This window comes from Pinus tabuliformis, chromosome 7 (genome assembly GCF_031772625.1).
Source record: "Pinus tabuliformis cultivar Carrire ecotype Pingquan chromosome 7, CPIR1, whole genome shotgun sequence".
Lineage (NCBI taxonomy): Eukaryota > Viridiplantae > Streptophyta > Pinopsida > Pinales > Pinaceae > Pinus > Pinus tabuliformis.
This window is the reverse complement of record NC_142293.1, coordinates 134,699,554-134,987,911: the sequence shown is the minus strand read 5'-3', so window position 1 is coordinate 134,987,911 and position 288,358 is coordinate 134,699,554. Positions and strand designations below refer to the sequence as shown.

Sequence of the window (288,358 nt, the reverse complement as noted above, 5' to 3'; positions counted from 1 at the left end):
ATCCGATGTGGACTATTCTGCTGGATGTTGAACATACCTTCTTGGTTCGTGCATGTCTCTTTGTGGGTGGTACTATTTCCTCTCACTTAGAGGCTCACTTTTCTTCCCCATTTTGCAGCAAAATAACCTTGACACGGTTGCGTTGCACACTCACTAGGCACACTTACCTTGATGTTCAAAGATATAGTTGCATCACTCTCCCATGCTGACAGCTAGAACCAAGGCATATCTCTAAGTATATGGCAACTGGGCCTTTATACCAGATGGGACTCCTACACCAAACGATATGAGGTTTAGTTGGGACTTCACATCAGGGAGATCCCCTTGGTTGACGGATTTCCAGCACCGTCAACAAAATGGCACTAGAAGGAGGGCCATATGAAAAGTTGAGCCTATTGCATCTGGTTTGAATCTATTATCTAAAATGGCTCATACACAAATTGTACTCCCGGGGTGTTTCTCTAATTTTTCCCTTTATCAATTTTCACTCCCCGATGAGCTTCTTAATCACTTTTCCCAGTTAAAGTTTGATGGTGAGGATGGAATGTCCATAACTGAGCACATTTGTGATTTTATTTAATTTTTTGAACCTTACAAAATAGATGATGAAGAGTTCGCTTGCGTGATTTTCTTCCTCACCCTTGAAGGTTGTGTTAATCAGTGGTGTCATACCTTGCAACCTGCTTTCATCCATTCCCTTTGTCCTTTCCTTAGAGAGATCTGTCAATCCTTTGGTAATTAAAACTATTGATATGTTTGTGGAAGGATCAATCTCCTAATAATGGAGCCTAATGAATCAATTGAGAATTTTTTTGATTGATTCCTTCACCTTCGCTATGAAATTCTAGAAGAAGATTTGAACTGAAATTTCTTGAAACAAGAGTTTGAGCACTTGGTTATTGCCTCTTCATACGGTGAACCTAAACGTCCCAATTTTTTTGTTTCCCCAACTCTTGTGAATCATGAGGCACCTCACATCGTAGAGGAGGAGCCTCCCACCCCTTTTTTTCCTTGTCCTCCTCCTTTTTTAGTTCCAATGTAGGTGCCTCCTTGTGGTGATTGTAAAACTGGGAAATCTGCAAAACAAGTCTCTAGCTCATCTTCTCATTCTTCTCTCGCTTCAATGGAGGAAATTCTAGAATGGCTCATAAAGCCTACAATGAAGACTTACTCCTTCATTCCGCAAGAGGATTTCACCATTCACAACTCTAATCCCAAGGCAGATCCAGATTTCTGTTATCCTCTATCATCTATAGGCTATGACTCCATGTACCATGACTTGCTTGATCAATCTGCTTCACCATCCAGTTTTTCACATTCTCTTGATTCTCAAGTTGTTGTCACAAATTGTGATCAGGTACAAGGCAGTCACATTACACGGGTAAAGGAGCAGAAAGGTGAGGACACTATCAATTTTTCCGCTTTGTTTCAAAATTGTCTGTGTCAAAACAATGATTTTCCATTTTTGAACGATTCACAATCTTCTAATCTCAATGGAAAATCGAGTACAATCAACTCTTTCAATCAACCCCTAGACTTGGGCAGTAATCATTCCAATACTTTCGCATGTTGTGAGGAATGCCCAAGCACATCGTACGATCTTTCGGTTCCTCATGAAGATTTTAATTTAGATCTAGAATCTGTTTCAATACCGAAACTTCCCCTTCACCTCACTATCCTTTGTGTCCTACCATTCGCAACACATCCGCTTGTGACGAAGATACTCCATGTTATTTTGTTTCTTCATTCGATGAGTTATCTCCTCAATTGACACAAGGTGGTGAGCTTGTCCATGATGAAACTGAAAACAGTCAAAGCATAGAAAACTCTCACCACCCCTCATCATATTTGCTTTTGCATGAAGACAACTCTTCAAATTAGCTTGCTCATGAGATCCCACCAATTCATTTAGCTTTGAATGCACTATCAAAAGAGCCTCTTCAATTGAGTAATCTGATTGTTGTTGAAGTTGAAAAAATTGGTGAAACCTGTGACAGAGATGGTTGCCATCCAAAGATCAATTTTGAAATCAACAACAGCAGCCAGCCTCAAACCATGTGTGATCTAGTTCAAGCTTAAAAATTTGATTCTAGCCCTGGAAAGTTTTGGGACCTGCCAGGGAGTCAAGGCACTTCAACTTCCATTAATGGTTATTTCAAGATCTCATGACTCTAGTAAGCCCCCCAAACTAAATCAGATTTGGTTTCTCTCACACAATCTGTCTATCTGCATGGTTTCACTCGATGTTGATTTCCACATGAAAAATGTTTAGTATTCCGAGTGTGATCTTTTGAATTTTCAAGATTTTACTTCTGACCAAATTCAAGAATCTGTTACAGTTCATTTGTCTTCATGCAAATCTCTCACATCAAACTCGGGTTGGGAATGTCCATCTCTCATGAAGTCATGGAATTGTGAAGTTGATCATCTCAAGGACTATCTTTTCTCGCAAGAATCATACTTATTGAATTTATCCCTTAATGGTCAGCTCCTTAGTCTTCTTGTGAATATTATATTGCAAATATGTCCTCTCATCACACCAGAAATCTCCCTATGTGATGATGAATGCACAAGTTGTCACACGAATCAAGTTCTTCTCCATCTACCATGTCTCAACTGGTTTCATGCATTTACAATGCTAGCATCCTTTTTAATCTCTTTTGATGACTATGATGCTTGTTCAATTGGTAACCAGTTGCAGGAAGTTGTTCTGTCATATCTGGCTCATAAGGAACTTGGTTCAATTGTTTAGAGAATTCGTAAGATTGTTCAAATTGATTTTTCTTCGTTTATTGCAAACTGGGAATATGATGCTTCAATTATCTCATCTGATCATTTCCCTATCCTGGGTGACTGTCATTCAACTTACTATTTTCCCATTAGCATGTCCAATGATAGTTGTTTCACACTTTGTGATCTTCATTGTTCAACATCTCTCTATTTATATTTCTATCAAGCAAGTGAGGCACCTCAGCGTTTGCTGATGGTTATGGCAGGTCCTCACTATCTTGGAATGACTGTCGAGAATGCTCAGATCTATTTTCCCATACAAGATTCCCATCGTGATCCCGCTTCTTGAATCGAAAATTCATCTTACCCAAGATTATGAGGCTTTCAAGAGGATCATCATGAATTTTACGATCCAATCATTGAATGGTTGGAACAATCTTACCTGGCAGGATCTGTTGCAGAAAACAAGTTTCAATCCTTCATCGCGCTTACTAAGGAGCTCAGTGTAGATGAATACATATCTGCAAGAGGCTTCCGATGTTTGTTTAAAAATGGTATTCATCGAAAAAGTAAGCATGTGAATTGGATGAAAGTAGTGGTTGTGACACACCTTTCCTCCCACAGGAAAGACCTTCCTTTTCCTGTGTAAGTTTTTCAAGTTTTTATATCTTATGTTGCACATTACATTATATATATTTTAATCATTCATGTCTTTATGGATGCAGGTCAGCAACAATCACGGTGACTTCACTGGAAATTTCATTTTACGTGACCCTGACCTTCTAATTGTTAGGTTAGGAGTAGGATTACCTACATCATGAGCTTTCCCTTTCGTACACTCATTCTACACTCATTTTTCATAGTATGTCCTTGTTTCTTTGTCCTAATTCTAGAACATGTTTGCTTTAGTCATTTTGTTCTCTTGTCTTTTGATTTTGTTTCCTTGTTCTGTGTATTCTTTATTTTTGCTTTGTTTTCTTCCTTGTTGAGTTTTCCTTTTTTTTTGTTACACGAATAAGTGTTGTTCCTGGACCTGTTTAGCTTCCAAGTGTGTATGTGGTTGAATTTCAAAGAGTCTTGTGACACTTCAACATTTGGTCAATCCTGTGTTTAGCTTCCTTGTAATTGGTTGTATCTTTTGGCCGATGAAGTTTTAACGGAAAATATGATCCATCTGTAAGGAGAGCTTTGGTCCAACCATGAACCTGTGTCCAGTCTGGAAACCTCATGCTTATACTCAGTTTTTTTGTTTTGGTGTTTTCAAGTTTATCCAACTAGTAGAAATGGAGAAGGGGAAAATCGAAATGAGAAAATCTAAATTAGAGGTCTTTATTTTCTTCTCTAAAGGAACAACCTCTCCTCCTCTCAATAAGTTGGGATCCCTCTTCCGCCCCAAAATAAATAAGTGTTGATGCACAATTATCTTTAAAAAATAAATAAAGGCAAAAGAAAAGAAAGGCTTCCTGTGCAAAAATGTGAAGCAGGCAACTCCACCAGGGTACTGCCCAGGCTTGCTAGCAATGGAGCAATGCTTATGTTCCTACGTGACTCCGTCAGGGTACTATCTAGGCCTTCTAGAAGAGGAGAAACATTAAAACGATACTCTAAAAATCTTAAGCGCATGAGCTAAACTACCCTTCCCAATTCGAAACATTATGATCCTGTTGAATCTTATGTTATGTTCAACCGAGAAGGTACAAAGGGGACCATGTCTACCCATGGGGTAAGTGGGGAAGCCAATGTAACCTACTCGATGAATCAATACTCCTTGAAGGACCAAGGCCCTGCACTAAAATGAACCAAGACAGCTAAGCTGGTATTCAACTAGTGTGTTGTCAAGTGTTGTAGTGGCTGCAACACCCTCCAAAATTTTGGCCTGTACTTGAATTTTGGAGCCTACTATGGATCATGTGATCGAGCGTTCCTTAGTCACTTATTGGTAAGTTGGTGATCTCAAGCTCCCTTCTTCGATCCTAAGAGTCGTTCACTCTTTTATCTTTATATAGTATGTGTCATCTTTGGGCATGGGGATTATCGCTTGTCATGAAAAGGTAAGTTTGTTTTGCTTCAAGGGGAAATATTTGTGAGAATGGGTTGTTTTCATCACATTGACATGTTTCTCACTCATTTCACGCACTCTTGTACAAGTGTCTCCTTTACCCTCCCAAAGACTATCTTCAGACCCGCACTTGTCGTAAGCTACCACAAAGGTTGTTGCATTAAGCGAAGTATGTTCTGGATGGTCTATGATGCATCACTAAGTTTTCAAGTGTGTGATCGTAGTCAAGTTCTATCGTTGTTCACATCAATTCCACTGATCCCACACTTAGCCAATCTGGAAGTTTCCCTAGCAACCTAGCCTCATCCAACTTTCTTGAATTGTGCACTTCGCATCTGCAACCCTCAAGTTTTTCCCTTGCCTATTGGAACTATGCAATGCACAGAAAGCCTAGCCTCCCTTGGCATCCAAAATTTTGCAATGGTTTCCTCTAGTATCCTTCCCTCAGCGAAACCCATTGTCTCCAAAAACTACACAATTTTTTCCTGTTGACAGTGCTGGACCCGCCAACATGTAGGGGGATGTCCCCATTAAGAAGTCCCAATTAGACCTCAGACCATTTGGTGTAGGAGTCCCAGCAGTGGATCGTAAAGTAATGCCTTGACCGCGATGTCGAATAGAGGCAAATAATTTAACTTTATCAATAGCAAGGGTGTGACCGCTACAATGAGTCAAGGAAGGTGTATGAGAGGTTCTAACACATGGGGGTTGAGATGAGTGCACCCCTTGGCAACCTGTAACAGTACTCAGCTGGGAAGGGAACACACGAGCAAAGATGCATCACAAGCTAGAAAGTAGGTCAGTCGACAATCCAAAGTGATGGTTAAACCAACAGCACATCTACAACAAGATTCATATAATAGCATACAAAATAGTTCATACACAACTACGTAAGTTAAAAACAATACATTGCTACAGCAACCAAAACAGTCCAACTACAATAACAACATATGCATGAAAACATGTTGGCTCTTATTATATAAAGAAGTGTAAGTTCCAATCGTACAATACATCCATGTAAACTTGCTAGCCCCAACAGTGGAATGTTACAGCCACATCCGCCTGCTCCTCCAAAGAGATGTACTAGCTACATGCAGTGGAGAAGCCAAGACACGTTACAATACTGTCCAAGCTCTCTCCAAGATAGTCTTATCAGAATCTTGGCTAACCAAAAGCCAATACAATGAGTTACGAGGTTCTATTTATAGCAAAGGGTGGGGCGACCCTTAACATTCCCCTTTGTGATCATTCATCTATCCTCATGACTCTTCGTCTACTCTATGACTGTGTTGCGGCCTCAGAATTCTGTTGCCCTAAAATGGGGGATAACCAGCCGGTCCGGACCTTAAGACAACTCCTTTTATGTTTAAAGTGGTGGCTTTGACTGGGAAAATGGGACCAGTTTCCCAGTGTGGGTTTTAAGATGAGAGTGGGTGGTTCACAAGTGATTGCAATAGAATAATGATAATCTAAATGACCTATTCTATCATGCAAATCTCTAAACTAACTTATTCTAATATAAACCCGGGTATTTCTATGTTGTATGCGATCTACAAAGATATTTGCTTAACATGTGATAATAAAGATCAATCACGCATAAAAAGAGATGATAACGTATAAAGATAATTTCTTTGACTAAATAGTTAGTCAAAGAAATTTATAAAATATATCGCATATATGATGAGTTATAAATGAAAATCAACCATTTCAGCTAGGCATCATACAATAGTGCAATTAACACTTAATAGAAAGGATTAATCTCACATAAAATTCATGAAAGTAAAGTGTTGTCACTAATTAAACAAAAACATAATCAATCATACAAGATGATAGTAACATATGTGTGAATTTCTGCTCATTTGACTAATGACATGGATCAACTCCTTTCTACAAATCAAATTATCTCCCAAGAACACAATAATGCATCAACAAAGGAAAGTAGCCTAATATGTAAACGAAATGATCATGTTCCATAATTTCACCAAAGCATTCACAAAATTACAAAAGTGCATTCTTTGCAAATGTTTTTGATAAAATTCTGGACCCTTCTCTAAATGCATGAGAAGGGTATAAATATTGTTCTAACTAATGTGCAAAAATAGATTATACAAAAATTTGAGGAGGTTTCAAACAACCTTCCTCCTAACTAGTTAACTAACTCTAAAAATAAACAGGGGTTTGATGAGAAGAGGTTAAGATGATGATTTTTTGTCTTCCATCTTGTCCTTCAAATTGCATATATCAGTCATTGGTTTGAGTTGAAGAGGTGCCCCAAAATGTGTCCTGAGTTGTCTTGCGAAAATCGCATCGGTGAGTGGTGGCAGCATCCACTGAGTCGAATGAAGTGAGCAGTTAAGGGTCATGATTTGACTGTGTGGCTTAACGAGGTATTTCCAACACGAATCCCGGTCAGTCTTGGTCAAATTTTTGTTTGCTTCCCTTTGAGTCTCTGCCTTTTTCTGTGAGCTTTTATGCAAAGCACCTAAATCGAGCATTTCTTTTAGATTGCCTTCCTTTACCAGGTTGGTGACAAACAGAGTGTGGTTCACCACCTTGATTATATTCTTCAATACCCCAGCTTCCCTTGCCATTGCTAGCTCATCTTGTTTGATTCTTGCATCGCAATCTGTGAAAAGAATGTCTTTGTGTGTCTACTCAATCTCAGGCAGATTGGCTTTCCTTTCATTTTTTGTTTCTTGCCATTCAATGAACTCTAAGATTCTAGTGTTCAGATCAGTAAACTCGGTTCTTTGGTCAATCGCCTTATCTGTTAGCTGGTTGCTAGTGATCAGATAAGGAGTAATGTGTGACATCTTTTGGCAGAAGTTCTCTTGTTGTTTCATCAGGAGGGAATTCAGTTCCAGTGCTTCTTTAATGAATTCCTCGGTAGTAGGAAATTCCTTATATCTTTCCATGGCTTGTTTCAATTCCCGAAGTTGTATTTTTTTGGCCGATATATTGACTTCATGGCTTACCTTCAGGACCTCCATGCTCTATTGAAATTGGGCAAGCTGCTTAGCTGCTTGCCTGTTCACACTTGCTTTCTCTCTTTCGAGCTGTTTCTCAACTTGTGCAATCCTCTCCTCCTTTTCTCTCAACAATGTAGATACTTCAATAGCTTTGTCCATGGTGGTTGCTGCATATGCTCCCGTGAACTTTAACAATCTAGTTAAGTTCTTAGCTGGGTTGAAAGGAATGTCCCTCCAAACTATGTCCATTGGCTCATTTCCAGGTGGGAGCTTGAGTGTTTCTACCCTTTTCCTTTTCCTCTGCCTTCTTAATACAGCCTTGTGGAGCGGGCTGTAGAAAACATCAAGTGGAGGGATTTCAGTCACTTTCAAGACGATCTTTGATGTGGGTAGAGCAGGGATAATCTCAGTCCGTTGGGATGATGTCGCCTACTCATCCATAGGATTGGACTACTCATCCATGTATTTGGACTTCTCGTCCATAGACTTGGACTCTATATTCTCCTGAATATGCAGAGGAAATTGACACTCCATTGTTTCTTGGGTATCTGTCATTTTGGGAGTGTCTTGTAGTTTTTTATAAACTGATCCCACTCTTGCTCCAACCTATTTCTTTTGACCTTTGAATTGATTTCTTTAGGTGGGGTGCTCATAACCTGTTTCTCGGCTGAATTTTTGCTGGACTCTACTATATTATCTGTGTCTTGTGCCTTCTCTGTACCTGGTGTTTTCTCAGTATTCACCTAAGATTCTATGTGAGAACTAGGTCCTTCACTGTTAACAGTCACACTAGGCATAGGCTTATTTTTTATCTTCAACAAGTGCATTTGGATTACTTCAAGCCTTTCATTTTTGAATTCCTGAAATTTTTCAAAATCTTCAGGACTCAGGTTGGCTTTAGCCCATTCGAATGCTTGTTCGAAGGATTCAGCCGACTGTAACAGGTCTTCAAAATCGTTATCCTCATGGTTGTATGGCTTGAGCTTTACTGCAGTAGTGATGTTATATGCTACCTTGTCTGGATCAAATTGCCTTTTCAGCAAAGTATGAAGCCTGAGGGCTTCCATGCTTACTAACTCCTTAATTGCATGATTAAAATTTTCTAAAGAAAAATAACCGCACTTGATAAGAAAAGAGGGCCATAATAGCTTCTTGTTTTCTTTAATAAATTTAGTTAGGCCTTTTCCCACGGTCTGGTGAGTGATTTCCCTTGCCAACAATTTATCAAAAACATACAAAGGAAGGACACGTGAGTCGTTTGTGCTACCAAAAACCCTAACATAGGTGAACCGTTCTTCAATAAAATATTTGTCGAGAGCTAGAAGGTCTGTAGCGGCTTCTTGGGAAAAACTGGGGGCTTTCTTATTGAAAATTATTTGATGCAAGGGCAAAATAACAACATGATGTATTTTATAGAAATGGGGTATATAATGAGATTCCCATATTTTCTTATGACTGAGATGGATAGGGTAGGGGTCTTGTAAGGTCCATTTCCAACCCATGGTCGAAAATATAGTGCAGAAACAGATGGCATCCATAATGTAGGCACTAAAATAGAACAGAGAAAGGTTGTCTGGAGAGGAGGATCTCTTCTGTCGATATCCAGTAATGATGGTGGCTAGGTTATTAAATAGGATGGTGACCCAATTCATGATGTGGGAATTAACGTAGGCATCAATTAGAGGAATCCATTCTATGGAAAACTTAGAATTATTGGGTAACCCATATAATCTACATAACATAGCAGTTGCATAGTTGTAGGGGTTTGCCAAAGAAGCTATGGCATACATACCCGATTTTTCAAATTTGAATTTGTTCTCGAATACTTTCCAACCCTTAATCAGCTTGAAGGGTTCTGGGTTCTTCTTTGCGAAGTTGGCCACGTATGTCTTGTCATATATATCCTGAGGGTCAGGTATATGGTACATTTTCTTCAGGTCCTCTGCTCTGAATGACCCCATGAGTTCCATTCTTGAATTCTTGAGTTGCCTATCTTCAATGGTGACGTTTTCGACCACCCACTTGATCATATCAATGTACGGGAGGATTTTAGTCATCGCTCTTATCCTATGAAGGAAACAACAGGCAACATCCTTGAATTGAAGTCTCGAAGGTCTTGTTGAGTCAGTTGTTTCTCTTGTGACAGTAATCTTGGGATGCTCGTCCTTAAGCCTATTGTATATGACCTCCCAATTTGTTGCTCCTCCGTCAGCGCTGCAGACTATATCAGAGAATATAAGAGCCATCTCTGTAAACTCAGATTCAGCGATGCTCTGCTTTTTTCTATTTCAGCATCACCTTCCTCAATGACATGACTTTTGTAGCTTTCTTGAAATGGACAAGATATATCAGCACAGACGGTGTCGGGAAATTAATACTGAAAGCTTTTTTGAAATGACTTTGGATCGTGAGAAAGGTTTAAATGAGATACTCAATGTTAACTACCCATAACTTGGAAAATCATTACCTCTCCTCGGGCTGCTAAACATTTATTAACCTGTCAATCCGTTCGTTTTTATATTAAAACGCAATTATTTCACATGCTTACCACTCTTATTCACACATCGCAATCTTTAAAAGGATGCAATATAGTGTTGCCTGCTCAATAAGGCGAAATGCGATTGCGATTGTTGCAATATCGCATTTCGCAAATCGTTAATGGATGTCGTAGTGGCATAGCTTAATTACTTGTGATTTTTGTGAAGTGCGATTTGCGAAATAACAAGGTGCTTTTGATCGGGATATCACAGCGGGAGGTTTGATCGTGCATCACAATTTTTTAAAGGTGTTTTATGATCATCACATGTAAAAGCGCAATTTTTGATTTGCGATGACGATCACATCCTTGGGTTGTTTTGAAATATTTCTTAAGGAAATTTCTTAGAGTTAGGTTTTATTATCCTAAGACTAAAAATTTAAAAAGGGTCCCCATTTATATCTCTAACCTTAGCTATTTTTATTCATAATTGGGGGGGTTTGTTTCATAGTACAACAATTGGCGATTCACTTGGGAGAACCAGTTATCTCTAAGTAGTTTTCTGAAATTTATAAAACTTTCAAAGTAATTAGAGTTATAGAAATAATAATTACATGAGTTATAAGGTGAACAACATTTCTTTAGAACCGTAATCACTTACCCAATCTATTTATTGAACTACTTTACTCTTGTAATGATAAAAATATAAATGTTTACATCAGTTGATAATAAGATTTAAAGTGATATAGCAGGTGTTTTCTATAGATTAGTTTTTGGTGTTTACTCATTTATCATAGATAGAGCCTCTATTGCCAGCAGGCGTTCATAGCCTCGACAGGGTTATCTTTTAACCAACAATGATTCATTGTCCCATCTGAAGCAATTTTCAAATTTCAAAATGATATTCACTTGCTTTGAATCTCACTTGGATCTTGTCCCTTTTTCCTTTTTAATATAATCTTTTCTTTTAGGTTTCTTAAAAGACATCGTCTAGGCTTGGTAACCTAATAATGACAATGCCATTCACTGGTTGTAACTAAACTGAACAAGCTAGCTCTTGATGAGACCCCTTGTCTTCTGATCAATGAGATCATTAGCTATTACCATGTTTTGATATGCAGTATTGGTAATATCAGTTTAATTATTTCCCTATGACCATGGTAAACAAGCTCGTAATGAGACTTTTTATCTTCTAAGTTTTGCATATTTTAAAATTACACTCTGAAAAAGGAAAATTTTATCAGATGGGGTGAATCATTGGCTCTTTTAAGAGTTTTGGATGATAATGATAGAGTTTTAAGATACTCATCTGCAGAAAGTCCTTAATAGGTTAAAGACTCTTTTCTTGATTGATGACAAAACATTCAGACTCTAAAAAGATAAGAGTTTATTCATAGAAAAAATGTTTTTTAATAAGATCAAGTTTTTCCAAAGAGATCAGGTTTACTTTGGTACTCAGATGTCCTAATTATTTCTTTCAACCTTTACTTACTTATAGAAGTGAAAAATCAGAAATATTATCAAAGATTTTATTTTGAAAAGCCAAAAGTAAATACTACTTAACCTTTATTTTCCTAAGAATCTTAAAGGCGATATGATACAAAATTGGAAGAGGCTATCTTCTAAGAAAAGTATTTTTTCAAGATTTGCCCATTAACGGGCAAAGAATCCTTTTTACCGGACAAGTCTTGTAGAAGAAACAGTGTTTGTCCAATTTTCTCAATGATTTGAAAAGGGCCAAGCCATAGTCTTTGTAATTTGGTATGTTTACCTTTTTCCTTGTGTGCTTTGTCCCATTTCAAAACCAAATCACCTACTTGAAAAAAAAATTGACTGGCAGAGGTTGTATCAAAAGAGGCTTTGACTAATTGTTGATGATGGAAGTGGGTTGCTTTGGCCTTTTCTCATTCTTCTTCAAGCTTAAGAATCTGAAATTGTCTAGCTTGGAGAGAAGAAGAAGGGTTTTCATCGATGAATTGCACTAGGGCAAGAGATGGGATTGCTATGTTTGTGGGAAGAACAACTTATTTTCCATAAACTAAAGCAAAAGGAGAAGAACCGATAGAGGCCTTCTATGTAATTTTGTCTACCCATAGAGCAAATGTCAATGCTTTGTGCCAATTCCTATGATTTTGGTCAATAGTCCTTTTGATAATTCTGATGAGGTTTTTGTTCGTTGATTCTGCTAATCCATTACCTTGTGGATAATAGTTGGCTGAATATTTTAATTTAAAACCTCGCTTTAGAGCAAATTCTACCATTGCATTTCCAGAAAAGTAAGATGCATTGTCAAACATTAAAGCTGAGGGTAAGCCAAACCTGGTAATTATGTACTGATCAATGAAGTTCATAATGCTTTCTGTATTAGCTATCTTTAGGGGGATAGCTTCTACCCATTTTGTAAAATAATCAGTAGCTGTAAGGATGAATCTATGTTGTTTGGAAGAGTTAGGAACAATCTCACCAATTATGTCTAATCCCCATTGTTCGAATGGTTGTTGGATGTTTACTGGTTGCAAAGGGAATGTTGACTTCCTTTCTCTTCCGATTGTGGTTTGACAAGTTTTACACTTTCTTGCATATTCATGTGCATCCTTAAATATCATTGGCCAATAATATCCTGCATGCAGGATTTTGTGAGCTGTGGTATTTCCTCCGAAATGTCCTCCGGCTGGTCCATCATGTAATTCCTACATGACCTTTTCAGCTTCAGGTTTCTCCAAGCATATTAGCAATATTGAATCATAATTTTTTCTAAACAATACATTATTGACTAATTCATACTAATTTGATTTCAACCTTAAGGCACGCTTTGTTTTATAATTAATATGCATAGGATCATATCGGTTTTCCAAATAAAATTTCAAAACAACATATTGTGGTTGTGTATCATTGAGGATTACCTCTGATATTTGTACTTCATTACCTTGATCTTCTTCTACTGACAACTGGGAAGCTCCTGTTAACATCCTGCAAAAACCTTGGCCCCTAACAATTTTAGCTGACCAGATTTCTACGTCATATTCTTGAAGCGCAATAACCCAATTGGCTATTTTCTCCCCTACTTCTCTTTGGATCAATAATTGTATTACTGCAGGGTAGGGTACTACTATCTTTGCATGGGCTTTCAAGGTATGGGTACTACTAAGGTCTGAAATGTTTCAAGGTTTTAAATACAACAAATGCTTGTTTCGCGGCAGCTGAATAATTTAACTTGGCACCTTGCAAATTAGAACTGAAAAAAGAGATGGGTGCCTCGATATTTTCATCGTTCAGTTGTGTTAAAACTACTGCATATGATGTATCAGATGAAAAAGTATATAATACAAAAGGTTTGAGAAATTTGGGAGTTGTCAGCGAAGGAGCATTAATAATGGATTTTTTAATCAACTCAAATGACTCCCTTTCATGTTTTCCCCATTTGAAAACTGCATTTTTTCGTATCATTGTCTAAAGGGGTAAGACGATCTGAGAAAAATCTGGAACAAATCTTTTTACAAAATTAATTTGGCCTAGGAACGATTGCATAGTCTTTTTGTTATGTGGGAGAGGAATCTTTTCGATCTCTTGGACTCTATCGGGGTCAATGTAAATCCCTTTTTTGGACACTATAAACCCAAGGAGTTTTCCTTCTGGTAAAGCAAAATAAGATTTTTTGGGATTTAAGGAAATGCCATATTTCTTGCATCTTTCAAAAATGTGCTTCAGGTCACTTAAATGATCGTTCCTATCCTTAGAATAGACTGTGATGTCATCTAAGTAAATAACAACTGATTTATTAATCAAACCTTTAAAAGCAATATCCATAGCACATTGAAATGTAGCACCTGCATTAATGAGTCTGAAAGGAATCTTCTAATAGGCGTATGTTCCCCACTTGGTCTTGAATGTTGTTTTTAATCTGTCATCTGGATGCACAAGAATTTGATTATATCCTGAGAATCCATCTAGAAAAGACATTAATTTGGAACCTGCAACTGATTGCAATATCTGCTCCATGGTAGGCAAAGGAAAGTTATCTTTTTGACAAGCTTTATTCAAGTTCCTAAAATCAATACAAATCCTAATATCACCGTTCTTTTTCCTTACAGGCACCATATTTGATACCCACTTAGAGTGTCTAACAGGGAAGATTATTTTGGCTTTCAGAAGCTTGTTCAATTCGAATTTGATTTGACTCTCAAGGTTTGGGTGAATTTTGCGAAGCTTCTATTGAATTGGCTTTTCGTTCAAAGTCATAGGTATGGTATGTTGAATCACAGAGGTATCATAGGTTTTGAGATCTACGTAATCCCAGGCAAAGACATTTTTGTATGTTTTCAACAACCTAATGAATGATATTCTTTCTTCTAATGATAGGCCAAGACCTAGGTTGACATTTTGAGGTTTTTCAGTTGACCCTAAGTTTACTACTTCAAATCTCAAAGTATAAATTTGAGTTTTGGAGTTAGTAAGTTTCTTGAATTTATCCTTTAGATCATATAGATCTTCCATCTTAACTACAGACTTCGGGATTGGGTTTTGATTCTGATCATTTTTAATTTGTAGATCATGCTCTTGTTCATCTATGATCTGTTCCTCATAGGACCCTTCTGATGTAAGGAAATTAACTATATCCGCATCGTTATTGAATACTCTCCAATTTGTTACATTATCAAGAATAGATGGCCTAAATATTAACTCTATTGAAAATCTGTCTAGACTGAAATCTTCCGAGGGTATAAGCTTGGATGCCACATTAGCAAGTAAGTCAGCACTTGTGTTTTGTAGTCTAGGAACTGAAGAAATGTTAAAAGCAAAGAAGTGAGAAGTCAGATTCTGGGCTAATGATTGATAATGTTTAAGGTGCCCAGAGACACAATGAATTGTATTTCTTACCTACTTCACAATTATTTCAGAATCACCATAGACTTGCAGATATTTGACATTAAGGCCAATGGCTTTATATAGTCCTTGGATCAATGCTTCATATTCAACGATATTATTGGTGCATTGAAATTCAAGTCTATAGGCTAACATGGTTTTCTCTCCTTGTGGATTGATCAAAATGCATCCTGCACCTACACCATCTTCAAATTTGGAACCATCAAAATAGAGAGTCCAAAACAAAGAATTATTTGAAATTTTATCTAGTAAATTTACACACTTGGAAGCATATGTTTGTGAAAAAATTTCTATTTGAGACACTACAGTATTATCTGGAAAGGGAGATCTCTGAGCATTAAAGGATCCCAAAAATGACTCAGCCGAGTAATTTCCAATGATGTTATTGGTGAAGGAAACAGGTTTATTGCTTCCCTCAAGGTCAGTGACTGTATATTTCATGAACTTTTCTCGGTCTACCCTGATTTGGTTTGGTTTACCATTATATGGAAACCACATGTGAGAATCAGTTGCAAAATAACCATGAAACTTTTCAGACCAATCCCTACTTAAGATTAAACCATAAAATTCAGGGATATCAGCCACTAAAATATCAATTATTTGGGAAAATTTTGGATTAGAGGAAAGCCTAATTGAAACTGATGTTATTTCTCCAAGTACCTCTACTTTTGTCCTGTCTAATTGAACTATGTGTATTGCAGATTTTCGAGGTGTAATATTTAATTTGGTGCACACAGCTCTTGGCATAATATTTGAAGAGGCTCCTAAATCAACAAGGCAGTTATGAACATTTCTATTGAAAATTTCATAAGTGAGCAGAAATGGAGGAATATGAGAAATATATCTATCACCGATTAGGACTAAATCTGAAGGATCTACTTTGTTGGAAGATGATGGAGGTTTTCCCATATCGCAGGCAGCTTGGGTAACTACAACAGATGGCAGAGGGGATATAGGAACTGCTTTTAACTCTCTTAATAAAATTTCCTATTGTTGCTTAAGTTTAGTGAGTTCATGCAATGAAATTTTTGCTCTAGTCTTTTTCATGTCTTCGACTATATTGTATTCCATTGTGTCTAAGATTACCAATGTTTTGGAAGTATTTGGAGGATCTAGAGGAATAGGATCGGTTTGACTAGTCTTAGATTTCTTACTTATTGTTTTCTCCTTTACAGGAGTAGCAATTTTTTGTTTCTGATTTGTGATAGACATGTCAGGAGAGTTTTTTCTTCTTGTAGTCACTAGCATAGCTTGTGCCTCTTCTTCAGTTGGGAGGATGAAATCCCACATTCCATTTAATTCAACTTCTTCTTCCATTTCGTCTTCCTCTTCAATTGGTGAGTCTTCTTTTGCTTCTTGATCAGACTCAGCATTTGAAATGGTGTTTGGGGGTTGTGATGCAGAAGAAGGATTCCTTTTAAACGAGTGAAAAGGTTTCTTGGGAGCAGAGGATTCTGCAACCTATTTCTTGATTTCGACCATTTCATTAGACATTATTTTTAACACTTTCTGAAGGCCTTCAAGATCAAAAGGGTCCTTTGAAGATTTCTTTTTAGAATCATCCTTAAATGTTACTTTCTTTGACTTCCTCTCATCTGTTTGTGATCTCTTTTCCAAAGCTATAATCCTTCTTTCTACAGACAGGGCTTCTTTCATGTTTTCTACAAGGGTAGCCTTATTGGCTCTATCTATGAAAATCGCAATATTAGAAGGAAGAGACGATATGTACCATTCTATTTGTACATCTACTGCAGGTTTTGAGGTAGCTGGGATTTTATTTAGCAATTTGTTAAATCTAGAGTTGAAGTCTTTGATCCTTTCATCTAAATTAGATTTTAAATTAGAAAGATCATTGATCAAGGATGTTATGGTCCTGTCATCACCAAATTTTGCAAGAAATACCTCTTTAAAATTATCCCAGTCCCTAATTGAACCTACTAGAAGGGGAAAATACCAAGATCCAGTAGATCCTTGGAAGGTATAAGGGAACAGTCTGATTACAACATCTTCATGTGCAACTCCATTAAGATTCATGGCTAACATAAAGTTATTTAGATGTTCTTCGGCCAGAAGACCATCATCGGGATTGTACTTGGGTAGCCATTTTTCTGGGTTTGTTGGGAGTGCATTTGGATTTGCAACCAGGACAGCACCAGGGTTTGTCCAAGGTTGAGTGGGTTGATTGGCCATAACTTGAGTTGGAGACTGAGAATATGGGAAGGTTGGTCCAGAAGTAGGTATAGATGGCGAAGAACTTACTACTGGGTTAGTACTACTAGTGGCAGTACTAATTGGAGAAGTGGATAGTTGAGAAGTTGTGGATTGAGTAGAAGTGAATGGGGAAGTGAATGGATGGAAAGGTGATGTGATCTCGCTGGTATCTGATTCAGATCTTGGTGAGGTAACTTTCCTACGTCGTGGAGGGATGGGGAACTCAAAAGGGGTTACTCCAAGCCTTTCACTTTGCAATCTAGTTAACACACCAGTTTGTTGTAATAATGAAGTAACACTTTCTTCATAAACTTCAGGTCTTTGTGGTTTCTCAGCAAAAGTCCATTTTTGTATCAAAGAATGGACTTCGGGAGACTCGGGAATGTAATATGGGGAAAGTGGTTGCCTTACTACTTCAGGAGACAAGGGAGATGTTTCTATAACTTCATATTTCTGATCATGAGATTTTGAACAAGATCTAGAAGGTGTAGAAGTTGTGGAGGGATTTTGACTCCGATGAATGTTTATCGATTGATCTTTAGGTTTATATGCCATTCATATTCAGATGGCCCTCCTTCTAGTGCCAAAATGTTGCGGCCTCAGAATTCTACTGCCCCAACATGGGGGATAACCACCCGGTCTGGACCTTAAGACAACTCCTTTTCCATTTAAAGTGGTGGCTTCAACTGGGGATAATGGGACCAGTTTCCCAGTGTGGGTTTTAAGATGAGAGTGGGTGGTTCACGAGTGATTGCAATAGAATAATGATAATCTAAATGACCTATTCTATCATGCAAATATCTAAACTAACTTATTCTAATATAAACCTGGGTATTTTGTGTTGTATGCGATCTACAAAGATATATGCTTAACATGTGATAATAAAGATCAATCACGCATAAACAGAGATGATAACGTATAAAGATAATTTCTTTGACTAAATAGTTAGTCAAAGAAATTTATAAAATATATCGCATATATGATGAGTTATATATGAAAATCAACAATTTCAGCTAGGCATCATACAATAGTGCAATTAACGCTTAACAGAAAGGATAAATCTCACATACAATTCATGAAAGTAAAGTGTTGTCACTAATTAAACAAAAACAGAATCAATCATACAAGATAATAGTACCATATGTGCGAAGTTCTGCTCATTTGACTAATGACATGGATCAACTCCTTTCTTCAAATCAAATTATCTCCCAAGAACACAATAGTGCATCAACAAAGGAAAGTAGTCTAATATCTAAAAGAAACGATCATGTTCCATAATTTCACCAAAGCATTCACAAAATTACAAAAGTGCATTCTTTGCAAATGTTTTTGATAAAATTCTGGACCCTTCTCTAAATGCATGAGAAGGGTATAAATACTATTCTAACTAATGTGCAAAAATAGATTATAAAAAAATTTGAGGAGGTTTCAAACAACCTTCCTCCTAACTAGTTAACTAACTCTAAAAATAAACAGTGGCTTGATGAGCAAAGGCTAAAATGATGATTTGTTGTCTGCCAACTTGCCCTTCAAATCAGATATATCGGTCATTGGTTTGAGTTGAGGAGGTGCCCCAAAATGTGTCTTGAGTTGTCCTGCGAAAAATGCATCGGTGAGAGGTGGCAGCATCTGTTGATTCAAATGAAGTGAGCAGTTAAGGGTCATGATTTGACTGTGCAGCTTGACGAGGTATTGCTAATATGAATCCCATTTGGTCTTGGTCAATTTTGTGATTGCTTCCCTTTGAGTCTCTGCCTTTTTCTGCTAGCTTTTATGCGAAGCACCTAAATCGGGCATTTCCTCTTAGATTATTGCCTTCCTTACCAAGTTGGTGACAAACAAAGTGTGGTTCACCGCTTGATTATATTCTTCAATATCCCAGCTTCCCTTGCCACTGCTAGCTCAGCTTCCTTGATTCTCATGTCCCAATCAGTGAAAATAATGTCTTTGTGTGTCCCCTCAATCTCAGGCGGATTGGTTTTCCTTCTGTCTTTTGCTTCTTGCCATTTGATGAACTCTGAGATTCTGGTGTTCAGATCAGTAAACTCGATTCTCTGGTCAATCGCCTTATCTGTTAGTTGGTCGCTAGTGATCAGATAAGGAGTAATGTGTGACATCTTTTGGCAGAAGTTCTCTTGTTGTTTCATTAGGAGGGAATTTAGTTCCAGCGCCTCTTTAATGAATTCCTCAATAGTATGAACTTCCTTATATATTTCCATGGCTTGCTGCAATTCCCTGAGTTGTATGTTTTTGGCCGATATATCGGCTTCATGGCTTATCTTCAGGACCTCCATGCTTTGTTGCAATTGGGCAAGCTACTCATCTGCTTGTCTGTTCACACTTTCTTTCTCTATTTCGAGCTGTTGCTCGAGTTGTTCAATCCTCTCCTCCTTTTCTCTCAACAAAGTAGAGACTTCAGTAGCTTTTTCCATGGTGGTTGTTGCATATGCTCTCGTGAGCTGTGACAATCTATTCAAGTTCTGAGCTGGGTTAAAATGAATGTCCCTCCAAACTATGTCCATTGGCTCATTTCCAGGTGGGAGCTCAAGTGTTTCTACCCTTTTCCTCTACCTTCTTACTACAGCCTTGTGGAGTGGGCTGTAGAAAACATCAAGTGGAGGGATTTCAATCACTTTCAAGACAATCTCTGATGTGGGCAGAGCAGGGATAATCTCAGTCTGTTGGGATGTTATCTCCTGCTCATCCATAGGCTTGGACTGCTCATCCATAGATTTGGATTGCTCATCCATAGACTTGGACTTTGTATTCTCATGAATATTCAGAGGAGTTTTACACTCCATTGTTTCTTGGGTATCTGTCATTTTGGGAGTGTCTTGCAGTTTTTTATTAAATTGATCCCACTCTTGCTCCAAACTGCTACTTTTGACCTCTGAACTGATTTCTTTAGGTGGGGTGCTCATAACTTGTTTCTCAGCTGACTTTCTGCTGGACTCTATTGTATTATATGTGTCTTGGGCCTTCTCCGTACTTGGTGTTTTCTCAGTATTCACCTAAGATTCTATGCAAGAACTAGGTCCTTCACTATTAACAGTCACACTGGGTGTAGGCTTATTTTTGATCTTCAACAAGTGCATTGGGATTACTTCGAGCCTTTCATTTCTGAATTCCCAAAAAATTTCAAAATCTTCAGGACTCAGGTTGGCTTTAGCCCATTCGAATGCTTGTTCGAAGGATTCAATCGACTGTAACAAGTCCTCAAAATTGTTATACTCATGGTTGTATGGCTTGAGCTTTACCACAGTAGTGATGTTATATGCTACCTGGTCTGGATCAAATTTCCTTTTCAGCAAAGTATGAAGCCTGAGGGCTTCCATGCTTATTGACTCCTTAATCGCATGATCAAAATTTTCTAAAGAAAAAGAACTGCACTTGACAGGAAAAGAGGGCCATAATAACTTCTTTCCTTATTTGAGAACTTTAGTTAGGCCTTTTTCCACAGTCTGGTGGGCGATTTCCCTTGCCAACAATTTATCAGAAACATACAAAGGAAGGACATGTGGGTTAGCTGTGCTACCAAAAATCCTAATATAGGTGAACCATTCTTCAATAAAATATTTGTCGATAGCTAGAAGGTCTGTATCGGCTTCTTGGGAAAACCTAGGGGATTTCTTATTGAAAATTATTTGATGCGGGGTAAAAATAATAGCATGACATATTTTATAGAAATGGGGTATATAATGAGATTCCCATATTTGCTTATGACTGAGATGGATAGGGTAGGGGTCCTGTAAGGTCCATTTCCAGCCCATGGTCAAAAATGTAGTGCAAAAACAGATGGCGTCCATAATGTAGGCACTCAAATAGAATGGAGGAAGGTTCTCTGGAGAGGAGTATCTCTTCTGTCGATATTTAGTAATGATGGTGGCTAGGTTATCAGATAGGATTGTGATCCAATTCATGATATGGGAATTAACGAAAGCATCAATCAGAGGAATCCATTCTATGGAAAACTTAGAATTATTGGGTAACCCATATAATCTACATAACATAACAGCTACATAGTTGTAGGGGTTTGCCAAAGAGGCTATGGCATACATACCCAATTTGTCAAATTTGAATTTGTTCTCCAATACTCTCCAACCCTAAATCAGCTTGAAGGGGTCTGGGTTCTTCTTTATGAAGTTGGCCACGTATATCTTGTCATATATATCCTGAGGGTCAGGTATATGGTACATTTTCTTTGATCGCGCATCACAATTTTTTAAAGGTGTTTTATGATCATCACATGGAAAAGCGCAATTTGCAATTTGCGATGAGGATCACATCCTTGGGTTGTTTTGCAATATTTCTTAAGGCAATTTCTTAGAGTTAGGTTTTATTATCCTAAGACTAAAAATTTAAAAAGGGTCCCCATTTATATCTCTAACCTTAGCTATTATTATTCATAAATGGGGGAGTTGTTTCATAGTACAACAATTGGCAATTCACTTGGGAGAACCAGTTATCTCTGAGTAGTTTTCTGAAATTTCTAAAACTTTCAAAGTAATTAGAGTTATAGAAATAATAATTACATGAGTTATAAAGTAAATAAAATTTCTTTAGAATCGTAATCACTTACTCAATCTATTTATTGAACTACTTTACTCTTGTAATGATAAAAATACAAATGTTTACATCAGTCGATAATAATATTTAAAGTGACATAGCAGGTGTTTTTTATAGATTAGTTTTTGGTGTTTACTCGTTTATCATAGATAGAGCCTCTACTGCCAGCAGGCATTCATAGCCTTGACAAGGTTATCTTTTAACCAACAATGATTCATTGTCCCATCTGAAGCAATTTTCAAATTTCAAAATGATATTCACTTGCTTTGAATCTCACTTGGATCTTGTCCCTTTTTCCTTTTTAATATAATTTTTTCTTTTAGGTTTCTTAAAAGACATCATCTAGGCTTGGTAACCTAATAATGACAATTCCATTCACTGGTTGTAACTAAACTGAACAAGATGGCTCTTGATAAGACCCCTTCTCTTCTGACCGATGAGATCATTGGCTATTACCCTGTTCTGTTATGCAATATTGGTAATATCAATTTAATTATTTCCCTACGACCATGGTAAACAAGCTCGTAATGAGACTTTTTATCTTCTAAGTTTTGAATATTTTTGAATTACACTCTGAAAAAAGGAAATTTTATCAAATGGGGTGAATCATTGTCTCTTTTAAGAGTTTTGGATGATAATGATAGAGTTTTAAGATACTCATCTACAGAAAGTCCTTACTAGGTTAAATATTATTTTCTTGACTGATAACAAAACCTTCATACCCTAAAAAGATAAGAGTTTATTCATAGAATAAATGTTTTTTAGTAAGATCAAGCTTTTCCGGAGAAATCAGGTTTACTTTGTTACTCAAATGTCCTAATTATTTCTTTCAACCTTTACTTACTTATAGAAGTGAAAAATTAGAAATATTATCAAAGGTTTTATTTTGAAAAGCCAAAAGTAAATACTACTTAACCTTTATTTCCCTAAGAATCTTAAAGGCGATATGATACAAAATTGGAAGAGGCTATCTTCTAAGAAAAGTATTTTTTCAAGATTTTCCCATTAACGGGCAAAGAATCCTTCTTACCAGACAAGTCTTGTAGAAGAAACATTGATTGTCCAATTTTCTCAATGATTTGAAAAGGGCCAAGCCATAGTCTTTGGAATTTGGTATGTTTACCTTCTTCCTCATGTGCTTTGTCCCATTACAAAGCTAATTGACCTACTTGAAAATTTTTTTTACTCGCATAGGTTGTATCAAAAGAGGCTTTGACTAATTGTTGATGATGGAAGTGGGTTGCTTTGGCCTTTTCTCGTTCTTCTTCAAGCTTAAGAATCTGAAATTGTCTAGCTTGGAGAGAAGAAGAAGGGTTTTCATTGATGAATTGCACTAGGGAAAGAGATGGTATTGCTATGTTTTTGGGAATAACAACTTCTTTTCCATAAACTAAAGCAAAAGGATAAGAACTTATAGAGGCCTTTTGTGTAATTTTGTCTGCCCATAGAGCAAATGTCAATGCTTTGTGCCAATTCCTATGATTTTGGTCAATAGTCCTTTTGATTATTCTGATGAGGTTTTTTTTCATTGATTCTGCTAATCCATTACCTTGTGGATAATAGTTGGCTGAATATTTTAATTTAAAACCTCGCTTTAGAGCAAATTCTACCATCGCATTTCCAAAAAAGTAAGATGCATTTTTAAACACTAAAGCTGAGGGTAAGCCAAAACTGGTAATTATTTATTGATCAATGAAGTTCGTAATTCTTTCTGTATTAGCTATCTTTAGGGGGATAGCTTCTACCCATTTTGTAAAATAATCGGTAGTTGTAAGGATGAATCTATGTTGTTTGGAAGAGTTAGGAACAATCTCACCAATTATGTCTAATCCCCATTACTCAAATGGTTGTTAGATGTTTACTGGTTGCAAAGGGAATGTTGGCTTCCTTTCTCTTCCGGTTGTGGTTTGACAAGTTTTACACTTTCTTGCATATTCATGTGCATCCTTAAATATTTTTGGCCAATAATATCTTGCATGCAGGATTTTGTGAGCTGTGGTATTTCCTCCGAAATGTCCTCCAGTTGGTCCATCATGTAATTCTTGCATGACCTTTTCAACTTCAGGTTTCTCCAAGCATCTTAGCAATACTGAATCATAATTTTTTCTAAACAATACATCATTGAATAATTCATACTAATTTGATTTCAACCTTAAGGCACGCTTTGTTTTATAATTAATATGCATAGGAGCATATCCGTTCTTCAAATAAAATTTCAAATCAGCATATTGTGATTGTGTATCATTGAGGATTACCTCTGATATTTGCACTTCATTACCTTGATCTTCTTCTGCTAACAACTAGGAAGCTCCTGCAAAAACCTTGGTCCCTAACAATTTTAGTTGGCCGGATTTCTACATCAGATTCTTGAAGTGTAGTAACCCAATTGGATCTTTTCTCACCTACTTCTCTTTGGATTAATAATTGTCTTACTGCAGGGTAGTGTACTACTATCTTTGTATGGGCTTTGATAAGAAAAGGTCTGAAACGTTTCAAGGTTTTAAAAATAGCAAATGCTTGTTGATGAGAAATTTTTCGGCGTAAATCACATGATATTTCATTTGTCGACATGTTTCGAACCAACCAGTGTGGTTCATCGTCAAGACAAGTTGAAGAATCAGATCTAGGTTGCATGTTAAATAGTCAGAGTAGAACATCCAATGGCTATATTTGACCAGCGAACGACTATATTGAACAGGTAGGCTAGACCAGCTAACGGCTATATTGGACTGGGAAATGGCTAGTCGGACTGGACCAAGGGATAGGAGAGCATAACTATATTTAATTAAAAATTAAAAAATAATCAATATAAAACTAAAAAAAAATAAGTTAAAGTTACAGATTTAAATAATTATTAAATCAATAGTAAGTTAGTTATACTATTATTAAAAGGGGTTTAAATTAAATAGTTAATGGGAATTTAGTTTAAAACATATGTAAACAAGGAGCCACTGCCGTGGCGGTAGTCCCTGCCGGGGTCTGCAGGACAACACAATACAATTGTGAGTAGAAAATGCAAGTTAGCTAACAACAAATGGATTGCATCAAGCAGGAGCTGGACTGAATTGTAAAATGGCTTTGTTATAATACCATGACCCACCATAGCTTATCAATACCACATGCACAAAAACCATAACCTATTTTCAAATCAAATATTTTATAAATATTTTATTCTATTGAGATGCATTGTGAGTCCTAACCTATTTTAATGTCCTATCCTAACCTCTCATGTAAATTTTCTGACCCCTAATTATATAAAATTAAAAAGATAATCTTAACTAAAATAGAATATAGGTAAAAAAGAAGTAAATAGGTTTTCCTATCAATACGATTTGCCCAAACACCTATAATTCATTTGAGTCCCTATGTAACATTTTAAAAACATGAAGAGGTCTAAATACTACAAATACTTGATTTTAATTTGATTTGGTCACACATATAACAAATTTACACCAATACCATGTGCGCAAAGAATATATATATATATATATATATATATATTCTACTAGTCTCATGTAACAAATGTACACCAATACTATGTGTAACAAATATATTCTTTGCGCACATGGTATTGGTGTACATTTGTTACATGAGACTAGTAGAATATATATATATATATATATATATATATATATATATATATATATATATATATATATTCTTTGCGCACATGGTATTGGTGTACATTTGTTACATGAGACTAGTAGAATATATATATCCATCCTAAATTGCAATCTACAGAGAGGTATTTTTAATTTTATTTTATAACAGTTTTTAAATTAAATTTGAAAACAAAAATGTATAAATGAAATGTTTTAATGTGTCATAAACATTTTGACTTGATAAAATTACATAAAAAAATATATATATATAATTAAAAAATATATTTATAATTATAATTATAATTAATTATGATTACTAATAATAGTATCTTTGATCCATCTTAATTGTGGACCTACGAAGTGCAAAGAAAAATCAAACTAAAATTGCTCTACGCTGGCATAAACTAATATCCATAATTTAGTAACGAAGTGTTATAGAAATGGTCCTTATTGTTACCCAATCCTAATAATAAGGTGGACCAAATAATTTTACCATTCAGCCTGGAAACCCAACCCACTTGAAACTAATTTCAATTTAATCTCACGAATAAATATTTAATCGGTATTTAATCGTGTTTTCTCTTTTTTTATGTCATATCTTAACCAAGACTTCGTAGGTTGAAGGATTGTTCTCGCATCGTTATTTCTGATATTCTGCGACGGCCCCGGGCAATTTCGAACAAGTTACAGAAGAAATCACCATCAGTTTCGAGAAATATGGCCGCAGGTTCATCTTCTTCCGACCATCTCTCGAGTTCTACCGGTGAAAAGCTTGTTTTCGATTTGTCAGGCGATGAAAAGTCGAAATACATGAAACTCACGGGAGCAGGAGTTGAGAGTATTCCTGAGTCGAAACAATCTTGTTTAATGGAGGGGCGTAGTTCCCCAGTGGAGAAAGGAAAGGCGAGCATGAGTGGAGTCGGTGATTCTGATAAAATACCCGATGAAAGTGTTGTGCTTCAAAAGTCGAATATAGAACCAGAGATCTCTTATGTCTCGAACTGTTTTAGTAATTTCGAAAAGGAGAAGGGCAAGGCGATAGCTGGTGGATCAGGCAATTTAGGTCAAATAATTGGTCGTGGAAAAAATGTGGGTAATATAGAAGACATCAGGAATCTCATTCCCAAATTCAAAGAAGAACTCTCTAGTGGATCAGGCGATTTAGGTCAAATAATTGGTCGTGGAAAAAATGTGGGTAATATAGAAGACATCAGGAATCTCATTGCCAAAATCAAAGAAGAACTCTCTAATATGCCAGTCACCCATGATTACCAAAGTAGAAAAAGGGATCATCGAACAAGGATGCTGGATTCCATAGAATATGTCAGAAACTTGTTTAATAATTTCGAAAAGAAGAAGGGCAAGGTGATAGCTGGTGGATCAGGCAATTTAGGTCAAATAATTGGTCTCGGAAAAAATGTGGGTAATATAGAAGACATCAGGAATCTCACTGCCAAAATCAAAGAATATGACAAAGTAAAATTGTCTCGCATCAGGGAATTGTATAATAAGTTGCAGGAAGAGAAGTTGATGTCAATACCTTCACGAGCAGGTGATTCAGATAAAATAACTAGTGCAGAAGTTGTCACTGAAATGTCAGGCATCGAAAATGTGACTGCGGATAATAAATTGCAAGAAGAGAAGTTCATTTCAATAACTTCAGGATCATGTGATTCAGATAAAATAACTAATGTAGAAGTTGTCGCTGAAATGTCAGCCATCGAAAATGTGACTGCTGATAATAAGTTGCAAGAAGAGAAGTTCATGTCAATACCTTCAGGATCATGTGATTCAGATAAAATAACTACTGTAGAAGTTGTCAATCAAATGTCAGGAATCGAAAATGTGACTACTGAAATGCATGCAGAAATTTCTCCTCAATCTCTGGAGATGTCTGAATTGCTAGATTTCAACGAGTTGCTAAGTGATACTGGGCCTCACAAAAGGCAAAGGGGAGCTGTGAATGATTGTTATAGGTTTTCTTTTCAATATTGATCTAGGTAGAAGATAGGAATAATTGGGGGAAGCATATAATAAATTACAATAATGCACAGGCCAACTGAAACTACCTCAATCTTTGAAAATGACCCAATTTGGAAAAACACAAACAGGAATCAAGCTATATCACAAGCACGAGAAACTGCCTCAATAAAATAAATTTCTAGATTACAGTTGGAAAGAAATATTAGTTTGAACATCTATAAGTAATCCAAAACTTCAAAACAGAATTTACATAAAATGGCTAAGCTGTGGTTATATGTGTTTAATATATTACAAGGATTACTCCATATCCTTTGATTTATTTTATACTGTATCCACAACCCGAAACCCCCACCCCAAGCATTCCTATTAGGCCTGCCATTTAACAGTCAGCTCACAGTAATTTCAATTTCAAGAAATAGTATATATACAAACAATTTGGTATATGAAACTCTTGAATTCAAAATCTATCAGTCTTGTCTTCGTCAAGACCGATTTTCTTTCTCATATACATCTCTCCATGACGTATTCTCCATGACGTATTTCCTAATGCTCTCCAGCTCCCTGTAACCACTGTTTGTTTACTGGGGGTACACCTATATCAGCTTTGTGCACAATCGTACCTTGTATCCTAACGGTCACAGGATTAATATGGCCTTCTTACAAAGCCTTTGTTTATGTTATAAAGTAGACATAACATTACTCACATTATTTTCTTGGATGTTTCCATGACAGGTGTGCTCTGATCTACTGCTGTTTACCTAGAGGTACCAGGCAAGCTCCGTTCTGTTATAGATGCTGTTTATTGGAAGAGCAGAAAGTAGCCACATAACAGAAAATGATGTCGATATGAAACAATATTAAACATGTATATTCTCTGATTATTGTTGTATTTAGCAGTACAAAGATAATGTAAGTCCTCAAGTCTTAACACTATTATGTTATATCTTGTTTGACTATGGTAAGAACTATAAACAATGGTTTTGTAGTACATGGAAAAGATTGGTCATTAAGAAATTTTGTAAAATGAACAGTTATTGTGACTTGCACCTGTCTTCATGTGGGCACAATCAGAACCAATATAGTAATAAGTTATTTTCTCAAATTTCATTTACAGCTTTATTAGGAGCAGAGCCACTTCAGGATCAATAGCCACCCTCAGCGTGGTAATAGGCAGATACAAAGGGAGCTAGCGCACTAGGAACAGAGGCGGAGGCGTCTCCAACTAGACTTAACGACATACCTATTCGCGTATTAAAACTAATAGCATGAACCTTTGGAGATTGAAAACAATTCACTAATCATTTCTTCTTAAACAAAGAATGCGATGGTGTGTAATTCTCAATATAAATATGTGTGAGGTTGGATCTCATATGATTGGATACAAGAGCCTCGGAACTCACAATTTCCATTAAATTCAACACTGCAAAAATTCCATGTTGTGACTCTGAAATTCACTTTATTTTATGTGCATTCTTTAAATTATTACCCCTAACACTCTATCGAAAAACTAAATTCTTATATATAAATGCGCAGAACTCCACAAACAAGTCATTACCTTATGTTGGGTATAATTAACGAAAGAAACTAGAAACCCCTTTACAAGTGAGGATAATTTAAACATGATCAAAATATGTAAGAAATTATAAACCCTTTACAGGCGAAGGATAATTTAAAAATTATCAAAATCCATAAGAAATTATAAACCCTTTACAGGCAAAGGATAATTTAAGCATGCATTGTCAAAATTATGTAAGAATTATAAATCCTTTACAGACGAAAATAATTTAAATATTATGTAAATTATATTCATGTTTTCAAAATAAGAAACCCTCATCTAAAACCCCTAACCACCAATTGTAACAGGCGAACAGGAGAAAGCACCTGGAGAAATCAAGGATATCAAGGAGAACCGTCGGTTGACCTCGGAGGTCAGTAGGCATAACTTGCAAAAAAGTGGAACCCATAAGAAAATATGGAGAAGCAAGCTCATTGAAGCGAGTTTCATTGATTAGAAGAAAATAAAACAAGAAATTACTAGCAGTATGGGGCCAGCTCCTAAAAAACGAGCAGCAACGAGAACTCCTTCGCCACGGGGTAGTTTGGCCTGCTATAGAACAGTGGCATTGTCTTAACTTAAAAAACAAACTCGAAGAAATACAATGCAAAAAAATTGTTAAGCGAGTAGTGGCAAGTTACCTGAGTAGGTTGGTCGTCGACGAAACACCTTCAAACCTCAACAAATTTCGAAGACTGCACAGTGCAACTATGGTTCGATGGTGACACAAAATTCACCAAAAACTAATCAAATGTAGAAGATAAGGCCTCTCTATGCAGCAAAAGCGGAGTGCCGCCATGGAATTGCAAAGCACAATGCATAGAGCCTAGACAGGCAAATTATACGTGAATATTGTGAAAGAATAACGCATACCAGAACACTAATTGAAGTGGAAAGGCTGTCAAATTGCACTCTGCTCCTCGAACTTACTCCAGTGAAATCATTTCTAGACCACCAAACATCTGGCACACTTCAACCGTATGCAAACATCTGGCACTTGCAGGATGCAGTGCACTGCATGCCGGACACGGGGAATAGGTACCGAAAACTTAGGACAAATTAAATTGTGCTTTCGATGAAATGTTCAGCTCGGCAAACTTTGGATATCTTATTTTTACCCGAACATGAGCTTCTTGAAAGCTGCGAAGCCCGCAATAAGACCCTCAACTTTATTGTCCAATCAGAAAATATGTAATAAATTTTATATTATTTTCTAATATGAAAAGTTGTGATGCACATCAATTTTTTTCGGTCAAACAGAGGATTAATATGCCGTCAACGCTCAATTGATCGCTATTAGTCCCAGGCAGGGACTAATAAGGTAACATAATTAAATATTTCATATATATATATATATATATATATATATATATATATATATATATTTATTTATTTATTTATTTTTAAGTAAGTTAGTTTTATATTTAATTTAATATAAATTAAAATCCTAATTGTAAGTTAGTATTGTTATATTTATAACCACTGATTGTTGATCTTATTAATGAAGCTATTAAAATAAATTAATTCAAGTCTTATATAATAAGAATAATTCTTTTATATTTATTTATTTATTTATTTATTTATTTCTCAACAAAGATAGTTCTCAACAACTGAATAATTTAACTCAGCACCTTGCAAATTAGAACTGAAAAAAGAGATGGGTGCCTCGATATTTTCATCATTCAGCTGTGTTCAAACTGCTGCATATGATGTATCGGATGAAAAAATATATAATACAAAATGTTTGAGAAAGTTGGGAGTTGTCAGCGAAGGAGCATTAATAATGGCTTTTTTAATCAACTCAAATGACTCACTTTCATGTTTGCCCCATTTGAAAACTGTGTTTTTTCGTATCATTATCTAAAGGGGTAAGACGATCAACTTGCCGAAGTACATGTTCAGCTCCAATTGGACTTGCTTCTTGTCTTCGCCTTGGTGAGTGTGTTGAAGGGGTTGGATCACATGTGTGCACACAATGACATGCATGTTGTTGAATCCCTTGCATGCAATCAACAACACTACTCACCATGTATGCTCCGTGCCAGCTGCTAGGATGGATCTTTAACTTGTATGGGTGCAGTTTCATCCATGAGTGCATGTTGCGCCCATTGTTGTTCCTGTTCTTGCTGCAACTCATTCATATGTCTGTGTAGCTTCATGTTCTTCCTTGAGTTTCTGCTTCAGCACATGCAACTCCTTCTTTGTTCCATTCTATGTCTTCGCATGATCTTCATGTCGCGTCATCACTTCATAGCCTAAGTCTCCAAAGTTGCTTTCATCATCATTGGATCTGCTTGTTCTTGCAATTTTGTTCCGCCTCTGTGTTGTCAACAACCTTCCTCTTGCATTTACTGCATTCGTATTGTTTGTTGTATTCATTGCGTTCGTTGCATTCGGTATGTTGCCTTTAGTTGTTATTCATGATGTTGCTCATTGTGATAACTTGATGTTCTTGTATACGAACAACTTGATATCTTTGTGAGTAGGCAAGATCATAGACATTTGATCGACTGCATCTCCAGGTGTGATTTGAATGGTGTCTTCGACTCTGACCTCTTGGAAACCATTGTACCTGCACTGCTGAGAGGCAGATGAACACCTGCAATACTTGGAGACATGGAAACACTCATGGCAAGCAATTTGTCAGTCGAAAACCAAAATGAACTTGAGAACTAACTTTCAACATACCTGTGTGACTGATCATGAAGGTTGTGCAATTTCGGCCGGGAGGTCGGGAGACTGACTGCCAAGACTGCGAAAGGCACAGTATGGGTTGTTGGGAGATTGGCTGACTGCTGGAAGTGCGTAATGCACACTCCAGTCTGGCTGACTACTGGAATTGTGCAATGCGCAATCTCCGCTGGAAATGGTTGTAGGCTCAGTGACTGCATTACGTAATTTTTTGGGCCAGCAGTCACTATCCTTTAGAAATGCGCAAAAAAGTCTTGGAGGATAGTCACTAGGCAGAAATGTGCATTTCCTGAGAGGAAGACAGACCCTTCCCTCTTATGATTGCGCAATGTTGTCTTGATGAGGCTCTTGGTGAGGCAGAGTCTGGGCCAAGGCTGCCCAGACTCGTTGACGGGCAACTGAAAGTGAATGTGGGTGTGAATGCATGGTGATACTGAGTGTAAGCATAAGTGAATGACCATGCATGCAAATGATGAATGACAGATTCAGAAAATGGAACAACATACATGTGGGTGAGGCAAGTCGCTGAATCGGCAACCATTCGTGAATAACAATTTCATGCATGTGACAGCAGTGAGATAGCAATGAAAACTGAAACAATGCTAGGACAAGCTAGTATACATTTAAATGACAACGACCATTCGAAGAAATCAAGCAAACAATACTCACACAAGCAAAAACACAAAAAGCGACAGAAATGAAACACAAGGCATGGAAAGCAGGCTTACCCTAAAATAGTTGAGTTGAATGTGCCGACTGCTCCTAGATGTGATGTGGGATGTCAAAGTTGCAAGGCTGATGTGAGGAATGAGCTCTACAACATCTAGTTGATGAGTTTTGATAATATCGAGTTTGTGACACACATGCCACGAATATAAAGAAAACGACATTTGGTGGGAGGTTCCTGAAATGAACCTTGCATGTAACCTCCAACCACTAAACATAGATCCCTGAAACAAGGTATGCCTTTGCATGTTTCCTTGGGAGAAGCATCCCATGCATGCAAGTCAGTTTTGCTCGGTCCCGGAGGGAACCGGTCAACTCAGTTGCACATGCAAGAGACTGCTCGACTGTTGGGAGAAATGCACATTTCTGGCTGGGAGCTGGGCTGGCTACCCAGGAGATTTGTGCAATTTCTGGGCAGAGCAGCTGACTGCTGCCCAGATTGTGCAAATTCTGGGCTGAGCAGCCCTGCTGGGGAAAATTGCGCAATTTTCACTGTGAGTGTTGACTACTAGAATTGCGTAATTCTGGAGCCCAACAGGCTGCCAATTAGGATTGCGCAATTTCTGGAGGGAAGGCTAGTTTCCCTCCAGAATTGCACAATTTCTTAGGGGAGATGCTCAGCTTGCAGCTAGACCAAGTTCAGGTGAACAGCGTGTGAGGGAAATGCATCAAGTTGTGATCGATAGGCTACCTTTGTGCAAGCAAAACATTGAAGCTTGTGAACTTGATGAAGCAAGGAAATCTACTGTGAAAAGTTGGAAGGGAGGCTCCAAAATGAAGCTAAGGAAAAATTTTGGAGGGTGGTTGTAGCCGCTACAATACTTGGTGACACACTGGTAAAACTCCAACTCTCTGAATGGACCTTTTTCATGAAAAGAAATTCTAACAACTTCAGAAGTATTGTTCAGTTCTTAGCTCCTCTTGGTTTCCACACTAGCTTGATTGTAAGATGTAGCATCTGCCAAGCTCTTGGTCGATTAGCACACATTCCAAGCCAAGGAAACACAGTTGTTTCAATTAGGGTTGAGGGGTATATTGGTGCACAAGCATTATAGTCGTCAGAGTTTTATTTTCATCTCTGGTGTTGCTCCACTGCCAGCAAGCCTGGACAGTACCCCAACAGAGTCACATAGAACACAAGCATTGCTCCGCTTCCAGCGAGCCTGGTCAGTACCCTGGCGGAGTTACTTGCATCACCTCTCTGCGCAGCAAGCCTTTCTCTTCTTTTACCTTATTCATTTTTCATTTTTCATTTTTTGAATTTTTTGACCTTTTTTTTTTCATTTTCGTAACTGTGCATAGCACTTATTCATTTCAGAGGCAGAAGATGGATCCCGAATTATTGATAGTAGAAGAGTTTGTTCCAATAAAGAAGTAGTTTATTATACCTCTGACATGCCTATTAAGGTTTTACCCGTCACCTTACTCTACTTGACTGAGCTGACAAGGATTAACCCAAAAACAACTGACTAGAGAAGGTGACACTAGTTAGCGCACAAGCATTGTGTTTTCACCAAGGTTCACTTCAAAAAGCACGTATTTTCCTTCAGATTTTCATGGACTAAAAGTAACAAGTTCTTCATATAGAGGCTATATGACAAATAACCAAGTAGTGATAGTTGTACAAGCCCTCTTGTACTTCACCCAGTTCATTTCAAGAGTCACACATGGTTTCATGCGAAACTAACCTATGAATGAAACAAGCAAACTAACAATCAAAAAAGAAAATCAAAAGAAAAAGCAAAAGTGAAAGCAAAGTGAATAAGCAAACAAGCAAATCAGAAAAACAAACAAACAAGCGAAGCAAGTAAGAAAACAAGCAAGCAAGAAAACTGACTGAAAGAAAACACTACTCCTACTCCTAAGCTAATAGTGCATGGGTCATCTCACGTGAAGTGATACTTCCAATGTAACCACCGGTGCATTGGTTGACCCATGTTGGTGAAGGCATGGTTCATGAACAAGACAGTTGTGTGAACCAGCAAGCAAGAAATATGTAACAGTGAAGACAAACACACTCTGAGCTTACAAGTGACCACAAAACAAAGATGAGTGAAAGTGCATGACATGCATTCTGTGGTGTTGTTATGATGTTGTGCTACACTGCGTGCAGATGTTGAGTGTATGCATTATCTTGACTGTGACATGAAAGCAAACGTGAGAAAGGTAGACCACTTGTGTTGTGCATGTGTGCTTGTTATGTAAGATTCCTCCAATTCATGAGTGATGGGATCGTGCAGTTCAAGTGGAGGAAGCAAAATCTGGGTGTTTGGCTGATCTTCAATGAAAAGCAGAGAGTAATGAGGAGCCTTGATTGTTTCAACAATTTCCTGACCGAAAGTGAAACCAACGTCAAGATAGCGAGGGCCTGACATAACCATCAGCTCTGGCTGAAGTGCCTTAACAGTCTGGGGGGTTTCAACCTCATTGACAGATAGATCATCATACACCAGTGTCTTGGATAAATTAACAACGATTGAATCAACATCGTGATCGGATGAGGAAGTGAATAAATCACGACAACCAAGATCAGAAATTTCAAGATGTTTATTGGCATCCTCGTGATTTGATGAATTGGGCAGAGGGCTAGATGAGAATCAAAGATGTTCAACCTTCGTGTTTTCAAGAAAGATAAATGACAGATTGAATGGATTTTCCGAGGAAGAAGTGTCCTCTTCGTACTGTAATGACAAACTGACATCCGAAGCATCCTGTGAATGATCAGAAGTAGAGGCATCTGGGAATAATTTTTCACAGGAGAAATCAGTAGTGGAAGAATCACAAGGGATTCAGGATGAAGCAGATGAGGCGTGGCTAGAAGGGAGTCATCCTTTACCATGGGATCTTCTTTAAATTCCCACACACACTTATCATGAATGATGGTGTAGGTTGGTTGCATAACACCAACTCCATTGACAGCTTGATCCTTGTTCACAACAGGTGAGGATTCCGGAATGGGAGAACACAAGAGAGTACAATCCGGAGGATCAACAGAACACGAGGATGGAGGTTGAGGGAAAGAGCCCTCGTGACAACCAACAAGCTTGCAAGCCAAATCTGCGCAAATCTCAAGAGCAGGGGGGGTGGGAGAGTTTGACAGTTCAACAGAGGCATGTGCATGATCTCCCACATCACTCTGTGGTGGTGGAGCTATTTGATGAGGTGAAGGCAGACAGTCACTTGTGACAGTGACTTTGCCTACCTATGATTGTGCAGATCCATCACCGAAGTGTGTTGAGCTGGGTTCAGATATGTGAAGAAGATACTCAAATCTTCCATCAAGAAATTCCCAATCAATATCATCTTCCGGGAATCGGTATGCAAGATTACAAAAGCATGTGTGAAACTGTTCAACAGATTCATCAGGTGCTTTTCGTAATTCCAGAATTTCTTTGTAGAGTGCTTTATAGTTAAAGTGATTAAAAGCATGGTCTATCTCTGTGACCAGATGAGAAAGAGAATGAATATATTTTTTGAGCAGTGTGGCACACCAGTGCATTGGGTGCCCTCGAAGTGTGTAGATGAACAGTGCGCAGCTCATGTATTCTTCAAAGAATGCATGTCTTTCACATCAGCCTACAACACCAACTGCGTGCCTTACCAACGCTACATAGCCTCCACCATCAAATGTTTTATGAGACAAGTTATCTGAGAGCCTTTTCGGGATGATGAAATCATTTCCATAAGACATACATTTCAGAAAAGAAACTCGGTATTGAGTCATGATAGATGTGTAAATATTCAAAACATATGTGAGGACTCAGCTTGTCATCTGGCCCTCCTCCTAGCACCAAAATATTGACGATGTTGGACCCGCCAACATGTAAGGGGATCTCCTCGGTAAGAAGTCCCAATTAGACCTCAGATCGTTTGGTGTAGGAGTGCCAGCAATGGGTCGTAAAGTAATGCCTTGACCAGGATGTTGCACTGAGGCAAGTAAGGTAACTCTATCAGTATCAAGGGTGTGATCGCTGCAGTGAGTCAAGGAAGGTGTATGAGAGGTTCTAACACATGGGGATTGAGATGAGTGTGCCCCTTGGCAACCTGTAACAGTACTCATCTAGGAAGGGAACACACAAGTGAAGATGCATCACAAGCTGGAAAGCAGGTCAACCAGCAATCCAAAGTGATGGTTAATCCAATAGCACATCTGCAACAATATTCATATAATTTCATACAAAATAGTTCATACACAACTACATAAGTTAAACAACGTACATTGCTACAGCAACCGGAATAGTCCAACTACAATAAAAACATATGCATGAAAATGTGTTGGCTCTTATTATATAAAGAAGTGTAGAAGTGTAAGTTCCAATCATGCAATACATCCATGTAAAACCACTAGCCCCAACAGTGGAACGTTACAGCCACATCTCCCTGCTCCTCCAAAGAGATGTACTAGCTTCGTGCGGTGGAGAAGCCAAGGCGCGTTACAATACTGTCCAAACTCTCTCCAAGATAGTCTTATCGGAAGCTTGGCTGACCAAAAGCCTATACAGTGAGGTATGAGGTTCTAGTTATAGCAAAGGGTGGGGTGACCCTTGACATTCCCCTTTGTGACCGTTCATCTACCCTCATGACTCTTCATCTACTCTATGACTGTTACATCCAACTATCGACTCTTGACTTACACTTGACATGACGTTACACTACAATGCACATGTTCCCATGTGGGACCAAATGGTTTGAGAAAGCCATGCAAGACATCACTGACACTTGGTCCATTGTGATGAGACCAACTCTTTGACATGGTTGTGATGGTGAAGGTGGTGAGTCAATGCCAAGCTTGGTCATCCGTGATAGAGTGCATGCATCCCATGGTGACATCTTGTTGAAGCGAACTCTTGCCTCTGTTGCAACCAGTGCATTGGTTCAGCTCCTTCATCCATCTCATCTTCTAACATGTGCATGGTCTTCTTGGGTGCGGTTGAACTGAAAACACATTGATGCATAGTGTCCGTGCCGATCTTCAAGTGTGTGTTGGTGGTCATGCGCATCAACTTACCGAAGTACATGTTCAGCTCTAGTTGGACTTGCTTCTTGTCTACGCCTTGGTGAGTGTGTTGAAGGGGTTGGATCGCATGTGTGCATACAATGACATGAATGCTAATGAATCCCTTGCATGCAATCAATAACACTGCTCACCATTTCTGCTCCGTGCCAGCTGCTGGGATAGATATTTAACTTGTACGGGTACAGTTTCATCCATGAGTGCATGTTGCGCCCAATGTTGTTCCTGTTCTTGATGCAACTCATTCATCTATCTGTGTAGCTTCACGTTCTTCCTTGAGTTTCTGCTTCATCACATGCAACTCCTTCTTTGTTCCATTCTCTATCTTCGTGTGATCTTCATGTTGCGTCGTCACTTCATAACCTGAGTCTCCAAAGTTGCTTTCGTCATTAGTGGATCTACTCGACCTTGCAACATTTTTTTGCCTCTTTGTTGTCAACAACCTTCCTCTTGCATTCGCTACATTCGTTGTGTTCACTACATTTGCTGCTTCACTATGTTCGTTGCATTCGCTGCATTCACTGCGTTAGGTATGTTTCCTTCAGCTATTGTTCATGATGCTTCTCGCTATGCTAACTTGATGTTGTCGTCTACGAACAACTTGATATCTTCATAAGTAGGCAAGCTCATAGACATTTGATCGATAGCATGTTATGAAACCGGCTCAAGAAAAGATAGATCAATGCCTTAGAATTCAGCCTCTTCGAGGGGGCAACCTCCTTTACATTACATAAATGAACAATTCTTGGATGATACAAATGAAAAGACCTCCTTTCTATATATAGGAGTCTAAGGGGTCATAACATAATCAGAGCCGACATATCAATAATAATGTAAGGGCACAATAATAACAATAGTGGGCTTCCATGGGGCACAATAGTAACAATATGGGCACTACATGGGTACATCAATATAATAAGTGGGTTGTACTAATAACAATAAGGGGTTACACTAGTAGTATAGGGGCCTAACATGCCCCTCTCCTTCAAAAAGCGTTGTCCTCAACGCTTGAGTAGTTCTTGATGCTTTTGTATAAAATTCTTGTCCTCCCATGTGGAATCTTCAGCGGGTAAGTTCTTCCACTTGATGAGATACTCTGAAATTGATCGATTTCGTAGCTGTCGAGTTCTTGTTTCTGTGACTGCTCCAAGTTCCAATATGATTTTTCCTTCCTCTTCAATTTCTGGCAATATTGTTTGAATTGGGATCTTTTGCAACTTTTGAATAAGTGGCCATACTTCTTCATCCTTCTTCCATTCATCCCTTGCTTCGTTTATCCAATCTGGTTGGATAATAGAAATAGCACAAAACAATGCTTCCACATCCTCGTCCTTGAAGAGTCTTCCCATTCGGTAAGGTCGCCATTTTTTAAGTGCATGTAGTATTGCCAACATTTCCTTCTCATAAATAGCTTGCTTGAGATGTAGTAGTAAAAATACCCAATCACCTACATCAAAACATTTTTCACTATGATGTTGATCTACCTGTTGTTTCGTTTGATTTTGCACCGAAGTGGCATTATCCTTTAAAATTTGGAGAACTTGTTGTTGATGCTCGATGTGATCTTTCACTGCTTGAACCTTTTTCTTCTTGATATGTCCTTCTATCTCTAGAGTTTGAGGAGTGGTAATTTCTTCCAATCCTTTACAAGATATGGTCGGATTCATTTCTTGATGCTCGATGTGATCTTTCACTTCTTGAACATTTTTCTTCTTGATATGTCCTTCTATCTTGATAGTTTGAGGAGTGGTAATTTCGACCAATGAATTACAAGATATGGTTGGATTCATTTCTTCTTTCTCGATGTGATCTTTCACTTCTTGCACCTTTTTCTTCTTGATATGTCCTTCTATCTTGAGAGTTTGAGGAGTGGTAATTCTTGCCAATGCTTTACAAGATATGGTCTGATTCATTTCTTCTTTCTCTGGGGTGGGGTCCTGGCGTATATCTTCTTCTTTTGATGTTTCTTGATCCTTTTCTTCCTCCTCTTCATATTCTATGTAAAATAATTTCTTCTCAGCACACTTATGACCAGTGCATTTTCTATCACAATTGTAACAAAGCCCTTTTTCTCTTTTTTCTTCCAATTGTTGTGGTGTAACCCTTATAGGTTGTGGAAGGCTAAGCGAAACAACACTTCCATCTTTATAGTTGTGAGGGGTATGCTTCCTAGTTTCCATAATTTTGCTTTCCACTATGTCACAAAGCTCTTTTACTCTTTCCAATTGTTGTGATGTTTCTCTAAAGAAGGTGTTGCTCTTTGTATCCTCATAATGTGCTATCATTTCCTCCGTGAAAATTGACCACGTAACAAGTTGTTTACGAGAACAAAGCCCTTCATACCATAAAAATTGATTCGGTTCTAAATATGAAGATGCAATACATACCTTTTGTAACAGTGGTACACCATGTAGATCAAAATATTGCTCCATTTGAAGTATCCAATTTACCGGATCCTTGCCATCAAACTTCCTCATCTTGCTTTTTCTTGATTTTAGGAGCTCGATCTTGAAACGAATGTAACTCTGTACTTTCAGATCTTTAAGTTTTGAAATTGCGATTTGTAGTAGCCCTCTATGTGCTCTTTCCAATGCTACCAGTTTGATCCAAATTGGATTCTCCAAGAAAGAGTTATGCACAATCTCCCAAGATGACCTGATTATAGGCCTTTCCAGAAGAGCGAACTTGTATGAAGTGCCACTTGTCACTGTTTCGACCTTTGGCTCTGAAAATAACTACAAGAAACTATAGTCCGTCCTCTTTCTATACCTTCTTGCGAAATTTCAATCAGATGCTCAAAGAGAAAGTTATGACGATTTTCCCCAGGTCACCTGTTTGGAATGTAATTCAGAAGTCTACAAAAAGACCAACTTCCTCAGATCATATCTCCGCAAATATAGTGCAAAAAGCTCTGAAATTCAGATCCAAGGTTCAGCGCAATGTCTTCTCAAATGGGTTTTTTTTTTAGCTTTTGAAACATCGAAGAAAAAAATTTATAGCAAAAATTCCACAATGACCTATTTGGAGCAGCGAAACCCTAGAATCCAAAACTCTGATACCAAATGTTATGAAACCAGCTCAAGAAAAGATAGAAAAGATAGATCAACGCCTTAGAATTCAACCTCTTTGAGGGGGCAACCTCCTTTACATTACATAAATGAACAATTCTTGGATGATACAAATGAAAATACCTCCTTTCTATATATAGGATTCTAAGGGGTCATAACATAATCAGAGCCGAAATAACAATAATAATGTAAGGGCACAATAATAACAATAGTGGGCTTCTATGGGGCACAATAGTAACAATATGGGCACTACATGGGTACATCAATATAATAAGAGGGTTGTACTAATAACAATAAGGGGTTACACTAGTAGTATATGGGCCTAACATAGCATCTCCAAGTGTGCTCTGAACGGTGTCTTCGACTCTGCCCTCTTGGAAACCATTGTACTTGCACTGCTGAGAGGCAGATGAAAACATACAATACTTGGAGACATGGAAACACTCATGGCAAGCAATCTATCATTCGAAAACCAAAATAAACTTGAGAACTGACTTTCAACATACCTATGTGAATGACCATGAAGGTTGCGCAATTTCGACCGATAGGTCGGGAGACTGACTGCCAAGACTGCGAAAGGCATAGTCTGGGTTGTTGGGAGACTGGCCGATTGCTGGAACTGTGTAATGCACACTCCAGTTTGGCTACTGATTGTTGGAACTGTGTAATGTGCAATCTCAGCTGGCAATGGTTACAGGCTCAATGATTACATTGCGCAATTTTCTGGGCCAGCAGTCACTGTCCTTCAGAAATAAGAAAAACCGTCCTGGAGGATAGTCACTAGGTAGAAATGCGTATTTCCTGAGAGGAAGATAGAGCCTTCCCTCTCAGGATTGTGCAATTCTCTCTTGATGAGGCTCTTGGTGAGGCAGAGTCTGGGTCAAGGCTGCCCAGACTCGCTGACGGGAAACTGAAAGTGAATGTGAGTGTGAATGCATGGTGATATTGAGTGTAAGCATAAGTGAATGACCATGCATGCAAACCTTCCTGAAATGAACCTTGCATGTAACCTCCAATTGCTAAACATAGATCCCTGAAACAAGTGATGCCTTTGCATGCTACCTTGGGAGAAGCATCCCATGCATGCAAGTCATTTTTGCTTGGTCCCGGAGGGAACCGGTCAACTCAGATGCACATGCAAGAGACTGTTGACTGCTGGGAGAAAATGCACATTTTTGGCTGAGAGCTGGGCTGGCTTCCCAAGAGATTTGCACAATTTCTAGGTAGAGCAGCTGACTGCTACCTAGATTTGCGCAAATTCTGGGCTGAGAACCCCTACTGGGGAAAATTGCGCAATTTTCACTATGAGTGTTGACTGCCAGAATTGTGCAATTCTGGAGCCCAAAAGGTTGCCAACAGGATTGCGCAATTTCTGGAGGGAAGGTTTTTTGCCCTCCAGAATTGTGCAATTTCTTGGGGGAGTTGCTTAGCGTGCAGCTGAACCAAGTCTGGATGAACGGCCTGTGAGGGGAATGCATTAAGCTGTGATCGATAGGCTTCCTTTGTGCAAGCAAAACACTGAAGCTTATGAACTTGAAAAAGCAAGGCAAGCTACTGTGAAAAGTTGGAAGGGAGGCTCCAAAATGAAGCTAAGGAAAAATTTTGGAAGGTGGTTGTAGCTGCACAACATGTCCCTTAGGCATCTCAGATTCACAATCCACCATGCCTCTTGAAATTACATAGATGTGTCCTCCTAAGACCTTGTCCTGCAGCAGTCACTGCTCGCTTAAACTACAAAATTTTGTCTCAGTGTCCATGAAGATGGATGACATGCTAGATGACTCTTAAGGAGCTGAGGAGGAAACAAGACTAGGACTGCATGAAGATTCCACGTGATGCATAACCCTTTGGAGGGTAGGTGTGGAAAAAAAAGAACATATTTTTAAAATAAACCTATTAGTTTAGCATGAAGGACTGCTTATCATAGTCATATCATTATGTCTTCCATGACATGCATGGCTACAAGCACTAAGAGCCATTCCATGTGTTTCCTCTAAGTGTCTTGCTCCCTTTCGCTTGTTAGATCAATTGTCGTCTTTTGGCATGTTTGGTTGTTATGTCATGTTGTGAACCTTTCTGGTGACCTCAAAGCTTGGTCTTTATGTATACAAGTTGTCCTAGCCATGTAAACACTTGTCGCACTCATACACAAAGTTCTAAGCATTGTTGCACAAGTGTTGGCACGGTCATCCTAAGGTCTATCTCAAGTGTTGCACTTGTCACTTTTTGTTCTAGACAATATCACAGAGGGTAATGATTTATTTTTGTTCCCATGGTCTATATTGTCGTGTCATTGAAGTATGCTAAGTGTGTGATCACAATCTCAAGTTCCTCACAAGTTCACTTGCATCCCACACGTAGAATTTTTTCTGAAAATCCTCTTGACCCCACAACTCTTTGTCACTGGACCCCTATTAAACTATGAACTATGCAATCTCATCCCTCAGTGATGCAAACCTGCTGCCCGGAACTGTGCAGTGCACAGTCACTGTCCCCTAGGGCAGTTGCACTACGCAATTCCGGAGTTGGGCAAACTGCCTTCATCCCTAGAATTCTTGAAGTAGCTTCTCCTAGCCTGAACTGAACTACGCATTTTGCAATATCATTCATCAAGCTTCCTCCCTACCTACTAGAACCCCACAATGCGCAGAGAATCAAGCCTATCTTGCCTCCCAGAACTGCGCAAAAATGTCTCCCCAGTTTTCTCCCTCAACTAGGACTCATTGATCTCAAGAACTGCGCAGATCTATCCTCCTAGGCCCCTCTGATGCCCAGTCCTACCTTGCCTCTTAAAACTATGTAGGCCTACCTCCTAGGGACTCATCTTGCAGCAGCCATTGATGATCTCAATTGCACAATCATGTCTCCCAGTGGCCTTTGCACAATTTTTCCCGGAAGTGAAGACTGTGCTCTAGAGTTCCTTAGCCAAGCCTGATTTCCACTCTGCTCAGTCTTAGTGACCAGTCTCCCTCCCTGTCACCTGAAACCATGCAATGTATAGTTACTGGGCCCTCTTTCCTAGCCTGTCACTTGTCATGGGCTCAGTCCATGGGTAATAGTGCATCATCTTAGACTAGGGAGTTTTTGGATTTGATTTCATCTTGTCATGAGTGAATTCCAGGAACAGGTACATTATTAGATCATGTCGAGACGATGAAGAAGGAGGAGAAGGAGTGAACATGCTATAAGACTCACTTATATCTAGATGGACAAAGAATCTTATCAAGTACAAGAGAAGGGGACACGTGCATGCAACCACCTCTCAATACTAAATATCATTGAAGCCCTGCATCATCAAGCTATGCAGAGGAGAAGAGAGAGCACATCCATGAACATATTTATCACTCAATAGCAACAACGGCTTGAGATTGCCACCTTAGCAAGCTAGTTCATGTCAGCAGTTTCATGTTAATTCGTGTCATGAGTTGTCAAAAGCCACATCACTATAACGAGCCATGTCTATTGTAAATAAAATGTAATGTAAAGTGGAAGTCTAATGGACATACATGAATATGAAGAGCCATGTTAGTTGAAAATTCATAGGAAGCTAAACAGTCATGAGAGTAGTCAAAGAGTCACAAGGATCAAGCATCACCCTTGATTATATATACTCCCTCATTGTTTGAGAAAAGGAATTTCACCTTGGCTCCTCCCACAAAGCATAGAGAGTTTTAGTCAGTTCTTTGAGGAGTGAGGAGTGGATCCAATGTCCCACTACTAGGGCTAGTGATGTATGATGTAAATATGTGCCTTGGAACTTTTGCTTAATACAAGAGCATGTTCAGGTCAGCATGTTTCCATGCATGACTTGTGGATGTTTGTAAGACTATTCATTAAGCATTTTTAATTCATGTTTGTTTCACATGTACTAAGATAGTTGAACTATTTCAGTTTTTTTAGTGCTTACATTGTTGGGAATGCTATGTATTGGCTGGATACTATACATACCTTTCTCACTTATTGGTTATAACGGTCGTCACATCCGTTGTGAACTATTCCGTTGTATGGTGGACGGATCTTTCCCTATACTTTGGTTTTAACAATTGCCGCATCCGTTGTGGACTATTCCGCTGGATGTTAGATAGACCTTCATGTTTCTCGTGTGTCTCTTCCTAGGTGATACCATTACCACTGACTTAGAGGCTCACTTTTCTTCCCCCTTTTGCAGTAAGAGAACCTTGACATAGTTGTGTTGCACACTCACCAGGCACACTTACCTTGTTGTTCAAAGATACCGTTGCATCACTCTCCTGTGCTGACAGCTAGAACCAAGGTAGATCTCTAAGTATATGGCAACCGAGCCTTTATACTGGATTGGACTCCTACACCAAATGGTGGGAGGTCTAGTTGGGACTTCATATCGGGAAGATCCCCTTGTTTGATGGATTTACAGCACTGTCAACAGTACCCAACCACTATAACTACTAGTCTAGTAGGAATTTTGTCATGTATATGGTTCATCCAACTTCTTAATGAACTACCCCTAAATATAAAACTTCACCTCACAGAGGCTACAACTAATATGGTCCACTCAAGTGTATCCAACATATGGCCCACTCTTCAAAGTGTGAAAGAAATCCCTAATAGATGTTATTGAACTAATATATGACAAGAAACATCATGTCACTAGGGAACACATGACAATGGGGTATGCATGTCTATCCAAGTCTTACAGAAATACGTCCTTTTCATGTTACATAGATATGGGTCCAACACACTCCAACATATGAATATACCAAGTACATCAAACATTTCAAGGACCAATACAAAACATCATATCAACACTTGACATGTAGACCTGCTATAACTACAATGTGTGACTCACATTATAGCCTTGTCAAGTGTCTACTTTATTTCACAAAGCTTTACCTGCATTTTTCCATCATCTTAGTTGGTACTCTAATATTCATTGTAGCCATAACTTTCTCACATGTATTGTTGTTGTTATCGCCATGAGTGATTTTGCCTACTTCCTCTGACACACATGCTTCCTCTGTCTTTGCTTGTTTTTCCTCGCGATAGGCATACACTGGCCATCTTGATTTATTCTTCTTGAAGATTTTATTCTTCATTAAACAATTGTTAGAGTAGTCAATTATAACAACCTCGCACCCACACATTGAATTCACTAGGCTCAATATGTTTCCTTTTACAAATCTCAAAAAGATTCAAGAACTCACATAATTTCACTTTACTATACATGCATGAACGTGATATCTTTAATTACATTATTGACATCTCCATCTCAGTGATTGTCTTGGAACTCTATGCTCTATCGATGAACAAAATAACCAGACTCCCATATTGAGTTAGCTATGCTCAATATGTTTATCAATTCAGATAAATCTAAGAATAATAGAAGCAAAGTCTCACTGCAACACATTTTCTAAAGCATTTCTTTGATGCATTTCATTTTCTTTCTCCAACATACCCAAACAAAACACTCATGTCAGAGTCTTTGTGTTATATGCTTGCACTCCATGTTGTGCAAAATATCTTCAATTTTTTTCACAAGTTTACCACTCATTGGACAAGTCATATTTACAAGTTTGCATGACTTCTAGCCATAATAATGCCCTCCTACACCTCTATGGGCATTGGTTCTTTTGTATGATAAACCATCCAAACTAATTTCTTAAAATTGCTTATAGAACACATGATTTTCGAGAAGCCAAGGGAAATTTGCCTCAAGCTAGTAAATATGTTCTTCTTAAAAGCTTCTTTAAATTTTTTTGCCTCATTTCAAGAATTGTATTTTCTACCAGTTTACTGAAAATATAAGCCTATCCATACGATGTCAATAGATATAATTAGATATAAAAATCAAGTTTACAGTGATTCCATCCAATTGCTTCTTCACTATATCAAAATGATTCTTCCTTTCTAAGTCCATGTTTTTTTCTTCCTTCAAAAATTTCAGCTAGAAGGCTATCCGACTAGAAGGCCTCGTTGAAGTACATTGTTAAATTCACACGACAAAATTTTAGAGGACCAAGATTGATTTCCCACAGTGTCATAATTATTCAGTAACAATAACTTCAAAGGGATCCAAGATATTACTCAAATAAGTCCAGGCATAATTCAATGCCTACCTATTGGATGGCAACATGGGACCTTTAACAATCCCTTGGTTCTCACAGCCTCTTGTTGCTTATGCTTGATACCAAAAATCAAGAATGGAAAGAACACTTTTTCAGGTCAAGAAGCATGACATGGAATGGAAAGAATGGTAGCCATAGATCCTCTCAAATGCTTGAAGTATAATGTTATGGTGATGTGCCATTCTGCAAAACAATCCACCTAGTTTAGGATTCAACAAAGGAATATTCCCATTAAGAAGTGTTAGAGCTTCCTTAAAATTAGCCAAAACTTGAAATATCTAAAATTTTGAAGATGTAATGGCCTTTGGTTTTGTTGTGGGAGAAGATGAAATGTGTAATTGAGCATCTAAATACCCTACAAATCCATTGTGTTTCTCCAAATGAATTGTCCAAGAAATTCAAAGGAACATCTTATGAAATATTCTATGCTAGCGCATTCACTTGGTAAATTTTCAAGATCTCCTCCCTCCATCAATCCTAGCAGAAAACGGAATATACATGGAGGACAGAGCTCTTCTCACAACACAACCCAATTCATATTTACAGTAGTGCTAGCTCTCTTTCACATCAAAACTCCTTCGTCTATATTGATATTATATCCAATATTTCTTTATTCCTTTGGCAACTTCAACCAAATATTTGATGGTTCCCACAACCATATTTCAAAAAAATATAATCTTGTCGCATCTCAAACAACTTTACGAGCAATATTTGTCTTCTATAGGAGTCAAAGCTACTCCAAATTTGAAAACACACATAGAACAATCAAACCAATATTGATCACAAGAGTTATAACTCACCATCACACTGACTTTAAGTTAATGCATTTCCTTTGCAAATTTAAGATCAACTAGGAGGTCAACCGTCTTCAGATTCCTATTGTAGGCCTTCTTGATTTGATCAAGGAAATCTAAGTGAATGATATAACCACCATTCCATGTATGGGTGATCCATTCTTGTAGGTTAGATCTTCCTCAATGTCACCTCCTACAATATTTGCCACACTGAGAGTCATGCTCATGTCAAAAAATGTTGAACAATACTTCCTCCTCTGTAGTGTGAAAAATGCCCAACCAATATCTTGTCTTCTTTCAAATATTTTTAATTTTCATAACAAATCTCCCCCATAGCCTCTTCATTAATATATGGGTCTTATATTGACTATAGATCCAATCTAAACATTAATTGTAGCTTTTTATTATGATCAATAACAACCAATTCTTCAGTGTTTCAAGACCTCTACCTCAGCTCTAGTGCTCTCTTCTTTTAAGAACTTCTCCTCTGCAAGTCATCCACTTAGCAGTGTTCAATCAGATCTAACACAAATATATGATGATAATAATTGCATGATCACAGTCAGGTGTGTGGACTCTAGCTCTAAAATTCAATGCACACATGTAACACAACCTACCTCTCCTTAATAATTAATATGGGTAGTGGTAGGTGTTACTGACATGTTAACACAATTTTCTAAACGTTTAACGATGTGTTGGCCACAAAAATGATGTTTTCAAAAACTTTCATAATTAATTATCAATATATCCATCATGCCCAACTCATTGAGAGTTTTCCGATGATGTGAAAATACTTATAAATTCAAAATTTCGAAAGGACAATCAAGCTTATGATTGTGATCAACGATTCTTATGTATGAGGTTCATTGTGTGTGTGTGTGTGTGAAAACGACGTCATGTCTCTGTATTATCACGTCTCAATATTTACATGGACCTCCTAAGTCATACATCAGTGTTCATAGTTAGACATACTACAGGGTTTAAGTTGACACACAAACATTCACAAAGACTCACACACATTCACACATATAAACACACACAAACAAATATGTATGTACATATATAATCAAATGTTTACCAACTCCAAAAAATAAATGAATTTATAATTATGTAATGATATATGTAAATATATGTACAAATATAAATCAACCCATGTAGACATACCCAAACGAGAAAATATACAAACATATATAAACCAAACTCATTATGTGTAATGAACACTAATATGTTCAAGTGAATGTAAACCAATTTTAATTCCCCCCCCCTCCCCCAATCACATGCCAACGATAAAATCAAGGTTCATGGAGTTTAAGCCAATGTCGAATACGCACTATGGCTTATGCATGGGACCTACCTCCACCCCATCGGGGGTCGAGGGTCCAAAACTATTTTTTCACGGACTCTAAATACTCTCACCAAGAAACAAAGGATAAAATATGTGTTTAAAATGGGGCAGACCCACCCATCTCCCCATCGGGGGTTACAAGGTCCAACCATCTGACATTGAACTTGATGTGTGTATATATATATATAACCAAATGTTAACAAACTCCGAAAAATAAATGAATCTATAATTGTGTAATAACATATGTAAATAAATGTCCAAATATAAATCAACCCATGTAGACATACCCAAATGAGTACATATACAAACATATATAAATCAAACACATATGTGTAATGAACATGAATATATGCAAGTGAATGTAAACCAATTTTAACCCCCATCACATGTTAGTGATAAAACCAATACATGGAGTTTAAGCCAATGTTAGATACGCCTTATGGCTTGTGCAGGGGACCTATCTCCGCCCCATCAAGGGTCAGGGGTCCAACCCTACTTTTTTACGAACTCTAAATACTCTCACCAACCAACGAAGGATACAATATATGTTTAAAATTGGCCAGACCCACCCATCGCCCCATGGTGGTTAGGGGGTCCAACTGTTTTCCATCAAACTTCCAAACAGTCACACCATCGAATACATTATATGTTTAAAATGAGGGCAGACCCACCCATTGCTCCATCAGGGGTTGGGTGGTCCATCCTTGTAACAGCCCTAGTGAAAATTTCATGTAATAAAAGTTAATAAAGGAAAAATAATAACCATGGTTGATGGGACACTTATTCCAAGTTGAATGTTGGAAAAATTTGTAGTGATGGGGATTATTTGTGATTGTTTAATGACTAAGGAAATTGGAAAAGGCAATGGCAAAGTTTTTGGAAAGGCATGAGGCATTAATTGGCATTTTATTTATGAAATAAAGGAAATTTTCCTTGGAGCAGTCTTGGAGAGTGTGGCATACTTGGAGTTTTGGAGCAAGAAGGCAAAGGAAGAGCAAGAAAGTGCAAGAGGACATTGGGATCAGTGGCTACAACAAGTTTTGCTTGCAAGTACTGAGTTGCATGTATGTCTTCCTCACTATTTTTGGCATGCATGGCATATGCATGTGGTTTGTTGGTTTTGATCTATCATTAGCATGGAGGATGTTCGGGATCGACAGTGGATTTCCATTTCTTGAATAGCCATGGTGATTGTGCGTTTGTTTTCCTTGTTTATTTTGGTTGGTTCTGTTGAAGCCCCGAAAATCGGGTCTACAACAAGGGGGATACCCACCCGGTCCGGACCTTGGTTAGCAGCTCCTTTTTCATTTGGTTTAGTGGGTCCGACTGGGAATATGGGACCAGTTTCCCAATTTATGTGTGTGTGTGTGTGTGAATAATTGATATTTCCTTTCTAAAAGTTCCTAAGTGAGATGCTCTAATTCTAACTCTAATCTAATAACATGCAATTGTATTCTAATAAACAAAAATATCTAAGTCTACACTAACCCGGGGTGTAATCCTTCCGTTATACGATCTAAAATGATTTCAGATAACAATTGGTAATAAAGATCATTCAACTGTTATGAGAAAAGAATTCAATAGAGATGAACCACTTCGTATAAAAAGTTAGGAAACAATTGTGAAAAACATATCGCATAATAAGCTACTTATATATTAAGCATAAATAAATAGCTATCACCGTACGAAAGTGCCAAATGATAACTCAAGCATTCACGCATCAATATATAAACAGCTAAACATGAATATCACTTTTAACACAAAGGCAGAAATAGTTAAGAGATAGAAGTACCATTTATAACTAGTTCTACTCATGAGCTTCAAGCGATAATGTTTTATCTCTTCTTAATCCAACATCCACTAAGAGTACAGAAGTGCAACATCAATAGTAGATATTAAATACAGATATCAATAAATCATGTTCCATTCATTCATCAAAACCTCCTCAGAGGGTACAAAAGTGCATGTTATGGGGATAAGTTTTTGACAAATTTCAAGACCCTTCTCTAAATGCATGAGAAGGGTTTAAATACTACTAACTAAATCTAAAAATAACTTATTACAAAAATGTAGGATGCGGTTTAAATGACCCTCCTCACTTCAAGTAAAAATAAAACAAAATTAAAACTAAAACTGAATCTAAAATTAAAACTACTAACTAATTGTTTCTGTATCTGCTCCTTGAAATTACACGCATTCAGCATTTGTTTGAGAAGAGTCGGCTGGCCGACTTCTGATTTTAGTTGTGCTGTGAAAACAGAATCGACAAGATCTAGCGCCATCTTCTCGGCAGAATTTATGATACACTTGAGAGTCATGCACTGGCTGTGTGGTTTTACCAAGTATGCCCAGTAAGAATCCCAATTCAACTTGGTTAACCTTTGGATTGATTCTGCCTTTTCTTGAGCTTTCTGTCTCCAGCCTATCTGCAGTTGTTGTACTTTCGGTAGATACCCTGGAGTGGTTTCTGAGATCATATTTTCCCTGTGCAAATTTTCATTTATGCAGTCAATAACACTGTTCGATACTGTGGCTGCTTCTTCTGCTGCTTGCTCTGCTTTCCTGAGTTGTGCATCCCATTTGTTAAAGAGCATTTCTTTGTGAATGTCATTGATTATTGGTGCACCTGCTCTTTTCCCCTCCTCTGTTTCTTGCCAAGCTAAGTATTCAGTAACTCTTTTATCAATTAAATCATAATCATTTCGTAAATCCACGACTTGATTAGTGATTTTATCGCTTATTTCACAATAAGAGTTCCACTGTGATATTCTTTGGCACAATGCTTCCTGTTGTTGCAGTAGTTGATCATTTAAGGAAATGGATTCTGTAATAAATTCTGTGAGCTTAGGATCATCCTTGTGCATCTCTTGCAAATCCTGTAACTGTTTTTCTCTCTCAGCCAAATTGTTCTGGTAGCCTATCTGCATTCGTTGGAAGTCCTGCTGTAGCCTTTCAAGCTGTTTCTGTGCTTCGTTGTTGGCGTTGGCTTGTTGCAACTGTTGTTGCAAAACTTGTATCTGGTCTTCCTTTTCTTTTAGCAGTTGTTGTACCTCAGATGCTTTATCAATAGTCACTGAGGCATATGCTCCTACGATCTGAGATAATTTGGTGAGATTCTCAGTGGGATCGGTAGTAGGATCTTGCCATAGGACGTCTAATTTCTCTGCATCATGAGAGAGCACGTTTTCCAATTTCCTTTTCTTCCTTTGTCTTCTCACTACTGCCTTGTGTTGTGGACTATAAAATACATCAAGAGGAGGAATCTCTTCTATTTTGAGCATAAGTTCAGAGGATGGGGTGATGGGAATATGTTCCATTTCTGAGACATTGCTAATTGTTCCTGTGACTATATCTTTTGTTGCCTGTACATCACTTGCAGGTGTCTTTGTACTTGGTCCCTCAACATTGATTATATCATTGAATGTCTCCCATTCTTTATCTAGCTCGGTTCTGACTGATGGTGGCTGGATGATGAGAGGGGGAGGATCTAGCTGTGGAGAGGTCAAAACCTGTTGCTGTGGAAGTTCTTTTGACTGGGCAGTATCCTTTACTGACCCTTCACTTTTACCATGGTCACTTTCTGATCTCTTGGAATGTTCAGATGTTTCTTTCTCGGACTTATATTTAGATCTATCTGTGCCTGAACTTCCACTAATACTCATACTTGGAGTTGGTTCCCTTACGGGTTCTAAGCGTAGTTTTTCCAAAAGAATACTAGCTAACCTCCTCTCCCTGTATATATTGAACTCCTGAAAGTCTGCTGGAGGGAATCGCATTTGAGCCGAATGCAGAACTTCTTCAAGCGTACTTTTCTGTTGGAACATGTCATCAAAAAGATCTTCTTCTTTAGAAAACACCTTTATTTTGACTGCGACAGTGAAATTTTTAGCAATATCATGAGGGTCGAACGGTCTTCCTGGAAACTTGAATAATTGTAGACACGTTATGTTGTTTACTTCCTTCAATGCATGGCCTACATCAAATAGTGAAAAGGCCCCACAGGCTACAAGAAATTGTGGCCAAATAACCTTCTTTTTGTCCTTCAAATCTTTAGTCAAACCTCCTTCTCCGCAGGTTTGATAAGCAATTTCCCGTGCCATGAGTTTATCAGGGACATACAAAGGTAAGATGTGAGGGGAAGCGGCACTTCCGAATACCCTGACATATGTAAACAGTTCTTCTCTGAACCATCTCGCGACAGGGAGTATGTCTACCTCTGCTTCAGGAGAACATCTTGGAGCATCTTTATCATACAATATTTTGTACAGGGGCAACATGATTCCATGACAAATCTTGTAGAAATACGGAGTGAACTTAGAATCCCACAATTCTTTATGATAAATATGAATGGGTAAGGGGTCTTGAGTCGTCCATTTCCAACCCACTAAAGGAAACTTGGAAACATAACAGATTGCATCCATCACATATGTAGATAAGTAGAAAGGGGGGTAAATTCTCTGAGAAACAGTTCTTTTAGACCGGTAATTTACAATGGTTGTGGCTAAGTTATCAGACAATATTTTAGCCCAGTCCACTACAGTAGAATTGGTGGCGGCATCCAATAATGGTAGCCATTCAGATGAAAATTTGTTAATGTCTGGCTTCCCAAAAAGTCTACAGAGCATAGCAGCAGCAAAGCAATATGGGGAGGTGAGAGAACCAATACTATACATACCATGTTTATCCTTTTTTAGCGGTTCGTCCCTCCTCGACCACTCTTTGGTGCATTCTGCCAGGTCTTGATTTTCTTTTGCAAACTTCTCCATGAACTGTTTGTTATAAGTCGCTTGTGGCTCTGGTAAATGATACATGAGCCTCAAATCTTGTGAAGTGAATAAGCCAATGAGTCCTTGACCCTGAGTCTTAAACTGTCTGTTTCTGATATCAGCGCTGTCCAATATCCATTTAACTATGTCCGTGTATGGAAGAATTTTGGGCCTCGCCGCTATTCGATGTAAGAACAAACAAGCTAACTCTATAATGGATGCCTCAGAAGACCCATGTGAGCCAGCAGTAGCCACAACCTCCATCACTTTAGGATTCTCTTCCTCAAGTAGACTATACATGCCTTCCCAAGTAGTAATACCAGCATCTCTGTTACAAGAGGTGTCTGTATACAAGGGCGTCATTTTTTGATCTTCAGAACTCTGAGCTTTGCCTTTCTTTCCCATAGTATCCTGTATATTGCTTTGTATAATTCTCTGTTCTCTGTTCCTGCAGTTTACAAATGAGGTGAGAGTCATGATAAGGAAAAGGTGACGGGAAAGCTTTAAATTCCGAAGACATATAAAATATACCACCTTACGTGAAATGGCTCTTCGATAAGCACGAAACCCTATTTCATTAATGATTGGAAACTAACTCATTAATTAGCATTAAAGCGCATAACCAGGTCTCGGTTTATGGAAAATACTTTTTCGAACCACGAGCCCAAAAGATCTGCGATGAAGTGATTTTGCGATTTGCTTCACAATATCACAGATCACAACATCGCAATATCGCTCTATCGCTTTATCGCTTTATTGCATTATCGCATTGTCGCATTGCCGCTCTATCGCAATATCGCAGTAGTGTGGCATATGACAATTTTTCGTTAATCTGTTTTCTGCGAAATGCGATTTGCGATATGCGCCATCGCATATTGGCAGTTTGAGGTTTTTGAACGTAAGTGATATTTGATGCATGCGATGCGATGAAGTTTCGCATCGCGATCTCGCAATCTTAGACTTCTGCTTGTAAGGAGGTATCCATTATCTTTTTGCGATGCGATATTTCCTAAGGAATAATTCTACTTTATCATAGAACTTAGGATTTTTGATTTTTTAACGGGTATTTTCCTAAGTTTATGATGGTAAGTTTTATTGAAAAAGGAAATTCAAGCACTAATTGATTTTTAAATTTTTTGACTAAGGGCCCCCACTTATTTAGTATTATTAATAACACTAAATAAGAAGGGAGGTTGTTGCTAGCCACAACAGGTTCTCATGTTTCCTTAGCTTGGGTTGAGTTATTAGTCCTGGAAGCCCTGTTTGGACAAACACTCTGGAAGCCTTGTAACAGCTTGGGTTAAGTTACTAGTCCTCGAAGCCTTGGTTGGACAACCACTCTGGAAGACCTTGGTGGGTTGAATTACTACTCTTAGAAGTCCTGGTTGTACAAATGCTCTGGAAGCCCAGTAAAAGTTGTGGGTTGAGTTACTAGTCTTGGAAGCGTTGGTTGGACAATACTCTGGAAGCCCTTGAAGGCCTGGACAAAGACCAATCTGATGATGGTTTTTTTGATGTTCGATCATGAGGTGGAATCACTATTTGATGGGTTGAGGTGGATGGCCTATGGAAGCCTTGGATAGTTTTGGATTGATGTGTTTTATGAGACCCACATTCATGCTTGGAATATGGCACGGGGGTGAACAAATGAAGAGAGATTTGGCTCAACCATTCTACAGTCGGGTGGAACATGGAACCATCCTGGATTTAGATTTTGCATCATTAATATGAGGTTATTTCTCCTTGTTATCTCATGAGTATTATACTTGTTTATATGTGGATTCCATGGTTGTGATTTCCTTGGTATTTCTGTAACTATTATGTTGGTTATATATGTGTTTATGATAGTAGATATGTATGGATTGCATCACATTTTTACTTATAAATGAATGATCAATGTATCTATGACCTAATGGATGAAATGATAGTTAATATGTTGAGGCATCAATGGTTCTTAGTGATTCTCAAATAAGTATGATATCCCTATGCTTAAATATGTTGTTTACACATGTAGATTTCATATTTGTGATATGTTTGATGAAATGCATGTCATGGCTAGTTGTTGGGCATGGAATCTCCCCCACAACAGGTTTTGGGGCTCAAAGCCCAAGTTTTGGTCAAAGGTTTTGTAAGACTCCACGAATTGCGGGCGCGAAGCGCAAAGTAGAGGTTAAGTCATAGGGTTGTTCGCCCTAAAATAATGTAATGTAATGTAAAGTCATGTCGGCCTACCCATGGTCTGCAGACCATAGGATTGTATAAATAGAGCGAGGCTCTAAGTTATAAAAGGAGTAGAAGATAGAGTGAGTAGCGAAGGAATGGTTCGAGCTTAGAGTAGGATTTAAGAAGAGGCTCTGCAGCTAAGTGCCTAGAGGCCTAGTAGAGTCCGCAGCTAAGTGCGCAGACCCCTACAACTGAGTGCGCAGACCCCTACAGCTGAGTGCGCAAGGTGGTGTCGAGTCTGTAATCTGGATCGAAGATTAATAAAGAGAAGTTGATTCCTATTTTGGTGTATCTGTTGTGCATTGTCTTCTTTATATTTATATTGGTTTATTTTATCACGCACTCTGATATGGTTGCTAAATATGTTGTAATAATCATTAATCTTATACACACAAGATAAGTAATCGGGTAATAACGGATTAACAGTGAGGAACTTGGGTATTATATGGGTTGCGCCCTGGATAGGGCTGCGCAAAAGCAATGTCACAGGCGGCGAAGGCATAGCAAGTGCGCGTAGCGACGTGCACACAGGGTTAAACCGCGGACCTCCAAAAGCTCATCAAACATCCACAGGGTGTGGAAACCTGGTTCTAGCACCCTCCCATACTACTTCGAGTGAGACCTCAATCTGCGCTCTGCGGGCTATTGCCGAAAGGGCCAGTAGTACTGGAATTTGTTTGGCTAAATGACCTTCGAACCTGGGTCAGGCCCATACAAGCCAACAAATGGTTCTGTTGCCAGGACCGGGATCTGCATAAGGGATTTCTGATGTCGTGCCACTAGAACCCAACAAAGAAAGAAATTGAAGAGTGGCTAGACAAGAAGATTCACGAGTTCATGAAACAAGAAAAAAGAACTCCACGGGTATCTAAGGAATAGTGGTTGGAGCGTTATTTGTATACAGAAATCCACGAGATTTTCTTTGCATCCTTTCCTTCTGAGTTGTATGAGTGGATCATGAAGTTAGCAGACAGCCAGGGAAAGTGTAGGCTCGACAAACCAATAGTGTGGACTCTGGAATTAGTATTCAGAATAGAAGCGTTAGAACATAAGATCGCACGAGTTGTGGACCATTGGCTTGATCGTATAATAGGAGGATTTATCATTGAGTTTGCGGTAGACACGACCGTTAGCTACAGTGAGGCAGAACGATGTTTTCTCAAGGGACCGCGAGCTAAGTATATTAAATCTTTGAACACTTGGATTAAGATGCTATTGTGTGAAAAGCGGGTTATGTGAATAAATTAATGTTTGGGACTACGCGGAGCAGGAATATCTACAAAAGTGGAAGTAGTGAAGAATTAGAAAATAGTCCCTTAATTTCACCCTCGCGGGAGAGTGAGGAAGAGCTCGTGAAGGTTTCTCTGAGAAGCGCAGTTAGTTTGATAAGGTAGCGAATTTCGTGTTTACCACCTCCACCCACACCGCCACCCATTTCACCCCCCTCACCTCCATCTCCACCCACTCCACCTCCGCCACCTCCACAGTTCAGTATGGCGAGCGCGATCAAACTATCGGTATTCAGAGGAGTAGGGAATGAAGATCCGGACCAATTCTGGTTCATGGTAAGAGCAGTATGGGAAGCACAAGGTGTCATGGATGAAAATATTAAGAAAGCTACGCTGGTAAGCACGTTGTAGGATCGCGCATTAACATGGTATATCAAGCATTCTAATGACCACCCAAACGCAAGAATTGCAGAAATCCAGGTCGCGCTAAATATGGAATTTAGCAGGACAAAGTCAGAAACACAATCAATCATCGGGTTTAAAGAGACCGCGATGCTCCCAAGGGAGACCCCCTGGGATCTAGATCAACAACTGAAGAGTAAGATTCGTGAAGCCAATATGACGTTGACGGATGGACATCATCGCGCATGGTTTGTAGCATCTCTGACACCGCACTTAAGGACGGTGCTGTCACATCAGAAACTTTCCACCTAGGCCGAAGCATTGGAAATGGAAACGAGATTACATGAGACCCCTATACAAGACCCTGGGTTGGGAGTCCAACAAATCCCCAGGCAGCTATAGAATCTGTCTGGAAATGCAGAGTTTTAAACAAGATAGGGAAGCTTGGCCAGAGGCATGCGAGGAAGTATGGTGCATAAAATGCAAAGGCCAGGGCCACGATAAAGATCACTGTCCAATGTTCACGAACTACTTAGTAGGAGGAGGGCCAATGTCGTTGAGACCGGAGGCACAGGCAGGACCGAGTGTGGCACCTGCTTTATGGTGCACGATCTGTCATATAGGAGAGAAACACACTACGGATAATTGTCATTTGTTGCAGAAGTATATGCATAAATCCCAGCAATTGTTTTGTAATTTTTGCAGGTTGGTAGGCCACGATGAACGCACTTGCCGTAGTTACGAACTAATGATGGATCGGACCCCTACCTATAGGGTGTAGATCGAAACACGAGCCCTCGACCCGAATACGGGGATGGCGCGCGCTGGATTTCAGGGGCGCGGTTGAGGACAATGTGGAATGGGACCCGGAAGGGGTCATGGACAACTGATTTGTTACAATTGCGGAGGGCCAGGGCACTATGCCCGCGATTGTACCAACTCGACAAGGATATCATGTTTGTATTGTGCTCAGTTTGATCATGAGACAGAAGACTGTCCTTCGTTGATCACAAGGATGCGTGAAAAAGGGGTATTCCAGCCCCCTCCGACTTAGAATATACAAATGATGAGGTCTGAGTTGTGCGAAGAAGACCTGAATGTAAACATGATGCTCAAAAGCGGTATGACCACAAAAGATGATAAGGGGAAGCAGCCAGAAGAAAGTACGTGGGTTCGTAAGGCTCCTACAAAGGAACCCGAGTTTGACTTAGAACGCGCAAAGGAGACATTCATGGAAGCTAAGAAGAGCTTCACAGAGGCCTCCACTTCAGGTAGTAAGGATCAACTAGAACCAGGAATGGATCCTTCAATGCTCACTACCTTTCTGGAGACATGCATGAAACTGTTACGCTACGGAAAAGAAGTTAAGGGACTACAGGAACTGATCACCAGGTGCGTGGGATCAAGAGAACCGTGCGTGGTATGGAAACTAGGGAAGCATGCATTGCGCACTGGAAGGGAAATGAGGTTGACTACGTAGATTGGTGAGTATGAAATGGATTAGGTAATCCTAGATCTGGGTTCGGACATGAATGTATTACCAAAGCAAACATGGGAACGCATGGGCAGACCCATGTTACAATGGTCCCCTATTCAATTACGAATGGCGAACCAACATAATATTTTGCCCATGGGGAGATTGCAATGGGTAACAGTAGATATTGAAGGTGCGAGCGCGCAGGCAGATTTTGAAGTAATAGAGATTGTCAGTGATAGTAACCCCTATCCCACAATGCTAGGAATAGACTGGGCCACCGATATGAACGGAGTCATAAATCTAAAGAAGCGCAAAATGATCTTCGAGAAAAAGTCACTATGCGTAGTAGTACCACTGGATCCAGCCGAATGAGCACGCTACGTTGAACCAGTGTGTGACGATGATAGTGATGACGATCTTGATTGTATTTACAAGATAACTGTGCAATACCAGGACTGGGTGAATCCGACTGGATATGGGAGAATCTCGTGGGAGCGCGAAAGCTCCTGCACTTCGGATTTAGACGAAGAAGTAGAGCAGTGGAAGAATCGACTGCACGAAGTAACAACGCTTAATTGCAACATGATGATTAGGTCACTGCGTTGCGTGACCACAGAGGCAAGGGAGCTGCCGACATATGATGGATTGTCAGTGGTGGATGAATTTCTGGGCAAATTTGAAAGCGCAGTACCAGAACAATAGCGGTTTGATGTGCTAAAGTGGGCACTGCGCGCAACACCCGCACGATGGTGGGGTACGCATCAAGGAAATTTTGAGGACTAGCGTGGATGCAGAAGGATGATGCGCTTACATTTTGGAAAACCCCAACTTTGAATGAAAGTCGGTTAGTAGGGGTGGAACAACGTGCGCACCCACATTTCTCGATGGGTACAGAGATATGCTATACAACCCACACAAGTGCACCCCAAACTCAGAATAGAAAGTCGGAGCAAATCACATTAGCGGGAAAGACGACGCGCACTACAAATTTTCCACGTGGAAGCATTCAATAGGGTGTGTAGAGTTCTGAACAAGGTTCACCGGGCGAGACGAACTAATTGGTACCTGTGCATGCCAGTGGTTCGATGGGCCTATAGGACCATGTGTAAGAAACTGAGCATGAAGATGATTCCAAAGATGCAGAACAGAGTAGAAACCGTAATTTCGGAAGAAAGGAATCCACACGCAATAACTCCCACAGTTGTGACAATATGCGAAGACCAAGATGAAGGAACGAGGAAGAACATATACAGATTCAGAAATCCATTCGGTGAGGGAACCTTAGACTTCCCGAACTCAAAGAGGATCAGGTATGATTGAGGAATAAAAGCATGTTGATGGACATTGAGATCAAAAAACTGGAAAATGAGATCACGCAAGCATGTCTCGTTGATAAACCAAGGATGACAAGGCAAGATACGGATATCCATACCATTGCATTAGAATATTGTCATCGAGAATTTATGACTCTGCTACCATGGCTGCGACCACACCTTACCAACCGTAGTAACCAGGGGAGCACACCACATAAGGTAGAACACACGGCGTTGACTGTCGCGCGGGTAATTGAGGGGTCTATCCAAAACCCCGTAGACATACAATAAACAACTTTGAAAAAAATAAAAAATCAACATTTTATAGCTCTTCTAATTTATTTTCATTAAAAATCGAATTTTTAATTTAATTTTTATTACTAGTATTACAAATGGCTCGCTATCGCTCAACAACAATCCCCTCCTTCGCCGAGACACTAAAGGAAGGCTGCGAATGTGATGGTTCGGAAACGAGAGCGGCATATTTACGTATATGACGGGTTCAACCCCTCTCACGGGAGAAACAATCCCTCACCCATATGAATGAGTGAGTCGATGGCGGCCTTATAGTCGAGCCTGCTTGCGCATCCTTAGGCAGATATCCAGAACTTCCGCTTATATTGTTGAACTGCTGCATGACTTGATTATTGTCCACGACTTTCTATATTTAAATTTATAAATAAAAAATACAATTTTATCATACTAACATAATTTTTATACCCAATTAAAAAGTAACAAATATACCATATTTATCCTTTCACGTATTACAAAACTTATGCAATAATAAAATATATATATATATCCTTTCATGTATTACAAAACTTATGCAATAATTAAAAAAATAAACAAATATATAATATTTATTACAAAACTTATGCATTAATTATGCTTTCTTGTATCTTAAGTAATCTATGTATCGCTAAATTTTTTTCCAAGATAGATGGACATAATCATGAAGGTTGTCATTGAATTGGGTCCGAGCTTAGAATATTCGCGTAAGGAAATTTTCATTCTGGACTTTAGAGCATGTATATACAAATCTTAAATCTTCTTATATTTAGTAATATGTAAACTTTCATATTTAATTTGTCAATTTAATTTACATATATAATTTTAAATTAGGGAGATAAATTGTAATTTCCCTGAGTAATTTTTACCTATATTTTCAATTATGTGCCTTACATCTAAATCATCTTCTGAGTCTCGTGGGCTTGAGGAAGAAGACAAAAGAGTTTGCCCAGAAGAGTTGGTTTTTTACTTTCTAATTCAGCTCATCATTTGCACCGTTTGAAGTGGTGAGTATCACACAGACATGCAAATCAATAAGCATTCTTAATAGCTTAATGCTTTACTGTATTCAGAGTCGATGCAAATCCCACGGTGAGGTATCTGTCCATGGTTCTTGTTTGTTTGATGTTAGATTGCCAAATTGTAGTGTAGAGCCAATGCCCGATTCCAATTTTGGGCGTACAGAGCAGTTCATTAAGTTCAGTTGACATTTGGTAAAATTCAATTTGAATGGGGTTTCGTGTGGGTTGAATTTGTTGTTTTGAATGCGATGATTTTCAAAAGCTTCCGAAAATTGTGAAAGATTGTTGAGTTGGAGAGTGAAAGTTATACGATTTGTGGCCTCATAGTTAGTAGGGGTATTCATTGTAAATTATGTCCTTTCTAGGAAAAATATTTTATAGATGATGAAGTCAGAATGTTGTGATTGTGGGTTGGCACAACCCCAGCACCAGAGGCAAGGTTGAAGTTGGTGCAGACTTCCTAGACCATTGTGAGAAAGTTAATGCATACTATACAGGGAGTTGCATTTGATCGAGCCGTGATCTTTGACAACTCAAAATCAAAATAATAAGAAAATATTAGTCCTGATTGGCAATTTTAAAAATATAAAAACTGTATATCTTGCTTGAGCAACGGTATGAGCAAGGAGATTATTGCTGCACTCATTCTTATCCCATTCGCAAGGCAACAATTAAATTCAGGAAACAAATTGCCAGTGCAAAAACTGATAAAATTCTTTATTAAGTTTTCCCGGCTTGAATCTTGCAATATCTGCGCTTCTCACCTCTCACCTATATGCAGGAGCTTTTGTGAATTTTATGAGAACTAGCGTAATTTGTACCGTGGCATCTGACATATTGTGGCCATATTTGTCATATAATAATGCCCAGATCAAATTCCCGAGCTCCAGTCATGATAAAATTAGGTCCAGCCCTGATATGGCAGGCCGTTAAATTTTGCCAAAATACGAACGTTTTCAATAAATTGGCAAACCTGTTGACTATGAATTGGTGCAGGATCTTTCATATCAAGGGCCTTCCACTAGCCCTTGCGTAAAAATTGCCACTGAAAGCTTAAAACCATTATGCATTCCTGAGAACAAAATGTGGAAGCACATTATTGGTCTTTGTTACGAATCTCTACAAGTATTCAAAGCAGCAGAATGACAAATTTTGCTAGTATCACAAAAATGGCAAGACTCATTCCTTCGAGAATCACCATGATGGCAGGTAGAGTGAAACATCAAGTAGCTTGGCCAAATGACTATACTTGACATTTTCTCAAAAATAAAGCCCACCATGGGACATTATAAACAACAAAATCCACAAATTGACTTACAAATTGAAGAAAGGTTTCTTTAAGAGTTCAGTTGAAAATCAAATTAGGCAACATAAATATAGGGCCAAATTACAAAAAAAAACTCTTTCCAACTTAAAAGACAAAGTATATACCCAAATAAAACAATTATCTACCTACAAGTATAGTTGTACAAAGCATTCCCATGATATTGTAGAACCCTTTGTAAAGGATAAAACAAGTTACTTTAAATCATCCTCCTCCAAAAGAGAAATTTGACTCACTTGGGTGAATAAGTCTCTTGAAGGTGGGAGAATTGTTATAGTTTTGACATAAGCAAGACACATAAATAAATAATAAAAAAACATTAATCGGGATATATATGTATTTACGAGGGCTGACCTATCCCAAGTAGGCTGCCACCACACTATATAACTTTGACCTGCATACAATTATAGCAGGTCACCCCTATACAGTATTGCATCAGTCTTTCCTAGAATGATTAAGGACTATTATCTATACACTAGGTAACCACTGCCTAGTTCCATAAATTCATACATTCTCTCTTTGAATAACTGCACACTTCTACCACTACATTTTTCAGAGAGGTACAAAAAATCATGATTAAATTTGAAAGACCATAACGTTCCCATATGATTTAGAAGTACATAATATGAACTATGGTTTTGTGGGGCATTGTTGAAAGATCTATGCTTGCATATGATGTTAGAAGTACATAATATGAACTATGGCTTTGTGGGGTATTGTTCAAAGATCTATGTACTAGTGTAGAAAAAATTTAATTCTAGGTTTCATTCCATATAAATACTACCTTTCCTTCCAAACTATTAAACTAGCATAGATCCATCTTAACCTTAATACTCTCTTTCCTTGTTTTCATGGAATGTGAGAGTGATGACTTTTTCTAAGTAGAAGAAGTGCTTGTGAATGATGTCCCAAGCAAAACAAAGTTGGATGTATTCTTTCTTCAAGAGGTTAAATCTTCTAGTTTTGTGCTTCGATATAGAATGGATTGTTTTTGGAATGGTTTGTTTTCTTTGACATATAATGTGTCGGGAAGAAACGGGGTCAGTTTTGTTATGGCTCCTTGGTTACAATATTACTTTTGATCATGGCAAGGATACATACCACCTATGTGTATGGCAACTTTTCTTCTTATGGGTAGGGTATTCAGATATTTGTCTATCTGTTCCCCTCATTTCACTCAGGATATAGTCCTTTTATGGGATGGTTGGTCCTTTCATTTCCAAATTTGAGTGGATCTTAGGGGTTGATTTTTATATGGTTGGATGGGAATGAAGAAAATCCTAGGTTCTTTCTAGGTTTGGTAGGAAAGCATGGAGTAGGTGTAAATCCTGTTTTTAGGTGTTCAATACCAATTGGAAAAAGAAACAACTTGACCTAGGGGGTTGGTTCACTTGGTGTAATATGTGCCAACTTCCAAGGTAGGTATGCATCCAAGCTAGACTAGACAAGTTCTATGGTCCTAAAGAATTGGTTGTTTTTGCAGGTACCCAACATTGATTGATTGGAATTCAATTTTGGGCATGTTGCCATAAAATCTAGCATGCCTTGGAGATGGGTACCCTACAAGGCTAAAACTAGACCAAGTGACAACAATGGGGTAGTGGCCCACTCTCACCACAGCCAAAACCCCCTACTCTTTATGAATTTTCATCAATGGGAGGAGTCCCTGTATGTGAGAAGGTCACCTAAGATAGGTATTCCGATTTTCAAGTTACAAGGTGACTTAAATAGGTTCTCTACAAGGAAGGCACAATATAGGCTTAAGGCCTCAATAAGAGGCAATTCACTTTCTTGGTAGAGACATAGGTGTTGAAAAATGTAACTAGTGTTGGTCTTCATAATTGTATTTTGTACTTGTCAAAAGAAAAAGAAAAGAAAAATATTTATTTTTGTAAAAGAAAATTATTTATTGTAAATGGGTTTCTTGCCCATGGTTTTGGTTCTAGGTTAAGCACCCATTGTGTGCTCTAGGGTTTGTACAATGACTCAAGTCAAAGTCATGATGTAAAGTCCTTTGGAGGGCTCTTCTATCAATGTAAAGGAAAATTTTTTATGTCATAAAAAGGTCGGCTAGCCCTAAAGGTCTGCCTAGAAGAGGTTTGAGGACCCACCCTAAAAGATATATATTGAGGAGAATTCATCCTCCATTGTGGAGACAATAAGTTTGTTTTTTCTTGAGCAAGTCTGAGGCATAAAAGGAGTGAGAAGAAGAGGCAGAAGAACAACGAAGTAGGAAGACGTCATTTGATCTTGGATCTTGGAAAATCTACTCTTTTTGGCAGCCAAACTTTCTGTGGAAGAATAGAAGTTACACAAGTCCGAAATTGTGCAAGAAGGAGCAAGTTTGTTTCTCTGTTTGGGTGGCTAGCCTGGTTTATTGGTGGAGGGTCTAGTGTCTTGGGCTTGGAAGTCTTCATTTATTTGATTCTATAAGGAAGAGTTTTTGGGTTTTCCCCATGTGGGGTTTTGCCATGGCTTGGAGCTTATCTCTGGTGTTCTCTATGTTTGTGATCTTCTTTTGGCATTTATCTTGATGATGTTAAAGAACATAATAATGATAATCATAAAAGAACTAATATATCACAAGTAAATGTCAAGTTAAAGAAAAATATATTGTGAAAATACCCTATACAGTCTGCCCTAGATTTCTCAACATGGGATCAAAGCTTGGTTCGCTTGAGTAAGGGCAGGAAAGAAGATCTTGCAAGCTTTAAGTCAAGAAGAAAGGATAGATCTCCTAGGACTGAGCTCCTAGAAGAAGGTATATAAAATTCTGGGCACTTCAATTAGCCCTATGCTCAGTAACTAGACCGCAAGCCTACTCCTGAACAGCGAAGAAGTTTTGAGGAAAGCAAAAAGCACCATTTTAGAGGACCAAGAGGCTAAGGAGATACCCCTCTCAAGGTAGCATTCATTAAGACAAGGATCGAAATTCTGGTCACAATTCGTATGATCTTAAATCTCAGTTAAAGATGTCCGAAATTCGATGTCTACCTCAGACATACAGAATCTCAGAGTTCTGAGCAAAACTTATGGGTGACTGAATCTTTGTTTGAAGAATCTCTTAGTGGGTATAAGTCAGCTCTCTTAGCAAACAAAATAAGCAAGTGGACCCGAGTTAGTTAGAGGCCTTATAAGCCTAGTTGATTAACACATCATAAAGCTGCAGTCACTTTGAAGAGAAGTCGAGACCAACTTTTGATCTGATCATAAGTATGTTTCAGAGGACGTGATTTGAGGCCTGATCCGAGAATCCTGCTTCAGACATGTAAGAATTCGAGAGCAAGCTGATTGGAAGCACATTAGGCCTATCTTGGAAGAGTTGTCACCATTCGTTGAGAATAATCACATACCTATTCAGTAGTATAGGAACCACTAGTTTGTGGTAGTCTGGTACATGCTTATCTACAATAATACAGAGAACAAAGACTTGTGATAAAAGTACTATACAATGCTTTGTAGAAATTCGTGGTTAAGAAGCACAATTCTGAGGGCTATATATATCTATATTATATACTATGCGAGTTTGAGCAGTAAGTCAAGGAGCCGACCTATTCTCATAGCAATAGTCACCTTTCATAAAGAAAAAATCAGAGACATGTGGAATATTTTATATCACACATGAGAAATCAATTTTTTGAAGATTGTCTACAGGAATATAGATCAAATATCTTACTTCTTTCTAAGCGTATAATTATAGTACTCGGAGTCTGGGTAGTATGACAAGGAACATATGACAGTTGGAGTCTCTTCTCCTTCAAAATTCATTATTTGGAAACAAGGGTATACATTTGAAATCTGAGCAGTCAAACCAGAGGGACTAGATCTCAAAAACAAGTGGGAAGAAGCTTCAAGATCTATTATGAAGGCCTATAGCATATCCTAAAGCAGCATCATAGCAACATTCAAATATTTCTTGACATGTTTTGAAGTCAATTGATCTAGACATAGAGTCTAGGAAAGCTACATATGTGTAGAAGAAGATCCTGTCACATTAAAAAGGCATTTACTTTAAAGGAAGTCTTCTACCTAAGACATATGTTAGAGCAATGACATCATCTCTCAGAGGTCCTCAACAGTAATAGTATTGAAGAGGAAAATCTGTTTGACTCATTGAAGGCTTGTTGTATCCGGTCTCTTGGGCTAGGAATGAGGTTGAAAGAAAAAGTCTTTCAAATGGCTTGTAGCAGCTATCTTGAAGAACAGTAGGAAAAGTTCTCACTCTTGAAATCGATTAGAAGAGCAGTAGTACCTACAGTAAAAAAATTGCAGCATCTTTGACTTTGGCATCATGGACAAAGGTTGTTGTACCCTTTGAAGTCTTCACTCTTGAAGATCAGTTAAGAGAGCACGGCATCTGGCAGCAGGCATTAAGGCAGCCTCTATAATCATAGGAAAGCAATCATGAGGTACGTATAGCATATTTATTTGGTAAAGGTCTATCAAAAGATGGTTTAGGGTTATTTGCTTATGTGGTTCTAGGGTATACTGTTTTCATTATTGAAAGTTGATTGTAATCCTTAGATGATTCATGAGAAAACCCTAATCCTAAGTTGCTTGTTCCCTCATAGAAACCCTATATCTAGATTTCTAGGGCATCTATCATAATCCCTAGTAATAATTGATGAGGATTGTTAGTTGAATATGACATCTCGTCTCATGATCTAGGATTTGTACTTGAAAATCCTAGGAGTCCATCCTCTTAGATTCCATGGAAACCTTGGAATGAACTAATCGATGTCATGCTTTCATATATATTTGCTTGGTTGTGTTTGTGTTGTACTATGAAACAACCCCCCCATTTATAAAGAACAATAGCTAAGGTTAGAGTTATAAATGGGGATCCTTTTAAATTTTTAGGCTTTGGATAATAATACCTAACTCTAAGAAAATACCTAGCAAAACCTTGCAAAACGAACTAAGGATGAAATCCGCATCGCAAATCGCAAATTGCACTTTTCCACGTGACTATCTTAAAACATCTTCAAAAAATTGCGATATGCGATTAAATCTCCCGCTGCGATAACCCGATAAATAGCACCTTGTCATTTCGCAATCGCATTTCGCACTTCACAAACTTTGCAAGAAACTTAGCTATGCCATTAGAATGTCCATTAGCGATTTGCGAGATGCGATATTCGCAATTGAATTTCGCTTTATGCATCTGGTAGCGCTATACTATATCCATTTAAAGATTGCGATGTGCGATTAAGAGCGGTAAAACGTGTGAAATAATTACGTTTTAAATATCAAAACAAACGAATTGACAGGTTAATAAATATTTAGCGGCCCGAGGAAGGATAACCATTTTCCAAGTTATGGGTAGTTAACATCGAGTATCTCATTAAACCTTTCTCACGATCTAAAGTCATTTTAGAGAAGCTTTCAGTCTTAATTACCTGATACCGTCTGCACCGATATATCTTGTCTATTTCAGGCAAACTACAAAAGACATGTCACTAAGGAAGGTGAGGCAGAAACAGAGCAAGCAGACCATTGTTGAATCTGAGTCTACAGAGATGGCTCTTATTTTCTCTAATACAGTTTGCGATGCTGTCGGAGGCGCAACAACTTGGGAGGTCATATACAATAGGTTTGAGGACGAATGTCCTAAAATCACTGTCACGAGAGCAACAGTTGATTCAACAAGGCCTTCGAGACTTCAGTTCAAGGATGCTTCCTGTTCTTTCCTTCATAGGATAGGAGCAAGAGCTAAAATCCTTCCATACACGGATATGATCAGGTGGGTGATCGAATGGAGCTCATAGGGTCGTTCAGAGTAGAGGACTTGAAGAAAAGGTACCACATACCTGACCCTCAAAATATCTACAACAACACATTTCTGGCCAACTTCGCAAAGAAGAACCCAGACCCCTTCAAGCTGATTCAGGGTTGGAGAGTATTGGACAACAAATTCAAATATGACAAATCGGATATGTATGCTATAACCTCTTTGGCAAACCCCTACAACTATGCAGCAACTATGTTATGTAGATTATATGGGCTACCCAATAATACTAAGTTTTCCATAGAATGGATTCCTCTGATTGATGTTTGTGTTAATTCCCACATCATGAATTGGCCCTCCATCCTATTTGATAACCTAGCCACCACCATTACAAAATATCGACAAAAGAGAGCCTCCAGTCCAGATAACCTCCCTCTGTTCTATTTTAGTGCCTACATTATGGATGCCATCTGTTTTTGCACGACATTTCCAACCATGGGTTGGAAATGGACCTTATAGGACCCCTACCCAATCCATCTCAGTCATAAACAAATATGGGAATCGCATTATATACCTCACTTCTATAAGATATTTCATGTTGTTGTGTTGCCCCTACATCAAATAATTTTCAATAAGAAAGCCCCCAGGTTTTCCCAAGAAGCCGCAACAAACCTGTTTACTGTCGGCAAATATTTCATTGAAGAATGGTTCACCTACATTAGGGTTTTTGGTAGCACAGCCGATCCACATGTCCTTCCTTTATATGTTTCTGATAAATTATTAGCAAGAGAGATTGCCTACCAGACCGTGGGAAAAGGCTTGACTAAAGTTCTCAAAGATGGCAAGAAGTCATTATGGCCCTCTTTTCCTGTCAAGTGCGGTTCTTTTGCTTTAGCAAATTTTGTTCATGCTACTAAAGAGTCAACACATATGGAAGCCCTCAGGCTTCATACATTGCCTAAGAGGCAATTTGATCCAGACAAAGTGGCATATAATGTCACTACTGGAGTAAAGCTCAAGCCATACAACCATGAGGATAACTATTTTGAAGACTTGTTACAGTCGACCGAATCCTTCAAACAAGCGTTCGAATGGGCAAAGGCGAATATGAAACCTGAAGATTTTCAAAGCTTTCAGGAATTCAAAAATGAAAGGCTTGAACTGATCCCAATGCATTGTTAAAGCCCGAGGATAAGCCTACACCAAGTGTCATTGTTGATAGTGAAGGTCCTAGTTCTCGAATAGATTCTCAGGTAAATACTGAGAAGACACCAGACACAGGGAAACCCCAAGATGCAGATAACACAACTGAGTCCAGTAGGAAGTTAGCTGAGAAACAAGTGATGAGCACCCCGACTACAGAAATCAGTTCAGAGGTCAAAGGCAGTAGTTTGGAGCAGGAGTGGGATCAGTTTAATCAGAAATTGCAAGGCACTCCCAAAGCAACAAATACCCAAGAAACAGTGGAATATAAAACTCCTCTGCATGTTCATAAGGATATAGAGCCCAAGTCTATCGGTGAGTAGTCCAAGCCTATGGAGGAACAAGCGACAACGTCCCAGCATACTGAAATTATCCCTGCTCTGCCCACATCAGAAATTGTTTTGAAAGTAACTGAAATACCTCCACTTGATGTGTTCTATAGCCCTCTCCACAAGGCTGTAGTAAGAAGGCAGAGAAAAAGGAAAAGGGTAGACACACTCGAATTCCCACCTGGAAACGAGCCGATGGATGTTGTTTGGAAGGACATTCCTTTCAATTCGGCCGAGAACTTGACTAGACTATCACAGTTCACAGGAGCATATGCATTGGCCACTATGGACAAGGCTACTGAAGTCTCTACTTTGTTAAGGGAAAAAGAGGAGAGGATTGCACAACAGCTCGAAGCAGAGAAAGCAAGCGTAAACAGGCAAGCGGCTGAGCAGCTCGCACAATTGCAGCAAGACATGGAGGTCTTGAAAATAAGCCATGAAGCTTATATATCGGCCAAAAACATGCAACTCCAAGAAATACAACAAGCCATGGAAAGATACAAGGATGTTCCCACTACTGAGGAGTTTATTAAAGAGGCATTGGAATTAAATTCCCTTTTGGTGAAACAGCAAGAGTATTTCTGCCAAAAGATGTCACACATTACTCCTTATCTGACTACTAGCAACCAGCTGACAGATAAGGCAATCGACCAAAGAACTGAGTTTAACGATTTAAACACCAGAATCTCTGAGTTCATCGAATGGCAGGAAACAAAAGACGGAAGGAAAGCCAATCTACCCGAGATTGAGGAAACTCATAAAGACATTCTCTTCACGGATTGGGATGCGAGAATCAAACAGGCCGAGCTAGCAGTCGCAAGGGCAGTCGGGGTATCAAAGAATATCATTAAGGCAGTGAATCACACCCTGTTTTCCACCAACCTAATTAAAGAAGGCAATTTGAAAGAAATGCCCGATTTAAATGCTCTGTATAAAAGCTGGCAAGAAAAGGCGGAGACTCAAAGGGAGGCAATTACAAAATTGACTAGGACCAACTGGGAGTCGTATTGGCAGTATCTCGTCAAGCCACACAGCTAGGTTATGACTCTCAACTGTTCCCTTCATATGACTCAGTGGATGCTGCCACCTCTCACCGATGCGATTTTCACAGGACAACTCAGGACACATTTTGGGGCACCTCCTCAAATTCAATCGATGACCGATATATGCGATTTGAAGGACAAGCTGGCAGACAACAAGTCATCCTCTTAGTTCTGTTCATTTAGCCACTGTTTATTTTTGGAGTTAGTTACCTAGTTAGGAGGAAGGTTGTTTGAAACCTCCTCAAATTTTGTATAATCTATTTTTGCACATTAGTTAGAATAGTATTTATACCCTTCTCACGCATTTAGAGAATGGTTCAGAATTTTATCAAAAACATTTGCAAAGAATGCACTATTGTAAGTTTGTGAATGCTTTGGTGAAATTATGGAACATGATCGTTTTTAGATATCATACTACTTTCCTTTGTTGATGCACTATTGTATTCTTGGGAGACAATTTGATTTCAAGAAAGAAGTTGGTCTATGTCATTTGTCAAATGAGTGGGACTTCACACATATGGTACTATTATCTTGTATGATTGATTTTGTTTACATTTCATTAGTGGCAAAACTTTACTTTCATGAACTGTGTGTGAGATTTGTTGTTTCTGTTAAGCGTTAATTGCACTTTTGTATGATGCCTAGCTAAAATTGTGATTTTCATATATAACTCATCATATATGCGATATATTTTATAAATTTCTTTGACTAACTATTTAGTCAAATAAATTATCTTTATACGTTATCATCTCTGTTTAATTGTGATCAATCTTTATTATCACATTTTAAGCAGATATCTTTGTAGATCGCATACCACACAGGAATACCCGAGTTTATATTAGAATAAGTTAGTTAGAGAATTGCATCATAGAATAAGTCATTTAGATTATCATTATTCTATTGCAAACACTCATGAACCACCCACTTTCATCTTAAAACCCACACTGGGAAACTGGTCCCATTATCCCCAATCGGAGCCACCACTTTAAACGGAAAAGGAGCTGTCTTAAGGTCCGGATTGGGTGGTTATCCCCCATGTTTCAGTAGCAGAATTCTGAGGCCTGCAACAGTTTGTCAATAAGAATTGCGGGTACATCATGAAGAAAAGAAGGAAGAAGGATAAGTAAAGAGGATCCTATGTTTTTGGCAAGTACAATGAGAAGAGGGAACTATAAAGAACCCTGTAAATGGTAAAGTTGGTAATCTAGTTGGATCCTTGGGCACTTTGATATAAAGACTTATGGTTGCCTAGTTAAAAATATTGTCATTATGGAAAGGAAGAATTTCTAGTGTAGATAACAGCATGCAAAATAATTCATTATACATTAGCCCGATGCATTGATAACAATCATCTAGCATGTAGCAAAGGAATTCATGCAACAACTGGTTAATGGCACATGTAAGGTGTGTGTAGAGAGCCATGGGCCTCCATAGCAACAGGCAACATTCCATGGATCCCCAGGGTCATTTAAATATTGCTCGTGGTTCACCTATTGGACGAGGAAGATGCACCTGGTTCACCATGCCCAACCGGACCCACAGTTACATTATGCACTTGGGAGATGACCCATGACTTGTATGATGATGTGGCATCACTTACACCATCATTCGAGCCCTTGCAGATGGTCTATAGGCATCTTCGATTTGTTTGGAGACCCATGAGGTCACTTGTGTGCCCCTACACCCATTGGGAGCACCACAGGTTTATTATTTGGAGAACAAGGGACCAACCCCTTGTCCACTACTTTTGGGAGTCCTGTTTTACATTATGGCACCTATGGACTTCATCAGGCCTCCTCTAGGGCCCAATGACATGTATTTTTGATCATTCGACCTCTTGAGAGGCTTATTCTTTTCTTTATGAGTTAGCTTGGTGGGCTTGTCACCAAAAGTTAGTTATCTTGTACATTCTAGGGGCTAAATTAAGACTAATTAGCTAAATCGAACTCATTAGAAGTGTATAAATACAAGTGATGTGATTTCATTTTAGCATCATCACTTGGATTGGACTTGTATCTCTTTAGAGAACTTTGCTATCCTTCTTGGAGGACAAATTTTTGGAGCATGGAATGAATTTTGATGTTTGGATCATTTTCTCTTGTCTTGGAGCTTCTTGATTGGCAAAGTTTTGATGGTTGGATATACTCTTAATACATGTAAGTGCAATTTAATGCTATTCTTTCTTTCTATTTTTGTCACATACATTGTTGTTGGGATTTCACTATACTAGGGCTAATTTACTACATCCATTTATGCGAAGTTGTGGAAATTTTGTTTCTAGATAGTGATGCTTCATGTATGGGCCATGTATTATGAGTGAATGTTCCTAGAGATGCTTCATCATTGAAATTCATCTTGATAAGCCATCTATTTTTCAAAACGAAGTATAAAGCTCCTGAAACTGCTGCCCTAATGCCATGTGAAGTTGTCTTCGAGGCCTCCTTGACATAGAAAATTCAATATCCATAGTCATAATTACTCTTGACTCCAAATCACCCTGAAGGATTAGGCACTGTTCCACCATAAAGGTGATCACCTTAATCCTATGCTCCTTCTCCCACTTCTTTTTTCTAGGTCTAGCCCTCTAGGTCTCCTAGGGCATCATTTATCTTGCAAACAACCCACTAAAAAAATTCGATCTCTTGGGATCCTCTGTGCTGGGGTTTCTCCTAGGCACTCTCCAATTTTGAAGAAATTCCGACGGTGGGTTTCTCCTAGGCACTCTCCAATTTTGATAAAATTCCGACGGTGGGTTTCTCCTAGGCACTCTCCAATTTTGATAGAAATTCCGACGGTGGGTCTAATGCATTATTACCTAGGATTGGAAGTATGGCAGAAACCTGCGGAAATCTATTTGGGGCAAGGAAAGTATATAATTAAGTTGTTGTAGAAATTCGGTATGATGGAGCCCAAGCCCATGACTACTCCCATGATCACCAATCTCAAGAAGTTGAGAAGCTCTGACTCAAGTCTCGTAGATCCTACCTCCTATTGAAAGTTGGTGGGTTCTCTGATGTATCTAGTAAACGTTAGACTGGATATATGTTTTGCTATGAACATTCTTAGTCAATTTAGTTGGAGCCTCGTCATGATCATTGGATAGATGCTAAGCATATATTGAGATATCTACGAGGAACTATTCATCACTACCTAAAGTATGATAGCAAGGAAGTCAAGTTGATAGGTTTTACAGATTCTTATTGGGGTGGCAGTGAGACTGATGGAAGAAGCACTACTAGTGGATGTTTTAGTTTGAGGTCTACAATGATTTCATGGATGAGTAGAAAAAAAGATCCTGTTGCTTTAAGTAGTGTTGAAGCTGAGTATGTCGCTGCTTGTGAAGTGGAAAATGAGGTTGTATGGTTAAGGAAGCTTTTGTCAGATTTGTTTGAAAAACCTCTAAGTCCTATAGTGATAAATTGCGATAATCAAAGCAACATTAAGATGTCTGAAGATCCCGTGTTCCATGCAAGGACGAAGCATATCAACAATAAGTACCACTATATTAGAAGTTTGGTACAAGATGGGATCGTGAAGCTACAATATGTTCCGACTAATGAACAAGTAGCTGATGTGTTGACAAAGTCTCTTCCTAATAAGAAGTTTGAGTATTTGAGAAGCATGCTTGGTTTGGTTGATATTACTGATTTCGTTAACGAAAGATGTTTGGAAGAGACTTGAGGAGGCATCTTGTGTGATACAAAGTGCTTGGGAGGACATCTGGCCGACATATGTATTGATGTCTAGATCCCGAAGAGGGAGGGTGGCGTTGGTCATGGAGCTCTGACCTTGGATACACACCTAGATCCTTGGGTTGATGGTTAGCAAGTAAGCCTGATGGTACCTAGACTGGCTGAAAGCTTTAGTCCATCTTAGTCCTCCCCAGATAGATTTCCCTGGTCAGGAATCTAGTCTGTGGCACCTTGTGTGCCGAGGTTCTTCGTAGTTTTTGTGTTTTGAGATCTTCCTTGTACTTGTATATACATGTGTGATTTATGAATACCTCCCTAGTTAAGAGGGAGTGTTGAAGAATGTAACTAGGTTTGGTCTTCATATTTATATTTGAGTCAAAGAATGAAAAATAAATTTTTATATTATTATTATTATGACTTATTAAAGCATGGGTTTCATGCTTGGGTCATCATGTTTTAGGTCAAAGTCCCCATTAATGACTTCTAGTATTTATTCTGAGTCATTGTACATTAAAAGAGACCCTTCTTGGGCTTTTGAATCATGTAAAAATGTTTATTATTGAGTCAAATAAGGTATTTGTCACCTCCACACCAAGTCGGCCTCAAACTGGGCAATTCGACCTCACCTAAAGCCTATATATACAAGCAATTTGAATTCATTTGGAGACATCAACTCAAGAAGTTTGATCTACATCAAGGAAGTGCAAAAAAGTGCGAAGTTCAAGGTGAAGAAGGAAGAAATACAAGTCGAAGGTTTTGGGCTATCTCTTTCTCTCTCTTATGCGAAGTTACTGGGCCAGTTGTTGGATCAAAATTTTACTGTTGGAAGGGTCGAAGTTCTGAAAGTGTTGGGTCAAAGATTCTGCTGCTGGAAGGTCGAAATTCTGGATTTGCTGGGTCGAAGTGTTGTTGCTGCAAGGTCGAAGATCTAGGTTGAAGTTGCTGGAAGGAGAGGCTGACTTGGTGGTTGGAGGAGGTCTGTGTCTAGGTCGAAGAGTCTTGGATTATCTCATCTTAACTACTAAAGGAAGAAGTTTGTGTTGGCATTATGATACAGGTGTTGTCCTTGATGGCAACTCACTCAGATGACAGATCATAGTGCAGCATGTCAATAGCAAAGATTTAATGATTAGAGAGAGGTATACGCAGGTTCACCTTGACAAAAGAGCATATATACGCGGGTTAACAGACCAAAAGGAGCGTATAACGTACACACGCAGTTTCACAGAAGGAAATGCACGTACATGTTGGAAAACTAAGTTTTGGTCCGAGGTATTTGGTCCATGATCCATGGTATTGGTCCAAGGTATTTGGTCTGAGGTATTGTCCCCAGGTATTTGGTCCAAGGTATTGGTCTTAAGTGGTTTTGGACCATGGTATTGAGAAAGGCCTAAAACTATAAAAGGAGGAGAAGATTATTAAGCCAAGTGTGCAAGTATTGAATATCTGATGAAGTGTGAGATCTAGTATGCAGGTTATGCGTTTGTGATGCTTTGCTTGATCTGAACCAAGGATGCACCTATGTGGATGATGATGGATGATGGATCAGGATCTTAAGGCTTGGACTGTATTATCATTTTGTGGTTTGATCATGGATAGACTAGATCTGAACACTGACGCATGTTTTATTTTGCAAATGTTATGATCTGGGTATGACTGAATTCTGAAATAGCTGTGAAGTGTTTGAGTTAATATTTGCAGATCTATACGCGGGTTCGCTTTGGTAAAAGCACGTATACACGCTGGTTCGGTTCATCAGAGTAGTGTATACATTATGAAATATGATATCTGAATTTGCAGTTGGTTCTAGTGGTTGTTGCAGAGTTCTGGGTTTTGTTCTGTGTTATGGTGATTGTGTTTTGATGACAGGGCTTCAGTGATTCAGTTGTTGGGTGATTCAGAGATTGATGAGTGAGTGCAAAGGTTGTGTTGTAGTCGTGATTGATTTTGAGCTTCAATGTTGTTGATGGGTCCAGTATGAAAATTGGATGAAACGTGGCTTTCATATAATGGTGTTGTGATCCAGATGTATCCAGTCTGAAAATTTATGAAACGTGGTCCTTGGAGGAAGAGTGAAGGTTGGAGCTTTCAGTAGGCCGGTGCTTACATACTGGTAAATATATTGGCCAGTACAAGAGCCAGGGGGTTGGAGTTCCCTTCCAGTAGCAGCTGGAAAACGAGAGAGGGTTGTAGCCTTTTGTAGGCCGACGCCTACGTACTAGTAAATATATCGGCTAGTACAAGAGCCAGGGGGTTTTAGCTCCCTTCTAGTAGAAGCTGGAGAATGAGAGAAGGTTTTAGTCTTCTGCAGGTGGGTGCCTGCGTACCGGCATGAGTCTGCGCCAGTACAAGATTGTAAACAGGTTTTTCTCATATTAAGAGGAAGACAGCAGCAGGTGGTTTTTGTCCCGCATTGGGTTTCCACTTTATATCATGGTGTTCATGTGTGTTTCTTATGTGTGATGATCTGTTGTGTTTTTACTGCACCTAATCACTGTTTACATGGTTAATGAAGTTCTGATGCACTGATTAATAATCAGCATATGATGAATTAACTGAATCATAAGTTTGTTGGATCTACGCTAGTTGCATTAAACACAATTGCATGTACACGTGAGTTCCCTTAACTGAAGTAGCGTATATGAATCTGATTATGGAAATGAAAAAGTTATTGATTTGCTAATACTGATTCACCCCCCCACCTCTCAGTATTATTTCCAACAATTGGTATCAGAGCAGGTCTTTTCGTAGAAGCTTGATCGCTTGAAGGAGATCTGTAGAAACAATGGGAAATAAGCTAAAGAAGAAAGCACCTCAGAAGAAGAACACAACTCAAAGGAACGATGATAGCAGACCGTTAGATGGAAGCAAGGATTCAGATTCCAAAGCAAATGAAGCATCAGATAAAATCATAGATCAACAAGATCTATTTAACAAAAGGGAGAGTGCCCTCAAAGAAGAAGTTACTAGATTAAAAGCTCAGCTGGAGTGTGCCTTCAAAGTATGTCAGATGCTACAAGATGAAGTGATATCATTAAAAAATAAGCAGAATGAAGAACTACCTCAAGCAGATAAAGAACAAGAAAATGAGATTCTCAAATTAAGGCAACAAGTGGAAGAAGGAAGAAAGGCTGAATAAATCTTGAGGAAGCATCTGGAAAGGGAAGAACAACATCAGGTTGAGGTAAATATCTTAAAAGGTAAATTAGAAGAAAAGGATAAACTGTTACAATTTCATGACAGTACTAAGATTTTGGATGATATTCTTAGTAGTCAAAGATCTCCTGCTATCAAAACTGGTCTTGGTTTTTATAAATCTGTTGAAGGTGAATCTAGCTCACAAGGCGAGGCAAGGAACTCTAATGCAAAACTTGAAATGCTCAACAAGGAGATAAGAGGTCAACCCGATCAACAATCAAGGAAAGAAATTCTTCAAAGAAAATCTTTTACTCCTAACTGTGGAAGTGATAGACGGATATTTCCTCCGATGAATAATGTTGAATGTTTCAAATGTCATAATTTTGGACATGTTGTAGCCAGATGCAGAAGTAGAATGGTTCAAGACCGTCACATAGAAAAATCATCGCGTTCCAGGTACTTTAAGGGATATTGTTTTGCTTGTAATATGTTTGGTCACAAAGCCATTGATTACTATAGAAGGAATATGAAACATATGAGATGTTATGCATGTAACAAGCTTGGACATATAGCAAAGGAATGCAGGAGAAGATTTTGGGCACCATACCAAAAGGAGAAAACATCATCATAGTCGAAGATATGGAAGAAGAAGGAAGTACAGTCAGAAAGATGTGGCATAGCACAATGTATAGACATGACAGATTCAGAGGGATCTGAAAGTGTGAAACTTCAGTGTTCCAAATCTTATACGCAAGTTTCATGAAGACAAGTCACGTATATATGCGAGTTCGAAGCTACAAAGTCGCGTATATGTTAGTTTGAGGAAAAGCAGTGGGACAGACTCAGGAAAAGGGGTCTGATATGGTTCAATCAATTATTTGCTCTGTTTGATGATGGTTACAATCTGCTGATGATGTGTGGAAATGTGTTGGTACTCATAAGATGTTATTTAGAAGTGCTTTTGATCCTCACAAGTTAACTTGATGTATATCTGATTGATGATGATGCCTTGATACTTCTTGCTGATATATGCATGATCAGATATGACATTGAACAGATGGAACAGGTTCAGGGGGAGCATATGCTTCGAATAATGCATTGTTGGCATTATGGTTAGAAGTCTTTGGTGATGATGCTTATGTAGCTAAATGATACATCTTGCTATCTTAGATGATACTTGGGGTCACATTTTTGGTATTCAGATCAGATTCATGGATGATCACTTAAGTGGCATATTATTGTTGGTTGGCCAAGAGAATGGTATTGCAGGTTATAGGTCTACATGCTGTTGATAGATGCTTTTGGTGCAGATCATATACGGTGTATGATAGTTGCTGATGACTATCATGGTATTGTTTAGGTCTTTGGTCTAAATGTCATATATATCTTTTAAAGACCCATGAGTCATATGATGTAATTTGTAACCCCACTTTGCATGGGAAGGATGATGTAATAATTTCTATTTTTAGTCATGTATAAACATTTATCCCCACTTGGTTGCGTGGATGAGTCAAAATGGTGTATCCCCACTTGGTTGGGAGATTGATGTATGTATGAGTCATTGGTGATAGGAAGGTCATACTCACTTAGTTGAGTTGTAGAGTCATGTTATTCTTTTGAAAAATAATTTTGCAGACTCTGCATGTGCTCAGGGGGAGCATGGACGGATTGGTACATCTTAGCATGTACAAAGGGGGAGCTCAATCAGAGATTTCAACATGTACTCAGGGGGAGTATGGACAACATAATGTATATCAAAGGGAGAGAATATCTTGGTCCACCCTTTGCCCTTGATGTCAAAGGGGGAGAGTGTCTTGGTGTTGTTGTTGCCATCAAGTCCAAAGGGGGAGATTGTTGGCATTATGATACAGGTGTTGTCCTTGATGGCAACTCACTCAGATGACAAATCATAGTGCAACAGGTCAATAGCAAAGATTTAATGATCAGAGAGAGGTATACGCAGGTTCACCTTGACAAAGGAGCGTATACATGCGGGTTAACAGACCAAAAGGAGCATATAACGTACACACGCAGTTTCACAGAAGGAAAGGCGCGTACATGTTGGAAAACTAAGTTTTGGTCCGAGGTATTTGGCCCATGATCCATGGTATTGGTCCAAGGTATCTGGTTCGAGGTATTGACCCCAGGTATTTGGTCCAAGGTATTGGTCCTAAGTGGTTTTGGACCATGGTATTGAGAAAGGCCTAAAACTATAAAAGGAGGAGAAGATCATTAGGCCAAGTGTGCAAGTATTGAATATCTGATGAAGTGTGAGATCCAGTATGCAGGTTATGGGTTTGTGATGCTTTGCTTGATCTGAACCAAGGATGCACCTATGTGGATGATGATGGATGATGGATCGGGATCTTAAGGCTTGGAATGTATTATCATTATGTGGTTTGATCATGGATAGACTAGATCTGAATACTGACGCATGTTTTATTTTGCAAATGTTATGATCTGGGTATGACTGAATTCTGAAATAGCTGTGAAGTGTTTAAGTTAGTATTTGCAGATCTATACACGGGTTCGCTTTGGTAAAAGCGTGTATACACGTTGGTTCGATTCATCAGAGTAGCGTATACATTATGAAATATGATATCTGAATTTGCAGTTGGTTCTAGTGGTTGTTACAAAGTTCTGGGTTCTGCTTTGTGTTCTAGTGACTGTGTTTTGATGACAGGGCTTCAGTGATTTAGTTGTTGGGTGATTCAGAGATTGATGAGTGAGTGCAAAGGTTGTGTTGCAGTGGTGATTCATTTTGAGCTTCAATGTTGTTGATGGGTCCAGTATGAAAATTGGATGAAACGTGGCCTTCATATAATGGTGTTGTGATCCAGGTGTATCCAGTCTGAAAATTTATGAAACGTGGTCCCTGGAGGAAGAGTGAAGGTTGGAGCCTTCAGTAGGCCGGCGCCTACATACTGGTAAATATATCAGCCAGTACAAGAGCTAGGGGGTTGGAGCTCCCTTCCAGTAGTAGCTGGAAAACAAGAGAGGGTTGTAGCCTTCTGTAGGTCGGCACCTACGTACTAGTAAATATATCGGCTAGTACAAGAGCCAGGGGGTTGTAGCTCCCTTCCAGTAGAAGCTGGAGAACGAGAGAAGGTTGTAGCCTTCTGCAGGTGGGTGCTTGCGTACTGGTATGAGTCTGCGCCAGTACAAGATTGTAAACATGTTTTTCTCATATTAAAAGGATGACAGCAATAGGTGGTTTTTGTCCTGCATTGGGTTTCCACCTTATATCATGGTGTGCATGTGTGTTTCTTATGTGTGATGATTTGTTCTGTTTTTACTACACCTGATCACTGTTTACATGGTTAATGAAGTTCTGATGCACTGATTAAAGATCAACATATGATGAATTAACTGAATCATAAGTTTGCTGGATATACGCTAGTTGCAGTAAACACAGTTGCGTGCACATGCGAGTTCCCTTAACTGAAGTAGCGTATATGAATATGATTATGGAAATGAAAAAGTTATTGATCTGCTAATACTGATTCAGCCCCCCTCTCAGTATTATTTCCAACAGTTTGATTGGGTTTTCCCCTAGATAAGGGTTTTGCACTGACATAGTGCCTACATCTTGTGTCTCTTGTTCTTGTGATCTTCATACTATAGTTTTAAAAACCAGAATCGGTGACCGGACCGGTCCACCTAATAAACTGGGTTTCAAACTGGAATCGGTCAAACCGACACTGGTTAAATCTCAATGAACCGGTTTTAAAAAAACACATGAAATAATTATATTTTAATGAAAAAAATATTTTTAAGATTTAAAACCATGATTCCAAACCAATAGACACAAAATCTGCAAAGTTTGCTCATATATATACCCTGTAAAGGTGAATATATGAAAATAGCGCCAAGTGCAATACATATCAACAACAAAATATATAATTAATGAGGCCCTAAATGGCCTCTAGAGTGCAAAAACAAAGCCTACAAACTATGGAGCCATTGGCCTACTACAAGTCTATATATATGATATTAGTGATCAACATTATCACTTGAAACTTCTCATGATTCATCATGATCAAACTCAGTTGGTTGAGTCTCGACTCCCAAACTTTGCAACTGCTTGAGTTAGAAACTTCTCTATTGGTTCAATGACTTGAGTCTCAATCTTCTGAAGGTATTCTGCACTAATATGCCCTATTACTTCATTTGGTGCTCCACATGGCTTTACATGGCCTCCTATCCTAGCCAAGTTTTGCTTGAACCTATTAATACCCCCTCCTTCAATAGATTTTTGGCCATATTTGTATATCCTTGGCTTTTGGAGGCATGATGACTACTACTTAGCTCAAACTCTGCTATTCCACTACTCCAGCAAAAACTCAACACTCTCCAAGCTCCCAATCAAACTCACAAAAACTCCAAATGAGATGTGTGAGGAAAATGAGGGGGATGAGCTCCTTTTAAAGGCTCGAAGAGGGTGTTTTTGGAGGGAAAGAACCCTTATTTTCCCTCCAAAACACCCTGGAACCTTCCTAAACTGTGTTGTGTGGGTCCTCCGCTTCCTTGGCAGTGAATCGACTGGTTTGATCATAAACTGGTCGGTTAGCACCGGTTTATGTGATTTTTGGGCGAAGAGGTGGGTTAAACCCAATTTTTCTAATCGTTTGACCTGGTCGGCTAATGAATCGTCTGGTTTGACTAGCTTCTAGTTCAAACCGGCCGGTTTTTAAAGCATTGCTTCATACACATAATTTGGTAATTGCTTAATGAAAGATAATATAACAAAGATATAAAATAAGCCAATATAATTCACAAGTAATTATCAAGAAAGAGAAATATAACCCTAACTCTACTAGCATTGATTTCTCAACAGGAGGACCCCTTGAGAAGACCCCAGTGCAGTAGTGGACCAATTTTCTAGGGTTTTGGATGGCTACAAAAGATTTCGCTTGATGCCTATTGTTTCCGCCTAGCACATACACCTAAGTTAGCGAGAAAAAGCCCTGAACCCCACAAGGTTTGGTTTGGTGGCAAAACTAAGAGATGAGGCTGTCACCTATTTCAAACTCTCTCCATTTAAAGCTCTCTCCTACTAAAGCTAAGTGGGGTGGTCCCTATTACCGGTCAAACTAGCAGGGGACCTAAAGGGGATCCCTAAAGGGAAAATGCTAGGCCAAGGGCAACAAATGGAGACTTTAGCCCATTATCACCTCAGCTAAGGCTCCCTTCTCTTTATGGACTTTCACCGATGGGAGGAGACCCGATATATTATGGAGTCACCGACAAAGGGTAAGTCAATGAAATGGTGTGAAGTGCCCCAAACAATCCCTTTCCTGGAAGAGTTAGAAAGATAAGGCTTGATTGCTTTTTAAGCAAGGTACAATGTCTTCTAGGGAAAGAAAGGGAGGATTTAAGGATTAGGTTGATGGGATATGACTTATGAAGGAACTTCCCAATCCCTAAAATCCTTATTGTAATTGGTATCCCAGATGGTTCTTGAAGAATGGTATTTTCAAAGGAATGAGACCACACGATACCAAGTGGACTTGGTCTAGGATAGGGGGAATGAGTATTGCAACCAATGATATTCTTACCCTAAACAAGGTGGGGAAAGGATCAAAGAAATAATTTTTACTTGAAGGTGTTGATTTGATCTTATAAGGCACTAGCCTTGGGGATGCTAACGCAGAGTTTGATCCCGGAGCTAGGGCTTGGCTTTTCTCCCAACTCCATCGTCGGGATGGCTTCAAAATTCGGAGGAGACCTTGAGGAAACACCAACGTAAGAGACCCAGGAGATCAAACTTTTTGGAGGGCTAGCTTGTTGGGAAATTGATGCCCTAGGTGCCGCAACTTGGCTGGAACTGAAAGAAGGTGAAAGGATGTGATTTTTGGTGACCACCTCTTGGTGATCAGTGCCTTAGTCTTTGGGAGAATGGAGTCTATGATGACATATGAGTAGGGTTCTTGATTCATAGTCAAGGAGGCCTCAAGACCACTTCGCTAGCCTTCTAAGTCAAGGAGAAGTGATTTCACAACTTTTATACTTCGATGTGCAAAGGAGATGGCTTATCAAGGTCAAATTTTTCGTTATAATTATCCCTAGGAGATTTCGTTCACATTACATGGCCCATACATTGAGAGATGCTATAATAGAGAGAAAATTCCACAATTTTAAGCGGTAAATGCATGCAACAATTAGCCTAGTGAAACTCCCAGTGCAATGTATATGACAAAATAAAACAAGAATAACATTAAAGGCATGTACTTACATTTAACAAAGTATATCCAACCATCCATAATTGACAAAAGAGAAGCTCCAAGATAAGATAGAGCAATATCCACACATCAAAATTCATCCATAAAGCTCCAATTCATCCTCCAGAAAAAGTGTGAAATTCTCTAAAGAAGAGAGAGGTCCAATCAAAAGTGATCATGAGAGAATGAACTCATCTCACTTGTATTTATACACTAATGAGGAGTTCGAATTAGCCTCCTTGGCCTACATAAGCCTCCAAAATAAAATAATGTTCTAATAATCCAACTTTTGGTGACAAGCTCACCAGAATAGCTCATAAATGAAAGAATAAGACTCTCAATAGTTCAAATAATAATTGATGCATGTTGTAGGGCCCTCTAAGAGGCCTAATGAGGTCCATGGTTGCTATAATGAAGAGTAGGATCCTCAAAAGCAGTGGACAAGGGGTTGGCCCCTTGTAATAACTGGTGGTGCTCCAAATGACATGTGGGGGTAAAAAGTGTCCTCATGGGTCTCCAAACAAATCGAAGATGCCTATAGATCGCTTGCAAAGGCTAGGATGATGGTGTAGGTGATGCCACATCATTGTGCAAGTCCTGGATCATCTGCCAAGTGTATGGTGTAAATTTGGGGCCAGCTGGGCATGATGGATCATGTGCATCTTCCTCGTCCAATAAGTGAACCACAAGCAATCTCTGAATGGATGTGGGGATCCATGGAGTGTTGTCTGCTGCTGTGGAGGCCCATGGTTCTCAACGCACACCATACATGTGCCAACGTAGCCCTTTGGAGGATTAGGACCCCGTATAGGGAGACCAAACCCAAGATGGAGACCATATGCAATCCTGCATAAGATCCAATGCATCCCCTAGCCTTCCAGTACAACAAGTCTTTAGAGAAGTTGAGTAAACAAGCTTACCAATCATAGACCACAGGTGGGGACTTCATAATGGCCTGCCCTTCCATAATGGGCTTCAGGATGTGGCAGTGTCTTCTAAACTCCAAATGGGGTTAACCAGGAATCCTATTAGGTGGTTTCTACTGCTAAAGGGGATAATATATTCAAGGTACATCCTTCAAAAGGTGGTGGCATGTGATAGGTGAATGAAGTAGGGGATGAGAAGGGGCAACCCTGGGTCACAAGGGTAACTGATAAGAGGGAAGCCTACTCTTGGGTTTATAATGTATAGGAGGGAGCACTTGTGGTACATGAGGTGCCCCAACCTTGATTTTTCCACCCTTCTTTATATGCCTTTTGCCTTTTTTGTGATTTTCTTTGATTAACTGCTCGGGGCTCAAAGGGTAAGAGCATGATGTATAAGATATAGCAGTGAACACCCCCTTTTGAGGTGGGGCAGTTCATTGCCCACCAAGAGTTGGGACAATCATGGGTTCCCATACGATGGAGGAGGTTCATAGAACCTGTAGGAACCAGGGTGATGGCCATGATGATGGGGTAGAGCTCATGTATTGGCTTTTGCCCACGTGCTAAATGTGTTTATCCCGACCATTTCTTGCATTTTTTGGTACATTTTCCTGTTGAATGTGGCCTTATATGCTTTTATCTTTCATTTTAGCTGCATCAACCTCTGGGCTTCATTCCAGGCCATTACCAAATAATAAGGCATACCTTTAGGTTTGGGAGGCCCACCTTCAAACATACGATCATGGCAAATGGGCGAGGGACCACATGGTTGGCTCAGGTGGCGGAGAAATGGCACAATGAGCTAGCTGGTGGCTGCCGGTTGAGGACCATCTTGGAGAATTCCCGTGGATATCACCCACAAAATGGTGGGTAACATTTGGCTCCAACTAGGACGTGATCTCTCGAAGAAGTGGGCGAAGCTACTCGAACGGGAGGTCATGAGAACTCTAGCAATCTCTTGGTTACTGTAGACCTGTCACCTGCACATATAATAGATGGAAAAACACGGGGCAACATGCTTTCGCAGTGTCACATGATTGCACATGATATATGTTAGGCCATAAAATCAACAGAAAATAAAATATGCAAATATGCATCTATCTATCATGAGAAAAAACATATGACGTTAGTTCTAATGCAAAATCATATGATGCATCCTACTCTAACATGCATAATATACAATGTCAAGTGCTAGGTATAATCATAGACCCAATGCAACCAACATGTCAATTGATCAATACAAGAATGCATGCTTTCCATGATTATATTTGCAGCAAACCTGGCAATACAAACGGGAACAAGGATATGAGGGATTGCGAGGGAGGGAGGTGGGAGAAGAAGAGACCCACATGCCATAGAAAGGAACCCTGGAGGAAGGAAAAGGCACCAGTCGTCAAGAGGATTGGATTTGATCCTCCAACCAAGAGATGGAAATGTCAATGACCAAGTATATGAATCTTTGATGAAGAACTATCTCAGGCCTATCATCCTTAGGGTAAGAAGGAGTGAAAGACTCAGACATGTTTAGGATGATACTATTTTGGTCATTGGGAAAACAAGAAGCAGACCCATCATCGTATTTGGGGAAAAACCATTATTCTTTGTCCTTCATAGGGGAAAGCAACTCTTCATCAAGACTAGGGGAATGAACATCATCAAAAACATCTATTTCCTGGGTAGGGGAGGAATGCTCAAACATGAAGAAAAACCCTTTATCAGTGGCATGGCCTAGGGAAACATCTTCCTCAAGTTATTCTATATTAGAGTCATCAAAATTTCCCACAATCTCGGAAGGCTCTTCTTTGATTGAATCATCTTGGAACATAAAAAAGAGACCTTTCCAACGACTAGGAAGGGCTTCATAAGGACCAACATTGTTATTTAGAAGGGGCGGAACGTTTTCTTCTTCCTTGAGCTCATTCTTATAGACTTGAGAAACCATGGGGTCTTCATTTCTATAATCATGTGAAAATTTAGTGACCCCAAATCCCTACTGCAGCAACTGATTAAATTTCTCCTACTTGTTAATTTCTGAATCAAGTTATTTATAGTGTTACATAGTAAACATCGAAATAAAATATACTGCAACCTTCACAACTTGCCATTCTTCGGAAACGCTATTCAGAGCTCCTTCCACGCTGTCTAGGGCAGACTCCTCATGCTGTTCCAAGTTTTCTTGTCTAGCTGCGGCTAGGCCTCCAAATTCAGAGCTCTTTTGTATGAATGTTGCTCAATATGGATTCGTTTGGGCTTGTTTCAAGTGCGGTTTAGTGCAGTGAAGGCAGGTAGTCAAGCCCACAGCAAGGAGAAGTCAAGGGACAACATCAAAACAGCGTGGGACAACCCTGCAGTGGAGGCCGAGGTGCTGGGCATGGTGCGAATTGTCTAGAGGTTTGTTTTGAGGGTTGTTTCAAGGTCGGTTTGCTTGACAATGAGGGCCGAGGCGGCGAGGAGCCAAGGAGTATGGCAATGCTATTTAAGGGCAGTTTGGGTAAGATTTGAGGGAGGCCAAGACCTATAACTACTGTTGTGCTAGGCTGTAGGCCATAGCTAGCAGTTAAGGCTGTTTCAAGGGCAGCATTGGGTTAACAAGGCCTGGTTGAGGTAGCGTGGCAGTGCAGGGCTCTCTCCAAGGAAGACCGTAGTCCTTAAAGGGCTAGATTGTTGATTGCGTAGAGGATTGAGGGTTGCAGTTTGTGCCCTAACCAGGGTTGCAGGAGCAACAAGCAAGCGTGGAGGACAACAGTGTTTTGTGGAGTGTTGGGTCAAAGTATTGGCTAGATTTGGATCAGTTTACCTTGCAGCCTCTGGGAGCCAATTTGAAGACGAGATTGGGTGATTGTGTGTCTTCATCGGTGTAGATTCCGCAGTGATTGGATTGGGTGCCATAGATCTGATTGGAGGGCAGTGTGGTGGCTACCCAAAGTAGCCCTAGAGCAGTAGACAAGAAGGACATTGTTGGTGTGTGATTGGGTGAAGGATTGCAGCTTTATGAGTAACTCTTTGATGGACGAGAGAGGCTACTAGAAGGCAGGTTGGAGCTCAAGTATTGGCCAGCCTAGAGAGCAGTTTGATGATCCCGTGTACACTCTACAGAAGTGACTTGCAACAGTGTTCGAGGGTATCCCCCTTGGAGTTTCAATTCCCTCTTGGAGGCTCGATGTATAGTGGCCTTGATGGACTAAGGCACTACTAATGAGCAGTATGGGAGCAAAGGACCGACAGGACAAGATACGACATTGAAGTTGCGCAACGAAGTTTGTCATTGTATCTTGTATACCATAGACTGTTGTATTATTCAGATTTGGCTTAATATAACAAAGATTGGGATTGTACATACTGTACAATTTTGTTAAAAAGCGTGTATATTTGTGCATATGTGATTCATTGATTTATTTTTCCGATGTGCAAAGTAGTTTATGGTTGGGATTCTTGGTTTGGTAGCGTCAATGATTTTAAGACTCCAACCTAAACCCAAGGTCGTGGATGTGCTCTAGCCTTAAGATTTTGCAGGGAGGCTAGGACACATGCATTTCACAATACTCAGAATTGTTTTAGGAAATTCCACCCGAAGGAGGTTTAATTAAAATTATTAATTATTTTTAATGGATGCCTAAGTCTAAACTTAGGAAATTAAAATAATTAAAGTGTATTAATTAAACTGGGTGTGAATCTTCTAGAGAAAGACGAGGATCAAGTCAAGATGATCTAAGCCATTGATTAGAATCTAATCTGGGCTGTTGATTGATCAACGAGAAGATTATAAGAAGAGGCTTGATGGGCATTTGGAAATACACTAAGTGAGATCAAGAGTTTGATTTCTCAAGAGAGTAGCGCAACAGTTGCCGGAGAAGTCATCGAGGATATTTCTTGTAGTGAGGGGCAGGGATAGTTTTCCGGTTGGAGAGTTTCCTGATCCGGGGATACATTGTAGAGGAGGCAGAGAGAGATCCAGAAGAGGCAACGTAGAGCCACGTTGGGCAGCGTAAAGTCACGCTGAGGCAGCGCAAAACTTGTGAGGAGATCCATAAATTTGCTGAGGAGCAAATCAGATCCATTGCCAGGAACCGTGGTGTGAGACCGGAGGGACAAAGGATCAAGCATCCAGCTAGCAGATCGATCAGCCAAAGGGAGTGACGTAGTCCCTATCAGTTGTGATGTAGAGCAACGCAGTGACTGCGCAGAGGTGGCTTGGGGCTAGCCATTCGGTGGCTGGATCAGTGTCGAATCGCTAGTGATAGTGTGAGGTATTTCTCACTAATTTCTCTGCTAGTCAAATCTTCTATATCAAATAGCTAGTAAGGCATCCAAAGATTGTATTCAGAAACTACTGTTGCACCGATTTTCCCACATTGGGCTTTTCCGGGGACATTGCCCAAAATCAACGGAGTCAATTGTGTGTGTGCTATTTCCTTCTTGCTCAGTACTTGTTTCCGCATATTATTTATGTTGTGAAGGCTATAGTTGTATTTATTTCGATGTTTACAGTAAATAACTTGTATGAGAATTAACAAGTAGGAGAAATAACATTAGATTGCTGCAATAGGGATTCAAGATTCCAAAATTTTCACATGGTATCAGAGCGCAGGTGAAGTAGGAAAGAAAAGCCGGAAGAGCCCAATGCTGAACTAAAGAGGGAGATCAAAGAGCTGTGTAGGTAACAGATCGAATCCCCAAAAGGATTGTGCAGTCCAGTGCCAGGAGGGCAAGATTGTCAAGGAAAAATCTTTCTCTGAGTGAGTCGATAGAGGGAGATTTTCCAGATTGAGATTTATTAGTTTCAGAGGGAGCAACACAGCAGCAACTTCAGCGCAGAGTAGTCTTCAGGTGGGACGCAGTTTTCTGCCGCTGTTGTTGGGATAGAAAAACATCGGAAAAAGGAAGAAGGCACATTGAGGGAATTTCTTCCTCAGAGAATTCCTAGCTAGGGAATTCGATTTCTCATTGCAGAGCAGCAGTAGCCGGGTGTAGATTTGCTTACTCCAGTAGGGAGTGCGTAGAGCAAGCTAGCAGTTGCGCAGAGGAGAGAGGGAGCAGTTCAATTTTTTCAAGAGGGATGGCATCAACTGGGTTAAGAGATCAAGATCGGTTGGACAAAGCATCCAACTATGTGATCTGGAAGCCTAGGATCTCCTTCCTTCTAGATGAGCACGATCTCAAGATGTATGTCAATAGTGTGGTAGCTGTGCTCGCCGATGCAGATCCACTCAAGAAGTACAAGGCTGAAATGGCAAAGACTAAGAGGATCATTCTTGACGGGGTTCGATGATCCGGATTTAAACAGGAACGCAATAGATTACAGGGATAACCATAAATATAGAGATGCGATAACCATAAATACAGAGATGCAGCGGAAATAATACTTCATTTCATTACTGTAAAATACTGAAATATGCTTACAACCAGAAATGGAAATAAACCAGCTAGGGCGATGGTAGCTTATCTCTGAGAAGAGATGTGCGGCTACATGCCTCTGAACTGTTCCCAACTGTGTTACAATGAGGCTCGAAGGCCTATTTATTGTTGAGAAACAATGGAAAACCCTTCACATCCCGAAACCTAACCCTAGAAGATGAAACACCAAATTGTGGGCCCCGTTTGGGTAAATTGGTACATCAATTTCCCGGGGTCGTAACTTTGGCAAACGATCTCCGTTTGACGCGTACGATAGCTCGTTAGAAAGATCTATCCGAGTACTACCACTTTGGGAGGCAACAAAAAAACGTCGTTTAGGGCCTCAAAACAGCTCCGGAAGTTCAGGACCCGAAAAACTGCTAAAAATAGTAAACTGTGCTACAATTTAGGAAACTGAAAAGACTGAAAGAGACAGTTGTGGGGGTCCAAATGGGATAGGTGGGTGGCCACCAACATCCACCTGGATCATTCCTCCCCCCTTAGGAAGCAATGGTCCCCATTGTGTTGAGTTCCTCCATCTACTGAACTTGTCCTGCAATCTCTGATGTGTCCAGTGATGGTGGGAACCATGGTCGACGATGGTCCACATTGAACATTTGGTGAAGGCGAAGGAATGGAGGAATGATTGCTCCAAAGCATTGTTCCCCATAGCCTTGGTACTGCTGTAAGGACCATGTCGGAGTGGTCTGAGCTTCTGATGGGTTCTGGTAAGGCGTTCTTTCTGTCGATGCAACCAGACTTTGTTGCCCACCTGAAACTTGTGTGGTACCCATGTGGGTGAGGAGAAGTTGTTCCTGTGTTTTGTCATGACCGTATCCCTTTGTTGCTACTGCTGCGTGGAGGAACCCTTTGTAGGGGTCATGGATGTAGCAACGATCTTCCCCTTACTTTGGGAGTGAACCAGACAGATGAATTTCCTGGTCTGTGATATGAGCTTGCTGCCTTTCTTGGTAGTGATCAAAGATGTGGCAGTAAGTGGGGCTACCTCCGGTATCCTGTATAATGAATTATTCAAAGAAATAATGACAGCATGAGGCCTTGACTCATACCCAGCATGTCGCCTCCACAAGTATGGTTGGCCTAGTAATACATCACAAACATCTAGAGGTGTAACATCACACAATACCTCGTCTGTGAATGGTTTGATGCTGTAGGGAAGGCGGCACTGCTGGCGAACTTTGAGATCTCGTCCTTCATGAAGCCACCCGATACTGTACGGCTGTGGGTGTGGTGTAGTCGGTAGGCCCAACCGCTTCACGACCTCTGCTGAAACCAGGTTCTTTTGGCTGCCACTGCCGACAATGAATTGTAGCGGCGAACCCTTCACCCACATCTGTGAGTGGAAAAGACGCTCCCCTTCCTCTGGATTTTCGAGCTCATCTTTCTGGATCTTGGCGGTGGCAACAGTGGCGCTGGGATCCGCATCAATGATCTGCTTCCCTTTTCCATTACCCTTGTGGGGTTCTGGCTCAGGGTCGGAACATGCATCTGATTCGGAAGCCTTCAACTCAGCCACCAGCGACTGCTTGGTCCGACACTTACTTGTGTTATGAGTGGGACCCTTGTGGAACTCACACCACTTTCCTGTGTTCTTCTTCGGCTTCGTGGTGTTGTTCTTTTCTTGCGGCTTCGACGGGTTGTCTTGGGTCACCCCGCCTTGGCTTTGTCCTTTGGGCTTCGGAATTGCAGATCCAAAGTCTCGCTTCTTTTGTTTGAACTTTTGCTCGATTTTGACAGCATATCGGTATGCTGTGCCGAGTGAGGGGATGTTCAAGAACACCATCTCTTCCTGGATGTATCTGTGCAGGCAGCCACGGCATTTGAGTACCAGATGCAGCTCAGAATCTTTGATACCCAACTGTGTGCGAAGGGTATGAAAAATGTTTGTGAACTCCGGCACATCTTGGTCTCGTCCCTGCCGCAGTGTGGTCCATTTGATGTATTTGTCCTCATAGCTTCCGACAGGGTAGTACTACTCCTTGATGGCATCCCGGAAGTCATTCCAAGTGGCTGCGGCTGAAAATAGTGAGCCTGTATTTTCATCCTTCTGCTCGCAGTAGGTTTCCCACCAGTCCTTGACGTGGGGGGCTGCTTTGAGAAGAGCGAAAACAATCTTTTCCCGATTTGAAAATTCGTGAACAGAAAAATACCCATCTAGCAGATTTAACCATTTATCTACGGCATCTGCGTCTATTTGACCCTCGAAGATGGGGATTTCAAAATTAACTTGTACCTTAAACGGCGTGGTGTTTCCAGAGTCGCTGTTGGAAGTTGATGCGTCGCCTCTGGGTAGCTGCTGAAGGATCTGCGCAAAGCTATCCATCATCGCGTTCCTTTGCCGCTCGAGCGCTTCTTCGAGCAAGATTTTGATAGGATCTCCTGCCCCCTCGTCTTTCTTCTCATCCACCATGGGAGGCCGTCGGGATTTGCGAGGCTGGTCTTGCAAAGGTTCGACCAGTTCAAGCCCTAACTCCTTATATCCCGACCTCGTTGGGGACATGCAAAGAAAAACAGAGAAAAAGCAGACCGCTCTGATACCACTGATCCATATTTAAACAGGAACGCAATAGATTACATAGATAACCATAAATATAGAGATGCGATAACCATAAATACAAAGATGCAGCGGAAATAATACTTCATTTCATTACTGTAAAATACTGAAATATGCTTACAACCAGAAAGGGAAATAAACCAGCTAGAACGATGGTAGCTTATCTCTGAGAAGAGATGTGCGGCTACATGCCTCTGAACTGTTCCCAACTGTGTTACAATGAGGCTCGAAGGCCTATTTATTGTTGAGAAACAATGGAAAACCCTTCACATCTCGAAACCTAACCCTAGAAGATGAAACGCCAAATTGTGGGCCCCGTTTGGGTAAATTGGTACATCAATTTCCCGAGGTCGTAACTTTGGCATACGATCTCCCTTTGACCCGTACGATAGCTCGTTAGAAAGATCTATCCGAGTACTACCACTTTGGGAGGCAACATGGGTCCATGGACCCATGTTGCCCAAGAGGACCCATGTTGCCCCAGATTCCCAAAAAAACGTCGTTTAGGGCCTCAAAACGGCTCCGGAAGTTCAGGACCCGAAAAACTGCTAAAAATAGTAAACTGTGCTACAATTTAGGAAACTGAAAAGACTGAAAGAGACAGTTGTGGGGGTCCAAATGGGATAGGTGGGTGGCCACCAACATCCACCTGGATCATTCGAGATCATGTAGTATCCCACATAGCCGACAAGCTAAGAAACCTGATTCACTGAAAAGAGGCCATGTGTCTGGATCCCGTGAATCGGACACGATTTGTTGGGGATTCAAATCCCAGAAGGGGACACGTCGTGTCCTAACGGGACACGTACGAATCCCGTACGTGTCCCATTAGGACACAACGTGTCCCGATTTTGGGATTCGAATCCCCAAAAAATGAAACCCACGGGCATAAAAAAGGCATTGTTCTTTAAGTGTTTTACCATTTCTCTCTTTCAGTTTTGCATACATTGAGCTGTGGGCAAGGAGCTAAGGGTTTGGAGCAAGGAGCTAAGGGTGTGGAGCGTTCAGCAAGGAGATTCAAGCACCAGGTAAGTGCATTTCATCTCTATTTTTTTGCATTTCTATTACAGCGGTTTGTATATGATTTTTTTTTACAAATTTGTGCATGTTTTGTTTATTTTTTTTACAATATTCATGGCTCAATCAAGGGCAGCAGTTAGGGGGCAAAGGAAGGGGAAGAATGTCTCCATTGGAGATGCCCCTCCTCCCCCAATATCATCAGAGTCTGTTGCAAGTAATGTTGAGGGAAGAGGAGGACCTAAAGACAGCATTGAGAAATATCCCTTGTGGAAATATGTCACAAGAGAGGATGGGACAAGCACCAAGGGGAAGGGAGGAGGCAATGTGCAATGGAGATGCAACTTTTGCCACATTTCTTTCAAAAGCACATATTACCGTGTGAAAGGCCATTTGTTGGCTTTACCAGGTTGTGGAATTGGAGCTTGTAAAGCTGTTCCTTTACAAAAGAGGAAAGAAATGGAAAAGAAGTTCACTGTTGGTATGGAAAATGTGGCTGCAAAATCAAGAAAAACCAAGAATGAAGACCCCCTTCCATTTTTGAGGAAAGGCACCACCAAATTTCCATTTGAGAGTTCTATTGGGGGACAAGCAGCAAAAAGAAGAGCAATTACACTTGGTCCAATGGACAAGATTTTTCAAAAAGAGAAACGGGAAGAGCTTGATCTCACCATTGCCTTCTTTTTCTATCAAAACTTCATATCATTTAATGTTGCACGCTCACCTCTATTTATTGAGATGTGTCGAGCTCTAACTCACGGGTCTCCATCATGGTATGTGCCTCCTGGTTCAGAGAAGCTTAGAACCACATTGTTGACGAAGGCAAAAAAAGAGGTGCAAAAAATGCTTGAGCCTATTGTAGCATTATGGCCAACATCTGGGTTTAGCATTGTTTCCGATGGATGGACAGATCTGGCACGACACCCAATCATCAACTTCATGGTGTCTTCCTTGAATGGTCCAGTTTTCTTGAAAGCAGTGGATACACTTGGAGAATACAAGGATGCACAATTTATAGGTGAGTTATTTATTGAAGTTATTGAAGATGTAGGTGTTGATTCTTGCGTGCAAATCATTACAGATAATGCACCTGTTTGTAAGGCTGCTGGCATGATTGTGGAAGCTAAATATCCACAAGTGTTGTGGACACCTTGCATTGTCCATTCATTGAACTTAGCACTGAAATCCATTGCTTCTGATGTGCTTTAGATTGGTAACATTATTGAGGATGCATGACATATCCATAACTTTGTGCAAAATCATACAAATGCCCTCACTATCTACAAGGAGTACAACAATCTATCATTGTTGAAGATTGCTGATACACAGTTTTCCTCCTCATTCATGATGTTGAAGAGGTTGAGGGAGGTCAAGACCGCTCTTGGGGCCATGGTTATTTCTGAGTTGGTCTTTTTGGAGAAAGACAGATCAAGTAGCCTCTAAAAGAGTGAAGGACACAGTGCTAGATGATGCTTGGTGGGAGAGGGTAGATCTAATTATTCAGATCATAGACCCTATCATTTCTTTGCTTCGATTTGTAGATACAGACAAACTCATCCTAGGAGAGGCTTATGAGGGATGGGATTCCATGATTGAGTCTGTGAGGAGCAGTGTTCTACAGAGTGAGTGCCCCGAGTATGAGACATCACCAGAGGCCTTCTGTGGTACTATAGAAGGTACTATACGGGATATTCTTGTCAGCAGATGGGACAAGAATTACACACCTTTACATTGTTTGGCTCACTCATTGAACCCAAAATACTACAGCCATGAGTGGCTGAATGGTGGACCTTCCCGCAGATTCCTTCCTCACATGGATGGTGAAATCTCACAGGGGAGGAAAGATGCATTCAGGCGGGTTTTCTAGGACAGAGCATCCCTTGATGAGGTGGAGGATGCCTTTGCAGAGTTTTCCACTGGCACTGGTCGATTTGTAGGATATGATGTGATTAGAGATAGGGCGGTTAAGAAGCCCTATTCTTGGTGGGAAAATCATGGGGCAACAAGCCCTCCTTTTCAGCAGTTAGCCATGAGGCTGCTCTCTCAGGTGACTTCATCCTCTTGTTGCGAGAGGAATTGGAGCACATATGGGAATTTGTATAGTGTGAAGAAGAGCAGGCTTGAGCAGTCTAGGGCAGAGAAAATGGTGTATGTGCACACCAACCTTCGTCTTATTTATAGGCAGAGGGAAGAGTGGTTGAGGGGAAAGACAAAGATGTGGGATGTCTTTCCTGATGATATGGGTCTGGACAGCAGTGTTGAGTTGGCATTGGCCAACATGGATCTCAATGATCTAGTGCTAGAGCCTATTAGATTTGATGATGGTGATATTTTCGAGGGGTCATCCTCCACACCAGCAGATGCAGAGGCGACTATGGATACAGGGGAGGAGGACGATGCAGAGGAGAGCAGTGGTGACCATGATGATGAGGACATTGATGCTGATTCTGATGATGACTATGAGGATTGTTGACTCATGAGTCATGGGCTCCGGCTACCTATTGCCTTGAGGCTTGTATACCTGTAGTTGTTTTATATTTTCTATTTCTATTTGCCATTGCGGCATTGCCATTGCACTACCTATGTAACACATTTTGATTTGATGACTTAATGAGAAAACTACAGTTGTCAGTGTCTTTATCTTACTATCTTGTAACTGTAAGTTGTCTTTCATTTATGAATCATGATTTATCATTTTATGTGACATGTTGATGTATTTGAATTTGGTATGTAGTATGCATGCTAATTGCTATAATGTTACTATTACTAACTTACTTTGTAAACAATAAAACTAACATCTAGATGATCTATGTTTGAAATCAATGAATTTGTATCATTAATGAGAATTTGTGTAAGAAATATCTAGTTTTTAATATATATATATATTTTTAATAAAATAATATATAACGAATCCTACGTGTCCTGTTCCAGGGGGTCAATGTGTCTGAATCCGACTCTCGAATCCCTGTATCCTGCGAATCCTGAATCCCCGTGTCAGGTGACTTAGCCGGCAAGGATACTGCCCAACAGATGTGGGAAGCCTTAGCCACGCTATATGAAGGATCTTTCGAGCAACGGAAGATGTACTTAGAAGAGAAGTTGAGATGCACGAGGATGCAGAAAGGGGAGCAAATAAACCCCTTCCTTAAGAGGCTTCAAGAAGTCCGGGATCAATTGGCTTCAGTAGGGTCAGGGCCCCAACCTACAGAGTTTGTTCAATTAGCGCTGAATAGCGTTTCTGAAGATTGGCAAGTGTTTGTCTAGAGCATCCTGGGCAGAGAACACCTGCCAGATTGGGAACGTGTATGGGTTGATCTGCAGTAGGAGGAGATGAGGCGTGATCTGGTGAAGGCCACAATCAGTGGCAGTAGCAACAGTGGGACGAAGGCCATGAAGGAAGAGGAGGACGTGGCCCTTGCATCAAAGGGGCAGCAGGAGCAGCGCAGGAGGAAAAAGGACGTTTCAAAGATCAAGTGCTTTAGGTGTGGTGAGATGGGCCACTACAACACTCAGTGTCCTCTCAGAAAGAGGGACAAGGAGGAGAAGCAGGATCAACAAGCTGCATTCGCTGATATTGACAAGCTTTCCTCCAAACTGGAGGAAGAGTTTGCCATGATTACCGAGATGCCTCCAGGGGTGAGGTGGGGCGATCTGGAGTTGTAGCCCAAAGAGCTACAGGATGGGCAGGATCCTTAAGGAGTCCACCTCTTGGATCAAGACCTTGCTACAGGAGCCCATAGTTAGCAGTAGCAGGATGTACTAGTGGCAGTTGGTGCATTCAGGTGCTAGAGTGACAGATGCAGTGGTCAGTAGCGGTCTGAGACTAAGCAGTGTAGAGCAGAGTTGGCAATAGTGCAGGTGGCATAGTGCAGAGTCAGCATCAACGTAGAGGCTTCAGACCTCGGATGACGAATTCATCATACTGAACACAGTTAGTTCAGTATTTTGGATGCTTTTCCGTTGCAGATGTTGCAGTTGCAACAACAACAGATGGAGAGAGAGTTGCAGTGCAAATGTAGTAGTTGACTGCAGTTCTGCAAGGTCAGCAGCAGCACAGATGCAACTCATATCAGAGTTGCATAGTAGTTGGTGGGCAGTAGAACCAGACATCAACAGTGCAGCCGGAGATGGTGCAGAGACAAAGTGATGCTTCAGTTGGTTGCAACACTAGAACACATTCCTCGCTAAGAGGGAATGTTGATTTCTGGTAGCATCAAATGTGCTATAGCCTCAAGATTTTGCAGGTAGGCTATGACACATGCATTCCATGATACCCAGAAATTGTTTTGGGAAATTCCACTCGGAGGAGGTTTAATTAAAATTATTAATTATTTGTAATGGATGTCTAAGTCTAAACTTAGGAAATTAAAATAATTGAAGTGTATTAATTAAACCGGGTGAGAATCTTCTAGAGAAAGACGAGGATCAAATCAAGATGATCTGAGCCATTGATTAAAATCTAATCTGGGCCGTTGATTGATCAGCGAGAAAATTATAAGAAGAGGCTTGATGGGCATTTGGAAATACACATTGAGTGAGATCAAGAGATCGATTTCTCAAGAGAGCAGCGCAATAGTTGTCGGAGAAGTTGTCGAGGAGATTTCTTGCAGTGAGGTGTAGGGATAGTTTTCCGGTTGGAGAGTTTCCTGATGCGGGGATACATTGTAGAGGAGGCAGAGAGAGATCCAGAAGAGGCAGCGTAGAGCAACGCTGGGCAGCGTAAAGGCACGTTGAGGCAGTGCAGAGCTTGTTAGGAGATCTGCAAATTTGCTAAGGAGAAAATCAGATCCAGTGCCAGGAATTAGGGTGTGAGACCGGAGGGCCAGAGGATCAAGCATCCAACCAACAGATCAATTAGCCAGAGGGAGTGACGCAGTCCCTATCAGTTGTGATGCAGAGCATCGCAGTGACTATGCAGAGGCAGCTTGGGGCTAGCCATTCAGTGGCTGGATCAGTGTCGAATTGCCAGTGATAGTGTGAGGTATTTCTCACTAATTTCTCTGCCAGTCAGATTCTTTGTATCGGATAGCCAATAAGGCATCCAAAGATTGTATTTAGAAACTACTGCATAATAATTAAAACCCTCAGCTGTTGCATCAGTTTTCCCACATTGGGTTTTTCCGGGGACATTGTCCAAAAAGTACGGTGTCAATTGTGTGTGTGCTATTTCCTTCTTGCTCAGTACTTGTTTCCACATATTATTTATGTTGTGAAGGCTACAATTGTATATTTCGATGTTTATAGTAAATAACTTGTATGAGAATTATTAAGTAGGAGAAATAACATCAGATTGTTGTAGTAGGGATTCAAGATTTTGAATTTTTCACATAGGTTGGGGCACTGACCCTACTGAAGACAGTTGGTCCCGGACATCCTGAAGCCTAGTAAGGAAGGGGTCTATACGCTCCCCTTTCTGCATCCTCGTGCATCTCAGCGTCTCCTCAAGATACATCTTCTGTTGCTCGGAAGACCCTTCGTACAATGTAGCTAGTGCTTCCCACATCTGCCACGCAGTATCTTTGCCAGCTATGTGAGATACCACGTGATCTCGAACCCCATTGAGAATTAACCTCTTAGCTTTCGCCATCTCCTTGTATTTCTTAAGTGGATCTGCATCGACGGGTACAACTACCACACTATCGATATGAGTCTTGAGATCATGTTCATCTAGAAGGCAGGAGATTCTTGCCTTCAAGATCACATAGTTGGAGGCTCCCTCCAACCGATCTTGATCTCTCAACCTAGCTGATGCCATGCCAAATTCCTCCTCTTCTCCTCTACGTAATTGTTGCCTAGCTATTTGCACTCCCATCTGGAGTGAGAAATTTTGCACACAACTACTGCTGCTCTACTAGGAAAATTCAAAATTCTTGGCTAGAAGTCCCTTGAGGAAAGAATTCCCTTAGTGTGCTCATCTTCCCTCTTGACGCTATTTCGCACTAGCGAATTGCTGCAAAATATCTGCGTCCTAGCTGAACATCTGCTCTGCAAGGAAACTGCTGCTACCCCCTTTGCCTCTAGCAATATTTGATTTGGAAAATTTAGTTTCTTTGTCGACTCACTCAGAGAAATTCCTCAAAAACTGACCCTCTTGGCCCAAGGGACTGCGTTGCCTTTGGGGTTTCGAATTGCTGCCTATGCAGAAATTCAAACCTCCTTCTCATCTTTTGCTATTGAGCTCTTCGACTTACGATCTGTGCTCTGATACCATGTGAAAATTCGGTGACCCCGAATCCCTACTGCAACAACTAATTAAATTTCTCCTACTTGTTAACTTCTAAATCAAGTTATTTATAGTGTTACACAGTAAACATCGAAATAAAATTTACTGCAACCTTCACAACATAAAATATTGCGGAAACAAAACACTGCACAAGAAGGAAATAAACACACGCACAAGTACACCTTTATTTTTGGACAAAGGTCCTGGGAAAAACCCAATGTGGGAAAACTGGTGCAGCAGCTGAGGTTTGATTATTATGCAGTAGTAATTTGAGTATAAATCATTGGATGCCCAAACTGGCTATTTGATACAGAGAATAATCTGGCAGAGTTAGTGAGAAAATATCTCAGACTATCACTGGAGATCTGACATTGATCCGAGCTCTGGATGATCTGCCCTACGCTATCTCTGCGTGGGCTCATGCAGTAATTGCGTCACAGCTCAAGGGCGTCACCTCCTCATTTTGATCTTCTGCCAATTGGAAACTCGACCCTTTGGCCCTCCAGAGTCACACCCCAGCGTCTGGCACTGGATCTTCACTGTTCCTCAGCAAAATTGCAGGCTCCCTCTGAAGCACTGCGTTGCCTCTGCATGGCACTGCGTTGCCTCTCTAGACCTCTCGATGCCTTCTCTGCCTTGCACTCACCAGGACTGGAAAAATCCCCTCTAGTCTACTATCCTTGCCCCTCACTGCAAGAAGATCACTCAATCTCTCTCTGACAACTCAATGTTGCTTCTCTTGAGAATTTGATCTCTAGATCTAAATTTCTCGGTGTGTTCTCCAAGTGCCCATCAAGCTCCTTCTTATAATCTCTCGTTGGAGCACCAATGACCAAGATTAAAACACAATCAAAGGCTAAGATTAACTGGGAGTTGATCCTCGTCTTTATCTATAAGATTCACATAAGATTTAATTAATACCTTTTAATTAATCACATTTCCTAAATTTAGACTTAGGAATACATTAAAAGACGATTTTTGGGTCTTGGAGAATGCATGTGTCTTAGCCTCTCTGCAAAATTTCGAGGCTAGATCACATCCGATGCTATAGAAATCAACACTCCCTCTTAGCGAGGAATGTGCTCTAGTGCTGCAACCCACTGAAGCATCACTCTGCCTCTGCACCATCTCCTGCTGCGCTATTGATGTTTAGCTCCACTGCCCACCAACTACTGCACAACTCTGATTCTGCGCTGCATCCGTGTTGTTGCTGAACTGCTGCAACCCTCTCCAACAGCTACTGTTGCAACTGCAACAAAAAAACATTCAAAATACTAAACCAACCGTGGTCAGTATGATGCATCTGTCACCTGAGTCCTGACATTTGCTAGACTCTGCGATGTCACTGAAGCCTTTGCGCTGCTGCTGACTCTGCTTTGTGCCAACTGCACTGCTGCAAACTCTGTTCTTCGCTGCTTAGTATCTGACTGCTACTAGCTACTGCATCTGTCACTCTGGCACCTAACTGCACCAACTGCCACTGGTCCATCTTGCTATTGCATACTATGGGCTCCCGTAGCAAGGAATTGATTCATGAGGTGGACCTTCTCAAGAATCCTGCCCATCCTGTAGCTCTTTGGGGCTACAAAACCAAATTACCCCACCTCACCCCTGGAGGTAACTCGGTGATCATGGAAAACTCTTCCTCCAATCTAGAGGATAGCCTGTTGATCTCAGCGGATGCAGCCTGCTGATCCTGCTTCCCCTCCTTGTCCTTCTTTCTGAGAGGACATTGAGAGTTGTAGTGGCCAAGCTCACCACATCTGAAGCACTTGATCTTGGAAATGTCCTTCCTCCTGCGCTGCTTCTGTTGTGATGCGAGGGTCGCATTCTCCTCTTCCTTTACTTGCTTCGTCCCACTGCTGCTGCTGCTACCACTAATGGTGCTCTTCACCAGATCTCGCCTCATCTCCTCCTGCTGCAAATCAACCCACATACGATCCCAATCTGGCAGTTTTTCTCTGCCCAGGATACTCTGGACGAAAACTTTCCATTCTTTGGAAACACTATTCAGAGCTAATCGCACCAACTCTGTAGGCTGGGGTGTTGACCCTGTTGTCGCGCAGATTGACACGACAACCCTCAGACCGGGGGCTGTCACTTTGATCCCCGATCCCTCCGTTTAAGCCTGTCTCCCGCGGCTAAGGGGGGTAGTCCTTGTGAGATGATGAGACCAACTGTCGACCAGTTGGTTGGGAGACACGAGATACGATATAAAAAGCACTAAAATGATTTGACTAAATTAGCAGACCAGTGCTTTAAGAGATTGTTATTAAAACGATTACTTGTTAAATGATGAATCGTGAACAGCAATCATCTATCATCAGCTAAACCACAATGCTCTTAGAATGACCAAAACGATATCCAGCAATGAATGCTTTAAACCACCACGAATCATAAACCATTAACCAGATATCAATTTCGCATCTCAACTTGAAAATTTAGATCTCAGCATGAAAGATATGACAATTCCCGAAAATAACTGGATCTAAAAATTTCCACAATATTTTTTTATTTTTTATTTTTTTTTAATACTTTTTTCGATTTTTTTTTGGTTAATAAAATCTAAAAAATGAAAATTAGAAATCTAACTAATATCTAAAATCTAAATTTAATTTAAAAGAAAACCTAACTATAAAAATTCAAAACTAAATCTAAAATCTAATTTTTTTTTTTTGTTTTTTTTTTTTTGTTTTTAATGAAAATTCTAAATCTAAACTATATGTGAAAAAATTAAACTAAACCAAAATTAAAACAAATAAATCCCTTTTTTATTTTTTTTAAATAAATTTAAAAGAAACTAAAAAATCTAAACCTAACGCTTAAAAATTTAAAAGAAACTAAACTATCAAAAAAATTAAAATTTTAATCCTAAACAAAAAGAAACTATTTAAAATCTAAAAAATGACAAAATTTAAACTATAACAAAACGCTAAATTAAAATCTTTAACCTAAATTTTAAATAACAAAACTATATCATATATAAAAAAAAAAACTAAACTACATCAAAACTAAACCTGATTAATAATCACAAAACTAAACGAGCTCAAAGGGAAAGACTGCGTAAAACCCAGGCGTATTTCAAAGTAAGATTTTAACTGCGCTGACCCTGTTCAAAACAAAAATTTGCTATGTGTTTAGGTATATGCGGGACGACGGGGATGGAAAATGGAGCTCGACACCGACGAAGGGGGAAAGAATACGCAGATCCGGCAGCAGATGAAAATGAAACTCGTGACCCCGTCTCTAAATGCGTGAATGAAGTTAAAAATTTTTTGACGTGAATGCAGGCACAGGTGACAGCGATGGTTTGAGAGGCATGCGGGTGGAGGAACTTGAAACACGAAGGGATGCATCAAATAACCAAGACGAAGGTAGCAATACACATATCAAAAGAAACACAAATCAATCATGCGTATTTTCGAATGATATGGCACAACACTATGTTCGATGGCGCAGAATCGTAATTGATTTAAGCTTGCACACGTACCTGAAGACGGCGACAATGATAAAACAGTGCGAACCTCACCTGAAGATGCCCTTTCGATGCGTTTGTGGTTTCTTCTGTCGGCGGAAATGCTTGGCTGCTATTTTTCTGTGTGAAGGAAGGGCAGGCACGAGGAGTTTCAACAACGATTGCAGGCCCACGAAAAAGTTTGTAATGGCAGCTACACGTTACGACCTCCGTATACAAATCAAAGACCACGAGCCCAAAAAAAAAAAATCGATTTATTTGATTTACTAAAACATTGCTGGTCCGATGGTGAAGACGACAGACAGATTTCTGGCTGGAAAAAATCGGCTTTGAAACGGGTTTGCTGCCTGGCGCAGGGTAGATCGCATTGAAAACGGCTGCGTCCTCTGATTTTTACCCGCTGTGCAGTTTCGATTTCAAACTTCTGATGCTGAGATTTGCTTTTACGTTCCTCCAACAGCGATTTTATAAACGCATCGATATTTTTCTTTCCTCATTAGCCAGATAATAAAAGATCAGCACAATATGAAATGCCCTAGGCCATCTGAAACCTCGAGCTGAGTGCGGAAAGACTGCTGGCGAAACAAGGTGTGGGTGAGGACCTTAGAAATTTTTTAATAATCCTGCAAACCTGAAAGGACAAGATCACCCAAGGAAAAATTTATGCCTAAAACCAAAAAAAACTGAAAACCCTAATTAAACCTGATATAAAACAAAAATTTGAAACCCTAGATCAGAAAAAATTGAAACCCTAAGACAACTGATTTATTTACAGATTTGGCCCCTTAACAGCCAGGTTTCAGCAGTAAGCACGGAAAACATTTTAAAGAATAGAAATTTCAGATCGTCACTGTGAAGAACTTCAGAAAATCTCTCATGCAAATTTAAAATAAACCGAATGATAGACCCAGGATCAAATCCAACTGGGCTCAACACAAAATGCTTGTAGGAGTTGGCTGGTTCAGCCGAGAACTTCCCCGAACGCCCACAAAATTTCCTTCAATGATGTTTTCTGCACAGCTCAAAACAACTGTCAATAAAGAGGGCAAAAATGCTGCTAGATCTCAGGAAGTAATGGAGATACCTGCCATTACTTCAGAAACCCTAACAACACCCAAACCCCAGCAAGTGAACAAGATACCTGTGCTCACAATACTCTACAAAAAGCTATTATTAACGGCTGAAAATAACATATGCAGAAAATGAAACAATCTCACAGCATTTTAAGAGAGTAACACCAGCAAGATATAGACCCCAAAGTCTTCTTTTATTAACCAGAAACAGATTTACAAGAGAGCTTCTTCAGTATCAGACTCACAGATCCAATGATCTGAAATGATCACCTAAGACCCTATATAAAGGAAATGATCCCAACGGCTAGTTCGAATGATCCATGTAGAAATGATCTCGACCGTTGATGAGGATCAAGACATCTCTTGATCTCATCCGTCGATCTATTCACTTAAAATATTATTATTTTATTTAATTTTTTAAATTTTTATTTATTTAATTTTTTAAATTTTTATTATTTTTTTGATTTTATTTCATTTTTTAAATTTTTAAATTTTTTATTATTTTTTTATTTTATTTCGTTTTTTCTTTTAAATGGATCATCGAACTAAGCCTTCGGAAACATCACCTAGGACCTAGGACTTAGGACTCACGAGGGGATTTAAAACATTTTCAACCCTCAAGACACATTTCATGATGACTTTTTACAATTTACATCTCAAGGGGACAAACCCACTTAATACAGACCCTCACAAAACACCCAGTTCTGCGACACAACTATAATCTAGCAGATCAGCACACTAGGATTCTCCTAAAGTTCTAATGACAAAATCCATCCCGGCTTTGGGGTCAGGTTTGAAGGAAAACTTTGCCGATCCATGGATTGGTGAGACAAAAAACCTTCCGGGACGTAGATTACCACTAGAAAGTTAGGTCCACCTAGGCAATACACATACACGACTCATGTCTGCTAAGATTATTTACAATTCATACATGCAGACTGGGTTTACAATCAAAATGATCAAGCTGCTGATGACTGCAGGATGGCACGGAAACGCTGATCAGGTGCTGCCCCTTTTTGTAAAGAAAAAAGGGGGGGTATTGCATGGGTAGTTGACCGGTAGAGGTCAACATCTGGCTCTACTTGGGGACACGTTGCTGCTTTGTAGGAATGTGAGAATCCAGAATCTGCACCCATACAACACACAGATAAAAATAAGTAGCGTCCATTCCAAAATCATCATATACATTAAGCACAGGAAAGATAAAAGCTCTTCATTTATTGACTAACTAAAGCAGAAACGAAAATGCGGAAAAAACAAGTAGGGTTAGAAATACGATACAAAGGATGCCCTACGACATCAGATGTGTTCAATATAGTGCATACTGAGCATTTGCCTGCTTTCAGGCAAATCTGTCGGCTGCTTGTCGGATGTGCCATGTCCAATTTTGCATATGGTAGGACTCTTTCCTATCCGAAAATCAAGTTGCTCGCGGCCGTCTGATATATCAAATCTTCGTCTCATTTTCTTTCTCTTACGCTTTTTCCTTCTGGCAGGTTGAATTACTGATGACCTGGAACTTTCTGTCTCAAAACTATCAGATGAAGTATGCGTGATATGTCTTTCTTTAGCCCGCATTTGATCTTTATCATTCTTAAGTCTATTCGGATCACCTTCAATTAACCATCTTTCAATCGAATCAATAACCTCCTCATAATAAGATGGAGCTTGTTGCAGCAAATGAGAAGACTCCTGATCTGTTGATTTTACCTGGTTTCTTTCATCTTCCAATTGCTGAAACCTTTGAACCTGTATTCTAATGGCATCCATCTGTCTAGAGTGTTCAACCTTTATATCACCGATTTGTCTGGCATGATGTTCTTCCATGTCTTTTATCATTTTATTGTTCTTTTCCTTTATGTCCATCAAGTAATGCTGCATGAAATTTATTTCTTCTTTATGATTCGCTTGCATGTCAGCGAACTGATTATTATGATTGAACGTCATGATAGTCATTTCCTCTTCCATAGTTAGTAACTTGTTTTGCATAGAGTCAATTTCCCTATCATGATCAGCTTTCATGGTCACCATATTTTCCTCTAAGACTGACATCTTGCTATGCATGTTTCCAATTTCTGTTTCATATTTAGTTTTCATGGCCTCAATTTCTTTAGCATGCTGATTTTGCGTGACCTCAATCTCCCTATTACGTTTTTCTAGGTGGGTGCATAAAGTTTTCACATCATTGACATAATTAGTTTGATTGATTTCCATATTTCTCACCAGCATCATTAGATCTCGTAAAATTTGCTTTTGCTCTTCCCTTTCATTGTCATTTGTCCCTGATTTTTCACTATCATGAACTTGACCTGCAATATTTCCGGTGGATGACACATTCTGACATGATGAATCGTCTTGGGATCTTTCAGCTGGACCGCTTATCAAATTACTTTCATTCTGTTGAACAATTTTAGAGGCAGAAGGCAAGCTGTTTGGATAACCATATCTATTTTTAAAAGCATCGACAATGTCTTCTAAAGAAGTGAAAGATTCCTTTGGAAAATTGTTAAACCAATTCAAAGCATCATCTTCTAAAGAAAGGACAAATAGGCGCATTTTGATATCTTCATGATTAAACTGAGGGGATCTACAGTATATGATCATGATGCGAGTAAACAAGACTAGATGCCTTCTAACAGCGATTGGATCACCACCCGAGAACATAGGTAACTTAGGAATGGCATCTTCCGGAAAATCATGGAGACGTTCAGTAAAACGACATGGCTTAAATGAATAATCCATGATGAATGATAAGGGATTAAAAGGATGATAGAACTAGATATCTGCTCAAGAAAATCAAGAGATGAAAACAGTGGAGTCGCCACTTGAACAATAAATCTGATTCCGAGATCCAAGAAGGTACCAGCAAGCAGATATGAGGAAGGCTTCTTGTCTGGGAAAAATGAGAAAATGGAGTCGCCACCCAAACAAGAAACAAACCCAAGAGATGCTGCTGATATGGGATGAAAAGATGCCAAAAATATTGAATCTGCCAGCTCAACTGAGAGATGAATGATAATCCATGATGAATGATAAGGGATTAAAAGGGATGATAGAACTAGATATCTGCTCAAGAAAATCAAGAGATGAAAACAGTGGAGTCGCCACTTGAACAATAAATCTGATTCCGAGATCCAAGAAGGTACCAGCAAGCAGATATGAGGAAGGCTTCTTGTCTGGGAAAAATGAGAAAATGGAGTCGCCACCCAAACAAGGAACAAACCCAAGAGATGCTGCTGATATGGGATGAAAAGATGCCAAAAATATTGAATCTGCCAGCTCATGGCATCGGATGCATTCAATATAGTGAATATTGAGCATTTGCCTGCTTTTAGGCAAATCTGTCAACTGCTTCTCGGATGTGCCATGTCCAATCCTGCATAACATAGGACATTTTCCTATCTGAAAATCCAGGTGCTCGCAGCCATCTAATGCATCAAATCGCTTTCTCGTTCTCTTTTTCTTGCTTTTTTTCTTTGTGGAACATTCTGCTTCAAAACTCTCAGATGAAGTATGTAAGATATGCGTGACATGTCTTTTTTCATTTTGCATCTGATCTTTATTGTTTTCAATTTTATCTGGGTCACCTTTCAATTGAACCAATGACCTCCTCATAATAAGATGGAGCTTGTTGCAGCAGATAAGGAGGCTTCTGATCTATTGACATTTCCTGGTTTCTTTCATCCTCTGACCACTGTTGAAATTTCTGTACCTGTATGGCATCCATCTGGCTAGAGTGTTCAACCTTCATAGCACTGATTTCCTTGGCATGGTCTTCTTCCATATCTTTTATTACTTTATCATTCTTTTCCTTTATGGTTATCAAACAATGCTGTATAGAGTTTATCTATTTCTTATGATTTGCTTGCATGGTAGCCAACTGATTATTATAATCGAATGTCATGATAGTCATTTCTTCATCCATAGTTAAAAACTTGTTTTGCATAGAATTAATTTCCCTATCATGATTAGCTTTCGTGGTTTCCATTTCCTTATTTCGCTTTTCTAGGTGGGTGTATGAAGTTCTCATATCATTGGCATAATCAGTTACAAATTTTTCTTGATTGATCTCCATATCTTTTACCAGCGGAATTAGTTCTTCTATAATTTGCTTCTAATTTTCCCTTTCATTGTCAACACTGATTTTACAATTTGTCCCTGGTTTTCCACTATCATGGATTTGATCTATAATGGTACAGGTGGATGGCACATTCTGATATGAAGAATTGTCTTGAAATCTTTCATGGACAGTTGGACCCTTCATAAGATTACTTTCATTCTGTTGCACAATTTTAGGGGCATAAGGCGAGCTATCTTGATGACCATATCTATCTTTAAAAGCATTGGCAATGTCTTGTAAAGAAGTGAAAGAGTCTTTGGGAGAATTATTAAACCAATTTAAAGCATCACCCTCTAAAGAAAAGACAAATAGACACATTTTGACATCTTCATGATCATACTGAGGAGGTCTACAATATATGAACATTATACGAGAAAACCTGCATAAATGCTTTCTAACAACGACTGAATCACCACCTGAGAACAAAGACAATTTAGAAATGGCAACTTCCGGAATATCATGGAGAACATCAGTAAAATGACACGGGATAAACGAATAATCCATGATGAATAATGAGGGGATGATAGAGAGAGATCTTTGCTCAAGAAAATCAAGAGATGAAAGAAGTGGAGTTGCCACTTGAACATGAATCTAACTCTAGGATCCAAAAGGCAACAAACAACCAGATATAAGGGAGGCTTCTTTTATGGGAAAAATAAATGAAAAGAAATGGAGTCGCCACCCAAACAAGAAACGAACTGAGAAGTGCAAGTGCTAAAGGTACGACTAAACGATATGACGAAAGATAGGGCGATGAAAAGATCAAATGACGCCAAAAAATGTTGGCCCTTTGACAAGTTAATGAATGGCAGAAAAGATGAGATGATTGAAAAGATGAATGTCGTGATGACCAAGGACAGAAAAACTCTATCCCCGACAATGGCGCCAAAAAATGTTGGCATTGCCGGCTAAAATGAGAAGAATGATGACGAAATGTCGTTGAAACGTCGAGAATAAAATATCCCCGGCAACGGCGCCAAAAAATGTTGTCGCACAGAGTTTCTACGCACTGCAACAACGCTCAAACCGGGGGCTGTCACCCTAATCCCCGATCTCTCCGTTTAAGCCATCTCCCTAGGCTAAGGGGGGTAGACCCTATGGGATAAAAGAAGACCAACTGGGAATTAGCTGGCTTGGAAGACACAGCGAGGGAATCAAACACTTGATTGATTTTGAAAAATGATTAGCCCTTTAAGTACTTAAGACCAATGCCTTTGCTAGATGAAGTGAAAATCGAATAATTGATTTGATGCTTAGGAAATATAAATATGAACAAACCTTTTAGCAATTGCTTGAAGATATTTATTGAAATGTCTAGCATACGATAAGCACTAAATCAACCAAGCAATAACGATCAATGACCTAGCAAAGCTCCAACAATTAAATTTTCAAAAGATAGAATACTTTGAATAACCACAAAATTTAAAAGCTAGGCACCTAGAATTTAAAATGACTATGCTTGAAATTCCAGACTTGGGAAAATTTATTATTTTCCAATAGTTAAACTCCAGATAAAAATTTAAGCACCTTCAACTATAGTAAAATAATAAAATACTGATACCATAAAATTTTTTTCTTTCAAAACTTTAAATCGACAATCTTAGAAAATCCGTTTGGAAGATTTTTTTAATTTTTTAATAACCATACACATCCAAATGGCTAAAAATGTCTTTGGGACCCTTGTTTATTTTTATTTTTTTATTATTTTTATTATTTATATTTATATTTTTTATTATTTGATGATTTATTATAAAACTAAACTAAACTAAAACTAATGACTAAAGAATAAAAGCTAAGCTAAAAGAAATCGAAAAAAAAAACTAATATCAGATCTATGAAAATTTATAAAGTCTAAATCCTATCTAAATAAAACTCAAAGTTTTATTTTTTTATTAAATGATTAAAATCAAAATAAAACAAAAAAAAATCATAAAAATGTCAAACCTAATCTATGAACACACCAAAGTTAAAAAGAAAATGAAACGCAAATAAAAAAAACCCTAGCCGCATAGCATACAAAATAAAAAATTCGAGTGCTTTGGTTGAAGGCGGGTTTGTGACGGCGGGAGCAAAGGATGGAATGGCAGCTGATTTGATTTTGCAGGTTGAAAAGAGGAAGGATAGGAGCTGCGGAATGGCAAGGGAAGACCGCAGGGATAGGCAGCGTGAGAGATGGCGTGATGCAAGAGGGAAAAGCAGCGCGCTGGTGATAGCTGCGTGGATCAGTGGAGGCTTAAACTGCGTGAGGAGCTGTGGGTAGGGCCACGATGAAAGCTATGCACAGGCAAAGAGAAGCAACAATGCAGCTAAGGATGCGTGAATGGCTGTTTGAGTGGAGTAGGCAGCGTGTTTGCTGAGCTGAACGATGGGTATGGATACACACTGACAGGGATGACGGTAGTGTGGAGCGAGGAGAAAGTGCAGTACTGGAGTTAAGGCAAGGTTTTAACAGTGAATAGGAGCGAGCTTGCTGCAGGTGAAGGTTCAAGTTTCAACGGATATGCTTGGAGGTCGATTAGAGGAACGACGTGACAAGCAATGAAGCCTGCATGAGGAAATGAGACAGCTGTGTGGGAATGGAGGACAACAAGGGTGAGGGACAAAACCCAAGGCAAAATAAGCTTGAAAATAATTCTGGGCAACAAACAAAGTAGAAAATCGCAGCTCAACGAAACCCCAAAATTTCCAGATTAAATTGTCTCAGATTTATTAATGAAATCCCTGCAGAATCTTCTCCAGGTAAAAAAATTTAAAACCTTGGATTGCAGAAATAATGCCCTTGCAAGAGATTGTTCTGAGGCCAGATCTTACCCTCCAAAACCTAGATCTCGCTTCAAAATAAAACTCCACCCTTAGATCTGCAACCTGTGATGACAAAAACAAACACCCAGAAACAAAATATGCAAGAAAAAAACAAAACTAAAAACCCTAAAACCAGCTAAATACTTACAATATTCACAGTTTAAAGGGTCTAAATAGCCAGATTTGTCATTATGCCACACATATATTTTTTAAAATTTAAAATTTAAGATCAGGTGCTTCAGAAAACCCTTCACACATCCATAACAGAAGTTATAATTATAAGCCCGGGATCAAAACCAGCTGGGCTCTTCAGAAAATGCAATCCGGGAGTTGGCTGGTTGAGCCGAGAACTTCCTCGAATGCCCAGTAATCTCAAACCCAAGGATTTCCTGCACATCATAATTCAACCATTAACATAGAGAGAGAAAACGACAATAAAATTCAAATCTAATGGAGATACCTGCCATTATATTCAGAAATTAAACTATCATTCAAACCCCAGTGATTAGACAAGATACCTGTGTCTAAGTCACTCTTCAATAAGCTAATATCAATGGCTGAAAATAAATCTATGCAAGAAAATAAAACATCTTACAACATTTTTCCGAGGAGTAACACCATCATAGATTAACCCCAAAGTCTTTTTTTATTCGCACATAAAAAAAAGGAGTACAAGAGAGCTTCCCTTAGCACACAACTCTTAGATCGAATGATTTCAATGGACAACTGACCTCCTATTTAAAGAAAAATTTCCCAACGACTAGTTCGAGTGATCCTTGTCAAAGCGATATCGACCGTTGATGAGAATCAAAAAATCTTTTAATCTCATCCGTCGAAATTAAATTAATGAAGAAATTCGAAATTATCATTTAAATGCATTTTAATTGATTAAAAAATTTAATTTTTGAATTAATTTCATCAAAATTTTGACTTTGACTTAACCCAAGGGACCAAGGGCCTAAAATTTAGCAAAATAATCATTTAACTTAGTCCTTGGACCAGTTGAGATTTAATTTTTTTAAAGGATTTACGAATTTTACATTTGGAAAATTTAAATTTGACTAGGACCTTTGAGGGGATAAATTATTTTTCTAACCCTCAAGAGACTTTACATCATGATTTTTACATTTTTACATCTTAAGGGGGGAAACCCATTTGATATAGACCCTCACAAACTACCCAGTTTTGTGACACAAACATAATCTAGCAGAGCAAGCAATTCGTAATAAAATAACCTAACCAAATAGTTAGGATTACTCCCAAATCACTTTTACATAGACTCGACCTAGCACACTAGGACTCCCCTAAGATTCTAATGACAAAATCCATTTCAGCTTCGGGGTTAGGTTGAAGGAAAACTCTGCCGACCATGGGTCGGTGAGACAAAAAACCTTCCGGAACATAGATCATCACTAGAAGATTAGGTTTAACTAGGCAATCACATACATGACACAGATCTGCTAAGATTATTTACAATTTACACATGCAGATTGGGTTTACAAAATAACATGAATAGGCTGATGATGATAGTTGAATGGCACGGACATGTTGATCAAGCGATATCCCCTTTGCGAAAAAAGGGGATGTACTGCTACGGGTAGTTGACACGTGGTGGTCAACATCTGGCTCTACTTGGGGTCACGTTGCTGCATTGGAGGAATGTGAGAATCTAGAATCTGCATCCACGCAACACACAACAAAACATAAGTAGCGCCCATCCAAAAATCATCATATAACGTTAAGCACATGAAAGATATAAGCTCTTCATTTATTAACTAGTCTAACAAAATGAAAAATCAGATCTAACTACAAAATGAAACACTGAAATAATAGGGCATAAGGTTAGAAATACAATACAGAGATGTCCCATGGCACCAGATGCATTCAATATAGTGAATTTTTAGCATTTGCCTGCTTTCAGGCAAATCTTTCAGCTGCTTCTTCGATGTGCCATGTCCAATCCTGCATAACGTAGGACTTTTTCCTATCTGAAAATCTAGTTGCTCGCGGCCATCTAATGCATCAAATCGCTTTCTCGTTCTCTTTCTCTTGTGTTTTTTCTTTGTGGAACGTTCTACTTCAAAACTCTCAGATGAAGTATGTAAGATATGCGTGACATATCTTTCTTCATTTTGCATCTGATCTTTATTGTTTTCAATTTTATCTGGGTAACCTTTCAATCGAACCAATGACCTCCTCATAATAAGATGGAGCTTGTTGCAACAGATAAGGAGGCTTCTGATCTATTGACGTTTCCTGGTTTCTTTCATCCTCTGACTGCTATTGAAATTTCTGTCCCTGTATGGCATCCATCTAGCTAGAGTGTTCAACCTCCATAGCACTGATTTCCATGGCATGGTCTTCTTCCATATCTTTTATTACTTTATCGTTCTTTTCCTTTATGGTCATCAAGTAATGCTGTATAGAGTTTATCTATTTCTTATGATTTGCTTGCATGGTAGCCAATTGATTATTATAATCGAATGTCATGATAGTCATTTCTTCATCCATAGTTAATAACTTGTTTTGCATAGAATTAATTTCCCTATCATGATTAGCTTTCATGGTTTCCATTTCCTTATCTCGCTTTTCCAGGTGGGTGTATAAAGTTCTCATATCATTGGCATAATCAGTTACAATTTTTTCTTGATTGATCTCCATATTTTTTACCAGCCACATTAGTTTTTCTATAATTTGCTTCTGATTTTCCCTTTCATGGTTGACACTGATTTTACAATTTGTCCCTGCTTTTCCACTATCATGGATTTGATCTGCAACGGTACAGGTGGATGGCACATTCTGATATGAAGAATTGTCTTGAAATCTTTCATCGACCGCTGGACCCTTCATAAGATTACTTTCATTTTGTTGCACAATTTTAGGGGCACAAGGCGCGCTATCTTGATAACCATATCTATCTTTAAAAGCATTGACAATGTCTTGTAAAGAAGTGAAAGAGTCTCCGGGACAATTATTAAACCAATTCAAAGCATCACCCTCTAAAGAAAAGACAAATAGTCGCATTTTGACATCTTCATGATCATACTGAGGTCTACAATATATGAACATTATACGAGAAAACTTGCATAGATGCTTTCTTACAGCGACTGAATCACCACCTGAGAACAAAAACAATTTAGAAATGGCCACTTCCGGAATATCATGGAGAACATCAGTAAAATGACATGGGGTAAACGAATAATCCATGATGAATAATGAGGGACCAAATGGATGATAGAGAGAGATCTCTGCTCAAGAAAATCAAGAGATGAAAGAAGTGGAATCGCCACTTGAACATGAATCTAACTCTAGGATCCAAAAGGCAACAAACAACTAGATATAAGGGAGGCTTTTTGTCTGGGAAAAATAAATGAAAAGAATGGAGTCACCACCCAAACAAGAAACGAATTGAGAAGTTCAGGTGCTAAAGGTACAATTAAACGATATAACGAAAGATAAGGGGATGAAAAGATCAAATGACGACAAAAAATTTTGGCCGTTTGATAGGCTAATGAATGGCGGAAAAGATGAGATGATTGAAAAGATGAATGTCGTGAGGACCAAGGACAGAAAAACTCTATCCCCGACAACGGCGCCAAAAAATGTTGGCTTTGTTGGCTAAAATGGGAAGATGAGAAATGAGAAGAATAATGACAAAATATTGTTGAAATGCCAAGAATAAAATATCCCCGGCAACGGCACCAAAAAATGTTGTCTCACAGAGTGTCTACGCATCGCGACAACGGTAAGATCGGGGGCTGTCACCCTGGTCTCCGATCTCTCCGTTTAAGCCGTCTCCCTAGGCTAAGGGGGTAGATCCTATGGGATAAAAGAAGACCAACTGGGAATCAGTTGGCTTGGGAGGACACAGCGAGGGAATCAAGCACTTGATTGATTTTGAAAAATGATTAGCCCTTTAAATACATAAGACTAGTGCCTTTGCTAGATGAAGTGAACATCGAATAATTGATTTGATGCTCAGGAAATATAAATATGAACAAACCTTTTAGCAATTGCTTGAAGATATTTACTGAAATGTCTAGCATACGATAAGCACTAAATCAACCAAGCAATAACAATCAATGACCTAGCAAAGCTCCAACAATTAAATTTTCAAAAGATAGAATACTTTGAATAACCACAAAATTTAAAAGCTAGGCACCTAGAATTTAAAATGATTATGCTTGAAATTCCAGACTTGGGACAATTTATCGTTTTCCAATAGTTAAACTCCAGATAAAAATTTAAGCACATTCAACTATAGTAAAATACTAAAATGATAAAATACTGACACCATAAAAATCTTTTCTTTCATAGCTTTAAATCCACAATCTTAGAAAATCCTTTTGGAAGATTTTTTAATTTTTTAATAACCATACACATCCAAATGGCTAAAAATGTCTTTGGGACCCTGTTTTATTTTTATTTTTTATTATTTGAGATTTATTATAAAACTAAACTAAACTAAGACTAAAGACTAAAAGCTAAGCTAAAAGAAATCGAAAATAAAAACTAATACCTGATTTATGAAAATTTATAAAGTCTAAATCCTAATTAAATAAAACTCAAAGTTTTTTTTTTTTTTATTAAATGATTAAAATCAAAATAAAACCAAAAAAAATCATAGATATGTCAAACCTAATCTATGAACACACCAAAGTTAAAAAGAAAATGAAACGCAAATAAAAAAAACCCTAGCCGCATAGTATACAAAATAAAATATTCGAGTTCTTTGGTTGGTTGCGGGTTTGTGACAGCGGGAATGGCAGCTGATTTCATTTTGCAGGTTGAAAAGAGGAAGGATAGGAGCTGCGGAATGGCAAGGGAAGACGGCGGGGATAGGTAGCGTGAGAGATGGCGTGATGCAGGAGGGAAAAGCAGCGCACTGGTGATGGCTGCGTGGATCAGTGTAGGCTTCAGCTGCGTGAGGAGCTATGGGTAGGGCCGCGATGAAAGCTATGCACAGGCAAAGAGAAGCAACAATGCAGTTGAGGATGCGTGAATCGCTGTTTGAGTGGAGTAGGCAGCGTGTTTGCTGAGCTGAATGATGGGTATGGATACACATTGACAGGGATGAGGGTAGTGTGGAGCGAGGAGAAAATGCAGTACTGGAGTTAACGCAGGGTTTTAGCAGTGAATAGGAGCGAGCTTGCTGCAGGTGAAGGTTCAACGAATATGCTTGGAGGTCGATTGGAGGAACGACGTGACAAGGAATGAAGCTTGTGTGAGGAAATGAGACAGCTGCGTGGGAATGGAGGACAGCAAGGGTGAGGGACAAAACCCGAGGCAAAATAAGCTTGAAAATAATTCTGGGCAACAAACAAAGTAGAAAATCGCAGCTCAATGAAACCCCAAAATTTCTAGATTAAATTGTCTCAGATTTATTAATGAAATCCCTGCAGAATCTTCTCCAGGTAAAAAAATTTAAAACCCTGGATTACAAAAATAATACCTTTGAAAAAGATTGTTCTGAGGCCAGATCTTACCCTCCAGGGCCTAGATCTGCAACCTGTAATGACAAAAACAAACACTCAGAAACAAAATATGCAAAAAAAAAACTAAAAACCCTAAAACCAGCTAAATAATTACAATATTCACAGTTTAAAGGGTCTAAATAGCCAGATTTGTCATTATGCCACACATATAGTTTTTAAAAATTTAAATTTAAGATGAGGTGCTTCAAAAAACCCTTCATGCATCCACAACAGAAATTCTAATTATAAGCCCGGGATCAAAACCAGCTGGGCTCTTCAGAAAATGCAATCCGAGAGTTGGCTGGTTCAGTCGAGAACTTCCCCGAACGCCCAGTGATTTCAAAACCAAGGATTTCTCGCACAACTTAATTCAACCATTAACATAGAGAGAGAAAACGACAATAAAATTCAGATCTAATGGAGATACCTGCCATTATATTCAGAAATTAAACTATCATTCAAACCTGCGTGATCAGACAAGATACCTGTGTCTAAGTCACTCTTCAATAAACTAACATCAATGGCTGAAAATAAATCTATGCAAGAAAATAAAACATCTTACAACATTTTTTCGAAGAGTAACACCAGCATAGATTAACTCCAAAGTCTTTCTTTATTCGCACATAAAAAAAGGATTACAAGAGAGCTTTCCTTAGCACACGACTCTCAAATTGAATGATCTTGATGGACAACTGACCTCCTATTTAAAGAAAAATTTCCCAACGGCTAGTTCGAGTGATCGTTGTCAAAGCGATCTCGACCGTTGACAAGAATCAAAAAATCTTTTAATCTTATCTGTCGAAATTAAAATAATGAGAAATTCGAAATTATCATTTAAATGCATTTTAATTAATTCAAAAATCTAATTTTTGAATTAATTTCCTCAAAATTTTGACTTTGACTTAACCCAAGGGACCAAGGGCCTAAAATTTAGCAAAATAATCATTTAACTTTTTTTTGTGTAAATAAGCTTTGATATTAACAAGAGTAACATATAGTACAAAAATTCTGCCGAAGCAGTTGACTGGCCGCTTTAAGGCAGGCCTTACCAGCTAAAAACAGTTTGAAACATAGGACTGGGAGAGTAGCAAACATGAGAGACAGAGTGCTGCCAAAAAGTGCACCACGCAGGGCGACTTAGGCCAAAAAACTGGCTAGCACATAACTGAGAAAATGAAAACAAAACATACATGACAAAGTCCGACAGAGGGACAGGGAAGACTGATCAGAATTTTTTTGGGGGGTCTGGCACTGTGTGCATCTCTTTGCAGTTGAGTGCATTTTCCTGGTTGACCTTCGACGGACCACCCCGTTGCAGCTCTGGAGGCTTGCTGTCTTGCTCAATGCTTTTCCTGAGCAGCTTGATCAGGACAGTGAGCTTTTTGCTTATAGTATCAACCTCCTCATGCAGAGCGGTGAGTTTAAATTCACTGCTTTGAACCACAGCCATGTGCTCCTTAGTCATTGTGGCAGCAAACTGCTGGAGAGTTCGCAGTTGCTCAGCCTGTTCAGCTTGGACATCCATGGCCTTAGCCAGGATGGTCTTCATGCGCCACGCTTCTGCTTGAGTGCGAACGAACTGAGTCGCCCGAGTGCTGGTCGTCCCCGGATCTTGCAGCCAGTCTACTTCCTGGCTTAACTGATGGTCAGATAACTTGCTCTCTTCCTCCTGTGCCGAGGCCTCCAGGTCAATGATTTTCCGTTTGTTCCGTTGGGAAGTTCTCCGCTCGAACATATCTCTAGCCAGCTGCAGGTCTCTGTTTGCAGATTGATTTCGACTACCTTCCCCCGCCATGGGAGCCCTCTCCTGATTGTTGCTTGCCTGAATGATAATGCAAATCGATGATCTCTGATTGTTGAGCACCGGAGCAGTGATGCTCCAATGGAGAGCAAGGAAGGATATATAGATAATAGCGGGAAGATTTCGGGCGGTGGAACGGATCGCGACATGCAATTTGCATGTCCGATCAACATAAATGCTGCAATTCGGAGTTGTGGAGGGCAATTGCGATGATTGAGAATGTTTTCGATCACCTCCTCCTGCACGGTTCTGAATGTGCCAAGTGTCCCTCTGTCCTGCGGTTCTGCGGCGGCTTATGTCACTCCGGATCATGATACTGTACAATTGTCTGTGGCCTGCGGTGCGCATTATTTCCCTCAACCAGGTTGTCCTTCGATGCTTGCTGTGAATTGATGGCTCTCGTCCCGTCGGCCTATCCATACTCTTGTGGTAGTGAATTAGGCGGCCTGTCATTCTACCTTGTCAGCTGCCACCAAATCTATTCGTGCGAGGTGAGAGCACCGTTCCTTTAATTGATTACTCTCGACCTGATGCCAACAACTGTCCACCATTCCGTTTGGGTTCTCGATCCCATGGTTTGCCAAGTGGTCGGCAACCGAATTAGCCTGCCTTCTTACCGCCTGGAAGATGAGGCCTTTCATTTTTCCGAGCAATTTCCCTATGCTCTCTGTGACCATAGCCAGGCGCCAGTGCTTGGTTACCTTGCTGGCCGGCGTTCCCCCATAGATTTTCCTTGCCACCAGAATGGCAATCTCAGAGTCACCCTCAATTACTGCGTTTTCTGCCTGGTTTCTTTGAAGAATTGTTAAACCTTTTTCCATTGCTGCGAATTCCATTTCATTATTAGTGCCCTCGCCCAAAGCTTGACTGTAAATATGGATTATTTCACCTCTCTGGTTTTGAATGAGGCCTCCTATGCCAGCTGGTCCCGGGTTACCTCTCGAGGCCCCATCAAAGTTCAGTTTCAGGAAGCCTTCAGGAGGCCGAGTCCATCCCTTTGGCGTGCTGTTGATGTTCTGCTGTTTAGCTTGGGGCTTTTGGCTTTGATCGTAGCGAATGTTGAAAGCATTCAGGATTCTCTGGTCTTCCGCGGAGATTTGGTTGGATGGGTCTACTTTACTTTTTACCAGAATCAATTGGCGAATGTTCTCCATTAAGGTAATTCTCAGGTGCTCTATATTCCTGTGCTCGTTTTGAAAAATTCTTCTGTTCCTTTCTTTCCATATTGTCCATGTGATAAAACCTGGCAGAATTTTCCATATGCTATTGATTTGAGGGTTTTCAGAGTAATTGCTTGGCCAATTGGTGATGGTGTTTTGGATGGAGTCCATATCTCTTCTGTTTTGCTGCATGATAGTTTCTATCCCTTGCCAAATGTGGTTAGCCCATTCGCATGTATTGAATAAGTGATTCATAGTTTCTTCTGCTTGATTACACATAGGGCAAAAGGAGGGGCCTTCGAAGCCTTTTTTTCGCAGGTTCTCCCAGGTGAGCGTCTTACGCCTCATAAGGAGCCATAGAAAGGTTTGAATTTTTGGCCAGAATAAGGGATCCCAAACCTTGGTGAACCATGGGGCTGTCTCCCCCTGCTCTGTGAGTTCCAACTGCTCTCTGGCTTCTTTAAGAGTGAAGTTGCCATTGCCCTTCATACCCCACCTCAGCTTGTCCGCCTCCGAGGTTATCCTAATTTTTCGTTTGTGTAGGACTTGAAGCAGGTCTTGAATGTTATTATTTTCCTCATTAGGGTTTTCGGTATCTGGAAGGGTCCATTCTCTCCAATCCTGGTCAATGCCATTAGGGATCCAGTAATGATGAACGGTGTATTTTCCCCTGTTATGACAGTTTATTTTGTAATCTTCAAGGTCTGGGTTTTCAAGCTTTGGATGCTGTTGCCAGGCATCTTCCCAGAAGAAGGCTGATTCCCCATTTCGGATCTCCCAGAAGCTGTGGTCTTGAATAAGGTTTCGGTTTCTTTTTGCTAGATTCTAGATTGGAGAACCTTCCGGCAATTCCTGAAGTCTTATGAGGTCCTGGTCTCTGCAGTTAGCAGTGTATTTCTCCTTCCAGTGTCGGGCCCAGGGGAGGTTGGTCTCTTTCAGCCAGCGCCACCACAGTTTGGCTCCACCAGTTTTGTTGCTAATATCGGGGTCTATTAGGTTTAAACCTCCAGCAAGTTTCGATTTACAGATCTTATCCCAGGCCACGAGAGCCCATTTCCTCTTCTCTGCGCTGCCACTCCATAAAAAGGATCTTTGGATGGATCGGATTTTCTGCAGGATGGCCTTGGGCGCCGGGAGGATAGAAAGCATGTACTGAGGGATGGCCTGCAGGATGGCTTTAGTTAAAACTAGGCGTCCCGCAAAGTTAAGAGCCCTGTGGGTCCAATGTTTGCATCTTTTTTCCATGTTTGCTATGAGCCTTTCCCAATGAACCTTTTGCCAAGGCTTGGTGGTGAGCGGGGCTCCCAGATACTTCGAGGGTAGAGAACCTTTTCGAAAGCCTAGGATGCTGGTGAGATGGTTCTGAATTGAAACATGAGTGTTAAAGAAAAAAATAGTCGATTTGGAATGGTTTATGTCCATACCTGATGCCATGCTGAAAAGAGATAAGATAGATTTGAAAGCCTTGGCCTCTTTGACAGTTGGAGAGCCATGCAGCATAGTATCATCGGCAAACTGCTGGTGAGTAGTTGCAGGGGTGGAGGGGAGAGGGCGCAATCCATTAATTTTCCCTTCCGCTTTGGCTCTGTGAATATATCTGCTAAGCCCTTCCATGAGGATCACAAAAAGGAAGGGGGACAGTGGGTCTCCTTGCCTTATGCCTCGGGAAGGAGAGAAGGTGGCCGAGGGGGATCCATTAACCAAAATAGAGAAATTTGTTGACTTGATAAGAGCGAGAATCCATTTGGTCCACCGATTGTCAAAACCAAAAGCCCTTAATGTGGCCTCCAGGTAATTCCAATTCACTTTGTCGAAAGCTTTTGAAAGGTCAAGCTGAATCATCATACCAGGGATTTTTCTGGACTGCAAAGTATGTATCATCTCCTGCGCCAAGAGGATGTTGTCCAGAATTTGTCTGCCTTCCACGAAGCCTGACTGCTCCTCCGAGATGATGTCAGGGAGGATAGGTTTAAGTCTGTTAGCGATGACCTTAGAGATGATTTTATAAATCACGTTGCACAGAGCTATGGGGCGGAACTTTTCCGGAGTTCGGGCTTCCTCTTCTTTGGGGATTAGGGCTAGGAAAGTAGAGTTTAGGCCTTTAAGAATTGAGCCAGATCGTCTTGAATCTTCAACTACTTCCCAGACCTCTGTTTTGACTGTTTGCCAACAAGCTTTGTAGAAGTTTATAGTAAAACCATCTGGGCCCGGAGCTTTATCATTTGGCATGTCTTTAACAGCCTCCTCCACCTCCTCCATTGAGATCTTTCTTAACAAAGAGGCATTTTGTGCTGGAGTAATGATTTGGGGTATGGCCTGAATTATTTCCTCTCTGGCTTCCGATCGATCTTCTTGAGATTCCTGGGCAATTTGCTTAAAGTGACTAGTAAGCAAAGTTGAGATCTCATTGTGGTTTTGAATAACTTCTCCAGATGCATTGGTAAGCTTAAGGATTTTGTTAGCCCCCCTGTAATCCATCGTCGATCTATGGAAGAACTTTGTATTTTGCTCTCCCTCCTTCAACCATTGGATGCGAGATTTTTGCTTCCAAAGGATTTCTTCCTGATGCTGCCATTTCTGCATTAGTATCTTTTCCTGTTCATTTGAGTCCTCCCTGTTAATCCCTGAAGCCCAGTCCTTATGAATTTGACTTAGTCGGTCTTCTATATTGTGCTTTTCCTGGAAAATATTACCAAACTCGGTTGCATTCCATTCCTTGATTTTGTGTTTGATGTGCTTTAGTTTGGACTGGAGTTTAAACATTTTGGTCCCCCTTATATTCCTGGGCTCTTCCCACCATTTTTTCACCAGATCAGGAAAATTTGGGTGTGTTAGCCAGAATTTCTCAAATCTGAAAGGCCTGTTTTTGGGGGTCTCAAGAAAGGCAGCTTCCAGGGCGATGGGCCAGTGGTCTGATCCCCCACTGGGGAGGATATCAGAGTCAACTGTTGTTCCTTCCATTAAGATGTTTTCTGAGATCAAAAAATGGTCAAGGCGAGAGGCTATCCTGTTTTCTCCTCCTCTTCGGTTGTTCCAAGTGTAGAGCCCATTTTTTGGGGGGATGTCGACCAGTTGGGCGGATTCCATGAAGTCAACAAAGAGTTCTGAGTCTCTATTTAGTCGCCTAAGGCCTCCTTTTTTTTCCAGGAGGGTGGTAATCATGTTGAAATCCCCTCCCATTATGATCTTTGAATGTTGGTATCTTAGCTTTAACTTCATTAACGAGTTCAGGAAAGAAATTTTATCTTCTAAACGCTGAGGCCCATAGACATTTATACAGAGGTAGGTTTCAGAATTACCTGTTAGTTGAAATTCTGTGGCAATGTATGATCTGGTAGCTTCCATAGAGGTGATTTCGATGACTCTGGAGTCCCAGAGGGTTGCAATGCCTCCTTCCCATCCTTGACTGGCTATGTCTATATATTTGATAGTTTTTCCTAGCTTTTTGGTGATGTTCTCCAGCTGATCAGTGGCACATTTTGTTTCCTGAATGAGCATAATATCTGGCTTTTCCTGTTGTAACTTCCTCTTGAGAAGTCGTTGTTTGACGTGGCTGTTGAGCCCTCTTGTATTCCAGGAGATGATTTTCATTAATAATGATGAGGTTATTGGTAGGACAGGAAGGCGTGTAAATCCTTCATTTTGCCTGAATTGATCATTAGGATACCCAAATCATGAAGAACCTCTCCATTCGTCCTTCGACCTCTTCTCTTGTTTTGCTTCCGTCCTAATGAATGAAGAAAAAGACTTTTGGATTGGTTACCTGTGCCTTTCATGATTCCTAATCTTTTCTTTTGCTTGTCTAGCGCCGCTTGTTGTCTTGCTATGAAGAGGTCGCTGATCTTCTTTATTTCTTCCTTCGGGATATTTTCCAACCTTTGTGTTCTCCAGTGCTTTTCCATACCTGGCAGGTTTACTCCTTCTTTTTCTAGAACTTCATTGAGTTCCAGGTCTTCGCTTCCCCCATCGCTTGTTAGCATGTCTGTGTCTTCATCTCGTTCATCTGCTACTTCATGCGTTTGTATTTCTGTGTTTTCAGTGGTTTCCTCTGCATCCGTTGATCTGTGGTCTGTCTTATTTTTTTGAGGAGCTTCTGGTAGCTTTGTCTCTTTGTTGTTACCTTCCGAGTCTGCTTCTGAGTCCAGAATGCTGAAGGGATTAAGAGTTTTGCTGGGATCTATCACTGCTTTGTTTATTCTTTTCCTGTAGGCCCTTTGTCGTGATTTTGGCTTTTTGAAAACCTCCTGGTTCTTGGCTGGCTGCTCAAGCTTGGCATCTTCCACTGGTTTGTTTAATGGGCATTCCCTGACAAGGTGACCGTGTTCATGGCATTTCCTACACCGGAAGGGGATCTGTTCATAGTCGATGGCTTGAAAGTAATCTTCATCTCTGAACTCTAGCCACAGTCCTTCATGTAAGGCACCTGAGACATCCATTTCAACGCAGATCCTGGCACAGGAAGTGTACTTCCTTTGCATCGTTGCCTCCGAGGCTTTAATGAAGGTGCCAAGTCGGTCTCCTATGCGCTTTAGGGTTGCTAGGCCCCAGTAATCGATAGGTAATGAGAAGAGGCGAATCCACACAGGGACTTGGGTGAAGGTTTCCTTTTCAGGCGCGAAGTTCGCCTTCCATGGCCTCATGTAGAGGCCTGCTGATGAAAGGAAGTATGGCCCTCCATCGAAGACCCTATCTTTATCTTCTAGGTTAGAAAAGACAACAGTAAAAAAACCTTTAGCTCCAAGATGTAGTTTGACATCACCTTTTGGTCGCCAGTGCTGCTTGATCCATTGGCAGAGAGCTCTTTCTGTTGGCCACAGTCCCATAAACTTACATATGATTGCATGTTCCATCATGTGGTCTCTGTAGGCCTGAATGTCTGGATCTGAGAAGACCACACGGAGGGCTTCCTTCTTTTTGGGTTTGCAGACTCCTTGCAGGGTATTTTTGGGGCTGAGGTTGGAAGCTTCCGTTTTATCCTCATTTTCTGTAGGACGTTTTCCTTCCCTGTGTTCCTTTTCTTCATCTGACGGAGCGATTATTGGATCCGAGCTGTTTTGGCCTGCTTCCGGTTTGTTCCCGTGCTTCTCCTGTCTGTCACTGACTTTTCCTGGCATCTCTGATCCGTGATTTGGATCTTTCTGCCCCTGGGTTGTTCTTCCGCTGCTTGTCCCAGAGCTGTCTTTTCGGGCTTCATACCCAGAGATATTGAAACCTTCATGTGCTTTGTGTTTCTGCATGACTATTTGCCTGTAAGTTGGGGTCCCAGTGGACCCCCCGTCTGCCATTTGTCGGGCCAGAACACGGCCTCTGAGGAGAAGATCAACTAATCGGTCTTTGTGCGCTGCCAGAACTGTTGGTGAACCTGTTCAGAACAGTGCTAAACCCTAGGTGCAGGGTTTTCCACGCAGAGCTTCTATCATATAACTTAGTCCCTGGACCAGTTAAGATTTAATTTTTTTAAAGGATCCACGAATTTTACCTTTGGAAAATTTAAATTTAACTAGGACCTAGGACCTATGAGGGGATAAATTATTTTTCTAACTCTCAAGAGACTTTACATCATGATTTTTATATTTTTACATCTTAAGGGGGGAAACCCATTTGATATAGGCACTCACAAATTACCCAATTCTACGACACAAACATAATCTAGCAGATCAAGCAATTTGTAATAAAATAACCTAACCAAATAGTTAGGATTATTCCAAATCACTTTTACATAGACTCGACTTAGCACACTAGGAATCCCCTAAGTTTCTAATGACAAAATCCATTCCGGCTTTGGGGTTACGCTGAAGGAAAAATTTTCTGACCATGGGTCGGTGAGACAAAAAACTTTTCGGAACGTAGATCATCATTAGAAGATTAGGTTGACCTAGGCAATTACATACATGACACAGATATGCAAAGATTATTTACAATTTACACATGCAGACTGGGTTTACAAAATAACATGAATAGGTTGATGATGATAGTCGAATGGCATGGACACGTTGATCAAGCGATATCCCCTTTGCGAAAAAAGGGGGTGTACTGCTACAGGTAGTTGACACGTGGTGGTCAACATTTGGCTCTACTTGGGGACACGTTGCTGCATTGGAGAAACGTGAGAATCCAAGAATCTACATCCACGCAACACACAACAAAACATAAGTAGCGCCCATCCAAAAATCATCATATAACGTTAAGCACATGAAAGATATAAACTCTTCATTTATTAACTAGTCTAACAACATGAAAAACCAGATCTAACTACAAAATCAAACACGGAAATAACAGGGCATAAGGTTAGAAATACAATATAGAGATGCCCCATGGCATCAGATGCGTTCAATATAGTGAATACTGAGCATTTGCCTGCTTTCAGGCAAATTTGTCAGCTGCTTCTTGGATGTGCCATGTCAAATCATGCATAATGTAGTACTTTTTCCTATTTGAAAATCCAGTTGCTCGTGGCCATCTAATGCATCAAATCGCTTTCTTGTTCTCTTTCTGTTGTGTTTTTTCTTTGTGGAACATTCTGCTTCAAAACTCTTAGATGAAGTATGTAAGATATGCGTGACATGTCTTTCTTCATTTTGCATCTGATCTTTATTGTTTTCAATTTTATCTGGGTCACTTTTCAATCGAACTAATGACCTCCTCATTATAAGATGGAGCTTGTTGCAGCAGATAAGGAGGCTACTGATCTATTGACGTTTCCTGGTTTCTTTCATCTTGTAACCGCTGTTGAAATTTCTGTACTTGTATGGCATCCATCTGGCTAGAGTGTTCAACCTTCATAGAACTGATTTCCCTGGCATGGTCTTCTTCCATATCTTTTATTACTTTATCGTTCTTTTCCTTTATGGTCATCAAGGAATGTTGTATAGAGTTTATCTCTTTCTTATGATTTGCTTGCATGGTAGCCAACTGATTATTATAATCGAATGTCATGATAGTCATTTCTTCATCCATAGTTAATAACTTGTTTTGCATAGAATTAATTTCCCTATCATGATTAGCTTTCATGGTTTCCATTTCCTTATCTCGCTTTTCCAGGTGGGTGTATAAAGTTCTCATATCATTGGCATAATCAGTTACAAATTTTTCTTGATTGATCTCCATATTTTTACGAGCCACATTAATTCTTCTATAGTTTGCTTATGATTTTCCCTTTCATCGTCGACACTGATTTTACAATTTGTCCCTGCTTTTCCAATATCATGGATTTGATCTGCAACGGTACAGGTGGATGGCACATTCTGATATGAAGAATTGTCTTGAAATCTTTCATTGACAGCTGGACCCTTCATAAGATTACTTTCACTCTGTTGCACAATTTTAGGGGCACAAGGCGAGCTATCTTGATAACCATATCTATCTTTAAAATCATTGACAATGTCTTGTAAAGAAGTGAAAGAGTCTTCGGGACAATTATTAAACCAATTCAAAGCATCACCCTCTAAAGAAAAGACAAATAGATGCATTTTGACATCTTCATGATCATACTGAGGAGGTCTACAATATATGAACATTATACGAGAAAACTTGCATAGATGCTTTCTAACAGCGACTGAATCACCACCCGAGAACAAAGACAATTTAGAAATGGCCACTTCCGGAATATCATGGAGAACATCAGCGAAATGACACGGGGTAAATGAATAATCCATGATGAATAATGATGGACCAAATGGATGATAGAGAGATCTCTGCTCAAGAAAATCAAGAGATGAAAGAAGTGGAGTCGCCACTTGAACATGAATCTAACTCTAGGATCCAAAAGGCAAGAAACAACCATATATAAGGGAGGCTTCTTGTCTGGGAAAAATAAATCAAAAGAAATGGAGTCACCACCCAAACAAGAAACGAACTGAGAAGTCCAGGTGCTAAAGGTATGATTAAACGATATGACGAAAGATAGGGCGATGAAAAAGATCAAATGACAGGCTAATGAATGGCGGAAAAGATGAGATGATTGAAAAGATGAATGTCGTGAGGACCAAGGACAGAAAAACTCTATCCCTGGCAATGGTGCCAAAAAATGTTGGCGTTGCCGGCTAAAATGAGAAGATGAGAAATGGGAATAATGATAACGAAATGTCGTTGAAACGCCGAAAATAAAATATCCCCGGCAACAGTGCCAAAAAATGTTGTCGCATAGAGTGTCTACGCATTGCGACAACGCTCAGACCGGGGGCTATCACCCTGATCCCCGATCTCTCCGTTTAAGCCGTCTCCCTAGGCTAAAGGGGGTAGATCCTATGGGATAAAATAAGACCAACTGGGAATCGAGACACAGCGAGGGAATCATGCACTTGATTGATTTTGAAAAATGATTAGCCCTTTAAATACTTAAGACCAGTGCCTTTGCTAGATGAAGTGAAAATCGAATAATTGATTTGATGCTTAGGAAATATAAATATGAGCAAACCTTTTAGCAATTGCTTGAAGATATTTACTGAAATGTCTAGCATACTATAAGCACTAAATCAACCAAGCAATAACGATCAATGACCTAGCAAAGCTCCAACAATTAAATTTTCAAAAGATAGAATACTTTGAATAACCACAAAATTTAAAAGCTAGGCACCTCGAATTTAAAATGATTATGCTTGAAATTCCAGACTTGGGAAAATTTATTGTTTTCCAATAGTTAAACTCCAAATAAAAATTTAAGCACCTTCAACTATAGTAAAATGATAAAATACTGACACCATAAAAATCTTTTCTTTCATAGTTTTAAAACCACAATCTTAGAAAATCCTTTTGGAGGATTTTTTTAATTTTTTAATAACCATACACATCCAAATGGCTAAAAATGTCTTTGGGACCCTTTTTTATTTTTATTTTTTATTATTTTTATTATTTATATTTATATTTTTTATTATTTGATGATTTATTATAAAACTAAAGTAAACTAAAACTAAAGATTAAAGATTAAAAGCTAAGCTAAAAGAAATCGAAAATAAAAACTAATACGTGATCTATGAAAATTTATAAAGTCTAAATCCTACCTAAATAAAACTCAAAGTTTTTTGTTTTTGTTTTTTTTTTTTTTTATATTAAATGATTAAAATCAAAATAAAACAAAAAAAATCATAAATATGTCAAATCTAATCTATGAACACACCAAAGTTAAAAAGAAAATGAAACACAAGTAAAAAAACCGTAGCCGCATAGCATACAAAATAAAAAATTCGAGTGCTTTGGTTGACTACGGGTTTGTGATGACGGGAGCAAAGAACGGATTGGCAGCTGATTTGATTTTACAGGTTGAAAAGAGGAAGGATAGGAGCTGCGGAATGGTAAGGGAAGACGGCAGGGATAGGCATCGTGAGAGATGGTGTGATGCAGGAGGGAAAAGTAGCGCACTGGTGATGGCTGCGTGGATCAGTGGAGGCTTCAGCGGTGTGAGGCGCTGTGGGTAGGGCTGCGACGAAAGCTACGCGCAGGCAAAGAGAAGCAACCATGCAGATGAGGATGCATGAATGGTTGTTTGAGTGGATTAGGCAGCGCGTTTGCTGAGCTGAACGATGGGTATGGATACACGCTGACAGGGATGAGGGTAGTGTGGAGCGAGGAGAAAGTGCAGTACTGGAGTTAACGCATGGTTTTAGCAGTGAATAGGAGCGAGCTTGCTGCAGGTGAAGGTTCAACGGATATGCTTGGAGGTCGATTGGAGGAACGACGTGACAAGGAATGAAGCTTCCGTGAGGAAATGAGACAGTTGCGTGGGAACGGAGGACAACAAGGGTGAGGGACAAAACCCAAGGCAAAATAAGCTTGAAAATAATTCTGGGCAACAAACAAAGTAGAAAATCGCAGCGCAATGAAACCTCAAAATTTTTAGATTAAATTGTCTTAGATTTATTAATGAAATCCCTGCAGAATCTTCCCCAAGTAAAAAAATTTAAAACCCTGGATTGCAGAAATAATGCCCTTGCAAGAGATTGTTCTGAGGCCAGATCTTACCTTCCACGGCCTAGATCTGGCTTCAAAATAAAACTCCACCCTCAGATTTGCAACCCGTAATGACAAAAACAAACACCCAGAAACAAAATATGCAAAAAAAAACAAAACAAAAAACCCTAAAACCAGCTAAATAATTACAATATTCACAGTTTAAAGGGTCTAAATAGCCAGATTTGTCATTATGCCACAAATATATTTTTTAAAATTTAAAATTTAAGATGAGGTGCTTCAGAAAACCCTTCATGCATCCACAACAAAAGTTCTAATTATAAGCCCGGGATCAAAACCAACTGGGCTCTTCAAAAATGCAATCCGGGAGTTGGCTGGTTCAGCCGGGAACTTCCCTGAATGCCCAGTAATCTCAAAACCAAGGATTTTCTGCACAGCTTAATTCAACCATTAACATAGAGATAGAAAACGACAATAAAATTCAGATCTAATGGAGATACCTGCCATTATATTTAGAAATTAAACTATCATTCAAACCCCAGTGATTAGACAAGATCCCTGTGTCTAAGTCACTCTTCAATAAGCTAACATCAATGACTGAAAATAAATCTATGCAAGAAAATAAAACATCTTACAACATTTTTCCGAAGACTAACACCAGCATAGATTAACTCCAAAGTCTTTCTTTATTCGCACATAAAAAAAAAGGATTATAAGAGAGCTTTCCTTAGCGCACGACTCTTAGATCAAATGATCTCAATGGACAGCTGACCTCCTATTTAAAGAAAAATTTCCCAATGACTAGTTCGAGTGATCCTTGTCAAAGCGATCTCGACTGTTGATGAGAATCAAAAAATCTTTTAATTTCATCTGTCGAAATTAAAATAATGAGGAAATTCGAAATTATCATTTAAATGCATTTTAATTAATTAAAAAATTTAATTTTTGAATTAATTTCCTCAAAATTTTGACTTTGACTTAACCCAAGGGACCAAGGGCCTAAAATTTAGCAAAATAACCATCTTAGTCCCTGGACCAGTTAAGATTTAATTTTTTTAAAGGATCTACGAATTTTACCTTTGGAAAATTTAAATTTAACTAGGACCTAGGACATATGAGGGGATAAATTATTTTTCTAACCCTCAAGAGACTTTACATCATGATTTTTATATTTTTGCATCTTAAGGGGGAAAACCCATTTGATATAGGCCCTCACAAACTACCAAGTTCTGCGACACAAACATAATCTAGCAGATCAAGCAATTTGTAATAAAATAACCTAACCAAATAGTTAGGATTATTCCCAAATCACTTTTACATAGACTCGATCTAGCACACTAGGACTCCCCTAAGATTCTAATGACAAAATCCATTCCGGCTTTGGGGTTAGGCTGAAGGAAAACTCTGCCGACCATGGGTCGGTGAGACAAAAAACCTTCCGGAACGTAGATCATCACTAGAAGATTAGGTTTACCTAGGCAATTACATACATGACACAGATCTGCTAAGATTATTTACAATTTACACATGCAGACTGGGTTTACAAAATAACATGAATAGGCTGATGATGATAGTCGAATGGCACGGACACGTTGATCAAGCGATATCCCCTTTGCGAAAAAAGGGGGTGTACTACTACGGGTAGTTGACACGTGGTGGTCAACACAACGGATAAAGGATTGCAAACCTAGTGGAGTTTACCTTTATATACACGACGACACGGGGAGCACAAGTCCGTATTAGCGCTGTCTAGTGCCGAAGCGAATGACAACTGCTAGGTTTAAAGACGTTGGAACACGTTTCTAGCCTAGACCACTAAAATTTGAGCGTTACGTTTCGATGCTTCCTTAGGTTAATTCAATAAATTTTAATAGTTGATCTTGAATTAGGGTTTCAATTACAAGGCCCTACTGCTATCATCTGAAAAAACTCCTACATGCAGCTATATGAGAAAAGAGATCTTTGTCTTCAATGAAAGTTAACACTAATTGAGGGATAGAGAGCACACAATCAATGCAACGATCAAAGAATGAAAACTTTCTCTAATACATGTCCTAAATGTACTTAATCTTCCCTTAACAACAAAAGAAGTTCCATTTCATTTCCAACGCTTATGATGATGCAATTCTAGCTTCTTAACGATGTTACTAATGCAATAATTTCGCTTGAGTAAACTAGAATGATGTTCTTCTTTTCATAAAATGCAAAGCACTTTAATGAAAACTTTCACAATTCCGAACAAACAAGCATCGATCAAATCCAAAGCATGATATTTGAAACTAAAAGCAACTTCTTCCCTGAATCGAACAAATCAAACACATAAATGCTTCAATCGACAAACCAAGCAATGTAATCTATGCTTGGAAAGAGAAAAGAGACACTCAGAATAAGAGAACAAACAAGACTCTTTCACTCATTCGATTGTAAACAAAGCATCCTAGTCACTTCTGGGTGGAAGAAGAGAGTCTGAGGGTCAATACAAACTAGCATTGGAATGAGAGAAATTCTGATTTTTCTTAACTCAGAGACCGAAGCGACTTTTGGGCCAAAAGTAGTGCCGATCGGCACGACCAACACGACTTTCAAGTTAAAACTAGTGCTGATAGGCATGATCGGCACGACTATTTGGCCAAAAATAGCGCTGATCGAGGGATTCAAAGAAAAAATAAAAATGAAAAAGAACTTCACACAGTGCCAGACTTAACACTTCAGAGAGTGGGCTAAACAAAGCAAACACACAAAGGAAGCTAAATGAAGCTTTCTAGTCAGGGAGAAAATGGTCCAAAAGGCGTACGGGGTCAAAATCATGAGAGCAAAACACACTGACCAATATTGGGGACAAACCCTAATCTTCACTTATAGGCATCGGCGCGACTGCCTAACTGACATCAAGCGCCAGAGGTTGGTCGGCGCGACTGTTTCTCAGCAAATCGCGCTGATCGGCGCGACTGTTAGCGGATTAAGCGCACTGATCGAGGGAGCTAAGGAAAAAAACAAAAATTTTGAAACAGGGACCAGATATGCTATTATGAATTTTAGACTCGGGCCAATAAGCAGGAGAAAAGAAACATAATCAAAGGGAAAAAGTGGAACTAGAAAAGTTCTCACGAAATCATGAAATCCAAGACAAACAAAAGGATTGGGATCCCCAACAGAGTCGCCAATTTGTGGTGAAGTAAAATTATAAGTGCGGACACAAACAAATTCTTCTAGCCCGATAATGGGTCTAGCCACAACAAATACATTCTATGGAAAATTTCCTTAGGCTAGAACCAATTAAGAGGGCCTACCTCTTAGTACCCTTATCCCGCTTGATGATATCCTTGCTTGCTCGCTCCGACTATCTCTCGCTTCCTTCTTCAAGCACCTGAAACAAGTAAACAACAACAAACAACAACCGTGATAATAGACAAATTGTAATTCAACCTACTTAACAAGTCAAGAAACATTAAGCCATCAATATGAAATATGACAAATCATGTAGGAAATCAATCAATAGTTGCATATATTAATATCAAAGAGAGATTACAACCATTGTCTTGACGTTGCAGTCCTGCTTTGACAAAACCAGGTTCCTACACACTTCTGCTAGCATTCCATGAAGGCCTCAATCCACAATAGTTTTAAGGCTCTTCCCTTTAGGTTTCACTTCAAACCAAATCACACTTCTCCCTCACACAACTAGATAGCTACAACTTGTAATAGCTCGCTATTTACTCCAAACCAAAATAGCACTAGCACACCAACATTAACACTTCAACACTAACACTAGCTTGTGCTTGGGAAAAAGGGAGGTTTATATAGGATGAATGGATGGGAGATGGATCCTCTTCTCATGGGAGAAGGGCTTATCCCTTGAGGTAGTTCCATCATTATAGGGGAAAGGAGCCCAAACTGACATCCTCGACCCCATCCGGCCAAACCATTTACCAGACTTCCGTTACGAAGCTTCTAGAGCTGGAAGCTTCGATTCTTAATTTAAAAAACTTTCCATAATAGACTCTTAATTTAAAAAACTTTCCATAACAGGACCAATGTGACTGGAACACAACTTAGTCGCTCCGATCGGCACTAGGGATAGTGCTAATCTCTACACATCGGCACGGGGGAGACAAAGGCCATTAGCACCGGTCTTGTAAACTGGGCAAAATAGAAGTTTCAGGGGAAATGGTGCAAAAGGGAATTGATCTGCTCATGAAGAGGGACACAATGGGGGTGTCTTCATGAAGGGAAAGCATGTAGGGTTCACTGTAGAGGTCCTCCAGGATCAAGGAACGGGGAGTACAGGGACAGTGACAAAATGCTGTGTAACAAGTACAGAAGAGGTGACGCCTGTGTTAGCATTCTGAGCCAGGTGGGGGTGACGCAGTAGCTGGGAGGAGCCCACACAGTAAATGTCTTAGCTATCTAGGCCAGTGCAGAAGCAGAGAGGGGCAGATTAAGCTCACACAGAGCCACATCATCCTTATGGACTAGGAAGGAGTGATGCGGTGGCTAGGAGCAGCTGATCTAGCTCACGCAATGATTGCGCAGAGCCAGAGGAGCTTAGATTCTTCAGTTGCTGGGGCTGGGGGAGCAGAGTAGATTCGATTTGAGGAGCTGGTGGGATGTTGTTGTTGTTGGTGCAGAACAATGTCTGTGGAGACAAAACCGAGGTAGAGGGAGTCACTACCTTGACAAATTTCTAGCCAAAGAAATCTAGATCCGGGTTGCATCGCAAAGGAGGATCGGAGAGGAGTGATTTGACATTTGGCTGGAGGATTTCTGTGAAGGAAATCAGGACTCAGAGGGAGTCTAGAGGAGCTTGTTCCTTAGAGGGTTTCTTGCACCAAAGAAATCCAGATCCAAGTCTTGTTGGATTAACAGCAAGATAGGGAGAAGAGAACCTGTCCTATATTTGTTGAGCAGAGATGGAGGTCAATGGACTGAGGGATCAGGAGAGATTGGATGGAGCATCCAATTTTGTCATCTGGAAGGCCAGGATCCTGACAATCCTAGACAAACATTGCATCAAGGACTATTCCTTGAAAGTAGTTGTTGTTCCGGTCGACGCTGATCTGTTACAGAAGTATGAGGAGGCCCAAGCGAAGGCTAAATGCATGATTCTAGATGGGGTCAAAGATCATGTGGTCCCACACATTGCTGAGAAGGACACAACAAGGGAGATGTGGGAAACGTTGACCACCTTGTACCAAGGCACTTCCATCCAACGGAAGATGTTATTAGAAAATCAGTTGAGACAATACCAAATGTAAAAGGGAGAAGAGATCGATCCCTTCCTCCTCAGGTTGCAAGGGATTAGAGACCAGTTGACTTCCGTGGGGTCTACACCAGATCCTGAGTTCATGGTCAAGACTGCCCTGAATGTAGTCACCGAGGACTGGGAGACATTTGTCCAAAGTATCTTGGGCAGAGCGACTCTCCCCAGTTGGGAGGAGATGTGGGTAACTCTTCAACAAGAAGAGATTAGGAGGTTGACCAAGGCAGGGGGTAGCAGCAAAGGAGCTTGGGTCGAGAAGGAGGAGGAGGAGGATGCAACTCTCGCATCATCAGGACAACAAGGGCAGCAGAAGCAGAAGAAGAAGGATATTTCCAAGGTCAGATGCTTCAAGTGTGGGGAACTTGGACATTATGCCACTCAGTGCCCCCGGAAGAAGGGCAAGGAGGAAACTTTTGAATTGAAGGCTACTCTAGTGAATGCTAATAGGGAAGGCGAGGATGATGATTGTGCCTTGAGTGCTCATGCGCCTCTAGAGAAGAGGTGGGGCGACATGGAGTTGTAGTCGAGAGGACTACATGAACAGGAGGGCAGGATCCTTGAGGTGCCCAAACTCTTGGATCACATATGGCTACGGGAGCCCTTAACGACAATAGCATAATGACGGGTGTCGGTTGGAGCGAGGTGTGATGGAGTGACAATGGTAGAGCTAGAGTGCCAAAGTATGAGGCAGTGCAGTGGATGTTGTAGCAGTGCGAGAGGCACAGAGTAGTTTGCAGCAGCGCAATAGCAGCAGAGGGTCAACACAGATTAGCAACAGAGATAGCTTCAGTATCACGAGGCATCCATACTGACCAACATGTCAGTGTTTGGGTGAAGTTTCAGTTACTTACTTCTCAGTAACTGAGTTGCAGTGCAACAGTTAGCAGTGGCAGTGCTATGGGCAACATGAGGCAACATTTTGAGAGGGAGTTGTAGTATAGATGTAGTAGTGGCAGTGGCAGAGTCATGGGTAGCAATACAGGAAGCAACAGTGCAATGGATGAAGGGCATCAAGCCAAGCATCAACAACACAAAGGACCGATGCAGTGGATCAGTGTAGTACTTCTATTGAGAAGTGTTACTAGAGCACATTCATCGCTAAGCGGGTGTGTTGATTTTGGCTAGCATTGGATGTGCTCTAGCTCCAAAATTTTGAGGAGGGACTAGAATACATGAGATCTCCAGAACCCAGAAATCGTTTGGGGAAATTCCACCTGGATGAGGAGTTATTAAAATAATTAATATTTTTAATGGGTTCCTAAGTCTAAACTTAAGAAAATAAAAATATTAATGGGTATTAATAAGAATATGGGTGAGAAACTTCTAAGTGACGAGGATCAAGTCTATTTTAATCTTAGCCGTTGATTAGGGACTTAATCTCGGTCGTTGATTCATCAACAAGAAAAGTATAAGAGGAGGCTTGAGGGTCAGTTGGAGACACACTTGAGAGATTAGTCAGTTCGATTTTTCTGGGGTGAGGTTTGCTGAGAAAATCGAACAAGTGATTTGTTGCAGCAAAGGGGCAGGGATAGTTGAGGTTGGAGGATCTTCTCCAAGACCTCGAATACATAGTAGAGAGAGGCAGAGAGATGCCAGAGGAGGCAGTGCAAACCTAGGGAGACTGACGTTGGGCCAAGAAGGGCCCATGCATTTCCAGCGCTGGGGTAGAGCCACCCTTCAACAGAAATGCAAATTCAACCAGGGAGCAGCAGGACCAACTGAGAAGGTTGATGTCAGAGCTCCAGGAGGCAGAGGACTCAGCGCAATGCTGATGCAGTGTTCCAGTGTGCTCCACGCAGGCCCACACAGCTACTGCGAAGGGGCAGCGCAGTTGTAGCGGGGACAACCAGTGGAGTTGCCGGAACGGAGAGATTTTTCTGGGTGAAGTGAGGTAATCTCACTTAGGTTTTTGCCAGTATATTCTTATCTCTATAACTGGATTGCTGAGAGGGCATCCAGAGTTGTATTCAGAACTACTGCTTAATAATAGAAAACCCTCAGAGCTGCTACACTGATTTTCCCGCATTGGGTTTTTCCGGGGACGTTTGTCCAAAAATAACGGTGTCCCTTGTGTATTTGTCTCGTTCTATTTTCAGTTCATGATCTGTATGTATGTGTAGTCTGCAATAGTGTTTTCATCGCTGTTTAATAATTAAATAACTTGTTGAATGTAAAAACAAGTAGGAGATGATAAACCAGTGATTGTAGTAGGATTTCTGATGTGTAGATTCAAAAATTTTCACAGTCCGTTAATTGGCAGGTAGCATGTGATATAATGGTGGAACAGAATGGGGCATTAGGGGAAGGTTCCAAGCCACATGCCATAGTACAAGGGTAGCCATAATATGGAAATCCTACTCTTGGGTGCATGAGTGTAGGAGGGAGCAATCGTGGTACATGAACTACTTGACCTTTGTTTTTCCACCCTTCTTCATAAGCCTTTTTCCTTTTATTGATTTTTCTTTTATAACGGCTCAGAGCTCCAGGGGTTGATAGCATGATGTGGGATATATCAGTGATTTCCCCTCAAGATGGAGTGGTTCATTGCCCACCAGTGGTTGGGACAATCATGGGTTCCTTAATGATGAAGGGGGCTCATATAGGGGGCCCTTAGGAACTAGAGTGATGGCCATAGATAAGGGGTACAACTCATGTTTGGCTTTTGCCCATGTGTTAAATTTGTATGTCCTGACCATCTTTCGCATTTTGTGGTACATTTCCTGTTTAGAGTGGCCAAATTATGCTTTTTCTTTTCTTTTTAGCTGCATCAACCTCTGGGGCTTTTGTTCCAGGCCCGGCCTGAGGTGTGACCAAGAGGAGGGGGAGGCTAACTCCTTGTGGACACAGTGGACAAATGTGGACCTAGATGGGAATAATGATGAATAGGCTTGTAATGAGCGAAAGGGTAATGATGTATGTGGTATCGGGAAGTAGTACCACGCAACCAAAATCGGGGTTTCTTATGTAGTGCTAGCCCTAAAGCTAGTATCCAGTAAAGGAGATTCCATTGTTGAAAAGTGTAACTAGGTTCGGTCTTCATAATGACATGTAATTGTGATTTTATGTAAAATATGTAAAGAAGAAAAATAAAATTATTGTAATAATTGCTTCATGGGTTTCATGAGAAAGATATTTAATTTTTAGTGAAGGCTCCCATTGAGAGCCCTTAGGAATATATTCATCTAGTCCTAAAAGTCTAAAAGAGTCATTATCATGAAATGAAGTCATGTTACACATTGTAAAGAGTCATACTTGTCTATGTAAAGTCATCCTCCAAGACCTTGTCACTAGTCCTCATCATGTCGGCCTACAACGAAGGGATGAATCTACAAGATGAAGTCGGGTTTCCTCCAAGAGATCATGTTGGCCTAAAGGTCATGAACAAACTAGTATATATACCCATACTCGGCCTCATTTGGAAACAACGAATTTGGTGAAGCAAGTTTAGAAAGAAGTGTGAAATATACACCAGAAGAAGCCTCCATATCAGCGTAGCAAAGAGGAAGGATAGCGAAGATAGTCAAGCATTGTTTTTGGGTTAGTTCTTCCTCCCACACGCGAAGGTAGCAGATCCAAAGCTATCTAGAGGAACTCAAAAGAGCTACTGTCACTTTGAGGTGATCATTGTTTGGGTATAGAGCCTCACTAGAAGAAGCCGAGTAAAGGTACAAGAGGTCTCTCTCTTGAGGAGACTATAGAGGAAGCAAAGATAATCTAGGGTTTTTGTGGTAGGGTTGCAAGCCTACAAGAAGAGACTAAGAATCAAAGGAAGCCGAGATCAAGAAGAGAAGAAGCCGAGAACAAGAAGGGAAAGGAAGTCGAGAACGAGAAGAGGAAAAGTAGCGTGAAAGAGGAGGCTAGTGACTTGGCCTTCGGAGGACTCTAGAGTCAAGGGTGTTTTTCATGGTCTTGGTGTTCGTCAATTGAAGATCTATAAGAAGAATTTTGTTTGGGTTTTCCTCTCAAAGGGAGAGAGGTTTTGGCCCTGGCTGACAAGCCTACATACTGTGTCTCTTGTCTTCTATTGTTTATTTGGTAATTGTCTTGATGAAAAGAACACAATAATAACCTTAAGGAAGAGAAGATCATAATCAAAGAATTAAAAGTTTATCACAAACAATTATCTAGAAGAGAAATCTCCTAATCATTGAAGCCCTAGATATCTCAACATGGTATCAGAGCTTAGGTGCTGAATTCAAGAAGGGGCATCTAATCAAGAAGACACACGAGAATTGAGTTTCAAAGAAGGATCAAAGCAAGAAAAAGGATACCAAGCAAGAGATCAAGATCTTCATCATACCAAAACCCTAGATCGAAGAAATCTACTCTAGCAAGAGTCTTGGAATCATCTTCAAGAAGGAAGCAGGAAGAAAGACCAAAACCCTAGAAGCATTTCTGAGATCATCATCTGAGGAAGCTCTTCAAGGACTAAGGAAGACTAGAACATTCAAGAAGGATCGTGAAGCAAGCTCTCTCTCATCAATCTTTCAAGGAGTAATCTTCTATCAACATCAAGATTAAGAAGGAAGTAAGCAACAACTACTCAAGTAAGTTTATGGCTTCATCTGATACTATCAAAATGTCTTTTTGGAAGGAGAGAAACAAACTGGTTGGGGCTTCAAATTTCCTTGCATGGAAGAAAAGAACATACCTAAATCTCCTTGAGAATGAAGTCATGGACCACATCAAAGGTCCAATAACCCAACCTCCCAAAGAAGATACTCAAGCACATGCTAGATTCATGAAGGGAGAAGTGAGGGCCTATAGGATTCTCATAGAATCCATCAAAGATTCTCTCATCCCATATGTATCAAAATTAGACACTGCAAAAGCAATACATGACAAATTGGTAGAGTTGTTTTCCGTAAGTATTGCAGGAGAAGTAATCTCTCTAAGGTAAGAACTCTACAAATTAAAGTTCTCAAGGGAAGAAGGAATAGCTTCATATTTTATGAGGATTTCAGAAATAAGAGATCAACTTCAAGATCTGGGTGAAATAATGTCTGACAAAGAAATGACCACTGTAGTATTGAATGCACTACCGGAGGAATGGGGCAACTTCACTTCGAGTATCTATGGGAAGAAAGAAGCCACTCCTTTCCAAGATCTATGGTCATTATGTAAGATCGAAGAAACCAGACTGAAGGCGAAGTATGATGTAGGAACAAATGAGCAGAAGCAAGCATATGCTGCTATGACAAGAAGAAAAGGAAAGTTTGGAAAATTTGGTCCTCAATAGAAAAAAAAGAACATGGTTAAGGTGTAGTGCTATGGATGTCAAGAATATAGGCACTATGGAAGAGATTGTCCTAAACTTGAAAGGGAGAATAACAAGAAGAATAAGGAAGAAGCCCATATTACCGAAGAAGTGGAAGAGCCTGAGACAAAGAAGCCTGAGAAGGAGGAAGTGGAAGATGTAAATTATAGATAGGAAGCATTGTAAATAAGCTAGGTTGCATCATATTAGAGAATGGCACCATGGTAGAAGCATTAGAAGAGCCCATGACATAAGCAACATAAAGGATGTCTAGAAAAAAATTCTATGACAATCAACTATGTAGGATATAGCTCTTGGAAACCTCATTGAAAGCATAAGTGATACTTATGGAAAAAGGAAGAAGTCATCTAGGACAAGGCTCATCATACATTGGTCAATAAGATAACATCTGCAGGATAGGATATGCAAGATCCTCCAGATTCTCTGATGGAATCTTCATTGTAAGGTTCACTGATCATGAGGGAAAGCAAGTGTTGAATTCCAAACTTGTGGAATTCGAGGGATGATGATATGATGACATAACAGTGAAGCAGATCAAGGGGATGAAGTTCCTTCATTCAAAGGAAGTTGCTGCAGGAAGTCTGGATGACCCAAAGGAAAGATGAGGTATGTATGCTCACATTTGATATTATGGAAGTCATGTCATATGGTTGTAGACAACATGGATCACTACTCTATCTTAAGAAGCATGATCAAAGAAAGAATCTCCTCCTTAAAAGGGATGCAAGAATGCATGGGTCACATATTTATTAGATGAAATCAACATAATATGTCCTCATATGGAGTATGAGGTGGTTGACTACAACTGAGGAACTCTGAAGCTCCTGGGAATGAAATGTGTGAAGAAAGGAAGGAAGAGATCATGAAAATATGCAACAATGGTAAAGGTAGTCAACATCCGAAAGACCAAGAAGATTTGACTATGATATCTCCCAGAAAGATATGAAGACTCTGATGGAAGTCTGGAAAAAGATGGAGACCCTTGACAAAACATATCTTTAGGAGATGTGTCAACATGTATGTAGGATGTTGATGCCTATAGGAAGATGTCATGATGAAAGACCATCACAAAGGTAATTATGATTTAAGTGTTCATTATTTATGAACTAGTATCTGGATGGGCTTATGTAGGGCTACCAAAGGGAATAACTATGGATGTCTTCCATGAAGAACCATGTAGAAGGATGCAAGAACCTTCCGGAAAAGAAAGCATGATGAAAGTAGCATAACATGAAGCAATGCCAAATCAAGACTGATGGATCACTTTCTGATAAAAGGAATGATGACATGACTGACTCATGGATGGTCTGTGCCCTATGAAGAGGTCTCAAAAGATGAAGACTCCATATCGAAAAAGAAATTCATGACATCAAAGGAAGGAGTTCTTCAAGCAGCTGGTTGTCCCGTTATCTCCACCTGAGAATTTGCTGTAGGTCCCTAATTAAGAGGGAGCCTGGAAACAAGTTTCTTACTTGGAAGAAACATGGAAATTCCGAAGCCAAGAGGGAGATTAGGTACGTTCCTTATGTAGGAATGAGTAAATTCCTTTATTGGAATAGATATGTCCTCCTTAATTGAGAGGGAGAGATAGACAAATCATTCCATTCTTCACTTGGGAAGACAGAATGAGAGGATTGGGTAATCATTTGGCATCCGATACTCTTTGAGGATGAGATAGGGCATCGAAGATAAGAGTAGTCGTGGAGGACCGATATTCTGTGAGGACTGGGAATCCAAGATAAGAATAGTCCTAATGGAACACACCCTGAGAACCCGGGTAGGGTATATTCCGAGAGAGACAATGATGAGAGTGTCTATAAATCATTGGTCTCGCCAGCATTTAAGCTCAGATCTTGTGGAGAGATAGAGCTGTTAGTCAAGGCCTTGCTATGTAACAACGCTGGTTGATATGATGCTAAAACAAATGGGTTACCAATCCGATTCTTCTTATGATAAATTCTTCAGATTGAGAATGACCAAGTACCATTATGAATACCTCCCTAGTTAAGAGGGAGTATTGAAAAATGTAACTAGGTTTGGTCTTCATAATGACATGTAATTGTGATTTTATGTATGAGATGTAAAGAAGAAAAATAAAATTATTGTAATAATTGCTTCATGGGTTTCATGAGCAAGAGATTTTATTTTTAGTGAAGGCTCCCATTGAGAGCCCTTAGGAATATTGTCATTTAGTCATAAAAGTCTAAAAGAGTCATTGTCATGAAATGAAGTCATGTTACGCATTGTAAAGAGTCATACTTGTCTATGTAAAAGTCATCCTCCAAGATCTTGTGACTAGTCCTCATCATGTCGGCCTACAATGAAGGGATGAATCTACAAGATGAAGTCGGGTTTCCTCCAAGAGATCATGTTGGCCTAAAGGTCATGAACAAACTAGAATATATACCCATACTCGGCCTCATTTGGAAACAACGAATTTGGTGAAGCAAGTTTAGAAAGAAGTGCAAAATACATATCAGACGAAGCCTCCATATCAACGCAGCAAAGAGGAAGGATAGTGAAGATAGTTAAGCATTGTTTTTGGGTTAGTTTGTCCTCCCACGTGCACAGGTATTAGATCCAAAGGTATCTAGAGGAAGTCGAAAGAGTTGTTGTCACTTTGAGGTGATCATTGTTTGGCTATAGAGCCTCTCTAGAAGCAGCCGAGTAAAGGTACAAGAGGTATCTCTCTTGAGGAGACTATAGAGGAAGCAAAGATAATCTAGGGTTTCTGTGGTAGGGTTGCAAGCTTACAAGAAGAGATCGAGAATCGAAGGAAGCGGAGATCAAGAAGAGAAGAAGCTGAGAATAAGAAGGGAAAGGAAGCCGAGAACAAGAAGAGGAAAAGCAACGTTAAAGAGGAGGTTAGTGACCTGGTCTTGGGAGGACTCTAGAGTCAAGGGTCTTTATCATGGTCTTGGTGTTCGTCAATTGAAGATCTATAAGAAGAATTTTGTTTGGGTTTTCCTCTCAAAGAGTGAGAGGTTTTGGCCCTAGCTCTCAAGCCTACATACTGTGTCTCTTGTCTTCTATTGTTTATTTGGTAATTGTCTTGATGGAAAGAACACAATAATAACCTTAAGGAAGAGAAGATCATAATAAAAGAAGTAAAAGTCTATCACAAGCAATTATCTAGAAGAGAATTCTCCTAACTACTGATGCCCTAGATTTCTCAACATCCATGGGACTAGGATACAAGGATAACCACCAAATCTGGCAGAGGAGACAAGAGTACATACCTATCCCACTCTTTTCGCCGAATTCCCCCACCAACCATGCCCAAAAGTGTCCATGCTAAGTAAACAAAATTACTCAACTATACCAATGAATTGCCATATGTTTAAGGTCGAGAGGCCCACTTTCAAACATACGATCATAACAGATGGTGAGGGCCCACATGGCTAGCTTAGGTGGCAGAGATAGTGGCACATCGAGCTATCTGATGGCTGCTGGTTGCCAGCTGAGGACCATCTAGGAGAAAATTTTCTCCTATGAATACTACCTATGGGTGGTGGGTAACATCTGGCTCTAACTGGGACATGAGCTCTCAGAAGTGTGCACAAATGTACTTGAATGAGACGTCATGAGAACACCAACAATCTCCTGGGACTGCAGACTTGTTACCTGCACATATCAACGACCAAACACACGGGGCAACAAGTTTTCGTGGTGTCTTTTGATCACCCATGCTTAGTATTAGGCCATAAAATCAACGAGAAAATAAAATTTATTCTAAATGCAACTAATCTATCATGATAATATCATATGATGTTAGTTCTAATGATAAAATCAACATGCAATGCATCCTACCCTAACATGCATATGATACAATGTCAAGTGTCAAGGAAAGGGGTGATACGACTCAATTTGACCAGTTGTGGCCAAAGTTCATCATTCAGTTTGGAAATGTAATAATAATCTTCTCCTACCTTTCCATGAATCTTGACAGGCACAAGGTTTTTGTCTACCAAAACCACATCCCCAGCCTTGTATTCTTTCTTGGGCTTCCATTTCTTGTTTTTTTTGTGACTAGGCCTTCTAAGGATACAGACTTCTTGTGAAGGAAGAATGGGAGAAGGTTTTTCAGTCTCGGGCACCTTATAATAAGGGATTGGTCCAGGTTTCACCACATGGGTAGGGTACATAATTTCTCTATAAATAATGAAAGGATTCCCATCAAACTACAGAATGGTGACGTAAAATAAGTCCATTTGAAGTTGACCACCCAAAGTGGCACCCCATTTCCTTGATAATAACAACCCCATACATCAGAAATATCTATGACCACAACATCCATGAATAATGATATATCGACATTCATAGCCAAAGAAACTTTGAGATCCTTTATGAGGCCCTCTACTTCAATTGGTTGAGAATTGAACCCACAAACCACCTTGTACCTACGAGTAATGTTAAGATTCAATTGCTTCATGACCTTTAATGGCATAATATTTGTGGAAGCCCTTGAATCTAACATGCAATTATGCAATAGGAGGTCATTAACAACTAAGGTGAGGAGGAATGGCTCATGCCCTGGGTTTAGATCGAGAAGTTGGATATTTTGCAATGCTATGGGTATGTCTTCTTCTTCAAACCCAAGGGTTTTCTTGGCTTGCCAACACTGTCGTGGAAGTTTTACAATCTCTTTCAATGGAACCTGCACGGTCATTTTTCCTATAGCAACCTCTATATCAACATCAAGCTCGACCTCTTTACCCTTATCCTTTTTTGTGGGTTCTCCCTTTTGAGGATTCTTTTTAGAATTGACTTTCTTTGGAGGATCCTTCTTAGGGGGCTCTTTGAGGAGAGGTTCTTTATGAGGGGTCTGCTTAGGAAAAGATTCATTCTTGTTGGTTTCCTTGGAGGTTGTGGGGTTCTCATCATTGTTCTTTCGTGAATATTGGATCCCTTTAAATATTCCACTATCATCAACATTGAGGATTGGCTCATTTTTCTCTTCCTTAATAGTCACTTCACTAATGGGAGGATGAGTGTACGAACCACCTAGCAAAATGTTGAAGGCTTCGAATTCTACGATATTAGCCTGCTCATTGATTTCTTCATCTTCACTCTCATCTTCATCACTTTGTTCATCCTCAGAGGATGATTCTTGTTCCACTGTGTTTGTTGGAGCCAAAGTGTTGGGGACTTGAGATGAGCTTGGCTTGCCTTCATCATTTTGCTTCCTAGGGAAAAACTTGCCTTTAGGAATATAATTTGATTTTTGGGCCCTTTCCAAGGTGGTGAGCTTGTTCATGTAGAGTCTATCTTGTGAGTTCATCTCTGCAGTTAGCTTATCGACTTTCTTAAGGAGCGCCAAAAGGGTCTCTTCGGTTTGGTCCTTGGATTTTCCCTTTTTGACTTCAACCTTAGCTTTAGGATGTTCATCCACATCCATTTTGGAAATTCGTAGGTTTTGTTCAACTTCCATAACTAATTCTTTAGCCTTAGCGAAGGTCTTAGGTTTCTTATCCCTTAATGCATATGTCAGATGACCACCCACAACTTTAATGAATTTGTCAAGTATATTAGCATCAGGGGGTCTCAAATGGTCAGGGATATCCCTAACTACCCTATCAAATTTTTGGATAAACTCTTTGATGTCTTCCCTTCCCCTACTTATTTGGTAAAAATTTTCAATGTTGAAAGTCCCTTGAGCATCACATGACCATCTCCTTATGAAAATATCTTCAAATTGGTCAGAGTTTTCTATGCACCTTGGGGGAAGACTAAGTTACCATTCCCTTGCTTGTCCTTCAAAAGATAAGGCAAATAGCATCATGATCCTATCTTCGTCGTTTACTAACCTAAGAGAAATGGCCCAATAGAATTTTTCAACATGGTCACGAAACTAATGGTAGCATAAACTTGGGTAACCAATTATTGTATTTCTTGGGTAGAAGCTCAGGATTTTCACTCAAATTCAAGGGTGCAAAGACACTAACTAAATGCCTTTTACTTCATGACATGTTGGGTTGTTCTTGGTTTAGGTTAGTGCTAGAGTCTGTTGCCATCTTGGGGGTGGGATCATCGACTTTTTCAAACTCAGTGAGAAGGTTGGTTCTAACAGGTGATGGAGTTCGTTCTCTGCTTCTTGCAATGAGCCTAGTTAAAGGAGGAATGTCGTTACTTCAAGCAAACTAGGGGATTGGACAATGAATGGAGTCGTAAGAGGAATTGTTGAAATGCCGTTTATGAATCAATTCCTCAATGATTCACTAGTGAGGTAGACCCACTTGCTCCCCGAAAACGATGCCAAAAATGTTACCGCTCAAACTAGCAGGGGTCCTAGGAGGGGATCCTATAGAGCAACTACTAGGTAAAGTGGCAACAACGGAGCGATAGCCCACTGTCACCTCAGCTAAGGCTCCCTGCTCTTTACGGACTTTCACCGATGGGAGGAGTCCCGGTATGAAAGGAATCACTAGGAATAATAGATCAATGATGGGAAGAGATGTGATTCCTAAAGCCTATTCACAACTTACAAGAGAGACTCAAATAATTGGATTGCTTGCTTTGAAAGTAAGGAGATTATTTATCTCTCTAAGAAGGGCTATGAGGAATACCTAGACCTAGGGTTGGGGAATATTCCTTAATGTAATCTGATGGTGGAATCCCGAGATATTGCAAGCCCTAGCTCAAGGATCATTCCTCTCCATAGGTTGTTCTGGGTTAGTGTCCTCATTCGGATCTTTGCATTTGAGTTACGAAAGAAAATTATTCCTTTGATCCTATTCTACTCCCTAACTTGGTCAAGCCCCTCTATTGTTGATCTGCTCCACACCCTTGACCTAGTTTGGGCCCGCTTGGGTTCTTTGTGGTCCCACAACTTTGTGACTCACATTCTACAAGGATTGCATAAAACCCATTCCTCCTATAGGATTCATAGGTTTAGGATACCTCTTGTTAAGGAATAATTCCCAACCCTAGGTCTAGGTATCCTCATAGCCCTTCTTAGAGAGCTAATCACCTTGCTTTCAAAGCAAGCCAACAAATTATTTGAGCCTCTCTTGTGAATAGGCTCTAGGAATCATCTCTCATCCCATCATTGATCTATTAATCCTAGTGATTCCTTTCATACTGGGACTCCTCCCGTCGGTGAAAGTCTGTAAAGAGTAGGGAGCGTTAGCCAAGGTGACAGTGGGCTATCGCTCCGTTGTTGCCACTTGACCTAGTAGTTGCTCTATAGGATCCCCCCTAGGACCCTTGCTAGTTTGAGCGGTAACATGTCCAATATGAAAATTATTCATGTAAGAAACCAAAGTCAAATCAATCTTACAAAAGCCAAATGTTTAAAGAAAGGGAAAATGTCAGATCCAAAAATTGAAGCCCAATTGGTTGAGAAAGCATTATTTTCGTATTCAATTGAGCATAGCTAAATGGTTAGAGGAAGGGAAAAAGTCACATTCAAAAGTCAAAGTCCAATTGTTTGAGAAAGCATCATTTGCATATTCAATTGAGCTATCATCAATCTGTCACTGTTGAAGATATCTTTGCATTAACAAATCAATTGAAGCATTCGTTGAAGATATTTGTGAACGACGTGTGATGGAAGTTGAATGTTTTAATCCCAGTTCTAAGAGCAACAAAGAGAATTATATAGGTGAATCTTATTGTCATCCTAATTGTGGTATTCGTTACTCTAGTATGACACATAATCAACATCCACATAGGTATCAATATGCTTACACTATGAAGGCTAGAACCCTTGTCAATAATGATGTACGTGGATTCATAATGTGAGAACCTTTTTTAGAAGGCTTATCCTAAAATAACTCCAATTAAGGTGGGCCTTGGTTGTATTGATGTGTTTGTGATGTATCAATATAGTTTTAAGTTTCAATGATCTTTTTGTTGTTTTTACTGGTATGCATCGAGTAAAAAGCATCTCCATAGGGTGTAATTTATGCCATACATACATTGATGTTATGTAACAATTATTTATGAATGACTGTAACTATTAGTTGTGTCTATATAAAGAGGCATACACTACATAATACAAATATATAGCCTCTATTGTTGAATCATTGTTCATTCATCAATTTCTCATTAATATATTTTATATTTGACTTTCAATATGTAACTCTTTCCCTAAGGAAAATCTCTTCTACATAACTCATTCCCTAAGGAAGAACTCTTGCACTACTCCTTTTAGGTGTGAGTTTTTGTAGCATCAGATGGTGTTCTAGTCTCGAGACTTTGGGGAGAGGCTAAAACATAAGAGTTCTCCAAAACCCAAAAATCTTTTCTGGAAATTCCACCTAGAGATGATTCAATTAAATTAATTGACCATAATTAAAATTTCCTAAGTTCAACTTAGGAAAAATGGTTAATTAATAGGAATTAATTGAGAAATGTGTGAATTATCTAGAAACTCACATGGATTGACTTAGAGATAATCTCAACCATTGATTAAGATTTAATCTTGGTCATTGGAGTCCCAACTGGAGATTATAAGAAGAGGTCGATGGGTAGATGGAGAACACACATTGCAAATACTCAGTGATCTAGACAGTTCGATACTCCAGTGTAGGTGATCAGCAGGAGAGATTGAGTTAGAGATTGAGTAGCAAGTGTTAGAGGGGAGAGACAATGATCCAGAGGAAGATTTCTAGGGAGAGACAGTGATCCAGAGGAAGATATTGAGTTTCGAAGTGGCAACAACAAGTGACAGAAATATTCCACGATGAAGCTAGCCCAGAACAACCGCAAGGGTTGCTCATTTTTTTCTGATGAGTCACATTTAGGGTCGTGCAGGTTTTCCCAGTACAACCGCGAGGATTGTGCAGGGTTTCCTAGCACAACCGTGTAGATCGACAGAAGTAGAATTGGCCTGTGCAAGGGTTGGACGACCAATTTTTAGAGGGAGATAGAGGCCGGGTTTGTTTGAGGAGGGAGATAATTTTTCTCTCCAAATATTTTTGTCAGATTCTTGCTAATTGGATAGCCATTTGAGCTTCCAAAGATTCTACTCATAATTCACTGCTGCATAGTAAAATAAACCCTTAAGTTGCTGCACTGGTTTTCCTACATTGGGTTTTTCTAAGGACATTTGTCCAAAAATAATGGTGTCAATATGTTTTGTGTTTGCTAGAATTTCTCAATTCCTATTTTTTCTTCTGCAGTTAATTTTTATGTTGATGAAATTGCAGTGTGAATATTTTGTTATTTTGCTGTAAACAAAATAAACTGCATAATTAATTTATCAGTTAGAAGAATATTTCCAGTTGCTGCATTTCAAGGAACTTTCACATGAGGAAGACTAAACAACATTTTCAATAGAATAATTACATTGGGGAATCATACTTTTCATTGGGCTATATACCAAACAAATGTCATTTTCATTATTCACTTTTCTCTACTTTTTATGAGTGGCGATGGTCATGCCATGAATGTTGAGTGAACTAGGGCCATATTTGGCTTCTATGGTATGGGTAATGGTGATGATTGTCAAGTGGTGTTCATTGCTTGTTTCCTTGACTCCTTTCCTACACGGGATTTTATTGTTGGGCATGTTTCATCCCCTCATGTGAGGTTCTTAGGACGAAATATGATCACTAGTCACCCTCTAGTGTTTGAATAGATTGCAATTTGCATTGCATGTTAACTAATTTGTTTTTCTCTATCCTACATTAATACCATTTGTGAGATAAAGGTTGGTTTTGAGGCATTACCAAAATCTTTGCCAATATAGAAGTAGGCTTTGTGGCACAAGCCCCTAACTTGATGTGCAAGCATCCTCCCTCCCTTTAGTACTGTTATTACAAATTGTTTTTGTGTTGTACCTTTGTTAGCCCTCTGATATGTGATTGCTATATACGTGATGTCTATAGTTGACAGCTATCTTCCTATAGGGCATATACCTTGATAGAATTTTGTTCCACATAAATATTCTTCTTCCTTCTATAAATATATATGCTTTTGAAGATATGGTGGGGAGATGTTAGGGCAACCAATTCATAACATTGCCAATGCCAAGACTAAGAATTGCCACTAAATAGTCAATTATTTCTCGACATTTATTTATAGGTTTTAGCCATTCCTGGAGATTGAGATCCCAACTAAATACTCACAAAGCTTTTGATTGAATATAGATTTAGAGTTGAGACTATCTCCTTTCAGCTGAAAGGGAAGATCAACCAAACTATCCCCTTAGAAGAAGTAGCAAATTATTTTAACTTTACAATCCAATGACCAATAAGGTAAGATAAGATAATTTTAATAATGTCTTACAAAAGACCATAGAAGAAGGTCAAAGGGACTAATAAAGTTCGTCCAGTGTCAGTACAAATGAGTAGTACCAAGGCATCTCCTAAAACAATGATAAAGCAGAAAGATAATAATATCTAAGATCAATGCCACAGCATCATATTTGAAGAAACGAAGCTGATAGAGGCCACACCATTGCATTGATTGAAGAAGTAAAGGAAGTCAATTTGATCCACACCATTACCTCTGGCACCTTATTTTGTATTGCCATTGGTTTTAAACCAATGTTGCAAATATTTTTTCAGGGAATATACTGCCAAGGTTCTGGAAAGAAACTTATCAGAAATATTGTGGAAGATATCAGAAAATATTGGCAAGCATAAACTTGGACCTGAAAAGGCAAGAAAACTTGAAAATATTGGCAACCTTAAAAACTTGGAAATATTGGGAGAAATCAGGGATATTTTCAACATCAGGTTAAGCACTCTTTTCTACTTTTCTATGTAACTTTTTAAATCCCATTGGGTTTCTAATATTTTGTGGGTCAGTCTGTCATCAGTTTAAATGTGGTTTGCAGCCCAATAAAAGAAGGGCTAGTATTATCTTTGTAATTTTCTAGTGTGAGGGTGTTTGGAGTATATATAAAGTCTTCATTCAGTTCAAAAATGAAAATATAAATGTTCATTCTGCTGGCACAGATTGCAGTGCAAAACTACGAAAGCTTGAATTAATGCTTTCTATGTTATTCTTTTGTCATGTAGGATTCTCTATAGGTCAAGACATTTGTGAACAATATTGTGGAGTTCATTAAGTGCAATTTGCTTGGCGATATCAGTTAGTTGCCGGGGAGGTTGTGATCAATTTGAACTCAGCACCATGCTTTCCTTTGAGATGAATGATCGCAAAAGTAAGCATATTTTCTCCATGCTCCTATGCTTTGCGAGACTGTATTTTATCTTCTCCTATGCTCATATGCATTGGTAAACTGTATTTTATAAAGTATCTTTCATTAAGGTGTTACAGTGTTGTTGCTTATCGCTGAAATACTTTGAGCTAAAATATGAGAATAGGTGGTTTTTGTATTTTATTGCATCATAATTTAAATATTGTGATGCATTCCAGTTATTTTCTTTTGCAAATTAACTGTATTGGGCGCTGGAGAAACATAGCTTCCTTCTGAATTAAGTTCCAAGTAACTATATGGAGAACATCCTCTATGCAGTTATATCTACGCCAAAGGCCTTGTTGAAAGGGGGAACATTTCTTTAAAAATTTTCATTAGACTGGTCTCTATATATTGCATCCAGTTTACACATTTCCCATCTGTCGTGATTGTGCAGGTGTTCCTCCTTAGGGTAAAAATCCCAAATATGTATCCATCAACACATCTCTCCATCTCTGTTTCCTTGGATTTCCCTTGCTCCTTGCCTATTTTCTAGTGCTGGTTCACAGGGGAAGGGCGATGGTAAGGGCAACTTCCTGTATCCCTTGACTGAACATTGAATTTTAGGGTTCTAGTAAGGCATTTCTGATTCCAGTGTCCACTAAGACCCTAGTCACTGGCATTCTCAACAGTCAACACGGCTATCACAGCTGCTGCTTTAACTTGGGAGTAAAAGGTCTCCAAGTCAAACCAGTAGATTATCGTGGCCACTGTTATGAGATCCATTGGTTCCTTCTCCCAATGATTAAAGAGACATCGTCATGCATCATAACAAGAGCATATGCCACTTTGGATGCTTTTGTGCAAGCTCCAGCTGCTTCTTGCTTAGATCCGTGGCGATCACTGGATAGTATTGCTGTGCATTCCACTCTCTTGTAATTTTATTACTTATTGGTTATACATGTTTGTAGTGGACACAAACTCTATAGTTTCATATGAAGTTGGACAGTTAATAGATATGAAAAGCGCAACAAAATGGAACGAATGAAAAGGTTAAGAGAGATTATGGAAAGCGATGTTTGGCCTTTGTCAGCACCCACATCCCAAGCCAGTTGATGATTGGCACTGAGAGATGCAATAGGGAAAACTGGGAAGGAGGATAAGTATGTGTGCTCTCTAAATACCTATTTGCTTGTTTATCATACACCCCTGCCATATTCTTATCTGTACTCGCTCACATGCAGTTACAGGTTAACCTTCTTTCTGTGTAAAATTATAAAACCTGTTCTAACTTTAATCCAGTGAACATAAAAAACATGTTAATTATCTGTTGATACAAGCACATAAATTAATGCTAGTATTTTTACGTTGCTAAAACACTATAAGAGGGAAAGAGTCCATGGCCCCAGTCCCCCAGCCAACATGGCCACTTGAGGCAATTTTATTAAGGCAAACACAAATTTTTTACATAAGAGAGTTCTCACAATTGATCATCAACCATGAACTTGCATGCTCTTTAAATAAAGATCATGGACCAATCGGGTGTTAAGCGACAAATCAAGCCATTAGTATTGAGGAGAATACGAGTCATTAGATCACTCTATGTCCTGAACATATTTCCTAACATCCCCTTTTAAGAAAAACTTGGGATAGCATTGAAAGATTTACAAATGTGACACAATAGGCATTAGAGCCTAACCCCCCTTAATTACAACTTCTTGAACTCCCAACATAGATCAAAGTTTAGAAAACTTCCCTTTTGTAAGAGATTTTGTGAAAATGTTTGCAACTTGATCATCTGTAGGGAAAAATAACACTTCAATAACTCAAACATGAATGAGCTTTTTGATGAAGCGCATTTGTAGCTCATTGTGTTTGCTGCGTCGATGCTAAACTGGATTTTTGATGAGCTTGATGGCACTCTGGTCGTTGCACTAGAGGTGTGTTGGATGTTGTTGTTGAAATCCAAACTCTGAAAGGATTTGTCAAAGCCACAAGACTTCTTGACTTGCATTATCATTGCTCGTTACTTTGCTTCTGTGAAAGAAAGACCAATAGCTTGTTGCATTTTACAAGCCCATGTAACATACCTCAAATTTACATTATCAATTTTTATTTTTATTTTTTATATATATATAACTTTAAATGCCGGTGAGTAGATTTAATTATGATTTGCAATTTTCCACAACTTTCTCTTGCATAATGGACTTTATATATATATATATATATATATATATATATATATATATATATATATTCCTTGTGGAACTTAGCCGAAGATAGTTTTCCTACTTAGCTCATAGTTTCAGTACAATATTATTCAGAATAAGAGAAACCCCCTCCCCCCCTTTCCTTTACAGTACATGCAAGACTACTTTCTTAGAGATAAATATAAGAGAACTTAAGATTTTTCAGGCAAGTAACCTTTTACTCTATAAGACTTTTAGAGTCATCCCTATCTATCACCGAGCAACATAAACAACTTATGCAACTCAAGCTCTCAACAACACATAATCAGATAACTCAAAAACATATATGTATTTTCGAAAATATAATAAGAGCTACCACACTCCTCCCAACCAATGAAATACTGTCAGCAATTGCCCCCAAGCTCCAGACTCCATTCCTGTCGAAAACAAACCAATAATCTTTCATAGTTTTACCTCCTCAAGCCCTAGCAATGTCCTACTAAATCTGGGCTGAAATCTTTATCTATGCAGGTACAGTCTTTCTCCCTCACTAGAACTTCTCAGATTGTTTTTCTCTCCTGCAATCTTAATTTCTGAATCATCTTGGTTCGCCCATGACCTTTCTCTTCCATCATGATTATTTCTTTTCTTTTTTTGGTGTCAACCGTCTTCTCTTAGACTATAGTTGATTTTTAACTGTTTCTTGACGGCTGGGAGCCTAACTACTCATGTGGTGGCTCCTCTTATATTTCTAGAATAGTTACAAGTAAAAATAACAATATTTCATTATAGCTATAAATATTTACATTATCATAAAAATGTTCAACTTTACTTTTTGCCTCATGGCCATCATCCATACTTACGAAAATAAAATCATAGAACTTTGATAAGAAATAATTATCAAGGGCACTACATTTCCCCTCCTCTTAAGGGAACACCATCCTTGGTGTTTTCTTGTAGTCATGCTTCCTAAAACAGCGTAGGGAATGCCTCTTTCATTTCCTCCTCCATCTCCTAGGTGACCCTTTCAGGTCCAAAGTGTTTCCATTGCACTTTAACCTAGGTAATGGCTCGATTCCAAAGTACTAAGATTTGCAGAGGCTTGACTTGGACTTTGCCTTTCCGTTCGACCTGTACAACATTCCAATCAAAAACATGAGTTGGATCATGAATATACTTTTCCAAAAGACTCAAGAAACACGTTAAATATATTGTGAGCCTTAATGTGGGTTGGTAGTGCTAGTTGGTAGGCTACCAACCCTACTCTTGCTAGTGTTTCAAAACGGTCCACAAAATTATGGTGCTAACTTAGCACAATTTCCTAGTTTTAGGGTACTCTTCTTTGGTCTAACTTTAATGTATAGATGTTCCCCTACTTGGAATTCTCTATGTCTCCTTTTTAAATTTGCATAATTCTTTTGCCTGTCCTAGGCCGCCTCTAAATTCTGTTTTACATTCTTCACAATTTGTTCCATCTCTTGTAAAAGATCCAGTCCCAAGACAAGTTTGTCTGTAGGCTGCCTCCAACTCAAGGGAGTATGACACTTTCGTCCATACAAAACTTCAAAAGGGATTATTTTGAGGGATGCGTGATAACTGTTGTTATAGGCAAACTCTACTAGATGCAAATAATCTTTCCACTTTGTGGTTGATCCATAACATGTATATGCAACATGTCCTCAAGTATCTGATTGGTCCTTTCAGTTTTCCGATAAGTTTGCGGATGATATCTAGTGCTGAAGTTCAACTGTGTGCCTATCCTTGCAAATAATGCTTTCCAAAAATTGGAAGTGACTTTCGTGTCCCTGTTATATATAACAGTTTTCGGTTTTCCGTGTAATCTAAAAAAATTCTTCATACAAAATTCTGCCACATGAATAGCTTTATAAGTTGATTGGACATGTATAAAATGAGCAGATTTTGTTCATTTATCTACTACAACTGTAATCAAGTCATGTTGCCTTTTAGTTCTAGGTAATCTAGTGATACAATCTAAGAAATTATTTCCCATTTCCATTCCGGTATAGGTAAAGGAACCAACAATCCAGCAAGATGCTGATGTTCTACATTTACCTTTTGGCATTCTTGGCATTTCGTCAAATACACAACTACCACTTTTTTCCATTCCAGGCAAAAATAATTCTTTATGGAGTGCTGAAATAATTTTTTGATAACTTGGGTGAGCCAAAAGGCCTTTTATAGTGTTCATCAAGAATTAACTGTTTTAGCCTGTTACCAACTGAAAGTGGGTGACCCCATAGGAAATTTTTTCTCCTACATGTGTCTTTCGCCGACAACCAACACCCCTTGATAGCCACCAGTGTAGCCAATGTGTTGTGCCACTTGATGTCTGCTCCCTGAACCAATCATATGTCCCCTCACCCATCTGTCAAGAGCATATTTTGAAGGTGGGGAATTCGATCCTAAAGATATGTTTTTTATTGTGCAATTAGGTGCTTATGCTTGCTTTTCCTTGGACACTTTGGGCATAGATATTTGGGTGACTTGGAAGAAGGAAGGATTTTGACCGTAGTTTTGTTCCCTCACCTTAAATGTGTTGATTTCTGGTAGCATCGGATGTGATCTAAGTCTCAAATTTTGTAGGGAGGCTTAAACACATGCATTCTCCAATACCCAAAAATCGTTTTGGGAAATTCCACCCGGAGACAGTTTTATTAAATAATTAATTATTTTTAATGGGACCCTAAGTCTAAACTTAGGAAATTAAAATAATTAATGGGTATTAATCTAAACTATGAGTGTAACTTCTAGAATAAGACGAGGATCAAGCCAAAATGATCTTAAGCCATTTATTAGAAGTTAATCTGGGCCGTTGGTTGTTCAATAGAAAGATATAGGAAGAGGCTTGAGGGGCACTTCGAGAACACACATACAGAGTAAAGATCAAAAGATCGATTTCTGAAGCAGAGCAGCTACCAGAGAGAATTTCGAAGTGATCTTTTGTAGTGAGGGGCAGGGATAGTAGCCGGTGAGGAGTTTTCCTGAGTTAGAGAGTACAAGGCAGAGAGGGACAGAACAACGTCCAGAGAGAGGCTGACGCGGGCCCACGCAGTGTTGACGTAGTGGCAACGCAGAGCCTAGAGGGAGATCGAATTCTTGCCGAGGTGGGAGAGCCTAATTTTCTAGTGATAATCTATGTTCTGGAAGGTTTTTTGTCTCACCGATCCATGATCAGCAGAGTTTTCCTTCAGCCTAACCCCAAAGCCGGAATGGATTTTGTCATTAGAATCTTAGGGGAATCCTAGTGTGCTTCGAATCTATGTAAAAGTAATTTGGAAATAATTCTAACCATTTGGTTAGGTTATTACAAATTTCTTGATCTGCTAGATTATATTTGTGTTGCAGAACTGGGTGGTCTATGAGGGTCTATGTCAAATGGGTTTTCCCACTTGAGATGTAAAATTGTATAAGTCATGATGTAAAGTGTCTTGAGGGTTAGAAAATGTTTTAATCCCCTCATAAGTGCTAAGTCCTATGTCCTAGGTGATTTTCCAAAGGGTAAGTTTGAAGATCCAAAAAATAAAAAAATAAAAAAATAATAAAAGATATAAATAATAAATAAATAATAATAAAAAATTAAAAAAATTAAAAAATTAAAAAATAATAAAAAAATTATTATTAAAATTTAAAATAAAATAATAAAATAAGTCAAAATTTTGAGAAAATAAATGTAAAATTTTAATTTTTAATATATTAAAATGCATTTAAAATTTCGACGGATGAGATTGAAAGGGATCTTGATCCTCATCAACGGTCGAGATTAGTTTGACATGGATCACTCGAACTAGCGGTTGGGAATTTGTCCTTTAAATAGGGTGTCTGGGGTCATTTGAGATCATTCGATCTTAGAGTCGTGTGCTAAAGAAAGTTCTCTTGTAGTCATTTTTTGTGCAGAAAAGAAAGACTTTGGGGTTGAAAATCTTGCTGGTGTTACTCTTCTGGAAATGCTGTAAGATGTTTTATTTTTCTGCATAATTTTATTTTCAGCGATTGATGATAGCTTGATGAAGATTGATTTAGGCACAAGTATCTTGTCTAATCATTGGGGTTTGAATGATAGTTTAATTTCTGAAATATAATGGCAGGTATTTCCATTTGATATGAATTTCAGTGTTGTTTTCTCCTTCTATGTTAATGGTTGATTTAAGTTGTATAGGATATCCTTAATTTTGAGTTTACCGGGCGTTACGGAAAGTTCTCGGCTGAACTAGCCAACTCTCGGATTGCGTTTTCTAAAAGAGCCCAGCGAGTTTTAATCCCAGGCTTATCATTAGAACTTTTGTTGCAGATGCATGAAGGGTTTTCTGAAGCACCTAACATTAAGTTTAAAATTCTGAAAATATTTCTGTGGCATAACGATAAATCTGGCTGCTTAGAGTCTTTAATCTGTAAATATTGTAATTCTTTAGCTGGTTTTTGGGTTTTTTTTAGGTTTAATCTTTGCACATATTGTTTCTGGGTATTCTGTTTTGCTATTGCAGGTTGCAGGACTAAAGAGGAGATTTTTTGTTTGAAGCCAGATCTAGGCCCTGGAGGGTAAGATCTGGCCTCAGCGTCATTTTTTGCAGGGATATTCTTCAAAAGGATTTTCAAGGTTTTCTGAAGAAATTCGAGGGTTTCTTCCAGGCTATCTGTTTGCTGCCTAGGATTTCATTTTGACAGAAATTTTCGAAATTTTTTCTTTACGTTGTGGCATCCTGGGGTTTCATTTCATAGAATTTTTTTCGAAATTTTTTAAAGGCAGGTTGGGTGATTGCTGTTTCACCTCCGTGCATTTCCTCTCTATCCTATCCCTCTGCCAGCTTTCCCTTCAACACTGCCTTTCCTTATCCTGCAAAGCCTGCCCTCCTTCTCTATGCCAAGCAGCAGTCAGCTCCATGCCTGTTCTACGCATTCCACCAAACCCTCACGCAAATCTTCATGCTGCCCAGCTCCACGTCCTTAGCCATCCATATTGCTACGTCCTTCTATGTGTGTTACCCTCAACGTCCTTGCTGCCACTATCCATTTCCTTCATTCAGCGGAGCCATCCACGCAGTCATTCCTACGCCGCTGTCCAGGTTTCTTTGCACCTACGAACAACAAGACAAAAGTGGGTTCCTTTTTGTGTTTACGCAGCAAACAAAACTCAAAAGCATTTCGATTTTTTTTTAAAGTTGCGTTTCATGATTTAAGCTTAGGGTTAGTGTTTTTAGATTTTAGAGATAGTCTTAGTTTAAAGATTTTCGATTTTTATTTTTATTAGTTTTAGAATTAGATTTTAGTTAGGTTTCGATTTTAAATTTATTTCATTTTAGTTTTGGTAAAAAAAATTTAATTTTGAATTTGATTTAGATTTCAATCTATAAAAAAAGATAAAAAATAAAAACAATAAAAAGAAATTCGATTTTTTTTCTATATTCGATGCTATTAGGTGTTAGTTCTTTTTAGCTTAGCTTTTTTAGTTTTAAGTTTTGTTTAGTTTTAGATTTCTTTAAATTTAGATTTAATTTTTTAAAAAGTTTGATTTTAAAATAATATCAAAAAATCATAAAAATCAAAAATTAAAAAATGCATAAAGAAATTTATTTTTTAGCTTTCTTTTATTTAGTTTTAGAATTAAACTTAGATTAGTTTAATATTTGATTTTTTTTTTAAAGTTAGTTTTTTTAGTATTTTCCTTTTCATTTAGTTTAGTTTAGTGTTAATAATTTTAGGTTTCATTTACTTTAATTTTTGCTTAGTTTAGTTTTGTTTTATTTAAAAATATAAAAATATATAAAAATTAAATTTTTTTGAAAAGACTAATTGGAAATTCCTTTAAAGTCTTTTTCTGTTGTGGTAGAGTTAAATGTGCTTAAATGTTTATATCTAGAGATTAAATATTTAAATTTGGTTAGCATTTAAATTTCATGGTTGTTTAAAGCATTTAATCTTTAGAAATTTAATTGTTGGATCATTATTAAAGCATTGTGAGTTTATTGAATAGCTTGTATTGCTTGGGATATTTGATGATAAATAATTGTTTTACATGGTTCATATTTCTGCAATATTTGATAAATAATCATTTAATCATTAACTCCATAAGGCACTGGTACATTAATTTCTAAAATCAATCAAGTATTAAATTGCCTTGCTATGTCTCCCAACCCAACTGGTCCACAGTTGGTCTTCATTCATCCCATAGGGTCTACCCCCCCCTAGCTTCGGGAGATGGCTTAAACGGAGGGATTGGGGATCAGGGTGATAGCCCCCGGTCTGAGCGTTGTCACGCTGCCTAGACAATCTGTGCGACAACATTTTTTGGCACCGTTGCCGGGGAAGGAGTTTTTCTGTCCCTGGCGTTTCAATGACATTTCATCTTCATTCTTCTCTCTCATCTGGAATTTTTTCATTTGAGCCAGCAAGGTCAACATTTTTTGGCATCGTCTCATCTTTTTCGCTATTCATCAGCCTGTCAAATGGCCAGCATTCTTTGGTGTCATTTGATCTTTTCATCGCCTTATCTTTTTTCATATCGTTTAATCGTTCCTTCAACACCTACTCTTCAGTTTGTTTCTTGTTTGGGTGGCGACTCCATTTCTTTTCATTTATTTTTCCCAGACAAGAAGCCTCCCTCATATCTGCTTGTTTGTTGCTTTTTGGATCCTAGAATTAAATTCATTGTTCAAGTGGCGACTTCACTTTTTTCATCTCTTGATTTTTTTGAGTAGAGATCTCTTTCTATCATCCATTTGGTCCCTCATTATTCATCATGGATTATTCGTTTAAACCATGTCATTTTATTGATGATCTCCATGATTTTCCGGAAGTGGCAATTTCTAAATTACCTTTGTTCTCGGGTGGTGATTTAGTGGCTGTTAGAAGGCATTTATGGAGTTTTTGTCATATAACGTTCATATATTAGATCTCCTCAATATGATCATGAAGATGTCACAATGCATATATTTGTCCTTGTTTTAGAGGGCGATGCTTTGAATTGGTTTAATAATTGTCCTGAAGACTCTTTCACTTCTTTACAAGACATTTTCAATGCTTTTAAAGATAGATATGGTTATCCAGATAGCTCGCCTTGTGCCCCTAAAATTGTGCAATAGAATGAAAGTAATCTTATGAAAGGTCTAGCTGTCGATGAAAGATTTCAAGACAATTCTTCATATCAGAATGTGCCATCCACCTATGCCATTGCAGATCAAATCCATGATAGTGGAAAAGTAGGGACAAATTGTAAAAACAGTGTTGACAATGAAAAGGAAGATCAGAAGCAAATTATACAAAACCTAATGTGGCTAGTAAAAAATATGGAGATCAATCAAACTAATTACGCCAATGATGTGAGAACTTTATGCACCCACCTGGAAAAACGTAATAAGGAGATGGAGATCATGAAAATTAAACACTCTGATCACATAACCGACATGCAAAATCAGCATGCTAAGGAAATTGAGGCCATGAAAACTAATCATGACATAGAAATTAGTTTTATGCAAAGCAAGTTATCAGGCTTGGACGAAAATATGACGACCATGAAAGCTAATCATGATAGGGAAATTAATTCTATGCAAAACAAGTTATTAACTATGGATGAAGAAATGACTATCATGACTACCATGATCATAATAATCAGTTGGCTACCATGCAAGCAAATCATAAGAAAGAGATAAACTCTATGCAGCATTGCTTGATGACCATAAAGGAAAAGGTCGATAAAGTAATAAGAGATATGGAAGCTAATCAGATATGTCTTCAGAATAAGTTATTGACTATGGAAGAAGACCATGGCAGGGAAATCAATGCTTTGAAGGCTGAACACTTTAGTCAGATAGATGCCATTAAAATACAGGTTCAGAAATATCAACAACAGTCAGAGGATGATAGAAACCAGGGAACGTCAATAGATCAGGAGCCTCCTTATCTACTGCAACAAGCTCCATCTTATTATGAGGTCCTTTGTTCCATTGAAAAGTGGATAAATGAAAGTGACCTGGATAAAAGGGAAATTAATAATCAGGTTGATGTTCACACGGTTAATCCACCAATCATAGAAGATCAAGTTATAACTCATGACACCTGTGAGATTGATCCATCATTCTTGACAGGGCAAATGCAGAATTAAGAAAGACATGTCACGCATATCTTACATACTTCATCTGAGAGCTTTGAAGAAGAAAGTTTCGCGTCATCAGTGATACAACCTGTCACAAAGAAAAAACGCAAAAGAAAAAGAACGAGAAGAAGAATTGATGCATCAGATGGCCGCGAGCAGCTTGATTTTCGGATAGGAAAAATTCCTACCATATGCAGAATTGGACATGGCACATCCGACAAGCAGCCGACAGATTTGCTTGAAAGCAGGCAAATGCTCAGTATACACTATATTGAACACATCCGATGCCATGGGGCATCCTCTGTTTTTCTAACCCTACTCCTTGTTTTTTCAGCATTTTCATTTCTGTTTTAGGATTAGATTTACTTTTCATGTTACTAGATAGTTAATAAATGAAGAGCTTATATCTTTCACGTGCTTAATGTTATATGATGATTTTTGGATAGACGCTACTTATGTTTTGTTGTGTGTTGCATGAATGCAGATTCTGGATTCTCACATTCCTACAATGCAGCAACGTGTCCCCAAATAGAGCCAGATGTTGACCACTACGTGTCAACTACCCATAGAAGTACACCCCCTTTTTCGCAAAAGGGATAGCACTTGATCGATGTGTCCGTGCCATTCGACTGTCATCATCAACCTGATTGTGTTATGTTGTAAACCCAGTTTGCATGTGTAAATTGTAAATAATCTTAGCAGATCTGAGTCATGTATGTAAATTGCCTAGGCAAACCTAATTTTCTAGTGATAATCTACGTTCCGAAAGGTTTTTTGTTTCACCGATCCATGATCGGCAGAGTTTTCCTTCAGCCTAACCCCAAAGCCGGAATGGATTTTGTCATTAGAATCTTAGGGGAATCCTAGTGTGCTTGGAGTCTATGTAAAAGTAATTTGGAAATAACTCTAATTATTTGGTTAGGTTATTAAAAATTGCTTGATCTGCTAGATTATATTTGTGTCGCAAGATTGGGTGGTCTATGAGGGTCTATGTCAAATGGGTTTTCCCCCTTGAGATGTAAAATTGTAAAAGTCATGATGTAAAGTGTCTTGAGGGTTAGAAAATGTTTTATCCCCTCATAAGTCCTAAGTCCTAGGTCCTAGGTGATTTTTCCAAAGGCTAAGTTCGAGGATCCAAAAAAAATAAAAAATAATAATAATAATAATAAAATAAAAAATAATTAAAAAAAATTAAAATAAATAAAAAATTTGAAAAATAAAATAAAATAATAAAATAATAATAAGTCAAAGTTTTGAGTAAATAAATGCAGAAATTTAATTTTTTAAAATGTATTTAAAATTTTGACGAATGAGATTGAAAGAGAATTTGATCTTCATTGATAGTCGAGATCATTTTGACATGGATCACTCGAACTAGCCATTGGAAATTTTTCCTTTAAATAGGGTGTCAAGGGTCATTTGAGATCATTCGATCTTAGAGTCGTGTGCTAAAGAAAGCTCTCTTGTAGTCATTTTTTGTGCAATAAAGAAAGACTTTGGGGTTGAAAAATATATATATTTAAAAAAGAAGAAAAAGACTAATTAAAAATTGACAATTCATTTTAATGTCTTTTTCTTTTTGTTGTGGGATTAATATTTGTCATTCTCTATAGTTAAATGCACTTAAATGTTTATCTGGAGATTAACTATTCGAAACTGGTTAGCATTTAGATTGTATGGTTATTTAAAGCATTCAATCTTTAGAAATTTAATTGCCGGATCATTATTAAAGCGTTGAGTTTATTGAATAGCTTGTATCGCTTGGGATATTTTGATGATAAATGATTGTTTTACAAAGTTCATATTTCTGTAACATTTAATAAATAATCATTTAACCATTAACTCCATAAGGCACTATACATCATTTTTAAATCAATCAGGTGCTAAATTGCCTTGCTCTGTCTTCCAACCCAACTGGTCCATAGTTGGTCTTCCTTTATCCCATAGGGTCTACCCCCCTTAGCCTTGGGAGACAGCTTAAACGGAGAGATCGGGGATCAGGGTGACAGCCCCTGGTCTGAGCGTTGTCGCGTTGCCCAGACAATCTGTGCGACAACGTTTTTTGGCGCCGTTGCTTGGGAAATCAATGCTATGAAGGTTGAACACTCTAGTCAGATAGATGCCATTCAAATACAGGTTCAGAAATTTTAACAACAGTCAGAGGATGAAAGAAACCAGGGAACATCAATAGATCAGGAGCCTCCTTATCTGTTGCAACAAGCTCCATCTTATTATGAGGTCCTTTGTTCCATTGAAAAGTGGATAAATGAAAGTGACCTGGATAAAAGGGAAATTAATAATCAGGTTGATGCTCACACGGTTAATCCACCAGTCATAGAAGATCAAGTTATAACTCATGACACCTGTGAGATTGATCCATCATCCTTGACAGGGCAGATGCAGAATGAAGAAAGACATGTCACGCATATCTTACATACTTCATCTGAGAGCTTTGAAGCAGAAAGTTTCACGTCATCAGTAATACAGCTTGCCACAAAGAAAAAACGCAAAAGAAAGAGAACGAGAAGAAGATTTGATGCATCAGATGGTCGCAAGCAACTTGATTTTCGGATAGGAAAAAGTCCTACTGTATGCATAATTGGACATGGCACGTCCGAGAAGCAATCGACAGATTTGCTTGAAGGCAGGCAAATGCTCAGTATACACTATATTGAACACATCTGATGCCATGGGGCATCCTCTGTATTTCTAACCCTACTCCTTGTTTTTTCAGCATTTTCATTTCTGTTTTAGGATTAGATTTACTTTTCATGTTACTAGATAGTTAATAAATGAAGAGCTTATATCTTTCTTGTGCTTAATGTTATATGATGATTTTTGGATGGACGCTACTTATATTTTGTTGTGTGTTGCGTGGATGCAGATTTTGGATTCTCACATTCCTATAGTGCAGCAACGTGTCCCCAAGTAGAGCCAAATGTTGACCATTACGTGTCAACTACCCATAGCAGTACACCCCATTTTTCGCAAAAAGGGACAGTGCTAGATCGACATGTCCGTGCCATTCGACTGTCATCATCAACCCGATCATGTTATGTTGTAAACCCAGTCTGCAGGTGTAAATTGTAAATAATCTTAGTAGATTTGAGTCATATATGTAAATTGCCTAGGCAAACCTAATTTTCTAGTGATAACCTACGTTCCGGAAGATTTTTTGTCTCACTGATCCATGATCGGCAGAGTTTTCCTTCAGCCTAAACCCAAAGCTGGAATGGATTTTGTCATTAGAATCTTAGGGAATCCTAGTGTGCTTCGAGTCTATGTAAAAGTAATTTGGAAATAATTCTAACTATTTGGTTAGATTATTGCAAATTTCTTGATCTGCTAGATTATATTTGTGTTGCAGAATTGGGTGGTTTATGAGGGTCTATGTCAAATGGGTTTTCCCCCTTGAGATGTAAAATTGTATAAGTCATGATGTAAAGTGTCTTGAGGGTTAGAAAATGTTTTAATCCCCTCATAAGTCCTAAGTCCTAGGTCCTAGGTGATTTTTCCAAAGGGTAAATTCGAGGATCCAAAAAATAAATAAATAATAAAAGATATAAATAATAAATAAATAATAACAAAAAATTAAAAAAAAAAATTATTATTAAAATTTAAAATAAAATAATAAAATAATAAAATTAGTCAAAATTTTGAGAAAATAAATGCAAAATTTAAATTTTTAATATACTAATATGCATTTAAAATTTCGACGGATGAGATCGAAAGGGATTTTGATCCTCATCGACGGTCGAGATTAGTTTGACATGGATCACTCGAACTAGTCGTTGGGAATTTTTCCTTTAAATAGGGTGTCTTGGGTCATTTGAGATCATTCGATCTTAGAGTTGTGTGCTAAAGAAAGCTCTCTTGTAGTCATTTTTTGTGCAATAAAGAAAGACTTTGGGGTTGAAAATCTTGCTGGTATTACTCTTCTGGAAATGCTGTAAGATGTTTTATTTTTCTGCATAATTTTATTTTCAGCCATTGATGATAGCTTGATGAAGATTGATTTAGGCACAGGTATCTTGTCTGATCTATGGGGTTTGAATGATAGTTTAATTTCTGAAATATAATGGCAGGTATCTCCATTTGATCTGAATTTCATTGTTGTTTTCTCTCTTTATGTTAATGGTTGATTTAAGTTGTGCAGGATATCCTTAATTTTGAGTTTACCGGGCGTTAGGGGAATTTCTCGGCTGAATTAGCCAACTCCCAGATTACGTTTTCTGAAAGAGCCCAGCTAGTTTTAATCCCGGGCTTATCATTATAATTTTTGTTGTAGATGCGTGAAGGGTTTTCTGAAGCACCTCACATTAAGTTTAAAATTTTGAAAATATTTCTATGGCATAATGATAAATCTGGCTGCTTAGAGTCGTTAATCTGTAAATATTGTAATTCTTTAGCTGGTTTTTGGGTTTCTTTTAGGTTTAACCTTTGCACATATTGTTTCTGGGTATTCTGTTTTGCTATTGCAGTTTGCAGGACTAAAGAGGAGATTTTTTGTTTGAAGCCAAATCTAGGACCTGGAGGGTAAGATCTGGCCTCAACGTCATTTTTTGTAGGGATATTCTTCAAAAGTATTTTCAGGTTTTTCTGAAGAAATTTGAGGGTTTATTCCAGGCTATTTGTTTGCTACCTGGGATTTCATTTTGACAGAAATTTCGAAATTTTTTCTTTACTCTGTGGCATCCTGGGGTTTCATTTCATAGAAATTTTTTCGAAATTTTTTAGAGGCAGGTTGGGTGATTGCTATTTCACCTCCGTGCGTCTCCTCTCTATGCTATCCCTCTGCCAGCTTTCCCTTCAACACTGCCTTTCCTTATCCTGCAAAGCCTGCCCTCCTTCTCTACGCTAAGCAGCAGTCAGCTCCACGCCTGTTCTACGCATTCCACCAAACCCTCACGCAAATCTTCATGCTGCCCAACTCCACGTCCTTAGCCATCCATATTGCTGCGTCCTTCTATGTGTGTTACACTCGACGTCCTTGCTGCCACTATCCATTTTCTTCATTCAGCTGAGCCATCCACGCAGTCATTCCTATTCCGCCGTCCAGGTTTCTCGACACCTACGAACAACAAGACAAAAGTGGGTTCCTTTCTGTTTTTACACAGCAAACAAAACTCAAAGCATTTCGATTTTTTTTAAAGTTGCGTTTCATGATTTAGCTTAGGGTTAGTGTTTTTAGATTTTAGAGTTAGATTTTATCTTAGTTTAAAGATTTTCGATTTTTATTTTTATTAAGTTAGAGCTTAGTTTTAGAATTAGATTTTAGTTAGGTTTCGATTTTAAATTTATTTCATTTTAGTTTTGGTAAAAGAAATTTAATTTTGAATTTGATTTAGATTTCAATCTATAAAAAAGATAAAAAATAAAAGCAATAAAAAGAAATTCGATTTTTTTTCTATATTCGATCCTATTAGGTGTTAGTTCTTTTTAGCTTAGCTTTTTTAGTTTTAAGTTTTGTTTAGTTTTAGATTTCTTTAAATTTAGATTTAATTTTTTAAAAAGTTTGATTTTAAAATAATATCAAAAAATCATAAAAATTAAAAATTAAAAAAGGCATAGAGAAATTTATTTTTTAGTTTTCTTTTATTTAGTTTTAGAATTAAATTTAGATTAGTTTAATATTTGATTTTTTTTAAAGTTAGTTTTTTTAGTATTTTCTTTTTCATTTAGTTTAGTTTAGTGTTAATAATTTTAGGTTTCATTTACTTTAATTTTTGCCTAGTTTAGTTTTGTTTTATTTAAAAATATAAAAATATATAATTTTTTTTTTTGAAAAGACTAATTGGAAATTCCTTTAAAAGTCTTTTTCTGTTGTGGTAGAGTTAAATGTGCTTAAATGTTTATATCTGGAGATTAACTTTGTAAATCTGGTTAGCATTTAAATTTCGTGGTCGTTTAAAGCATTTAATCTTTAGAAATGTAATTGCTGGATCATTATTAAAGCATTGTGAGTTTATTGAATAGCTTGTATTATTTGGGATATTTGATGATAAATGATTGTTTTACATGGTTCATATTTCTGCAATATTTGATAAATAATCATTTAATGATTAACTCCATAAGGCACTGGTATATTAATTTCTAAAATCAATCAAGTGCTAAATTGCCTTGCTATGTCTCCCAACCCAACTGGTCCACAGTTGGTCTTCATTCATCCCATAGGGTCTACCCCCCTTAGCTTTGGGAGATTGCTTAAATGGAGGGATCGGGGATCAGGGTGACAACCCCCGGTCTGAGCGTTGTCGCATTACCCAGACAATCTGTGCGACAACAAGACCAGTGTCAGTTGGTGCAGAGGAGTTCCGAAGTGACAGTTGCAGTGGCTTGTACCACTAGAGATTGAGCAACGCAGAGCAGAGTTGGCGGTAGTGCAGTTGGCACAGAACAAAGTTAGTAGCAACGCAGTGGCTTTAGAGGGTCAGCTTAGAGACTAGCAACAGTCAGAACTCCAACAACGAGATGCATCATACTGAACACTAGTTTAGTAATTTGGGATGCTTTTCCGTTGCTGATGCAGTAGCAACAATAGTTGGAGAAGGTTGCAGTGCAGATGCAATTGGCAGTGGCAGTGCTAGCAGCGACACAGATGCAGAATTTAGAGGGAGTTGTAGTACAGATGCAGTGTTGGCAGTGGCAAGGTCAGCAGCGATACAAATGCAGCGCTTGCGCAGTTGTTGATGGACATGATGTCATACATTAGTAGCGTAGAAGGAGATGTTAAAGAACAGAGTGATGCTTCAGCAGGGTGCATTGCTAGAGCACATCCCTCGCTAAGAGGGAGTGTTGATTTCCGTTAGCATCGGATGTGCTCTAAGTCTCAAATTTTGCAGTGAGGCTTAGACACATGCATTCTCCAATACCTAGAAATCGTTTTGGGAAATTCCACCCAGAGAGAGTTTTATTAAAATAATTAATTACTTTTAATGGGACCCTAAGTCTAAACTCAGGGAAATTAAACTAATTAATGGGTATTAATCTAAATTGTGGGTGTAACTTCTAGAAGAAGACAAGGATCAAGCCAAAATGATCTAAGCCATTGATTAGAAGTTAATTTGGGCCGTTGGTTGTCCAACAAAAAAATATAAGAAGAGGCTTGAGAGGCACTTGGAGAATACACATACATAGTAAAGATCAGAAGATCGATTTTCTTAAGCAAAGCAACTGCTTGAGAGAATTTCGAAGTGATCTTTTGCAGTAAGGGGTAGGGATAGTAGCCTGTGAGGAGTTTTCCTAGACCAGAGAGTACAAGGAAGAGAGGGACAGAACGATGTCTAGAGAGAGGCTGACACTGTCCCATGCAGTGCTGACGCAGTGGTAGCGCAGAGCCTCGAGGGAGATTGAATTCCTCTTGAGGAAATCGAGTTTCAGAAGCCGGGAGCCGGGTTGTGAGTCTGGGAGGCTGGAAATCGAAGTTTTTGGCCAGCAGAGGGTTTGAAGGAGCAACGCTATCCCTAGTAGAGGTGACGCAGGGACTGCGTGTGGTTGATGGAGTTCTGTGCAGAAGCTGACGTATAAGGGACGCAGAGCCTCTATTCCAGCGAGATCAGAGTCAGATTCTTCCAGTGACAGGGTGAGAGCATCTCACTACTTGTTTTGTACAATTTCTTTCTATATAGGATAGCCAGTTGAGCATCCAACAAATTGTACTCATAATTACTACTGCATAATAAGAAAAACCTTAGAGCTGCTGCACCGATTTTCTCGCATCGGGTTTTTCCGAGGACATTTGTCCAAAACAACTGTGTAGATGTGTTGTATTTCTTTCTTGTTTAGTTTCTTGTTTCCGCTTATAATTTAAATGGTGTAGGCCACAGTGTATTTGTTTCAGTGTTTACTATAGGAAACAATAAATAATTTGGTTTAGTAATTAACAAATAGGAGAAATGTAATTAGTTGTTGCAATAGAAATTTGGGCATCCAAATTTTCACAAAATGTGGGGTTAATCCTCAATTGTGAAAATTTCTGAATCTACACATCAGAAACCCCTATTGCAACTACTCGTTTATCATCCCCTACTTTTTCTTTGCATTAACAAGTTATTTAATTACATAAACATCGATTTAAACACTATTGCAACCTACACATACATACAGATCATGAACTGAAATAAACTGAGACCAAGGTTGTGGGGGAGCGCCCCCCCCCCCTCGATCCAGCTCCCAATCCGCGCTCCGATCGGGAGCGACTCGGGAGCGGATCGGGAGCTCCCTGTTTTGTTTGGGATTGACGGAGGGAGCATCGCTCCCGTCGCTCCAGGAGTGATTTTTCCAATCGGGGAGCGATCGCTCCTGACTGCTCCCCGGTTGGAAAAATCGCTCCCCACTGGCGGAGAGCGACCCCTGTGCGGCGAGGGAGAGGCGACGGCGGCGTGGAGAGAGGGAAGGGGAGGGGAGGGAAAAAAGGGAGGGAGGGGAAGGGAGGGGGGCAATAAATAAACCCTCTCCCTCTCATTATTCACTTCATCCTAAGTGAGAGAGTGAGAGAGAGCAAGAGAGTTTGGAGAGCAAGAGAGAGTTTGGAGCAAGGAGAGGAGCTTGGAGGAGTTTGAAGAGCTTGCAAGGGGAGATTGGAGGCCAAAGAGGTAGGATCTACACTCTAATCTAGGATTTTTTTTTTGTTTTTTGTTTTTTTATGTTCATTGCTAAATAAATAAATAATTTTTTTCTCTATTTCCCATTCCCATTCCCATTCCATTTTTTTGCAGATTCAAAACTTCAAATTTCAAACATCATGGCTATATTTCTTGGCATTTTCTTCTTCTTGGTTCCTTTCATGGTTATTATGGTGTTGGGGAGTAGAAAAAGGAGGGATGAACATGAAGAAGGGGATGAAGAAGTGGGTTATAGTGGATTTGATGAAAACCCTAGAGAGGAGTACTTTGGCGAGGAGGATCTGGAGGAGAGTGAACATGATTTAGCTCAAAAAACTAAACAAGAACTAACCCCATTGTGAAAATATGTTACTAGCCCTGAAGCAGGGAAAGGGGGTGGAACCGCTAAATTTCACTGCCCCCATTGCAACAATAATTACACAGGTTCATACACCCGTGTTAGAAATCACCTTTGCAGGAAAAGGCCATGGAATGGAGATAAACAGATAGGAATCAAAACTTGTACAGGTGTGTCAGTAGCAGAGAGAGCCAAATACATAAGGGAAGAGGAGGAAGCCCAATACAAATCTAAAAGATCAAAGGGTTTCTTTGAACCAAGCTCACAATCACATGCACAAAGAACTTCTTCAGCATCCTCCTATGGCAGTGGATATGGAGGCACAGGGTCACCAAACATCTCTTTTAAGGCGTAGAACCATATCAGATTTCGTTGATGAAGGGTGTAGGAATGATGTGGATTTAAAAGTTTACTAGTTTCTCTATGCATGTGGGATGCCATTCAATGTTCTTTGATCACCTTATTGGCATGAAATGGTTTCTGCCATAAATGATGCCCCTAAAGGATACAAGAGCCCTGGGTATGACAAGGCTAGAACCATTGGATTTGATCATGAAAAAGAAAAAATATCACATTCTTTGAGTAGAATGACAAATTCATGGACTGAGCATGGGGTGTCCATTGTATTTGATGGATGGACAAATGTAAAAGGCAATCCATTGATAAGTGTTCTTGCTGTGTCTGTTAGTGGTGCCATCTTTCTTTCAACATATGATTACTCAGACAAGTTCAAGACCGACATCAACATTGCAGAACCATTACTTGAAACAATTGAACATATTGGGCCATACAATGTCATCCAAGTCATCACTGATAATGCTGCTAATTGTAAGGCAGCAAGAGCAATTATTGAGGATAAATACCCCAACATATTTTGGTCTGGGTGTTTGGTTCACACAATGAACCTTTTCATGCATGATATTATTAAGAAAAAAACCAACAATACAAATGGATTGGTGATTTGTACAAGAGAGGCAAAAAAAATGATAAAATTTATTACAAATCATAGCAATACCCATGGGCTTTTCCACAGTCACTCAAGATTGGAGCTGTTGAAGATTGCGAAGACTAGATTTGGTAGTTATTACTTCACCTTCAGGTGCCTTTTGAAGGTAAGAGCGTCATTGGCTAGCAAGGTATCAAGTCCACACTGGCAGGTTTTAAAGGAAAGGGCTACAAATGCAGCGGATAGGCAAGGTTTTGAACAGGTGGAGGTGACCGCTCTTGATGGTCAGTTTTGGGCAGGTGTGAGGCAAGTATTGGAATTCACCAAGCCCATTTATCACATGTTTCATTTTGTAGATACAGATAAACCAGTGATTGGGGAGGTGTAAGAGCAGATGGATACCATGTCGGGGCAAATAAAAGATATTGTTCAGAAAGATGATCCCAACTTGTATACACTGATTCACAATCGTGTGTAAACATGGTGGAATAAACTTAATGTTCCACTACATGCCTTGGCATATATACTTACACCAAAATACTACTCTCCAACTTGGTTGGGCCAACCTGCACCTGGGGGTGGGGTTAGGGTCAAACCCCATATGGATCCAGAGGTAGCTATAGGATATATGGAAGCATTAGACAAGTTGGTACCTGATAGGGAGGAATGTGCTAATCAGCTCTTGAATTAGGCAGATACTTCAATTGCACTGGTTTGTTTGGTTCTTTGCATGCAATGGAAGATAGAGACAAATTTGATGCTCTCACATGGTGGGAAGCATATGGTGACATGGGACTTTTTCCAAAATTGGCAAAAAAAGTTCTCTCACGGGTTGTAAATACTTCTTCTGCAGAGAGCTGTTGGAGCACCTACAACTTCATACATAATGTGAGAAGAAATAGACTCAATGAAAGCTGAGTAGAAATCTTGGTTTATGTATACTACAACTTGAGGTTGTTGAGTCATTACCGTGATCGGGCTTATGAGGATCCAACATATAAAATTTGGGACAACCACCCAAAGGACGATAATTTGGAGGATGGCACTATACATCTTGAAGAACTGGAAGCAGAACTTATGAGAGAGGAAGATGAAGCAACAACCATGCCACCCCACCATCCAGTAGCAGTGCTCGAGTTCCAAGTCTTGCTCCTTTGCTGTCGCTGCCTCCATGTACATCCTCACGTGGAGGGCATGTTCCTTTTGGTTCTAATCGTGGGATTGTGCAGGAGGAGACTCCTAGAAGACCACCACGATTTGCTCAGAAATTAGACATTATTCGTGGTGGCAAGAGGAAGATATAGATGATAGATTTACTTGTCTTTTCTAGTTTCTAGTAGTTTTTATAACTGTTGACTCTTTCATATTTATTATGATATTTTTTGTAAACAATATATGACAATTTAAGTTTGAAGTTTGAAGTTGGCAATTATAACTCATTGGTAATGAATTATGAATATGATGCTTCATGAAAGTTGAAAGTTTTTTCATTTCATTTCATTTTATAACATTTCATTTCATGTTAGAGATTATTTGTTGTAATGGTTACACTTAGCTTACAAGTACAACTTTGGTGATCAATGATGATAAATGTTATATATTAAATTTTGAAAGATTGAAACTTTAAGATTGATGAATCATAATTCATGAGACTCAATATGTTGTATGTTACTAACTTGTGGACGTGGTTGATGAAGATTATAACTTCTAGATGATTGTTGTTATATGATTCAATCTATGTTTTTTATATCTAATTCATCATTCTACATGTTTTTGTTGACATATATGCATCAAAATATAAAAAAATATAAAAAACGCTCCGGGATTCGCTCCAAAATTGGGAGGTTTTGAAAATGTCGCTCCCACTCCCGTTTTCGCTCTCGCTCTCCGTTTTTGCTCCCGCTCCCAAGTAACCTTGACTGAGACAATCACACAAGGGACACCATTATTTTTGGACAATTGTCCCCGGAAAAACCCAATTCGAGAAAACCGGTGCAACATATAGAGGGTTTGTATTATTAAGCAGATTCTTGAATACAACTAGGGTGCCAGATATGGCTCACCCAACAGAGAAAAAATCCTGGCAAAAGTACCTCTATCCAGAGACAAATATTCCAGCAAATTCAGCGACTGGATGATCAAACCCCACAAGTTACCCGGTTGTTCCTAGTGCTAGGCAGCGATGGCTGCTCCAAGCACTGCATTGGAACTACATCATCTCTAAGGGCCTGCGTAAGCCCCCTACAGCTTCTGTGTCACCCTCTGTGGGACTGCGCTGTCTCTCCCGGTGCTGCTCTGCCTCTCTGCTATGTATTCTTTGGCCTTGGACATAAATTCCCTTGCTGAACTGCCCCTCACTGCAACTAAGATCACTAGCTCGATTTTCTCAGCGAACCTTGCCCCAAAAAAATCGAACTCTTTGATCTCTTCTGTGTATCTCCAACTGACCCTCAAGCCTCCTCTTATACTTTCCCTGTTGATGAATCAACGACCATGATCTAATCTCTAATCAACGGCTAAGATTAAAACAGGCTTGATCCTTGTCACTTAAAACCTTCTCACCCATATTTTTATAAATACACATTAATATTTTTATTTTCATAAGTTTAGACTTAGTAACCCATTAAAAATATTAATTATTTTAATAACTCCTCATCCGGGTGGAATTTCTCCAAACGATTTCTAGGTTCTGGGGATCTCATGTGTTATAGCCCCTTCACAAAGTTTCAGAGTTAGAGCACATCTGATGCTACCCAAAATCAACACTTCCTCTTAGCGAGGAATGTGCTCTAGCAACACTTCACCATAGAAGCATTACACTAATCTACTGCATTGGACCTCTGTGCTGTTGATGCTTGGCCTGATGCCCTTCATTCACTGCACTGCTGCTTCCTGTACTGTTTCCCATGACTCTGCCACTGCCACTGCTACATTTGTACTACAACTCCCTCTCAAAACACTGCCTCATGCTACCCATAGCACTGCCACTGCTAACCGCTGCACTACAACTCAGTTGCTGTGAAGTAAGTAACTAAAAACTCACCCAAACATTGACGTCCTGGTAAGTATGGATGCCTTGTGATCATGAAGCTACCTCTGCTGCTAATTTATGCTGACTCTCTGTTGCCATTGCACTACTGCAAACTGCCATGTGCCTCTCACACTGCTACAACATCCACTGCGCTGCCTCAGACTTTGGCACACTAGCTCTGCCACTGTTGCTCCATCACACCTCGCTCCAATCGTCACCCGTCATTATGCTATTGTCGTTAAGGGCTCCCGTAGCCGTATGTGATCCAAGAGTTTGGGCACCTCAAGGATCCTGCCCCACATGTAGTCCTCTTGACTACAAAGTCATGTCGCCCCACCTCTTCTCTAGAGGCGCATGAGCACTCATGGCACAATCGTCATCCTTGCCTTCCTTGTCCGCTTTTGTTGGAGCAGCCTTTGATTCAAAAGCCTCCCCCTTGCCCTTCTTCCGTGGACACTGATAATGTCCCAGCTCCCCACAATTGAAGCATCTGACCTTGGTGATGTCTTTCTTCTTCCTCTTCTGCTGCCCCTGCTGTTTCACTGATGCGAGAGCTGCATCCTCCTCCTCCTCCTTCTTGACCCGGGTTCCCTTGCTGCTACTCCCTGCTTTGGTCAACCTCTTGAGCTCTTCTTGTCGAAGATCTACCCACATCTCCTCCGAACTAGGGGGAGACGCTCTGCCCAAAATACTTTGGACAAATGTCTCCCAATCCTCGGTGACTGCATTGAGGGTAGTCCTGACCATAAACTCATGATTTGGTGTAGACCCCACATAAGTCAACTGGTCTCGAATCCCTTGCAACCTAAGAAGGAAGGGGTTGATCTCTTCTCCCTTTTGCATCTGATATTGTATCAGTTGATTTTCTAATAGCATCTTCCATTGCATGAAAGGGCCCTGGTACAAGGTGGTCAGGGTCTCCCACATCTCCCTCGCTGTGTTCTTCTCAGCAATGTGTGGTACTACATGATCTTTGACTCCGGCTAGGATCATGCACTTGGCCTTCGCCTGGGCCTCCTCGTACTTCTATAATGGATCAATGTCAACCGGAACAACAACTACTCTCAAGGCATAGTCCTTGATGCGATGTTTGTCTAGGATTGCCAGGATCCTGGCCTTCCAGATGACAAAATTGAATGCTCCACCCAATCTGTTCTGATCCCTCAACCCATTCATTTGCTGTCAGGCTAGGAGGTAACTCCTAAAAAATGAGATTGTATTATTCATTTAGGCTATTCATTATTATATACAAGATGGAGTGACTGTTCAGTTTCATCTCCCGATGACTCTCCATTTCCTCTGTTATTTATTTACACTATTTAGAGTTGTTCACCCAATCCCTATGATTAGGTGTCAACATTCCCCCCCTTAATCTGAAGGGATGTCGATGAGTCCAAGCATCGTTCTGAATCTTTCAAGCTTTTCTCTTCCAAGTGCTTTGGTGAAGATGTTTGCAATTTGCTCATTACTAGAACAATGGCGAAGATGGATTGTTTTGGCCTCAACATGATGTTGAATAAGATGATATTTTGTATTGATGTGCTTCGTTCAATCATAGAACTTTGGGTTTTTGGCCAACTTTATTGCCGAGGTATTGTCAATCATGAGTGGAGTCGATTGTACTTGTTTTACCTGCAAATCTTCCAGAATTTTCCTGAGCCACACAATTTCTTTTGTTGCCTCAGCTGCTGCCACATATTCTGCCTCTGTTGTGGAATTTGCTGGAACTGATTGTTTGCGTGATCTCCAGGAGACAGCTCCTGATCCAAGACTCATAGCATAACCCGAAGTAGATACCCCAGTTTCTTTGTCTCCATCGAAGTCTGAATCAGAGTATCCAATCAAGCTGAAGTCACCCACCTGTGTATACTTGAGTCCAAAGTCTTGAGTTCCCTTCAAGTACTTTAGAAATATTTTTGCAGTAGACCAATGTCCCTCACAAGGCTTTTGCATAAACTTGGAGAGGATTCCAACAACAAACGAAATGTCTGGTCTGGTAGTAGTCAGGTAGTTGAGACTTCCTACAAGCTGTCTATACTTTGTTGCATCCTCAAATTCTTTTCCTTCAATGGATGTGAGCTTTAAGTTTTGTTCCATTGGAGTAGTCAAAGGATTGCATTTAGTCATGCCAAACCTGTTCAACAGATCTCCAATGTACTTCTTTTGAGAAAGGAATATGGACTTCGGATGTTGAGTTACTTCAATACCAAGATAGTAATGAACATAGCTCAATTAGTCATTTCAAAACCTTTCCTCAATTCCTTCTTTATGGATGCAATGTAGCTCTCATTATTCCCTGTCATCAAAAGATCATCTACATATACCACAAGATATACAACTGTTTTTCCAACCTTCTTGACAAACAAAGTTGCATCATCAAGATCATAATGTTTGAAATTGAGTTTCAGAAGATGCTCAGTTAGTTTTTCATACCAGGCTCGCAGTGCTTGTTTGAGGCCATACAAGGATTTGACATGTTTGCATACTTTATGTTCATGTCCTTTCACAACAAATCCTTCAGGTTGGGACATAAAGACATTCTCTTTTAGATCTCCACTCAAGAAAGCAGTTTTTACATCCATTTGATAGACTTTCTAACCATTCTGAGCTGCTAGGGCAAAGAGTGTCTGGATGGTAGCCCATTTTGCTGTGGGGGCAGAAGGCTCCTCATAATTGACCCCTTCCTTTTATGCAAAACCTTTTGCCACAAGTTTGGCTTTGTGCTTGTCAAGTGAGCCATCAACTTTATACTTGTTCTTGTAGACCCACTTGCAGCCAATTGGTTTGGTTCACAATGGAGGATCAACCAGCTTCCAAGTGCCATTCTTTATCAAGGCATCATACTCCTTTTCCATTGCTTCTTTCCATTCATCATGAGAAGCAACTTCTTTGAAGGAAGTTGGTTCAAAATCTGTAGACAAATTCAATTCACAATCATAAGAAACATCCATATCAACAGGTGAATTAGAGTCATCTATATCACCTCCATTTTGCCGGGTTGAATTTTTAGTTCTTGTCTCTCCAACTTCATCAGGATGAACAATTTCAAGTGTCTTTGTCAGCCACTTTGGGGGACCTTTCTGAGATGGTGCAGGCTACTCCATTGATTGAGTTGGGACTAAATCAAGATTGAGTCTCCCAATTCTGTCAATCACATCACTCAAAGTATCATCCGTTGTTGGAGTTTCATGTGGGGGAGAGAGTGCTTTAGAAGAAGATTCCACAGGTTGATCTAGTATAGGAATCCCTCCTTCAAGATGTGGAATCTGATTATCAAATTCTTGAAATGATTTTGCCTTTGCGAATCTATCCAAGCGATCAAGTTGCTGCTCAACAACATCGTCAGTTTTGGATGATTCAAGAAAGATTACATCTCTAGATACAACAAACTTTTTATTGACTTCATCATAGAGATGGTATGCTTTGGAGGTGTTTGAATACCCCAAGAAGATACACTTACGACTTCTTGCACCAAGTTTGTTTCTATGTACCTTTGGTATCAAGGCATAACATGTGGAAACAATGACCTTGAGATGCTTTACCGAAGGAATGTGTTCATACCACATTTCATAAGGAGTCCTGTTTCTAATAGCATTAGATGGACATCTATTCTTTACATATACAACACATAGAACTGTATCAACCCAAAACATCAATTTTACATTTTTGAAAAACATCATGGAGCGCACCATATTTAAGATTGTCCTATTCCTTCTTTCAGCTACTCGTTCTGTTGGGGATTATAAGGCATAGTTGTTTGATGTTTGATCCCATGTTGGCGAAGATAGTTTTCAAATTCATTTTAAGTGTATTCTTTTCCATTATCAATGCGAATAGAGCCAATATGAGATTGTGCGTCATTTTCAATCCGTGTATGAAAGTTCTTGAATGTTTGAAAAGCATCAGATTTGTTCTTCAATAAATAAACCCAACACATTCTGGTGTAGTCATCAATAAATGTCATCATATATTTATTTCCATTTGCAGAAGGAACATGCATTGGATCACATAAATCTGAATGAATGAGTTCAAGTTTTCCATGTGCTCTAGAATGTGAATCATGAAAACACTGTTTGCTATGCTTTCCTAGAATGCAAGCATTACATTGCTTAAGTTTCAGGGGAATTGTTGGCAAACCAGTAACACCATTTTTCTTCAACAAGCGGAGGCTGTCATAGTTTAAGTGTCCAAATCTAGCATGCCATAATAAACTTGATGGAAATGTACCTTCTTCATAATGAGAATTGTATGAGAAATTTTGTGCACGAGCAGAGGTACCCTGCAGCTTGAGAAGCCTTTCTTCTTCTATCCCCGTCATGACAAGTGAGTGGTCTGATGCTTTTCTCACCTCAAGCTTGCCATCAAACATATGAATGGAGTGTCCTTGCTGGCGGATGTGGACCAAGGACAACAAGTTTCTCCTCAGCTGTGGGAGATATAAAACATGATGCAGAAGAAAGTCTAGAAGACCAGGCAATTTAAGCCTGATTGTGCCAAGCCCTGATGGCTTTAGTTTTGGTTTGTCTGCAAAATATACTGCTCCATCAACATTGTCAGTAAAATTTTCAAAAAAATCTCTTCTAAAAGTCATGTGACAAGTTGCTCCTGAATCAAGCAACTAATCATTTTTCCAAGAAGCAAGTGAAGCATTAAATAAGTCTTCATTTTCTCCAATATTACAGTGTGCCACAACATAGTGAGTAGATTCAGGTGCTTTACCTTTCTCTTTGTCATTAGTTTTACCTTTGGGTTGGTTTCTTTCCTGCTCAATTCTGTCCCAAGGCAACTTGCATGTGGATGCATCATGTGATCCATCTCTTTTCCAGCGTATGCAATGCAAATTTGACTTTTCTCCTTGAGAGTGTCTGCCCCCTCGCTTCTAAAATTTCTTCCTCTTCCTCTTCGACCATCTCTTCCTCTGGAAGAATATTGAGCAAGATTTTTCTCTCTATGTGCAAGACACACAGCCTCTTCAGAAGACTGAGGAGCTGTGTTCTTCCCAAAAGATTTCTCTCTTTCAGCAAATTTTTTCACAAGGGATTCAAAGGTAATATCTTTGACGTTTCCATTTGTTTGCAATGACTCAAGATAATTTGAGTAAGTGGGATAAAGTTCCTTGAGAAAAGCTATCAGAGGAACGTCCAGTTCAACATTAGTGACTTTGATATCATGCATAATAGATTTTACTTCTGATACAAGAGCAAGAGGATCATCATTTTGTAATTCAAGGGTGAACAATTTAATCATGAGTTGAACAAATTCAAGTGTAGAGTGTGAGTCACAGAGTTCCTTAAGTTTTTGTAAGGCTTCGAAAGCATTTGAAAATGGCGAAATATGGCGACTCACCTCTTCATTTACTGATGCTGCAATCAATGCATAAGCCTTGTTGTTCTTATTTTCCCAAATGACGAATTCCTTGTCTGAGGTAGGCTGTTCTGGCTCTTTGTCTCCGTCTCCAACACACACTCCTTTCCACAACTCATTAAAAATGAGAGTGTGTTTGATTTTCCGCGACCATTTTGGATAGTTCTCCTTGCCAGTGAGAACCACTCCCACAATAGATATCAGTGAATGCATTGTAAAACCTGTGTATTGTAAAAAATATTGCTGGTGGCAAAAAAAATGCAATTTTGGTGGCTAAAATTGCACTTCTGGTGTAAAAAATGCAATTTGATATTTTAGGACAGAGGTATTATATGGGGTAGGGTTATATGGGGAAGGGAATATATGGGGAGGTATTAATGGGGAAGGGTTATATGGGGAAGGGCATTCGACGTAGGGAGCGTATGTATAAGGAGGAGCAACGCTTATATCACAGCGTATGGAGCAGCGCTTATGGAGGAGCAGTGTTTATATGGAGGCGTATTTGTGTGGAGGAGTAGCGTTATATGGCAGCGTTCGAGGGAGGGCCAACTGGAGTGGAGAGGGATGACTGTAGTGGAGAGGAGTAATACAATGCGCAGAGGGAGGAATGGTTCACTGGACACAAGCCCACAGAGGGCGGTTTAGTGACAACGTTATATAGCAGAGCGGATAGGCGTAATAGGACTTCAAACATTCAATCAATTCACAGAGTTGGAGGGAGGGCTGAAGCCGAGGGGTGACTTCTCCTTCTTATTCAAGAAATTTTCTCTCGCTCCGATAAGCGGACAAGGACCAAAGCTATCAGATCCTTCAGAATCTGCTTCAATCAGTTGGCCTTCACCAGATTTATATATCCAATGCACAGGGCTCTCTTGGACTTCTCCTTATTACCAGGGCTAACTATGCATGAGTATGGGCATTGCGAAAGAGGGCCGAGGGCCGAGATGTAATAGTCCGGCAAAAAATTAACATAGTCTACCAAGAGAAGAGCCATGAAAATTTTGGACAGAGGAGCACCAACCAAGGATATTCAATCTTTCTTTCAAATCTTTCTACTTTTCCTCTTCAAATTGCTTGCTCCAGACTTCACAGCTTTCGCTGCACCACGATGTCAGATTAATAAATTTCTTCAAAAAACTAAATGATATTACCTTTTTTTTAGACCCACCAACATTTAGTCCTCGATGCTCATCACACAGTCTCCACACTCACAGTTATATAAGGCCGAAAATGGCAGGAAACGCAGGACAAATTTTCTATCAAAGGAGAATAATGGCAGACAATGATAGGAGTTACAACACAACAACTAATTTTGGGAGCTGGCTCTGATACCATGTCAGGCCAAGAGGTAACTCCTCAAAAATGAGATTGTATTATTCATTTAGGCTGTTCATTATTATATACAAGAGGGAGTGACTGTTCAGTTTCATCTCCCGATGACTCTCCATTTCCTCTATTATTTATTTACACTATTTATAGTTGTTCACCCAATCCCTATGATTAGGTGTCAACAATTGCCATCTCTACTAAAAAATAAGACACCGTTATTTTTGGACAATTGTCCTCGGAAAAACTCAATTCGGGAAAACCGGTGCAACATATAGAGGGTTTGTATTATTAAGCAGATTTTTGAATACAACTAGGGTGCTAGATATGGCTCACCCAACAGAGAAAAAATCCTGGCAGAAGTACCTCTATCTGGAGACAGATATTCCAGCAAATTCAGCAACTGGATAATCAAACCGCACAGGTGACCTGACTGTTCCCAGTGCTAGGCAGCGATGGCTGCTCCAAGCTATGCGCTCGAACTGTGTCACCTCCTCTAGGAGCTGCGTCACCCCATAGTGAGCCTTCCTTGCTTAGAAAGTCGATTTGTTGAATTTCTCCCTCTCTGCCCCACAAAATCTCCCCAGCACTACCTCTAAGGGCCTGCATTAGCCCCTATGGCTTCTGCGTCACCTGCGTCAGCCCCTACGGCTTCTGTGTCACCCTCTTTGGGACTGCGTTGTCTCTCCTAGTGCTGCTCTGCCTCTCTGCTATGTATTCTTCGGCCTTGGACATAAATTCCCTTGCTCAACTACGCCTCACTCCAACTCAAATCACTAGCTTGATTTTCTTAGCAAACCTTGCCCTAGAAAAATCAAACTCTTTGATCTCTTCAGTGTATCTCCAATTGACCCTCAAGCCTCCTCTTATACTTTTCCGGTTGATGAATCAACGGCCGTGATCTAATCTCTAATCAACGACTAAGATTACAACAGGCATGATCCTTGTCACTTAGAACCTTCTCACCCATATTTTTATTAATACACATTAATATTTTTATTTTCCTAAGACTTAGGAATGTTGAATTTTCTAAGTCTATCCATTAGAAATTTAATCTGTATTCTGTTGGTTTATTTCATCTACTTGTTTAAATTCGAAGAAGTTATTTAATACATTTAAATACCGAAATAAACACAATACAGTCACAACATCTACAGATCAACAACTGAAAGAAAACAAGCACACAAGTGACACCGTTATTTTTGGACAAATGTACCTGGAAAAACCCAATGCGGGAAAATCGGTGCAGCTATTCTGAGGGTTATATTATTATGCAGTCTTTCTGAGTACAACAGGGTGCCTAACCGGCTCACCCGACAGAGAAAAATACACGGCAACAATACCTCTATATTCGGAAACAGATATTCAGAAAACCTGTTCCATGAAACCCTCTCCGGCACAACTGAAGCTCAGTGCTGGCCCTTCTGGCCTTTGCGTCAGCCTTCTGCTGACCTGCGTCACCCTAGGACCCTCTGCGTCAGCCCTTTGAGGCACTGTGCAGCCTCTGGGACCCTCTGTGTCACTCCAACAACCTCTGCATGGATGACGCAGTCCCTCTGGCCTCTGCGCTGGCTTTGTTGGGCTCTATGTAACCTGCACTGGCCGTTGCTCTCGCTCTTTCTGCTTCTGCGCTGGTCTCCCAGTACTGTCTCTGCCTCTCTGCCTCGTACTCACTACACCTCGTTGTTGATCACTGATTCAATTTTTCTTAGCAACTCCGCTCTAGCAAAATGAATGATTGATCACTCTGGTGTGTTCTCCAACTGACCCTCAAGCCTCTTCTTATACTTTTCTCGTTGGTCCATCAATGACCGAGATTAAATCTCTAATCAACGACTAAGATTAGATTTGGCTTGATCCATGACTTTTGGAACCTTTTAACCCAGTTTTATATTAATACCCATTAATATTTTATTTTTCCTAATTTTAGACTTAGGAATTCCATTAAAAATATTAATTATTTTAATATCTCCCAAACCGGGTACAATCTGTCCAAACCATTTCTGGGTCTTGGAGATCTCATGTGCTTTAGCCTCTCCACCAATTTTCATGGCTAGAGCACATCCGATGCTACCCCAAATCAACACTCCCTCTTAGCGAGGACTGTGCTCTTGTAATACTCCTCATTGAGCATCACACTGATTATCCAGCACTGGTACCTGTGCTAATGCTAGGCCTCCCGCCCAACATCCTTTGCACTACTGCCCATGGCCCTACCATTGCCACTGCTGCATCCGTACGACAACTCCCTCTGCATCCGTGCTGCTGCTAGTCCATCCTCCCAACACTACATCTGCACTGCATCCCCCTCTCATCATTCTGCATCATGCTACTGCATACTGCTACTGCACTCCAACTCAGTTACTGTGAAGTAAGTAACTGATCCACCCAACATCTGACATTCTTGTCAGATTAGAAACACTCCCGATACTGAAGCTCCCTTTGCTGCTAACAAGTGCTCCCACTACTGATCTCTGCGTCGCTGCAACAACTCCCTGCATCTCGCACTGTTGCACACCTCTCTGTGCCATCCTGCATTGGTGCAACACTTCCGTGCCTATCACACTGTTGCAGCCTGCTAGCCTCGCGCTGCCCGAGGACTCCTGCACTGTAGCACTCTCTGCCGCTCATCTGCATCTGTCTCTACCGACATCCGCCAGTCTTGCTACTCTCTCTTCGAGGCTCCCGTAGCAAGTTATAATCCAAGAGGTTGGGTACCTCAAGGATCTTGCCCCTCATCCCTTGTAGTCCTCCTATATATAGCTCGATGTCTCCCCACCTCTTCTCTAGAGGTACTTGAGAACTCATGGCACACAGAACAGACAAGATCCTGGCCATCCAGATGACAAAGTTGGACGTCCCGTCCAGCCTGTCCTAATCCCTCAGTGCATTCATGGCCATCTCTCTGCTCTTCTTTGCGACTCCTCCGAGTCTCTACTTCCCTCTTGAAGTTCTCCCTTCGACTCCCTCTGAGTCTCTCTACTTCCCATCTAGAAGTTCTCGGTTCCACACCTCCTAGGTCTCTCTACTTCCCGTCTAGCAGTTCTCTTCTGGACTCCCTCTAAGTCCCGATTTCTCTCCTGGAAATCCTTCTGCCAATGTTAAGTTTCCCCTCTCCGATCGTCTATGCAACTGCAACACTGATCCAGATTCCTTGGCTAGAAATCTGCCTCGGCAACAACTCCCTCTACCTTGGTCTTGCCCTGTTAGGTACTATTCTAACCAGAGTACCCCACCAGCTTTGCTCTCGTAAACTGCCCACAGCCTCCTATGCCCCAACAACTGAAGGACTAAGCCTCTAGGCTCTGCGCAATCCCGGCACTGGCAAAATTTGCACCTCCTGGCCACAGCGTTGATCCTTCTTGGCTGAGAAAGATGACCAGACACTGTGTAGGTCAGATTTGCTCCTCTCTGTCTCTGCGCTGATCCTCCTCCTGGCTCGAACTGATGACACAGGCCCTCTGCGTCATCCCTTCCTTGCTGCTTTCTGCTAGGAACAACTTCTGTCACTCGGGACAATTGTTTCTGCTGCAAATGCTTTGCTTTAGCTAGCGCCTTTAGCTTTCTTGTGATATATAACCACGCTCTGATATGATGTTGAATTTTCTAAGTCTATTCGTTAGAAAATTAATCTGTATTCTGTTGGTTTATTTATTCTACTTGTTTAAATTCGAACAAATTATTTAATACATTTAAATACCGTAATAAACACAATACAATCACAACATCTACAGATCAACAAATGAAAGAAAACAAGCGCACAAGTGACGCCGTTATTTTTGGACAAATGTCCCCGGAAAAACCCAATGCGGGAAAATCGATGCAGCTATTTTGAGGGTTATATTATTATGCAGTCTTTCTGAGTACAATAGGGTGCCTAACTGGCCCACTCGACAAAGAAAAATACACGGAAACAATACCTCTATATTCAGAAACATGTATTCAAAAAACTTGTTCCATGAAACCCTCTCCGGCACAACTGAAGCTCAACACTGGGCCTTTTGGCCTTTGCGTCAGCCTTCTGCTGACCTGCGTCAGCCCTCTAAGGCACTACGTAGTCTTTGGGAAACTCTGCGTCACTCCAACAGCCTCTGCGTGGATGACGCAGTCCCTCTGGCCTCTGTGCTGGCTCTGCTGGGCTCTGCGTAGCCTGGACTGGCTGCTGCTCTTGCTCTCGCTCTCTCTGCTTCTCCGTTGGTCTCCCAGTACTATCTCTACCTCTCTGCCTCGTACTCACTGCCCCTTGCTGCTGATCATTGATTCAACTTTGCTTAGCAACCCCACTCTAGCAAAATGAATCACTGATCACTCTGGTGTGTTCTCCAATTGATCCTCAAGCCTCTTCTTATACTTTTCTCGTTGGTCCATCAATGGCCGAGATTGAATCTCTAATCAACGACTAAGATTAGATTTGGCTTGATCCATGACTTTTGGAACTTTCTAACCTAGTTTTATATTAATACCCATTAATATTTTATTTTCGTAAGCTTAGACTTAGGAACTCCATTAAAAATATTAATTATTTTAATATCTACCAAGCCGGGTACAATCTGTCCAAACCATTTCTAGGTCTTGGAGATCTCATGTACTTTAGCCTCTCCACCAATTTTCATCGCTAGAGCACATCCGATACTATCCCAAATCAATAAGGAACCCGTTAAAAATATTAATTATTTTAATAACTCCTCATCCGGGTGGAATTTCTCCAAACGATTTTTGGGTTCTAGAGATCTCATGTGTTCTAGCCCCTCCACAAAGTTTCAGAGCTAGAGCACATCCGATGCTACCCAAAATCAACATCAATCCTAGTCTCATGGTATTGGCTTATAACTTCAGGAATGACACTACTTGGGAAACCCCGATTTTGGTAGCGTGGTCACGTTTTCTCGTTTCACATTTTTCACTCCCCTCTGCACATTACAAGCCCTATTTCATCATTTTCCCTCTCTGGGTCCATAAGGCACTGGTACACCCCGTCCCCTTGTCCACATGTTTGGGTCGGACCTGGTAATGTTGCACTAGAGGTTGATGCAGCTAAAAGAACATTAAAAGCATATCATGGCCACAAGCGAGAAACAAAACAAAAGAATATTTATAAAATGCAAAAGATGGTCGAGACATTAAGATAGCACATGGGTAAAAGCTGAACATGAGCTCTACCTCTTATCATTATGGCCATCACCTTGGTTCCTAGCGCACCATGAGTGCCCCCACATCATTAAGGAACCCATGCACAGCCCAACCCCTGATAGGAACTGAACCACCCCACCTTAAGGGGATAATAACTACTTCTATCATACACAACGTGCTCTCATCTCTTGAAGCCCCGAGCAGTAATACAAAGAAAAAATCAAGAAAAGGCAAAAGGAAAATGAAGGAGGGTGGAAAAACAAATGCCGAGGTAACTCATGTACCCACGATTGCTCCCTCCTACATCTATAAACCTAAATATGTGGGCATCTCTCATCATTGCCATCCTTGAATCCATGTCATTTGGCTTTGAGACCCCTGTGTCCCTATCCATATCATCATTATTCACATGAACCCTATCAAGTATCAATTGAAGGATGTACTTTGGACCTGTCTTTCCTCTTGAGGGTTGGGAACACATAATAGGGTTGTTTATTAGTTGGTTCTACTGAGGGAGGTAACACTATTACAAGCTTAAAGCTGCAAATTTGGAAGGGAAACCCATTATGAAGTCTCAATGTGTCCTTGATTAACAAGCTTGGTTCACTTAGATGCACTAATGAATTATTGTACCTGATGGTGAGGAAGCGCATTGGATCTTATATGTAATTGTTGTTGGAAAAGTAACTATGTTCGGTCTTCAATAATGTACTTGAGTCATTATGTAATGTACTTGTCAAAAGAATAAAGAAAATAATTATTATTATTATTATTGTGACTTATTAAAGCATGGATTTCATGCTTAGGTCACCATGTTTTAGGTCAAAGTCTCCATTGAGAACTTCTAGGATTTATTTTGAGTCTATAGAATTATTGTACATTTAAAGAGACCTTTCTTGGGCTTTTGAATCATGTAAATCAATTTAGTATTGAGTCAAATATGAATTATGGAACCTCCACACCATGTTGGCCTAAGAGAAGATGAAATCGGCCTAAGGACCCATTCGACCCCACAGGAAGCCTATAAAAGGAAGGACACCGAATTCATTTGGTGCATCACTTTTCATTCTCTCTCTTATGGGCAGAAGTGCGAAAATTTGTTTTCTGGGCAGGAGTACGAAATAGGAAGTTGGGAAACTCTGTTGCCAGGAAGCTGAAGTGAATGCGAGTTTGGGGGAGTCTAAGGAGTCAAGGAAAATCGAAATTTTGGTGGTGGTCTCTCTCTGTTTCGTGCTCTGGATTGGGAGAACGAAGTCTCCCAAGTTGGATTGTTGCTGAAAGCCGTGAGTTGCCGCAAGTTGTTGCATAGTTGAAGTTGTTGGAAAGAGATCAATCTTCTGGAGGCTGACTTGGTGTGGAGGGAAGTTCTGGTCAAGGTCTAGGGTGAAGAGTCTCAAAGAATACTATTGAAAGGAAGAATTACTTTGACTGGATTTTCCCCTCGAGGGGGGTTTTGCCCTGGTATGTGCCTACATCTTGTGTTCATTGTTTTATGTGCTGCTGCTTTGTGTAATTGCTTGATTAACTAAAGAGAGAAGATATAAAGAATTATAATAACAAGTAACATCACAAATAATTATCAAGATCGAGAAAATATTTATTGCCTTTTTGATTTTCCAACATGGTATCAGAGCTTTGGTGAAGAAAGAAGAAAAAGGCATATCCATTCAGAGGCACTATCTCAGGGAAGGAATCTATCATATTCAAGGAAGATGTCTAACTTTATCAAGGGTGAGAACAAGCTTGAAGGAGAATCTAACTTCAGATCTTGGAAGAAGAGGATTGACCTAATCCTCGAGAAGAACAAGGTATTGGATTTGGTAAAAGGAAATGTAAAGAAGCTAGTGATGCTGACAACGAAATTCAATGATCTAGAATTGGTGGCTATGACTCTAATGGTAGAAGGGGTAAAAGACCATCTTGTCCCATTCATATCTAACATCAATCATGCTCAAGAGATGTATGAAGCCTTGTCGAATTTGTTCACTATTAAGAACATCGATCAAGTGGCAAGTTTGAAGAATGAGTTGAGGAATACAAAGATGACAAAGGAAGATATTGTGGCAACCTTCTTTGTGAAGATAGCTAGACTCAGGGATGATCTCTTGGCCATTAATGAGATTGTTTCGGAAAAAAATAAGTATCTCATGTATTTTCAGTTTTGGGCTCATGCATTCATTTAGTTTTGATTATGTTAAATACTAATCACCATTCTCCCTCTATTGTCTTAATTAGGGAAAACATTCGCAAGGAGGATCTCTCAAGACAAGGGAAAACATCTGCAAGGAGGATCTCTCAAGACAAGGGAAAACATCCGCAAGGAGGATCTCTCAAGACAAGGGAAAACATCCGCAAGAAGGAGGATCTCTTAAGACAAGGTTAGTCAAGAAACAAAGGTATGCTTTGAATTCATTGATTAAAAGGAAATTTCATTTGATGATCTACTACTAACCTTGTTATGACTAACAATATTGAATCCTAGTGATTCTTGTTTGGGTGATTCATCTCTTGATAAATCTACCCACCCCACTCTTATCTGATTTGGTAGAACCCTAGACAGGTTCTGGAAAACCCTAACCGAAGGGTATGATGTTGTGAATGTTTGAAACCCTAAACTAATTAGGGATATTGTGAAATGCTAGTTGGAGTCTTTATTGATGATTTCATGTTTGGGATTTTGGTATGATCGGGAAATCCTAACTTGTTAGGATGGAATGATAAGATCTAAAATCTCAGAACCTTTGAAGTTTTGGTAATATAGGGTTTGCTATGTTTCCACATTGGAACCCTAGCTCATTGGGGTTTGGTGGAATGTGTGTTCTACATTGGAACCCTAGCTCATTGGGGTTTGGTGGAATGTGTGTTCTACATTGGAACCCTAGCTCATTGGGGTTTGGTGGAATGCATGTTCTACATTAGAACCCTAGCTCATTAGGGTTTGGTGGAATGTGTGAGCAAGAGTCTCATAAATTGTCTTAGAATTGATTTACTTGGTATGTGTATGTTGTCTGATCAAACCCTAATATAATCAAATGTTTGTGTGTCTAACTTGTATTTGATATTATTGTGAAGTTGGGTTTAACTAACACATGATATGAAATGTCTTTGCATGATAATGAAATCTAGGCATATATAGATATGTCCTTTTTGGTTGAATACCTAGCTTGGTCTAGGTTATATCTATTTATGTTATTGGACATATGATATGCTTATGCATGGTTATGAATTCCTAGATATGTGTGATGACCTAGTCATTGATGGTCACGAGTCTTAGGATTTAATGAAGTCCTTGTCTGAAATTCTAGGATGTTGATGCTTGGAAATCTAGGGTGTTATAGCTAAACCCTAGTGAAGTTAAAAGTTGTTTAGTATGTGTGATATAACAATATGAAATCTATTAGATGATTGTTGAAAAATGAAAATCTAGGGTTTGGCAGTTAAACCCTAGTAGTGACATTGTCTAGTGTGAAATATAACAATCTAATATTTATGCATATAGTGATTGTTGAGGTTGTGGAAATGGAATTCTAAGGTTTTGGAACTAAACCTTAGTCAAGAAAATCTTTGGAATATGATGATTTAAGATTTGATTGTTGAATTTGTGAAAATGGAATTCTAGGGTTTTGGAGTTGAACCTTAGTCAAAGTAGAAATCTTTGATGAATGTTGACAATATGAAATTTGAGATTTGTGAAGAAAGTGTTGAGTATGATGATTGCTCGAAAATCTAGGATTTGCATAACTATCCTAGTAGTTGGTCATGTTAGTCACTGATTGATGGTTGATTGTGTTGATTTTGGGTAGCATTGGATGTGCTCTAGCTCGGAAATTTTGTGGAGGGGCTAGAATACATGAGATCTCCAAGACCCAGAAATCGTTTGGAGAATTTCCACCCGGATTGTGAGTTATTAAAATAATTAATATTTTTAATGGGGTTCCTAAGTCTAAACTTAGGAAAATAAAAATATTTATGGGTATTAATAAAAATATGGGTGAGAAGCTTCTAAGAAACGAGGATCAAGTCTGTTTTAATATTAGCTGTTGATTAGGGACTTAATCTCGACCGTTGATTCATCAACAGGAAATGTATAAGAGGAGGCTTGAGGGTCAGTTGGAGGTACACCAAGTGACCAAATCAGTTCGATTTTTCTTGGGCGTGGTTTGCTGAGAAAATCGAACTAGTGATCTAAGTTGCAGTGAGAGGGGTAGTAGCAAAGATTTGGATTGGAAAGGAGTTCTGAGCCAAAGAATACGTGACAGAGAGGTAGCAGTAGCATTAGAGAGGCTGCGTAGACGCCTACGTAGGCTAGGAAGGGGCTCACGCAGTGCTGATGCAGGCTAGGAGGGTCTCTTGCAGTGGTAGTGCAGAGTATTCATCAGAAGTCCGAGATTTTGTTGGAGAAGCGAGGTTCTAAGCCAGGAGGGCTGAACAACAGTCTTCCTCCAGCTAATCGATCCAGCAGAAGGGGTGATGTAGTCTTCTAGAGGCAAGACACTGGCCCAAGCAGGGATTGCGTTGGGATTTCGCAGTGTTTGCCGGAGTCAGGACACTCAGTGGATCAATTGTGACTTGGAGAACGAGGTAAACCCTCATATGTGCTTCTTGTTGCCGTGATTTCTCTGTAAGGTTAGCCGGTGTGAGAGGCAACCTGTTGTACTCAGATTCTGCTTGCTTAGTAATACAAACCCTCTATCCGTTGCACCGGTTTTCCAGCTTGGGTTTTTCTGGGGATGTGTTGTCCAAAAATAATGGTGTCCCTTGTGTGTTTGTCTCATCTATTGTTTCAGTTTATGATCTGTATGTTAGTGTAGTTTGCAATAGTGTTTTTCATCATTGTTTATAATTAAATAACTTGTTAAATGAAATAACAAGTAGGATATGATAAACTAGTGACTGTTGTAGGATTTCTGTTTGTATAGATTCAAAAATTTTCACATGGTATTAGAGCATTGCAGATCATAGGACACTGAATCCATCAGCTAGGAAATCCAACAAATCTGCTGCAAAGCGGCAGTTGTCCCGAGTGACAGTGTTGTTCCTAAGCCAGAGAACATAGAGGAAGGGTGATACAGTGTAGAAAAGGTGATGCAGAGGCTCATGCACTGCCTGCGTTAGCTTTCTGAGTTAGGAGGAGGAGACGCAGGAGCCAAGAGGAGATCACGCAGTGACTGCGTCAACTCTCTGGGCCAGCGCAGAGCCTGAGGGGCTCAAATCAGTCAGTTGCCGGGGCAGAAGGAGCAGTGCAGATTCGATTTGTGGCGCTGGTGGGACGCTGTTTCTATTGTTGCAGAATAGTGTCTGTGGAGATGAAACCGAGGTAGAGGGAGTCACTGCCTTAACAGATTTCTTGCCAAAGAAATCTAGGTTCGGGTTGCTGAGTAGCAACAAAGGAGGATTGGAGAAGGGGTGATTCAACATTATTTGGCGGGAGGATTTCCGTGAAGGAAATCAGGACTCAGAGGGAGTCTAGAAGGAACTTGTTCCTTAGAGGATTTCTAGCGCCAAAGAAATCCAAATCCGAGTCTTGCTGGGGCAGCAACGAGAGAGGGAGAAGAGAACCTGTTCTATACTTGTTTGAGCAGAGATGGCAGTCAATGGACTGAGGGATCAGGACAGATTGGATGGAGCATCCAACTTTGTCATCTAGAAGGCTAGGATCCTGGCAGTCTTGGACAAGAATCACATCAAGGATTATGCCTTGAAAGTGGTTGCTGTATTGGTCGATGTTGATCCTCTCAAGAAATACGAGGAGGCTCAAGCAAAGGCGAAGTGCATGATCTTGGACGGGGTCAAGGATCATGTGGTCCCACATATTGCTGAAAAGGAAACAACAAGGGAGATGTGGGAGGCCTTGACCACCTTGTATGAGGGAACTTCCATCCAACGGAAGATGTTGCTTGAGAACTAGCTGAGACAGTATCAGATGCAGAAGGGAGAAGAAATCGATCCCTTCCTTCTCAGGTTGCAAGGGATTCGAGACCAGCTAACTTCTGTGGGGTCTACGTTAGATCCAGAGTTCATGGTCAGGACTGCCCTATATGCAGTCACTGAAGATTTGGAGACCTTTGTCTAGAGCATCTTGGGTAGGGCTTCTCTCCCCAGTTGGGAGGAGATGTGGGCAGCTCTTCGACAGGAAGAGATCAGGCAGTTAACTAAGGCAGGAAGCAGTGACAAAGGAGTTAGAGTCAAGAAGGAGGAAGAGGAGGATGCAACTCTCGCATCAGTGGGACAACAAGGGCAGCAGAAGAGGAAAAAGAAAGACATAACCAAAGTCAGATGCTTCAGGTGTGGGGAACTGGGACATTTTGCCACTCAGTGCCCTCGGAAGAAGGGCAAGGAAGAGAATTCTGACTCGAAGGCTGCTCCAGCGAAAGCTGACAAGGAGGACGATGACGAGGATTGTGCCATGAGTGCTCATGCACCTCTAGAGAAGAGGTGGGGCGACATAGAGTTGTAGTCGGGAGGACTACACAGGGGCAGGATCCTTGAGGTGCCCAAACTCTTGGATCACATACGGCTACAGGAGCCCTTAATGACAGTAGCAGAATGACGGGAGTCAGTTGGTGCAAGGGATGATGGAGCAACAGTGGCAGAGCTAGAGTGCCAGAGTCTGAAGCAGTGCAGTGGAGGTTACAGTAGTGTGAGAGGCACATAGTAGATTGCAGCAGCGCAGTTGCAGCAGAGGGTCAGCACAAATTAGCAATAGAGGTAGCTTCAACATCACGAAGCATTAAGATTGACCAGCATGTCAATTTTGGGTGGCTATTCGTTGCTTACTTCTCAGCAACTGAGTTGCGGTGCAACAGTTAGCAGTGGCAGTGCTATGGGTAGCATGATGCAGCATATTGAGAGGGAGCTGTAGTACAGATGTAGCAGTGTCATGGGCAGCAATGCAATGGATGAAGGGCAGCAGGCCAAGCATCAGCAACACTGAGAACTGATGTCGTGGATCAGTGTGATGCTTCTATTGGGAAGTATTGCTAGAGCACATTCCTCGCTAAAAGGGAGTGTTGATTTTGGGTAGCATCGGATATGCTTTAGTTCCGAAATTTTGTGGAGGGGCTAGACTACATGAGATCTCCAAGAGCCAAAAATCGTTTGGAGAAATTTCACCCGGATTGTGAGTTATTAAAATAATTAATATTTTTAATGGGGTTCCTAAGTCCACACTTAGGAAAATAAAAATATTAATGGATATTAATAAAAATATGGGTGAGAAGCTTCTAGGAGACGAGGATCAAGTCTGTTTTAATCTTATCCGTTGATTAGGGACTTAATCTCGGTCGTTGATTCATCAACGGGAAAAGTATAAGAGGAGGCTTGAGGGTCAATTGGAGGTACATCGAGTGATCAAATCAGTTCGATTTTTCTGGGGCGTGGTTTGCTGAGAAAATCGAACTAATGATTTGAGTTGCAGTGAGACGGGTAGTAGCATAAATTTGGATCGGAAAGGAGTTCCGATCAAAAGAGTACGTGGCAGAGAGGCAACAATAGCATCAAAGAGGTAGCGTAGAGGCCTACGCAGGCCAGGAAGGGGCTCACACAGTGCTGATGCAGGCTAGGAGGGTCTCTTGCAGTGGCAGTGCCGAGTATTCGTCAGAAGTTCGAGATTTTGCTGGAGAAGTGAGGTTTTGTGCTGGGAGGTTTGAACAACAGTCTTCCTCTAGCAAATCGACATAGCAGAAGGGGTGACACAATCTCCTAGAGGCAAGACGCGGGCCCAAGTAGGGATTGTGTTAGGATTTCACAGTGTTTGCAGGAGTCAGGGCACTCAGTGGATCAGTTGTGACTTGGAGAATGAGGTAAACCCTCATGTATTTCTTGCTGTCTTGATTTCTTTGTAAGGTTAGCCGGTGTGAGAGGCAACCTGTTGTATTCAGATTCTGCTTGCTTAATAATATAAACCATCTATCTTCTGCACTGGTTTTCCTGCATTGGGTTTTTCCGGGGATATGTTGTCCAAAAATAACAGTGTCCCTTGTGTGTTTGTCTCATCTATTGCTTCAGTTTATGATCTATATGTCAGTGTCGTCTATAGTAGTGTTTTTCATCATTGTTTTATGAAATAACAAGTAGGAGATGATAAACTAGTGACTGCAGTAGGATTTTTGTTTGTATAGATTCAGAATTTTTCATAGATTGAAAATCTAGGGGCTTGGAACTAACCCTAGTGGAAGCTGGTCAGATTGATGACTAAGCTGTGATTGACTTCGATTGATTTGCTTGTATGAAATCTAGGATTTATATGAATCCCTAGTGATAAATCTAACATACGTATTTTGAAAGGTTGTTAGATGCTTTGAAGAACTATATCTGTTTTGAGTTGTTTTAGGGTTTGCTATATGTTGTAGTAAGGTATGTTATACCTTGGGAAGACATATTGAAACCCTAGATGGAATGAATGATCTTATGAAGGAGTCTATATGGTTCATTGAAAATCTAGGGGCTTGGAACTAACCCTAGTGGAAGCTGGTCAGGTTGATGACAAAGTTGTGATCGACTTCGATTGATTTGCTTGTATGAAATCTAGGATTTATATGAATCCCTAGTGAGAAATCTAACATATGTATTTTGAAAGGTTGTCAGATGCTTTGAAGATCTATATCTATTTTGAGTTGTTTCAAGGGTTTGCTATATGTTGTAGTAAGGTATGTTAGACCTTTGGAAGACATATTGAAACCCTAGATGGAATGAATGATCTTATGAAGGAGTCTAGGTGTATAAAGTCCCTAGCAAGATGTTGAAGAGCATATGTCTCTTGTTTGTAATTAAGTCTGGGTATTTGATATGAATGAAGTTGAAATGCTTTTGTGATTCTGATATGGCTATCATCATGCTTCTATAGTTTTGTTTGTGTTGTTGCACAAAGTGTCTAGGCACCGTGACAACGCTTAGAGTAAGGGATGTCACTCTAATCTTTATTCACTCTGTTTAGACTCTCTCCTAGACAAGTCAGGGGGGGTAGTCCCTGGGGTGAATGAATGAGGATAGCCTGTGAAACACAGGCTCTAGGAGACTTAAAGATGGACAACTTGACGAATGTAAATGAATCCTAGTTAACTGAGATAGATAGATCGAACAATTAATACAAATAATACACAACCACAAGATAAAAATGATTAGAGACCAGTGCCTTTGTATTCAATTAACCATAGACTAAATAAATAAAAACAAGTTATCCAGAGCAATTTATAAATATGACAAATAGTGACGATCATGAATGATTAAATGTCAATGCCCAAACTTTATCATGCATGAGTTTCTAGCAATTAAATCCCAGATCTTAGAAGAATTTATCTTTCTGCTATAGTCAATGTGATTTTTAAAACATTAATCGCGCTTGACAAGAGAAATCATTACCACAAAAATTAAAATTTTACACTTTACACACAAAATGTCACCAAGGAAATTTGGATTAGAATTTAATTATCCTTAAGGAAATGTGCTAAGCTTATGAAGCAAAGATTAATGTGGCAAAAATTTTTAATGTGACCAAAAAAATCAAATCAAAAGACCTTAATCAAATTATTATTATTATTTTTTTTTGGGCCGTAGGCCACATAAAAAATTAAAAAATTTCAAATATGAAAGTTCTGCTTTTGATTTATTTCATTAGCAATCAGTGTCACCAATTTTTTATTTATTTTTTTATTTATTTATTTTTTTTTTTATATATTTTAATTTTTTTAGATCTTTAAAGAAAAATAAAAAAGAATAAAAAAAAGAAAAGGTAATCAAAATCAAAATAAAAAAATCACAAGTAAAAAAGAAAATGTGAAATCAAAACAAGACCAAAAAAAAAATTCAAATCAAAATAAAACAACAAATTGAAAAGTAAATTAAAATGAATTTGAGATAATGGAATCCTAACCTAAACTAACATAAACAAATAAAAAAAATTTGCATTGTTAGAATTAAAACCCTAGCAAGCCAAAACATGAGAAAGAAAACAAAAAAGAGGGAATTCGAATGTTACTGTTTGTGTGCAGGTCTTGGCAGTGAGAGGAAAAATGGTTGCGGGTTTGTAAAGGATGAACGCGCAGGGAAATGTAGGGACGTTTGATGGTGTGCAGAGTATGCAGACAACAACGATGAAGGAGAGCGACGTCAACTAACAATTTCTCGAGGGCAGTGAGGGGTATGATTGCAGCAGAAAGGTATGGAGTCGAGGGTTGCAGGTGCGGATAGCACGCAGGAGGAAAAAGAACAATGTTTTTTTTTGCAAGTCGATGAGGAGAGCAGGCAACAGGAGAAATGCAGCAAATGGGGGTACACTAATTTGCATAAACAAAATGTAGCAGGTCGAAAATGAGGGAGTAGAGAGGGAAAAAGCAATACATAGGAGATGAAAGCTGCAACGGGAAAGAGAAACGTAGTCTTGGATGGTAGAAATGGAAGGGTTGCTTTGGCAGCGAGTTTTTTGAGGAAGGAGCTGCCACAGTGAGCTGGAAAAAACACAGGGTTGGAGTAATGGAGGGATAAGGTTTTTCTAAAAAAAATTTGAAATTTTGCAGCGAATCGAAAAACCTAGTTAGCAGATCAGAAAACTCAGTCAACAGATTAATGCTAGCCAAAAAACCCTTTAAATTTTTCTCAGAAATTCTGATTAAAATGTTGAATCCTCTTGCTTCAGATTTGTCCTTGAAACCCTTATGAAAATTTCCAGATCCAAGAAATTTTAAACCCTTGGACTACAAAAATTTGAATAACATCCTTGCAAAAATATGTTGATAAACCCTAAAGATTCAGATCTTACCCTCCAAGGCCTAGATCTGGACTCTACACAAATTTCTTCCTCAGATCTGTAGTTGCACGACAACAAGAAAACACCCAAACGATATATACAATGATAAAAACTAAAACCCAGAAAAACCCACATTAGAAAAATAATTACAAAATTTACAAACTGCAGGCTCTAATCAGCCAGATCTACCATTATGCTGCACATAAATTAAAAGATTTTTAAATTTTAAAGGTGCTAACTCGAAACCCTCATGCATCAATAAAACAAAAAAAAAATCTTATGATAAGCCCGGGATTAATTTTGCTGGGCTCTTCAGAAAACATGGATCGGGAGTTCTCTGGTCCAACCAGTGTGGAAAAAGTCTGCAAAAAATCCCGATTTAATCCTAAAATCGCGATTTTTTGAACTAAACGATTTAATCCCCCGACTTTTTGGCGACTTTTTCACAAAGGAAAAAATCGCGATTTTTTCCTTATACTCCCGATTTAATCGGGAGTCGACCCAAAAAGTCTTCCTCCCTTCCCAGGCCATGGATAAAGAGGCCGCAAAGGTCAAAAAAACTATAAATTGAAGCTTTCATCCATGCATTTTCAGGTTATTGCATTGTATTATTTGTCATACTTCTTGCGAGCATAGCAGTCTCATTTGTAATTTGTTAGTTTTGAGGTTAAGATATGTTTTTGTTTTCCAAGGAAAAACAAATATTTATACTTCATATTTCTAGTTAGAAAGCAAAGTATACATTGGCTAAGCCTCCCGGCTTTTAGTGATCTAGACTCTAACAGCCACTGCCCCTTCAAAAGATTACAAAAGTACCAAAAGGATAGGCATACAACAGTCTTCCATAGAAAGAACCCCACACCATCAAAAACGTTGTTACAGTTGTTGAATGCTTCCAGGAGAAACAACAAAGGGGAGGTCATGAAGATCAAATAACAACAAACTGTCCAAAAAAAACAAAACCAGTGCCTCAAAAAAGAACCCATTTTTCAGACAGGAACAAAGTACCTGTGAAATCTTGTGACAACAAAGATCCTTCCTACAATGAGAGCACGTTTTGAAAGGGAATCTTCTTTAGTGGTGAATTCCCTGTAAATGTGGGGAATGGTTATGTATCACAAGTGGATTTTACCTCCAAGAGTTTTTGAATAATAGATGCCAAGGCTAGGTTAATAATCTGACATCTACTGTTTTCTCATAAAATAAGCAGCTTGGATTCACCAAGCATTAATTTTCACATCTACTATGATACTCACTGTTAATTTTCATTGGACCTACCACCTGACACCTTATTACCCAAGCAGATTACAATCTACTGAATAAATGCATGACTTATTTCTTAATACAATTAGCAGAAACAAAAATTAAAAGGGGAAGAGGATCTGAGTGACTGATTACATGATGACTTTTAGATAACTCATGATATACATTTATTATATTTTTTGTTGATATTTTGACTCTTTAGAGTTGAGATTCGGACAGGACTCAAAATTCAGGAGTTGATTCACTATTTTGATATGTGATGTAGCATTAGACTTCATATACATATTATATATTAGCTTTCTTTACATGTTTATGTGGAAATGCATTTATTTGATGTTGTGGATACTCTAGATGTTAAAAAAAATTAAAAAAAGTTGAATACTTTTGTGTGTTTTTTTTTAATTTTGCCGACTTTTTGTCGACTTTTTCAAAAAACTCCCGACTTCGACAAGTTTTTCAACTTTTGGACCCTTGCCGAATTAATCCCGACTTCGACTTTTTCCACATTAGGTCCAACTGAAAACTTCCCCTAATGCCTGAGGATCTAAAATCAAGATTTCCCTACAAAACTCGATCCAACCATTAAAAATACGAGTTGTCTTTAGTGTGACTTTTTGGAAGCTTTTTCGGTAGGTTTTTCTGTCATATTTCTCTAAAATCTGGCAGGAATTTATTGAAATCACAAGCTTGATGGGTAATCCCTGCACAATCTAAGTGCCCTAAAGGTTTTTCAGGGTGCTGAATCCATATATACAGTTAAAAAACTAGTTTAAATAACACAAATCAAGATTTCAACTCAATTTTTTCTGCCGGATTCCGGCACCGGAAAGTCCAAACAGTTGCACTAAAGACAACTCATTAAAAATAGAGCGAGAAAATAATAATAAAACTCAGACAAATAGAGATACTTGCTATTACGTTCAAAATTTAGATTATTATTCAAACCCCAGCAACTGAGCAAGATACATGTACTCAAATCACTCTTTAGAAGCTATCATCAATGGCTTTAGAAAAACTTATGCATGAAAACAACACATCTTACAATATTCCCATGAAGAGTAACACCAGTAGAAATTAACCCCAAAGTCTTTTTTTATTACCCAGAAAAAGATTACACGAGCTTCTTGTTATGCACACGACTCAAAGGTCGGATGAATCGACTAACAAATGACTTCCTATTTAAAGATAAATCCTCCAACAACTAGTTCGAGTGATCCTCGTCAAAGCAATCTCGACCGTTGATGAAGATTAAAATTTCTTTTAATCTCATCCTTCGAAATATTTAAATATTTGGGGAAATTCGAAAATTTTCATTAAATGCATTTTAATTAACTCAAAAATAATTTTTTTGAGTTCATTTCCCAAAAAATTTGACTTTGACATAACCCCCAGGGATCAAAGGTTTAAAATTTAACAAAATAATTAATTTACCTTAATCTCGAGACCTTTTAAAATTTAATTTTTTAGGACCGTCGAATTTTGCCTGTGGAGGATTTAAATTTACCTAGGACCTAGAATTAATTAAATTTCTGGCTTAGGATTTTAATTAATTTTTGGCCAAAAAATTTAATTAATTAACCTACGAGGGGATTATTTATTTTTCCAACCCTCAAGACATTTTACATCATGATTTTCATATTTTTTACATCATAAGGTGGAAATCCCATTTGTAATAGACCCTCACAAACTACCCATTTCTGCAACACAAACATAATCCAATAGACCAAGCAATTTGTAATAAAATAACCTAACCAAATCATTAGGATTATTCCCAAATTACTTTTACATAGACTCGATCTATGTTAATTTTAGGTATGTTCTATGTTAGAGCAATTTATTTCAATTTTCACAGTTAGCTCAATATCTTTTCTAGATTAGCAATCACATTAGCATTAAAGTAAACTGCAGATAGAACATAAATATAAATCGCAGAAGACAAGCCAAGCCAAGAGGACACAAGATTTGGTGCTAGCTAGGGACAAACCCCAATGTGGGGAAACCCTTGTTCAATTCTTCTTATATGTTCTTCAATAGTTCAGTAGAGAGAGAGAGAGATAGTACATTTACAACAAAAGTCAACACTTTGACTTATCTAGATAAGAGCATAGATCATCTCTAAGAAGATGATACAAGAGATCAGTTGAAGACATGCTGTTTCAACTAATTCTCCAAAGTGACTCCTTTACCTATCGTTGTGCTGCATTTCGTCATCATGTTGCACCTCACCGCATTGCACCATGCTGCACCCATCATCACTATGCTGCATCTTATCACGCTTCATTAATCATCACTGTATCCATCGCTGTACTGCATTATGTGCCATTGTTGCACCATGTTTCCATCTTGACCTATGTGTTGGTTGCACCTTGCTTGCTTGTTGTCCCTTGCTTGCTTGTTGTCCCTAGCATGCTTGTTGTCCTTAGCATGCTTGTTGTTGCATGCTAGTTGTAACATTGCATGCTTGGTGTATTTGTTGCTAAGTACCATACAATTGTCCCAATGTTAGTTAGTTGTCCCTTGCATGCTGCTCTCCTTCGGAGATAGATGCTTTGGCTGTTCCGGAAGTTCCCGGTAGTTCTGGCAGTTCTAGCTCTTCCCGGCAGTTCCAATTGTTCCCGACAGTTCCGACAGTTCTGGCTTTTCTGGTAGTTCCGGCATTTCCGGCTTTTCCGACAGTTCCGTCTTTTCCGGTAGTTCCGATAGTTCCGGCTTTTTCGACAGTTCCGTCTTTTCCGGTAGTTTTGATAGTTCCGGCTTTTTCGGCTTTTCTGGTAGTTCCGGTAGTTTTGGCTTTTCCGGTTTTTCTGGCAGTTCCGGCAGTTCTGGCTTTTCCGGCAGTTCCGGCTTTTCCGACTTTTCTGGTAGTTTTGGCTTTTCTGGCAGTTTTGGCTTTTCTGGCTTTTCCATATTTTCCGGCAGTTCCGGATTTTCTGGCAGTTCCGGATTTTCCGGCGGTTTCGGCTTTTCCGGCAGTTCTGGCTTTTCCGGCTTTTTGAGCAACGTAGAGCTTATTCTCCCATGACTGCATTTAGATCTAGGGCATGTTATCTAGAGCAGTGTATACCCTAGGGCACTCCCTCTAGCTCTCATCTTCATCAAACCCAAAACAGGATGAAGTGAGATCACAAGAGTGAGTGTGTGTGTGACAAATGACTTCAAGTCCTCTTCTATCTATACTAAAACGTAGAGGTTGAATAGACATGACTGTTGGGCTTCTGAGCCTACATAAGTTGTTGGCCGACTTGACAATTTGTCCATAATCAAAATAAATTCATATCTTCATAAATACTTATCGGAATCGGATGATCTTTAGATCAATCACACACCTCTCGATGAGAGGGATCCAAGAAAAATATCAGTTGCCATAAATAAGAGACCCACATGGAGCTTGGCCCTAGTTGCCAATTTTAACACTCCCTCTCAACTAGGGAGAACTCCATCTACTGATCCATATGTTCGACTGTACTATCTCTGCCATCAGTGCCTTGCACTGCTCTGATCTGCTGAGCTCTACGTTGCCCTGCTTTGCTGAACCATGAAGAAGAAGAATTGATCGAGAATGTCTCATACCATTCTCTACTGACCCGAAGTCGGTTTTATCTGAAGAGAGTGTGTCACATCACTCTTACTGACCCGAAGTCAGTTTTATTGATCCCAGATCAATATCACAAGAGAGTGTCTCAAGCCACTCATACTGATCCCAGATCAATGGAGGTCATCCTAGCATAGGGAGTACGGTAGATACAATGATGCGTCCATCGATAGAACTACTATGGTCCCTATCCTCATTTCCCTGCTCATTGATCAAATGAGAGGTACTTCCCATGAGTCCCAGACTGCATGGGTAGGATGCCTCGACAGGAGAACGAATCATCCTGTCAGTGGATGCCACGAAGAACGAATCATCCTGGCCCACAATCGCCACGGAGAACGAATCATCTTGGCCCACAGGAGAACGAATCATCCTGTTCCACAGTCGCCACGGAGAACGAATCATCCTGGCCCACAGGAGAATGAATCATCCTATTCCACAGTCGCCACGGAGAATGAATCATCCTGGCCCACAGGAGAACGAATCATCCTGTTCCATAGTCGCCACGGAGAACGAATCATCCTAGCCCACAGGAGAACGAATCATCCTGTTCCATAGCGCACCACCAGGGGAGGGTGAGTCGCCCTGTGGTCGTATGTTGCTCCAGTATGTACCCCAAGCCCCCCAGAGCTCCCAGAGCTCAATGCATGCAACATGCAGGACCCTTATAAGAAGGTCTCTCAACGACTGCAAGTCGTTCGGGAAAGTTATAGATTTGACCTTTCCATGGGGTTTTGACAAAAAATGTCTGCAACCTGTACATCAGTGTCAATGTGATGGAGCGTCCTTGCTCATTGACTTACCATACCCCATATAAGGCAGTATCTGATGTCTATCTGCTGGAGCAATCATCGAATATGGGATTCCTCAATAATCGAATCCCACCTTTGGTGGTCACAGAGAATCACAGTGGTATTCATCATGTGTACAAACAACTCACTTAAGAGCTTCTGCAACCATGCAGCTTCACATGAGATCATACTCGTCGCTGTGTATTCAGTCTCGGCGGTGCTTATAGCAACCGATTTCTGCTTCTTGCTCATCCATGATATCGAAGCAGAATCCAAATAGAACTAGCACTAGGAAGTGCTCTAGTGATCCTCCACACTGCCTGCCCACTCAGCATTCGAATAATCATGCAGTTTCATATTTCTGGCAGTGTATCTCAATCCATGAGAGATTGTGCCTTGAAGATATCTCAGAAGATTCTTGGCACCAATCTAGTGAGGCTCAACCAAATATGAGCCCACCATGCTAACTGCAAAACATATGTCCGGACGGAAGTTCACCAAGAACATCAATGCAAATGAGTTTATGAAACTTAGAGGCATTTCCCAAATCTGGTCCGACATCGCTACCATATAACTTCTGAAAGTTAATATCCTCGAGGTAGTCACAGGCTTGCAGTTTATCATTCCACATTCGGAATCCAACTCCCTCTTACTTCTGCAAATGAGAGGGTCAGCACTTGTCAGAAATAGGTCATCCTCATAAGGTGCAGGTATGAGAGGTCTATCATCCACAACATTTGGGTAATGGTTTGGATCGATTTCACTCCTAGTGAATCTCAACTTCATCTGACAGCTATCAATCCTCTCATACTATGCCTGGGGAGTTTTGCTTCAAGCCATAGAGGGCTTTCTTCCACCTGTATACATGAGATTCCCGATCATGAATCTCAAACTCCTCGGGTTGTTCCAAACCTGTGGACCTGCTACATGAGGGGAATGGTCCCCTTGTAAGATTTTCCTTTGGTACATCTCAGACATGTACTTTCATGCTCTTTTTGAATTCAAGCATCCCTGTCACCATCTGACTCACAGACCTTTGGTGCTATGTGTCAATAGACATGGTCCCCAGTGGACTTCCTGCAACTTGATACAATCCTGAACTCAAAAACATCTTTGAAAATTCTATTTTCAAACACATACCTTTCCATCGATGAGTGCCACCCTGAAACCTTTGACTTCCATTGCTGAAATGGACACCAGGTTCTTCTTGCGATCAGGTACATAAAAGAGATTCTGTAAATGAATTGAGTTACCCTCATTCAATTGAGGGATAACATTCCTTACACCCTTTCCGGAAAAGATGGCATCGGCTCCAAGTATAATCCCACGATTGTTTCCATCTCTACCAAATTAGAGAGTGCACCCATCTATCTGATGAAGTGCCTTGAAGCACTACAATCAATAAGCCAGATTCCCATAGAATCTGAAGGAGAGGGCCAATACAAGATAACGATTCTTTATCTTATCAGAAACAACATTTGATTCTTCATACCTAGGGTTCCTTGCTTTCTTTGAAGAGTCGACCATTTCCTTGATGACCTACATTACCTGTCATTCCTTGATCATTGAAGATGTCCCTGGAATGATTGTTATCTTCATCAAGAGATGTGTCTCTGCCATTCGGACACTCCTTTGCATAATGGCCGAACTTATTGCAACCAAGGCATCTGCCTTTCCTTCCACCCTTAGATCCGAACTTCCTAATGAAGTGATCTTTAGGTAGGCCATCAGAAACTTCCGCTGCGCCATTCTGATAATATTCTCTGCTTCAACTTCACCCTTGGTGAATTTGAAGAGGGATGAGGAATCCACTAATCCTTTTGTCCTTTCCCAACTGTCTTCGGTGATTGCTCTTTCACTCTTTCTTGGGCATTGTCTTCACCTCAGCTCTGATACCATGTTAATTTTAGGTATGTTCTATGCTAGAGCAATTTATTTCAATTTTCATAGTTAGCTCAATATCTTTTCCAGATTAGCAATCACATCAGCATTAAAGTAAACTGCAGATAGAACATAAATATAAATCGCAGAAGACAAGCCAAGACAAGAGGACACAAGATGTGGTGCTAGCCAGGGACAAACCCCACTGTGTGGAAACCCTTGATCAATTCTTCTTACATGTTCTTCAATAGTTCAGCAGAGAGAGAGAGAGAGAGAGATAGTACATTTACAACAGAATTCAACACTTTGACTTATCTAGATAAGAGCATAGATCATCTCTAAGAATATGATACATGAGATCAATTGAAGACATGCTGCTTCAACTAATTCTCCAAGGTGACTCCTTTACCTATCGTTGTGCTGCATTTCATCATTATGTTGCACCTGACCGCGCTGCACCCATCATCACTATTCTGCATCTCATCACGCTTCATTAATCATGACTGTACCCTTCGCTGTACTACATTATGTGCCATTGTTGCACCATGTTTCCATCCTGACCTATGTGTTGGTTGCACCTTGCTTGCTTGTTGTCCCTAGCATGTTTGTTGTCCTTAGCATGCTTTCTGTTGCATGCTAGTTGTCCCTTGCATGCTAGCTGTAACATTGCATGCTTGGTGTATTTGTTGCTAAGTACCATACAACTGCCCCAATGTTAGTTAGTTGTCCCTTGCATGCTGCTCTCCTTCGGAGACAGATGCTCCAGCTATTTCGGCAATTCCCGGTAGTTCTGACAGTTCTAGCTCTTCCCAACAGTTTCGGCAATTCCGACAGTTCCGACAGTTCCGGCTTTTCCGGCTTTTCCAGCAGTTCTGGCTTTTTCGGCAGTTCCAACTTTTTCGACTTTTCCAGCAGTTCCGGCTTTTCCGGCAGTTCCGGCTTTTCCAGCTTTTTTGGCAGTTCTGACTTTTCCAGTGTTTCCGGCTTTTCCGACATTTCCGGCTTTTCTGGCTTTTCTGGTAGTTCCTATAGTTCCGGATTTTTCGGCTTTTCTGGCAGTTTCTGCAGTTCTGGCTTTTCTGGCTTTTCTTGCAGTTTCGGCAGTTCCGACTTTTCCAGTAGTTCCGGCTTTTCCTGCAGTTCTGGCTTTTCCGGCAGTTATGGCTTTTCCGGCTTTTTCGGCAGTTTCGGATTTTCCGGCTTTTCCGGCAACGTAGAGCTTATTTTGCCATGACTGCATTTAGATCTAGGGCATGTTATCTAGAGTAGCGTATACCCTAGGGCACTCCCTCTAGCTTTCATCTTCATCAAACCGAAAACAGGATGAAGTGAGATCACAAGAGTGAGTGTGTGTGTGACAAAGAACTTCAAGTCCTCTTCTATTTATACTAAAATGTAGAGGTTGAATAGACATGATTGTTGGGCTTCTAAGCCTACATAAGTTGCTGGCTGACTTGACAATTTGTCCATAATCAAAATAAATTCATATCTTCATAAATACTTATCGGAATCGGATGATCTTTAGATCAATCCTACACCTCTCGATGAGAGGGATCCAAGAAAAATATCAGTTGCCATAAGTAAGATAACCCACATGGAGTTTGGTCCTAGTTGCCAATTTTAACAATCTAGAACACTACGACTCGCCTAAGATCCTAGCGACAAAATCCATTCCAGCTTTGGGGTAAGATTAGAGGAAAACTCTACTGACCATCCGAGAATGGATCGGTGAGACAAAAAACCTCGCAGAATGGAGATCATCACTAGAAGAGTAGGTTTACCTAAGTTGTTACATACACGACATAGATTTGCTGAGATTATTTACATTATACACATGCAAAAAGGGTTTACATAACATCTTGGAAGTCAAGCTGATGATGATAGCTGGACGGCGTGGACACATCTATCAAGTGCTATCCCTTTTGCGAAAAAAGGGGGTGTACTGCTATGGGTCGTTGACATGTAGTGGTCAATAGGTTGTAGTTGCTATCTAAGCTGTGTAGGTACACAATCTTCAACTTGGTGAAGATGCTCGATGTGACAAGCAAGCTGTGCTGGTACACAATCTTCAACTTGGTGAAGATGCTCGATGTGACAAGCAAGTTGTGCAGGTACACAATCTTCAACTTGGTGAAGATGCTTGATGTGACAAGCATGATGAGGATGATGATAACTCTGATGAAATGGTTGGAAGCCACGAAATATTCTCCGATGTCGAAAAGGAAGAAGTTGATCTCCCCAAGATTAAGAGGGATTCTGGAAAAAGAGGTGCTTCCTGGTTGAAAGGGAGTGACAAATATGGTTCTCTGCTTCATGTGTCATGCACTAGACCAGGACTAACAACCGTAAGTCTGAGTGAAGGCCATGAACAGGAAAAGGAAATTGGAGAATGCACTCTGTAGTACTGCTGAAAGAAGGAAAGCAGGATCCAATTGAAGAATATGTTGCTGCATCTAAAGTAGGAAGGAAAACATATGATCAAGGAATCTTCTGTCAAAGATTTTGTTGATAGTCCTACTATGAAAAGATGAGAAGCAACATCTGTTGCATATAAGGCCCCGGAGGATTGTGTTTGATTATGCACATGCAAAAGTATATTATTCATTGGGGTTGTGTTTGTACAGATGAATCTCTTGAAGGAAAGCATGCTGGTTTACCAATCAGGTTGATTGGGAGAGATTGGAAATTCTTGATCTGTTGGATCAAGGGGTGTTGAGGCTTTGCGAGTGAAGCATTGCCTGGGGAGACATCTAGTTGACACTTTGTGTTGATGTCTGAGTCACTGAAGTTGGAAAGTTGGTGTTGATTATTGAGCTCTATTTTGGTTACACACCTGGATTTTTGGGTTGGTGGTTAGCAAGTAAGCCTAATGGTACCTAGAGGGGTTGAAAGCTTGATTCCGTCTTAGTCCCACTTGGATAGATTGCTCTAGTCAGGAATCTAGTCTATGGCATTGTGGTGCCTAAATTGATTGATTGGTTGGATAGATTGCCCTAGTCAGGAATCTAGTCGGTGGCATTGAGGTGCCTAAAGTTCTTCATGGTTCATATATAGTTTGAGATCTTCCATTGTATATGTACATTATGAATACCTCCCTAGTTAAGAGGGAGTGTGGGAAAAAGTAACTACGTTAAGAGGGAGTGTGGGAAAAAGTAACTATGTTCGGTGTTCAATAATGTACTTGAGTCATTATGTAATGTACTTTTCAAAAGAATAAAGAAAAGAATTATTATTATTATTATTGTGACTTATTAAAGCATGGGTTTCATGCTTGGGTCACCATGTTTTAGGTCAAAGTCCCCATTAAGGACTTCTAGGATTTATTCTGAGTATATAAAATTATTGTACATTTAAAGAGACCCTTCTTGGGCTTTTGAATCATGTAAATTGGTTTAGTATTGAGTCAAATATGAATTATGGAACCTCCACACCATGTCGGCCTAAGAGAAGATCAAGTTGGCCTAAGGACCCATTTGAACCCACAAGAAGCCTATAAAAGGAAGGACAATGAATTCATTTGGTGCATCACTTCTCATTTTCTCTCTTATGGGCAGAAGTGCAAAAATCTGTTTGCTGGGCAGAAGTGCGAAGTAGGAAGCTGGGAAAGTCTGTTGCCGGGAAGTCGAAGTGAATGCGAGTTTGGGGGAGTCTAAGGAGTCAAGGAAAATCGAAATTTTGGTGGTGGTCTCTCTCTATTTCGTGCTCTAGATTGGGAGAACGAAGTCTCCCAAGTTGGACTACTGCCGGAAGCCGTGAGTTGCCGCAAGTTGCTGCATAGTCGAAGTTGTTGGAAAGAGATCAACCTTTTGGAGGTTGACTTGGTGTGGAGGAAAGGTTTGGTCAAGGCCAAGGGTGAAAAGTCTCAAAGAATACTATTGAAAGGAAGAATTACTTTGCTTGGGTTTTCCTTTCGAGGGGGGTTTTTCCCTGGAATGTGCCTACATCTTGTGTTCATTGTTTTATGTGCTGCTTCTTTGTGTAGTTGCTTGATGAACTAAAGAAAGAAGATATAAAGAATCGTAATAACAAGTAACATCACAAGTAATTATCAAGATTGGGAAAATCTTTATTACCTATTCTAATAGTAATAGTAGGTAATTGTTGAAGGTTGGTAGCTAGGACATCAACTTTTGACCTCCTTGAGGACAAATTTGGCCAATCTAATGCATTTAGGTCTCCACATCCCAAAGGACTAGGCACTAGTGCAAGGAATTTGGTGATCAAACTCCTGTTTCTCCATATTTTCTCCTAAATTTCGTTCCCCTAGAGGTAGGGAAAAAATCTAGGGCTTGCAGTGAAATTTTAGGAATGTGTTTTTTGGGGAATCCGAGGGTCCAAAACATCAAACTCAGGGTTTATGATACCTATGCTCCAAGTTTGGTGGGCGTCTGCCTGAGTTTCATCAATAAAATCTCTTGCCCTAGGTGTTACTCTAAGAGGGAAAACCTAGGTCTTTCTCTTTCACCTTGGGGACTTCTTTGAAGGTTGTATGAGCGTAGTATTCATTGGAATAAATCATAAGAACTCCTTTCTCCTCCCTTGCCTTGACCTAGTGAGTACTTTGGAATCATTTCTTCCCACATTTGTTCATAAAACACTAGGTTTAGCGCAAGTCTTTCTCAGGTCTCTCAAAGAGAGCAAAGAGCCTTTTGGAAGTGTAAATCATCCCATAGAGCTTCTTAAAGAGGTCCTACCTCTTCTCCTAGAATCTTGACCTTAGTAATATCTAATATTATCATCATACCCTAAACCCTAGGTCTTGATCTCCTCCTAGGCCTTTCTTGGAGAGTGTTTAGCTGCCTTGAAGCATTGAGCCATTGTTGTGTTTCTCCTTGAATGGGCTTTGTGGAATCACCCTATACCTAAATCATTCTTAGTGATTCCCTCCCTATTGGGGCTCCTCCCATCGGTGAAAGTCCATAAAAAGCAGGGGACTTTAACTGAGGTGACAGTGCGTCATTGTCCCATTGTTGTCACTTAGTATAGTAGTTGTCGCTTAGGTTTTCCCTTCCTTAGGGCCCTGCTATATTGTGTGGTAACATTTTTGGCCTCATTACCAGGGAGGATGCAGGCCTGCCTCCTTGGTGTAATATTTGATGGGGTGATTCCTTTAACGACAATATAGATCCTCTTTTGGTGACTCCATTGGAAGAACGAAGCCCTAGTTCTTCATTCAACCTCAAAGTCAATGCTTGTAGGGTGAAGTAGGCGTCTCTCAAGGCATCTTTGAATTCACCTCGACGATTCCTACATGATTGATATATGTAACCTAATAGGATGTCTTACCTTGATAAAATCTTCACCTTGGACATTGCTAGCATTCTTGGGTACCCAAACCGTGTCACCTTACGCACAATACTCGGGGTGCCCAAGTTTGATGGTGATCCATCTTTTGCTATTGATCATGTGACAAGATTTGCTACATATACCACAAAAGTTGATGTGGTTCATCATGATGTGCTCATAATGTTGTTCATAAGGTCCCTTCAAGGTCATGACTCATGGTTGTATAATTGCAAGCCTAGGAGTATTTCATCAATTGAAGCATTCTTTGATAACTTTTTGGAGCATTATCAAACTAAGGACCAGGCTTGCCCAACATTAGATATTGATTTTCAAAAGGAAGCCTTCATTGAACATAAGGAGGATCATGAATAAGAAGATGTTCCCTTTCTAGATCATTGATGAAGACATTAAGGGAGATCTTGAATGGAAGCAAGATAAGGAGTTTAATGAAGAAGGTTCCCTAGGAAGTAAAATTAAAGATACCACCATCCTTTTCAAGGACGTTATCTCTAACGTTCTACATATCAAAGACCTTGAGAAAGACGACCCCATTAACCCCTTGAACATTAGTGATTTCTTGCATATTGAAGAAGGGAAGTGGGAGATCACGAGCCATCATTTTGACAAAGATCCTATCTATGACATCAATGAAGAAGGGGAATTTGTGGAAAGTGAAGTTGAGGCTAGCCCTATTTCTGTCAAGGATATTATTCTTAATGAAACGCTTTTTGAGCCCCTTTGAGAATTGACATTGAAGACTACTCGCATATTGTAGAAGGGAAATGGCAGATTATTAGCTACCACTTTAACAAAGAGCCCATTCATGTTGCTGATGATGAGCCTGATAAGGATCTTGATTTGCCTTGTATTCCATGTCATCAAGAAACATTGATCACTTTTGAGCAATCCTTGAGCCTTAGTATTAAAAATGATAAACACATGGTTGTCTCCCCTTTTGAACATGATCCTTGCAATAGACAACCTGATTGGTGTAATTCCCCTTGCTTGCCCTATTTTCCCTCTTGTTTTTCTTGCTAGAGCATGAGGATATAAAAGGGAACTTCATGAATAAAAGAACCTTTCAGAAAAAGTTATGGTTTTTGACCATTGATTTCTCCATATTCTTGATTAAAGGAAAGACCTGATGGTGTGGGCCTGACTCATGTTCCTGTCCTTTGTCCATTGTTCCTTTACATGATTCATGGTTGTGTTATTTTCCCATCTCCCACCCTTGTGACCTTGCATATGAGTGTTGTGATTGTCATGTTTGCTTTCAAATGTATATTGTAATTGATCATAGGGATAGGAAATCTTGATCTAGTGATACACTAGTTACAATTGGCTATATGATTATACTTAGCATTCATAATTTCATAGTGTAGCGTGCATGTTAGAGTAGGATGCATTGCATGTTGATTTTGCATTGCTACTATCATCATCTCATGTCCTCATGTTAGAGTAGGTGCATTTAGATTAGGCTTGCGTCATAGAATATATTTTCTTTTCTATATGGTTTTATTCAGTGTTCCACGGGGACTCACCCCCCCTAGGGGTCTAGTTTCCTAGCTCCCCCGCGCTCTGGGGACTTGGGGACGAGAAGGGGTCGTCTCCCCATGCTCCCAAAAAACAGGGTACGCAGGGGGACGTGCTAGGGGGTTGTTTCCTTGTGCTGAGGGGTCGTTTCTGAAAAGGGGGTCGTGAGGGGTCGTTTCCGAAAAGGGGGTCGTGAGGGGTCGTGGGGGGTTGACCCTCTTTCTGTTCAGCTGGATCCTCTCACTGCTTGTCTCCTCCAGCTTATTTCCACAAAAATGTTCAACAACGTTCAACTGCATTCAACAACATTCTGTTCTCTATTTTTCCTCCTTTTATTTGTTCCCCATGCCTCTGTTTTTTTTCTTGGTTTCCTCTCTTTGCTGGCCCTTTAGCTTCCTCCTCGGTCTCTGTGGTTTCCTCTGTCTCTTCGTGCTCACCAGCACTCCTGAGACACATTGATTCAACGGCGAGGACCGAATCATGCATAGAGAACACATATTCAAAAGATTGTAACAATGCTCTCCTTTTTTAATGATGGCAGGCATACACAGAGTCGACATAGTTTAACGGACAACCACTTCCAATCGCAATCGCAATCGGCTTGATTCAGCCTTCTGAACTATAGTTCAGGCCTCCTAAACTATCGAGAGCGTTGTTGTATAGCATTTCTGCCTCAAAGGCTCGTGCATGGCAAATATCAGAGAAATTCTTTTTTTTCTTTTCAAGTTCACGAGTCGTGAACTATTATTTCTTCGTAATATAGATGCCCGAGATCAATCCACTAAATGAAGTGTCTCAGCTCATATATATATATATATATATCTATCTATCTATCTATCTATCTATATATATATATATATATATATATATATGACTTTTGCAAATCACCAAAGGACACGTTCCTTGGGAGGAGGGGCCGACTTATGAGTTTTTCTCATTTAAAATATTTAACTCGGAGAGTCTTCCATTATAGGCTTATAGCTCACGGAAACCATATAAACATGGTATACCCATATGGTGGTCCCAGATGCCACGTCATCCTTTTATCGCAATCGCCATTTTCGGAGGTTCTTCTACAAGTCGAGCCTAAAGCATTGTCGATGGCCGATGGCCGATACTGGATGCGATATTATATTAAACTGTTTATAATAGGTCCGTTAGGTCCACAGTTCTATCGCAATCAGCGCTTTCATGTGGCAAGGCTTTACAGCTTGCGATATAGCGATGGACGCGACATTACAATAGGCGCAATATAATAGGATCATCGGGTCCGAAATTGTATATCACAATCGAAGTTTTAATGTGGTAAGGTCTTTACCACTCGCGATACATAATCCGGACACGGTGGACGCAATATTAAATTGCAACGTATTGCAATGGTCCCATGGGTCCGTGCATATATTATCGCAATCAGAGGGTTTAGGGGGTGACAACCCTTTTGAACTTTGCGATATATATATTGCTCCGTTGTTTTAACTTTGTTTATATGCTATGCTATTTATATATATATTGCTCCGTTTTTTTAACTTTGTTTATATGCTCCTCCGCTTATGCTCCGCTTATGCACCTTACTCTTGGCATATGCGATAGCTCTACTCCTCCAATAGTCCTTCCTTTGGCATTATTGCTCCGATAGCTGTTAATGCATATATAGATGGGTTTTGGCCTCCGATAGCTCCCAATTGTGTAATCTGCTTCCTCTGATGGCTCTGTTTTGGCATATATATATGTTATACATATATGGCTCCTCTGTTTGCTTTGTTTGCTCTATTTGCTCCTCTTCTTTAGCATATATATGTGCTCTATTTGCTCCTGTATCTCTGAGAACTCAGTTTTGGCATATATATATTACATATATATATGGCTCCTCCTGTAGCTCCTCTTGCTCCAATGTGGCTCCTCTAGCTTGGCAGTGTCTTTCAAAGACCTCCTTGCATATATGAACGCCTCTCTTGCTCTGATATCCTGTGATATGCTTTGATCTGCCTCCTTTGGTAACTCCTCTTGCTTATGGCTTGGCTATCCTGATGGCCTTGCTCCTATCTCTCCATGGATCTGCTCGGCTTCCCCTTGGCTTCTAGTATCTAGAATATTGCCATATTGACATCAATGACAACCTAGGTCAACATACACCAGATCTTGAATTCATGGTCTGGACTGCCCTAAATGCAGTCATTGAAGACTAGGAAACCTTTGTCCAAAGCATCTTGGGCAGGGCTTCTCTCCCTAGTTGGGAGGAGATGTGGGCAGCTCTTCGACAGGAAAAAATCAGACGGTTGACCAAGGCGGAAGCAACAACAAATGGATCAGAGTCAGGGAGGAAGAGGGGGATGCAGCTCTCGCATCAGTGGGACAACAAGGCAGCAGAAGAGGAAAAAGAAAGATATTTCCAAAGTCATATGCTTTAGATGTGGAGAACTGTGACATTTCGCCACTCAGTGCCCTTGGAAGAAGGGCAAGGAAGAGAAGTTTGACTCAAAGGCTACTCCAGCGAAAGTTGACAAAGAGGGCGATGATGAGGATTGCACCATGAGTGCTCATGCACCTCTAGAGAAGAGGTGGGGTGATATTGAGTTGTAGTCAGGAGGACTACATAGGGGCAAGATCCTTGAGGTGCCCAAACTCTTGGATCACATACAGCTACGGGAGCCCTTAATGACAGTAGCAGAATGACGGGAGTCAGTTGGTGCGAGGGATGATGGAGCAATAGTGGTAGAGCTAGAGTGCCAAAGTCTGAAGCAGTGCAATAGAGTGTTGAGTAGTGTGGGAGACACAGAACAGATACAACAATAGCACAGTAGCATAAGAGGGTTAGCACAAATTAACAACAGAGGTAGCTTAAACATCACGGGGCATCCAAACGGATCAACGTGTCAGCATTTGGGCGGCTTTTCAATTGCTTACTTGTCAGCAAATGAGTTGCAGTCAGTAGTTAGCAGTGGCAGTGCTATGCGTAGCATGATGCAGCATATTGAGAGGGAGTTGCAGTACAGATGCAGCAGTGACAGTGGCAGTGTCATGGGCAGCAGTACAGGTTGCGGCAACGTAGTGGATGAAGGGCAGCAGGCCGAGCATCAACAACGCAGAGGTCCGATGCCGTGGATTAGTGCTAGGAAGTATTGCTAGAGCACATTCCTCGCTAAGAGGGAGTGTTCATTTTTGGGTAGGATCAGATGTGCTCTAGCTCCGAAATTTTGTGGAGGGGCTAGAACACATGAGATCTCCAAGATCTAGAAATCGTTTGGTGAAATTCCACCCAGATTGTATTTTATTAAAATATTTAATATTTCTAATGGGGTCCCAAGTCTAAACTTAGGAAAATAGAAATATTAACGGGTATTAATGAAAATATGGGTGAGAAGTTTCTAAGAGACGAGGATCAAGTCTAATTTAATCTTAGTTTTTGATTAGAGACTTAATCTCGATTGTTGATCTATCAATAGGAAAAGTATAAATGGAGGCTTGGGGTCCATTGGAGAAAATACATAGAGAGATTGAGGAAATCGATTTTCTGAGGTGAGAAGTTCTCAGGAGGGAAATTGATTCAGGAGATCTTGTAGCTAAGGGATAGTGATAGTTCGGGAATACAGACAGAGAGGCAGAGAGAAACTTGTGGAGGTACGCAGTAGCCGAGAGAGTTGATGCTGGGCTAGTTTGGGCCCACACAACCTTGATGCAGAGCTAGGAGGGCCAGTGCAGAGGAAGAACTGCCTTCCATGCAGAAAGCCAGGGAGTTGCTGAAAACTGTCGGAACAGCTAGGAAGGCTGAAGCAGTGGGCAGAAGGGTTGACGCAGAGCCTCAAAGAGCTCCACGCAGGCCCATGCAGTTACAACGAAGGGGCAGTGAAGTTGTAACTGAGGCCAACCAGATTTGCTGCCAGATCAGTCGGATTCTGTCAGGTAAAGTGAGGTAAAACTCACTGAGGTTCTCCACTATTGTATTTCTCTTTCACTAGTTTGTCGGGAGGGCAACCAACATATGTATTCAGAACTTCTGCTTAATAATAGAAAACCCTCAGAGTTGTTGCACCGGTTTTCCCGCATTGGGTTTTTCTGGGGACATTTAGTCCATAAATGTGTGTGTCCTTTGCATGATTGTCTCATTTATTTTTCAGTACTTGATCTATATAGAGGTGTAGGTTGCAGTGTATTTACATTTATATTTTCTGAATATTTATGAAAATAACTTGTTAAATGAAGAATACAAGTAGGTAATGTAAATCAGTTTACTGCAGTAGGATTTCTGGTTTATTAGATTCATAAATTTTCACAGCTGAAACCACCTAATAGGGTCCTTGGCTAACCCCCTATTGAGCTTGGAGACACTTGTACATACTAAAGCCCACTATGGAAGGGCATGCCACCATAAAGTGCCCCATTGATTCCATGACTTGTAAGCTCTTTTACTTGATTATTCTAATGATTTGTTGTATTGGAGGGAAAGGGGACACATTGGATCTTATACAGGATTGCAGATTGGCTCCCATTTGGGGTTTGGTCTCCCTATACGGGGTCCTAACCCTCTAGAGGGCCACATTAGCACTTGTAGGGTGAGAGTTGAGAGCCATGGGCCTCCACCATAGACGAGATTACTTCATGGATCCCTAGTAGTGTTCGTTGATTGCTCCTATTCCACCTTTTGGATGAGGATGATGCACCTGGTTCACCATGCTCAACCAACTCCATAGATGCACCATACACTTGGTAGATGTTCCAGGGTCTAAAGGATTGTTCCCCGCTATAGAGGCAGGGCTTATGTCATCATTTTAGCCCTTACAGATGGTCTACAGGCACTTCCAATCCATTTGGAGACCCATGAGGATGACCTTGTGCCCCCACACCCACTTGGGAGCACCACAGGTTTTTGCTTGGAGAACAAGGGGCCAACCCCTTGTCCACTATGATGGGAGTCCATTTCTTCATTATGGCACCCTTTGGACTTCATTAGGCCTCCTCAAAGGCCCAATGACTCGCTTTGTTGAGCATTTGACCCTCTTGAGAGGCTTATTCATGTATTATTGAGATATTTGGTGGGCTTGTCACCAAACGTTTTGTTATTATGCCCATTATTTTATTCTAGGGGATAAATTAGGCCTAATTAGCTAAATCGCATTCATTAGGAAGTGTATAAATAGAAGTGTGATGAACCATTTGGATCATCATCTCTTGGATTGGATTGTTCTCTCTTGTGAGATTTTCGCTATTCTCTTTGGAGGACGAAATTGGATGGATGGATGAATTTTGATGTTGGGATTTCTTTATTTTTGTCTTGGAGCTTCTATATTGGCATATGATGATGATTGGATATACTTGTTCTCTCATGTAAGTGCTCTTTTAATGCTAATTTGTCTTTTTCTTATGTCACATGCATGTTGTTGGGGATTTTCGCTATACTAGGCTGAAATTTGTTGCTTTTCTTGTGTGAAATGGTGGAAATTTGTCTTTTATTAGCATTCCATCATGTCATGGGCCATGTTTGAATAAGTGAATGTTCCTAGAGACATTTTGTTGAAATTTTGTCTTGATAAGTCATCACATATTGCATATCGAAGTATAAAGACCTTGAAGCAATTGTCCATGCCCTAATTGCCATGCAAAATTGTTTTATAGGCCTCCTTGACTAAGTGAATCCATTCCAATCATTGAAATATCCTTGACTCCATTTCCCCCAAAGGATTAGGCACTGGTCCTCCATAGGTGATCACCTTAAAGCATATTTTTCTCATTTTCTCTCTTTCTTTCTAGGCCTTTTCTTCTTTTTCGTAAGTGTATATTTCTTCTAAAGGTGTAGTCTCAAAAATTCCTAATCACACTCAAATTGTCTTTCACTTCGATGTTGATCTACTTGCTATTTCATCATGTTTTGCACTATTTGAAGGTTTTCCTTAATTGTCAAATTTTCATAAGTCTTCCCCATATGTTACTCTATTGCTTGTATTTCAGAGTTATCTTGCAAAAAATATTTGATACTAGAATCTGAATATTCATAAAGGGAATCAAATGAGGCATTTTTAGTAGTTGTGTGATAACTTCTAGTATTATACCACCATTATGCCAGAGTTGTCAACTTCATCCATTGAGATTGCTTGTTTGAAGAATAAAATCATAGATAATCCTCTAAACATTTGTTTACTATTCTTGTTTGTGAATGATATGTTGAACTCATAGCTAGTGTTGTTCCACTCATCTTTCATAATTCTTTCCAAAACTTTCCTATGAATTTTGGATATATGTCACTTTTTATTACTTCAGGAAAACCATGAAGTCTATGAATTTACTTCGTGAACACTTTTACCACTTGGCTTGTTGTATATGTATTTTGAATTCTGTAAAAATAAGCATATTTGTCCTCTATAAATGACCACAAAATGACATCCTTACCTTCATATTTTGGTAACCCTATAATGAAGTCTATTGATATCCCTTCCTATCTTTGATTAGGTATGTATAATGGATAATTTAATAAAAAATTTTGTATCTCCTTTATTTCTTTGGAAATATTGACATTCTCTTATAGATTTTTGGGTATATTTATTTATTCCTTTCACAAAAACAAAAATTTGATCCTTTATATGTTTTAAGGAACCTTGCATGTCCTGTCATTGGAGATTCCTGGGACTTCGTTAATATTTGTTGCTTCATATTTGATATTGGGCATCAATATATTCTACCCTTGTACCAAAATATATCTCCCTTCCCAATGTTCCATAGAGTTCATCCATTCCTTTATAAATTAATCTTTTTGTTTAATATCGTTGTCATTTTGCCATTCATGGCAATCTTCTTCTAGCCACACATGAATAGAAGATGTCCTAGAATATAAACTTGAGGCTTTTTTGATTCTAGAAAGAGAGCATCCACTACTACATTTGCCTTCTCCTTTTTGTAGATTGTTTCAAAATCAAACCCTTGCATTTTTGCTCACATTTTTATTTCTCTTTTAATGCCAATCTATGCTCTAGACAATATTTTAGGATATCATGGTCTTTGTTGCCTTTAAATTGCTTCCCAATCAGATACTATCGCCATTTTTTTTTATTGGATGTAAAATTGCTTCCATTCCTTTTTCATATGCAGATTTCACCAAATCTTTTCTCTTTAATTGTTTGCTTTCAAAATTCAATGGTCTCCCTTCTTGCATTAATAATTCCTTAATGGATTTAATTTTGTTAGGGCCTACCTTAACACCCTCATGAGATACAATATGAACTAGATATTCCACCTCTTGTACTCCAAAGAAACATTTGGAGGTTTTTTCATATAATTGTTTCTCCTCCAATAGCTTGAGCACCCTGTCAACATGTTGAACATGATCCTTCCAAGACTTGCTGTAGATTAGTATATCATCAAAAAATACTAACAAAAATTTTCTAAGGAAGGGTTTGAAAATGGAATTCATCAAACCTTGAAATGTAGAAGGTGCATTGGTAAGGCCAAAAGGCATGACCAAAAATTCATAATGACCTTCATGGGTTCTAAATGCTATTTTCAGAACGTCTTTAGTGTTCATTCTTATTTGATGATATCCCGAACGAAGATCCAACTTGGTGAAATAAATTGCTCCATGTAATTCATCAATGACAGGAATGGGAAATTTATCTTTAATAGTGAGCTTGTTGACTTCCCTATAATCCAGACACATGTGCCATGATCCATCCTTCTTGTGCACCAATACTACTGGAGCAGAGAAAGAACTTTGACTAGGTTGAATTATACCTGCCTCTAGCATTTCTGCAACCATACGTTCAATTTCACTCTTTTGGGCATAGGGATATCTGTAAGGCCTGATGTTTGGAGGAATACTTCCTGGAATCAAATGAATAGCATGATCATGATCACGAATAGGTGGGAGGCCTTTGGGAGTCTCAAATACCTTGGAATGATTGTCCAAGACTTTTTGGAGGTCTGGAGAAATAGATGATTTCGATGTTTGAACCTCTAGAGAACATAATTGTGTAATTACGCCCTGTTTTTCTTTCTTTAGAAGCTTTGTCATGCTATTAGAGCTGATTATCTTTCCCGGTTTCCCTGCGATACCCACCTAGGGCATCACTCATCTCACAATCTAGCCATCCAAATACTTCGCTTTTTGGTCCACAAGTACGCTAGAGTTTGCTTTAGAAGCCCTCCAAATTTGAAACAAATTTGACAGTGGGATTTTGAGATATTGCAAGCCCTAGCTCGAGGACTGTTTCTTTCCTTAGGTTTCCCTTGGCTAGTGACCTCATTAGGATTATTGCATCCTTTAATCCCTTTCCCCCCCTCAATTAGGTCAAAAACACTCTTAATTGATCAATTCCATCCCCTTGACCTAATTCTAGGTCCACTTAGTCCTGTGTGGTCCCACAACATTTTAAAGATAAATCCACAAAGACCACTTGGAATCCAATTTTCCACAAGGATTTTATGGTCTAGGAATCTCCTTGACAAGTCATATATTCAAACCCTAGCCCTTGGAATTCTCCTAAGCCCTTCCTAGAGAGCCTTTCATCTTGCTTTCCAAGGAAGTAAGCCATACATTTGAGCCTCTCTTGTGAATAGGCTTTTAGGATCACCTTTCACCCTATCATTGATCCATTGATCTTCGTGATCCTCATTATACAGGGTTTCCTCCCATCGGTGAAAGTCCGTAAAGAGCAGGAAGCCTTCGCTGAGGTGGCAGTGGGCTATCACTCCATTGTTGCCCTTGACCTAGTAGTTCCCCTATAGGACTCCCTCCTAGGACCCCTGTTAGTTTGAGCGGTAACAACACCGAAATGGGTGTGTTCATGGTCAATGGTTTGGACCCAATCTACATCTTGATATGATATGACTATGGATTCCGGTAGGGCGCTCATAACATCCATGTACACACACAATTTGGCATAGGAGGTGTATTGTTCTAGTTTGGTGATGTCTAAGATCTTCATGAGCCTGTCCTAGGCATTGCTAAAGCCTAATACCCTCCAATGTCTCTGGATCCCAAAATTGCTGTGGAAGTGAATAAAGCCCGATCCATACTGGTGCTGAGCTGAAGGATTCCTTCTCAGGAGAGAATCTCTTTGTCCAATATCTTAGGTGAAGACCAACAGAGTCATAGAAGTAAGGGACTTCCTTGAAGACCTCTCTGTCTTTTGCCCAGTGAAAAATCATTGTGAAGAACCCCTTCGAGCCTAATTTCAGCTCCATTTGACCCTTGGTTGTCCATTTAGCTTTGATCCATTGGACTAGGGCCTTCGTAGAGTGCCAGAGACCCAGAAACTTGCCTATTAGGGCACGATCTCTTCTAAATTGGATATTTTCACCTACCCCTCTCGAAGTGACCTCATAGCTTGGGTTTTTGGGTGCCTTAGCAAGGCAACCATTGGCTAAGCATCATGCTGGTTGCTGTATTATGTACTTCATGGTTTCTGTGATCTCTGTATCAGGCTGAGACTTCCCTGCACCCCCCATTACCATGTCCTTCGGGAGCTCATGAGAGGCCCCTTTCATTGCTTCCTTGAATGCCCTTGGATTTGCTTCCGTCCTTGGGCCGTTCGTATTCCCACCTGACAGACTCTCCTTACCTTCCAGCTGATTGGCTTCATGGCCATGCTCTATTCCTGCCTCCTCTGTAAACCGCTCTGAGCTCTGCGAGTGAATCCTTGGTACCCTTGACAATGTCAGACTGCAGAAAAGCCTAACCGGGCTCACTTGCTGCCATCTCTCCTCACAGCCAACACATATCTTTGTTCATGTGCAATGTTCTATATTTTTTCTTTGTTTAGTGCATTAGCTAGGAATAGATAGCATTTGTTTGTGTTATTTTATGCATTTACCAACTGTTTGATTCTATCTCACGGATCTATTAGTTTGTGATAATCGACAATCTTCATTATTCAGTTTTCTGTTCTGCTAATAGTACCCTGCCAGTAGATTCGAATTTTATTATTTGGAAAAAAATGAAAATAAAAAAATTTCAGACCAGTGACGAAATTTTTCAGATTTGGTGAATTTAATCACTATGAAATGAATCGAAAGGTGGCTGGACTTGAGAGAATTCGGTTCCAGAATAAATTCATTTCCTGTGGTGGTCCTTGATTGTGCCTTCATTTGACTGACCTCAGCTGTACCATTTGCCCTGATTCATAAAGCCAATTCCTTCCGCTGTGTCACCTTGTGCTGTGCGAGACTCATTTCAGGTTTTATTCTTTCTTCAATGAGCTGTTGGAAGGTGTTATTTGCATCCAAATTCAACTGCATGTTGCTGGGTTTTTGAGAGATTAAGGTGTTCCGCCAGGCATTGCTTGATTCATGCAATTTATTTAGGCATGCAGTTGTTTATTCTTTGACAGTGCTGTCAACCTAAGCCACAGATTGTTTAGAATCATTTTGATGTAAAAGCCCAAAATCACTTGAATTGAATTTTTTGCATACTCTTCTGAGTCCTGTCCCTTTATAATATTATTAGTTGAGCATGTGAAGAGTTTCTTTTCTCAAGGGACTATAGAGTGACATTAACGGTTTTACAATATCTTTTAAGTTTTAACTCTATAGAGCGACATTAAATATTTTGCAATATCTTTTAACTTTGTAGAGGGACATTAACTATTTTACAATATTTTTCAGCTTTGCAAATTTAATTGATAGACTAAACCACCATAACTGCTTAATTCTCTTCACAGACTTCAAGGATTTTATCATTCTCTCTTGTACTGACAATTTTTTTCCGTATTTTTTTGTCAAAGAATTTGATAACGGACATGAACCATGTGTTAGGTTGTACTCAATTATATTGTTATTGACACATGACCATCCCAATGAATTTTCTTTGTCAAAGAATTTGAAGACGAACATGAACCATGTGACTTAGGTTGTACTTAATAATGTTGTTATTGATGCATGACCATCCCAGTGCTCTGGACATTGCATTCTTTATCAATTAACACACCAATTATTAGACCAAATATGTGATTTTGCGTAGAGCTTAAGTAAATTTTGGCTATTCTAGACATTAAAGATCACAAATTTTAAAAACATTATTCTTTTATGTGGTTAACTGTTCTGCAATGTAACAGAGATTGGGATAGGCCTGACAGGCTTTGGCGTTCTTTTCTTTTTCTTGGGAGTTATCTTCTTGTTCGACAAGGGTCTTTTGGCATTGGGAAATGTAAGTTAACAGTGCCTAGCATGGTATTGACATTTTTTATGCTTTAAGAGGCTGCTATGAATCCTCACTCAACCAATGGTTGATTCGTGATCTTTATCAGATCCTCTTCTTGGCAGGCGTTATGTTAACAATTGGTATGAAGTCAACGGCACAATTCTTTATGAAACAAAGCCATTACAAGGTATGGAGTTTTTAGAGTCTCCAAATTAGTATTGTTTCATGCAGATTTTGGTACTCTGTTTTTTTCGGGTTGCCATTCAATTCATGATTGTCTGGACATCTTTAAATACCTTTTTGCCACAACGATTAGCAATATCCTGTTCTGTTCCAATGCATTTGATGTTTGATTTTGAAGTATTAATCTATGTTTCTTGGGCATTGTTAAATATGTACTTGCAATAAAACAGTAAGTAGTTAAGTACTCGCAGCAAATCACATATTCTACATATGTTTTTGCATCCTAGTTTAGTATGCCCTGATTTTTAGCTAGAGAAATTTAACTGCTATTGTTTTTGGTAAATGAGAAAGATAGCTCTGAAGCTTGAGTATACTTGATACATTTTCCCCTTCTTCAGGGTTCAATTGCCTTTGTCGTTGGATTTTTTGTGGTTCTTGTTGGATGGCCCGTCATTGGCATGATAATGGAAGTTTATGGCTTTATTGTTCTCTTCAGGTTGGACTCTTTTAACATCCAATGTTATAGCTAAGCCTATAAGAACTTTTTCTAGAGAAGCATTATTATCTAATACTGTGGACTAATATTCTTAGTGCCAATTTGTTTGGTTTTGGCAGTGGTTTCTGGCCCACTGTTTTGATTTTTTTGCAAAGGATTCCTGTTCTTGGCTGGTTACTCCAATATCCATTCCTTAGTCCGGTAAGAAAAGTTTGCTTTGATTTCAAAACGTGGTTCTAGCTCTGGGTGGTTTTGGCTGATGCATATTTGAAAGAGCTAATTAGATTTTGTATTTTTCTACAGTTTTTTGGCTATCGACAGAGAAGGGTACCAGTATAAAGTGAAATAGCGTTTAGGTACATATGGTTTTGCAACAAGCAGAGGCACTTCCTGGGAGTTTCTTTTGTATCAACTGTAATTAAGATTGTAAGAGTTATCTAGTTTGCCTTTCTTCTGCTCCTTGAAACACAGCACAGTTTTAAGTTGAATTATTTGGTGGATCCAGAGTATGGTGTTATCATGCAGGTCTGGGTTGATTATATGGTCCTTGTGTGGGAGTAATTATGCCAATAGGCTTGTCTATATCAGAAAGAGGTTACCAGATTTTAGAATATTTTTATTACAAATATTATGTGTATGTTCAGTATTTAATAAAAAAGAATGTCCTTCCTGGCCATGGTGTAATGAATGATAGATTGTGATTAAATTTATTAAGTTACATTTTATAAATGGAAATTTGTGATTGTGTTATTAAAATGTCTTTTTTTAGCCATGTAGCTGACTTCCAATCCTAAAATTTGAATTCTTGTCAACCCTGTTGCCACAGTTGTCTTCTTCCTTGCATTGGTGTCCTAAGCCTATTGGGGTTCATCAACCATTTAGCATATATAACTGGGCTAGTTAGTTTCTGAAAACTTTGTCATGTTCCAATGATTTAGGACTACAGTACATGACTAATTCCTTTAAGTTGTAAAAGTGACTACTTGTATGCAATTAATTTTCTGTTTTTCACTCGCAAACCTTGTGATGAGGTGCCCATTCCTTACCATGATATTTGATCCTTATAGAAATTCTTTGTACTTGCACGTACATATTTTTAATCACAATTGAGGGGTTGGTACTCAGAGTCTTTAGCATTGTGCTCTTGCATGATTTGCATTTCTGTTCAATTGGGGCACGAGTTCTGATCTGAAGGTCTTTTTATCAACCTTCAGATAGACATGCCCGTCTGTGCAATTTCTTTTACTAAGTTCTTGATACGAGGAGCATTTTTTACCCCAAAAAATAATCATATGCGAGGGGAACATATTTAGTGCAATATCTTGTAGTTGTCACATTGAAATATAAATAACCATTTTTTAAACTAGAAATTTGTTTATTGCAGATTTAATTCAAGTCACAATTTAAAAAAATAGATCGATAAACTGGAGATTCAGTCAAATCACTGATTTGACCAAAGATACAATTCAGCCAGCAATATGTAGCAATAGAAAGTACATGATACAAAGTACAGAGACCGCTGAAGGTTCTTTCCTTTCATTTGTAACGGTCCAAATATGCAAAAAACAGAGTCAAAGCGAACCTTATTAGGCCTGACAAGATCTGATTACAGTCGGATAAGGACTGAAGCTTACACAAACTGATAGTAACAGCAACTGGAAGTATTAACTCAAGGACGATGAGAAAAAAATATGGCTGACTTCACTTACTGACGTGGGTTCACATCTGCAATACGCTAAACTAGGCTGATAATGCCCTTCATGTGAACAGGGATGGCATTGGTGAAGACACTGGCATTGGATAATTTGAAAGCCACCAAAACGGGATACTTTCTCTTCATGGCTATCTTCACATATTATATCTAAATATTCTCTTCATGCTTATCTCCACATACTTTCTCTTCATGCATTCTCCACATACTATATCTAAATTTTCTTTAAGCTATAATATCATAAACACTATAATAAGCCCTAGCTTCTTCAAAATTAAAACTTACACTAAATTGATTTCAAATTTCAATTCAAGCTCTAACCCCAAGAATAACTTTAATTAAACCTTAGTAAAAACATCATAAACTCAAGCTTAAATTCTTATAATAACTCAGATTTTGAGGTCTCCTCTTCTTCTCTACCTAGTGCTCATGACCCTTCCCTTCCCTCTGAACACCCCCCTCCATGTTCCACATCGAAATTGTTCTTTTCTACTATTATTAGCTTGTTTTCCCTTGATCTTGAGTTGCCCATCATCTAACTTCTTCAGAAAGGCTTTAGTTATGCCATTGCCCGTGTTGGATGCCTATTGAGGATATTCTTTGTTCCATTGAACCCATCACTCACCGTCTTCCCACTCATGAAGCTGAAGACATTAGGGAAGATTTTGTCGATTCCTAGTTACAATCATGTCGATTCCTTGTTAATAATCATTGACTTTTTATAAGCCAAGCCTCCTTGTTTATTAAATTTTCCTCCATCTTCATGCATAAAATTTGATAACTCTGTTTAAATGAGCAAGATATCATGATAAGCTTTGATGTTGTTTCTTTATTCACCAAAGTCTCCATTTCAAAAGATCTTGACTCATTTCTAAGTTAGCTGATCATGTGATCCAAATTGGATCCTTTCCTAAATTATTTTGTAAAGTCATGATATGCATGTAATTGTTTTTTTAGTTTTTTTTTTTTGTCTTTTTGGCAAAATGGGAAGGGGAATCGAACTGGTATGATTTCTGATCTTCCAAGATAGCCATTAAAAATGAAGGTTGTAGTGAAGAGGGAACACCAGAGGTGATGCAAGCAGAATTTGGGGAGTTTGAAGAGCAGAAATGAGAGTTTGAAGTGTGCAGTCTGCTTGAATATTGAGGGGTGGAGTCAAGGAACCTACCCACAATGAGCGAAGGTGTCTTTAAGCCATGCCCATTTGCAAATTTACCCCTTCACGAGTAACAATACATCAGATTTTTGAGCATGCATAGCTCACACTTTGTAAGGAATCCCCGATCAAAATAAATCTATATAGTTTATACTATGTGTTTGTGTAATATGCTTATTGTAGTTCTAGTTTGAGTTTGATTGCTTGAAGTTTCTACAACTTCACTAGTTGAAAACCTCTTAATGGCCCCCTTACTCTTTGTGGGCATTACGGTTAATCACGTACATAGATTTTTGGGTTATGTAAAACTTATCCACATCACATTTCCACTGTTCTATTTCTCTCTAATTAAGTAATCGCCTTAATTCCTTGGAGTTGGCTCAATGTATTTTGATTTAAATTTATTCGGGCATTTTTCCCTTTGCCCACATACTAGACGCAATGTTTTTATTGTTCTAGACATTTGTTCTTTGCGCACAAACCTTACAAAAACTATTTTATTGCTGCCTGGGTGTTTTCTCTTTGTCCAGGAGTTAGAATTTTCTTCATTGTTGGGCAACTCAATCCATTTTTCTAGGCATTCCCTTCATTGTTGGGTTGTGTAAAAGAGTATGTTAGCTGAGGTGAGTTTAGATGGATAGTTTTCGATTCTATTTTGATGTCACAACCATATAAATCCCCTTTCACATGTAATTTTCTTAGTTGGCACTCCTTGGAAGCATTTTTACTTTTAAAGGCTAAATTGATCACCATAACTCTAGATTATACATATGGGAATCATTGGGTTTTAACTGCAACAATAATTTGTATAATCTTTTCTCCGTAGAGAGAAAATATTGCCACTAAAAAAAATGTAACAAATCCACTAACAACTAAATGACATACATTCAGATTCATGGTTGTAGAATTTGTTCCAATATGTATTGTAAAAATAGAATGCATGGGATTTTAAGTAGAGCGTTGAACCAAAATTGTACCAAGAAGCAAAGTCATTCCACAACAAACATCCTTGTTGATGAAATGGATAGGCCATCGGCCTACCATTTACATATCAAATGGTATTATAGTAGGTTCATTTGAGAGTTTGAAGCCACTGCCATGGCCAATGGCTTGAAGGGGATAAGTCGGAATAGTTGAGAGACTTAAAGAGGCATATCCAAGAGAAATCTAGTATTGGATGTCTGAGACTGGATAAGTTAGAAAAACAACTTGCCATTGGATTCATGATTGTAGAGTTTGTTCCATTGTGGGTAGTAAAATAGAATGCATTGAATTCTAAGTAGAGCATTGAAACAAAACTGGACCAAGAAGCAAATTCATTTTGCAATAAATATCCTTGTTGATGAAATGGACAGGTTGTAGTCCTACCATTTATAGATCAAATGGTACCATAGCAGGTTCGTTCGAGACCTTGAAGCCACTGCCATGGCCAATGCCTTGAAGAGGTATAAGTTAAAAGAGTCGAGGGACTCAAATAGGCACATGCAAGAGAAAATCCAATATTGGGGGTAGAGAGTGGATGAACTAGAAAAAGGGCTTGCCAAGTGCTAGGACTCCACCACCATGGAGATGAAATTAGATAGATGAAAATTTTAGCTCTTGCAATTGGGGAACATATTCACTAAAGTCATTGCTCAGTTATACCAAGAATTGGAAATTAAGGAAGAGGCCTTGAAGGAGCTAGAAGTAGTTGTCCAAGATACCAAGAAAAGGCCTTCAATTACCATTGTTGAAGCCAACGCCGTGACCACATCAAGCATGGTAAAGTCACCTTTGAAGACCCTTCCTCAAGAAATCTTTGGTCACTTTAAAACTTTGAAAAGCACACTAGAGGCATCAGTTTGAAGTTCATGAGGCCAATGGGCTATGATAGCCAAGGGCTATGCAAGGAATGCCAAAGGATTCTCATCCCCATTGTAGTTCAATAGAAGTGTTGGAATAAGGAATTACTTGGGAGAGGGGGGGGGTGGGAGAGGTTGAATCGGCAATAGTGAAGTTCTTTTGGATTTTAAGTATAAGTCTTTAAATTTTTTCACTATGGTCACTTGTGAGAGATTTCATACACCATAAAAATGATCAGCAAGATAAGGCATTCACATGTACATACAATCCACATGAGCAACATACACATATTGACACAAGTATTTTTACGTGAAAACTCGAAGGGAAAAAACCACCAAGCTGTTTGTTATTATGATGTAAATTAAGCACCTACTTAATTACATCAATTTGTTTGTGAGCACCCACTCACAGGAGGCACCGACCCCCTTAAGATAGCAAGCACCTACTTGCCAAGAGGCCCCAACCTCTTATGAATGTAGACCACTACCTGTTCTAGCCACTATTCTACCTTTCATACAAATTTCAAACCGAAAACAGGGACAATTACATATACAGAGAAATACAAATCTGATTCATTGCAGTATAATACTTCTGCTCTCAGCCCTCTATGCTTCCATATGAACTCTCTACCTCACACAACAACACTGGTCCACTCCGCCCCTTTTCTCTGAACTGTGCCCCTTGCTACTCCTTCAACTCCTAATCACAACTCTCTGCAACATTGCCTCAATTCAACACTTGGCCATTTGATCAACTTTTGCATACTCCACTCCACTCTCTTCAACGCGCACAAGAATATTGTATCCCACTTTTGCTTAACTACGCTCCTATGTTTTGTTCATCTCTAGTGCTAGGAACGATGCTCTCTCTCTGTTGACCATTAACCTGCCATTCACGCTACCTAAGGGTACTTCTACATGGTTGTCCATGTTGTTGTTGCATCGAACAACTAGATCTCTTTAGCCACATTAAACATTGGGAATGGGATCCTGAGAGTTTCCATGTTAAGAAATAAATCCACAGTCCACATGCACACTACAACGAGGCTGTCCATGCTTATTCATGGCTCATAGAGCTTGACAGGTACTTTGACATGGCTTCTCTTTTCTTCATTTAATTCAATAAGTCATGCATGTGGAGATTAGAGGTGGCTTACTTATCAGGTCATGACAGGTTCCATGAAATCATCTGTGCAATCGTGGTCCTCACCACCTTGACTTGGAGATCTCTACTGTTTCCATTAACTCCATCGACCAACCTTACTATGCACATTTACTCTTTAGCTACCGAATCATTCATCTTCCATACACCTTTGTGTTGTTATATCAGAGCCCCAATCATTTCGTAACTTTATTAAGGCTGGACATTACGAAATAGCGGGGTTTTGACTGGCCTTTCGCCTATTTTGCTCTGCCTCACTATTGATTTTCCACCATGGGATTGGGCACTGTGACCGACTGCTTCATACTACTTTGTATTGCAATTTCAGAGCCCAATCATTTCGTAACTTTATTAAGAAGAAGTTACGATATTACAAGATCCCGATCCTGGCTTTTAGCCCCCGTTTGCTTACTTATCGCATTTCCTCCATCGGACCGGGAGCTGTGATCGGCGGCATAGCACTTAGGTGCTAAGGCCTTCAGGATCCCGTCGGGGGCCTATCTCCTTGTGTATTTTCTTTCCACCCTTGGTTCTTTGTGCTTTCAAAACCAAGCACCACCAACATCGAAGTTCCTAGGCATTAGAACTTTTCTCAAAATTCAATTAGAATGGAGTTACGAAATATTTGGGGTCCAAAATCTCTGCGCCCTTGGTTCTTTAGGTCTCTATGACCAAACACCAATCAACATCGGAAGCCCCTGACATCATAACTTTTCTAAAATTATAATTACAAAGGAGTTACTCTGATATTTTGTCCTCCGAGATGATGTCATGCTCTCGTCATCATCTCCATGTGGTGTGTCCTCAGTGGTGACAGGTGTCACTTTAATTTGCCCCATTAGGCCACCCAATAGTGCTAATTCTGACTGCCATATCATGTTGACGTAATCTACCATTGTCACCTCGTGAGGACCAATCACTTGTTGCCATTGTCCTGTTAGAGGAGAGAGAAAGGGTCCCTCGGTCCTTTGGTTTTGCAATGAGTTCCTTTGTAAACTCTAGTCCCTGCAACACTTGACACTTTTCAAAGAAATGCAATTTGTAAGGAGTTATGAAAAATCCCGAAACTCCGAAGTTCCAAAGGGTTTCGATGTTCCATCCTTCCGAGGTCTCGAAGTCTTCGATGTTCCGAAGTTCGACTTGCTTCTTGGTTCCGAAATTCAGCCCTTCCGAGGTCCTAAGACTCCTACCTCCAAAACTTTGACTCTCCGAAATTTCGGTCTTCCCCTATGGTTCTGAAATTTGGTCTGCTTCTAGGACTTCAAGATCCTTACTTTCGCTGAGAATAATTTTTGATCCCAAGATCCATTCATGGACTTCCACATACCGTTGGAAAGTTTTTTTAAAGCACTTTCCATTGGAGGTATGATGCAGTCTTTGAACCCATTTTCTACCTTAAACATGGCCCCAAATTCTCTTCCTAGAATTTGCCTCAATGATAGTCCGGTTGACATCAATGCCAACATACCAAGTGCCACCAATCAATCAGACAATTTCAATTGTCCAACAATCTCCCCCTTTGGCATTGATGGCAACAACATAAGATCCCCCTAAAACTAGACATGGTCTTCTTCACAGTTGTTCTTCTCTGATGCAACAATAATCTTTTGAAATTAGGCATGGTCTTCTTCACTGCTGTTATTCTTCGATGCAACAATAATCTTCTCCCCCTTTGGCATCAATGGCAAAGGATGCCCTTGAAAACTCCCCCTAAACCACTGCAACCTAGTCTCCAATTGATTCTACATGTTGAGTAGCTGCCAACACATATTATAATTGAGTAATTTGGGTGTAGGAGTCACAACTCCTATATGATGCCTAAGATATTAAAAGTGTTCTCTTTCCAGTGGCTTAGTAAAGATGTCTGCAAGTTAGTCTTTAGTGGCCACATATTCAAGTTGAACAACATTAGTTGCAACCTGCTCTCTTAAGAAATGGAACTTGATAGGGATGTGCTTGGTATTTGAGTGCATGACAAGATTCTTAGAGATACTGATGGCACTAGTATTATCACACATGATTGGAATGGGATCAGTCAACTCTACCTTAATTTCCTTCAAGGTTTGCTTCATCCATAGAATTTGTGAGCAACAAGTGGCAACTGCAATATACTCTGCTTCAACAGTTGATAAAGAAATGGAGTTTTGTTTCTTGCTGACCCAAGACACTAAGCAATTTCCCAAAAAGAATGTTGCACCAAAGGTGCTCTTCCTGTCATCAATATTGCTTGCCTAATCAACATCAGTATAGGCCTTCAACTTAAACTCTTTTCTTTTAGCATACCATAGTCCATAATCAGTTGTTCCTTGAAGATATTTGAAAATCATTTTGACAACGATGACATGAATTTCATGAGGAAAAGCTTGAAATCTGGCCACAAGACCCACTTCTTGCATGATGTCTGGTCTCGAAGCTGTGAGATGCAAAAAGATTCCTACCATTGATCAGTACTTTGTCTGATTTACCAACAATGTCTCATCTTCTTTGAACAATTTGCAACCTGTAACCATAGGTGTGCTAACTGGCTTGCAATCTTCTAGGCCAAACTTCTTCAGAGTTTCCTGTATGTACTCGGATTGGGAGATAAATAGCCCATTTTCTAACTAAGAAATCTATAGTCCTAAGAAGAAGGACAATTCTCTGATAATGGACATCTCTAACTCTATCTACATACAATTTGCGAATTGATGTCCCAATTGTTCCAGGTCGTTGCTAAATATTATGTTGTCCACATACACTACTACAATTACTAGATGATCATCTTAAGACTTTATGTAGAGATTGTTGTCTAGACTCTATAGTACCTTTCTTAAAGCCTTGTTGCTGAAGGTATCGATCCAGTCTTGCATACCAGGCTCTGGGATCCTATTTGAGTCCATATAAGGCCTTTTTCAGTTTGCACACAAACCCTTCATCTTTGGTGAGCGTGAATCCTTTTGGTTGCTCAATATAAACCTCTTCTTCTAGATCTCCATTGAGAAATGCAGACTTCACATCCATCTGATATCCCTTGATGTTCTTATGACTGACAAAGGCAAGAAACAATCCGATAGCTCCCAGTCTAGCTACTGGTGCAAAGGTTTCCTCAAAATCTATCCCCTCCATCTAGGCATACCCTTTGCAAATTAATCGAGCCCTGCTCATAATTACTTAACCCTGCTCATCTAGCTTATTTTTGAAGACCCATTTTATACCTATGAAATTTTTCTCTTTGGGTCATGGAACAAGCTCCTAAGTGTCATTCTTCTCAATTTGGTCAAGTTCTTCATTCATAGCTCTCACCTAGAATTTTTCCTCGCTTGGCTGAGATTTTTAGGCTCAACTTGAGATAGCAGAGAAAGATTTACACAACTTGAACTGCCAACAAATTTCCTCCTAGTCTGAACACCAAGTCTTTGATCTCCAAGAATTTGACTCTCAGGGTGTTCTTTCTATACATACCTAGAAGGTGTTTTGGGCCTTGGAGTTGTGCTCGTTTCCACGTCTTCATTATCTGAATCTGTTTCATCTTGATCTGAGGGCCTGATGTCTGAACTCTCTTCTCCATCTAATTTCATGTTTCCTTTGGAGGACTCAGGTTGTGAAGCTATTTCATCTACTACTACATCAATGCAATCCTCAACCCTCTTTGTTCATTTGTTGTAACACTTGTATCCTTTACTTTGAGCAGAGTACCCGAGTAATATACCATGATCAGTGCGTGTATCAAATTTTCTAGGATTTTTGTCATTCCTTTGATAAAGCATTTACTCCCAAACACTTTGTAGTGTTTAACTGATGCAGGTCTTCCCTTCCATAACTCATAGGGAGTTTTATCACTATTAGGCCTGAGTTGTGTTATGTTTGATAAGTACATTGTTGCTTGTGTTGCTTCTCCCCAGAAGATGTGAGGTACATCTACTTCATCCATCATAGCTCTGGCCATTTCCTGGATTGTTCTATTCTTTCTCTCAACTACTCCATTTTGTTGTGGAGTTCTAGCCACAAAATACTGCCTCCTTATGCCATGCTCTTCACATAATTCTTCAAATTCTCTTGAAGTGTATTCTCCTCCTCTGTTTGATCTTAAGCATTTAATATTGAGATCTTCACTTGAGCTTTAATTTTTACAGTGTTTAAATGCTTATGATTTTCCCTTCAAGAGCACGATCCAATTGGCCCTGGTAAAATCATCAATAAGCAACATAAAATCCCTTTCTCCTTTTGGGATTTTTTCTCTAGTTGGGTCGTAGATATATGTGTGAATTAGCTCTAGTGGTCTAAATGAAGAGAACTCTTTTGTCTTGAAATGAGTCATAGTCTAATTACCAAATTGAAATGACTTGCGAATTGAATTATCAGGCCTTGTCAGTCTTGGAAAAATTCACACAACTCCCAGCTTGCTGACTATTATCAGATTGTCAAAATTCATATGACCAAGTCTCCTGTGCGTTAACCGAGCTTCACTCGACTTGCTCAAATAACATCTTACTATGGATTCATCAAACACATGCATTATTGTGAGTTCTGACTTCTTTTCTCACCAACTTTCCATTTTCTTCATTTCAGATCTCATATTGCTTGGATCGAAAAGTCACATTAAAGCCATTATCACACATCTGACTTACACTAAGAAAATTGTGCTTGAGACCTTCTACATACAACACATTTTGGGCTTTAGTCTTTTCATCAAGACTGACTATGCCCTTACCCTTAATTCTTGTTGGGGCATTATTGCCGAAAGTAACATTGTTCCCTTTGTCCTAATCTTTTAGCAACAAAAAATTGCTCTTATCCCCAGTCATATGCTTGGAGAAACCACTATCCAAATACCATCTGTTTCTTGATTATGTGTTGATAGAGCAAGTTCACATTCCATGCTCTTTTTGTTTCCAATTCTCCTTATCTTTTCGAAAAGATGGTTTCCAAGTGTTCTGAGACTTAGATGGGTACTTGAATCTTCTTTTGCACTCACTTGCCTTGTGCCTAGAATGACTACATTTGAAACATTCAACATCATTCATTAGGGGAGAGAAGGCATTTCAATTTATGAAAGTAGAGTTTTGAGATCTAAAATTCTGATACTTATTGTATCTAAAATTTCCGTCTTATTGTATCTAAAATTTTCGTCTCTTTCAACTTTGATCCTTCTACAATCAACAATATTATGTCCAAAGATGTGATGCTTATAACAATGACCATAAAATAAATGAGAGTACCTGAAGTTGGAAGGTTCATGAGTTTGTGCATGAAGGTACCTTTGTTGTCTGGCTGATTGATTCATTCTCTGTTGGTGTGGTTCCTTGGGGTAGATGGAGTTATTATTCCAGTGATGGGATCCTCTATGGATTTCTCCCCTTTTGTCTTCATTGATTCTTTATTGATACATATTTGCATAGCTCTGAGGTTCCTCAAATCCTGTGGACTTGAAGTTCATATTTCCCATGGAAGATTCCTGTGGTCTGGAGTATCCCAGGCCTGTTCTATTTCTTGAAGACCTTTGACTGCTTAGAATCTGATCTAGCTTTCTTGTTCCTTCTACAAAGTTTTCATTTATGCCTTTCACGATCTTCATTTTCTCAAGATCCGTTCTCAGAGAGACGACCTCTTCCTCGAGACTCTGACAGTTCTCTTCCCATTCATGAATCAAATCTTGAAGAACTTCTTCCTTTCGTTTAGCTTCTTCTAATTTGAATTTCAAGGACATAATTTCATCTTTGCATGTTTTTGAGATTGTTTCCTTCTTTACCTTGAACAAATCATGTTTTAAATTCTTGTTCTCTTCTTCTAGTTTCTCACATGTTCCAAGTTTTCTTCTAGTAGAAAGGCTAAACTATCTTTTCTTTTAATGGCTTTTTCAAGTTTTTCTTTTTGATAAACAACTCCTCATTGTCAGAGTTGTACATACCTTCTTCAACACATTGTAGTTGTTATTTTAGTTGCTTGTTATTTCTCCTTGCCTTCTTTAACTCATCAAGAACATTGATGAGTTCCCCTTCAGAGTCCACTACTCCTACTTCTTCTTCTTCCTCTTCAAAGTCAGTGATATTTTGTTTCTTGGAGTCTTCTCCCAATGGCATCAGTAAATACTTATCTAAATCATCTTCTGAAGATTTTTCGTTGTCTGACTCTTGTGATGAACTATCCTATTTGTAGTAGAGCCCCTTTTTCTTATGGAACTTCTTCTTCTGATGTTTCTGAGATTTTTTTCTAAATTTATGATCATCTTCCTTTTCCGTCCTCTCCTTGTAAGGGAACTTACACGAAAAATGTCAAACTGCCCCATCGTCAAAGCATTTAAAGGGAAACTTCCCTTTATATTTTCCTGAGCCACACTTTAGTTTCCTAGAAAATTGAGCCAACTCCTGATTAGATTCACAACTGGAGCAATCTTGATGATCTCTGTGCTCCTTGGCATTCTTAGACACTTTGAGAAATGCATCCTTGGGTTTAGACTTCTCTCTTAGGCTGTGAGAGTACCAAGCATCTGATCCATCTTGAGATTCTTTAAATCAACCATTTCTTCAATAACAAAGAATTTGGCATTAAATCTCATGGGTAGAGATCTTAAGACCTTTTGAACAGTCATATCTTCCTTGACTTATTCACCAAGTCCTCTAATCATTTTGGCTGCTTCATCAACTTTGAGGAAGTATTTTGCTATGTCTTCTTCTTCACTCATTTTTAAGCTTTCAAACCTCATTCAGAAGGTTTGAAGTTTGGCCTGCTTGACTTTGTAATCTCCTTCATGACTCTGATTGAGCTTCACCCACACTTCCTAGGTAGACTTATAGTGCATAACCTTTATGAGCTCAGATTGATTAAGGCTAAAGAGAATGGAATTCTTGGCTTTAACATTATTTCCATACAATTTTTTACCATTTGCATTAGTGGGAGGGACATCAGGGTCATCATAATCTACTAGTACAAAGCTCCAAACAACTACTCCTACATATATAAGATAGGCTTCCATCCTAACTTTCCAGAAGGCATAGTTTGTCCCATCAAAGACTGGTATCTTTCTTGACTAAACATCTTGAATCTCTTGCCTAGACATAATTCCCTATGGATATACCTTCCAGTGGTTAGACTGTTCCTGAAGGAACTTGGCTCTGATACCAATTCTTGGAATAACGAATTACTGAGAGGTGGGGTGAATTAGTAATAATGAAGTTCTTTCAGATTTTAAGTAAATGTCTTTATCTCTTTTCACTATGGGCAGTTACTTGTGAGATATTTTACACAATATAAATGATCAACAAGATAAGGCATTCACATGTACATACAATCCATCATGTGAGCAACATATACATATTGACACCGATATTTTTACATGTAAATCCAAAGGGAAAAAAACACTAATTTGTTTGTTATTATGATGTAAATTAAACACCTACTTAATTATATCAATTTGTTTGTGAGCACCCACTCACAGGAGGAATTGACCCTCTTAAGATAGCAAGAACCTACTTTCCAAGAGGTACCAACCTCTTATGAATGAAAACCACCACCTACTCTAGCCGCTATTCTACCTTTCGTACAATTTTCAAACTGAAAACAGGGGCAATTACATATACCGAGAAATACAAATCTGGTTCATTGCAGTACAATACTTCTTCTCTCGGCCCTCTGCACTTCCACAAGAAATATCAACCTCACATAGCAACACTGTCCCACTCTTCCCTTTTTCTCTAAACTAGGCCCCTCGCTACTCCTTCAGCTCCTAATCACAACTCTCTACAACACTCTTCCTCAGTTCAACACTTGTCCATTTGCTCAACTTTCACATACTCCACTCCACTCTCTTCAGCTCACACAACAATACTGTATCCAACTTTTCCTTAACTGCGCTCCTTTGTTCTGTTCATCTCCGATGTTAGGAACAATGCTCTCTCTCTCTATTGAATATTAACCTACCATTCACGCTGCCCAAGAGTACTTCTGCATGGTTTTCCATGATGTTGTTGCATCAAATAACCTAATCTCTCCAGCCACATTAAACATTGGGAATGGGCTTCTCAGAGTTTCCATCCTAAGAAATAAATCCTCAGTCCACCTACACACTACAACGAGGCTCTCCATGCTTATTCATGGCTCATATAGCTTGAAAAATACTTCAACATGGATTATCTATTCTTCATTTAATTTAATAAGGCGTGCATAGGGAGATCAGAGGTGGCTTACTTCTTAGCTCATGACAGGTTCCATTAAATCATCTGTGCAACCGTGGTCCTCGCTACGTTGACTCAACGATCTTTGCAGTCGCCATTAACTCCATTGACCAATCTTACTATGCACATTTACTCTTTAGCTTCCGACTCAAATCTTCCATACACCTATGTGTTGTTATATTAGAGCCCCAATCATTTCGTAACTTTGTTAAGGCTGGACATTACGAAATCGTGAGATTATGATTGGCCTTTAGCCCCTTCTGCTTTGTCCCCTATTGATTTTCCACCATGGGACCGGGAACTGTGACCGATGGCTTCATACCCCTATGTATTGCAGTTGCGGAGTCCAATCATTTCGTAACTTTATTAAGAAGAAGTTACGATATTACAAGATCCTGATTCTGGCCTTTAGCCCCCTTTTTCTTAGCGCCTTATCACATTTCCTCCATGGGACCGTGAGATATGACCGGCGACATAGCACTTAGGTGCTAAGGCCTTCAGGATCCCATCGAGGGCTTATCTCCTTGTGTATTTTCTCTCTGACCATGGTTCTTTGGTCTTCCACAACCAAGCGCCACCAACATCAGAGCTCCCATGCATCAAAACATTTCTCAAAATTCAATTAGAACAAAGTTATAAAATCTCCGGGGTCTGAAATACCCACGTGGAATCTCCATAGCTCTTAGTTGCTATGCCTTGCTCTGCGCCCTTACTTCTTTGGGTCTCTATGACCAAATGACAATCAACATCAGAAGCCCCTGGAATCGTTACTTTTCTCAAATTACAATTACAAAGGAGTTATGAAATCCTAACCTCCGAGATGACATCATGCTTTCGACATCATCTCCACATGGCGTCTCCTTAGTGGTGACATGTATCACCCGGATTTGCCCCATTAGGCCACCCAATAATGTTGATTCTGACTGCCATGTGTCCTTCATACTGCCACGTCATGCTGGCATCATCTGCCACCATCACCTACTGAGGACCAATCACCTGCTGCGATGTGTCCTATTATAGGAGAGAGAAAGGGTCCCTCGGTCCTTTGATTTTGCAACGAGTTCCTTTGTAAACTCTGCTCCCTACAACCCTCGACATTTTTCAAAGAAATGTAATTTGTAAGGAGTAACCAAATCCCGAAACTCTGAATTTCTGAAGGGTTTTGATGTTTTGTCTTTCCGAGGTCCCAAAGTCTCCAACCCTTTGACGGTCCAAAGTCTAGCCTACTTCCTGGTTATGAAATTTGACCCTTCTGAGGTCCCGAGCTTTTGACCTTCTGAGGTCTCGAGACTCCTACCTCTGAAACTCCGATTCTCTGAAATTTCGGTCTTCCCCTCTGGTTGTGAAATTCGGCATGCTTCTAGGACTTAGAGATCCTTACTTTGACTGACAATAACTTTTGATCCTGAGATCCATTCATGGACTTCCACATTCGTTGGAAATATTTTTCAAAACACTTTCCAGTGGAGAAGGTCTAATGTAGTCTTTGAGCCCATTTTCTACCTGAAATATGGCTGCAAACTCTCTGTCTAGAATCTACCTTAATGCTAGTCCGATTGACATCAATGCCAACATACCAAGTGCTACCAATCAATCAAACAATGCCAGTTGTCCTAAATCTGCGCTCAGAGGGCCCCCAACATAATTTGATTCTCCTCCACAAAGTTCTGGAGGGCCTCTTCGGTGACGTCGCACACTGTCTCTCTTATATCGTGCAGATCCCCCCCAGTAAGGGTGATCGGGTCGATAGACAGCTTAGACGCTTTTACCTTCTTGCGCGACCCCATCTGCTCTCTCGGGTGTTGGCGCTTCAATAATGTTGATGTTATTTGTGGGTCCGCGTTGCCCTCCTCTACCTCTGTTTCCATCTCTTGCTCCTGCTCAGGCGAAGGAAACTTCTTGCCCTCGCGCTCCTTCTCTGCTGCCTTCCGTGCTATTGTTGCGGCCTTTTTCTGTTTTGCTGCTGTCTGCGCAACGTCCCGTGCCTTCTGCGCCTTTGCTGCTACTGCTTCTTTCCTTATCTTTTTCGCCAACTGTGCCACGTGTAGTTTTGCCACCTCCTTCTTCTGCGCAACAGATTTTTCCAGCACAGAGATGTCTGGAGCCCACCACTCCAATGATCATGTCTCTAGTACGTCGAAGATCACATCATTTGTGGCCATATAAGGTAGCTCGTTCCACTTTTTTGCAGGGTCCTTGCGCGCTCTGAGGTGGATGTGATGAAAGTCCACTTTAAACTCTACGTGATCTGATAATCACCCTATGAGTGACCTCAGTTAATTAACTATTGAATGAAGGTATCATAGACTCATGTGTTGGTGTGTGTTTATGTGATTTTAGGCAACAGATCGATCAAATTGCGAAATACACAGACATTGGAAATATGGAAAACAGTAGAGAAACATAGTAAGCAAATACAAGAGCACAACAATTAATAAGGAGTTCACCCTATCCTCCAGGGCTATGTCTCCGGTCCAACTTTTAGTGGTGGCCTTCTTTTATTGTGTCTTTAAAGCAGAGAATTGCAATGAGGAGATCAAATTGAGTCTCCTGAAACAGAACAATGTTTGGTAGGGTGGTTCTTGGATCCCCCAAGCCACTAGAGTACACAGACTCCTTTCCTTACCAGAACTTGACCTTTCTGGTCTTTAATGGGAGGAGCCCAATATGGTGCTTGATTCCCGACATATCCTCTTAGGGATTACTCGATGCTGCCTTAAGCTGCAGGTCAGCTCGGCTCTTTGTCTTTCTGCTCTTTGCTTCACTGTCTCTTCCTTTCTTTGTCTTTTTCTTCTTTTCTCCGGTTCTTCCTCTCGGCGTCCTCTCTCGGTCTCTGTTCTTGGCTTTAAAGCCAATCGATCTCATGACTGTTCGCTTCCTCTTCTTCCTCCATCGGGTCGCCTGCTACTGCTTGCTTGGAATTCCCTGTCTTGGCGTCATCATCAATGGCTCACAGGGAGTGGCCACTTGTCCTCTTGCGAACTGCGCCAGCTTTTCCTCGTCGATTTAGTTTTTGTTTTGTTTTTTTTTTCGTTACATTGTGGAATGAGTCATCCGCCAACTCGGTGGTCAAATCGGACATCAAAATTCTTTCTGCCGCGGCTAAATCCCCTGTCAGATCTGGTTCTTTCATCGGGCGCGTTCTCAGCCGTTAGATCTGGAGCCCCCAGATCCAATGTCATTCGCTCATTTCGCGCGGTTGACTTGCTCGACCGTTAGCGCGTGATGAGCGGCGGTTTTCTCTCTCCTCCGCCTGCCACGCGTCGGGCGCTGAGTGGAATCGCTCGTTTTTCTCCAAATCCGCTTACTGCCCAAGGGTGCCCTCGATAAATACCGCTGGTTTTGGAGTGCAGGTCCCGCCTTTAGCCTTTAGCGCTTTTCCCCATGGTTCTCCCAGCTTCCACGCGACCGAGCGCTCGAGGCCCTTCCTTCTCGAGGGGTTTTGCCCAGCGATGCACGATTAGCGCTAAGAGCTAATTGCACATCAGAAACAGCCTCCTTTTCCCGATCCAGGCTTCCCAGGTGCCAGTTTCGCCTCCTGCGCAGTCTCCATGGGCCTCGGTCAGCGTGATTTGACCAAGGTTCTTGTTGTTCCACGCTAGCTACCAACTGCCACTGTTCAGAGGTCTTTTTGATTGCTCTGTGCTCTTGAATTCAAAGTTTGTCCCGATTTGATACAATCACAGTGCTTTGATTTTTCTTCATGGAATCACGACCTTCCCACTAAAAAAGCTTTTGGACCACCAAAAGTTTGTTTTCAAGCATCGACTAAGTGAGGGTACAATTTTCTCACTTGTCCAATCTCTATCCACTTTGCACTGCTCAGCGTTGAACCCTCGAGTCCAATTCTGAGATACTCAACATCTCCCCTGCGCGTCATCCTCACCTTCCTGTCCAGAACTGTGTCTTCCTGCAATTCATTAAGATATTCAAGTAGCAGGTCATCAATAGAAGGCAATTGACTCTACTCTTCGGGATCCTCAATCAGTGAGGGTTTAAACAATCTCAAGCAATCTGCATTTACGACTGAGTAGATGTGCATGTAAGCTGGTAGATCAAGGCGAAAAGCATTTTCACCAATCCTCTCAAGTATTTGGAAAGGTCCATACTTGATAGGCTTCGGCTTTTTACCTTCACCTTGCATCCTGTCCTTGCTGATATACAGCCAGACTTGGTCACCAACTTGGAAACTATGCTCCATTCGATGCTTGTCATGCCTTGCCTTGTATTTGGCTTGGCTCTTTTCCAGCTGTTCTTGTACTGCCTGGTAGATCTCCTGGATTTGTTCAATGAACCTAGTTGCCTTATCCACATCACTGTCCCTCAATTGTGGTATTTTTACCAAATACAAAATCTAAAAGAGACCTTGGTGTGAAACCAAAACAGGTATCAAAAGGAGATCTCTTTGTAGAAGAATGTTTTGCTCTGTTGTAAGCATGCCGCACATAACACAAATGTTCATCCCAAAGCTTAGGATGTTTGCTGCAATATCCTCTGAGTGACTGGATCACTGTCTTGTTAACTACTTCTGTCTGGCCATCAGTTTGTGGATGAAAATCTATGCTTTTCTTCAATTTGGTGTCCATCAGTTCCCACAAACTTGACCAAAACTTCCCCACAAATTGGGTGTCTTGATCAGGTACAATGGAAGTGGGTAATCCAAAATGAACCCATACATGTTCAAAGAACAGTTTTGCAGTTTGTTCAGCTGTAATATGTTTATTACAAGGTATCAAAATACACATTTTGTTGAACCCATCCACAACAACATATAGATAATCATGACCTTTCCTAGATTTTGGCAGTCCTCCAACAAAATCCATAGAAACACTTTCCCAAGGGTGAGAAGTAACTGGTAATGGAGTGTACAAGCCTAGTTTTCTATTGCTGGGCTTGCTTTTAGCACACATAGTACACCCTCTTACATATCTAGAAACTGTCTCATTCATTTTTGGCCAATAACAAAATCTTTGCAGCTGTGCAACTGTTTTACTTACCCCAAAGTGACCTGATATCAGAGAAGTGTGTGCTTCCCTAATTATCTTTACTCTCTCAGTTTGTGGAATGCAAAGTTTCCCACAATGGTATAAGAGTCAGTCCTTCACATGATAATCCAATTCTTCTACCTGTTTGCCTTGACTCAAAGTTGCATATACATCTTTAAAGTCTATATCTTGAGCATATTGTTCAATGTAGCTTTCATGTAGTACAGAATTATGCTTAAGTATAGTAGATGCATTTATAATGGGTCTAGATAACATGTCTACAACTTTATTATGTATGCCCTTTTTATATCTGATGACTAAATGAAACTGTGGTAGAAAACCCATCCATCTGTAGTGCCTTGATTGCTACAACTTAGTTTGGGAGTGTAGATATTGAAGTGGTTGATGATCAGTATGTATTACTGTCTCTTTGCCCATTAAGTAATGTTTCCACTTTTTCACACTCTACACTAATGCATACAATTATTTATCATATGTAGGATAGTCAACCATTGCAGGATTAAAAGTCTCATAATGATAACATATGGGTTTACCGTGCTGTGTCAACACTGCTCCCATGGCATAGTCACTGGCATATGTTTGGATCTCAAATGGCCTTTGCAGATCAGGTAGTGCTAGTACAAGGGCTGTACTAATCTTTTCTTTCAAGGTGTCGAAGGCTTTCTGATGTTTGACTCCCCACTGAAACACCTTGTTCAATCCTGTTAAAGCATGTAAGGGCGCTGCAATTGAGGAAAAGTTAGAAATGAACTTCCTCCAATATTGTGCTGCCCCTAAGAAGCTTCTCACTTCTGTAGCAGACTTGGGTTTAGGCCAGATTACAGTGACTGCCACTTTAGAGGGATCTATTTTCAATTCACCACCCTTTACTATATGACCCAAATAATTTAGAGATGTTTTTCCAAATTCACATTTTGAGAGTTTAACATGAAGTTTTTCTCTTTTCAAAACATCTAGTGTCTGCTTAACATGCTTTAAGTGTTCTTCCCACATTTTGCTAAAAATCAGAATATCATCCAGATACACAATAACAAAATCATCAAGAAATGGTCTGAGTACATCATTCATTAATCTCATGAAAGTAGCAGGAGCATTAGATAAGCCAAAAGGCATAACCAGCCACTCATACAATCCCTGCTTTGTTTTGAAATCAGTGTTCCATGCATCTTGTTCTGCAACTCTGACCTGATGGTATCTACTATGCAAGTCTCGCTTGGTGAAATAAACAACTTCTTTCAATTGATCTAGGATATCATCTATACGGGGAAGGGGATAACGATTTTTTATTGTTATCTTCTTGAGTGCTCGGTAATCAATGCAAATTCTCCACGAGCCATCTTTCTTTCTCACCAAAACGATTGGTGACCCACATGGTGATGTGCTAGGCCTGATGAACCCCTTCTCGAGCAACTCCTGCACTTGCTTCTTGATTTCAACATTCTCTAAAGAAGAAAACCTGTACATTCCAATGTTAGGCAAAGGAGCATCTTGCTGCAAAATAATATCATGTACTATTTCCTTTTTGGGTGGCAGACCTTTAGGTTCTTGAAACAAGATATCATACTCTGAAACAACCTTTTCTAAATCAGCTTGCTGTTTAGCATTACAGGCCTCAAATACATTGGTTTTATCAGGTTTCTTTTCCTTTACAACCATCAGTAAGAATTGTTTGCATGAATTTATCATTCTTTTCATCTGCCCTGAGTTTATGAGAGTATAATTATTCTTGAGATTATGAGCTCTTACAAAGTATTCGATTCCATCTTTAACAAGCAGATACTTGTTCTCAGCTCTATAGAAAATAGCTTTCCTATCATACAAGTAAGGACTTCCTAAAACAATTCCACATATATCCAACGGAATTATGTCTAACTCAACCTCATCTACAAATGCCGACCCAAAAGAAAACTTGAGTTTGCACTGTCTAGTCACTTGTAGTTGTGCTTTATCATTCAACCATCCTAATGGGTATGGTTTCTTGTGAGGTGTAGTTGCTAATCCCAATTTCTTTACAATTGCTTCAGAAATCAAATTTACTTGTGAGCCACTATCGAACAAAGTATCAATCTTTTGATGTTTGGAAACAACTTGAATATGGAAAAGCTCATGTCTTTTTCTCTCATTTTCTTTATCAATAATAGATTGAGCAGAATTACTAGTAGATGCTTCAGAATTCTTACCTTTTATACTTGTGGCTACAATGGTTGTTTCATCTCCCGAGTCTGACCCCAAATCTTTCTGAATAGCTGCAACAGTCTTCTTCTTCTTGCCCTCGAACTTCTTAGGTCTCAACTCTGGATGCAGAATCCAACAATGCTCATCATCATGCCCATCCTTTTTACAGTGAGTGCATGAAGCTTTGATTTTTTGTGCAGTATTAGCCTTCCTTGCTTTCCACTTCTGCTTTCTTTTCTCCTTACTCTTGCTTGCAGTGGGTTGGGATGGTCCCCCAACTTCTAGATTTCCATTCTTTCCTCTAGCTTCTAGATGAGTAGCTTGTATAGATACCTCATTTATACTAGTGGGATTAAACATGAGGATGGTATGCCTCATGTAGCTGTGTAGACCACCAATGTACTTCAAAAGAGTCTCTGGTGAGTCTAATGAGATTCCTAGAATCAATGTTCTCTTTCTAAATTCTTGAGTGTACCCTTGCACACTTTGCCCTTTCAACTGCCGAAGAGTTTGCCAACTCATCATGGCTTGTTGCATGTAGGCCAATGGATAGAACTGCTTTTTGATTGCAGAAACAAATTCACTCCAGACAGAGATAGTCTTACCATGTCTTTTCATGTCAGCTTAGGTTCTGCCTTTCCACCAAACCAAGGCAGTGCCTCCAAGGCGTAGGCTTGCCAGATCAATCTTGCTTTTTTCTGAGTCGATGTTCTGTACTCTGTAATAAACATCAATTTGTTTAATCCAATTGTCCAACTTTTTTGCATTTAACTCTCCATCATATATAGGTAGATCAAATTTAACATCTAGTTTGATCAAAGATGCTTTCTTTTTAGGGCTATGAGGAGGTGTGAGAAAGCTTTCCTCTTTCCCTTTTCCTTTGTAGTGGTCATGGAAATGTGATTCATCTTCTCCTTTGTGTTGTTTAGAGCCTGATGAATCTTCATCCTTGTGTTTTCTAAAGTCCTTATACATTTCTTCTACCATGGACTTTATGGCTAGGAAACTTCCTATGAATTGAGGGTCTGGACCCATAGGAACTTCCTCTGACATTGTCTTCCGAGGATAAACTCTCCCAATTTCAGGATTAGTTTCGACCAAATCTCCTTCTCCTAGTTTGAGCTTTGATCTAGTGAGCATTCAACAGCTAAACCAACACAAGCTTGTTTAACCTTACAGCCTAGGGCTCTGATACCACTTGATCTGATAATCACCCTATGAGTGACCTCAGTTAATTAACTATTGAATGAAGGTATTATAGACTCATGTGCTGGTGTGTGTCTATGTGATTTTAGGCAATGGATCGATCAGATTGCGAAATACACAGACACTGGAAATATGGAAAACAACAGAGAAACACAGTAAGAAAATACAAGAGCACAACAATTAATAAGGAGTTCACTCTATCCTCTAGGGCTACGTCTCCGGTCCAGCTTTCAGTGGTGGCCTTCTTTTATTGTGTCTTTAAAGTAGAGAATTACAATGAGGAGCTCAAATTGAGTCTCCTGAAATAGAACAATGTTTGGTAGGGTGGTTCTTGGATCCCCCAAGCCACTAGAGTACACAGACTCCTTTCCTTACCAGAACTTGACCTTTCTGGTCTTTAATGGGAGGAGCCCAATATGGTGCTCGATTCCCGACAGATCCTCTCAGGGATTGCTCGATGCTGCCTTATGCTGCAGGTCAGCTCGGCTCTTTGTCTTTCTGCTCTTTGCTTCACTGTCTCTTCCTTTCTCTGTCTTTGTCTTCTTCTCTCTGGTTCTTCCTCTCGGTGTCCTCTCTCAGTCTCTGTTCTTGGCTTTAAAGCCAATCGATCTCATGACTGTTCACTTCCTCTTCTTCCTCCGTCGAGTCGCCTGCTATTGCTCGCTTGGAATTCCTTGTCTTGGCGTCATCATCAATGGCTCACAGGGAGTGGCCACTTGTCCTCTTGCGAACTGCGCCAACTTTTCCTCGTCGGTTCGGTTTTTTTTCTGTTACATTGTGGAATGAGTCATTTGCCAACTCGGCGGTCAAATCGGACGTCAACATTCTTTTTGCCGCGGCTAAATCCCCTGTCAGATCCGGTTCTTTCATCGGCCGCGTTCTCAGTCATTAGATCTGGAGCCCCTAGAACCAACATCATTTGCTCATTTCACGCGGTTGACTTGCTCGACCGTTAGTGTGCGATGAGCGGCGGTTTTCTCTCTCCTCTGCCTGCCACGCGTCGGGCTCTGAGTGGAATCACTCGTTTTTCTCCAAATCCGCTTATTGCCCAAGGGTGCCCCCGATAAATACCGCCGGTTTTGGAGCGCGGGTCCCGCCTTAGCCTTTAGCGCTTTCCCCACGGCTCTCCCGGCTTCCACCCGACTGAGCACTCGGGGCCCGCCCTTTTCAAGGGGCTTTGCCATCAGAAACATCCTCCTTTTCCCGATCCGGGCTTCCAAGGTGCCACTTTCGCCTTCTGCGCGGTCTCCATGGGCCTTGGTTAGCGCGCTTTGACCGAGGTCCTCGCCATTCCACGCTGGCTGCCAACTGCCATTGTTCAGAGGTCTTTCTGATCGCTCTGTGCTCTTGAATTCGAAGTTTGTCTCGATCTGATATAGTCACGGTGCTTTGATTTTTCTTCATGGATCTAATTCAGATCACTACGAAACTTTGCAAGCTGTTGTAGACAGTGGGTGATAACCGCGGCTTGCGGTTAATCCCCATTTTGATGTTCATCTCCATGAACACCCATAATATTTTACTGCCGCAGATCCGGTTCACGTCTTTTGTGGCCCACAACGAAGTGTACTTCGTGGCCTCCGGGAGATCCCTTGTGATTGTGGGGAACTGGCTGTCACCAGCACCATGGACAGCAGAAGCCATGCATAGTGGAAAGTTTTTCCTTGTTCCTGTGCCTCGCGACAATTCTCCAGGAAATCCTTGCACAAAAATTCGGACCAGTTAAACTGGACCCCCTCTGCGCACTATTCGGCAAGTGCCACCATCGGCGTGGGCACCTCATTCGCGCGGCACTTCCTCACGAGCTTACCTGCCAGTATCTGAGTCGCAACTCTGACTGCCTTGTTGTTGATAATGGAGATTGCATAGCCCCTCTTCTTCTTCTCTAGCTTGTATTTCTTTTTCATGGCCTCTGCAATGGCCAAATCGCTGCTCTTACCCTCCGAAATGTCTGCGGGGTCCTCTCCTTTACACGGGAGCTGGGTAATTCGATGGATTAAGTGGTTCGTGATGGGGATGGGCTCTTCTAGCCACAAACACCCACCATGCACCAGGTAGAGCAGCTGCCTGATGACGAAGATAGTCACTAGGGCACGATGGTAATGCGGCACCCAGAGCAGGTTCAACAACCCTGCCTTTTCGACTCTGTGTAACCACTTGCGCGGCTCCAACTCTATGACTCCTGCTGCGGTGTTTTGCTTCGGCTTCATGAGCTGCGCGGTCGCCAAGTGAGGGAATTTCTCGTGGTCGGCGAGATCCCAATCTTTAAACTTCAAATTCGGCACCCATCCCATGTGCGTGCCCTCAAAAATGATATCGTCCAGGAGGAGCAGAGTCTGCAAAGAGCTCTTGCTCTCATCGAGGTCCTTGGGAACCTTTGCCTTCCCCTTCCGTGGGGGGACATATGCGGGCAACTTTTTTGGAGGGTGCGCAGCCTCGGTTTCTTCCTCCATGTCTTTGTCCTCGTCCTCTTCAATTATGATGTCCTCAAGGTCTTCTTCCTCCTCATTGGTTTCCAGGTTAACCTCTTTCCCTTTTTCCTCCATGGTCACTTTAGCTCTCAGCGGGTTTTGCGGGGACATGCACATCGGAATCATGGGCTGCTTATCTTTCTTCGGTCTCGGCGTGCACAGTGATGTAGGGATTTTCACAACAATTGCAGCGCTCTCAGGGGCATATTCTATAGTCATGGCTTGTGCGGCTTCTTTGGCGGTCATCTCTGCAAATTTCCCTAGCTTCTTCAGATGTTGCCATCTTGGTTGTCCAGAAAGCTCTCAACCGTTCACTCAGGTGCTCAACCAACGCTCTCCACAAGACAAACGGGTCTCGGTTTGAAATACTCGGGTCGCACGATAACTCAATTTGCAAATGACCAAGTGTTGTTTGCTGGGCAACCCTTTGTAATTTATAGCGCCTTTTGAATTTGAATTCGATTGTTCCCCCCAAATCCAGTCCATTAATGCTCCCTTGGCGACAGATTTTCCCAAATCTTGCCCATAAAGCTTGTCTTGAATGCCTGCTTCCCGCTCCATTTGGTCTCAAGTCAAGCATTACATCGTGAATAGTGACTACAATGGTCACTTTCCAGCCAACCCGCGCAGTAGCGCAGCCCCCCTTGCGTGGTCGTGGACCTTGTGACACTTTGCTCCTGCGCGCAGCCCCGTCGTTGCGCAGTTCTCGGGCAGAGTAGTTTATAGTCCCGCGCCTCCTTTCAACTGCCCGGAGCGCTAAGGCTGTACTTCCCACAGCTAGTCAGGTGGCCGCGCCACCTGTATAGGGTTCCAACCGGTCATCCATCGCCTTTCCTAGAACAAATCCGCCTTTTATTTTCACTGTCTGCGTCGCGCACTTCACCATCTGCATCGCGCCACCATGGGTGATCCCTTTAGTAATATACGATTTAATCCAAGGCATCAAGTTGATCAACTCTTAGCGGTAGTCCCCAATTTTTTCACCGTAATCATGCGCACCCTGTTTTATCATCCCGATTTTCTTATCGAGAAAATCCTTCTTTATTTCTTCCTCAAGCTTCTTGAATTCTGCTTCCACCCGAGCGCTTTTCTCCCTTAAGCACACTCTTTCTTTCATGAGTTCTTGGAGGCTAAGATTGTTAGAAAATTATATATTACAAAGCAATGGAACACATAGAATATTGCATAAATATAAACACAGAAAACGCATAAAACCAGAAGGACACAGATATACGTGGTTCACCCAGTTTGGGCTACGTCCACCCTAAACAGCCAGTCCTTCCTTTCTATTATCCAGCAAAATGAAGAGACACAACCTACAACAGATCCACTATAATATCCTTTGTTTTCTCTCACAGTCTCACCTCTCTATTTCTCGCTCAGAGAATACACATCTATTACACAGCCTCAATACAATGCCCTCATACAAAGAGAGGGGTTGCCTTCTAGGGCAAAAAACCCTAAATTAAAATTAAGTTCTACCGTTAGATCATCCGCTTAATGAACGACCCAGATTGACTAGAAATTACTATACTTTTACAAGGCAATTTTACATCTGTTTTTAGCTTCGGGGGCAGCGCCCCCGCCGAGGGACCGCTGGACAATGCCGGGGGACAAGTCCCCCCCGCACCCCCCCGTATGGAGGGGTGTACAAACTTCCTGGGGTATACATCTGGCTGAAACAAAGACCTCTGAACAATCATGCTCCACACTCAACAAAGATCACCCTGTCGGATTTCTTCTTCAGGTCCCAAGCGTTTTTCTTCGTTCAGCTGTGCTATCCCTTCTTCCAAAGCTCTGCGAGCCGTCATATCTAACGATGTTGCTATGCGTGGACTAGGCATATTATACTCTATTGGGACAACAACGTTCGCTCCATAGGCCAGCCTCGGAGACGTCTGTCCTGTCAGTTTCTTGCACGTTGTCCTATAAGCCCATAGAAATGCTGGTATGCACAGGTCCCAATCACTCCGCTGCGCATTATATACCCTGTTCAGTGCTTCGCACACTCCATTAAAGGCTTCTACGTGGATATCCTTCTGCAAAGTCGTTCTTTCCACACTTCGTTCTCCCAACTGGAGGGGCCGTTCGCACAATTGCCTCGCCTGCACATGCTTATTGACCATGTCCCCTAACGCGAAGTTCGTGTGCATTCGCGCAGGTTGTTTAACATATGTCTGTACCCACCTGGACAGGTGCGCATGCAGACTGTTCCGTCCAGAATTATTTTCTTGTAATCACGTCTGAGGTGTCCTAAAATGTATGCGCATCATTCTGCTGCATTCGCACCATTCATCAAAGCTTCCTTGGTGCATACCCCACCATCTCGCGGGCGTAGCGTGTAGTACCCATCTCGAAGTGTTGAATTTCCGGCACCTCCCTTTCAAATATGTTCAAGAAAGTATCTACCTCACTTAATCCATAATAAGTAGTTAGATCCCTTACTTCTGTTGATACACAGTGCAACGATCTTGTCATATTGTTACAGTTTAGCGTGGTTACCTCATGTAATCGGTTCTGCCATCGTTCTATCTCCTTGTCAGAATTCGAGCACATGAGCTTTTGTGCTCCCATGAGATCTGTTCAGCCGCAGTGGGATTTACCCAGTCTTGCTCTCACGCAGTTATCTTGTAGATGTAGTCCAAGTCATCGTCGCTTTCATAGTCGCGCCTTGGCTCTGTGTAGAGCGATCCTTCTGCAGGGTCCAAAGGTACAACTATGCGCAAGATTTTTTCTCAAAAATCCTCTTGCACTTCTTTAGATTTATCACCCTGTTCATGTCAGTGGCCCAATCGATTCCTAATAGCGCAGGGTAGGGATTGTTGTCATCAACAACCTCTATCACTTCAAAGTCTGCTAGCGTGCTTGCCCCTTCAATATCCACTGTGATTCCATGCAATCTCCCCATAAGTATTATCTTTTTCTGGTTCACCATTCGCAACTGGATAGGAGACCATTGCAACATAGGCCTTCCCATGCGCTCCCATGTCTGCTTCGATAGAACATTCACGTCCGATCCTAGGTCTAGAATCACTCGATCCATCTCATATTCTCCAATCTGTGCGGTCAACCCCATTTCTCTACCCATCCTCGTTGCATGCTTTCCAATCTTCCGGACTACGCACGGTTCTCCTGGCGTGGTCCTAGCACATCTATTTATGAGTTCTTGCAATCCCTTTACAGCCTTATTGTTGCACAGTAGCTTCATGCATGTCTTTAGGAATGTCGTGAGCATCGATGGGTCCATTTTTGGCTCCGGTTTGTCTTTGCTTCTGAAGTGGAGGCATCAACGAAGCTCTTCCTAGCTTCCATGAAAGTTTCCTTAACGTGCTCCAAATCAAACTCTGGTTCTTTCGTCCGAGCCTTGTGAACCCAAGTACTATCTTCAGGCTGTTTGCTCTTATCATCTCCTGTCATAATCCCACTTCGGAGCACAATGTTCACATTGGGGTCTTCCTCGCGCGGTTCAGACCTCATCATCTGTAGGTTCTTAGTCGGGGGAGGTTGGAGCTCTCCCTTGTCGTGCAACCTTGCTATCAGTATAGGACAATCCTCTGTCTCATGATCAAACAAGGTACAATATAGACATGATGGATGCGTTGGATTCATACAATCACAGGCATAATGTCCTGGCCCTTCGCAATTGTAACAGATCAGCTGTCCACAACTTCTTCCAGGTCCTCCCCCACCTCGGCCTCGTCTGCGCCCCTAAAATTTGGTTCACGCCATCCCTGCGTTCTGGTTAAGGGGTCGTGTTTCGGCCTAAACTCTGTATGTGGGAGTCCTATCCATCATCAACTCATAGCTTCTACAGGTGCACTCATCATGTTCCCTTGATCTATAGAAATTACAGAACAACTATTGCAAATTTTGCATGTACTTCTATAACAGATGACAATTTTCCATAACATGTTTTCCTCCTATCTGACAAATTGCGCACCACAAAGCAGGCACCGCGCTATGTCCTGCTTGTGCCTCTGGTCTTAACGTCATTGGCCCTCCTCCCACAAGGTAATTCGTGAACACTGGGTAGTGGTCCTTGTCATGTCCCTGACCCTTGCACTTTACGTACCATACTTCTTCGCGCACCTCCGGGCGAGCTATCCTGTCCTGTTTCAGGCTCTTCATCTCAAGGCATAAGTTTTTCAACTACGTGTGGATCTGCTAAACTCCCAGGTTAGGATCCTATATCGGGGTCTCATGCAGTCTCATCGTTATCTCCAAGGCCTCTGCCTGAGTCGTTAATCTTTGTTGTGACAACGCATTCCTCAAATGCGGCGTTAGCAATGCTACAAACCATTCGCAGTGTTGTCCATTCGTCAAAGTCATATTAGCTTTGCGAATTGTGCACTTCAGTCTCTGATCCAACTCCCAAGGAGTCTCACCTGGTAGCATTGTGATCTCCTTGAACCCGATGATCGACTGTGCCTCTGACTTCGGCCTACTAAATTCTTTGTTCAGCATAATTTGGATATCCGTGATCCCCGCATTTGGATTGTCATTAGAATACTTAATATACGAGGTCATCGCGCGATCTTGTAGAGCATTGACCAGCGTTGCTTTCTTTATATTGTCATCTATAACTCCCTGTGCTTCCCATACAGCCCTTATCACGAACCAAAAACTGGTACAGATCTTCATTCCCTATTCCCTTGAATAATGGCAACTTTATTGCGCTTGCCATGTCGACTCGTGGTGGTGGCGGAGGTGGTGTGGGTGAAGATGGGGGTGACGACGGTGAAGCTGGTGGTGGTGTGGGTGGGGGTGGTATGTGCGGAATCCTCTGTCTTATCAACTTTATTGCATTTCTTGGTGAGATGTTCGCGAGCTCTTCCTCGTCCCCTGGCAGAGGTGAAATCAAGGGGCTTGTTTCTAGTTCTGTACTACCTCTGTTTTTGTAAATTCTCCCACTTCGCATAGCCCCAAACATCAATGTATTCGCGTAATCTGCTTTTCACACAGTAGTATTTTAATCCAAGTGTTCAGAGACTTAACGTACTTACCTCGTGGTCCTTTGAGAAAGCGTCACTCTGCCTCACTATAGCTGAATGAAGTATCTACCACAAACTCAGTAATGTATCCTCCTATGATCCAATCGAGCCAGTCATCAACAACGCACGCGGTCTTATCCTCTGATACTTCCAATCTGCGCACCAATTTTGGAGTCCACACAATAGGATTATCAAGTTTCCACCTTCCTTGGCTATCTGCTAGCTTCGCGATCCACTCGTACAACTCAGTAGGGAAAGATGCGAAGAAAATTTCATGGATTTCCGTGTACAGGTAGCAGTCTAACCACTTTTCCTTTGATAGTCGCAGATTCCTATTCTCCTGCGCCACGAACTCATGAATTTTCCTATCCAACCAGTCTTTAATTTCTTTCTTAGTTGGATTCCAATGATACGACATCAGACATCTCTATGCAGATTCTGGTCTCGACAATGGAACCATTTGTTGGCTTGTTGGGGCCTAACCCAGGTTCAGAGTTAATTAGCCAAATAAATCCCTGTACTACTGGCCCTTTCGGCAACAGTCCGTGGAGCGTGGACTGAGGTCTCACCCGAAGTAGTATGGGGGGATGCTGGAACCAGGTTTCCGCACCCTTGAGATGTCTGAGGGATCGATTTAGTCCAATCGGGAATACCTTCGCGTAGGTTACTTCGTGCACTTCCCTAACTTGCGAGGCCTTCGCACCCTGTTATATTTGCCTTCGCGAAGCCCTAACCAGGCGCTGTGGGGCTTTTGTGCTGCTAGGGCAGCGATCTGCACTATTTCCCAAAGTCACACCATGGATCTTACTTATATTCTTCTAACAATTATTTATCTTCGCGTAAACATACACCTTTTATTAGATTTACTTAGTCAGTACATTCATATAAGTTTGCACAGTAAGTAAATGGTAAAATTATAACTCATACCCAATATACTTCAATGCATAACACAAGAAAAGATACACAGAAATATGGTAAAACTTATCTTTATTAATGCTTCCAATGGTTACAAACTCAACTTGCCCTGCGCACTCAGCTGTAGGGGTCTGCACACTCAGCTGCAGACTACTAGGCCTCTGCGCACTCAACTGTAGAGTCTTCTCCTACTCTACGACCCAAAGACATGACTCTACACTTCGACTTAGTGCTTCATGGATTGATTTCCTTTCCCATTTCTAACTCCTCTCCCTTTACACTTAGAGCCTCGCTCTATTTATACAATCCCATGGTCAGCGGACCATGGGTATATCTTTCAAACCGACATTACATTACAAACATGAGGGCAGACAACCCTCTGACTCATTTACCATCGTCACGCTCTGCGCCCACAAATCGCGGAGTCTTTACATCGGAATTAGTCAAAACTTGGGCTTTAAGCCCCAAAACTTGCCTTGGGGGATCCCACGCCTAACAAGATCAATGGTATCAGAGAGGTCTACTCTTTCTATGTTTTTATTTTCATGTCCCTAACGAGGTTAGAGTATAAAGAGTTAAGGCTCGAATTGGTTGAACCTTTGCAAGACCAACCTCATAAACCATGACGACCTCCCATGCCGGAAGAAAAGAAAGACGAGGGGGCAGGAGATCCTTTCAAATCTTGCTCAAGGAAGCCCTCAAGCGATAGAGGAATGCGATGATGGATAACTTTGCCCAAATGCTTCGACGACTACCCATAGGTGATGCATCTTCATCCAACAACCACTTTGGAGGTGCCACTCCTTTTAAGGTACAAGTTAACTTTGATATTCCCATATTTGAAGGTCAGATAGATGCAAACGCCGTAGATAAATGGTTAAATTTGTTGGAAGGATATTTTTTAGTTCATGACTTTTCCAATAAGGAAAAGATTACTTTTTCACTTCTCAAATCTGCCCCACACGTCAAGGACTGGTGGGACACCTACTGTGAAGAAAATGACGAGAGAGAATCCTCACTGTTTTCAGCGACACCCACTTGGAATTCTTTTCGACATGCCATTAAGGAACAATATTATCCTGTCGAGAGCTATGAAGATAAATACATAAAGTGGACCACGCTACGGCAGGGAAGAGACCAAGATGTGTCAGAGTTCACAAATGTTTTCCATACCCTTGGCAAGAAGCTCGGTATCAAAGATTCTTAGCGGAATTTGGTACTCAAGTAGCGCGACTGCCTACACAAGTACATCTAGGATGAGATGGAGTTCCTAGACGTCTCCTCGCTTGACACGACGTACTGATACACTGTTAACATCGAGCATAAGCTTAAATAAAAGAAGCGAGACTTTGGATCTGCGAAGACCCAGTGTTCAATGTAGACCGCCTTCGGCCATATTTTCCACCATTGTTGGACACATCCGACATTGCAGAGCAACTCACACCAACAGATCTAAGCCCACACTGCATGGAACATGCCATAGTTGATCAGATCATGGACACACAAATCAAGCACACTTGCTAACAAAGGATCCAACTATATTGAGTTGTCAAATAAGCTCAACTCCTTCACCAGGGAAAGTGGTTCACCAGGGACCAGGTTCAACATAAATTTCCTCACCTCATGAAGGATCTGCACGCAATGGGGACCATTGCTTCCTATGGAGGGAGGACTGATCCAGGTGGATATTGGTGGCCACCCACCTATTCCACCTATACCTCCAGTTGGTTTCATTTGTTTCCTTGTTTATTGCAGCATTTACTATTTTTAGCAGTTTTTCTGGTCCTGAACTTTCAGAGTAGTTTTGACCTGCTAAACGATGTTTTTTGAGGTCAGCAATAGTTCCATAGCTAAAGGCAGGGGTCAACTGAAAATCCTGCATTACTCTGAGAGACATTTCCAACAAGGCAGAGATAATATGACCAAGTTACGACTCCGGGAAGTTGGCTTCCCAACTAACCCCAACGAGGCCCACAAACTCTTTGTGTTCCATCTCTTGGGGTTAAGGTTTTGGTTGTTTAGGGTTTTCTCTTGTTGGTCAATAATAAATAGGCCATTGAGCCTCATTGTAGCACAATTAAGAGACATGTAGGCACCACATCTCTTCTCAGAGATAAGCTACCATCACCCGAGCTAGTTTATTTCCATTCTGTTTGTAAGCATATTTCAGTATTTTGATATTAATGAAATGAAGTGTTATTTCTGTTGCATCTATGTATTTATGGTTATATCTGTAATTTATTGCGTCCCTGGCAAAATACTCATCACTTGCCTCAATGCTGGAACACATTAACTTTCAAAATTAAAGCATAAAGTATTAAAGCATTAGAATGGTATGAACGCTGCATATAATGATATGGAACATTGTTCAATGTATAATGCTGCTCAATATATATCATAGAGTGATATAACACTGCATATTGTTGAGTGGTATAGTGTTGTGATATAACATTCTAAACCAACATTCAAGGAAGCTCCAACTCCAATTAGTTTTCTGCAGTCTACATCCCACAAGAGGCTCCTACCTTAACAAGATCCAACCTATCATTTATTAAGCTGCAACTTGAAATGAGACTACAATCCCCTGATACATAGAGAAAACATTGTGCTGGTTACCTAGTCTATAAATCTGCATACCTCCATCTTTGTCTTTGTTTCTCCTTCTCCTCAAATCTACTTCAAATCAACTCTTCTATGTGCCAGGTAATTATTGAAGAACACCTCAATCATCTCTCACACATTCTTTAACTCTCTAACCTTCCAAAAATAACATCTTTTATAAAGATAGTTTTGCTGGTTGTTTGTATTCCACATAAGGATATGAATTGAGCAGGCTTGACTCTTTTTCCTCCACTCATTCATTTCCAAACCCTTCATATTTTGAATATAAGAACACAAATAGGTGTTATTTTATTTATTTATTTTAGTAATATATAATGATTAAGTACTCCAATATCAATATAATGGCAAAAACAACACATTATAACATCACAACACGCTATAACAAGCCATGTGCATGCAACATTCACTCTCCAAAGCCATATATATGATCAAACACATATTTTCTTCATGCCATTGCCTCAATAACCTTGAGTCTTGTCTTGTCTTCGTTGTCATGGAGTTTTGCGTTTGTTGTCATGGAGCATTGCCTTTGCCTTATATCACAAGAATTCAACTCAACAATAATTTAGCATCACAACAAATTCATCAACATAGCAATCTCTGTAACATTTCTACAAACATTCTCAAAGAAACATGTTGACAGTGCTGGACCTGCCAACATGTCAAGGGGATCTCCCTGGTAATAAGTCCCAATTAGACCTCATACCATTTGGTGTAGGAGTCCCAACAGTGGGTCGTAAGATAATGCATTGACCGCGATGTTGCATAGAGGCAAGTAAGATAACTTTGTCAGTAGCAAGGGTGTGACTGATGCAATGAGTCAAGAAAGATGTATGAGAGGTTCTAACAGTTCAAAGGGAGAAGAAGGTGAAGGTGAGTTCTAGGTTGAAAGGGATCAGTCCCAACTCAGCTAGGAACACACAACACAAAAGGACATGCACAACTTTCGGTGGAGCAGTCCACTCGGATGTGGCTGTCACATCATACAAGGTAAGATAACACGTACAACACTCACGGATCAGTCCGAGACGAGTGCGATGGTTGTTACAACAAGGTTCATGTGAAAAGTATGTCTGAGCAGAGCATTCAACATGGATGGTGACAACATTAACAACATATACAACACATTAACAACAAGATTCATATAATTGCATGTGAATTAGTTCATACACAAGTACGCAAGTTAAACAACATATATCATTAAGGCAACCGAAGCAGTCCAACTACAATAATGACATATGCATGAAAATGTGCCAGCTCTTATTATATAAAGTGTAAGTCACAGTCATACAATACATCCTTGTAAGCTTGCTAGCCCCAACAGTGGACTGTTACAGCCACATTCGCATGCTCCTTCAAAGAGATGTACTAGCTATGTGCAGTGGAGAAGCCAAGACACGTTACAACACTGTCCAAGCCTTTTTAGGATAGTCTTAGTAGAAGCTTGGCTGAACAAAAGCCTATACAATGAGTTATGAGAGACTATTTATAGCAAAGGGTGGGGTGACCCTTGACATTCCCCTTTGTGACCATTCAACTACTCTCATGACTCTTCACCTACTCTGTGACTTGTTATCGCACATAATGTCTAGGCATTGCGACAACGGCTCAGATCAGGGGCTGTCACCCTGATCCCCTATCTTTTCATTTAAACTATCTTCCTATAGCAAGCTACGGGGGGTAGACCCTATGGATAAATGGGATGAAGGAGAACCAATTGGGAGTCAACCGGCTCGGGAGACACAACGAGGCAATCAAATACTCGATTAAGGCTTAGCAAGATTTAGAATTTGATTAAATTTTAAATGATTAATACCAATGCCTTATGGAGTCTATGATTCAAGTAATTGATTATCAACTGCTGCTTAGGATACAGAGATATGAAATTTGTTTGTAATTCCACAATGAAAATATTTAGCAATTGCTTGAAAATATTTGCAAGAATGTCTAGCATGTAATGAGCATTAGATGGTTCAAGCAATGACGATCAATTTCACTAGATGCACAATGCCTTAACAATTAAATTTCAAGATATACAAATAACTTAATCAACCACAAAATTTAAAAGCTAACCAGTTCAAATCCTAGAATTTAAATGATTATGCTCAATGACCCAAACCTAGGAAACTCACCACTTTCAAATAGTTAATCCTCAGATATAAAAATTTAAGCACATTTAACTATAGAGAAATGAAAACGTTAATACCACAAAAATTCACCTTTAGATTTTATCCTTAGCACAAAAGACACCAAGAAGCAATTAAAATTTTTGACAAATTTAATTAGTCCTTTAGGAAATATTTTTGTCAATATGCTAAACAAGACTTAATGTGCAGTAAATGATTAATCAAAATTTTCTTTTAATATGACCAAAGTAAATCGGAAGATTAAATATTTTCAAATTTTTTTATGGGCCAAAGGCCACATAAAAATTTAACGCCAAAATTTACTTTTGATTTTAAAAAATTTCAAGATACCTAAAAATCAAATAAAATTAATTTGAAACCCTCTTTCTTTCTTTCTTTTTTTCTTTTTTTTTTTTAATGTTTTTTAAGACTTATAATTTTCTATTTTTTAGATTTAATATATATATATATATATATATATATATATATATATATATATATATATATTAGGATTTTCAACAAAAATTAGATCAAAATAAAAATAAAAATAAAATCTAAATGAAATGAAATCTAACCAAACTAAAAAAAATTAAGATAAATCTAATTCATAGCAATATGTACCAAAAAAAGAAAAGAAAAAGAAATGAAACAAACAAATAAAAAAAAGACAAAACGCATAAGTCAAAAATCAAAGGGAATAATACGCTAACCTTAACTATTCAAGAATGCAAATAAAATGAAAAATTCTTGTGCATATTATATTTGTTGCTTGTAATGCAGGTGCAACGACAAAGAACAAATTACTGGAGCCACGAGAAACGAAGGCCGAGGGTAGATCGAAGCAATGAGAGGAGGCTAAGGGTTTAGGTTGAGACTGTGTGGAGGATGTGGAATGAGGGTTTTAGTGAGGGGATAAATGGATGCCAGAGGACGCAAGTCAGAGGGGAAACGTGAGGGTTAAGGAGAGGGCAACAGGTAAATAAACACTGCATTTGGGGGGATAGCAGGAGCGATGGGAGCTGCATGAGGGCTAGCAGAGGAGGCTGGATGGGGAAATGGGTAAAGGAGATGCGTGGAAATGAAGCAGCTAGGCTACGTAGGGAGAAAAAGAGCTGCGTAGATATGGCAGCAGCCTTGGAGCTGCGTGGACGAGGCGAGGACGCAGATTCTGGACGGTGGCAGCAAGGTTTGAGCAGCGATGAGAGAATAGAGCTGCAACGCTGAGGAGATGAGAGAAAAACAACGAAAATGGAGGACAACAAGGGTGAGGGATAAAACCCAAGGCAAAATAAATTTGAAAATAATTTTGGGCAACAAACAAAGTAGAAAATCGCAGCCCAATGAAACCCAAAAATTTCAAGATTAAATTTTGTCTCAGATTTATTAATGAAACCCCTGCAGAATCATCTCCAGATAAAATTTTTTTTAAAACCCTGGACTGCAGAAATAATGCCCCTGCAAGAGATGGTTCTAAGGCCAGATCTTACCCTCCAGGGCCTAGATCTGGCTTCAAAATAAAACTTCACCATCATATCTGCAACCTAATCTTGAAAACACAAACACCCAGAATTCCGATATACCAAAAAAATGAATGAAACCCCAGAAACCCTAGTTAGAAAAAATAAAAATAAAATTACAGATCCATGCATAGGGACAACAAATCTATTAGATTTGGTGAGTGCGAGTCCAACTCCGCTCCCAGATCTGATAATCTAAGGCTCTTAAAAGCCAAATTTATCAATTTAGCACATAATTTTTTTTGAAATTTTAAACTTAAATAGAGGTGCTTTGCCCAAAACTCTTCATGCATCAACAATGAAACTTTTTACGATAAGCTTGGGATTTAATCAAGTTGGGCTCTTTAGAAAATACTAATCTGGAGTTGGTTGGTCCAACTGAAAACTTCCCCGAATGCCCGATGATCTGAAAATCAAGAATTTCCTGCACTACTCAGTTCAACCATCAACAAAAGGCGAGAAAATGATAATAAAATTCAGATATAATAGAGATACCTACCATTATATTCAAAATTTAAATTACCATTTAAACCCCAGTGATTGAGCAAGATATCTGTGCTCAAATCATTCTTCAGAAAGCTATCATCAATGGTTGAAAGGAAATCTATGCATGAAAATAACACAACTTACAACATTTTTACGAAGAGTAACACCAACAGAAATTAACCCTAAAGTTTTTTTTTATTGCTAAAAAAAAAGATTTCAAAAGAGCTTTCAATTAGCACACGACTCAAAGATTGAATAATCTCAACTGACAACTGACCTCCTATTTAAAGATAAATCTCCAAATGGCTAGTTCGAGTGATCCTTGTCAAAGTGATATCGACCGTTGATGAGGATCAAAATTTCTTTTAATCTTATCCATCGAAATTTTAAATATTGAGGAAATTTCTAATTTTTCAATTTAATGCATTTTAATAAATTCAAAAATTAAAATTTTGGATTTATTTCCTCAAAATTTTGACTTTGACTTAATCGCAGGGACTCAAAGGATAAAATTTAGCAAAATAATCAATTAACCTTAGTCCCTGGACCTATTAAGTTTTAATTTTTTAAAGGATCCACGAATTTTACCTCTGGAAAATTTAAATTGACCTAGGACCTAGGACCTAGGACCTATGAGGGGATAAATTATTTTTCTAACCCTCAAGACATTTCACATCATGATTTTTTACATTTTGTACATCTCAAGGGGGAAAACCCATTTGAAAAAGACCCTCATAGACTACCCATTTTTGCGACACAAATATAATCCAGCAGACTAAGAAACTTGTAATAAAATAACCAAACCCAATAGTTAGGATTACTCCCAAGTCACTTTTACACAAACTTGATCTGTAACACTAGGACTCGCCTAAGATCCTGGTGACAAAATTCATTCTGACTTTGGGGTAAGGCTGAAGGAAAACTCTGCCGACCATCCGAGAATGGATCGGTGAGACAAAAAACCTCCTGGAATGTAGATCGTTACCAGAAAAATAGGTTTACCTAGGCAATTACATACATGACACAGATCTGCTGAGATTATTTACATCACATATATGCAGAATGGGTTTACATTATAACATGATAATCAGGTTGATGATGATAGCTGGACGACACGGACACATCGATTAGGCGCTATCCCTTTTGTGAAAAAAAGGGTGTACTGCTATGGGTCTTTGACACGTAGTGATCAACATCTGGCTCTACTTGGGGACACGTTGCTACACTATAGGAATGTGAGAATCCAGAATCTGCATCCACGCAACACACAACAAAACATAAGTAACATCCATCCATAAATCATCATATAACATTAAGCACAGGAAAGATATAAGCTCTTCATTTATTAACTATCTAGTAACATGAAAAGTAAATCTAATCCTAAAACATAAATGAAACGCTGAAATGACAAGGTGTAGGGTTAAAAATATAATACAGAGGACGCCCCATGGCATTAGATGTTATCTTTGAATAGTAGCTTGAGCATTGGGCCATTCGCAGGTAAGTCAAGTGGTTCACCATCCAATCTGCTCAAGTGGAATGAATTTGGCTCAGCAATGTCTCGAATAATGTATGGTCCTAGCCACAAACTGTCAATTTTTTTGTGTTTTCTCGGTTTTTCATTCTTGCGATCCCAAAGGAGTACCATATCTCCAACCTGCAAAGATCTAGATCGAGATGATTTATCAAAGCTTTTCTTAATGTTAGATTGACTTTTACATATATTATCAAAAGTTGTCCTACGAGTTTCATCCAACTCCACAATCTGATCAATTCTATTTTGAACAACATCTTTATTAGTGGAAAAATGTTGAAGGAGTTGATAAGCTGGCAATTTCAGGTGCACAAGTAAGGTTACATCCAAGCCATAAACTAATTCAAAGGGACTTTTACCAGTAGCTTTCTTTTTAGTAATCCTATCTGCCCATAAAGCATACTTGATTTTGCTATCCCAAGATCTCTTATTATCTCCTACTATCTTCTTGATAATGGTTATGAGATTTTTATTACTTGATTCAGCAAGTCCATTACCCTGAGGATAGTAATTTGATGAATGAGATAAAACAATGCCATACTTGAAACAAAAAGACGAAAATTCTGAAGAACTAAAAGCCTTGGCATTATCAGTAGTGATCGTAGCAGGGACGCCAAATCTAGTAATGATATAATTTTAAATGAAATCCATAATGACCTTTTCAGTGGAATTCTTAGCAGGGATGGCTTCAACCCATTTAGTGAAATAATCGGTAGCAGTCAAAATCCATGAGTATCCATTTCTAGAATTTTCATGAAACTTCCCAATGAAGTCTAGACCACAATGCTAAAAAGGTGCTTCCACAACGACAGGTTGTGAGGGTAGGGCAACAAGCTTCTGTTTCCTAGTGAACAGTTGGCAGGCTTGACAACTTCTAACAAACTTATGCACATCAGAAAAAATCGAAGGCCAATAATAACAATCTCTCAGAATTTTGTGGGCAGTAGTTTTAGCAGCATAATGACCACCACAAAACCCCGAATGAAACTTAGAAACTAACTTCTTGGACTCGATTTCGTCAACAAACCTAAGTACTATGCCCTCAGGATTTCTCCATCCAAGGCCATCCTTCATGAGGCAATACTTAGTGGCTTTTAATCTAAGAGCCCTTCTCTTATGAGCGACTAAATGGTTAGGACATGTAAGATTTAACAAGTAATAAATAATGTCCTTGTACCACTCATGCTCTCCTAATCTTTGTAGCTTATGCGAAGATAGATCGTTAAGACAAATCAAACCAAGAGATTTTTCATTACCTTTGGTCATCATATGAGCCAAGCCTTGGCCTTTGACTAACTTGGCGGGTCTAATCTCTAAATCATATTCTTGTATTTTAGTAACCCACCTAGCATGAGTCCCTAATCAATCAGTTTGAGTTAATATATCTTTAACCGCAAAATGTGGGACAAAAGAAATGATTTTGGAATAACCCACATAAGTCTTGAAATGCTTAAGAGATTTGACTAAGGCATAGGCTTTCTTTTCCATGGTATTGTATTTTAATTTAGAATTTTGAAGCACTCTACTCATGAAAGCAATAGGCTGCTCGTGACCATCCTTATTTTTCTGCAATAAGACACCAGCAATGGTATCTTCAGAAGTGAAAGAGAAAATCATGAAATCCTTAGAATAATCAGGATTGACTAAAATAGGGGCTTTTGCAATAGCACCTTTGATTTCCTGAAAAGCCTTTTTGCCATCTTCTTGCCAAACAAATTTTACATCTTTTTTCAGAAGACTTTGAATAGGCTTAGCTACTTCCGCGTAATTTGGAATAAATCTTCTAAGAAAATTTGTTTTTCCAAGAAAAGACTGAAGGGACTTAAGATTATGGGGAAGAGGAATCTTTTGGATTGCCTCAACTCTTTCAGGATCAATCTTGATTCCATCCTTAGAAATGATGTGACCAAGTAATTTCCCTTCAGTTATTCCAAAAACAGACTTAGCCGAATTTAAAGAAATCTAGTATTCTCTACATTTATCAAAAACTTACCCAAGATGACTTATATGACTAATACCATCCTTAGAAAAAACAATAAGATCATCCTGATAAATTTCGATAAATTTTCCAATTAAACCTTTGAAGGCATAATCCATAGCTCTTTGAAATGCAGCCCCAACATTGGTTAATCCAAATGACATTCTAATATATTCGAAAGCACCCCATGATGTGGTGAATGTAGTTTTGTGATGATCCTCCTTCTTAACCCATACCTGATTATATCCAGAAAAACCATCTAGCAACGACATCATTCTAGAACCCGGTACTCTTTGCAAAATAGTCTCCATGTTTGGCAAAGGGTAATTATCTTTCTTACATGCTAGATTAAGGTTTCAAAAATCAACACAGTCTTATTGTACCATTCTTTTTCTTAACAATCACCAGGTTGGAACACCATGTTGAATGCCATGTTTGAGCAATAATTCCTACTGCAAGCATCTTTGAAAGCTCCTTTTGAACCAAAGGGGCTAACTTAGGATTTATCTACCTAAGCTTTTGACAAAATGGTTTAGCATTTTCATCTTTCAAAGGGATAGTGTGTTCCATGACATCTTCCCTATAACCTTTCAATTCATCATAAGAAAATGCTAAAACATCCCGATATTCACGAAGTAAATTGGTTAACTTTTTTCTTTCTTCAACATTAGTACCCTTACCAATTTTAATAATCTTTGGATCCCTAGAAGTACCAATGTTTACCTCGATGTATTCGCCTAGATCCATTTTATTTTCCTCTTTCATCTTTGTGGCATCATGCCGATCAAAGTGTTGTTCTAAAGAAACCACATTCCTAGGAGTAGGATTTATGATATCTTCATGATCATTAGATCCATCCTCCTTAGAATCTATTCGAAAATTTTCAAACTCATCCAAATTATCAAGAAAACAAATCACCTGTTTCTCGTCATCAAAAACTTGTTAATGCTTTGAGTTATTTGGAACAGAAGGCCTAAATATAACTTCCATTTTTATCTTATCCTTAATCAGCTCATCAGATAACAACAAAGTAGAAGCAGCTACAACAAGCTCATCTGCCGAACTATTCTGCTCTCTTGGGATAGCCTCAAAGTCAAGGGCATCAAAGTATTCCATAGTATCCCATACAACATTTCGATAACTCTTTAACCTTTGATTTTTACATGTAAATTTATTTTTAATTTGCATGATAATTAAGTCAGAATCCCCCTTGATGCTAAGCAACTTAACTTTTAAAGCCTTTTCCAACTCAAGACCCAACAACAAAGCTTCATATTCAGCAACGTTGTTGGTTGCTTCAAACTCCAGCCGATAGGAAAATTTGAAAATATGACCAAGGGGAGATTTTAATACTATTCCTGCACCTTTACCATGCCTAGACGACACCCCATCAAAATACATGTACCAAACTTTATCCTTGAGACCCCCAATGTTTTTATCAACCTTATCATCGGGAAGAACTATGGAATTAGACAGGATAGCATAATTTCCAATGTCAGATTGTTCTTTAATTATTTCATTATGAGGTCTCCTAGGATCTTCAACATGGAATCTTCTCTCAGGCTCTCTATTAAGTCTCACAAAACCATCCCCTCTAGGAGAAGGAATCATAGCATATGAACAATTCATTTGAATACTCCCTCTTAGATCAGAGGCCCATTTTCTAGATAAAAGCATACCCCAAGCATCAGGCACATCAACAACAACGTCCATAACAATCATAATGTCAAGGTAAACTGATAAATGAACTTGTAAATCCTTGATCAGACCGTGGACTTAAATCTTCTTAGAATCCATGGCACATATATTGTAGTAGGGCCTAGAAACTCTTAAATTAAGTTGTTCCATGACCCTCTTGGTTATGACACAAGTTGACGCGCCATAATCTAGCATGCAATTATTTAATTTATACCCATTAACTATCAAATTAATAAAGAATGGCTGATGATCCTTGTTATTTGAATCTAAACTTTTCAAATATATAGGAGCATCCTGATAATCAACCTCAGGTGCCTTCTGTTGAAAAACATTAACTTGATGAGCTTCAATAGCTTTTAGTAACTTAGCCCTTTGGGAAGGAATCTTCGCAATCTCGGAGACAGGAACCCAGATTTTTTCATTATTAAACCAACTTCCTAGATCGACATCTAATCTAGAGTTTGAACCTGGGTTGAAAATTCGAGGGTGAATTTGATTCCCACTTTGATCTTTATCCCTTCTCTGATAAGTTAAACCTTTATCTTTAGCAATTTCCATGATTCGCTCTGGAGAAGGCTTCTCACCATATAATTTAACCATCATAACATCTTCATTCTCAAAATTATTTATACTAAAAGCCGAAGTGGGAGTCATAACATCTCGACTGTTTTCCTTAACTTCCATCCAGTCTTTCATAGACAAAGAAAACTCTTTACCCACACAATTTATTTGATTACCTGCCCCAAACATTCCATTATCCAAAATCCTTCTAACTATGGGGAAAGTTGCCTCCTCATGAAGAGCATCACAAGCCCGACAATAAGGCGGAGCATCATCAACCAAATTAGTATGTTCAAGCGGATTAGGTGGTCTTTGCTCACTATATTGACCTTTCTTCTGCCAATTATTATTTTGATTATTATTATTATTTCTAGGCTGAAAATTTTGTGTTTGAGCTCTTTCCATTTGGACCAACCTATTCTACAAAATAGTTATTTCCTTAACATGGTTAGAGGTTAATTTCGCTTGGTCAATCTCCATGCTTTCAATTTTTTGCAGTAATTTTTGAAAAAGATCGTTATCAGGTTCCTTAATCTCTTTTCCTTTAGGTTCTTTCAATTTCGTTGAAGCCCTATCAAAACCTGGGATTTCTGACTTCCCAGATGCTGCCTTATCTTTTTCAAGCTCTACTGCTAAATCTTGACAATCCCTATAATCAGGAAGTTTAGCACGTCTTAACTCATAAGAAGGTTCAGGGCTAAAGGCATCAATGTAAAAGTCTCGAAGAGATTTATCAGTTGGTTTATAATCTTGAGGTAATTCCTTAATGATATCATTGAACCTCTTGTTAAATTCTTTTGTGGTCTCATTTTCTCTCTTTTTAATGATACTGATAGCTTTTACGAGATGCCTTCCTTCTCTCTTATCTCCATACTTTTCCTTAAATGCATTAACAATCGATTGCAAAGAATCAAATGAATTTTGAGGCTTTTCCGTAAACCAATCTAAAGCATCCCCCTCCAAGGTAAGAACAAAAAGGGTCATTTTTACATCTTCATGATTAAAATTAGCAGCCCTTGCATACTTACCCAGCCATGAACTAAAATATTTTAGATGAGAGTTAGCACTAACTGCATTATTTCCTTGAAAGATAGGAAATTTATCCATCCCATGCTTTGGAATATCATTGGGATAACCTTGAATGTTAGCAAAGTCACAAGGGGCGAATATGTCCATGATGTCGTGCTCGACCGGGTTAGTAAAAAGCAAACGGATATCAGAGAGGGATTCTTGTCCGAGATTAACAAGAAGGGTATGAGAAGAGAGTTTGTGTAATCGTACTCTGAGAGCCCTTTCAGGATCAGGAGCAGGATTAACCAACCTGCTTGGATGTCTTCTAGTATACACTCTTGCTGAAAATATATGAAGTGGAGTCACCACTCGGACAAAAAGTCTAACTCAAAAAAACCCGAAAACAAGGAGCCAAGGACAAGGAACTTATCCTGTGAAGAGACGAAAGGATGAGAAGAAAAGAATGAGATGAAATGTCAAAGAAACCAAGGACAGAAAAAACTCTATCCCTAGCAGCGGCGCCAAAAAATGTTGTCGCACAGAATGTCTAGGCACTGCGACAACAACTCAGATCGGGGGTTGTCACCCTGATCCCTAATCTCTCCGTTTAAATTGTCTCTCTATAGCAAGCTAAGGGGGGTAGACCCTATGGATAAATGGGATGAAGGAGAACCAGCTGGGATTCAACTGGCTCAAGAGACACAGCGAGACAATCAAATACTCGATTAAGGCTTAGCAAGATTTAGAAATTGATTAAATTTTAAATGATTAATACCAGTGCCTTATGGAGTTAATGATCCAAGTAATTGATTATCAACTGCTGCTTAGGAAACAAAGATATGAAATTTGTTTGTAATTCCACAATGAAAAAATTTAACAATTGCTTGAAAATATTTGCAAGAATGTCTAGCATGTAATGAACATTAGATGGTTCAAGCAATGACGATTAATTTCACTAGATGCACAATGCCTTAGCAATTAAATTTCAAGAGATACAAATACCTTAATCAACTGCAAAATTTAAAAGCTAACCAGTTTAGATCCTAGAATTTAAATGATTATGCTCAATGACCCAAACCTAGGAAACTCACCACTTTCAAATAGTTAATCCCTAGATATAAAAATTTAAGCACATTTAACTACAGAGAAATGAAAATGTTAATACCACAAAAATTCACCTTTAGATTTTATCCTTAGCACAAAAGACACCAAGAAGGAATTAAAAATTTTGACAAATTTAATTAGTCCTTTAGGAAATCTTTTTGTCAATATTCTAAGCAAGACTTAATGTGTAGTAAATGATTAATCAAAATTTTCTTTTAATATGACCAAAGTAAATCGGAAGATTAAATATTTTAAAATCTTTTCATGGGCCAGAGGCCACATAAAAAATTTAATGCCAAAATTTACTTTTGATTTAAAAAAATTTCAAGATGCCTAAAAATCAACTAAAATTAATTTGAAGCCCTTTTTTTTAGCTTTTTTAATGTTTTCTAAGACTCGTATAATTTTATATTTTTTAGATTTAAAATTTTAAAATGTTTAGGATTTTTTAGAGATTTTTAGATTTAGCTTTTTTTTTTTTCTTAGGATTTTCAACAAAAATTAGATCAAAATCAAAATAAAAATAAAATCTAAATGAAATGAAATCTAACCAAACTAAAAAAAATAAGATAAATCTAATTCATAGCAATATGTAACAAAAAAAAAATATGAAACAAACAAATAATAAAAAGACAAAAACGCACCAAGTCAAAAATCAAATGGAATAATACGCTAACCCTAACTATTCAAGAATGCAAATAAAATGAAAAAGTCTTGTGCGTATTATATTTGTTGCTTGTAATGCAGGTGCAGCGATGGAGAGCAGCTTACTGGAGCCACGGGAAACGAAGGCCGAGGGTAGATCGAAGCAACGAGAGGAGGACAAGGGTTTAGGTTGAGACTGCGTGGAGGATGCGGAATGAGGGTAGCACGTAGGAAGGTATGCTGGCAGCGTGAGAGATGGACAGATGGCGTAAGGCAAGCAGAATGAGGGTTTTAGCGAGGGGATGAATGGATGCCAGAGGACGCAGGTCAGAGGGGCAGCGTGAGGGTTAAGGAGAGGGCAACGGTAGTAAATAAAGACTGTGTTTGAGGGGATAGCAGTAGCGATGGGAGCTGCGCGAGGGTTGGCAGAGGAGGCTGGATGGGGAAATGGGTAAAGGAGATGCGTGGAAATGAAACTGCTAGGCTACGTAGGGAGAAAAAGAGCTGCGTAGATATGGCGGCAGCCTTGGAGCTACGTGAACGAGGTGAGGACGCAGATTCTAGATGGTGGCAGCAAGGTTTGAGCAGCGATGAGAGAATAGAGTTGCAGAGCTGAGGAGATGAGAGAAAAACAACGAAAATGGAGGAAAAAAGGGTGAGGGATAAAAAAAAATAAATTTTAAAATAATTTTTGGCAACAAAAAAAGTAGAAAGTCGTAGCCCAATGAAACCCAAAAAATTCCAGATTAAATTTTGTCTCAAATTTATTAATGAAACCCGTTTAGAATCATCTCCAGATAAAAACAAATTTTAAACTGTGGACTGCAGAAATAATGCCCCTGCAAGAGATGGTTTTGAGGCCAGATCTTACCCTCCAGGGCCTAGATCTGGCTTCAAAATAAAACTTCACCCTCAGATCTGCAAACCTATTCCTGAAAACACAAACACCCAGAATTCCGATATACCAAAAAAATGAATGAAACCCCAGAAACCCTAGTTAGAAAAAATAAAAATAAAATTACAGATCTATGCACAACGACAACAGATCTATCAGATCTTTCGAGTGTGAGTCCAGCTGCGCTCCCAGGTTTGATAATCTAAGGCTCTTAAAAGCCAAATTTATCAATTTAGCACATAAAATTTTTGGAAATTTTAAATTTAAATGGAGGTGCTTCCCCCAAAAATCTTCATGTATCAACGATGAAACTTATTATGATAAGCCTGGGATTTAATCAAGCTGGGCTCTTCAGAAAATACTAATCGGGAGTTGGTTGGTCCAACTGAAAACTTCCCCGAACGCCTGATGATCTAACAATTAAGAATTTCCTGCACAACTCAGTTCAACTATCAACAAAAGGCGAGAAAACGATAATAAAATTCAAATTTAATAGAGAGACCTGCCATTATATTCAAAATTTAAATTACCATTTAAACCCCAGTGATTGAGCAAGATACCTGTGCTCAAATCACTCTTCAGAAAGCTATCATCAATGGCTGAAAGGAAATCTATGCATGAAAATAACACATCTTACAACATTTCCACGAAGAGTAACACCAGCAGAAATTAACCCTAAAGTCTTTCTTTATTGCTAAAAAAAAAAGATTACAAGAGAGCTTTCAATTAGCACACGACTCAAAGATCAAATAATCTCAACTGACAACTGACCTCCTATTTAAAGATAAATCTCCCAACGGCTAGTTCGAGTGATCCTTGTCAAAGTGATCTCGACCGTCGATGAGGATCAAAATTTCTTTTAATCTCATCCATCGAAATTTTAAATATTGAGGAAATTTCGAATTTTTCAATTTAACGCATTTTAATAAATTAAAAATTAAAATTTTGCATGTATTTCCTCAAAAGTTTGACTTTGACTTAACTCCAGGGACCTAAGGGTTAAAATTTAGCAAAATAATCAATTAACCTTAGTCCCTAGACCTGTTAAGTTTTAATTTTTTAAAGGATCCACGAATTTTACCATTGGAAAATTTAAATTTACCTAGGACCTAGGACTTATGAGGGGATAAATTATTTTTCTAACCGTCAAGACATTTCACATCATGATTTTTTACATTTTTTACATTTCAAGGGGGGAAACCCATTTGAAAAATACCCTCACAAACTACCCATTTATGCGACACAAATATAATCCAGCAGACTAAGCAACTTGTAATAAAATAACCTAACCCAATAGTTAGAATTACTCCCAAGTCACTTTTACATAGACTCGATCTATGACACTAGGACTCGCTTAAGGTCCTGGTGACAAAATTCATTCCGGCTTTGGGGTAAAGCTGAATGAAAATTCTATCGACTATCCAAGAATGTATCGGTGAGACAAAAAACCTCTCGGAATGTAGATCGTTACCAGAGAAATAGGTTTACCTAGGCAATTACATACATGACACAGATATGCTGAGATTATTTACATCACATGTATGCAGAATGGGTTTACATTATAACATGATAATAAGGCTGATGATGATAGCTAGACGGCACGGACACATCGATTAGGCGCTATCCCTTTTGCGAAAAAAGGGGTGTACTGCTATGAGTCTTTGACACATAGTGATCAACATGACTGTTACATCCACTCTTGACACTTGACTTACACTTGATATGAATCAACATTACAATGCACATGTACCCATGTGAACAATGGCTTGGACAAGGCAAACTAGACATCGTTTGGACTTAGACAAGCATAGAAGTCCAACTGCTCGACATCCTCATGCTGATCAATAGTGACATATTGATGCCAAGATTGGTAGTCCTTGATAGTTTTTGTGTGTTCTGCTGTGACATCCATCTGAAACCTAAACCTTGCCTCGATAGCATCTGGGTGCATTGCTCGGGCTCCTCTGTCCAACTCGTCTGTGAGCATGCGCATCATTGTCTTTAGTATGTCCGGACTAGCAACATACTTGCGCATGATGTCTTCACTGATAGTGACGTCTGGGCTGGTGGCGGTGCGCATCAACTCGTCAAAGTACGAGTCAAGATTCTGTCGGACCTGCTTCTTTGTCTTCGCCTGGGTGAGAGTCCCAAGTGATGGGATCGCATGAGTGTGCACTATAACATCCATGATTTTGAATACTCGTGCATGGGAATCTTGTATGCTAGTGATGAGTTACGGTAGGTTTTCATAGTTTCAGATCTGACTCCGGATACGTGCTTGCAACTTGACCGCATTGGCCTTCATCATCTTTGGAAAGTGAAGCGGGGCTCCCTTGTACTTCATCGTCCATGCTTGCATGTTATCAACAACAGCATGTATGTTCTTCAAGATGCGTGCTCTTCTCGCACATCGTTGCTTCCATCCGTGGAGATGAACGACTGCTTGATGCACGGTACCAAACTTGGAGTACAATGCTTGCATAATTGTGTCCAAGGACAATACTTCATCTAGTATTGCCTTCTTTAGTTCAGCTCGGGCAGACATTGTCACCAAGTCTCCTCCCTGCTTGGCCACCTATAGTTCCTTCGCCATTCACTCATTCTCAGCTATGAGAAAATGAACACTTGAGCTAGTGGCTTCGGCATACACTCTAGTTGCATCGACCAAAGCAGCTGGATGCTTGTGCACATCAATCACAATCACTTTCTCTTCAAATTCTGTAGGGGATGTTTGGTCCTTTGGAGTCGGTACTCTGTGAGACTGCACAACTTTGCGATGAGATTCATCAAAGGAGATGTTGTGCGTCTCTGCTTCTGGCCGACCACCAAGGATCTCAGTGCCCCCTTGGTCATTTGAGACTTGCTCATCATCAGGATGCAATGAAGTGGGTGAGTTGACCTCTTTGTGATGAGGCATGAGGTCAGTATCCTATTCCAACTCCCGCTGCTCCATATTTGCATCCAACTGTTCAAGTGCCTGTTATATCTCATGAGCAAAGTCTTGCCCCTGCGATGGTTCACCCTGTTCGCCTGATGCCAGCTATTCAGATGAATCAACTACCTATACGGGCACTGATTTGTCTGTCTGCACATGATGCGCCCCCCACTGTGTTTGGTGCTGCTACTCTTCCTTCTCCTGTTGGTTCAGTTCTTGTTCTTTGCAGAGTTGCTCCCTCAGCTCATGCAACTCCTTCTCTGCTTCTTCAATTCTCTTCTTATCCCTCTACCTTCGCGTGATGCACTTGTCGCGCTACTGCCTATGCTGTTGCTACTGTTGGTGCTCTCTGTGATGCTGCTTTTCTAACCACTCTACTGCAAAGTTGACCTGTTCATTGGTTCTGGAGGAATTGTAACAGTACCTCCATGAGTCCTCCTCGGCCCAATGACATGCCCCATGGATCCAGTTGAACTGAAATCTCGCGCAATGATCCTTCACAATGCAATGTGGGTCATATGGGTTGAAGCTTTGGAGGTCAAAATGATACTTCTTCATATGCTCTACTTCAACATCTGCTTGCTTGATACTCCAAATGTCATATAACTCAATCCGCAATGGAAGAGCGGGCCAAGGTGCCTTCTTCTTTCGCTATAGTCTAGCTGTCAATCCTGTTGAGATGTGGTACGCTACTTCCTGCATGACAAGCACATCCAAGGCGAACTTTGGCAGAACATGTGGAGACTTCTCCGCACTGAACACTCGGATGAACGTGTCGGACGGTGAGGCATACCAATCTGCAATGCCTAACAATGCCTTCATCGCTTCCTCTGACATGCAAGGTGGATCTTGTTCGAATATCAACCTGTACACTGGGGTGACAAAATGGTCGGACAATCGTATGATCACTCCTCTGAAGCTGCATTCAGACAACAACTTGAAATACATGTTCACAACAGTCTCCGCCAGTGACCATGCCCACTCTAAACCCGAGAAACCATGTCAGGCACATACTGCATTTAGAATGTAAGTAGACATATAAATCTCTTCATGCATACCCTCGGGTGACTGTCGAGCCTTCGTGACTTGTTCCTTCAGCTAGTGAGCCAGTATGCTGGACCAGTTGCATGGTCTTCCTTCTTTAGCCAGTTGGTCCAACGCGAACACCCAACTCTGAGAAAAGGTTTTAGTGCTTGCTTAGCCACTCGGTCAACATGCGAATATGACCAAATATTGGTATGCCTTCCTCAATATCTTTGTCTTGTATATCTAGTTGGGTGTAATCTTGAAGTGAGCTGGCTCCTTTACCCAATCCTTTAGAATGTCTTTGGAGTGAGCTCTCCTGTTGGGAAAGCTGAATGGAGGGGTCATGAAAATCATGGGCTTGGACATTTGATACATTTCATCGTAATATCATGTCCAGAAGGTTACAAGCTTTGTCCCACTGACACTACTCAAGGTCATCGTCTCGGAGTCAGTGTGAGAGAAGATCTAGTGAATCATGTCCACACATGGGAACATAGGGTATCTGCATGCAATACGGTACAAGCCGGACTTTTGAATGTTTACGTACACCTGACGGACCTCAAGGTCTTCCCAAAAATTGCCTGCGAATGCTTCATTAACCTCTTGCCACTTCAGTTTGATGTCCTTGTTTAGATACAACTACGTTTCTTCATAGATTGGCACACTGGAGGACACCTGCTCAATTGCTTCTCCAACTGCAATACCATCAGTGTCCTGTGATCCTGTTTTCTTGGTAGCCATTGAAACAGATGAACACCTGAAAGATCTGGAAACAAGGAGCATGCATGGCAAGAAATATATCAGTGAAAACAAAGTAAATCCGGGGAAGGACATAGCACATACCTCGGGAACTGACGAGCAATATTGTGCAAAGTTTATTGGGAGGTTGAGTGGCTGGCTGCTAGAACTGTGCAAAAGGCAGTCTGGGCTGTCTGGGAGGCAGGACTGGCTGCTAGATTTGTGAAATGCACAATTCTAGCTGGGAGGAACTGCTGGCCTAAGGACAAATTTGCGCAATTTCTTGGGCCAAGTAGCCACTATCCTCCAAAAATGTGCAAAACAGTCTTGGAGGCCAGTGTTGGCCAAGAATGCGCAAATCTGGAGAGGAAGGTGAGCCTTCCTTCCCTAGATTATGCAATGCAGCCTTGGTGAAGGCAGAGCCCGGGCCAAAGTTGGCCCGACTCGCTGACGAGCAACTGAAAGCAAGTAAGATAATGAAATGCATGGCGACACTAAGTGATAGTAGAAGTGATTAATAGTGCATGCAAAACATGAATGAAATATTTAGCAGACAGATCAACATTCATGAGGGTGAGGTTGTTCGTCGATTGGGCGAACATCCGTGAAAAACAGTTTCATGCACGCTGTTGGAGAGGTAAATCCCCTCTGCGGACAGAGGTGATCCCACTAGCCCAAAATGGGTCTAGCAACAATCAAACAATGCTATCAAGCAAGTTCCTAATTGCAAATTAAAAGTGGATTATGAGAACCTGCTTGGATTCCAACGCTAGTGTTGTAGAAGAGTTGACACTCCCGTTCCTTTGCTCCGGTCGGTCACGATCCTCACGATCTCCGTGAATGGACACCTGTACAGGCAAAGAACGATACGAATACAAGCATAAAATCCAATGGATGCAATTATATATCGGTCAGAAAAGATATAATTCAAACATCATCATAATGAACAGCAAGAATGGAACCATAATGATAGTCATCTATTATTGATAATCAACAAAGGAGTATACAACCATAGTTCTGACGTCAAATCCTCCTTTGGCTGGGTGATCAGCTACATATGTCTTGCAAAGCTTGTCGGGATTGGGAACAAGCCTCTCTCTCTCTTTGATTATGAATGCAAAGAAGACTCTTACAACAATCTCTCAGACTTCTGACAGTATCATTCTCCCTATGCTCCAAAAAACTAGCTTGTCAAATGCACCAGAACAAGCTTTTATAGATGGAGGAGGAGGAAGAGATACAATGAATCCAGACATCCATGGGATAAGAATTATCCTCGAAAAGCTATTATGGATAGAGATACGATGAATCTCGACATCCATGAGATTGGCATTATCCTTGAAAAGCCTCTTGAGTCGAAAGGAAAAAACTTTCGGGCGTGCGTTTGTTAAAAAGCTTTCCCAAACTTGGTTGGCGCGGGTAAGACTCTGAGACAGAGCACCAACGGGCGCGCCCTCTTTGGAGAATTTCCCCCATTGGCGCGGGTGATACACTGTGGATCCGCGCTAATGGAAAAAGGGGACTTTTTAAGGATATTCTGCAGGAGATGTCTTCAAGGCATATGAAGTCCATACTTAGGGGAACATAATGCAAGTGTTTTCAAGTTATGTCACTTCTCACAGGTCCCGGAATGAGTCCTCCAAAGTGCGAGAAAGGGATAACAGGGACGGTGACAAATTACTGTGTAACACACGCGATAGCAGTGAGATAGCAACGAAAACTGAAATAGAGCTAGGAAAAGCTAGAATACATGTAAACGGTAGCAGGCGTTCAAAGAAATCAAGCAAACAACACTCACACAAGCGAATACACACAAAGCGACAGAAATGCTGAGAAAGACAAGTTGAGGCCACTTACTCATGAATAGCTGAGCCGGATGTGTCGAAGAGTCCTGGATGTGCTATGGGATGTCAGAGCTCCAAGATCGATGTGAATAAATGATCTCTGATGCGTCGAATAAATAAGTTTGGTATCATGACACGCATGCCACAAATCTAGGAAAAAGTGACACTTGAGGAAAACTTCTAAAACAACTTTGCATGTGACCCCCGACTGCTAAAAATAGCTCCCTGAATCATGGGATGCCTTTTGCATGTTGTCTTTTGCTATTTCGGGAAGATCAAGTCATGCATGCATGCAAGTCAAGTTTCCTCGGACCCAGATGGAACTGGTCAATCAGACTGTTCATGCATGTAGTTGCTCAACTGCTTGGAAAAAATGTGCATCCCTGGCTGGGAGCTGGGTTGAATGCCTAGGAGGTTTGCACAATTTTTGGGTAGAGCAATAGATTTCTGCCTAGATTTGTGCAAATCCTGGGATGAATAGCCTACTGTTGGGAAAATTTGCACAAATCATGCTGGGAAGGTTGGCTGGCAGGATTGTGCAATCCTGGAGCCTAGCAGGCTGTCAGAGAGGATTGCGCAATTCCTTGAGGGAAGGTTGGTTGCCCTCCATAAATGCACAATTTTCAAGGGGAAGTTTCTCAGCTTGCAGCTGGACCAAGTTCGGGTGAGCAACCTGTGAGGGGAATGGATCAACTGTGATTGACAAGCTGCCTTTGTGCGAGGAAAACATTGAAGCTTGAGTACTTGATGAAGCAAGACAAAGTGTTGTGAAAGGTTGGTAGGGAGGCTCCAAAACATGCTAAGGCAAAATTTTGGAGGGTGGTTGTAGCCGCTACAACAAAACATAAATATCATCTTGAAGCAACACAATCTAAAACATTTTCTATTTTACTTTGATGCTCCTTTGCCATCACCCTTGCTCTTGTTTATGCATATCAAACATGCCTTACAACATCTTCTTTGTTGGAAGACTTATCTTGCTTGTTTATTCTGTTCAGTTGTGCTTACATTAAATGCATAATCATTTATGCATAAATTAACTATGCACACTTCTTGCTGCTCCTATTGCTCAAGTTTATTGTTCCTTGTTGCTACTCCTTTGCCTTTGCTTCTCCCGTTGCTCCTTTCCTTGCCGTTTCTCCTTAACTGCTATCATCAAGCATCCCAAGCATACTATGTTGCTTCAGTTGTTCCTTTTCCATCAATGACAACAATGCCACCAATCTCCCCCTTTTCCATTGATGGAAAAACTGTGTTTGTCCCCCTTTTGTTTGAGAAAACACTTCTCCTCTCCCCCACTTAACTCCCCCTTTGACATCAATGGGAAGGGGGTTTATAGGCTTGCCAATAGAATTTGAAACAAATGTTCTAGGATTGACTTTAAATACACAATTAAAGTTTTGCACTCTGGTTGCACATGAGTATATTCTAAAACATAGTTGATGACTCTTTTCATCCAAACATGGGCGCTACAACACAACAATATGAGTTCATTGGACATTGAAGGATATGGTCGGTAGGTAGGAATTTCAAAATTTGAAACCCTTGATAAAAAAAGAAAGCCACAACTTTGATGAATTAGGGCATAAAACCCTAAATTCAATGTATATATATATATGCTCAACGCACTATTAACATTTATAAAACTCAATGCTCCAGAATACTCATCGCTTGCCTCAATGCAAGAATGTATTTACTTTCAACATTAAAGCATTAGAATGGTATGAATGTTGCATAGAATGACATGGAACATTGTTCAATGTATAACGTTGTTCAATATATATCGTAGAGTGATATAACACTGCTTATTTTTGAGTGGTATAGTGTTGTGATATAACATTATGAACCAACATTCTTGACAACTTTCTTGAGAGAATTACATATAACAACATTCCATACAACATAAAGCATGAAAGGATTGCATCGTAAAGCAACGTTCATATATCATAGAACATATATCATTCCAATATATATCATAAATGCTTCAATACATGATCCGTAAACTGCCGTGGATATTCCACTGGACAACTCCTCACAGCAGAGATGATAATATTATATTTAAAATCTGAGATTCCACACTATTACAGTTTTATTTAATTTCTAGATCTGTAAAATTAACTATAATTAGTGCATGCATGTAAAAGTAAATCAGGCATAAAAGCAGAGAACGACAAAATAAGCTCACACACATAATACACAAGATATGCTCTCTGAGAAACCCTTTCGGGAGAAAACCCAGCTACAAGGAGAGGCTGCTGCACTCTCTTTCTCTATCTGGAAATATGGATGCAGGTACAAAGAAGTAATGGCCCTGGCCTGTGGGCTTCTACAATGAACATATCCTCTCCATTTGCTCTACCTCCTATCTCTCCTGGCTATCTTTTCTCAATTATGGAACAAAATTCTCTCGAAAGAATGGAATGCCTCTTCCTCCTAGTGGCCGGTTATAACACAACTCGATAGCCTACTAGTGGTTAAGTTTGACTACATAAACTCTTAACTAGAGTTAAAAAATAGACTCTTCTAGAGTCTTTTACATCATAAACACGTGGCTAGCCCCTTTTCCATGAATAATGGGGGATGACGCGGCATCCTCCCGAACTATAGGTGTGAAAACAAGAAGGTCAATTTCTGAGTGGCATAATTTTTGCATACAGACTCTGATTGGCGTGAATTTTGCGTCGTTGGAAAGATATCCCTATGTAGAATAACATGAGAAGGTGTTTCAATTAAGAGACAAAATTTTAATGCCAAAAAATGTCGTTTGATGCCTCAAAATGATCCTAGAAGGTTTCAGACCCTATTTCACCAAACTGGGTCCCGCCGGTAAAAATGGTTTCGTGAGCTGATTCCTCCACTTTTTCCACTCCAAATGCATAGAGATGGATGGAAAACAATATAATGATCCAATTTGGATCAATGCATATTGTTCCAATAAACGTTGTCCATAAACAATAAACATTGTTCCACATCTTCCTAAATGTTGCTCCATAAGCTCCAAATGCATAGTGCTACTCTAAATGCATAGAGTTGATCCAAAGTAATTTAAGATTGCTACAAAGTGTGTTGCAAACTCAACGCTACTGCAGTAACATTAAACTGTGTTATAATGCATTGTACCATTTTCTCATATTAAACCATGCTCTCATATTAATGCATTGGCTGTTAGTTTTTGTAGCATCGAATGTGTTATAGCCATGCAATTTGGTGGAGAGGCTAGAATAAATGAGATCTCTGAAACCCCGAAATCGTTTCTCGAAATCCTCCCTAGAGATGGCTTAATTAGATTATTAGCCGATTTTCAAATATTTCCTAAGTCTAAACTTAGGGAGTATGCCTAGTTAATCAAAATTAATTAAGTCAAGGTGATAATTCTCTAGATACTCACATGAATTGATCCAGAAATGATCTAAGCCATCGATTAAGATTTAATATTGTTCATTGGAGTCCCAACAAGAATATATAAGAAGGGATTGATGTGGTGATGGAAAATACACCAGAGTCACTTGGAGAATTTGATTTTCCAAAGTAGCAGCGTTAAGTTGTTAGAGAGTTTGAGCTTCAGTGAGGAAACAAAGATAGTGAGGGGCATGGACAATGATCCATAGGAAGTTTTCCATATCCAGAGAGGCAACATCAAGAGGGCCATTTATTCACAGTGAGGCAGTATAGAGACTGCATAGTTGCTTCAGAGAAGCAGTTCGATTTGCTGGAGAGAAATTTGTTCTCAGTTCGAGAGGCTGGGTAGAAGGTCCAGAGTATTGAAGAGGTGAACTAATTAGCAGAGACATTCATAACGAATTCATCAGAGGCAGACTGGAGGCTTGACATCATAGGGTTTTCACAAAGCAACACAGAAGGTCTAGGAGGTTGAGTTTTTTGAACTAAGTTGTGCCAAGATTGCTTGTGGAAGAAGGGTATTTTGCCCATATTTTCTTGTTGTTTGTTTTTCCAATTGAGCATCCATATATTGTACTCAGATTTTCACTCCTACATAATAATAAAAACCCTCACTGCTGCTTCGATTTTCCCAAGTTGTTTTTTTTTCGAGGTCAATTGTCCAAAAATAACAATGCCATTTTTATTATGTGCATGCTAGTATTTCTCACTTTTATAGTGCTATTATTTCCATAATATTTTATTTGTGAAGGTTGCAATATGATTTATTCAGTGTTTGTTGTAGCAAATAAATTGTTAAAATTAATTAACAATTAGAGGAGTAATTTCCAGTTGCTCCAATAGGATTCAAGTTTTTGAAATTTTCACATGGTATCATAATGTAAGTGATTAGATAGAAGCTCAAAAGTGAAGGAAATAATTTCGCTGCTCAAAGGGAGCAGCAAGCCGAAATTCTTAAGGCAGCGTAGTGCTTAATCATGCAGGCCGAATTGCTTGGCCAACAGTTTGATTTTCAGTTGTAGGGGTGCAGAAAATTCAATTTGCCCAGAAGAGTGATTCCAGTAGTCAGAAGGAGTAACTGCAGCTCAGATTTTTGCTGAGAAGATTCGTGGTTGGACACAGAGGGTTTTGCTGCAGGTTGCAGAAGCAGAATATGTGTCGGGTGGAAGAGAAAAGCACACATAATAGAGGGAAAATTTTCCTTAGGGAACTTCGAATCTCGGAAGTTCGAATTTACAATTTATAGACTGGCAGTAATAGCTAGTAGAGCCACACATTCTAGGAAGGAGTGCGAATAACATAGCAACAACCAAACATAAAAAAAGAGGGAGTTTTCGACAATTTCAGATATGGACACTATAGGGCTTAGAGATCATGATAGGTTGGATGGAGCTTCCAACTATGTCATCTGGAAGGCTAGGATGTCCTTCCTTCTAAATGATTATGGTCTGAAAGCTTGCATTGATAATGTAGTGGCATTTCCTTAGGATGCAAACCCGCTCAAGGAATATATGAAGGAGATGGTGCAAGCGAAGTGGTTGATCTTGGATGGAGCTCGGGACCGTATAGTCTCATATATAGTGGTCAAGGGAATGACAATAGAGATGTGGGATGCTCTCTCCAAGCTATACTAGGGTACTGCCAAGAAAAGAAAGATGTTACTGGAGGAGACGCTAAGATGCATCAAGATGCAGAAGGGGGAAGGCATGGATCCCTTCCTCACTAGGATTTAGGAAGTCCAAGACTAGCTTTTAGATGTTGGAGCAACGCCTCAACCTTTAGATCTAGTATGATTGGCACTTAACAATGTCTCAGAGGATTGGAAAGTCTTAGTCCAAAGTATATTGGACAGAAACATGCTACGAGGATGGGACATAATGTGGGATGATTTGCAACAGGAGGAGTTGAGACAAGCTTTGTTGAAGAGCTCCATCAGTGGGAGTTGTAGCAACAGAGCGAAGGTGGTGAAGGAGGAGGAGAATGTGGCCCTCACATCTAAGGGTCCTAGTCAGGGGCAAGGGGAGAAGAGAAATAAGAAGGACCTATCTAAGGTTAAGTTCTTCAGGTGTGGTGAGGTTGGCCACTATAGTACCCAACGTCCTCTCAAAAAGAAGGACAAAGAGGGGAAGCATAACCAAGCAACAACAAATGCTAAGATAGATAGGCTATCCTCCAGGTTGGAGGAAGACTTCGCTATGATTTCCCACATACCTCTAGGAGTGAATTGGGGTGACTTGAAGTTGCATCCCAAGAGAGATACAGAGATTGGGCAGGGTCCTTGAGGAATCCACCTTATGGATCATTACTTGGCTATGAGGGCCCACAATGTTTAGTAGTGAGATTGATCAATGGCAGTTTATGCAGTCATAACCAGAGTGACAAATGCATACTAGTAGCAGTCATATACTGAGGAGCACAGTGCAAAGTTAAAAAAAACGCAAATACTTCAGTGACAGTGCAAAGGATAGTAGCAGTCAGAGACTCAGGAGAAAGATGCATCATACAAAACATAATCGATTCAATATTTTGGATGCTTTTCAGTTGCAGATGTTTTAGTTGCAACAAAAATAGAGTTACAGTGTAGATGCAGTGTTGGAAACAATACAACAGGGTAAACAACAACATAGATGCAAGATCAAAGTTGCACAGTGGTTTGTGGGTAGTGGAAGGTAGTCATAGTATCCAGACATCAATAGCATGACAGGAGGTGATACAAAGACAGGGTGCTACGGAAAGATGTGCAACACTAGAACACATTCCTTGCTAATAGGGAGTGTTATTTTTTGTAGCATCGGATGTGTTATAGCCATGAAATTTGGTAGAGAGGCTAAAATACATGAGATCTCCAAAATCCAGAAATCATTTTTGGAAATAACATCCAGAGATGACTTAATTATATTATGAATGGTGTTACTCTGTCGAGATTTCATAACTCTCAATAAGGCAGAGAGACCCTAGTGGCTAGAGAATTGAGCAAAAGATGTCGGCAAGAAGTGGAGGATACCACAACTCGTCACCCGCATCCAGAGGAATCGACTCTTTCATGGGTCTTCTCTTGTGGGTATGTCCCTATGGCAGTTTACTATCTTGTATCCCCCCCTATACAGTCTATGTATGTATGTTTCCGTTGGTGAAGTCTGGTCACGATATACAACATCAATGAGATACCAACCCGTGAAAGGAGGAAGGAAATTATGGGTTTGTATGGTGAATCGTCTATGGATCTATCTGTTGTTTCTACATACTTTGGTATTTTCCTTTTTCATATGGGAATGTATTAAGAGGCTCTGGTATGGAATTTCATTGGATTTATTCGTTGGCCTGCTTGTAGTCATTCTTATGCCGATAGTTTGGGGTTTTTGTTGAATCTGTTCGGGAATTTGAACATAGCCCTCCTTTCTTTGTTTAATTATTTCAGTTCTCATTGTCTAGAGGAGACTGGGATGGTATTTTTCCACTCTGTAAGCCATATTCACTGCTATAAACCTATCATTGGGTGGACTGCTAAAATATTATCTCATAGCTATCTGTTTGTCTTCCTGACTACTCATACAGGTTGTTTAGTGTGGAAACAATCGTGGAATATTAAGTCGGGCACCAACTGTGTGTCGGCCTCTGTCACGCCCAATTTTGGGTTCAACCATCTCAACAGTCATTTGTGCATCTGTTTTTATTGTTAAATTCATGGTTTTCCCTTCGTCTGCCTCTATATCATCGACCAAAGGAGGTCGTGGTCGCGAAAGAAGGAACGGGCAATAACACAGACCCAATCAGCCCCAGTATCAACCTTCAAGAAAGTGTGGTCGTCAAACCACCGCTAGCCTTATTCATGATGCAACTCAGGTTTTTGATATTCACACTCCAAAATAGGCTTGTTAATTAATCTCAAGGTGGGAGGTAGAACTGAACTAGTAGGCGGTATAATCAGATGTGGATTTGGGTGATTGGCAGGATTTGGCTCTAGACCCAGGTCACTCCCATGACAAATCCACCCAATATAAAAAAATTGTTTATCTTTATTGGATAATGAAGAATATCGTAGCCAAATCCTTGGCTCCCCCCCAGGTGAATGCACTTAGATTGATTATGGACATGCAAAATTAAAAAGGAAATTCAAAAGAAACCCGCAACAGATCCAATTTCAATTGTAGCAACAAAATGGACGAATTAGTCACATTTGAGAGCCACATTCCATGCATCCCTAAGTCAAAAATTCCAGGTTCTAGTGTTAAGGATCCGACCCTAGTGGATGCTTCTGAAGATTAATGGATTAGATGTTCCAATTTTGACTTTTATTTCTCCATATGCAGTGTTTTCAGTTTATGGTTTTAGACTTTATATATTTAGCATATAGGAGGAATCATGACATTCAGACACGTATAGCTTTGCTTGACAGTATCAAACTCTTTCAGTTTTGGGTGGCATATAATACAGTTAAGTGGCCAACAAATCTGGTTTCTCATCAGTTAGGTTGAGGCAACCTAAGGATTTGATCTATGTATGTCACTTCTCTTTTAAGAAAAGTAATAGAAAAGGTCTTGCCAATCTTACAATAAAAATATATTTCCTAAGTCTAAACTTAGGGAATATGGCTAATTAACTAAGTCAAGGTGATAATTCTCTAAAAACTCACACAAATCGGCCCAAAAATTATCTGAGCCATCGATTCATATTTAAACTTGGCCGTTGGAGTCCCAACAGGAAGATATAAGAAGGGATTGATGTGGTGATGGAGAATACACCAAAGTCACTTAGAGAATTCAATTTTCCAGAGTAGCAGCAGTCAATTACCAGAGAGTTTGAGCTTCAATGAGGAAGCAGAGTTAGCGAGGGGCAGGGACAGTGATCAAGAGGAAGTTTTCCAGATCTGGAGAGGCAACAACAAGAGGGCCAATTTATTCCCAGCGAGAGTGCAGAGGACTACGCAGTTTCTTTAGAGAAGCAATTCGATTTGTGGGAGAGAAATTCATTCTTAGTTCCAGAGGCCGGGCAGAGGGTCCTCCAGAGTGCCGTATAGGCGATTTACTCGGTAGAGATAGGCATAACAACTTCATTAGAGGTAGGTTGGAGGCTTAGCGTCATAGGGTTTGCGCAGAGCAACACAGAGGCTGACGCAAGGGTCTAGGAGGTCGAGTTTTCTGAAGGAAGTTGTGCCGAGATTGCTTTTCGAAGAAGGGTAAATCCCTTAAAATAATTTTGTCCATATTTCTTGCTGTTTGGATTTCCAATTGGGCATCCATACATCATACTTAGATTTTCACTGTTGCATAATAATAAAAACCCTCACTGCTGCATTGGCTTTCCCAAGTTGGTTTTTTTCCGGGGTTAATTGCCCAAAAATAACAGTGTCATTTTTATTGTGTGTGCACTAGTATTTTCTCAGTTTTCCCGTGCTATTATTTCCATAATATCTTTTTTTTGAAGGTTGCAACATGATTTATTTAGTATTTGTTGTAGCAAATAGGTTGTTAAAATTAATTAACAATTAGAAGAATAATTTCCAGTTGCTGCAATAGAATTCTAGTTTTTGGAATTTGCGCATTGGCAAACCATTTGCAACAAATTGTAAGATATATTAATGCCATCATAAAGCATATGCACCCAAATACAAACATATCCATGTTAATATGCATTTCTCTGATGGTTTGCAGATTTCTGTGATGTGGTTTTTGAGGTTCAGAATTCAGATATTCCATAATTTTCATTTTGTGTTGTCTACGTTTCGAGTCTAGAACAAGACTCATCCTCAGGACTGATTTACAAAGAAGAGAAACCCTAGTTTTAAATACATTTCAAGGAATTATAAAGTAAAGTCGACTAGTTTAATATTGTTAATTTTATTTTATTTTGATTATTTATTATTATTGACTCGAAACATAGACAACACAAAATGCATTTCTATATTAAACCAATATAATTGGCCTTTGCAACATAGTGTTGATGCAATGGAACACACAGAGTTTGGATTCATGTACCTCATGGTATAACAATCCTCCATTAGTGATTTCCTGTGTGGCCATGCATGACAATGGAATAACCTGCCTCCGTAATATTCAAAATCATGGGATTCTCACATCAAGAGGATATGTACCATGGTCTTATTGAGAAAAGATGGAATAATGTGATTGTTTCTTTGAAACATATTCAGACCTCGTCAACTTCTATCAGTGGTATGATGGAATCTCCCTTTCTTCCTTTCCTAAAAAAAATGAAATAGTCAGTGGAGCAAGGTAATACAACATTGAATGATGGACCTTTAGCATGCATGCATGATGAATGGGTCAACATGTCATTAGGTTATGACTAGCAAATGACCACCAAAAGTAATATCCCAATGTAGGGTATGTCATTAAGTCACCACTAGCGAAAGACCACAAAAAATATCATAACACATGAGTGGATTTTGATTCATCAATCAATCACATATGAACCACAACTACACCATTGTTGCATTAGATCACAACTAGAGAATGACCAAAAAAAATATCCCATCGCACAAGCAGATTGTGGATCATCAATCAACCACAACTAAACCACAACTATACTATTGCTAGATTGATCAAATGCCTTTAAATACTCTCTGAGATTTTTTTAAAAGTAAACACCAATCCTCTAACATCAAATTTGATGGAGACAAAACCAAGACACTGTTGGATGAGCGTTGGTTCTGCATTTTTCATTATGGGAATGGATGCCTATCTCCAAATATATCAAAGAGGTTGAATTCCATCCTGTCACTTCCATTAACAAGGCAATAACTAGTTGATTTTCTCCATTATCGAAATACGAATCTAGTCCTTTAGAGAGTCGTTGACTTCATCTTCACTTTTCAGAATTCTCATACACTGTGTTTTCATGGACGCCTGACAAAATGAATTTTGATTAATCATTGTAAATGTTCTTTTTGAAAAAACCCACTTGAATTTGAATGGATGAACCACGAAGAAGAAATGACTGCAACATTACTGTTGGGCTTATTTAAACATCAGACAAAAGGAGGCTGAAAGGAACAAATTCCCTTGTACGTAAAACCCATATTCGCCATCGTAATACGCTCTCAACTTCAGCTTGCTTTCTATGTCATAAAAACTCCTCGAAGTAGAAACTCTCAATGGTAGACAATAACAGGCAAATATTTAATAAAAAAGAGTGACAAAAGTGCTATTCCATTGAGCAAATGTTGCTTCCAAAATAAAATCAAACAAAGCGTTACCCATATATTAACTTTCACCATGCTTTATATTGACAGGGATTTTGTGTAGATTTCCACGGATGTATGCAAATTTTTCACTATTGTGTATGGTTACAGACAACGCTAATTTATATGGTTTCATACAACATTTCACAAGTTTTCGATCATTCCACCTTGACATCTCAATTATTTACACATTGTTATGCATCCTTCAAACATTCATTCATGCATCTCTATTATAGAATATTTTTTCGCGCTCCCAGTCTCGTATCATGGAGTGTCGCACTTTGTGTCGTCGATGCCACAAGTGTCGCAAAGTGATGAAAGTTGTTGCAAATAATGTATTCACCATGAAACATGTTTAGAACATCCCTGAAGAAAAGGAAGAAAATTTTCCTTGAAAGAATTCTGAAGAGCTTGTCAAAACCTTGTTTTGCAAGCCCAATGCGACTTTTATAAAAAAAATCCGCACTAGTAACCTCTGGCATTACACATGTCTAGCGCTGCCAACGTGACTTTTATCAGGCAAATCCGCGCTGGTCCTCTTCAGGCAGTTTTTCCCAAAATGGA

The 288,358-nt window shown here is 39.7% G+C and overlaps 1 protein-coding gene across 2 annotated transcripts; it reads left to right on the top strand.

The window, feature by feature from the left end:
* The first annotated feature begins 61,354 nt into the window (after positions 1 to 61,354).
* Positions 61,355 to 224,401, top strand: LOC149246115 (vesicle transport protein GOT1-like). Of its 2 annotated transcripts, none has more exons than XM_089455643.1 (7): positions 61,355 to 61,479; positions 151,627 to 151,772; positions 222,929 to 223,020; positions 223,121 to 223,201; positions 223,596 to 223,693; positions 223,813 to 223,894; positions 223,997 to 224,400. In XM_089455643.1, exons 2-7 carry the CDS (start codon positions 151,742 to 151,744, stop codon positions 224,030 to 224,032), a joined length of 420 nt encoding a protein of 139 aa, XP_089311769.1. In that variant the 5' UTR covers positions 61,355 to 61,479; positions 151,627 to 151,741; the 3' UTR covers positions 224,033 to 224,400. The 2 variants fall into 2 exon arrangements, with proteins under 2 accessions (XP_089311769.1, XP_089311770.1); XM_089455644.1 differs by having other exon boundaries at positions 61,449 to 61,564; positions 223,997 to 224,401.
* The last annotated feature ends 63,957 nt before the right edge of the window (positions 224,402 to 288,358 follow it).

What these genes read in the sequence shown, in the direction of transcription:
- LOC149246115 (XM_089455644.1), top strand. Translation starts at nt 151,742, where the DNA reads ATGCTTTCCTTTGAGATGAATGATCGCAAAA. An exon ending in TGAGATGAATGATCGCAAAA is followed by an intron (nt 151,773 to 222,928) that starts GTAAGCATATTT and finishes GCAATGTAACAG; the next exon opens with AGATTGGGATAGGCCTGACA. An exon ending in TGAAACAAAGCCATTACAAG is followed by an intron (nt 223,202 to 223,595) that starts GTATGGAGTTTT and finishes CCCCTTCTTCAG; the next exon opens with GGTTCAATTGCCTTTGTCGT.